The following is a 278,380-nucleotide window of genomic DNA, read 5'->3' on the forward strand; positions in this document are numbered from 1 at the left end:
GTGGGAATCACAGCCCAGCGCGGGGGACCCGGGTCACAGCAGACAGCCCCCCCTACGCCACAGAGCCCTCAGGAGGCATCGAGTCCAGCCCCTGCCCAAAGCAGGACCAGCCCAGGGATTCCCCACCCGCCTGGGGAAATCCTTTTTCCTAATCTCCAACCTAAACCCCCCCCCCCCCCCACTGCAACTTGAGTCCATTGCTCCATCCGCCCCCCACTGGGAACAGCCTCTCCCACCCCCTCTGGGCCCCCCGCAGGGAGCTGCAGGCCGCTGTCGGATCCCCCCTCGCTCTGCTCTTCTGCAGACTGAACAAGCCCCAATCCCTCAGCCTCTCCCCATAGGTCATGTGCTCCAGCCCCCTTGTTTGGGTTGAGCTGCCCTGGGGAACCGCTCGTGCCAAGCACCTGCCCCTCGCTGCATCACTTGGGGCTGGGCCGGGCGGCGCCAAAGGAGCGCTGGGCCCTGCCGCCGCAGCAAGGGGCTGGCGATTTCAGTAGGGGGCGCTCTGCTCAGCCCCATAGCTTTCCCCGGCCATGCCTGGCCTCCCCTCCCCCCACCACTCACCTGGCTGCAGGCCTGGGGCCCCGGCCCACGGTGGAGGGTGGGTGCTGCCTGGGGGGAGGGGGAGCCTGCAGGTGAAATGCACAAGGCAGCTCCTGTGCTGCTTGGAGAGACTCTCAGCCGCCTCCCTCCTCCCACCAGGCTGGCAGCTGGGGCTTCCCCACGGGCAACACAGGAGGGGGTTGGAAGGAGGGGACCAGGGAGCCGGGTTTGGCCAGGGCTTCCGAAGCCCCGAGATGCGGCTGTGGGTGTGCGGGGCAGACCCGGTGGAGCTGGGCTAGGATGCCCATGTCTGCAAAGGGACCCCTAGCAAATCACGCGCGGGCGGCTTCCCCTTGCTCCTGTGTGCCAGGCACCCCCGCGTCCCGGCCGGCTGCCTGCGCTGCCACAGCAAAGGGAGGCGGATGCCAGCTCCCCCCAGCCCCTGGCTTTGCTGCTCCGATCCTGCGCTCACCCGAGGCAGGGCTCAGACCCCAGCTGTGCAGGGCCAGGGGGCTTGGTGCCAGCTAGCCCAGGCGGGTAGTGTCGGGTGTCAGCCCGTGCCTGATCTTGGCCACGTCCCTTGGGGGGGGCAAAGGCCCGGCCCGGTGGTGCCCCCCACCGAGGCTCTACTGGGCCCGGAGCTCTCCCAGGCGGGTGGTGAAGGCAGGGAGGGAGATCAGCCAGGATTCCTGCCCGGCCCATGTGCCTACCTCTGGCCAGGCCAGCCTGGTGAGGGGCATTGCAAGATGGAGGAGCTGCCCACGGGGGCCGTGCGTTGACACCTCCTTGCCCCCGGCATAGCCGGTGTTTGGGCCTGAGCCGCCTGAGGGGCTCGGGAGTCTCTGGGGCTGGCACTGATCCTGCCCCGACAGCCGGTTGCTGCGCAGCGAGGATCCCCTGGCCCAGGCTGTCTGCCCCGGAGGCGGGGAACAGCCGCTGTTCTGTCTTCCCCTCGGCCCGAGGCTGCAGGTAACTCCCGGCTCGCTGCTCCTCGCCGGCCGCGCCCCCAGCGTCAGCCCACGGTCCCGCCCTTGCATCCCCCCACTTAGCCCCACGTTTACTCCAGCTGCTCCACCTGGGAGCCCCAGCTCCACCCCTGCAGGGCCAGACCTGTCCCCAGCTGCCCTGGCCCCTCTGCCCGGCCTGACGCTCTGGGCACCTTGCGGCCAGGCCCCTGACACCGGCGCCATCATACCCGGCCCCGTCCCTTTTCATTGCCCCCGTGGGGCAGGCGCTGGGGAACGTTCCTCTGACCTGGGGCACGGGCTGGGCAGCCCCAGGCCCTGGCACCTTTCCTTGGAGCCCGGGCGCCCGCACAGCCAAGCTGGCAGCTGGGTGGGAGATGTGAGGGGGCAGTTCCTGGGGGGTCTCATCCCGACTTGTTGGGCCCCTCGGCCTGGGAAGGGCAGTAGCCCCCCGCTGCAGGGTCAGCAGAGCGGGAGGACAGGCCCTGCCTCCACACCAAGGGTCCCTGCTCTCGTTCCTCGGGCTGGCACAGCTCCAGGGGGGCCCAGCCTGTCTGCCGGGCGGGGTCTGCGCAGCTCGGCCAATGCCCGGTGCCGGGGGCTGCAGGCCCGGCGGGGTGAGGGGACGTAACCGCCACACACGCGGCCGAGCAGAGACCCAGCCCCGGCAGCACGGGGCCCTCCCCGCACGCCTTGCACCGACAGCGCTTGGCAGGGCCCTGGTCCTTCTCCTCTGCCCCTCACCCACGGCCCTTCCCCGGAGCTGGGCTGGCGGGATGGGCCAGCCTGACCTTTAGCTGGTCTCGGGCTGCCGCCTCCCAGCCCCGGCCAGGCCCATCCCTGGTCCCTGCTGGGCTGGGAGCTGGCGGCCCAGGTGCCCATGGCAGGCACTGGCAGCCCCCCCGGGTGGGGCTGTGTCCCCCGCCCTCCCTGCCCAGGGCTGGGGCCTGAGCCGAGCTGGGCCAGCACCCGGGGGGGTTATGGACTCCAGCCCATCCCTGCAGCCTGAGGGGGAGCCGCTGCGGGAAGGCCTCCCAGGCCAGGCCCCGGCTCCTGGGCCCCCAGGCCTTTGGGGGTGCCAGCAGGCATGACCCCGTCCCTTCACCCCCTGTGCCAACGGGCTCCTGGGTAGCGCAACCCCCGCTCCATCCCCCATCTCAGCAGGCCTCCCCCTGGCGCTGGGCGTTCGGCCGGGCGTGATGTGGGCCACCTGCCCTGAGGCAGCGGTGCCTGGTGGTCGGAGCAGAGATGGGGGCGACAGGGCTGTGGGGCTGCGTTCCTGCCAGCCGCTGGCTCCCACGTGACCCTGGGGCGCTCCCCCTACTCCCTGAGCCTCAGTTTCCCTCTGTGGAGGGGGACAACAGTGGCCTGGGGGGTGTGAACTATCAGTGCCCCTTCAATGCGAGTGCTATCGCCTAGGCAGCCCCCACCAGCAGGCTGTACAGTGACCTCGCGCCCCCCCCCCCCCAAACTGGTCCCACCCAGACTATGGGGCAAGGGCGACAGACCCACAGTTTGCTCCTAGGTTTGTCTGATGGATTTTTTTGGAGAAACCCGAACCTGCTGCCCAGAGACACCCAAACCAGCCGGGGGGGCCTTTGGGTTCCAAGCCCCCCCCACCCCACCCCTCTGCTGGGCACTGCCTGGCCTGTGTCACCCAAAAGGGAGGGGCCCAGAGGGCCTTCCCGGGCCTGGTGTGGGAAGGGTCCCCCAGAGTTGGGGGACAGGTCCCACGGGCCTGGGGGGCAGGTCTCCGGGGTTGTCAGGGAGGGTCCCCTGGAGCTGGGAGATAGGTCCCACCAGGCAGGTCTCCTGGGGTTGTGGGGGGGTCTCGGAACGGTCCCCCAGGGCTGATGGAGAGAGGTCCCCTGGGTTGCCGGGGGTGTCGGCGGGGGGGGGCTGGTGGAGGGAGGTCCCCTGGAGCTGGGGGGTCCCCCGGGCCTGGGGGGGAGGTCCCCTGGGTTGCGGGGGGTGTCGGCGGGGGGGTCCCCCGGGGTTGCGGGGGGTGTGGCGGGGGGGTCCCCCTGGGGGGGTTTCGGCGGGGGGGTCCCCCGGGGCTGGGGGGTGTCGGCGGGGGGGTCCCCCGGGGCTGGGGGGTGTCGGCGGGGGGAGGTCCCCCGGGGTTGGGGGGGTCTCGGCGGGGGGGGGGTCCCCCGGGGCTGGGGGGGTCTCGGCAGGGGGGAGGTCCCCTGGGGTTGGGGGGGGTCTCGGCGGGGGGGCTCCCCCGGGGCTGGGGGGGTCTCGGCAGGGGGGAGGTCCCCTGGGGTTGGGGGGGGTCTCGGCGGGGGAGGTCCCCCGGGGGCTGGGGGGGTCTCGGCAGGGGGGGGGTCCCCCGGGGCTGGGGGGGTCTCGGCGGGGGGAGGTCCCCCGGGGTTGGGGGGGGGGGGTCTCGGCGGGGGGGTCCCCCTGGGGGGGTCTCGGTGGGGGGAGGTCCCCTGGGGTGGGGGGGGGTCTCGGCGGGGGGGGTCCCCCGGGGCTGGGGGGGCGGGGCCGGGACCGCCCGGCCCTCGGGGGCGGGGCCCAGCGGGTGCCCCGGGGCCCGGCCCGCAGCTGTCGGTGCCCGCGGCCGCACGTGGCTGGCAGCAGCTGCCGCGGGCTGGGCCGGCTGGAGCCGCACGAAGCGCTTCGTCCATTTCCGCCCCGCGGGCCGGGCCGGGCCCCGCCGCCGAGCGCCCCGCGGAGCCGCCGCCGCAGCAGGTGAGGGGCGGGCGGGGGCGGCGGGGGCCCGCGGGGTGCGGGAGCAGCGCCCGGCCGTGCCTATATTAGGCAGTGACCCTGGCTCGTCCCCCGCCGCGGCTGCTGCAGCGCTGGGCGGGGGGGCTGCGGGGCTGGCGCGGGGGCAGAGCAAACAGCCCCCCCGGACCCCCCGCACCCTGCCGGGGCGGGCAGGCCACGGGCGCAGGGCCTGGGAGGAGCCGGGGGGGCTGACGGGTCCGCGGACCCCCCCCCCCAGGCAGGCAGGCGCGGCTCGTCCCTGCGCCGGGCGGTGCCCCCCATGGAAAGAGCGAGGCCGGCGGGGCTGAGCGCCTGGGCAGCCCCACAGGCTGCTTGGGGGGCAGGGCAGAGCCCCCCTAGTGGGAGGGGCAGCGGTGCCCGCGGGGGGATGCTGCGCGGCTCTGCAGCCCCAGCCTCGTGGGGGGTGCGGGGCCCCTGCTGCATAGGCCGGGGTGACGGCGGAGCCTGGGGTGAAGGGGGGGACCGTCTGGGTCCTGCGCGGCCCTCTGGCCCCCCTGCTGGCAGGAGCACGAGTGGGCTGCAACGAGCATTCCTGCTGGGTGACCTTGGGCAAGTCGGCTTCCCCGTGCCTCAGTTTCCCCGCCTGTGGAGCGGGGGGGATGTGGGGCAGCGCAGGTGCTGGGAGCTCTCGGCCAGCGGGCGCCCGCGGAAGCCGAGTGTCCGTTCTGCGCTCTGATGCGGCTCAGCATCTCTGGGCGGCTTCTTCCTTTGTCTGCTGGGGGGTGGGGACCAGGCAGGGAACCCCAGAGCAGGGGCCGAGAGCCTGAGTCCCCTGTGGCCCAGGCCTGGCTGAAGAGCACCCGCCCCCCCGGAGGAAGCAGCGTTCAAGGCGCAGGTGGATGGAAACCGCCCATGTGGGGGTCGGCTGGGAGCGCCCGCTTGCCCCAGAGCCCAGCCGCGGCCTGGCAGCAGATGGCTTCCCCTGGCAGGGCCTCCAGGGACTCCTCAGGGATGTGGCTAAGCAGCCAGGCCTGGCAAAGCCAGAGCAGCCCATGAGGAGGGCCAGGAGTGAGCCCAGACAGGCTCCGTGCCCTCCGGAGAGACCTGCCCTTCTCCCTCCCCTGCTTGGTACCATCTGCCACCCCGGCAGCTCCTCCCATCTTCGGTTTTGGGGCAGTCGCCCCCGGAGCCTGCCCGTGCCGGGCGCTGCACGAGCGCAGTCGCCCCCGGAGCCTGCCCGTGCCGGGCCCTGCACGAGCGCAGTCGCCCCCGGAGCCTGCCCGTGCCGGGCGCTGCACGAGCGCAATCCCCCCCGGAGCCTGCCCGTGCCGGGCGCTGCACGAGCGCAGTCGCCCCGGAGCCTGCCCGTGCCGGGCGCTGCACGAGCGCAATCCCCCCCGGAGCCTGCCCGTGCCGGGCGCTGCACGAGCGCAATCCCCCCCGGAGCCTGCCCGTGCCGGGCGCTGCACGAGCGCAATCCCCCCCGGAGCCTGCCCGTGCCGGGCGCTGCACGAGCGCAGTCGCCCCCGGAGCCTGCCCGTGCCGGGCCCTGCACGAGCGCAATCCCCCCCGGAGCCTGCCCGTGCCGGGCCCTGCACGAGCGCAATCCCCCCCGGAGCCTGCCCGTGCCGGGCGCTGCACGAGCGCAATCCCCCCCGGAGCCTGCCCGTGCCGGGCGCTGCACGAGCGCAGTCGCCCCCGGAGCCTGCCCGTGCCGGGCCCTGCACGAGCGCAGTCGCCCCGGAGCCTGCCCGTGCCGGGCCCTGCACGAGCGCAATCCCCCCCGGAGCCTGCCCGTGCCGGGCCCTGCACGAGCGCAATCCCCCCCGGAGCCTGCCCGTGCCGGGCCCTGCACGAGCGCAATCCCCCCCGGAGCCTGCCCGTGCCGGGCGCTGCACGAGCGCAGTCGCCCCGGAGCCTGCCCGTGCCGGGCGCTGCACGAGCGCAATCCCCCCCGGAGCCTGCCTGTGCCGGGCGCTGCACGAGCGCAATCCCCCCCGGAGCCTGCCCGTGCCGGGCCCTGCACGAGCGCAGTCCCCCCCGGAGCCTGCCCGTGCCGGGCCCTGCACGAGCGCAGTCGCCCCCGGAGCCTGCCCGTGCCGGGCCCTGCACGAGCGCAATCCCCCCCGGAGCCTGCCCGTGCCGGGCCCTGCACGAGCGCAGTCGCCCCCGGAGCCTGCCCGTGCCGGGCGCTGCACGAGCTCACGGAGGAGAGGGCACCTTCCCAGCCCTTTTCAGTTGCCCCTCGTCACCACAGCGACAGCGTGCGGCTCCTCTCTCTTCCGCTCCCTGGGGAGGGAGCAGCCATGCGGCTTGCTCTGCCCCCCCGGGATGGCCACGCCGCTCTGGGGTTGTGGCCGGAACAGGGCCCTGAGAGAGCTCTGGCCTGGCTCTGAGTTCTGGGGGGCTGTTCTGTGCCTGGGACCGGCCCCAGCTCACATGGTGGCTGTTCGCTGCCTACAGAGTGATGCCGTTTGGGACAGGAAGTGGGGGGGAAGCCCACGTCGGCTGAGGCTGCAGGGCATGGGGTAGAGCAGGGCAGTGGCCGCAGAACCGTGGGGGTGATGGGCTGACCCGGGGCAGCAGCGATCCAGGGCCCCGTGGTCCCAGGGCATTGGGCACTGGCGCTCTGGGCTCAGCTCCGTCCCTCCGCTCTGTGCCAGGAGAGAGGCTGGCGTGGGGGAGGCAGAGCTCCCCTAGCCGCGGGAGGGGCTGTCCTGCCCCCTTCTGCCTGGCTCCCCAGCGGGTCAGTGACCGTCCCTCTCCGCTCCAGGGCCCTCCTCTGCGGCTGTTCTCATGGAGCCCCGAGGTGCGGGGCTGGGGCTGCCACTGGCATGGGGGGCTCCCCAGCCCGGCCACCGACCCTCAGAGCTGCCTGGGGCGGAGAGAGCTGCTGGAATCCATGTTCAGAGAGCTCCTCTGCTGGACCCCAAACCAGCTCCCTGCCGGCCCAGCCCTGGGCTCCCCCAGCCCTGCCGGTGCCCCTCTCACCGGACCTGCAGCCTTGCCAGCCCTGCCCTGGGCTGCCCCCCAAATGGACTGGATTGGAGCTGGGGGGCTGCTGTGTTTTGGGGGGCTCTGCAGGGGGGTCTGCTGAGCGAGGCAGGTGGATGGCTGGGGAGGCCAGGTGAGGAGAGGACTGGGCTGATGGTCCTGGGGGGCCTGCTCCCTCACTGACACTCCCCCCCCAATCTCCCTCCAGCCATGAGCCGCAGGGTGGTGCGCCAGAGCAAGTTCCGGCACGTCTTCGGGCAGCCGGTGAAGGCCGACCAGATGTACGAGGACATCCGCGTCTCCAAGGTGACGTGGGACAGCTCCTTCTGCGCCGTCAACCCCAAGTTCGTGGCCATCATCGTGGAGTCCGGCGGCGGGGGGGCCTTCATGGTGCTGCCCTTGGCCAAGGTGAGTCTCTGGCGCGGCCCGGCGGCACGGCTGGGGCTGCAGGGGGATTAACCTGCTGGGCTCCCCACTGTGCAGCCCCCGGCCCTGCTGCCCGTGTCCCCCCGGAGCCCAGCCCAGTGATGCGCTGCCGGGGGCAGGGGCCTGGCAGCTCCCCGAGGCCCGGGGAGGACTGGCCGTGGTGCTGGGGGCATTGGTACCCACGTGCAGGGTCCCTGGGCAGCCGGGCCCCCGTAGGGCAGGGCTGGGAGGAGACGGGACCAGTGAGCTCCCCAAAGCAGGCCTGGCGCTGCCCATGGCGCCCGCTGCACGGGCAGCTGGGTCTGAGCCCCCTGGCCTGGCGGGGGGCAGGTGCCGGTACCGGGGGCATCTGCCAGCCCCCCCGGGAGCGTCCCCGCCTCAGCCGGCGCGCGGGAGCAGCTGCCAGGCCTTTGTTGGAGTCTGGGGCCTAGCGCGTCGCCATGGCGACGGGGCTGGGTGGGCCCGAAAGCCCGTCGCTGGCTGCCGGTTCCCAGGCTCCCGCCGGATGGGCCGTCCCTGCGCCCAGCCTCTCCCGGGGCGGCCGGCGGGCTCGAAAAACGGGCCCGTCTGTGAGGCCTGGGCTGCGGCCGGAGGAACAAAGCCCAGCGCCCCCCGCCCTTCCCGCGCTGCCGAGGGCCTGGGCGGGTTTCCCCATCACCCCTCGGCACCAGCTCCGTGGCCGAGGGGGGTCGGCAGCTGGGGACGGCCTGGCCACGGGCGGCTCCTCCGGCCAGCAGCTGCCGTAACCTGGGGGGCAGCTCTCGAGGGCTGGCGAGCCAGCCGCCCCCCCCAGGCCTCTCCCAGCCGGCCGCTCCAACCCCCTCGTGCCTCGCCCTGCCCCTCCGGCTAGCAGAGCGCCTGGCCCGGCGGGGGCGGCCCCGGGGCTGGCGTGGGGAGCGGCCGGAGGGCTGGATGCCGGGGTCTGCTCGGGGAATGAAGCCGGGGCCTGGGGCAGCAGCTGCAGCGGGGAGCCAGGCATCCCCATAGCCAGCCCGGCAGGCACCCCGAGCCACAGACAGGCTCTGCCTGTGAGTCAAGCGGGCCGGGGAGGCACATCCTGTGCTGCCTTCCTCCTGGGGGGCCCGGGGGAGCAAGGCGGAAGCCTGGCAGGGAGCGGGAGGGGGAGCAGCCCGGGTGGGGCCGGGTTTTGGTCCCGTCCGCCCCCCCTGCCTGGCTCCAGCAGAGGCAGCAGGGCCTGTCAGTGGGGTCGGGGGCAGGGAGAGGGCAGGGGGGCCATAGGAGGGGGCCCGATCCTGCCCCGGGCCTGTCAGTGGGGTCGGGGGCAGGGAGAGGGTAGGGGGGCCATAGGAGGGGGCCCGATCCTGCCCCGGGCCTGTCAGTGGGGTCGGGGGCAGGGAGAGGGTAGGGGGGCCATAGGAGGGGGCCCGATCCTGCCCCGGGCCTGTCAGTGGGGTCGGGGGCAGGGAGAGGGCAGGGGGGCCATAGGAGGGGGCCCGATCCTGCCCCGGGCCTGTCAGTGGGGTCGGGGGCAGGGAGAGGGCGGGGGGGGCCATAGGAGGGGGCCCGATCCTGCCCGGGCCTGTCAGTGGGGTCGGGGGCAGGGAGAGGGCAGGGGGGCCATAGGAGGGGGCCCGATCCTGCCCCGGGCCTGTCAGTGGGGTCGGGGGCAGGGAGAGGGCAGGGGGGGGCCATAGGAGGGGGCCCGATCCTGCCCGGGCCTGTCAGTGGGGTTGGGGGCAGGGAGAGGGCAGGGGGGCCATAGGAGGGGGCCCGATCCTGCCCCGGGCCTGTCAGTGGGGTCGGGGGCAGGGAGAGGGTAGGGGGGCCATAGGAGGGGGCCCGATCCTGCCCAGGCCGAGGGGCGGTCCCAGCTCTCAGCTCCTCGCTCTGCCCAAGTGGCCGTTCTCCTCTCTGCCCCTGGGCCCCCCTCCCGCCTCTCCGGGGCCCGTTTCCAGCCCCACAGGGCTCGACCTTGGCCTGTCCCCGCGGGGCCGGCCGAGATGGATGGGAGCAGTTGTCCGGAGGGGCGGCTGTGCTCACAATAACGTGTGACTCATCCCAGGAACAATCGAGGGGCCGGCAGGAAGCCACAGGGTCACTCTTTCCACAGCTCGAGTTTCCCGCTGGACAGCAGGGCCGGGCGCGTGCAGCTCGCTGGCCACGGAAGGGCTGGGGCGTGAGCGGGGCGCAGGCTGCTTGTGGTGGCCTAGGACTGTCCCAGGGCCACGTGACGCATCAGGCCTGGAGCTGGGCTTAAGCCGGGAGTCCGGTATCCAAGCCCCGTGTCCGGCCAGGACTCCTAGGTTCCATTCCCACAGGACCTTGGGGCAGACGCCTCTGTGCCTCAGTTTCCCCTCTGCACAGTTGGGGGTGATGCTGCATAGGCAGAAGGAGCTGTGGCCAGGCCCCCAGTGCCAAACCTGGGCCTGCCCTGTGAGATGTGGGTGTCCCTGCCTGCCCGCCCGGGGTCAGTGCCAGGGAATGGGGTCAGTATAGGAGATGCTGGGGGAGAGCCCTGCAGGATCCGGCCCCTGCCCCCGAGGGGATGTCACTGGCTCTGGCAATGAGCAGCTGGGCTGGGGTCCTTGGAGCAGGCGGGAAAGCCTCTCCCCGGCCAGGCGTGCCCCCTCCCAGCGCAGCGCTCGTGTCCCCAAGCCCCGCCGGCCGCACCCCGGCAGCTGTGCCCGAGCCAAAGGCTGCTCTGTGCAGTCCGAGAGGTTGGCAAGGGGGGGTCAGGCGACCTCCACCCCCTCCTCTCTCACGCTCGCCCTGCCCAGCGGGCTGGCTCGGGCTGGCAGCGCCGCCACTGGGAGCAGCTCTGCTGAAGCTCTCGGGGCCAAGTGGCATCAGCTGGCGGGAGCAGACTCTGGGATCTCCAGGGTGGACGTGGTGGGGGTGAGGCTGGCCCAGGGCTAGACCCCCACCTCTCCTCGTACTCCCACCTGCCCCCCACCTGAGGAGGGGACCCAGGAGTCCTGCCCCCGTGTGGGCCTCGCCCAGGGCCGTGCCAGCCGCTTGCTGGGCGGGGGCCAAGGCCAGGCGCTTCCGCTGAGAGCTCTTGGCTAAAGCCAGGTGAGCGCCGGGGCGGAGGGGATGGGGGGTGCTCCGGGCACTGACGCGCTCAGTGTCAGCTGGGCGTTGGAGAGAGGAGGCCGGGGCCTCCTGCTGGGAGCTGCTTAGTGCCTGGTCGTGTGGTGAGACCCCCAGCCAGGGATCCCTATAAGCTGAGCGCTTGGGTGGCCACCCAGGAGAGAGTTAGGTGCCACCCAGCTGTTTAGCAGCATGCCCACCGCCGTCCAGAGCCATGTGTTTCTATTGGTGGTGCACGTCTGCACTGGCCATTGGTGCACAACACAAAATTTATTCTGCACACAGACAGGGGAGGGGCGGAGCGGGAACGCTGCCCGCAGCTGGGCCCAGGCCTGGTGAGAGGGGCAAGGGAGGCTGGCTAAAGCGGAGCGCACGGAGCACTGGCTGGGGGGCGGGTTGGGGGGCCCGGGGTCCTGCCGGCTGGTCCCTGCTCACTGCCCTGCCTGCCTGTTGCAGACGGGGCGCGTGGATAAGAACCACCCGCTGGTGACCGGGCACACGGCGCCCGTGCTGGACATCGACTGGTGCCCTCACAACGACAACGTCATCGCCAGCGCCTCGGAGGACACCACGGTCATGGTACGGGCCGGCTGTCGCGGGGCGGGGGGCTCGCTGCGGGGGGGGACGAGGGGGGTGCTGCAGGAACACGCTCAGCACAGGCACGGCCGCAGGGGGTCTATGGCGGGGGGCTGCAACGCAGGAAGGGGGCTGGTGCTGCAGGGGCCTGTACACGCCTGAGGCGGGCACCCAGGAGTCCTGCCCCCCGTATGGGCCTCGCTCAGGACATCAGCAGGCTGTAGTCAGGGGAAGGGGTTGCAGCGGGAGAGGTGCTGCAGGGGGTGCTGTGGGGAGGGGCTGCAGCAGAGCCTGCAGTGGGGGGAGAGGGAAGCAGTGGGCTGGGGGAGGGGGTTACTGCAGGGGTGCTGTGGGGGCTGCATCAGGAGGTTGGGGGAGGGGGTTACTGCAGGGGTGCTGTGGGGGGGCGGCAGCAGGAGGCTGGGGGAGGGGGTTACTGCAGGGGTGCTGTGGGGGGGCTGCAGCAGGAGGCTGGGGGAGGGGGTTACTGCAGGGGTGCTGTGGGGGGGCTGCAGCAGGAGGTTGGGGGAGGGGGTTACTGCAGGGGTGCTGTGGGGGGCTGCATCAGGAGGCTGGGGGAGGGGGTTACTGCAGGGGTGCTGTGGGGGCTGCAGCAGGAGGCTGGGGGAGGGGGTTACTGCAGGGGTGCTGTGGGGGGCTGCATCAGGAGGTTGGGGGAGGGGGTTACTGAAGGGGTGCTGTGGGGGGCTGCATCAGGAGGCTGGGGGAGGGGGTTACTGCAGGGGTGCTGTGGGGGGCTGCAGCAGGAGGCTGGGGGAGGGGGTTACTGCAGGGGTGCTGTGGGGGGCTGCAGCAGGAGGTTGGGGGAGGGGGTTACTGCAGGGGTGCTGTGGGGGCTGCAGCAGGAGGCTGGGGGAGGGGGTTACTGCAGGGGTGCTGTGGGGGGGCTGCAGCAGGAGGCTGGGGGAGGGGGTTACTGCAGGGGTGCTGTGGGGGCTGCATCAGGAGGCTGGGGGAGGGGGTTACTGCAGGGGTGCTGTGGGGGGGCTGCAGCAGGAGGTTGGGGGAGGGGGTTACTGCAGGGGTGCTGTGGGGAGGCTTCAGCAGGACCGGGGGGGGGGGACAGGGCAGTGCTCCAGCTCAGCGCTGGTCTGTGTGAACTCCCTGGAAGGGCGGGGGCTATTTTTAGCCGATGCCACGTGCCCAGGCTGGCGCCTGCCACGGCCTGGGTGACGCAGCACTCTGCTCTCGGTGCCCGACTCAGCACCTAAGAATAGCCGCCCTCCGGGGGGGGGTACCGCAGGGCTGGGCCGCCCTTGCTCTCTCGTGGGCTGGCATGGGGGGGCCAGGGCCCTGCTAGCAGAGGGGTGTGCCTGGGGCCTGCCCCCTGTAGTGTGTAAGAAGCCAGCCCCTCGCTCCTGCCATGTGCTCCCGGTGCCTTTCCCTGTGAGCACTGCCCCGGGGGGCCACAGAGGCCGGGGGAGGGGCCCAGGCCAGTTTCTTTGGGGGCCTGCGTGGCTGCCCCCGGGCAGGGCGCCGGGCCAGGGGATTCGTCGGCTCTGGGGCTTTTAGCCACTTCCAGCCCCTGCACCCGTAAAGGCTCCCTCAGTAAAATCACAGAGCCCCCAGCTGTGCCCCCTCCCCACGGCTCGCTCTCGCCCCCCCAGGTCTGGCAGATCCCCGACTACGTGCCCACGCGGAACATGACGGAGCCCATTGTCACGCTGGAGGGGCACTCCAAGAGAGTGGGGATCCTCACGTGGCACCCCACGGCTCGCAACGTGCTGCTCAGCGCAGGTAAGGCCCCTGGGCCGGGGCTCCCCCGGCCACGCCCTGGGGCCGGGCACGGCTGCCCAGTGACGCCCGGCCTGCCGGTCCCCAGGGGGAGACAACTTGCTGATCCTGTGGAACGTGGGCACCGGCGAGATGCTGCTGACGCTGGCCGACCTGCACAGCGACCTCATCTACAGCGTGTGCTGGAACCACAACGGCAGCCTGCTCGTCACCGCCTGCAAGGACAAGCACGTCCGCGTCGTCGACCCCCGCCAGCGCCAGGTGGTGGCGGTGAGTCCTGCCGCCTGCTCGGGCCCGGCCGAGCCACGAGCCACGCAGTGCATGCCCCGCCCCACGCTCCCTCTCCCCTCCCTGCCCCCTGGGACCTGGGGCGCAGTGCCTCCAAAGCCAGGAGCCTGCTTTCCCTCCGAGCCCGCTGAGGGCCTGGGCGAGGGTCCGAGCTGCCCCCGGCAGCATGGCTGGATGGTGCCGTTCCCCACTCCCGGCCACGTCTGCCCACGGCGTCACCGCTCCCTCGGCGCTGCGAGCTGCCGCCTGGTTGTGCCCGCCTGCCACAGCTCTGCATGAGCACCCCCGGCCCTGCGCCTCTCGGGCTGGCAAGGGGGCAGCCCGCTGGTAGGGGGCAGGAAGGATGCTCCCAGCTGGCAGGGCACCGAGACCGGTCCGGGGGGGAAGCTCACCCCACCGCTGCCTGAGCCCCTTCTGTGGGTGAGCTCCACGGGCTGGGGTTTGGCCTGGGGGGGTGCCCTGCTCCCTGGGCCCCACTCACCTGGCACTAACAGCTTGGGGGGGTGTTTGGTTTTAACCCTCTAACCGCCGGCGCCAGGAGAAAGCCAAGCCGCACGACGGCGCCCGCCCCATCCGAGCCATCTTCATGGCCGATGGCAAGATCTGCACCACGGGCTTCAGCAAGATGAGCGAGCGGCAGCTGGCGCTCTGGGACCTGGTAGGAGAAAGCGCTGGGCCTCGCCCGCGGCGAGCGTGCCCGGCGGGGCGGAGAGCGGGGGCTGTGCCAGTGAGCGTCCGTACGGGTGGAGGCAGCTCAGCACGGAGCCTGGGACCCAGCGCCCAGCTTGGCAGAGAGAGGCTCCCCACGTCACCCCCCTTCACACGCTCGGGGTGCTGCAGGCTGCTGGGCTGGCTCGAACGGGGGTCCAAGCAGGGCTCCCCGGGTCCGGGTATTGCGGCTGCCTCTGCTCTCGCTGGGCGCGGCTCCCCGTGCGCCGTGCTGGGCACCAGGGGCGGGGCGGGGCTGGGTCCCCGGGGCAGCGGCGCTGCGCCCCCGCCCGGTAACGCGCTGCCTCTCTTCCCAGGCCAGGTTTGCGCCCCACGAAGGGATGAGGCCCATGCGGGCCGTCTTCACCCGGGAAGGACACATCTTTACCACGGGCTTTACCCGCATGAGCCAGCGGGAGCTGGGCTTGTGGGACCCGGTAACATTGCTGCATGGGGTGCTGGCCTCGGGCATCACCACCCGGCAGGGCCCCTGCCCTGACCCGAGTGGAGCCGCAAGTGCCCGCGGGGCGGGAGGGGGAGTCCTTCGCGCTGTCAGCGCCGCACGTGGGGCGCAGCCTGGCACCGCTCGGAGCCAGCCATGGGTAAGGCTCCTGCCTCTCACGGTCCCAGGGGAGGGGCTGGCTCCCCCATCTCCTCCGGACCAAGCCTTTCCTGCCAATCGCTCCCGGACTGGTGGCTCTTTGCCTGGCCCTTTGACAGGGCCAGCGGCCAGGGCCATGGGGAGGGGACCCAGGGCTGCTCGGGGCCCGAGGCAGGGGGAGGAGGGTGCCTTTGGGCCTGCGTCTGCTCCGAGTAAGGCCGGTTCCCCAGAGTTACAGGCGTGGCAGGGGCAGAACTGACCTATCAGGGTGATGCCAAGTTCCTAGGGCTTGGAGGGGTGGGAATTTGCACTGGGATGGGGGCAGGTGGAGGGGTAGAACTGCAATGCATGCTGGGAGTGTGGGGGCAAGACGCTGGCCAGGTGCGGGCGGTGCAGAAGCTGCCAGCCGGGGGGGGGGGGGGGGGGGCAGGTGAGCCAGGGTGGTTCTGTCAGGCCAGGGGGCGGGAGGCACTGACGCTCTGGGGCACAAGTGGGAGGGCAGGGCCTGTCCGGGGGCGTGGCTAACTTGTGTGTGTTGTGTGGCATGTGTGCGTGTGGCTAACATGTTTGTATATGTGCTGTGTGGCTCTCGTGTGTGTGACTAATGTGTGTGTCACTAGCAAACCCAGGGCTGCTCGGGTGTGTGGCTAACGTGTGGGGGGCGAATGTGTGTAGCAAAAGTGTGTGTGTGTGTGTGTGTGTGTGTGTGTGTGTGTGTGTGTGTGGTTCACGTGTGTGTCAGTAATGTGTGTGTGTTGTGTGGCTTCTGTATGTGTGACTAGCATGTGTGTGGCTAATGTGGGGGGGGCTAGTGTGTGTGTGTGTGTGAGTGTTGTGAAGCTAACGTGTGTGTGTGTGTGTGTGTGTGTGTGTGTGTGTGTGTGTGTGTGACGGCGCGTCGGGAGCCCCCGGCCCTGCACCCCGTCCGCAGCCAGAGGGGACTCTCCGCCGGCTCGTAGAGTAGAAGGTTCATTGCTTCTCCGAGACGCAGCCACGTTAACACAGGAGCCCGGCAGAGCCTTAGTCCTCTGGGGGGGCAGGGCCTCACCCCCTTCCCTTAGCCCAGCCCAGACGAACTCAGCCCCAGCCCCTGGTCCCTTAGCCCGCAGGCAGCCCCCCCCTTCTTTGTTCCGATAGCCTCCGTGCCCCCCCACGCGCACGCAGTCCCTGCAGACCAGCACGTGGAGTAGGGTCACAGCCAGTGGCTGCCCAGCCAGGGTGGATCCGGCGCCACGAGTGGGCAGCCCCCCGCACTGCGTCACAGTGTGCACGTGTGTGCGGCTGCCGTGTGCGTCTGTGGCTGCCTGGCTCAGGCTCCCGTCCCCCCTCACCCGCGCTCCCTCCTCCGCAGAAGAACTTTGAGGAGCCGATCGCGCTGCAGGAGATGGACACCAGCAATGGGGTGCTGCTCCCCTTCTACGACCCTGACTCCAACATCGTCTACCTGTGTGGCAAGGTAGCACTGGGCCAAGCCAGCCGCGGCACCCTGGGCCTGGCAGGTCCCGCACCTGCTGCCGAGTGGCCGGGGGCAGGGCTGGGTGGACACCCTGGGCCTGGCAGGTCCCGCACCTGCTGCCGAGTGGCCGGGGGGGGGCGGGGCAGGGCTGGGTGGACACCCTGGGCCTGGCAGGTCCCGCACCTGCCGCCGGGGGGCGGGATTGGGCACCCTGCCGGCACACAGGGCATCACCCCCCGTTCCCCTCTGTGGGCTGCGGCGGGCAGCGGTGCCCCGTGGGCCTGTCTGAGCGCGAGGCCCGGCCTGTGCCCGCAGGGCGACAGCAGCATCCGCTACTTCGAGATCACGGGGGAGGCGCCCTACGTGCACTACCTGAGCACCTACAGCAGCAAGGAGCCGCAGCGGGGGATGGGCTTCATGCCCAAGCGGGGCCTGGACGTCAGCAAGTGCGAGATCGCCAGGTGAGGGGCCAGACACCCCCGGCAGCGCCCGCTGCCCCCAGCCCCGGGGGGCTCTGCCCCGCCCTAAGGCCGGCACCGCGGGCTCTCAGAGGAGGGTCTGGGCCATACAGTCTCAGGCAATTGGGGGGGCCCTGGTGGGGGAGGGCCAGTCTCTGCTCTCTGCCGTGGGGGAGGGGCTGGGCTTTGGGGTTTCTTAGTGCAGGGGCCACGCCCAGCTATGGTGGGTGGGGCTGGGCTATGGGGGGCCCTGGAGGGGAGGGGAGGGCAGGCCGTGGCAGGGCAGCGGGGTTGGGCCGTGGGAGGTCGGGGGCCCCAGGCCAGGCCCATAACCACACGCCTCATTTCTTCAGGTTCTTCAAGCTGCACGAGCGGAAGTGTGAGCCCATCGTCATGACGGTGCCGAGGAAGGTGAGTCACGGGGGATCCCCGGCTGCCCAGGGTCCTGCGCCCTGCCGGCCAGGGCCAGGGGGCTCCTGGACTGGGGTAGGGGCAGGTTATGGGGCACAAGGAGGGGCCAGGAAGATGGGGCGTGGGGAAGAGTGGGTGGATGGGGCACTGAGGTAAATGGGGTGTTAAGCAATGGGGCATGAGGGGCCAGGTGGATGGGGTGCTAGGCTATGGGTGCAGGGGGGGCAGGGTGGATGGAGCCCTGGGCATGGGGGAGGGTGGGGGGAGCGGGGTGGATGGGGCACTGGCCTATGGGGTGCTCGGCTGTGGGGTGGGGCGCTGGGCTATGGGGCGTGGGGGGAGCGGGGCTCTAGGGTGAGGGGTGGACGTGCAGTCCAAGACCTGGGCTCTGCATGCCGAGGCCCTCACCGGCGCGCTGTGCCCGCAGTCAGACCTGTTCCAGGATGACCTGTACCCCGACACGCCCGGCCCGGAGCCGGCCCTGGAGGCAGAGGAGTGGCTGGCAGGGAAGGACGCGGAGCCCGTCCTCGTCTCTCTGCGGGACGGCTACGTGCCGCTCAAGAACCGGGAGCTCAAGGTCACCAGGAAGAACATCCTGGACAGGCCGCCCCCCGGGCCACGCCGCAGCCACTCCTCCGGCGACGCCGCCTTCTCGGTGAGTGCCCGGGGACCCGCCTGCCTGGCCCCTCTCGGCGGGCGGAGGGGGCACGGCCGGCCTGGTGGGGGCGCGGAGCTGGGCAAGCCGGGGGCCTTGGCTCCCTTAGTATCTGGTACCCACAGGTGGGTAAGAGGCTACTACAGCTGCTGGCGGGCGGAGTCGCTGCTTAAAGCTGGTGCTGGGGTCCCAGCAGGGCACTTGCACACCAGGGTCTGCTGCCTCTTTCTAGGGGTTTGCCGTTGAACTCCTGCTTAGCCTGTCCCAGCCCTTTCCTGTGCGGGACCCTCTCTGTGGTGCAGCGAGCCGTGGGCCCTGCCGGGGGGGCTGTGGGCACTGTCGTGGGCGCAGCTGTGAGCCAGGGACGTGGCCGTGGGTGCTGCCGTGGGCGCAGCTGTGAGCCAGGGACGTGGCCGTGGGTGCTGTCGTGAGCGCAGCTGTGAGCCAGGGACGTGGCCGTGGGTGCTGCCGTGGGCGCAGCTGTGAGCCAGGGACGTGGCCGTGGGCGCTGCCGTGGGCGCAGCTGTGAGCCAGGGACGTGGCCGTGGGTGCTGCCGTGGGCGCAGCTGTGAGCCAGGGACGTGGCCGTGGGCGCTGCCGTGGGCACAGCTGTGAGCCAGGGACATTGGTGCAGCTCAGCGGCCGAGGAGCCCGTGGGACCGGGCGCGGAGTGGGAGGGAAGGACCCGGCTCTGACCCCTGGCTCCTGTCCCCGTGCAGCGGCCGAGCCTGGAGGAGGTGCTGGAGGAGATCCGAGCCCTGCGACAGACCGTCCAGGCGCAGGAGAAACGCATCTCCGAGCTGGAGCACAAACTCAGCCAGTTCAGCAACGGCACGGCTTAGCGGCCCCCCGCCCCTGCGCCGGGCTGGCCGCCGGCCCCCCATGGACCTGGCCTTATTTAAAGGAGTAAAACGCCCCCCGGGGAGGAGCTCGGAGACGTCTTTTTTACCGTGGCCCCCGAGTGGGCCCCCCCGGCACCACGGGCAGCCTGCAGAAGAGCCCAGCGGGCGGCGGTGGCTGGCCTGGCTCTAGCGGCTGCTCCCCAGGGCCTCTGCCGGCGAGACACAGACCCGGTGGCAGCGAGGGCTGGGGAACCTGGGGGGGGAGCTCCCAGGGACTGGGCTGGAAGGTTTGTTACATCCCCAGGACCTTGGCTGCCCCCCCAGTTGCTGTGGGGGGCAGGGGCTGGGCTAGCGCAGCAGAGTGCAGCCTCGGGAGGCCATGTATTTAGGGCGCCCCCCCAGAGGGCTGCCGGGCCCTGCTAGCCCCTTGGCCAAGCCCTCCTGCCCCGCCCCCTCCCAGCCCCCAGCATTCACTGGCCTGGGGAGGGGTCCCGAGCCCCCTTCCCGCCCAGCCTCGTGCCAGTGATGGGCGCCGCAGGACAGTGCGCGCTGCGTGGCCGGGGCCGTGTGGGCCTGCTGCTCTGGGGTGCACGGTAGGCTCGGGATCCCCTAGCCCTGGCCAGGCAGGTGCTGAGCTGGGGGCCCCAAAGCAGGAGGCTGCAGAAGGCTCCAGCCGTGAGGTGCCCCCAAGCGGCAGCCTGGCCCAGGCATGTGGCCTCTGCTTCCTCCCCCCAGGCTGGGGCAGGCCAGCTAAAGCACCAGGCTTAGGGGCGTGGGGGGCACTGGGGGTTGCAGTCCTGCCCCTGCTCTTGTACCCGAGGCTCACAATAAACAGCTGCATCCTCCTGCCCGAGCGTGGGGGGAGCCCAGCACGGCACCACCCGCCCCCCGGCCCTGAGCCCCGCTCTGCGGGCCAGGCCCTGTGCCCGGCTGGCCAGTGGGTGGGTCCCAGGGCGGTGCCTAGCTCAGAAAGGCCCCTCCCCACAGGCAGCAGCTGGGGCCCAGCAGTGCTGAGCTCTAACCACTATCCCACCTGATCTCAGCTGGTGTGAGGAGGCAACACAGACCAGGCCCTGGGGGGTCCCCCGGAGTAAGCCACCCCCCCACCCCCAGTGCTCACCCCTCCAGCTGCCCCGGGGGCTGCTCCTGCCATGTGTCAGCCAGAGGGGGCACCTCCCTCAGCCCACGGCCCTCGGGGAGGGCTCCCGCGATGCCCATCCCAGGGGGGCACTGGACCATGGCAGAGAGGGCAGGGACGGTGCTAATCTGCCCTGCTGGTACTGTGTGGGGGGAGGGGGAATGGAGCTATGGGGCGAGATTTGGGGTGACTAGCCGCTGGCACCCGGGAGCCCCCTAGTTCGAGTCACGGGCACGCAGCGTGGGCAGAGCCCCAGGGTGCCTGGCACGGCCCTGCCCGAAGTCACGGGACTGGCCAAGTCTGCGGTGCCCTTCCACCAACCCGCCCAGCCGGCTGCCCCCACCACCACGGCCTGAGATGGGCCCTGCCCGCCCCCCAGCCCCATGGAGCAGCGTCTGCTGAGAGACCACGAACGACTTTTATTGGTGTCGGCAGTGCTTGCAGCCGGTGGGCCGGGCCTTGGCCACGGGGCCCAGCCAGACCGCTGGTGGGGGAGGGTGTCGTGGGCAATTTAGAAAAGGTCCCTGCCCCCTCCCGGCTGCGGGAGCGAGCCGACACCTGGTGCTGCCCCGGTTTCCAGCGTGCTGGCTCCTCGCGGGCAGGGCGCCCCTCCGGCGGGGGAGGGGGCTGCCCGCCACGGCCACGGCGCTGCCCCGAGTGGGCTCGCCAAAGTCTGTTCTCCGCCAAGCCACGCGAAGCCCCGTGCCCCCGGCCGGGGCCCCGGCTCGGCTGTGGAGTTAGCACCATTCGATGGAAGGGTTGGCGGGGGTTCGGGCCCTGGGGGCTGCAGGCGGGGAGCCCTCAGCCCGGGCCGTGGTGCAGGGACCAGGCCTGGCTCATGCGCCCCACAGGGCTCACCTGAGAGCCGCGGGCTGGGCTGCCCCATGGGAACGGGGCCGAGGTTCCCACCCTAAGGCCGGTGCTGGCCGACACCCCCAGCCTGGCCTGCAAAGGTACTGCCCCCCACACCCCATAGCCCAGCCACCAGCTCCAGCCGGGCACCCCAAAGGCCCTTGAGGCATGGGCAGCAGTGGGGGGCTGGCAGGAGGCAGGCCAGGCTGCCCCTGGGGCTGCAGCACCTGCCCTGCTCCCCAACTGGCAGGGCTTGGTAAGTGCCCCCCGAAGTGTGCTGGCGAGGGGCTGCCTGAGCAGTGCCCCCAGGGGCTGGCAAGGTGGCATGGCCCTGGCGAGGGCCCTCCCGGGCAAGGCCAGGCCGGAGGGGCTCCGTGGTGAGGGGCTGGCAGCCCGTGGGCCTGGCGGGCTCCTGGCTAAGTGCACTTGAGGCGGTATCGGTGCCATGGGGCCTTGGGGGTGGCGTGTGCTGGGGGCAGCAGTGAGGGGCACAGAAGGGGCTGGTGCCTACAGCTGGGGGGAGGCTCAGCATGGTTCCCTGCCCTGTGCCCCGGGCCTGCACCCCCAGGAATGCTCCGTGCAGCCAGGCGGCAGGGGAGGGGCTGGGGGGGCAGGCGCTGTCCCTGGGTCACTGAGGAATGGGGGGTTACAGGGCAGAGGCTCAAGCAGCCCCAGATGCTATGGGGGGGCAGGGCTAAGGAGTCCAGTCCAGGCAGGGGGTCCTGGTGCCCTCTTCCCTGCCACTCGCTCCATCCAGCCTTTGGCCCCCGCGCTGTCTCCCTGCCCCCCAGCTCGGCCAGTGCCCCCCCCACCCAGCCCGGGGCTCCCCTAGTCCCTTCGCCCCGTCGGCCACACCACGCAGCTGGGTTCTGGGGGGGGCCTGGGACCTCCCTGCATCCCTGCCCTGGCCTCCCCCCCAGGGTGATGGGCGTGTCCCCTTCCCCCGGCCTGTACTCCCTGCCCCCTGCGGGCGATGCCTGGGCCCGGGGTCGCCGAGGAGTCCGGGGCCGCGGTAGGGTCCCTGCCCGGTGTGCCCGCCGGCACTGTTCCGGGCTCGGTGCGACGGGCGGGCCCCTCCGCTCGCATGGGCACGGCTGAGCGGGCGCCGCCCCCGGCTCACCGCCCGGGGCTATTTCTCCGTCAGCGAGAGCTGCAGGATGCGCCGCAGCTCCTCCTCCTCCCGCCGCGAGCGCCGCTCCGCCTCCGCCTGCTCCCGCGCCGACAGCGCCATGGCCAGCCGCAGCTGCTCGTCATAGCTGCGGAACAGGGGGCTGGGCCCGCCGCCGCCCTGCTGTGGGGGACCAGCCGGCCGGGGGGGCGGCGTGTGCTGGGGGGCCCTGGCCGGGAAACAGGAACACACGTGAGCCTGAGGGCGGGGGGCAGGCTGCGCCGGGAAGCCAGGGCCCTGGGGGTCACACCTGCCTCCAGTGAGCGGCGGACCCGTGTGATGAGCCAGGTGGCCTCACGGTGGCTCTCACGTACGAGGTGGAGGGGGGGGCCTAGCCAGCTCTGTTACGGGGGAAACTGAGGCACAGTCCAGCTCTGGATCCAGGCTGGTCTGACACTGTTGGGGCACGAAGCCGGGGGCTATGCTGGTGGGGCCCAGGCAGGACTTACGTGCACACCCCCCACTTCAGCGCCAGGGCCAGGCCCTGCGAGCCCTGCCCCACTTACCTGTCTCCTCGCCGGCCCTCGTGGGACATGGGGTGCGTGCCCGGCTTGCTGTTGGTCAGCGCTTCCCAGATGGTCACCTGCAGGTGCAGCGGCCTGGCATTAACCCTCCCCAAGGCCAAGGGCATGGCCAGGGACCGCGGAGGCACCCGCGCCAAGGGGGGCAGGGGAAGAGGCTGCCAAGGTGCCTGTGGGCTCTCTCAGCGCCGGCACCAGAGCTGCTCTCCCTGCAGTCACCGAGGGCTCCCCATGCGCTGCGCCCCCCCCCCCCCCGGTGCAGGGAGGGGCTGTTCCGGGCGATGCCGCCCCACGGGCCCGGCAGCAGTTACCGGTGGCGCCCAGCAGGGGGGGCGCGGCGCCCACCTGGTCGTACTCGGTGCCCGCCTCCAGCAGGCTCTGTTGGATGGCGAACTGCAGCAGGTCGTCGTCGTCCTCCCGCAGGGCGTCCCGGTGGCTGCCCAGCGTGCTGTACCCGGGCGGGGCCTCGAACAGCGACGGGTCCATCTCGCACGCCCGGCACGAGGCTGCGGGGCCAGACGCCGGTCACCGCACAGCCCCGGCCCCCCAGCACGCACGCCGCACGGCATGCTGGGAGCTGCCGGCTGGACCGGCTGCTGGGTAACGGGGGTGCCAAGCCAGCTCGGGGGCTGCTAATGTGCCCGACTCAATCTCCCCCTCCCTTATAAGGCCGGGGGGGGCGGTGCCTGGCGCGGCGGGGGGCAGGGGCTGCGTACCCACGGAGCTGGAGCTGCTGACGCTGGAGGAGTCGCTGCTGGGCGAGGGCGCCTCGCTGCTGGAGCTGCGGCGCACGGAGCTGACGGGCTCGTCGCACCCGTTGAGGTTGCCGAAGGTGATGCGGGCGTTCAGGATATGGAAGATGGGGATTTCTGGGGGCAGAGTCGGGGCAGTGAGCGAGCTGCCAGCCCCAGGACCGGGGGAGTGGCGCCCGGCCCCTGCGCCCTCGGGCAGCCGAGACAGGGCGCCGGGCAGGGCCTCACCGATTTTGACGGGGAAGCCGGGCGGCAGGCGGAGCGTGATGAAGTCGCGGAGCTTGGCGAAGAGCGCGTTGCTGATTGCCATCAGGTCGATGATGGGGGCCACCTGCTCGCCCAGGGACAGCGGGTGATCCTCACACAGCCACAGCTTGGCTTTGAACCTGCAGCGGGGAGATCGGGCACTGCCAGGTACTACCCCCCAGCACGCAGCCCCGTGGCACAGCCCACTCCCCCTGCGGTCGGGGTCACGTGGGGAGTCCCACCCACAGCCGGGCCATGCCGCTGCCCTGATCTCCCAGATCAGCCTCCCCCGCGCTGCCCTCCAGCAGTGAGTTCCACCTATCCCCAGCCTTCCTTCTCTTGCCACCCCCTCTCTTCCGAGCCAGGTTTCCTGGCAGGGACCCAGCCGCTCCGTACTTCTGCGTCTTGGTGGTGAGCTCCATGGGGCGCCCCATGTCCCTGCTGCCCAGCTCGAAGCTGGGGTCGAAGTACTCCTCGGGGGTGATGGCCGTGGGGTTGGTATGGCTCCGCGTCTGCGTGATCAGCGTCTGCGCCAGGACGAGCAAAGGCCTCGTCAGCACGGCCGAGTGGGGGGCTGCTCCACCCAAACACGGTGCAGCCCCCACGGCCCCCCCAGCCACCTGCCCGCTACTCACCCCATTGCTGGGCCCCACGTGCTGCTCAGCAATCCCCAGGAAGGACTGCAGCGGGGTCTTGCTGCCTGCAGAGAGACAAGCCCAGTGAGCCCCCGGCTGGGGCAGGGGCAGGGCCAGGGGGCAGCGCTGGGGCCCACCCACCTCCCCCAGCCAAAGGCGCACAGGACAGGCTATGGGGCTGGGGCGGGGCAGGAACAGGAGGCACAAAGGGGCCTGGACAAGGGATTGCATTTGCTCGGTTCACGGTGCATGCGACTGCTGCCGTCCTGTAACCCCCAGTGTGCCTCAGTTTCCCTGGGCACTGCACCAATAGCACGGGGAGAGGGGGGCACAGTTTCGGTGTGACACACAGGCTGATGCTTCTGCAACCTGAGACTGGCATTGGAGGGGGACCGGACGACACCTTTGGTGGGGAAGCAGGACCCAGGCTGGAGGTGGGGCTGGCTGCAGGGGGGATGGGCTGTGGGGTGAGTGAGTCTCGCTGGCTTAGGGGGCGGGGCCCTGGCTCTGAGCCCCGTCTGCCCAAGCTGGGCTGCCCTGGCTGCTCCCGGACCCTACGCTGACCAGTCTGGGCTACGCTGGGTCCCTGCAGACCAAGAACCCGCCTGTGCACCGTTGGCTGGGAGCCCCCCAGCTGCAGGTGCAGGGCCCGGAGACCCCCCCCCGACATCCCCTCTCCCGGGGCCGGCCCTCACCTTTGCTCTTGCCCTTGTGCTGGTCGGAGAGATGCTCCGTCCGCGTCCGCGTGATCAGCTCCACGTTGGACGCGCCGTAAACCTGGGGGGAGCCCGAACACCAGAGGCTGCTGCTCTCCCTGCCCCGCACCCCCCACGCGTGTCCCCAGACCCCTGCTCCGGGGGCGGGGAGGGGAGGGATGGTGAGCCGCCTGCGGGCAGCAAACTCGAGGCATCGCAGCCTCCCCTGGAGGAGCCTTGGCCGGGGCCAGGCGAGCCCGGACCCAGCTGCTGGGCCCAGTGGTGCCCGCTGGCGAGCAAGCCCAGCCATGCCCCTACCTCTGTGCTGACTCGGGTCCCACCACGGCTCCCTCTGCCCCTCCCAGAGCTGGGGAGGGGGCACGTGCCTCCCCCTGGCAGCCATGGCCCTGCTGCCCTACCCCCCCGCCTGCCCCTCACCTTGGCCTCGTACCCATTCACCACCTCCGTCTTCTCGCTCCGCCAGCCCAGGATCCCCGTCTTGTTCCTGACAGCGACAAGGCAGCCGTGAGCGACGACCCCGCGGGTTCACCTCACACCCCGCTGCGCGGCTGCCCTCCGCCAGGCCCCGCCCAGAGCCAGGGACCCCGCCCGGGGCCCACCTCTCAAAGGCGATGTTCTTGGGGTCCAGTTGCATGAATGGCCCCGCCCACTGGGCCGCCCACCGCTCAAAGGTGATGTTCTTGGGGTCCAGCTGCATGGTGACTGGCCCCTCCCACTGGCCCTGCTGGCCCCGCCCACTGGCCCGCCCACCGCTCAAAGGCGATGTTCTTAGTGTCCAGTTGCATGAATGGCCCCTCCCACTGGCCTGCCCATGTCTTGAAGGTGATGTTCTTGGTGTCCCGCTGCATGGTGCGTGGTGACTGGCCCCTCCCACTGGCCCTGCTGGCCCCGCCCACTGGGCCGCCCACCTCTCAAAGGCGATGTTTTTGGTGTCCAGCTGCGTGGTGACGACGGGTGCCGTGAGCCGCCCCATCACCTGCTCCTCGGTGGGCTGCACGGCAGCCAGCAGGCCCTCGGGGTCGTGGCTGGCCAGCGCCAGCGTCTCGGAGTACACCACCTGCCGGTCGTGGTCGATCTCCAGCACGACCGCGCTGGTGTCTGCGGGGAGGAGGCCAGGTCAGCGCGGCGCGGGGCGCACGGGCAGGGGGGCGGCTGGGGGCGTGTGCGCAGGGGCCTCTTGAGTGTGCACCATGGGGAGCAGGCCCCCTCCCCTGGCAGTGAGCCGTGGCCAGGTGGGCTGCTCCCCCACTCTGCACTGTCCCCCCCGGACACCAGCACCTGCCCCTCCACCCTCTCCCCTCTGGGCCAGGGGCCCTGGGCTGCTGCTGCTGCATCCGTGTGCCAGCAGGAGCGTGGGGCAGCAGAGCACAGAGGGCTGGACGGGCGTGTGCATTGTGAGCTGCCAGGGGCCATGCCCCCCCCCGCGCCCGGCACGGCACTTGCGGACCTTGTCCCCGGAAGATGAAGCTGCGGTTCCCCCGCTGCCAGGTCATGTGGTCGAAGCCGAGCAGCGTCGTGTCCACACGCAGGTTCTGGCCACTTTTCCACACCTTGTAGGTGTCGCTGGGGCAGATCTTGGAGACCAAGGGCACTGCAGGGAGGGGGACATGAGGGGCAGGGCCAGAACCGCCCCAACCCAGCACCCACCTTGAGGGGCAGCGGCAGGAGCCCATCTCCTCTGGCCAGGGGACAGGACTCTGCAAGCCACTGCATGGCCAGAGTGGGCAAGCAGGCTGGCAGGTGGCACTAGGACCCGGGGGCTGGCCGGGGCGGGCTGGCAGGTGGCACTAGGACCCAGGGGCTGGCCGGGGCGGGCTGGCAGGTGGCACTAGGACCTGAGGGTTGGCTGGGGCGGGCTGGAAGGTGGCACTAGGACCCAGGGGCTGGCCGGGGCGGGCTGGCAGGTGGCACTAGGACCCAGGGGCTGGCCGGGGCGGGCTGGCAGGTGGCACTAGGACCCAGGGGTTGGCTGGGGCGGGCTGGCAGGTGGCACTAGGACCCAGGGGCTGGCCGGGGCGGGCTGGCAGGTGGCACTAGGACCCGGGGGCTGGCTGGGGCAGGCTGGCAGGTGGCACTAGGACCCGGGGGTTGGCTGGGGCAGGCTGGCAGGTGGCACTAGGACCCGGGGGCTGGCCGGGGCGGGCTGGAAGGTGGCACTAGGACCCAGAGGTTGGCTGGGGTGGGCTGGCAGGTGGCACTAGGACCCAGAGGTTGGCTGGGGCGGGCTGGAAGGTGGCACTAGGACCCAGAGGTTGGCTGGGGTGGGCTGGCAGGTGGCACTAGGACCCAGAGGTTGGCTGGGGTGGGCTGGAAGGTGGCACTAGGACCCAGGGGCTGGCCGCGGCGGGCTGGCAGGTGGCACTAGGACCCAGGGGCTGGCCGGGGCGGGCTGGCAGGTGGCACTAGGACCCAGAGGTTGGCTGGGGCGGGCTGGCAGGTGGCACTAGGACCCGGGGGTTGGCTGGGGCGGGCTGGCAGGTGGCACTAGGACCCAGGGGCTGGCCGGGGCGGGCTGGAAGGTGGCACTAGGACCCAGAGGTTGGCTGGGGCGGGCTGGCAGGTGGCACTAGGACCCAGGGGCTGGCCGGGGCGGGCTGGCAGGTGGCACTAGGACCCAGGGGCTGGCTGGGGCGGGCTGGCAGGTGGCACTAGGACCTGGGGGTTGGCCGGGGCGGGCTGGCAGGTGGCACTAGGACCCAGAGGTTGGCTGGGGTGGGCTGGCAGGTGGCACTAGGACCCAGGGGTTGGCTGGGGCGGGCTGGCAGGTGGCACTAGGACCCGGGGGCTGGCCGGGGCGGGCTGGCAGGTGGCACTAGGACCCAGAGGTTGGCTGGGGTGGGCTGGCAGGTGGCACTAGGACCCAGGGGTTGGCTGGGGCGGGCTGGCAGGTGGCACTAGGACCCAGGGGTTGGCTGGGGTGGGCTGGCAGGTGGCACTAGGACCCAGAGGTTGGCTGGGGTGGGCTGGCAGGTGGCACTAGGACCCAGAGGTGGGCTGGAAGGTGGCACTAGGACCCAGGGGTTGGCTGGGGCAGGGGTGGGTGAGCGCAAGGCCCTGGGGGATGGAAGGCAGGAGGGGGGAGCAGCAGGAGGGCTCTGGCACTTGTTGGGGGGGGGATGCTGGTTCTCCCCCTCCCCCCGAACTTACCCCAGCTGGTGAACTCCCACTTCATCTCCACGTAGAAATCCTGAGCCTGGGGAGAGGGGCGAGGCCAGGGTGAGGGGCGCCCGGCGTCACTCCCCGCGCCCGGCAGGGAGCCAGGCACGGGGGGGCGGGGCGGGGCTGGGCGGGCGGAGCCCCGCGGGGCAGGGGGCAGTACCTTGCGCAGCTTGTCCAGCAGGATGGGGATCCCGGCCAGGCGCTTGACAGCTCGCTGATAGTCGCGGTACCGCAGCACCAGCTGCACCAGCTCCAGGTCCCGGGTGCTCACCGCCTCCTGGAGCACTGGGGGCAGCAAACAGCACTGGGCAGCGGGGTTGCCAGCCCTGCCCGGACTGCACCCCAGGGCAGGGCCCCCGGCCACCCCCCTGGCTGAGCAGCTTTGTGACCCCCCCCCCCGGCCACTGCAGGGGCCCCGGCAGGACCACGCGCTCTCCCCTCCCGCCCCCATGCAGGGGGGCTGCTCTCCCTGCCCAGGGCTGGCTCTGGTGCCCAGGTGCCTGCCGCGGGCACAGGAGAGAAGTAGCTGCTGTGGGCACCGGCGGCCCGCTCCCTCGGGCATCCCGGCCTCGCCTGCCCACCTGTCCAGCCGCTGCGGTTCTCCTTGGCCACGTCGGCGCCGTGTCTCAGCAGCACCCGGGCGCAGTCCACGTGGCCCAAGGTGGCGGCGAGGTGCAGGGGCGTGCGGCCCCGCGGGTCCAGCTGCTCTACGTCCACCTGCCCAGGGGGCCCAGAGAGGGGGTTAGCCGGGGTGTGGGGGGCATAGCCCCAGCCCTCAGCTCTCAGCCCTCAGCGGGGGGCCGGGCCCTGGCCCTGCAGGGGCCTGGGAGAGCCGTGCCCACGGGGCGGGGGCGGGGGTGGGGGCGGGGGCAGAGCTGCCCAGGGAGCTGGCTGGCCAGGCCCCCCTGGAATGGGGCCCGTTGTGGGGTGAGCCCCTCGCAGATGGGCCAGCGCAGGACCTCAGGGACCACGTCTCTGCCAGCTCCCGGCTCGCTCTGAGGGCGCGTGGCCGGGCGACGGGGGCCTGACACGCCCGCCAACCAGCGCCCAGCCTCTGGGGCTGACGGGGAGCACAGCCTGCTGGGCAGAAGGCCTGGCGCGTGGGGCCCATCGGCGGGGCCGGACGGGCGGGCCGCTAGCCCCAGGCTCCCGCTGCCCCTCCCGCCTTCCCACCCCACCAGCAGCCCAGCATCCGCTTCCCGCCCGGGGCCCGCGGCGGAGGAGGCCGGGCCTGGCAGGCTCATGCCAAGCTGGGCTTGCAGGGAAGGGGCAGTGGGGCCGGTGCCCAAGCCGGGACGGGAGCTCTGTGCGGGATGCCAGGCCAGAGGACTAGGGGGCACGGGAGAGGGAAGGGGCTGGCCTGAGCCCGTGGGGGGAGCTGCCACAGCCCCACCTCCTGCAGAGCCTGGCCCTGGGACGGAGGGGGGCCTGGTAACTCCCCCCCCCGGTGAGCCCCGCACGAGGGGCACGCGGCTGTTAGCCCCCCAGCCGGGGCAGAGACAGGCCCGACTGCAGCCCAGCCCCCGCTGCCTGGAGCCTGTGGGTTCCCGGCCCGGGTTCGGGGCAGGGACGGCTAGTGGCTTGTAGCAGCGGGGGGGGGGCAGGCTGGGATGAGGGGCAGGGGGAGCCCAGGGCCTGCTTGGGGTGAGTGGGGGCCCCTTTCCTGGCAGCTCTGGCGCAAGGACGCTCCCTAGGAGTTGGGGGGGGGGTCAGGTTGCCTGGAGACGGTGTCTCCCTGGCACCCCTCCCCCCGTCGCTGCTAATTGCCCTGCAACTCGTTTGCCAGGGACTAGATCCCAGGGGCCAACTGTTGTTGCTGAGAGAAACCCGGCGGGGGTGGGGTGATCCGGCCGCCTGCCCACGGTGCCATGGCCTGGGGGCGGGAGGGCAGTGCCAGCCGGCCCCTTGGCTGACAGAGAGCTCCCTCCCCCCGAGTCGGGGGGCCCCTCTCGCACCCCTAGGCCCCCGGCCACGGCCCCGGGCACCCTGGGAGCAGCCAGCCGTGTCGGGTGCTGCAAGCCAGGCTGGGCATCTCCCCCCACCCCCAGGGAGCAGAGCGGGGCCCCCTGCCATGCACCTCGGGGTGCCCCAACCCCAACGCGAGGGCCTCTCCCCACCCAGCAGACGGGCGGCCTGACTCCGGGTCTCCCTTCCCGCTGCCCTGGGCCCTGCCCCCACCTCGGTGCTTCCCAGTCACATGCCAGCTAGATCCAGCTGGTACCCCCCCGTGCGCCCCTCTTGCCAGCCCTCCAAACCCACACTGCACGTCCTGGCACCCCCGCCCAGCGCCGGCAGCCACTCGCCAGCCCCCGCGCCCTCCACCCTGCCCGTCGTGGGGGCCTGGCGAACGCGCCACCCCCGCAGAGAGGCACAGCGCACGCCCGCCCGCCCGAGACCCCCGCCCCGCCTGGGGGCCAGAAACAAAGCAGGGCCTGGGCGCGGCCCCTGCCACCGAATGGGAGCTGGCACATTCGTTAAACGCTCTCCACGGCAATCGCTTGCTGGCTCTTAATTGCTCTGATGAAAAGGGTTCTAATTAAAGAAAACAGACACGCCAGCCCTTCCGCTGGGAGCTGGAGAACAGCTCCCCCGCCCCCCAGCAGGGCAGCTGGGCCTAGTGGTAGGAGCTGGGCCCTGGGTGCACATTCAAGGTCACTTCATTGACACCGGGAGGCGGAGCAGGACGCGGCTAATGCCCCAGCCTGCCCCCCGGCCGGCTCTGTGCCCCCCGGCTGTCCCCCCACAGCAGCCTGCGTGTCCCCTGCTCACTCCACCGCCGGGCTCAGCCTGTTTGCTCAGCCGTGGGGAGGCGCCGGCGCTCGGCGGTGGGACCGCGTGGCCAGGGGATCAGGGCAGGGGGTGCCGCAGGAGGGCAGTGGCTGTTAGACCCCTCGGCAGGGAGGGTCTCGGCGGGGGGGTCACACGCCCCGCTCTGCCAGCCTGCCGCACGCTGGGCACAGGGACTTTCAGCCCTTGGCTCTCGCACGCCCGTGGGGCTGCAGGGCGAGGGGCCGTCTTCAGCCAGGCGGAGATGGGGCCCTGCGCTTGGGGGGGCCTATGGACAAGACGGTGCCCCATATTGGGGAAGGGTGGGGCGAGGGCGGAGGAGGGCAGGACCTCGGGCGAGGGAGGGTTGCCCTGGACCTCGTGGCCCCTAGGGCGGCCCTGTTCCCAACAACTCGTCCCACCTGGCCAGGGGCACCTGCGGAGGGAGCTGCTGTTTGCCCCAGGTGGTTGTAAGGGACCCATTGCCCCGAGCTCTCACCCAGAGCCAGGCGCACACGCACCCTGCCAGCCCACCCCAGGGCCCTGAGCTAGGCCGTGGGTCCCCTGCCCCCTAGGCCTGCTGGACCGACGCTGCCTTCCTGCAGGGCTGCTCAGGGCCAGCGTCCGGGGTGCCCGACGGCGCTGTAGGTGCGTGGGGCTGCCCTGGTGCCAGCTGGGCAGTGCCAAGGGGGTAAGGAATTGCTTTTGTGATGCTCACCGTTTAATACACAGGCCTGCCCCGGCTCCTCCCAGCCCATCCCTCAGCGCCAGCCACACCCTGCCTCTGGGGAGTCCTGCTGCATCTCTGGCCCCCACCCGCCTGCTAGAAATGTGCTCCCGGGGGGGGGGGGCAGGGAATCCGTGGGGCAGGAACACCAGGGCTGGCCTTGCACCCTGATCCTGGATTGCAGTAGCGAGGGGCAGTGGGCTGCACCGGAGCCATGGGAGGGGGGGGCATTTCTTCTGCTGCCCTGGTGCCGTGCTGGCAGCCCCCAAGCCAGCGCCCTGTGTGCAGCTTGGCAGGGCACTGGAGCGCCCAGGAGAGCTGGGAGGGACAGCCAGGCCAGGGCGGCTCCGCTCCCTTTGAGGGGTGCTGGGGACCAAGGTGCAGGGAGCTGGGGCCAGGGACTTGGCAGGGAGTCTCCTCCGCCCCGAGTCACCTGAACCCTGCTCAGGCTGATGCCCACAGCCGTCCCGGAGCCCTGGCTGCCCCGGGCACAGGGCCAGCAGCGGGGGAGCCGGCAGAGCCGGGGGCTGGGCGCCCCACTGCACTCCGAGCAGGGCACAGGGCCAGCAGCGGGGGAGCCGGCAGAGCCGGGGGCTGGGCGCCCCACTGCACTCCGAGCAGGGCACAGGGCCAGCAGCGGGGGAGCCGGCAGAGCCGGGGGCTGGGCGCCCCACTGCACTCCGAGCAGGGCAGAGGGCGCAGGGGGGAAGCTGGCAGTGCTCTGTCTGCGCCATCCACGCCAGGCTAGGCAGGGCGGAGCCTTCCTCGGGGGGCAGGGCCAGCTGCCCCGGGGGTGCCTGGAGTCTGCTGGGGGGGCTGTGTCCCCGGGCGGTCGGCCGGCGGCTCTCGCCACTGACTGCGGGGCCAGGAATCTGCTGATGAGATGCCTGTGCAGAACTGGACGCCCGCCCTCCCTCGCGCCCACCTGCGTGCCCCCTCCCCCTCCAGGCCGGCTCCAGCCTGGCAGCTCCTCTGACCTGGCTGCTGGCTCCATGTGGCTCCGGCGCTCCCTGCCCTGGTCTGCGGGAGCTGCCTGGCACACTGGGCCGCCTGGCACCACCACTCCTGCCAGGAAAATGCCCGGGGCACAGCCCCTCCCCCTACCGAGTGCCAGGGGTGCTGGGTGCAAGCTCCACTCCCCGGCGATCTGGCTGCCCAGCTCTCCCCTCCCGCGCCCGGGGCACGCCAGGCCCCATCTGCCTGCCGAGCCGGCGGGTCCCTTCGCGCCAGGCCTGCCTGCCTCCCCCGGCCCGTGGTGGCCAAGCCCCTCGCGGGTACCAACAGCGCCCCCTGCTGCCGCTGGGTAGCCTGAGGCTGAGACGGGCGCCGTGCCCGGCCCTGTGCTGGCGGCTCTGCCGGGGCAAAGGGAGCTCAGCTCCCGGGATGGAGAGGTGCCGAGTTACCTCCCCACCGTCCCCTGGAGCGACTGACTTGTCCTTGGCTGGAAGGGACCCTGGTGCTAAGCTCAAGTCCCAGCGCGGGCGGCCGTAACGTGCCGGCTCCCAGCCCCCCGCACCCCTCCAAGAGCCGTGCCCGGGTACGTGCCCCGTGCCCGACGGGTGAGCTGCCGCGGCTGGCTGGCTCGGAGCCCGTGCGGCATGTCCCCCTGGGCACGGAAGCACGTAGCACAGCGCCCGTGCAGACGTCCCCCCAGCCCCCGGCGGCGCTCGGCCCCTCCCCGAATTCATGGTGCTTCGCGCCCTGTGGCAGCTCAGAGACTGCCCGGCGGCCAGGGCACGGGTGGGGCAGCCCAAGAGCCCGACTCTTCCCCGCTGGGGACGCTGATGGGCCAGAGGCCCAGCCCAGGCGGCGGCTGCTCCACCTGCACTTGCCCAGGCAGTGTGGAAGTCTAGAGACCGCGGGCCTGCCCGACCGCACAGGCACGGCTCCCCAGCAGGCTGTGGGGCATGACGCCGCTCCCAGCTCAGCCTCCCCGGGCATACCAAGAACCCACCCCCATCCCGGGGCGGGCGCCAGCCTCCTGCAGCTGCACCGGGACCCCCAGCAGCCGGGCAGGAATTCCCAGAGCAAGAGCCTAATGACCTGAGCTGGCCTTTGCCAGGACACCAGGGCTCGCCGGCCCACCCATGGCACTGGGTGGAGAGGGGGGCGCGGTTCATGGGCATAGATGGCTCAGCATCTCCTCCGCCAGCCCCAGCACTGGGCCTCCCCGCGGGCAGCAAGAGGAGCTGCCCTGCCCATGCCAAACCTGCACCCCCTCCCGGTGCCCCTACGGCCTGGCGCCCCCTAGTGCCCTGGGCACATCAGCTCTGACTGCAGGGGAACAGCGCCCCCTTACCAGCCCCCGGCACCAGCTACCAATCCAGAGAGGCTGGGGGGCCTAGCCCTAGGGTGCCCCTATCCCTGCGCGGCAGGGCCCTCTCTCTCCTCTCTCCTCTCTCCAGGGTGGAGGACGCAGCCCACGCCCGTGGCAGCCCCTCTCCAGGGGCCGGGCTGGTGAGCAGCCTCCCTACCCCCCAAGTCTGGGCTCCTCTGCAGGGGGCTTTGCCTAGGCAGGGTCTGGGCTGCCCCCCTAACCAGAGCCCCCCTGCCCCAGGGCAGCTCACTGGGGGCAGGCCAGGGCTGGGCTCTCAGCGTGGCCTGGAGCAGGCTCTGTGGGGCTAGTGACACTGTCCTGTCCCTGCTGCGGCTCCGTGCTTCTGGCCCTCACGCCTCCAGGAGCCCGGGGGGGGGGGGCATGCAGGTGGGGGGGAGGTGCCAGTTGCCCTGGAGCCATGGCACGGGGTGGGGGAGGGGCTGCGGTTTGGGAGCGGTCCCGGCTGCAGGGCAGGATGCAGGCGTGGCCAGGCAGGGTGCTCACCACAGCCCCGTGCGCAAGGCCGAGCGCTGCCGTGGGCCACGCGGAGCCTGCTGGGGCCTGCCGCCAGGGCTGCCTGCTGCCTGGGAGCCCGTCTGAGCCCTCCAGCCGGGCTGCTGCCCCAAGCGGGGCTCTGACGGGCGCCAAGGCCCGGGTACCCCTCTGCCTCAGAACAGGCAACCCTCCAGCCCCGGCAGCTCCACCCGTCGCCGCCTCCCGACCCTGGGAGGCCAGACCCCTTGTGCCTCTGGGGTGCCCCTTCCTTCAGAGGAAACGGGCCGCGGGTTCCCAGGGCGATAGCTGGCACGCGGGTGCAGAAACTGCCCGGCGATTGGGACGCTTGGCTGGCACGCGCCGGGCCCGGGGAAACGGGCAGCACACGCTTCTTGGACCGCGCCGGGCCCCCTGCCTCCCGGAGGCTGCTGACAGTGACCCAGGCTGACACGGCAGGAGATTCCCCCCGGCTGCCCGGACCAGGACAAAGGAAAACACCAGCGCCCTCCATTCCCAGGCAAATCACAATTAGGCCAGGATCTCTCCCTGCTACAGCGCAGACGGGTGTGGCCCCAAGGTAGAGAAAAGCCGGGCAGCCACAGCAAACAGCCCAGCCGGAAGACGATGCGTCAGAGCAGGTTGGACGCCTCCTTGTCAAAACAACCAAGGGCCCGATCCTGCGAGACCCTGAGCGCCCCTGGCTCGCGCCACCTGGGCCCCCGCGGGGGCAACAGCACCCCGCTTCAGGCCCAGGGAGCCCCGGATGTTGACCCGCCTGGGGGCTGCCATTGTTCCCGCCACACCCGTTACTGTAACAGGAGCAGGTGGGCGCTCCTGGGGGTAGTTCGTAGAACAGGGGTGACCAATGAAACCCAAAGGGTCAATTCGTACATCGACCCTGCGGAGCCGGCGGAGGGGCCTGCCGGGGCCAGCAGCCGCGTGCGTGCTGTGCTGTCTGCCAGGTGCGTCCCCCAGCACGCGCGTGCTGGACCCAGCGCCCCTCTCACCATCTCAGCGGCGACTGCACCCCGGCTACTCCGATTCACGGGGGGGGGCCAACTGCAGCCCCAGCCCAGGTGGGAGAGGCAAGGACGGAGGGGCGGGTGACCCCCTGCTCTGCCCCTTCTGAGCTTTCACCCTGCCCCGAACCCTGGCCCCGGGGCGCTCGCTGAGTCCAAGGGAACCACAGGGGGGGATGCCGATTCCTGGGGGGCTGGGCCCATTGCAGCCTGCGCTGGGCGCTGATCCCGGTGTGCCTGAGGGACCGAGCGCGCTGCGGGCGGAGGCAATGGGTGTGCCAGGCACCGAGCTGTGCCAGCCGACGGAGGCGGGAAACGCTCTGGCGCCAGGGTGAGACGGCCCCACGGCCCACACCCAGGGGGCGGTGGATGGAAAGGGAAGCAGAGGGGGCTGGAGGCATCTCCCTGGCTGGGGTCCCGCTAGAGGCCACCCACTGGGTCTGCGCCCTTTGCCCGGGCCCCGGGGTGCCCCACCTACGAGCCCGGAGCCGCCCCGCTGGCAAAGGCCTGCGCCCCGGGACACATGCAGCTTTGCCTGATGCTCGGGCTCCCCCGGCCCGGGGAGGGGCCCCTGGACGGGGGGGTCAAATCAAACAGCGGGATCCCCCTCCCCCCCGCGCTGCTACCGAGGCCAAGTGCTAGCGGCCCCCCAGACCCCCCCAGCGCCCGGCAGCGGAGGCTTCCGGCAGCCGCCCAGCTCCGGCCCTGCAGCCTGGGCGCCGGGGAAGCCCTCCAGGCGGGCGGGCGCCTTCCCGGGGATGCTGCTGCAGCTGCTGGCGGCGGAGGGGGCAGGGGAGTTGCATCAGCCCCCCCTTCCCGCGGCCCCGACCCCCGCCCGTCCCGAGCCGCGCCCCGCGGGGGTCCCACCTGCTGGGTGCTGAGCTCGCGGTCCAGCTCGCGGGCGCGGTTGTGCCAGACCAGGCGGTGCAGCGGGTACCTGCCCGGCGGCCCCTGCCCGGCCGCGGCGAGCATCCTGCGGCTCCGGCGGCGCAGGGGCGGGGGGCTGCGCGCAGGGCTGCCGGCGGCGCGGGGAGGAGGCTGGGGCTGCGGAGGCATGTGGCGGGGAGGAGGGGAGCTCGGGCCCGGCTCCGGGGCTCCCCGAGCGCCGGGCCCCAGGCTGCGCTGCGCTGCGCGCTCCGCCCGCGCGCACAAAGGGAAGCGCCCCCCCGGCCGCGCAGCGCAGCGCAGCGCTCCGCCCGCGCGCAAGGGCCCCGAGCCCCAGCGGGCCCCCGGCATGGCCCCCGCCCTGCGCCGCTCGGGGGGGCCGGGAGCAGCGGCCTGGCGCCGCGGCCTGATGGGAGCTGTAGTTCCCCTGCACGACCGGGCGCCCAAGGGATCCGGGCAGCCCTGGCGCAGCCTCCGCGCTGCTCCCAGGGCCAGCGCCGGGCTCCTCCGCCTCCCCCCGCGGCCAGGGGCGGCCCTGGCTTCTCCTGCCCCAGCCCCCTCCCAGCTGATGGGCCTGGCCAGGGGCGGCCCCCTAGGCTGGCAGGGACCAGGCTGTCCAGCACCTCCGGCCGGGGCCCCATCTCGGAGCTGGGCACCAGGGCCCATCACCAGGCCTTGCCCACGTGCCCCATGCCGTGCCCTGCACCTCCCGTGAGACCTGGCACCCGACCCTGGAGGCCCTGGCCTTTAACCTCTGCGCGCGACCTCTCCTGGTACCACAACCACCGACTCCTCCCCATCCCCAGCCCAGCGGGGGTGTAACTCTGCCTGGCCCGAGACACAGGTGTGTGGGCCGGGCTCTGGGCGTAGGTTGGAGACATCCTGCAGGCCAAATCGAGGTGCGAAATGACAGAATTACAGGCCAAACCCTCCAGAGGAGCATCCCCTGCAAGGCTACCAGCTCCCCGCGCTGGCCAGCCAGGCCCGGCCACTGCTCTCCCTGTAGGGCTGCCAGATGGTTTTAACAAAAATACCAGACACCCTCGACATTCCAGCACAATCTACATCCCATCTTAGCTAGAAAATTGCGGCCAGTTCGATTTTCCATTTCTGTTTTCTCTGTTTGTTTCCCGAACAGAAAGTTCAACTACTGGACTGTTCAAAACCGGACGCCTGGCAGCCCGAGCTCCCTGCGTGGGGGAGACAGATGGTGCTGGGAGGAAGGAATTTGGGTTTATTAGGAAGCAGGGAACCTTTGGGGAAAGGCGGGGCCTGTGCAGGGAGGATGGGCGCCAGCTCGCGCAAAAGCAGCACCAGATTGCTGGCCTGGAAAATGAAAACGATCTCCGGAGTTTTTAAACGCTGGCTGGGGAAAGCCGGTAAGTGCCGAGGAGTGTGGTTCAGCCAGCCATGGGGGGAATTAAAGGGGAGCATCCTCGTCATGAGGAGCGGGTGGAGGTATAGCCAGAGCCGGCTCAGGCACGGGCCAAGCGGGCTACCGCCTGGAGCACCCCATTGTAGGGGGCACCGGGCAGGGGTGGCACCGTGCATGCTCCGCGCGCTCGGGGCGGCATCACGCATGCGTCGCACTCCTGGAGGCGGCGCCGCACTCCCAGGGCCCGGAGCGCACAAATGGCTCGGGCCGGCCCTGGGCATAGCAACAGGAATGATGGAAGGTCCAGAGAACATGGTCCGTGAGGGAAGGCTGAAAGGACTCGGCTTGTTTAGTTTGGAAAGGAGCCGACTGAGAGGGGATTTGATAGCTGTCCTCAGGTATCTAACGGGTGTCACAAGGAGGAGGAAGAAAAGTTGTTCTCTTTGACCTCTGAGGACAGGACAAGCAATGGGCTTCGATTGCAGCGAGGGAGGTTGAGGTTGGACATTAGGAAAAACTTCCTACCTGTCGGGGTGGTGAAACGCTGGAATAAATTGCCCAGGGAGCTTGTGGAACCTCCATCGGTGGAGATATTTCAGAGCAGGTTAGACAGACACCTGGCAGGGATGGTCTAGACCAGGGCTACTCAACACGCAGGCCATGGGCCACATGGGGCCCACGGCCCGTTTGTTTGCAGCCCACGGTGCGGCTTGCATTTACGTGGGGCTCAACATGTGGCCCGTGGGTGAGAGCCAAACAAAAAAGGAGTCAATATAATGATCTTCTGTTGCTATGTGGTTTAGTAATTAACTTCCTGGACTGTCATTGCTCATTCAAAGTGCTGTCATCTGCGTGGCAAGCGGGCAAATGTTGTATTTTATTAAGTTAGCAGAACTAACTTAAACGGGGCCTGCGTGTTGTGTAGTCTTGCCTTAATCTTTGTATTCGTGCCCATCAGTGTGAAAAGACACTATTTGCATATATTTGCATATATTCGCATGTATATGCAATCACACTTAAGTTGCGGCCCTTGGCATGTGCTGTGAGTATCATTGTGGCCCCCGGGTTTTCCAAAGCTGAGTAGCCCTGGTGTGGCGGCATGTCAGAGACCCCGCCCCGCCCCCCGATCCTGCATCCCCGGAGCAGCAGGAACAGACTCCACAGCCAGTAGAACAGGGGGGTTTATTGCTTCTCCGGGATCCAGCCCAGCACAGACGGGATGTGGGTACCGGAGTCAGGGCCAGGCAGCCTCAGACCCCTCGGGGGAGGGGTCCATCGCCCCCTCAGCACCCTGCTTAGTCTGTTCCCTTCATGTTTCCTAGCCAGCAACTGCCCAGCTCCCAGACCCAGACCCCCCCCAGCCAAGTGCCGTCTCCACCTCCCTCCCTTTGTCTCTCCCCCTGGGAAGAGCTTTGCTAACTGCTCAGGCTGGGCCTGGGTGTCTGGGCCAATCCACATGTGGGTGAGTCAATGGGAATTGCACAGCCCAGCGCAGGGGACCCCGGGTTACAGAGCAGACAGCCCCCCCGCCCCACTACGTCACACCTGGTCTAGACGGTGCTTGGCAGGGGAGCTAGGCCTGAACCAAAGCCGCCTTCAGCAGCCAGACCAAAGAGCAGCAGCCAGTACTGTAAGGCCTGGAGTCACATCCATCTGCATTGCATTACAAAGTGTCACACCCGGCCGTGAGGAGGGGACGGTGCCCTGACAGCCCCCCACTGTCACCAGGTAAAGAGACGGATCCCAAGATGGGTAAAGAAAACGTAAGTCGTCCCATTCTGTCTGGCAAGAAACTGCTTCTTCATAGAGAATGTCGTGGACTCCTCAACCTCTGAGCATTGTCATTACACTTTCCTATTGTTCGACGGTGTCATCTCTGTCTGGTTTGTAGCGGTTTTTGTCTGCTGGATAATTCATTTTGCTAGGTGTAAATCAATTATGGTGAGGGGGTCTGATTGGTTAGGTAATTCTGTTATGATTCATTAGTAAAATTATACTAGAATAGTTGGTTAAGGTCTAGCTAAGCAAGACTCAGGTCTCATTATATAAACTGGGGTTCGAGAAGAAGAAGAAGATCAGAAGTAACAGAAGGAAGAAAAGGCTGGAAGAGGACCAGGAGGAGGGGGAGGATCTGGAGAAGAAGAACTCACCTTTGAGACAGCCTAAGACCAGAGAGACTGATATTGCCTGGCCAACAGGGGAAGTCTGCCGGCCTTTATCAGGCTTGGTGATCATGACTCTGCGTGCTTAGCATGTGCATTCTGCTTGTTTGGGAAATGTCAGTACATAGAGGATAAGGACGTTACTGTGTGAGGCTCTTTCAGTGGCTCAAGATCCTGCCAACCCGCAGGTAGTTACACCCTGAGCCCTAGGAATTGGGCAAGGGTGGGTGTGTAAATTCACAGGGTTGCACCTTGAGCCTTAGGAACTGGGTAAAGGTGTGTGTCCCTACAGTGTGGAAGGGAGAGAGAAATTTGTGCAGGTAACACATTTGGTGGAGAATGTGGGCAGCCTAAAGTCGTGTGGACCGAATTGGTCCAGCCAAACACGGTAATCGCAGAGTACTTGTGGCTTGTGTCAAAGGGTCACCCCCTGCTTGGCAGAATGTTCGCCCTGGAGCAACAGGAGGGAATGGAGACCAAGCAAAGGTACCAGGAGGAGCCCCCTCTCCTTGCTAACTGGGTAGCAGAACAGGGTCCATGCCTGTGGGGACAAGACTCGTTCCAGGGGAGGGATGCCCTGGATCCTGCGTGTGAGGGGTTTGAAGGATTCTGTAAGTGCATGAAACCGAAACCAAAGAAGGGGTCTGTGAAAGCAGCAGCAGCCTGGGCATTGTGGAACAGTCACCAATCTCTCCAGCCTGGTCGCGCTCCAGGAAAGGCAACTGGAGGATTACAAATTTGATTTGGCGACAGTCAAGAACACGCTGGCTCAGTACAAGGCATCTGAGTGTACCAGTGCAGACTCTATTACAGAATGCAACCGCCTTGCAAGCAAAACCGGGAGAGTGTGAGCAGCTAAAGCTGACAGTGGAAAGCCTGAATAGGGAGCTCTCAGCATTGCAAATGCAGCTGGGAGACGCACAGGCAGCCATCAGAGCAGTGCTACAGGAAAATAAGGATTGGGCCCGGACAGGCAGCGATCACACAGCTGCAGGCAGCGAATGAGGAGCTGGAAAGCATGCTGGGAGCCCAGAGGGGCATTGTAGCAGCAGTACAGGGAAGTGCGAGTGTGGGCACTAGGGACACAGACACCTGGGAGGACACTTGGAACAGGACTAGTTGGAAGGATCCTGGATGCCCAGACCCCCAGATGCTCTTCCCGAGGGGCCCTATGCCCCGGCACACAGGGAATTGCAGGATTGGAAATTCAAGGCACAAGAACTCAACCCTGTGGCTCCATAGGGATAGAAATGTAGCCGTGTTAGTCTGGTGCAGCTGAAACAAAATACAGGACTATGTAGCACTTTAAAGACTAACAAGATGGTTTATTAGGTGATGAGCTTTCGTGGGCCAGACCCACTTCCTCAGATCAAATAGTGGAAGAAAATAGTCACAACCATATATACCAAAGGATACAATTAAAAAAATGAACAAATATGAAAAGGACAAATCACATTTCAGAACAGAAGGGGGATGCGGGGTGGGGAGGTAAATGTCTGTGAGCTAATGGTATTAGAGGTGATAATTGGGGAAGCTATCTTGGTAATGGTAAGATAGCTAGGGTCTTTGTTGAGACCCACACGTAGAGTGTCGAATTTTAGCATGAATGACAGTTCAGAGGATTCCCTTTCAAGTGCAGATTTAAAAGGTTTCTGAAGCAAGATGCAGGTAATTAAGTTGTCGAGACGATGTCCTTTCTGGTTGAAATGGCAAGAAACTGTTTTTTCTTTGTGATCCTGTCTAATATCTGGAACGAGGAGTAACGGTAGTTCGGAATAGGAAGCCTAATCTGAACTACCTAGTTCATGCCGCATGTAGCCGCGGGGCACAGAGTCCACACTAGCGGACATTTAAAAATGGCGGCGCCCGTCAATATGCAAATGAAGCCTGGGAAATTCAAATCCCGGGCTTCATTTGCAACTCCGGTTGCCTACATTACCCCGCTAGTTCGAACTAGGGTAGTAGTGTAGACATACCCCTAGAGAGGCAAGAGGAAGTGACCAATGGGGCTCCTGTTAACCCCATAACAGACCCCGAACCATCAGCACCTCCCCCATAGGGGTGCCCGTCTCCAGGACTCCCCCTAAGATTGTGGCTCAACTTCAGTCTGACAAATGGGGGCGTCCCATGGTTGGGGCAGTGATGGGGGGGGACAGACATGCCCCGCTATGCTCATCGACACTGGAGCATCCGTCTGTGTGCTTGGGGGGCACTGGCTTCCCAGGGATGCTGTGGGAACAGAGCAGTCAACCCAGCTGGTGTCATGTACCGGGGAGACAACGCAAGCCTCTGTCACCAGACTGATCCTGACCCGTGTAGGGATTCAGGAGTCATGGATCAAACACGGTTTCAGAAACAGGATCCCACTGAGACTGGGAACAGGGAGGGTGGACCATTGGGAATGCTGTACCTTAGCCAGGGGAGGCGGAGAGTGGATTTAGCCAGTTGGCTCTTACGGGCAAATGGTGAAGAGCCAGCAGAAACAGACACCCCCTATGTTAATGCCGTACATCGATGTGCAGCTGTAAAGGCCCCAGAAGGAGGGCAAGCGGAAGAAGAGGACCCATGGGTGGAAAAGTTTCCTGGGGTTGGGGCTAAAAATAAATTGGAGTGTGGAAGGGAGAGAGACATTTGTGCAGGTAACACAGACCGCAGAGGACCTGGTTAAGCTGACGATGCGGGAACAGTTCTGTGGAGCGTGCCTGCCCAGCCTGAGGCTGTGGCTCAAGGACCGGAGGCCAGAGGACCCCCAGGATGCTGGGAGGCTGGTGGACGAGTTCACGGACAGCCGGTCCGGGTGTGAACGGGCGTCCCGGAGAGAAAGGGAATCGCGCTGAGACCCCGTTTAAGGAGCCCATAGCCGGGTGCATCTGAAATGGGGGGCCATGGAGGGCCCCAAGGAAGTGGGGGTCACTGGCACTTGCCCACGGAGGTGCTGATGGGGGGGTGACCTAGAGGAGTGGCCAGACGGACCCCACAGAGCCCCAGTCACCACCCATAGCCAGAGCCAGCGAGGGGCTGGCACCCTGGCCCAGGGGAGGGCTCCCTGCAGGGGGCTCAGGGCCCCATTCCAGCAGACACGGGGCCCAGCAGGGCTAGAGCCCCAGACCCAGGCAAAGGGGGCAGACAGGTCCCTGTCCCTGCCCCAGCGGTGGAATTCCAGGCCGAGGTGCAGGCAGACCCCTCCTTGCAGATGCTGAGGGACCGGACTGGCCTCGGCGTAGCTCAGCCCTGGGGGAGGCTGCCAGGAGAGGTTCGTGTGGGAGAGAGGAGTCCTGTACCAGGAATGGCTCCCCCCAGTGGAGGTGGGGACGTGGGGGGTCCAGCGGCAGCTGGTGGTTCCCCAAAAGTATCTCCCCAGGCTGCTGTATCTGGCCCATGACGTCCCATTCGCAGGGCACCGAGGGATCCGGCGCAGCTGGCTGAGGCTGCTCCAACACGTCTCCTGGCCGGGGATATTTGCACTGTGCAGCGGGACTGCCGGGCCTGCGGCTCCTCCCAGAGGGTGAGTCAGTGGGAATCGCACAGCCCAGCGCAGGGGACCCCGGGTTACAGAGCAGACAGCCCCCCCCATGCCGCAGGAGGGCGAGCCGGGCCGGGGCCTTTCCGACGCCTTTGACAAGGTGTGATGAAGCGGGGAGAGGGGGGTTCAAAGGGGCTGTGTACGGGGGGGCTCAGTGAGCCTGGGGGTTCCTGGGGTAGGAAGGGGAGGGGGAGGGAGTTCGCTGTTACAGGGAACAGCACGAACCTGGACACCCCAGCACCTGGTGCCCGGCAGACCCAACTGGGAGAGCACGGCCGGGGCTGGCCGGGGGGACAAGGGGCTGTGGGGAGAGGCCCCCAGTGCCAGGGGGGGACAAAGGGCGGGAGGGGCGAGGGGAGAAGAGGGGGCCCAGGCGACCCTGGTTACCTGGCAGGAGATGAAGGACGGGGAGGGGCTGCTGGAGGGGGGATTGGCAGCTCAGCTGGAGGAGGGGGGGCGTCTCGACTGGGAGGGGGAGCAGGCAGAGCCCCCCTGGCTGCAGGGGAGTCTCAGACAGGCTGGAGACCTCCTATCCTGGGTTCTGCGCCCAGTAAGCCCCCGTTTGTGCTGGCTGGGAGTCGCTCTGTCTGAGAGCAGGGAGTGGGGGCCAGGGCCAGGGGGCTCCCCAAGGGGCCCCCGGCAGAGACAGGCGGGGCTGTAGGCCCGAGAGGCGCCGTCCCAGCAGACCCCCAGCAGCGAGTGGGCTCCCCAAGAAGGGGCTGCCGCACCGGAGGGGGTTCTGCCTGGGGACCGTACGGGGCCATGACACACGGCTCCCCCCGAAGGCTCTTAAAGGAGCCACGCAGCCCTCAGTGACTGGTCGAAGGGCGGGGAGCAGAGGGCAGGACTCCCATGTCTCCAAGGGATTTGGGGCATGGGGGTCGACTGAACAAAGAGAAAACTGGAAGGAAGTAAGGGAAAAAGTGACTCTAGTCACGTTCAGGGTAATTTTTCTTTATTTTGCGGTTTGGTTTGAACTACTCTGTGTGAATCTATGGCCCCCTTCCCCGTTCACTACCTTGTATTGTGCCCAGAGACTTTTCTTTGGCTGCATCTAGACTGGCAGGATTTTGCGGAAATACTTTTAACGGAAAAGTTTTTCTGTTAAAAGTATTTCCGCAAAAGAGCGTCTAGATTGGCACGGATGCTTTTGCACAAAAGCGTCCGTGTCCAGTATAGACACGATTTTGCGCAAGAAAGCTCTGGCAGCCATTTTCACCATCAGGGCTTTCTTATGCAAAAAATTCTTATGCAAGAGGGCTTTTTCCCAAGCAGGAGCGTCAAAGTATTTGCACAAGAACACTGACAATCTTACATGAGATCGTCAGTGCTCTTGCGGAAATTCAAGCGGCCAGTGTAGACAGGCGGCAAGTTTTTGTGCAAAAGTGGCTGGTTTTCTGCAAAATCTTGCCAGTCTAGACACACCCTCTGTATTTTAATTTATTTTCCTTAGTTGCCCTGTGACGTCTAGCAACCGAGCATGTTTTATCAAGTTTATCTTTTGTTTTGTAATAAAAATCACTTCTTTGAAGGTGATGATTTGACTCTCGAGTCCTGGAAGGTCTGTCTGTGCGTATTTGCATGCCTCTAACTGAGACTATGTCTAGACTACAGGTTTCTTTTGGAAGAAGCTTTTTTGGGAAGAGATCTTCCAAAAAAAACTTCTTCCAAAAGAGTGTCCACATTGCAAAAGTGCATGGGAAAAGCGATCTGCTTTTTCGAAAGAGAGCGTCCACACTGAAGGGACGCTGTCTCGCATTTCAGCAGTGATTACCATGGACGGAGTGGCCACCAGGGCACCTGTACCGTCCCCTGTTCCCTTGTCTTCCGAAAGCCCTCCCTTTTCCCCGTCCACGCGCATTTTTCCGAACGAGCTCTCTTGCAAAAAGGCTTCTTCCTCGTAGAATGAGGATTCCCAACACCGGAAAACCCCTCTGTTCTTTCCATTTTCTTGCAGAAGAGCGCAATTGCAGTGAGGACGTTCTGCAAATTGTGTCGGAAAAACAGCTGTTTTTCCGACAAAACCCTGTAGCGTAGCCATAGCCCGAGGGGTCAGCTACCGGAGACTGCAGCTTGCTTTTCCCTTTTCTGTTTTCAAGCTCTTTTGGGGGCAAAGGAGCTTGGGGCTCCCCTGGAGGGATTTCAAGTGTTCACCCCTGGTTTGTGGGGATCAGAAAGCACTTGATGGTGGCAGTGATCCCCCAAAATCTGCGTAGTAGGATTCTGGGGGGAAGGTTTTGGAACCTGTGCCTGTAGGGGCCGGGTTTTGAAGCTGTCTTGCGGGCCCCCACCTCGTCTGGCTGGAAAAGGGACAGAGACAGACGCGCCGTGAAAATGCCAAGGGGTATGGGCCAGCAAGATGAAAAGGGCTGGGACTGTTCCACTTGGAGTGGTGCCGAGGCAGAGGGACACAGGAGAGCCTGGGGCACGGAGCCGGGAGGAAGCGCGAGGAAAGTCAGGCCCCTCCCCTGCCAGGCTCAGGGGCCGCGCAGGGGCAGGACGCGGCAGCGGGGCTCGCACAAGGCGGAGGTGCCTGTCTGCATGTCGCACTCGCCCTGTGGCCGGGGCGGGGTGAGGGCCACCGTGCAGTGGGCTCCACACGGTCCATGGGGGATGGTCCATCAGTGGCCAGGAGCCAAGGTGGCCAAGGACTCGACCCCACACTCCTCTGAAGGTAACTGCCGGAGGCTGGCACTGGACGACAGACAGAGGCATCATGGGGGCTGGAACTACGGGTGCAGGGGGGGCCCCTGCCTTGAAGTGGGGTCCATTGTACTCAGGGTCCATGGATCTCAGCATCCCACGGTACATGTTGTTCCAGTGCCCCCAAGAGGCATGGGAACCAGGCGGGGGGTAGGGCATGCTGCACCCCCCCATGGTTTACATGGGGCTTTGCTTCTGCCCCACATCTGGGTCTCAGCTGTCCTGGCAGCTGCTAGCCCATGTCCGGGGCTCTGCTGTTGGCCCCTAGCCTGGGGTCCTGCCTGATGCCCTGCACCAGGGTCTTAGCTGCCAGTCCTGTGCCTGGACCCTGGCTACCACCCCTCCCCCAGGTCCTGGCTGCCACCCCACCCCCAGGTCCTGGCTACCACCCCACCCCCAGGTCCTGGCTACCACCCCTCCCCCAGGTCCTGGCTATCACCCCACGCCCAGGTCCTGGCTGCAGGCCCAGTGCCCCACAGCTGTGGCCCCAGCCCTGCCCCTTCTGCTCCCAGCTCCAGCTCTGGGGGTAGTGGGGGGACTGGCTTTCAGCACTCCTGCCCCACTGTTCAAAGTGCTCCAGCCAGGACAGAGGGTGACTCACTCCGCAACCACCCTCTTCCGTCCCTTCCCTCTGCAAAATCTGGCAGCGGCCAAAGAACTGCCCGCAGAATTGCTGGGCTCATGGGCAAATCCAGGGGCCCCACATGGGGCGGGGCCTCATGCAGAGGGGGCGGGGCTGGGGTAGCCTTCCCCCAGCCACTTCGGTGCTGCCGGCCAGGGCAATTTAGCGGAGCAGGGCTCTGGCGGCAGCCGCGAGGTGACAGCCCGGAGCCCTGGACCTTTTGGCCCCTCCCTCCGGCCTGGCCGGGTGGCGGGTCTGCACAGTCGGGCTGTTCGTCAGACACGGCCCAGCGGGCCGGCGAGTGCCCCATGTGGCGTAGTGGGGGGGCTGTCTGCTCTGTGACCCGGGTCCCCCGCGCTGGGCCGCGATTCCCACGGACTCACCCACACGGGGACTGGCCCAGACACCCAGGCCCAGCCTGGGCAGGGAACAAGGCTCTTCCTGGGGGAGACAAAGGGAGGGAGGGAGAGACGGACACCGGGCGGGGGGCAGGGCCGGGAGCTGGGCAGCTTTTGGCTGGGAAACATGAAGAGAGGAGACTAAGCAGAGCGCTGGGCGTTCGGGGGCCTGTGGACCCCACCCCAAGGGGTCTGAGGCATCCTGGCCCTGACTCCGGTACCCACATCCCGTCTGGGCTGGATCCTGGGCAAGCAATAAACCCCCCTGTTCTACTGGCTGCGGAGTCTCGTCTTGCTGCGGACGGGGTGCAGGATCGGGGATGCCCGACACCCGCGCGACGGGATCCCACCCCGACCTGCCCACGCGCCCGGTGCCACTCAGGGGCCTCCAGAGACCGGCAGGAGGGGATGGGACATGGGCGGGGCAGAGAGAGGCCATGCCTAGGGTGCAGTACAGGGTATATGACACACTTCCCCGCTTCCCCTTCCATTCCCCTGTGCTTGGCATGCCCGTCCCACTCTGCCTCCGCCCCCCGCCAGCCCCTGCAGCCACAGGCCACACACGCTCGGCCCCGGCAGGAGCGGGGATTACCAGGGGCATCATTCCGGACCCAGCCCTCTCCAGGCCTGTTTTCCTCCCCAGCGCGCCAGCTCTCCAGGGCCGGGGCAGCCGCTTGCGACGTGCCGGCCGAGCCCAGCGCCATGGTGGAGGGGGGGCTGCTCGAGGAGCCGCAACAAAGCGGCATTCAGCTCCGAGGAGCAGCCCCCGCACGCCCAGCTGGGGCTGGCATTTCTCGGCCCAGCGTGTGTGGCTCTGCATTGTTCAGCAGCGGCCATGCTCCAGCCCAGTGGCAGGCGACGTGGCAGGCGACGTGGCGTCGCGCATGCCCACGCGCGGGGGGGTCAGAGAGACACGCGTCACACTTGGAGTGCTGCTAGCGTGCCCTGGCGGATTGTCTTCCCCTCGGCCCCTGGGCTACAGCCCCATCCTTCGCCATGGCGATGGGATAACGGGCACGCTGACAGCGTGTCACGCCCTTGCCCCGCCCCCTGCCCTCGGGGGGTGCCCTGCGCCCCTGGCTGGGGCTTAGAACGGTTCACACTTTGAGTGTGCGCCCAAAGGTTCACTAGTGTGAGTTCCGTGTGCGGGGTTTCCGGAGCCACTTTGATCCCGGAGCTAGCTCAGGCCACAGAGCAGCTCTTCCAGGCCTGTGGGCCTCCAAGCAGCAGCTGAGCAGGGAGCTAAACCTGTAGCGGCGTCAGTCCCCACTCCACGGAGCCCAACACGGTAGACCCGGCAGGAGGAGAAGTGACATGCCCAAGGTTACCACGCAGGGCAGTGGCAAAGCTGGGCGTGGCCCGCAGTCATCCTGACACCCAGCCTGGTGCCCTGGTCCCTGGCCCATTGTCTCCAGACCAGGTGTCTAGGCTGTGCTGTTGCTCGCTGGGCCAGCTGTGAACAAGCCTTTATCGCAGCCACATCCCCAGGGCAGCGTTGGAGCGCCCTGCCCAGTCATCTCCCACCCGGCGTGGGCCGGCACCTAAAAGAGCAACCCCCTGTCTACGGGCATGGGCACTTAAGCACCCAGGCCCGGCTGTGAGCAGCCCAGGGCCAGGAGGCAGCCACAGGGGTGTGGACGCCCCCAGAGCAGAGCCGACCAGAGATCGTTTCCCCTGCAGCGTGGCAAGGGCCCAGCTGGCGAGGGCGTGGGCTGCTCAGGCAGGGCAGGGTGCGTGCCACCCCAGGGCGCCGGCACTAGCAACCCCTCCCCGCCCGGGCATAGACATTGGCTAGTGCTAGGGAGGGGTTGTACCTGCCACAGGTCCCCTGCTGCCGGCCCCTGCCCTCCGCCCAGGCGAGTCGGCGCGTGCGGGGCACAGGGCTGGGGGCAGACAGGGCCTTTGCCTTCCCAGCGGTGGCTGCGGGGGGGTGAGGCTGGTGAAGGGGACGCAAGCGCGAGGAGGGGGGAGAACCCCCGGGGGGTATTTGCTGGGCTGCCAATGGAGCGGGGCTACCGGGGGCTTGCGTCCTGTCCTGCCAGCCCCGCCCCCCGGCAGAAGTGCTCAGCGCCAGCCTGGCCAGTGGGCTCCAGGGTGCCCAGCGCCTCGGCAAAGCCGGCCCTGGGGCAGCGGTGCCCGTCCGGACGTGCATCCCGCCTTCCCAGGCCTCAGGATCCTGCCCCCCCCCCCCGCGGGTTTCACGGGCGCCGAGAGAGTCCAGGGCCAGGCCTGCCCTTCCTCGCCTAGTGCTGCATTGCTGGCCTCCGGGCCTGGCCCCTGTAACTGGGGGAAGCCGGCGCCCTGGGGCGAGGTTCCACTCTTCTCGGGGAGCAACGCCCTGGGACGACGGCTGGCTGGGCGGCTCCCCCACGTCCCTCTGCTCCCAAAGGGTGGGGGTGATTGGGAGAAAGCTAGTGGGCTGCGCCCAGGGGCCTGGCTCTGTAGGGTTGCCAGGTGTCCGGTTTGCCCCATCCAGTAAAAAACCAGAAAACATTGGACATGTGAAATGTCCGGTATTTCCGATTTCCCTCGGATGGAAGCCTGCTGCATCTGCATTTTCCCCTGCTGCATCTGGCAGGTGTGGGGAAGTGAGGAGCTCAGCGCCATTTAAAGGCACAGTGCCTTTTTTTTTTTTTCTTTTTGCTCAACAGAATTTTTTCCCGTTTGTTTTTTTTTGGAGGGTGTTCGGTATTTTTGTTAAACCATCTGGCAACCCTATGGCTCTGCGGCCTGGAGGACGGTGCTCCAGAAGCAGGGACGCCCGGTCACGTGCTCCTTCTTGTGGAGCGTGGCCTGGACCATAGCTCAGCGTGTCCTTGCCGGAGGGAGGGGGTGGCCCTTCTGACACATGCCGGGGAGGGCGCCCGCAAACTGATCCAGCGATTTCCCCAGCGGAGCCAGCGATCCTCGGTGACATCAGACCTGTCTCCACAGCAACCGGCAGCGGCCTCACCCTCGCGGGTGCAAGGGACAGCTGGGCTGGGAAGAGCTGGGGGGCCAGGCGGGGGAGGGGAACGCAGGATGCGGCTGCTCCCACAGCTCAGGGGCAGGCCAGGGCCCAGGCGGGCTTCCAGGCTTTGGTTAGCCCTGAGGTGCTCACGGCCCCTCCCCGGCTCTTTGGGGTTCCCAGGCACGCCAGAGGCATTTTGTCTTTTTTCCCAATCCCCCCTCCAGAGCTGCATCCTGCACCCCAGCTCTGTGGCCCAACCCTGTCTCAGTGCAGAGCAGACCCGGGGGCGGAGCGAGCTGGGTCTGCACCACGGCTCCTGCCCAGCAGGGCCGGGCCCAGCGCCAGGCGCGGTGGCTTGGTGCCCGTGGGTGTCTCTGGACAGCAGTGCTTCGGCCCAGGGCTGGGCAGGCGCTCTCCATGCAAGAGGCCAGCTGGGCGGGGGAGGCTTTTCCCCGCCGATCGGCGCACAGAGGCTGAGCGTGAGTGTGGGCATGGGCACAGACAGCACCTGTGGCCGCAGAACCACCAACCATGCCCACGTTGGGCCCAAGCAGCACCTGGGTTCCCCACCAAGGTTCCTGGATCAGAGCGGGGCGGTGGAGCTATTGCAGCCGCCGGTGGGAGGAGGGACTCAGCCCCGTAGCTCCCAGCTTGCCCTGGGTTTCTCCCTCCTCCGCTGTCACAGCTGGGGTGCAGGCTAGGGATGTTAAATATCGGTTAACGGAATAGTCGAGTAACCTCGTGCATTTTTATCGGTTAGTCGACTATTCTCTAGTCCCGGGGGTGGGGCTGGCAGCCAGTGTATCAGAGGCAGCATGGGGTGCCAGGCTGGAGCTGGTCCACGAGGGGAGCCAGTTTAAAAAGCAGCCCCTGTCCAAGGGGGATCTGAGCTCTTGGACCTGGTGCGAGTGGGAACTGAGCGGGGCTGCCTGCCCGCCTGGCTCCTGATACACTTTAAAAGCAGAGCCGCCGCAGGGGCAGGTTCTAGACCTGGCATGAGCCGGGCTGCTGGCCAGCCTGCTAAATCCTTTCCTGGCAAGTGGAGGGGAGGGGAATGCGTGTGGTCTGTAACACTGACCTGTGAGCTTTCGCTTATCGGTTAATGGACGGTTACATCCCTAGTCCCGGCCTGCGGGCGGGCGGGCGGCTCTTGAGCAGAACTGGCCCTGGGCGTGCGGGGCCGGGCCTGGAGAGCAGGTGGAAACGTGCAGCGGAGACGTGGGTCGGTCCCCCAGGCATATGGGGGCGGGGAGCAGAGTGGTGAGGGGCTGCCAGCGGACGCGCTGAGCGGGCTGTCTGAGAGGACGGGCCTGGCGGGTGGAAAGGGGCAGGGGACGCAGGGACCACACCAGAGAGTGGCGCTGAAGTCCCCGCTGGCCCTGGGGGGGGATCTGCAGTGTCGCCCCACAGAGGGGTGTAATGGCTGAGATGGTGGCAGCTTTCCCCATGCATGGGGGGCAATGGGGGAGAGACCTTGCGAGGGGAGCCAGCTGGCAGCCCCCGCCCCGAAATCCTGCAAAAGTGGGCGGAGCCGACCCGAGCCAAGGCCCCGCCTCCTCCTGCAGGGGCGCAGAGCCAGGGACAACAAATGGCCAATGGGGTGGGGGGGTTGCAGGTGTGAAACCAATAAAGCGGAGCCGCCCCGAGGTGGGAACCCCGGGCAGCCCCAGGCAGGGCCCCAGCGTGCAGACGGGGGGCCAGGGCGCAAGGCAGGGGCGCGGCGCAGACGAGCGCCCCCGGCTGCCCGCATGGAGCAGGGACCGGAGCCCGCGCCCCCCTGCTGCGCGCCGCCCCTGCGCGCTGGAGCTGCGCTGCGCCCCCGTGCGCCCGCCGCTCCATTTCCTCCGGCAGGCCGGGCCCGGGGGGGGCGGGGAGCCTGCGCCCAACCCCTCCCTGCGCAGGGGCCGGGCTTGCGCCGCTTCCTGCAGGAGCGCGGAGCCGTGGGAGCGGCGCGAGCCCCGCACGGCCCGGCCCGGCCCGGCCCCGAGCTGGCCCGCAAGGCCGCGCCGCGCAGGATGTCCCGGAAGGTGCCGCGCAGCGAGGTGTGCGCGGACTGCAGCGCCCCAGGTGAGCGCCCGGCCTGCGGCTCCGGCCGGCCAGTGCCAGGCCCCGCGGCTGCGCTGTGCGCGGGGACCCCGGCCCTCCCCAGGCTCGGCCCCCCCCGCGCCCCGGTGCGTAGAGCGGGGGCCCTTCCTGCCGGGGATGGAGCCCGCGTGGGCTTGGCGGGGATGCAGAGAGCCCGGTGCCCGGGGGGGGAATCTCGCTGCGCCCCTGCCAGCTGGGCACGGGCTGGGCACGCGCCCCTGGCACGGCGCCGTGGCGCATGGTGGCGGTGGGAGCCCTCGCACCGCCCGGGCGCCTCTCCCCTGCCCCCCAGCCCAGGCTCTGCTGCCCAGGTGCCAACCCCGGCGACTCCCTAGGCGAACTGCTCTTGTTTCCCAAAGCCCAGGGTGCCCCCCAGCCCTGGCCGGGAGCCGTGCCAGTCGGGCACGAAGGGTTCCCCGGCAGGGGTCTGGTTGGGTGCCGTGGGCAGGGGCAGCCGGGGCGAGAGGGTGCGTCCGCTGGGGCGTTGAGTAGGCAGATCGCGGGGCTGGAATGGGGGCCCGGTGCCCGGATGAACATGGTCTGTGGGAGCTGGGCGTGGCCCTGGTGTGGTGCCCCCGTGTGTCACACCGAGCCCAGCCTGGCGTGACGGGGTCCCTCGCTGTGGGACTGGGAGCCGGCTCCTCCATCCATAGCCACATGAGGAAATGAGCCTGAAAATCCAGCAGGGCTGTTTCCGGCTGGGGGTGTGCGCCAGCCTGGCCTCGGGCTGGGCAAGAGCTGGGAGCGCGGTCACGCTGGGGTGTTCCCAGCCTGCTGAGAGCCCAGCACATCTGTGGCCCCACTCCAGTTCCCTGTGGTAGCCACCCCCTGGGGCTGGGCAGGAGCTCTGGCCTGCCCCCTCTGCTACTCTCTGGACGTGCCTGGCATGGGCTGGCCTGGGGCACATGCCAGCGAGGGGCACTGGGGGCTCCCAAGCAGGTGCCCTGCAGGGCCCAGGGCTGAGCAGCGGTGAGGTGGGAAGAGGGCACCCCCTGCTGGCGTGCCCAGGAGAGGGCCTTGCTGTCCGGGCATGGGCGGGCACCGGGAGCCAGCTACAGCCGTGCCATGTTTCCAGCTGCTCAGGGTGGGATCGGGGCCACAAGGCCGTCCTGCGCACCCGGTGGCTTCTGGGATCCTTCTGCTACGAGAGGGAAGGGCAGGCTGGCACCGGGGGTGGGGTCGCTCCGGCTGCCCCTGCCTGTGCCCTCCGGCACCTGGGGATGCCTGCAGCCGGGGGGTGGGCGGTGCGTTCTGTTCCTGCCGGCGGCTGTGCGCACACAGCACAGACACAGCCCGTCTCCCTGCCAAGGCCGCCTGTGCCTGAGCCATCTGTGAGGTGCCCACGCGCATCCTTCAGGGCCTGGGGGTGGGGCACGCGAGCTTCCTCCCCACCCGCACCGTGGGGCAGAGCGGAGACGAGCCAGGGGGTGGCATGCTTGGGGCCAGCTCCCCTTCCCAGTCGTGCACCCCGGTGCCAGCCAGGAGGGGCTCCTGCGCTGGGGGGAGCCAGGCTGCCTGCCCCTCCACCAGGGGCGAGCTCTGCAGTGCCCTGCAGACAGGCTGGGGAGCTGTTTGGGGGCTGGAAACCCGGGCGCTTTACCGGCGCTGTGCCCTGGGCAGGGGGCTCCTCTGTAGCGAGCCGGGACAGGCCTGTGTCTGAAGGAGGCCTCCGTGCCCTTTTCAGGTAGCTCTGGGACCCCCCCAGCCCTGGCTCTAACCTGGCCACTGGCCCCTCCCCGCTCCCAGAGCCACATGGGACTGGAGGGTGCCCCCCTGCGGGGAGTCAGCACAGCCCAGCTGCACAGGTCCCTGGGCCAGGCGCTCTTGAGCAGCCAGGAAGGAAGCGTGGGGCGGGCCGGCTCCATCCGCAGCAGCCCGGCTTCCTCTGCAGGGATAACGGGAACTGGGCTGTGGGGCCGGTGCCAGGGCTGGGGGGGGTCGTGCTCATGCCCCCCACCTCCTGGCATTCAGCTGCGGGGAGGCCGGGGGCCCTGGCACTGCTTGCGTGCTGGCTGGTGCATGGGGAAGGGGTAACTCCTTGGGGCAGGGCTGTGGCAGGCGCTGGAGCTGGGCCTGCTCCCCCATCAAACCTGCTTCCCTCAGCTGGGCGCCGGGCTCCGGCTGCTGCAGAGGCTTTGTCCGGGCCTAGTCAGGCCTGTCCTGGCGGCCCCTTCCCAAACCTCCCTCTGCCCGGCTAGGGCCCGGTGCCAGCGCTGGGCGCTGGCCAGGTCGCTGGGCTGGGCCCATGTGGGGCAGAGCTCAGGGCTCCGGCCCAGCGGCGGGGGGCCTGCACACGGTCCCTGTGGCTTGGACCCCAGGGCCCAGCTCATCAGCTTGGGAGCCCAGCTGGGAGCTGGGGCTGCTGCCCCCTGCCTCCGCCCACCCGGCGCCAGCTGCAGGGGGCGCACGGTGGCAGGCTGAGCTCGTGGCGGCTGGGGCTGAGGAGGGGCAGGGCGTGTGGGCAGGGCAAGCCGCGGCGTGGGGGCTGGGCTCTGTCCCTGGGGCTGCCCGCGCTGGGCTCCGTGCCCTGCTCCGGAGAGCTCGGGTGAGACCCCTGGGTGGTGCTTGGGCGGGTGCTGCCCGTGGCTTGTGGCTGTGGCCTGGGAGCAGCGCGAGGCAGAGGCAGGCCCGGGGCCTCCCTGTGAGCAGAGCTGCGGCCAGGGCCTGTGCCCTGTACGTCCGCCCCCGGCAGCATCCTGCCTCCATCTCGGTCCCCGGCCGGCGGCGTGTGCAGGGTGCCGCTGGGGCTGCAGGAAACCTCCTCGTGCTCAGCCCCCCAGCCTGGCCAGGCCCGGCCCAGCCCCCCTTGGCTCTGCTGACGGGGGTGGTTAAACTGCAAACAGCGTGTGCTGCAGGCTATGGGGGGGAGCCCAGCATTGGGCTGGCAGGGGCAGCGGGTTGGCACTGAGGGTGGGGCTGGGGTTGAGTGGTGGGGCTGTGGGGCGGGGCTGGGATAGAGGAGCCGTGGGGTGGGACTGGGGGACACGGTTGGGATAACGGGGCCACGGGGCAGAGCTGGGGCAGGTGCCGGCACAGCGAGGGGCCACGGGGCCCCTGGCACTGAGCAGGGCAGGCCCTGGGGGAGCCGTGGCTGGCGGGGGTGGCACTGGCTCCAGCATGAAGCGCTTGTTCTCCCCGGCCCCGCTCAGAGCGACGTGGCTCCCCCCCCCCCCCCCCCCCCCCCCCCCCCCCGGATCCGCCCTCTAGTGCTGCTCTAGCCGGTGCCCTGCTCTGCTCCCAGCTGCACATGGGGGGCAGCGGGAGGTGCTGGGCGCTGACCCCGCTGCAGGGACCCTGGCTCCCGGTGGCTGAGGGGGCGGCTGGCGCTGCTGCTGCTGGCTGCCCGGAGCCGGGCTGGGCACAGCAAGGCCGAGCTGCCTGGGGGGCAATGGAAAAGTCTCCTCCCCGGGGGGGGGGGGGCAGCAGAGCTGGGCGTGGAGGAGGCAGGTCAGAGGCACCGTGGGGTCGGCCAAGTGCCCAGGAACCCCGGCTGGGTGCCAGGCTCTGTGTGACCAGAAAAGAGAAACCAGGGAGCTGCGGGCTGGGAGTGGGGGGCCTTTGTGTGCCCCCCCAGAGGTACAGGAGGACCCGGCTGTGGGGCTGGATCTGTGCCCCCCCGGCCTGGCTAAGCGGGGCAGAGCACCGTGCCGTGGGCTGTGAGGCTGCGCCCCTGGCGAGGGCCGTGTGCCCCTCCGGGCGGGGGCGAGCAGCGAGCTCGGAGCCACTGGGCATCTCAAGCGGCCCTTTGTTCTCCGCGGGGCCAGACGAAGGGCTCCATCCCGGCGGGCTGGGGGAGGGGCCGGGGCTCCCGGGGGGGGGGGGGGAGTGGCACAGGGAGGCTCTGGGGTGAGGCAGTGGGGCTGTCTGCCTCGGGAGGGGGCAGTGGCGCGGCCCTGGGGGGCAGGCTGCTCCCTCGGTGACTGCCCTGGCTCCCCGCCCGCTGTCTGCCCCCGGAAGTGGGGGTCGGTGGGCACTAGGCCGACCGGCTCGGCCGCCAGGCGCTGGGTGACCCGGAGTGTCCCGTCCAGGGGTTGGGCCCAGCCTGGTGCTGCGTGCGCCGGACCCCCGGGAATGCTGCTGCTGGCAGGCCCTGGCGGAGCCCTCCAGGGCGCGGAGGGAGGCGTGCCTGTCCCTTCGCGGGGGCAGCGGTCTGAGCACAGGGCTGGGAGCTGCCCCTCCTGCAGCTGCTGAGGCCTCCCCTGGCCGTGCCACCCTGCTCCTGGGCTCCCCGGCACCCGGCACGGCCCAAGGGAGCGGCACGTGGGCGAAGAGCCGGGAATAACTCTGCGTGGGAGGCTACCGGCGGGGGGAAGCATGACGCCTGCTGGGCTCTGAGCTGCTCCGGGGTGGGGGGAGTCTGGCGGGGCTGCTCCCCACTCTCTGCCCCGGGGTGCCGTGTGTGTGGGCGGGGGTCAGCCTGGCGCGCCCTGGAGAGCATCGAGTCTGAGAACGGGGCGGACACCGGCAAGGGAGGGGCCTGGGAGGGAGGGGTCTCTGCCCTCCCCTCTCCTCCCCCCCCCCCCGGGTGTGGGGCAGTTCTGGGTTACAGCAGGGTGTTGGGGGGGCGACGGCTGCGGCCGGGTGTCACCAGCCAGGAGCTCGGGGGGAGCGGCTGGGCTGGAGGCTCTGAGCCGAGGTGCCAGGCTGGTGTGGGGACCAGGGCTGGTTTCTGTGGCCCAGGACAGGCAGCAGGGGGCGCTCTGCGCAGGGGGGGCGGGCAGGGGAGTGCGGTGTGAAAGCACAAGGGGCAGGGGCAGATTTCCCCGGCTGGAGTCTTCTGGGGCTGCTGGGCATCCCAGGCGGTGCCAGCTGTGCCAGGCTGCCCGGGGCCGGGCTGGGCGAAGGAGGCAGGTGCCCCGACCTTTGGGGGGGTCCCTGCCTCAGGGAGCTGGGGGTGAGAACATGAGGCCTGGCCGAGCCCTGCTGGAGGGGTGCATCTCCTGCCCAGCTTGGCCGGGGTGGGCGCCTCCCCTCCTGTCCGGGAGCCACGCTGGGTGCGCAGGGCTTGCTCCCTGGACAGCCGAACACGCCGTGGCTGCCCTGTACCCCGCTGGGCTGGGCACCTCTCACCGTGGCTTAGGGCAGGGTAACAGGCCTGGGCCCAGATTGCTGGAGAAACCTGAGGTTTCCCTAGCTACAGCTGAGCTGGGAGCTGTAACCAGGGACACCTTAGCAACCGTTCCCATGGCAGCGGATGGGGGACAGCCCAGTAGGCCCTGGGATGCTCCAGGCAGGGGCTGCTGGGGTGGGGGCAGGCAGGAGGGGTCGCTGCCCCCGCAGGTGAAGAGCAGAGGGGCGGGGGCAGGAGATGGTGCCCACCTGGCACTGTCCAGTCCCTGCACCTGGGGAGGGGGCATCGCACTGCAAGGTTTGCCCACAGGATCTGAGACCCCTGGCCTGGCTTGTGCCCACCCTTGGCTCCTGGGCCTGCTCCACCCCCTGCCCTGGGCTCTTTGCCCAGCTCCCCTGATTCCCTTGGTCGTGGGGCCTGACGGGGCTGGGGGGCTGAGCTGCCGTCTCTGGCGCCTGCCTGCCCAAGGGGGCGGTGAGCACCAGGCAGCAGCCTCCCGGGAGTCCTTGAGAGACCAAGTCTTGGCTCCCTGCTATTTCCCCCTCTGGCGATGGCCCCACAAGGAAGGTCCCCTCGGCCAGGCTGTGCCCCCCTCCCCAGCGTGCGCCAGGCCTGTGGGGGGGGTGGATGGAGCTTGCAGTGTCCCCCCTCCCCAACCCATCTCCTGCCCCCACAGACCCCGGCTGGGCCTCCATCAACCGCGGCGTGCTGATCTGCGACGAGTGCTGCAGCGTGCACCGCAGCCTGGGCCGCCACATCTCCATCGTCAAGCACCTGCGCCACAGCCCCTGGCCCGCCCCGCTGCTGCAGGTGGGTGCCGGGCCGGGGGGCGGGGGCCCAGCCCTGCCACTCCCTGCAGAGACCCTGGGCTGGCCTTCTCCGTCCCCCCCCCCCCCCCCCCAGCAGCCACTGGGGCTGGATCCCCAGTGTCAGGCGTGGCCTGGCCGTGCCCCTCCCCACGTGGCAGGTGCTGCTCCAGGCCCTAAGACCCATGCTGGGCCTCTCCTTCCAGGTTACATCAGCTCCCTCCTCCCCCAGCCCTGCCGGTGCCCCTCAGTCCTGGCCCACAGCCCCTGCCCCCCAGCCCTGGGTCTGGGGTGGGCAGAGCTGAGGGTGGGTGGCCCAGCTCCGTGGTAGCCGGCGTGTCTCTCCCCAGATGGTGCACACCCTGGCCAGCAATGGTGCCAACTCCATATGGGAGCACTCGCTGCTGGATCCGGCGCAGGTGCAGAGCGGACGGCGCAAAGCCAACCCTCAGGACAAAGTGCAGTGAGTGTGCCCGCGGGGGGGGGGGGGCGCGGGGCGTGCCCGCGGGGGGGGGCGGGGCCTGCCTGCCTGCCAGGCGCGTGCTCACCCTGTCCCTCCTCCCCAGCCCCACCAAGTCGGAGTTCATCCGGGCCAAGTACCAGATGTTGGCCTTCGTGCACAAGCTGCCCTGCCGGGACGACGATGGCGTGACGGCCAAGGACCTCAGCAAGGTCGGGGCTCTGGGCACGGTGGAGGCTGGGCTCCTCCCGGAGTGGTCTGTGGCCCCCAGTGGGCGTGGCCCACCCGGGCGGTGGAGCTGGGCGCGCGGCTCGGCCAGGCTGGGACCCTGGGTTTTCTCCTCAGCCTGGGGCAGCCTGCGGGCCGGGATTCCCAGAGCCAGAGTGCGGCTCGGCCGTGCCCCTCCCTGTGTGGCAGGTGCTGCCCCAGGCTGGTGCTGCTGGGCCGGCCCAGCCCATGGGCCCCTTGGGTGGCCGCCATGGCGGGGGAGGCAGCCGGTTCTCCGGGCAGGGTGGTGACGCTCTGCTGTCTCCTCCAGCAACTGCACTCCAGCGTCCGGACCGGCAACCTGGAGACCTGCCTGCGCCTGCTCTCGCTGGGCGCCCAGCCCGGCTTCTTCCACCCGGTGAGGCCTGGCAAGCGCCCGCTCTGGGCCACGGGAGGGGCTGGCGGCGATGCCAGAGCTGCATTCCTGGGCTGGCTCTAGGCTCCTGGGGCAGGACTGGGTGCCGGGGGGCAGCACCCTGGCATGGAGCAGCAGGGGGCGCCCCAAACCGCCCCGGGGCAGGGCAGGCTCCAGCCTGGCGCCTCACTGCCCCCTAGTGCCCAGCACTGGGAGGAGCAGGAACAAGTGATTGTGCAGGGGCTGGGGAAGGCTCCCTAGAAGGAGGGGGGGGGCAGTGCCTCAGAGCCTGGCCCCCTGCCCCTCCCCCAACCTGCAGTCTTCTGCTGCCCCTCCCCCGTGCCCCTGACCCGCGGCCCCCTGCTGCCCCAGCCCTGGGCCTTGCCCATGATGTGCCAGCTGCCCTTGTCTGACTCCCTTGCCCTGCCCCAGGAGAAGGGCACCACCCCGTTGCACGTTGCCGCCAAGGCGGGGCAGATCCTGCAGGCCGAGCTGCTGGTGGTGTACGGTGCTGACCCCGGGGCGCCCGACGTGAACGGCAGGACCCCCATCGACTACGCCCGGTGAGTGCCAGGGGCGGCCCTGCCTGGGGATCCCAGCGCCCCGAGGGCGGCCGGCTCCTGCCTCTGACCTCTGCCCTCCCCTGCAGGCAGGCGGCCCAGCAGGAGCTGGCGGAGCGGCTGGTGGAGTGCCAGTACGAGCTGACCGACCGCCTGGCCTTCTACCTGTGCGGCCGCAAGCCAGGTGCGCGCAGGGCTGGGGGAGCACGGGCAGGAGGGGGCCTGGGGCCCCTGGGAGCAGAGGGAGCCCTGGAGTGCTGTCTGGGGGCGAATGGGGGGCTTCTGGTGCAGCCGCTGCAAAGGGCCGGTGACGGCTGCCAGGGGATGTGGCCGGCGAGTCCCAGCAGGGCTCAGCCCCAAGGTCCCGGCGGTGCCCAGGCGTTTGCCAGCATCTGGCTGCTGTGGGGAGTGGAGGGGGCTCACGCCTGGTCTCTTGGCCCTGGGGGGGAGGGCGGGGTGGCTGCGGGTGGCCCGTGGCGGGGCTCCACTAACTCCCCACTGCTGTTTTGCACAGACCACAAGAACGGGCACTACATCGTCCCGCAGATGGCAGACAGGTGAGCGCCCGGCCCCGCCCGCAGCGCCAGGGAGGAAAGCTGCCCCCCTGTGGGCACTGCAGGGACTGCACCTTGCTGCCGGGGCCAGAGCCCGGGGGGGGCAGGAGGGGGGGCAGTAGCATGGGTCTCCCTTCACCTGCTCGCTGGCAACGTCAGGGTCTCTGCCCCGAGTGCCTGGCCCTGGCGAGAGGGCCTGGGCCCCGCTGAGGGTCCTGCCCCCACCTAGCAGCATCCCACGGCCCAGTGCCCTCTTGTGTGCCACCCGGCCACTCTGCTGCCCTGGGGTGTTGCTGGAGTGGTGCCTGGCCCGGGGGCAGAGTGGTGGCTGCATGCCCGTGGGACGCTGCGTGTGGCCGTGGCCGTGGCCGGGCTCTGACTGTGTTTAATGCCCTCCTTTGTCCTGTTCCCCCTCCGCTGCCTTCTCCGGAGCGCAGGGCGCGCCCCAAGGGCACGGCGCAGAGGTACTGTCCGCGCCGCGTGTCTGTCGCCTCCGCGTGCCACGCGCTGCCACCGGCCTCGGCCGGAACGTGCCGGTTCCGTCTGGCCACTGGCAGGAAGGACTCGATGGAGCTGGGGATGAGGGGGGTCTGGCCTGGGCTCCCTCCCCCCACTCCTGCCCCACAGCCCCTGCCATCCAGCCCCCCAGCTGTGCCAGTGCTCCCCATTCCCGCCCCACAGCCCCTGCCAGCCCAGCCCCCAGTCCTGCCGGTGCCCCTCCTGACCCGCGCCCCTGCCTGCCCAGCCCCCGAGCTGTGCAAGTGGTCCTCATTTCCGCCCCACAGTCCAGCCCTGCCGGTGCCCCTCCTGACCCGCGCCCCTGCCAGCCCAGCCCCCCAGTCCTGCCGGTGCCCCCCACTCCCGCCCGCAGCCCCTGCTGTTCCTTTCCTCCCCCTTCCCCGGTACCCCAGGCCTGGCTGCTCATGTCCACGGTGCCCAGTTGTGACTGCATAAGCTGACGCCATCTGTGAACATGGGGCTGGCCGTGGGTTGGTGAGGGAGCCCCGGGGGCTGATGGGGCACGTGGGCCGGCAGTGACCCCCTCCCGCTCTCTCCCCCCCTTCCCCCCCTCCGTGTGCAGCCTGGACCTGTCTGAGCTGGCCAAAGTGGCGAAGAAGAAGCTGCAGGCGGTAAGTGGGGCTGGGGGCTGGGCCTTGCTCCAGCTGCAGCCCCCCCTTAGGGGGGCCCACCTGGGGGGGCCTGGCCTGATCCCCGGCCCTGGGAATCGCCCCCTCCCTGCGGGGCCCCAGTGCCAAGGGGGCTGGAGCTCAGTGGAGCAGGCCCAGGACCGAGGGTCTTGCGCCCCCCCCCCCCCGTGACCCACTCGTCTCCGTTCCAGCTCAGCAACCGCCTCTTCGAGGAGCTGGCCATGGACGTGTACGACGAGGTGGACCGGAGGGAGAACGACGCCGGTGTGTGGGGCAGGGCCGTGCCGGGGCGGGGATGATGGTGGTGTGGGGGGGGGAGTGAGGCCAGGGAAGAGGAGGGGGATGATGTTGGGGGCAGTGACCCGGTGGGGGGGGGGGGGGAGTGAGGCCAGGGAAGAGGAGGGGGATGATGTTGGGGGCAGTGACCCGGTGGGGGGGGGGGGAGTGAGGCCAGGGAAGAGGAGGGGGATGATGTTGGGGGCAGTGACCCGGTGGGGGGGGATGATGCCAGGCCAGGGGGGGTGATGCTAGCATGGGGGGCCTGAAGTGGGGAATGGAACGCCGCTGGGAGCCCCCCCACGCTGGCCCAGGCCCAGGCCCAGGGTAGGACCCGCCTGTGCCCTGGCTGGCTGGCGCAGGGGGCCCGTGGCTCTGGGCTCTCCTGGGCGGGGGCCTGCCCTGCCCGGGCCGCTGGGGCAGTGTGTGGAGAAAGCCGCCCCCAGCGCTGGCCTGGGCGCTCTGGGGCCGGCCCGAGCCCGCGAGGAGCTGCGGTGCCCACCGGGACGGGCTGCCCCACGCCCTCAGCACAGCCGGGAGCGCCCCACAGGCTGGATTCCCCGGCCGGTTCCTTGGCCTGCAGGGGGGCAGCAGCTCTGCCAGGCCCCTGTGGGATCCGGCCGGGGATGCTGCCAGTGCAGCCCGAGCTTGTGCAGCCTGGCCCGAGGGATCCCTCGTGCTGCTCCCGGCTGTCGGTCCTGCTGCCTGTGGGCCGGCCGGGGGGCTGTGGGGCTCTGCGCCGGGGAGGCCCCAGGAGCCGTGTGGGGGATGGGGCAGGCCACGGTGCCAGCGCCTGGCAGGGGTGCCCGGGTGCCAGGGTGGCTGCGGCTGGGCGCGGGGGAGGCCGCGCTGCTGGGGCCAGGCAGGGGATGTGGCTCAGACAGCAGCCGGCTCCCCCGCCCCTCCGGAGCAGCGGCCCGCCCTCCTCATTCCTTGGCAGCCGCCGGTGGGGCTGGGCGGGGGAGCTCCTTGCTGAAGTTCCTTGGGCAGGCCGCGGGCTCCTGCATCCGGCAGCGCTGGGGCCGGGCCGCCGTGGGCGCCGCTCCAGGTGGGTTGGGGGGCTCGCTGCCCCTTGCCGGCCCCCTTCCCCCGGGTGGCTCCAGCAGGCGGGGGTCAGCGGCGGGCTGGGGGCAGCCCCTGGGCGTGTCTGGGGCGAGGGCCCTCGGGAGCCCCTCTCTGGGGGGGCCTGGCACAGGATGGCGCCCACGCGGCGGGAGCAGGGGCCCTGGCAGGCCCTTGCGCTCTGCCCCGAGCACCCCGACCTCGGGGCTGGGCTGTCGGCCGGGCCTCGCTCCCCGCTCTGCTACCCAGCCCTGTTCCCCCAGCAGGGCAGCCGGAGGTGGGCGCCGGGGGGAGCGAGGCCCTCGCTGGTGCCAGGGTGCTGGCGACAGGCACTGCCAGGGGCAGGGCACACCAGGGCTGCTGGCACGTGGGGCGAGTGTCCTGCCCTGGTCCCCAGCCTGCTCAGTTCTCGGGGGAGGGGGGCTTCCCTGCAGCACGACTCTGCCCACAGGCCCCCGGGCCGGATGGGCGCTGGCCTTGGAGAGGGGCGCAGGGACCCCCAGCCTGGGCACTGCCGTGGCGGTGAGCTCGGAGCCGCCGGCCGGGGGCTCGGCTCCTGCCAGGCTGGAGCTCTGCCCAGGCTAACGGGCGGGCCGGTCCCCCCACTGCCCCGCTGGCATCGGCTCCTGCTGCTGTGGGCGTGCTGCCCGGCAGCCTGTGCCCTGCGGCGGCTCCTGGCCCAGCTCGGGGGCAGGTCTGGAGGGGCCCAGGCTCCCGCTGGCAGCTCTGGCGACTTGGCCCAGACTCCAGAGACCCCTGGCACCAGGCCAGGTGCTCGCTGGTTCAGCGGCAGGGTCCTGCCAGTCTGGGGGCTCCAAGCTGCGGGGAGGGGCCGGGGGATTTGAGCCTCCCGGGGGGGCAGGGGAAGCAGCCTGGCTCTGGGGCTGGGCGGGGGGCTCTCTGGGAGGCCTGTGGGTTCAGCTGACGGGGGTTGGGGGGGGCGGAGGTTGCACGACGCCTGGGTCCTCTCCCTGGCTGGCTGCGTGGGCTGGGTCTGCCCCCCTGTGCGGCGTGTCGGCTGGGGTCCCGTGGGAGTACGTGGGAGGGGGCAGGAGCGTCGAGGTGCCCAGTAACTCCCCCCCCCCCCCCCCCCGTGCTCCCTGCAGTCTGGCTCACGACACAGAACCACAGCACGCTGGTGACGGAGCGCAGCGCCGTGCCCTTCCTGCCCGTCAACCCCGAGTACTCGGCCACGCGCAACCAGGTACGGCACCAGCCCCCCCCCCCCGGCGCTCGGGGGCAGACGGGCCAGGCTGCGGGCAGGGGCGCAGCGCCCGTCTCACCCCTCTTCCTCCCGCAGGGCCGGCAGAAACTCGCCCGGTTCAATGCCAGGGAGTTCGCCACCCTCATCATCGACATCCTGAGCGAGGCCAAGCGCCGGCAGCAGGGCAAGACCCTGGGGAGCCCCTCCGGTGCGTGGGGGCCGGGATGGGGGTGGGGTGCCAGCTGCCATGGGGGATGGAGAGGGGCGTTCTCACTTGGCTAGGGGCAGCGTGGTGCCCCGGGGCTGGGCTGGCATTGGCTGGCTGCCCTGGTGCATTGTGGGTACTGAGGCACTGGGCCGCCCCCCCACCCCCCCTTTTCCCCTTCAGACGCCGTCGAGCACCCGGTGCGGAGCCAGAGCGACCCGGACGACCAGCACGACTACGACAGCGTCGCCTCCGACGAGGACACGGACCAGGAGCCGCTGCGCAGCGCCGCCCGCAACAACCGGGCCCGGGTGAGACCCTGGGTTCCTGCCCCCCTCCTGGGCACCCCCCTCCTGGGCACCCCCCTGGCAGCGCTGCCTCTGCTCTCGGGCACTGTCGCTGCTGCCCCCCCCTTCAGCTCTGCCACAGGGGCCAGCGCTCGATTTCTGCCTTTGTGCCCCCCCCAGCTGTGCCCCACACGGAGCCCCATGGACCCAGGGGTCTCAGGCAGAGCCTGGAGATTGCTGGGGAGCAGAGGGGGCACAAAGCTGGGACGCCGGGGTGGGACCTGCAGCTCCCTGCTAGCACGGCCCTGGGCTTTGCCCCCGCCCCGACCGGCACCTCCCGGGGGCTGTGGGCGGGGCCAGGCATAGTGGTGCTGGGCGGGGCCAGGCGCCTGGTGGGCGGGGCCAGGTGCCTGGTGGGCGGGGCCGGCGGGTGCTCAGTGGCTCTCCCCGCAGAGCATGGACTCCTCGGACCTGTCGGACGGGCCCATCACGCTGCAGGAGTACCTGGAGGTGAAGAAGGCGCTGGCGGCCTCGGAGGCCAAGGTGCAGCAGCTGATGAAGGTGAACAACAGCCTGAGCGACGAGCTGCGGCGGCTGCAGCGCGAGGTGGGTGCCGGGCTCCCTGGGGCCGGGGGGGGGGGGGGGGCAGCTTCAGGTCAGGGCTGGCACCGTGCTGGGTGGGAGAAAAGGGGCTCTGTGTGCCCGGTGCCAGTGAGGGGGTGGTGTGGGGCTGGGGGAGGGTGGAGGGGGGCGGGGCAGGAAGGGGGGCGGGGGCGGGGGGGAGGGCGGGGGGCGGGGGCGGGGCGGGGGGCGTGTCTGCAGGGCAGGGTGGGGGGGTGCGGGGCAGGGTGGGGGGTTGTGTGGGTGGGGGGGGCGGCGGGGCAGGGTGGGGGTGTGTGGGTGTGGGTGGGGGGGGGCGGGGGCGGGGCGGGCCAGGGCGGGGGCGGGGCGGGGCAGGGTGGGGGGTTGTGTGGGTGGAGCGGGACGGGGGGGGGGGGCCATGTGTCTGCAGGGCAGGGTGGGGGTGTGTGTGTGGGTGGAGCGGGGGCGGGGCAGGGGGCGTGTCTGGGGCCGGGGGTGGTGTCGGGGCCGGGGCCAGCGTCTCCACCATGTGCCGCTCTGCCCCCCAGATCCACAAGCTGCAGGCGGAGAACGTGCAGATGCGGCAGCAGCCAGCCCCCGGGCCCGCGGCACCGGCCCCCAGCGAGCGCTCGGAGCACGGGCACGCCGCGGCCACGGCTGCCGCCCACCGGCGAGACCGCCAGGCCTTCTCCATGTACGAGCCGGGCTCTGCCCTCAAGTCCTTCGGGCAGCCCGTCGACGAGCTGGTCGGCCGCCTGCAGCCCTTCCACTCCGGCGTGAGTCCTGGAGGGGCACGCCTGTCCCTGGGTATCCGCCCTGTCTGCAGGCCTCCTGCGCCGGGTCTGGCACCCCCTCCTCGCCCGGGTGCCATGGTGGAGGTGCAGCCCTGTCACCCGCGCCCAGGGTTGTGCAGCCCTGAGGCCGGCACGTGGGGCTGCACGGGGAGGCTCCTGTGTGCTGATGCTGGCTCGGGGGCACTCGACATGCCAATGGGGCCAGGGTGGGGTCACCTAGCAAAGGCCAACACGTCTGGGCTCGCTCCGGTGGCGTCCCGGGGGGCAGGCTGGGCGCACAGGACCTCTGCCGGCCGTGGCACAGCACGGGGTGCCTCTGTGCCCACGGGAGGTGCTCCCTGTGTGACCCTGCTGGCGGTGGGGCAGGGCACTGTTGTGAGGCAGCTCGCAGCCAGGGGAGAATGTGGGGGGTGGTTGGCGGGCGCCTCAGCGTGACGTTTGCTGTGTCTCAGGAGGTGGACGACGAGGGGATGCACGCCATGCACATCCCGGCCAGCGTGTACCGGGTAAGGGGGCCAGGGTGCTGAGTGGGGAGCAGGAGGGACTGAGCAGCAGCAGGACCCTGGGGGGCAGAGGGGCGTGCCCCCCCCCACTGGCAGTGATGCCAGGACGCCTGTGGCCATGTGCCCTGCTGGCACCGGCTCTGTGGGTCATCACAAAGCCCGTCGGGCTGCCCGTTGTGAGGGTGTGTGTGGGCAGCCGGGCTGTGCCCCTGACCCCTGCTCTGGGGGCGCTTGGGACCCAGCAGGGTGGGCCTGCAGCTGCGCCGGAGCCTGGCACAGCTGGTGGGGATGGGCGGGGCGCCGGGCGGGGAGAACTCCCCATACTCAAGCTGGGGCCCAGGGCTGGGGGGCTGGTGCCTTTCGTGTTCCCCAGCCCCAACACTCCCTGTCCCCTTGCAGATCCGGAAGGGGGTGTCGGCCTCCTCGGTGCCCTTCCCCCCCTCCTCCCCGCTGCTCTCCAGCTCGCAGGACGGCGCCCGCCACATGGTGACGTACTCGCGCGGATCGGGGGGTCCCGGGTGCGCTGGCGGGAGGATGGAGGCTTGTCCCTGGGGGGCAGGATGGAGGCCTTGCCCCTGGGCGGGGAGTGTCCAGGGTGCCCCTGCCAAGATGCAGGGTGCAGGGTTCCCTGGCCCATGGGGGGAGGGGTGTGATGGACCCTGGGGCCGGAGCCAGCACTGACCCTGCCCCTGTCCCTGTCCCTTCCAGCCCAGCAAGCTGGACCGGCACGGCAGCGGGACTGACAGCGACTATGACAACACGCAGGCTGGCGAGGCGCTGCTCTGGTGAGGGGCAGGGCCGGGGGTAGGATGGGGCAGGGCCAGAGGCGCTGTCTGTGGGGGGGGGGCGGGGGGGGGCTGTGTGGCAGCGCATCCAGTGGAACAGGGGGGTTATTGCTTCCCCAGGATCCAGCCCGGCACAGACGCCAGGTGGACATGAGGAGTCAGGGGCTGGCCGCCCTAGACCCCTGGGGCAGGGTGCACAGCCCCCCCGAACCCCCAGCACTCTGCTTGGTCTCCTCTCCATGTTTCCCAGCCAAAAAACTGCCCAGCTCCCCGGCCCTGCCCCCAGCCCGGTGTCCATCTCCGCCTCCCTCCCTCCGTCTCCCCCGGGAAGAGCCTTGTTCCCTGCCCAGGCTGGGCCTGGGTGTCTGGGCCAGTCCCCGTGTGGGGGAGTCCGTGGGAATCGCAGCCCAGCGCGGGGGACCCGGGTCGCAGAGCAGAGCAGACAGCCCCCCCCCCCCCCCCCCACATGGGAGGCTGGGGCAGGGGCAGGGAGGTGTGTCCTGTGGAGGGGCGGGGCCAATCAGGAGGGGCGGGGCCGAGGTGCAGCTGGCTAGCTGTGCTGAGCAGCCCAGCCCCCGACGCGAGGCCGTGGCAGCCGGGCACCAGGTCTGCCTGGCGTGCGGCCCGCCTGCTGACCCCGCTGTGGCCCGTCCCGGCAGCGTGGAAGGGAAGCGGCTCCTGGACCCGGGGAGGGAGGAGGACTTGCACCCCGAGCTGGAGGGCGTGGACGGGGAGCTGGAGGCTGGGCTGCCCAGCACCGAGGACGTGATCCTGAAGACGGAGCAGGTCACCAAGAACATCCAGGAGCTGCTGCGGGCTGCCCAGGAGTTCAAGCATGACAGGTAGGGTGGGGCCCCTGTTCCTGGCCCAGTGGGGGAAGGGCTGGAGCTGCCTCAGTTTCTCTTGAGCTGTGGGCGCTCCTGCCCGTCCCCCAAAGGGGCTGCATTGCTGGAGCTGGGGGCAGGGCCAGGCTGCTCTAGCTCTCGTTATGGGAGCTGGCATCCGGGAGCAGCTGCCATAAGGCAGAGGCGCCCCCCAGGCCGGGGCTGGGCCTCACGGCTTTCCCTTTCCCCCAGCTTTGTCCCCTGCTCGGAGAAGATCCACTCGGCCGTTACCGAGATGGCCTCGCTCTTCCCCAAGGTAAGGTGCCCTGGGCTCGCCTGCCCCCCGTCCCGCCCCCTGCCTGGCGCGGGCGAGCAGCTGAGCCCAAGGCCTGTCTCGCCTTGCTGCAGAAGCCGGCCCTGGAGACGGTGCGCAGCTCCCTGCGGCTGCTCAGCGCCAGCGCCTACCGGCTGCAGAGCGAGTGCCGCAAGACGGTGCCGCTGGAGCCGGGCATGCCCGTGGACTACCAGCTCCTCACGCAGCAGGTGATCCAGTGCGCCTACGACATCGCCAAGGCTGCCAAGCAGCTGGTGACCATCACCACCCGCGAGAAGAAGCCGTGAGGCCCGGCCGTGGGCAGCGCAAGTGTCCTTAGTCTGCCCACGGTACCTGAGCATGTGCCATTCCTGGGGCCCTGGGCGCTCAGAGAGGGGCACAACCCCCCATCCCCCGCTGCAGCCCCCTCCCCTGTCAGTGCCCTGGCCCCCCTCTCCCTGCTGCCCTGGGGGCTCTCAGATGGAGGTGCCAGGAGAAGCAGGTGCCAAAGCCCATCCTGGAAACTAGCTGTACCCGGGGCGGGGGGGGCTGCGTGTGCCCCCTGTACATAGCCCCTCTTTCCGCCCTCCCACCCCCTCGTCATGAGCCAAGGAACCACTGCCCGGGGCCCCCGCCCTCCCCTGTACATAGTGTGTGTAGCTGTGGGGCCTGGGCCGGTGCCCCCCCATGCCCCCAGCCCCTTCTCTTACACTGGAACCAAGCCCGGCCCCGCCCGTTCTCCCCGTGCGTGAGCCCGTCTGCCCCCGTGCGCCCCTGCGGAGCCACTGCCTCTCCCCACGCACCGCTGCTCCGGGGAGGCGCCCAGCCCTACGCCCCCGTCCAAGGGGCACCGGCATGCTGCCCCCTACGCCTCTCGCCACCCTGAGGGCCCAGGGCCGCAGCGGGGAGGGGCTGGCCGGGGCCTGGTGTGTACTGTACATTTGTATCAAATAAAGAGGTGACTGTGCCCTGGCTCCTGCCTGTGCCCCTAGGGGGGCCTCTCCTCCCCCCACCTCCCCCAGGACCAGTCAGATGCGGTGGCTTGCTCCATGCACTTTATTCAGCAGCTGCCGCCTCGGGCTCCCGTCGGTCTCGGCCACGCTAGGCGGAGCTCTCACTCGACGCCGCCCGGAGCAGCAGCTGCCGCTGCCGGTGCCGCTTCTTGCGCCGGCCGGGGGGCGCCAGGAGCCGCCGCTTGAGGACAGCTGCAGCAGAGAGAGTGGGGGGTCAGTCGAGGGGGGCTGGGCCCTGTGGGGGGGGGAGGCTGCAGCCACTCACCGGAGAGGGGCTCCTGGTCCGCCGGGGCCCAGTACAGGCTCTGGCTCTTGTGGAAGCGGCGATGCAGGCGGGTGTAGAGGACGGCGAGGGTCAGCAGCACCAGCAGGAAGGTCAGGGCGCTGGCTGCCCAGGCGGCTTCCTCGGTGCGGGGCGTGGGCACGTAGGCGCGCAGCGCGCGGGGCTGCTCCGCCCCGGGACACAGGCACCCTGGCTGGGGCTGGGGCGTGCCGTGGGGCTCTGGGGGGGGGAGCAGAGTCCTGGGAAGGGCCCAGGCCTGTGGCTGCGCAGCTGTGGGCAGCAGCCGGGGCTGCCCCTTCGGGCTGTGGGGGATCAGGGAGCGGCCAGAGGGCGGCGCGGTCTCCACGCCAGCCCTGTCCCCTTGGGGCGCTGGGGTCAGCCCAGCACCTGCCTGGCTGTCCCCAGGGGCCACGGTGGGGCCTGGGCTCTCTGGTGTCCGGCTCCCCGACCTCTTCCTGCCGCCGACCGTGGAGCTTGCCTGGAGGTGTCCCTGTGCGACCAGCGGGGCCTTGTCCAGCAGGCGGGGGGCTCTCCGGGCTGCCCTAGGCCTCCCCCTCACGGGGAGCGAGCGGGGGGCTGGGGGGTGCTTCAGCAGGGTCTGGGGAGAGAGGGGCAGGGGTCAGACACAGGTAAGACTAGTGCCCCCGGGCGGGGCAGTTGGTATGAAGAGGAGGGCGGTAAACTGCTCCTGCTGCCCAAGGAGAACTGGCCCAGGCTCGGCCTGAGTGGCTGGGAGGCAGAACCAGACGTGAGGGAAACCGCCTGGCGGGGGGACGCGCTGGCCCGAAGTGCCCAGGGAGGCTGCAGAGGAGCCGCGTATCTAAGGTGGGGGCCCCAGAAGTGCCTCGGGCCTGTGCCTGGAGCAGGGCCCAGGCCGCCATGTGCTCAGCGGCTGGGACGCTGCGAAGGGGCCGCCGGGCACCAGGGAGGTGTGTGGAGAAGGCCTTTGGGGCTCGGGTAAGGGGCCCAGGCTCAGTCCTGCCCTAGATGAACCCTGGGGCCACCTTGTCCGCTCCTGCCTGACAGCCCCTGGGTCGGCCGACCAGCCTGAGCTCCCCGGGGACCCCGGCTGGGCCTGTCCCCCTTCTCCGTTACCAGCAGCGGGGGGTTGAGGGCAGAGAGCTGAGCGGCCGGGCCTGGCCCCCCAGCAGAGGAGCCAACCGGCCTGGCTGCACCTCTGGCTCTGCCGGGGTGGGGGGGGGGGGGGGGCCAGACAGTGGGAGCCTGGTTTGCACTCGGCACGGACACACCTGCCCCCACCGGTGCGGTGAGGACGAGCCAAGCGCCAGCTAGACCGCGCAGGCCTCGCGCTGAAGGGAGCGAGCCCCACTCCACCCTACCAGCCGGCCTTGCGCTGGCGTCTCCTGGAGGGGGCCCTGTGGCTATGAGCTGAGACCGAAGCGCAGGGAACCCTGGCCTCCCACCCAGGCCGCCTGCCACCAGTCCCACGGCTCAGCTGCACCTCCGGAGTCAGGCCACGATCCCAGCAACAAGCCCTGCCCACGAGCACGTTCCAGTGCCTGCGAGCCACGTGCGAAGGGGCCAGCCTCAGGCAGGCGGTAGGGGCAGCTGGGGGCTACCCTCAAGCCCCTGGGCTGACAGCAGGGTTCCTGTGATCTGGTCACGCGAGGCAGGCCCCAGCCTGCCCCATACATCGTGCCCGTGCCTGGCTGCTTTACGCAGGTGGCTCTGGCCACCCAGAAATCCCTGCAGCTCAGCCCCCTCGCTGGTGCCCTGCTGACACACACGGGCCTCTTGCTTTACCCAAAGGCCGAACGTTCAGGGAGGGAAACGCGGGGCGAGCGGCCCCTCTGGCTGCAGGCTGGGCGCGAGGGTCGCTGGCACGGGGCGGCTTTCTGCCAAGGGTGCGCTCAAGGGGCCGGGGCTGTGGTGCTTCCAGAGGGGATGCCTGTATCGAAACCCGACCCCACTGCTGGATTTTGCACCCCCCCCCCCCTCTCCGGGGATGCCCCTGGGCAGGTGCCGAATGGGGAGGGGGGAGACAATGGCGCGTTTCTACCTGCTGGCTTTCCCCATTGTGCCCCACTGGGTCTGGGGGGGGGGGGGGGGGGTGTGCAGAACCTCAGGACAGCCGCCCCTGCGCCGGCTCCCGGCCAGCCCCGCCCCACGCCGTCCCCACTCACTTGCTCCTGCATGAGGCTGCTGGGGGGCGGGTCAGGATGCTGCTCCGGGGCGGTAGCTCTCCGTGCTGGGGGAGGAGGGGGCGGCAGGTCAGAGGGCTGCGAGCGGGCCAACAGGCTGGAGGGCGCGGCCCGGCTGCGGGCAGAGACGCGGGCCCGGTGGGGCAGCGCTGTCGAGCCTGCCCCCCCCCCCCCCCCCCCCCCCCCCCCCCCCCCCCCCCCCCCCCCCAGCGAGCCGCCCGGTCTCCGGCCGCAGTCGCGTGTGGCCCGGTCCTGCAGCACGTGGCGCCAGCGCCTGGCCGGGCCCGCTGGGCTCCGTCCAGTGGGGCGCGGCTGCGGCATGACCCATGGGCCCCCCCCCAGCCACAGGCCCAGCGCGACCCACCCGCCTCGGCCGGGCCCAGGCTGCTCCCTGCAGCGCACCTGCGCCCGGCCACGCTCCCAGGTGCCCAGCAGCCCCCCCCCCGGGCGGCTCATCGGTCCCGCCCGTGGCTCTGGGGGGGGGGGGGGGGACAACGCCACAGCCCGACAGCCACGTGCTGCACGGAGCGCACCCTGGGGGGGGGGGGGGGGGGGGGGGGGGGGGGGGGGGGGGGGGGGGGGCGCTCCCTGGCCCGCGGGTCCCGCCCGGGCCGCATCCGGCCCGCGGGCTCCGCAGGGACCAAGGGGGCTGCCAGGGCCCCCGGGGCGGGGCCGCCAAATGGGCACTTTCCCATTGGCTCCGAGGTGGGGGGCGGGTCTCTAGCGTGCGGGGAGCCAATGGGAGCGGCCGGGAGGGCTCTGCTCGCGGGGGGGGGGGGGGGGCGCCGCGGGGGGGGGCGAGGGAGCGGGGGGGAGGGGGAGGACCCCGCCCTGACAGTGCCCCCGGGCCGCGCGGAGCTCGCTGCCCCCCCGCAGTGGGGCGGGGGAAGTGCCTGGTCCTGCCCCCCCCCCACTGAGCGCGGGGCAGAGGAAGGCGCTGCGAGCCCCCCCCGGACCGACCCCCCCCCGGCCCCCGCCCCCCCCCAGCACTGGCCTCCCGAGTCCCGCTGCGGGCGGCGGCTCCTCCCTGCGGCCCCGCCGGACTCCGGCCCACGGCTCCTTCCAGCAGCCCGGGGGAGGGGCAAAGGCTGCGGGGGAGGGGGCAGGGCCCTGGGCTAACCCGGCCCCGCGAGCAGCCTGCGGCGGGGAACTTCGCCCCTGGCGCCGGGTCTCGCCCCCCCCCCCCGGCTTCATGTCCGGGGCTGAGACGGGCGCCCCCGCCCGGGGCTCAGAGCCCAGCGGCCGCAGGAGGCTGCGGGGTGAGCAGCAGCTGGGATGCACCAGCAGGGGTGGGTAAGACACCAGGGTAAGGGGGGGCCGGGCTCCCCCCCCCCCCAGCCTTCTCTGAGCCCGCAGAGCAGGCATTGAACCGGGGGGGGGGGGGAGAGAGGATGGTGGCAGGTGCCCCACCCCCACGGCCACTCCAAGGGGGCAGGGCCTGGTGACGACCCTAGGACCCGGTTTGCAATGGGGCAGGGATCAATCGAGGGGGGCTGGCTGACACCAGCAGCTCAGGTAGGGGGCAGGGATGGGAATGGGTCTGGGGGTTGGAGCACTCCTGGTCCTGGCACAACAGGCACCTGGAGGCCCCAAAACTGGGGCTTCCACATAGCAACCCCCCCCCCCCACACACACACACCCCTGGAGGGAGGGGCGGCTCAAGGCAGCAAGCCAGGCCCGGGTGAGCACACAGCTGGGGAAGGGTTAACGCTTGCACAACCCCCATCCAATCGGCACTCTCGGCCCTCAAACAGATCCATTATTTGCTAAGAAACAGGGCTGTGGGGCTGCCCACAGCGCCGAGGCTGGGGGCCCTGCCAGACACCTCATGCTGCCGCTCGGGAGCCTTGTGGCCGGGGCCTTGGCCTTAACCCTCCTGTGGCTCCTGGCCAAGGGGCGCCGGAGGCCGGGCAGGGGCAGCGTGCAGGACCTGGGGGCCGCAGAGGAAGAGGGGGACAATGTCATTGGGGAGGAAGGGCCCAGCCCAGGGTGCTGCAGACTCATCTGCAAACCCTCCGCCCTGGCCCGCTGCCTGCGGAGGAGCCTGCAGCGCTTCGCGGCCCTGCCGAGCGGACGCTGGCTGTGGACGAACTGGCCGCACCTCCAGACCATGATCCAGTTGCTCCTGCCCACCGCCCACCCGCCCGAGCTGGCCCGGGAGCTCCTGCAGCTGGCCGACGGGGGCCTGGTGGCCCTGGACTGGGTCATAGGGGCCCAGGGCGCTGGCAAGAAGAGCAGAGCAAGCCCGGCCTTTGGCCCTGCCCCGGTGCTGCTTGTGCTCCCCAACGCCGCTGGCAAGGTCACCAGGGGCATGCTGCACCTCTGCCTGCAGGCCCTGGAGCAGGGCTACCAGCCCATCATCTTCCACAGGCGGGGCCATGGCAGCAGCCCCCTCTCCAGCCTCAAGCTGCAGGCCTTCGGGGACCCCAGCGACCTGAAGGAGGCGGTGACGTACATCCGCAGGCGGCAGCCCGGCTCCTCGCTGTGTGCCGTGAGCGAGGGCTCAGGCTCCGGGCTGCTCCTCTCCTACCTGGGGGAGTGCGGCTCCTCCAGTGAGCTGGCTGCAGCAGCTTGCATCTCGCCCCTCTTCCGGTGCCAGGAGTGGCTGGAGGCCGGGGGCCCCTGGCTGTACGAGTGGAGTCTGCTCCTGCATCAGAAACAAGGCCTGAGCAGGTGGGTACGAGCCTGAGCCCCTCCCTTGCCCTCATGGCTGTGGGGCAGGCTGAGGTGGAAGGGGGGGAGAGAGAGAACAGGTGCAAAGTTTTCTGTGGCAGTCAGCTGAGCAGGGTAGATTTGGAAATCCCAGGGAGGGTCACCTCGTCCCACCGCGGCCAGGCCCATTAGAAATGCCTGAGACCCTGCTTAAGAGCTGCTGTCGGAACTGCCTAGAATCCACCTCTCCAGCCAGATCTGAAGAGCTCGCCACGGCTATGAGAGCCGCAGCTATTGGGGGGGGGGGGTCCCGCATCTGGGCAGGGGAGTTGCCCTACAGGCGTAAGACAGCTGGACACCTCTACTGCAGTGTCCATACCCCTGACAGTCACTTGGCAAACAGTGTGCATAGGCGGCCCTGGATGGGCTGGGTAGGGGCAGACACCCCAGCCAGGCCTCTCCAAACCCTCCCTTCCAGCAAGTCAAGGCAAGGAGCTTCAGGGCAGCAGCAGGACCAGGCTGCTGCCACGGACACCTCGTTTGGGCTAATGCTGCCTGTTTGCAGCTCCTTACCCAGCGTGACCCCTGCTCCTGGCTAGGGAGATGCATCACAGCCTGGAGATGGGTGGGGCACCGGGCTGCCAGAGGCCCTGGGGAGTGAGGGAGGAAACGCTCTGCACCATGGCCCAAGGGGACATCTCCCGCTCCGGATAGTTACTGGCAACAGGAGTCTGTGCCGGGTGCCTGGGCCTGCGCTTCGAGCATGGGAGCTGGCAGCTGGGCACTGCAGCGCCGGGGGGCCCAGCCCGTAGGGGTAGCGCACTGGGTGCCGTACGCACCCTGGGGCCTCCCGCACTGACATGCTGTGGCAGCCTCCGCCTGCTGTCATGGCAACCGGAGCCGCACAGGAGGCCAGGTGCTAGGATTCTCCGTCGCTATGGTTTCCAACCCAGCCACCCAAATGACAAGGCAGCGAGACACTGCGGCACCATGGCCCCATCTGCAGCAGGGAAGGGCCCACAGAGCCTCAGGCCAGCCCTGGCCGCAGGCAGGGACCACCAACGCAGATGCAGTCAACGGCACTAGCCGGCTGTACCTGTGGGGGGTGGGCTGCAGGCAGTGTGCCCTGCGCCCAGCTCCCTTGGCTGGCACCCAGGGAGCACGCCGAGTTCAGAGGTCTGATGCAGACTGGGGTGGGTCAGAAATGCAGCACGCGGACACGACAGTTCAGTGCCCATCCCCACGGTACCACGCACCCTCCCTGCCACGTTGTGGCTTCAGGCGGATCTCCCCCAGGAGCCTGGTCAGGCAGTGCCACTAGCTAGCTATGGCAGCCGTTAGCCATGGGGTCCCGAGTATGAGATGGGAGAACTTGGAAAGCATCCAGCAGGGGGCAGCGAGGTGCTGGCGACTGCCACATGCGCCACGCCCTGTTGGGTTTGTGCCTCCTAGGTATGCCACGGCGCTGGCTGAGGTGGTAGACACAGCCAGGCTGTTCAGGAGTCGCTCGCTGCGGGAATTCGAGGAAACCCTCTTCTGCCAGACCAAGCGGCACCCTGTCAGCTGGCAGGGTTATTGGGATCGCAACGACCCCCTGCGGGACGTGGACGAGGTGGCCGTCCCGGTCTTGTGCATCTGCAGCGCCGACGACCCGGTGAGGGGGCCTCCAGCCAGCACCCTGCCCATGGAGCTCTTCCACAGCAGCCCCTATTTCTTCCTCCTGCTGACACCGCACGGCGGGCACTGCGGCTTCCTGAAGGAAGGGCCCTGCTCCTGGAGCCACGAGGTGACGCTGGAGTACTTCAGGGTTGTCGCGGAGTTCTTCCATGCGGAAGAGAGGATGAAGGGGCTGCATCGGCGCAGGAGGGGCGCCCTGCAGAAGAGAGAGGCTGCGTCTGCTGCCTGTGACCTCCAGATCTTCAGCTGGCAGAGGTGCTACACCAGGTAGCACTGGGCAGGTGCTGCGCCTGGCATGTCCCTGTAGCAGACGCTTCAGGACAGCGTCCCTGGGAGCAGCTGTCCAAGAGCCAGGCAGCTCCCATTCGAGAAGCCCAGCAGCACCCAGGCTCATGCAACCTTCCCCTGTCCTCTTGTGCGCTCACACCAGTATCTCCAGCACACAAAGGCCCCTCCCCACAGACGCAGACAGTCAAAAGCCTGCAGGACAGGTGTGTTCCTAGGGCCCAGCTGTGCACTAATGCAGGGCCGGCCATGGCGAAGCGAGCCTAGGAAACACCACCAGCACACACATGCCGTTTCGGAGACTCCTCACCGGCCAGCCCACGCAGGCCCCTGCCGCCACCGTAATCTCCATCATGCAGAAGGACTGGTGCTGAGTGGTGCCACGAAGCCCATGCCCTGACCCTTAGCCCCACCCTTTCAAAAACCAAAGCTGACACGCCATCTACTAAAATTACTTTATTACAGTTGATTTTTTAACATTTCCTTTGCTATGGTACAAAGGATACTTACAAACAAAATATTACATACGACCTTATTTTCTCTTCTCTTGTTTTCTGACAACTTGGTAACAGCTTTAAATGCACAATCTATACAATTAATACAGTTATATATGAGCGCTAATGTATGTTGAACCAGAATACCAGAATACTGACAATGTACTGTACAAGCCTTACCAGTTAGTGCGCGTGGCATTTTCTACCAAAAGGAAAATGCAAACCTGTAGACTCACCCATCCCAGCTGGTGCTCACACAGGAGCAGGGAGGAGTCCAATATCTATGGCTTAGCCCATGGCGATCCAGGCCTGTGAGACTCAGGCTTCTGTTCAGGTTAATGGCAGTCCCAGCCCTGATAAAGCGATGTCCAGCTCCTGGCCTTGCTCTGCTAAAGCCACGTTTACACCCCTTGGTCGTGTACTCAAAGTTGTTGGGGTGCTGGGGGGAGAGCAGGAGGAGAAGGGGGAGGGAAGCAAACATTCAATAATGTCTGTGAGCATCCCTCTTTCCCCACCCATGAGCAGGCAGGCAGTCGGGGGGCCCGGCCCCATGGGCAGTGTGCAGAGCTGAGAGCTGGGGCAGCCGAGGGGGACCGGTTATTTTAACTCTTGCTACCCTTGTGGGAGCCTGGCTACAGGCCGCCGCCCTTCCGTCAGAGCTACTACAGCAGCGGTGCCCATGTCAGGGCCATGTGGGACTTCACATTGCTCTGCAGCTGCCGAGTTCAAGCCAAGTGTGGCCTTTGTCTGCAACCAGCGTCAGGTTTGTGCTCCTACAGGTCTGCACTTGCCTCCTCCCCAGGCATTCCCTAGAACTGATAAGGTGACATTTTCATTTTCTTTTAAAGCAACTGACAGTGAAGCACTTTAGATGACTGGCAAAAGACCAGGCATTTGCCCAGAAGCTGCACATGGAAAACACCCCCCCTCCTCCCAGTTACCCCCCAAAACAGTGGAGGAAGAAAATCCAAGAAAGTGGAAATGCCAGGTTCAAGTTAAAAGTTTTTAGTTTACACAGATACTTGTGCAAACTGCCAAACAAGCAGAAGCATGCTGGGAAGCATGAGAACAAAAGGGAAAGTGATATACAAAATTAAACATATAAATAAGCTGTCTGGCTGAGTGGTAGAAGAATAAATCATTCTGGGTTACAAAAAGATTATACATTCAAGATGCTCCGAACCCAGTGGGATAACTTATGTTAAATTTGTTAATAGTTATGTTAGAATTCTCAAGTTCGTCTTTAAAGTCTTCACAATACAAGCAAGCTATTTTAAAAAATATACACTATACACACCTCACACAGCCTTCTCCTACCCTTCTTAATGCATGTTATGCTGTGCTCCTGTATACGAAACCAAGGGAGTTCTGACAGCTAAAATCCTCACGGTAATCTGGCTTTTTCATAAGTGTTTTCAATGTGTTAATGATTTCCATGGAACAGCATAAATAGGAATTTGAGAAATCCAAATGTTAATAAAAACTTCAGCATTTACAATTTTCAAGTCGGGATAGCCTTTCGGGTATGTCAGATGCCCTCTACTTTATTTGTAATGTTAATTATTTACATCAGACCCACCCCTCCTTTGAGTTGGTTTGGTCAGATAAAGTGTCCCTGTTCCAAGCAAGCCTGGCTGAGAGCGGAGAGGGGTTAGGAGAAAAGGGAAGAAAAGAAGCAGGTGGTTTTGTTTGCCAGAAACCGCATTCACCACACACACACACACCCTCTCCATCTCCGGGAAACCCCCCCCCCCCCCAGACTGTCAGCATCTTGAATGAGAATTCACATCACAAGCACCTCCAAGGATCCTTCCAACCACTGGTCTCTCTAGTCAGCCTGACGTTCACTTCGCTTGTAGCCCTCTAGCTGCCAGAGCTATCCCAGGGCTGGAGAGTAGCCTGTGCCACAAGATACCCAGGGAAGGTGGGACAAGTGCGAGGTGACAGATGGCTTAATTCAGATGCAGTCCAAGAGAAACCCCTCTCTTTTAGTAATGGACATTGAAAGCCAAGATGACAATGCAAGCCAGCTGTGGCCTGCATCTCAAACACCTGAGAACCGTCCCCCCGCCTTGCCTTTCCCACTCCGTGGCCACATGCACTTTGGGGAGCACGCCCCACGCCCTGGCAATGCATCTAGTCCCGGGAACCGTACGCACATGACCGTTTCTAATCGGGATTTGCCTCCAATGCTTGTAACACTGATGCCAAGCCATGCAAAAGCACCGATTTCATACTTCAGTTCATTCACATCGGTGTGCTCCTGTCCTGAGTGCAGTTGCCATAGAAATGGGCTAGACTGGCGCTAAAAGCAGGCAACCAGCCAGCTTCATGGCGTTCGTTTCTTCTCCCATGCTTAGCATGCTCTTTCCATTACCCTGGCACCAAATCCCTTCTGGGGAGGACCTACTCTCTGTACAATTCTGTAGATCAAATAAAAGGGTGCGGCTCAAACGGACAGGGAGGGTTTGGCCTCAGTTGAGGTGAGGTTCTGCCCCACGCCCACACGTCTGTCCTGTGCACTCAGACGGGCGGGAAGGGCAGAGGTTTTGCGCGCGCACCTCTAAACCGCAGAGCGCCCAGCTGACAAGGGACAGAGAAAAGAGCGGGGTCCATGCTGTTTGGTTAGCGCCAGAAGCCTTTGCACCAGGACAGCAAGTTGAGCCGTTCTTCTCCCTGACCCCCCAAGCTAGTATAGAAGCAGGAATCCTTACAGTCTCACAGACAACTGAAGGGGTTAGATGCAGACTTGGCTACGACGGGCCGTGACAGCAGCCCCTCTCTCGTTGGCACATACTGCATCTATAAACTTTAGTACAAAAACTTTACAAACACAGGAACTAGGTCAATTGGTTCCCTACATATTTACAGATAATTACAATATTTTCACTCACAATCATTAAACCTGTTGTCAGTGAAAACGCGAATGGTGCATGTTCTGAGGTACCCGTCCTGGGAAGGGTGATCGGGGGACACCAGAGACCCCCGATTTTGTGCACATCGGGAGGTGGTTACGTCCCCTTGTGCTGGCAGCCAACCTAGGGACTTCCTGGCTCTATGCAGAGGGGCGAACCTGGGATGTACAGAACATGGCTAGATAGCAGATAGGTGGGTAAACAGACCACCAAAAGTGCAAGCATTCCGAGGCGCGCAGCTTGGCTCAGGGGCCTGTTTGCTGGTGTGTTATTCAGCCAAGGACCGGGGATGGGGGTATCCCAGGCACCTATCCCTGACAGGCCTGACTGGCTGGGCTCCATTACACAACAGGAACCAGGGTTGCCGGTGCCCAGCTCTTTTCTGGGGATAATGTTTTAATAAAATCACAAAATTTGCTGTCTGCTTCCCAAATCAGACAGCCCCCTGGCACCTCTACGCACAGCCTGGCTCCCGGGGAAACGAACCTGACAGCGCAAACTCAGACACAGCGAGGGAGGCACCAGTCCCAAGTCCCTGCGGAAGCACCAACCTTTTTATTAGGACACAAAACCCACTTCCAAGCTCCCGGTCTGACTGGTCCAGAGCATGGAGTGAATCCATCCCATGTGCTTTAAACCAGCCACACGGACAGGTCTAAAACACACTCCTAGAGGGAAGCCAGAAGCTCGCTAGAGACACTGAAAGAGGAAGGCTACAAACCTGCTCCTAAAGAAGCCACCCTGCCGAGCAAGCGGAAGTCACTAGAATGGAGTTTGGGGGCTTCCTTTCAATATGTACACACCACTGCCATGAGCGCGTGCACCCCCCACGACACCCCTACACGGGGCACGCTGCTATGCTAGTGAGGTCTGCAACTGCAGGAACGTTCCCCCCCACCCAAGGAACTGCCCGTCCTTCAGCTTGTGCAACTGTGCCCTGAAACATGCGGGAACCAAGCCCCTCTACCAGGGCAGGTGGGGCGAGGAGAGGTTTCCAGGCCTAGACGACCACATTCTTAGCCCTGGCTCTGTCCAGCGGTTACCCCATTCCTAGAGGACGCGGTGCATTACGTGGGCTCACAGAACTGGTGTCAAGGAAGAAAACCTTGCTGCTCCCACCAGGGATGGGGAACTCTTTCATTCCAGAGACTGGGCAGGGACACGGGTAAGGAAATAACTTCACAGTGTGAGCTCATGTTGGCCTTAGTGGAAAGCACAGGGAACAACAAAGGTCCTGAGAGCCGTGCTTAGATGGCAGCCAGACCCCCCCAATGTAGACAAGTTTCCACTTTTGAGATGAGCCACCCCTGGTATGTTGGGCATTTCACTCCGACATACCACGGACTCCAAGCATCCCGCATATAGCCTCCGTGGCGCCCACCCCCCTTTCACAGTGCTACGCACCCTGCTTTCTGTGCTGCCTTCCGACTCTCCTGTACCCCTTGCGAGCTCTCCCTCCGCCGGGCGGCCGCAGCAGCAATGGGCCTACCCACCCTCCTGCAAAGCACGGGGCTTGCCGTCTCCCATTCAACCCTCACGCACCTCTGCTCACATCCACAGCCCTGCTGCCCAAACTGTCCCGGCAGCTTGCCAGAGGAGGGAGCGCTAAGTGTACGGCCAGAAATGCACAGCACGAGTTGCAAGTGCGCGTTCACACAGCACGTAAATATACACGGAGCTACCAGTCGACAGCTCTCCAGGGAGATGTGCGTATTAACAGAGCAATGGCCGATGCTGGTAGAATACAATTTATTTCCACCTATGAAAGCTGCATGGACAGGATCGAGGTTTGGAGTCCAACAGGCCCCTTTCCCCCTCCTCAGGGACAGTAAGCAGTATTATTTCAGGTCCATCACCGTGTACTCTGTGCAGGTTCTACCGGCAGCGTGCAATACAAATTCCCTGAAAGCACAGCCACTTGCTTGTGTCTGTCCCCAAGGCAGGACTTACAGGTAAGAAACGTCCGCAGGGACTTCTCCAGTCAATGCTTTCCTACTGTACGGTACCAGGCTTGTTTTCCAACCCCGTGATGCGGCCAGCGTTTGAGTGAATGCAGGTGAAAGCTCCAGTCTTGTGCACAAGGAATTCAGTGGGGATGGGAGACGTGGCCTGTGTTCCAGAAATCGCAACCAAGTACAGGTGGGGCCTGCTGCTGAGTGTGATTGGCAAAACCCAAAGAAGCGTCACACGATTCGAGAGGTGAAAACTGCCAACACCCCTGCTCCGGCCCTTCTGGCCTAAACTGTAAGGTCTGAGAAAGGGGGGAACCCAAGCACCCAGAATAACTAGCCCTCGTGCTGAGCCCCTGGGAGTAGTGCTCACAACGTGCAGGCCACGGTGTGCGGAACGCCCTGGCTGGGGCCGAGTGAGCGCAGCACAGCGTGCTGGCGTGCGCGGGCACAGAAGAGCGTGGTGGCACGAGGGGTACAGAACAGTGTGCAGTAGTTGGTTTTAGTTTGAAAAATAGAGTTTGCAAACTGATTCAGAAAGCATTTGCGTCTCTGGAATATTTTGATTTTCTATTTATACATATATCTCACAAAGATACTGATGTGAGATATATGATATCTGTAACATATACATTATACAGACACTAATTTACCTCCTCACATACCTCCACCACACAATAGGAAGCGATTCCCACAGATTACAGCTCAGTAAATGGGAGACATCTCTTGAGATCAAACTCATTTGGAAGGCAGCTTCTGGTCCCCTCATGTACACACAGAGACACACACATTTAGATCAGTTGATCTGAATCAGTTTTTGCAAACTATTTTAATTTAAATATTAACTCACTGGAATGAGCCTGCACATGATATACATGTAAAATGGGCACCACACAATTGTTTTGGATACAAAAAAGCCAATAGGGGACCGACATCATTTGAGTCCCACATTCAGTGACGCTTTACATTACAAACAGATGGCTTGAGGGAACGCTCCTGAAATCACTCAATTTAAACCAGAGACTTTGGCCAAATTCAAACCATCTCCGAAGCAAAAGAACAAACCTCCTGAATTGTGAAGTACAGTGCCAATTGGTGCTGCTGTTGAGATTATGGGGAGTCAAGAGCTCCTAAACTTTGTATATTAGCACCATGCTCCACACCAAGGTGGTAAGAACCAATGTAGGTTTTTGGCTTTTTTTTTCTTCTTAAAATAGGAAAATGAAGGTGATTTTCCTTAATTTCATTTGATCAACATTTGAATGCAAGAGAACAGCTAGAAGAGAAAACACCCACCCCACACAGAGATGTATATCAAGGGGAACAGGGGGGTCAGTCAGTGAATTCATCTTTGTCCCAAACGTTCTGTTCTACAGGGTAACCAACAGGAATATCCTCTGCCTCTTCCCAGACTCCAGCACACACTGTTAATACTACAAGGCTCTGTCAAAGGTTTATGTTTTGGTATAGTGTCCGTCTTTGTTCGGAGTGATATGCTATATCAAGACACTGGAAATCCTGACGTTTGGATTCATCACACACTGGCTGAGAGTCAAGGATCTGGAGTGAATTTTAATTTAGTTAAGAATGTCACATTGCTGAGAAAACTGAGCAGCAGCGAGATACTGGAGTATTCTATATAAATGTGTCACATGGACAAAGGCATTTGGAAAACCTTGCTTCTGAGCCCTATAAACACGGTAAAGGCAAACCCTAGAGTTAGCAGCTAGTGTTTTCTTCAAGATGATTAGTGTGCAAGGAAAGTCATTTACAAAGAAAGAACTCTGGCTGGCCAGTCCCCAGAAAGAAAATCTTTACCTTAAGCCAAGCTTAAGCTATCTGCTCTCATCTTCACCTCACGGTGCTGGCTGGGCCCAAACACCCCCTCATTCATCCTAGTCTTTCACAACACCTCCCACTTCCAGCAGTCAAGGTTGCTACGTAGCCACAAAAGTCATTCCATTTATTCGCAGACTCCCGGCTTTACTTCCAGCCTCTTGCTCCCTTTCAGTAGTACAGCGGCTCTGCAAAGAGAGCTGCCCGAAAATAGCGCCTCCTACGCGTGGGGTGACGTGCTGCCAACTGATCCCAGAGTCTCCCTGGACTGTAAAGCTGAAAAGTACTGCGGCACCCAAAACGACAGAAAGGAGCCTCACATGCGGCAAGATCTACAGCAGTGATGTGGGTTAGTCAGCAGCTCGTAGAGTCATTGGCTCAGCTCCTCCTGGTACACTATGGCAACTAAACATTTAAACAGTCGGCTACAGCGGACAGGTAAACAGAAAACTGCAACAAGCCCAAAGGTAATAAATGGGTGTGCAGTGTAGGAATGAAACCCCCGACCAATGGCATTGTGTGACTATGGCATCTTTCAGAAGACCTCTGGCATTCCAGGCTGACTGGCTGTAAGTCTAAGGGTCCTGAAGAACAGAGCAAAAGAAGGATGCAGGGGCCCAAGAATTATTCAGCTGCTTAGCTAAGGTGAGATGTCACAGTATTAGCTACACAAGTGCATTAGTGATACTCTTCTTCCCAACGGCCTGCAAAGCATGAGCCCCTGCCACTGGCCCGGCCAGGGGAGGGCTAAGATGCTAGGCTGGATTTTAAACATTTTCACCCCCCCACACACGTCTACTGAAGCGGCGCTATGCCCTCGGGGAATGCTCGCCTCTTAGTGCAACGGAGAGCGGGCACTTGGGGGGCAAGGGACCGTGTTGATCCCTGCCACCCGAGCAGGCAAAGCCTTTCCTCTCGCCCCTTTCCCTCGCCCACAGTTCCTTTAAGCCCTTCTCCTGAGGATCCACGCGGAAAGGGGGCCAATTTCATGGTGATCAATCAAAGGGGCAGGAAATACAGCTGCTCCTCTGCTAGAGAGGGACTTATTTTCAGCTCACCTCATCTGCTCAGGTGGCTGGCAGGCAGGCTGTTTGGACACGAACGAAGGTTTAAGCGCGTCCCATCGTTCTGCAGGGACGGGTGATGACAGCGCTCGGAGGCCCTTGTGCAGCCCGAACGCCTTAACCGGCAGCCAACTTCTCTGCCTAGTTGCATATGTCTTAGGCCCCCCCCTTTCGATCCCCCCCAAAACAAACATTAAAGCCCCCAAACCCTGCAGCCAAATACTATGACATCCCAGTTAGTAAACACAAAACAGAGTGCTTTACAGAATGAACGAGACTCCGTGGCCACCCAGCGTCCCACGGAGAGGAGGCTGCACCTGTAGGCAGTTTCTGTCGGCAGACCGCTTCAGTGGAATTGCCACCCTCAGGCCTGGGTTAAGTTATGTGTAAGACATGTGTGACCCATTGGATATTTGTGAAGTAACACTTGTGCTCCTGCTCATGCCCTGCTCCGGCCGTCCCCCAGAAGCTGTCCGCCTCAGAGCCTGGGGGCTGTTGCGGACCCCTATACCACTACCTCGAGGTACCCCTTGCATGGGCCCTGAGGGGTGACCCCATGGCTGGGGTCCACCTTGCATTGGATGGCCCCAAGCTTGTGGTGGGCCACCCATGGGATGACCCCAGTGAGGTCCTGCACCCCCTGGAGGATTGTGGGACCAGCCAGAAGCTCCCGGGTAGCTGTGGCTGAACGCCTCGGGGGAGAGATTAGACAGAACCATGTTACTGAAACCTAGCCTCATGCTTTCCGAATCAAAGGCTTCGATCTCGCGGGCTTGGCGCTCCAGCAGGCTTCGTATCCGTTCGGTGCGCTCATTCTGCAAGGCCAGCATCTCCTCCTCAATCTGAGGGAAGGAAAGAGAAGGGAGTCTGTAGCAGCGGCACTCCGCTAGAGAGACACGGCAATGCTGAGTTCCCGGGGCCGGACCCTCCGTTGGTGAGCAAAGAGGCACTCAGCAGCAGAGGGCAGGTGCACCCTCGCCGCTCTGACTGCAAACTAGCAATCTCTGGCATGTGCACAGAAACGGAGGAGGGGCTGCACAGGGGGGATGTAAGCAACTAATTGACTAGTCACTTCCCCCCTTACTGCCTCCATCACAAAGAGGCAGCGGCGGTGGGGGAAGAGGAGTGGATGCTGGGGGCAGCTGGCTTAAAAGCCGGTTCCCTCAACTCCATGGGAGGGGGAGAGGCGCAGCAGCAGCGTTCCACCTTTGAAATGTAGAAGAGTCCATTTCAAAGCCGACGCGACCGCATGGAGCCCAGGGTCAGCAGGAATCCCCGCTGGCCCCAAGCTCCACCCAGCATTTCAACCTTTGGAACGCACAAGGGTCCCTGCTGGGGCTCTCGTACATTTCAAAGGCAAGACGCCGCGCTAGTCCTTATCGACTAACCGAACAGTCGATGGAAATCCCACCGACTATTCGATTAGTTCATCAAAATTTAACATCCCGACGACACAGCAGGGCTGAAGCCCTGGCAGGGTTCCGCCATCCTCTTTCCAGGTGTTTCACAGCTTGCATCGGGGCTTTCGGGATTCAAATACAAAGCTGAAACTGTGTCTCCAGCGGCTCAGATTTCAAACCGCAGATGCAGAAGCAAAATCTGCTGCCCAGCCCCTGACTTAGGAACTAGGTGCTTTGAGGAGAAGGCCCTGTCAATGCAGCATCAGCTGGTCTGTGCTGTTGGCAGCTGAACCTAGTGGCCACAACTCGAACATAAGAGCAGTCAGACTGGGTCAGACCAACGGTCCATCAGACCCAGTGTCCTGTCTGCCAACAGTGGCCAATACCAGATGCCCCAGAGGGAGGGAACACAACAGGGAATTCTCACAGGATCCCCCCCCCTGTCACCCACCTCCAGAGAAACAGAGGTTAGGGATACCATTCCTACCCATCCTGGCTAATAGCTATTGATGGACCTAACCTCCATGAATTTATCAGCTCTTTTAACCCTGTTGAAGTCCTAGCCTTCACCACATCCTCTGGCAAGGAGTTCCACAGGTTGACTGTGTGCGGAGAGAAGAAAAACTTCCTTTTGTTTGTTTTAAACTCCCAGAACGGCAATTAACTAACGGACCTGCCCCATTTCCCTTTCAGAGCCACTGTTCCAGTTGGCTTTGGCTTATGATCTGGGCGGTGCTTGGTCCTGCCGTGAGGACAGGAAATGACCTTTGGGGTCCCTTCCAGTGGTAGGATTCTAGGAGTCTGTGCTCCCCACACTGACCTTACTGCTTTCCTAGATTGGTTCCTACTGCCTCACTGCCCTGCTGCCTTCTCTGCCATGCGACCAGCAGGGCTTCTTCCTCCTTCCAAACCCAAACAGTAACATCAGTGGAGAGCTCTCTGCGTTCGGGGCAGGCTATCAGCGGGATGACTTGCGAACCACCAGCTGAGCTAGTATTTCCAACCCTTGATACGACACTGCCTCACTTCAGTACAACCATCCCAAATCACCTTTTAATGGCCCTTGCCAAGGTCTCAGCATCAGCTGGTGAGGGACAGGGAATATGTTGCATAAGCCTCCTCCTGGCCCCCTGAGCAGGGCTGAATTTTGGCCTGTGATTTACTATCTGGCTCTTGCTGAAATTTCCGGGGTTAGACCCTCAAGCCAAGGAATTACTCCATGACGTCTCCGTGCACCGAAGAGCTAGCACTGGGCTTGGTCCCCAAGAGTGAAGGAAAGAAAAACCATCAGAAACAGACTTTGCTTTAACTGTGTTTGCAGGCTGACAGCTCCGCTTCTGCCAACAGCAACCCTGCGATATGGGACACTCTCTATTCACCGAGAGGAGATCGCAGGGCTTCAGAGTATTGGATGCTAACACTCATTTGCTTATGGGGGCTCTCAGGCCCTTTTGCTGGGGAACATGTGAAGTAGTTTAACCCAGAATTCAGGAAACAACCTACACCAGCGTGAGTCATCACCGTCACCCTCTGGGGTCCGGACGCTGCCTGCGCCCATGGTGCTGATTTCTTGCTGCTTTGAGAAGCCGTGAGAGCCCTGCTGAGGCACGAGATCTAACCTGTGCACAAAGCTTAGGCTAGAGAGGCAGCCAGCTGGCTCTGCTGCATGGCTTTTAGGCAAATGCCAGGGAAGAACAACCTTGTTTTGTCAAACACTGATATTCAGGTTCCTTTAAAAAAACCTGAATTACACAAAAACATTTGCATTGTGCTCAGCAAGGCTTCCCAGGCCCTGCACAAAAGCAGATCCCCAGGTGAACCATTTGCACTGAATTCATTTTTGGCTAATCTGTCTTCCTTTACATCACTGGTCTCGGTGCGCTCTGTCACTTTGGGCCAGAACGTCTCGGCTATGCCCAGTGCTGCATCAGGAAGCCACGGGACCGGCAACAGACTCTGCTCCCAAGCGCTGCGTCAGGCTGGGTCACTAGGCAGCAGTAACTGTCATACAAACCGTCACACCAAGGCAGTTTGCAAGGTAGCCGCTGGGCTGCAAACGGCGAGGTTTACAAATTGACTTGTTTAAATGGGACTCTCACAAACGTAACCCTGTGGCAAGAGTCCGACGTGGGAACTTGGGTTTCACAGACTCGGTCACTGGTGAAGCTTCAGTGACCTGGGAAGGGGCCGTGAGGATCAGCAGATGCAGCTATCACCGACTAGTTGTCCCAGTGCCCTGTAAATGCAGCAGCATCACCCCACAGGCAAGTCGGCAGGGGAGGATGAAAGACAAGTGCGTATTTCCCTTTGCAGTGACGTGCTTAGTACACTGCTCTGGCACCACACGGATCTGTGCAGCACGGGGAGGCCTGCTTGCTGGGGTAAACAATTCTGTGCCACACTCTGGAGTTCAGGGTGCGTCCACACTCGAAAGAAGCTACGCAAATTGAGCTACGTCCATCGCACAGCTTATTTTGAAGAAGGGAGCGTCTACACAGCAGGTATTTCAAATGGAGCCCTCTTCCTCCAACTCTCCTTACTCCTCGTACAATGGGGGTTACAGGAGTCGGAGTGAGCAGTCCTCCAGCTCGGGAGTATTTCGAAATAACTGCCTGCTATGTAGCCACGGACTAAGTGATTTCCAAACAGCGTGCTGTGCAGACGTACCCTCGGTGTCTGGCTGCTAATGGGCCGCAGGTCAGACCTCTGGACTTGTTAACTAGGATTTGATCATCATGTTTCTTCTCAATGGCTGTCCAGCTTTACTCAACGTCCTTCTATGGGGCAACTCTGCTGGATCTTCAGAGACTAATAATGGCGTGAAACATTCCCGGTTTGGGTGGCATCGCATCACACATCTGTGCTGTCCCTCTACCCTCCTGTGCCACATCATTCCTCAGATTCTTGAGACCTGTGCAGACGCTGCTGCACTGTGTTACTTCTGCCCTCTCCTGAGCTTGGGGAGAGCCCCCTGCTCAGGGACCATGGAGAGAGTGCAGCATTTTCCCTTCGCCGCTCCCGCAGCAGCCTCCTCGCCCTCTGCTAGAAGTGGACACAGCCCTGCAGCCCAGGCAGTGGGTGGTGGTGGTCACGGCACACCACACAGAGCACTTCCCTTTCAGCACCCATGATCCAGGCACTCTCCCCCCCTGCCCTGCAACGAGCTGCCATGGCATGGTCACCTAGGGGAGGCCAGGGCCCCACTCCCTCTGCCGCCATCGGGATGGGACGAAAGCTCCTCAGAGACTGCGTAGCTCTGACCAGCAGGACACCATTCGGCCTGCCAGGTGAGCGCCCAGGGAAGGCTCAAAACCAGGACTACACCCTTTCCCCATTAACATCAGCTTTTCATCTTCCAACTCCTGCACCATGGCCAATGCCAACTGCTGCTCCCACGGCCATCCCCGCAGCCGCCCTTACCTTCTGCTCCAGAAGGGCCCTGCGCAGGGACACCCTCTGTTCTAGTTCACGCAACTCCCGATCGTGCTGGGCCTCCGCCTGCATCTTGATTTTACTCTGATACGCATTCAGCAGCTCCAGTTCCTGCTGCAGCTGCATCTTCAAAACCTGGCACTCCGCTTCCTGCGCCTCGTCCAAACGCAGCTGTGCGGAGGAAGACAATAGAGATGTTTCACTGTGGGGCAGCCACTCGTGACACACAGTGCAGGGAAACCATTTGTTTCTTAGAAATACAATTGCTTCCTATTGTATCCCACCAGTGCACGGGGAACCCATGGTGACAAACACTGGCGCCAGCAAGATGGTATGGAAACAGCCCTGGCTCCTAGAGGGAGAGCGGCAGGCTGGCTACATGGCTCTAACATCTACGGCTCCGTCTTTTGTCAGAGGAAGAAGTTCTCCGGTGCGGTACACAAGTGGATTCATGGAAAGCCAATTTCCCATGCAGATTTTCTGGAAATCTGCACAGAAACCTAGCTAAAGACAGGACAGAGCTCCTAGCACATCTCCCTGCCAATGCAAAGCAGTAACAAGTGGCCCAGCTAACAGCCCAACCCCAGTTACACAGCCGTGCGCTGCCTACCCGGCACGGAGGGAGGGCACGCAAAGCTGCATACACCCTTCTTAACAGCCCCCTCACAAGTGTGCGTTGTGAGCAGCCGGCAACATCTTGCTTCCCTTCCCGCTCCAGGAGGAACTTGCTAATCCAAACTTCTAGTCTCTGCTCCCACATACTCCGCCCAGGAAGAAGATTTACAGGGCTCAGCCCAGGGAGCAATCACTACGCCCTTGCTGAGCACAAACAGCATAAGCTTCTGAGAGAGGTGGGATGAGGGAGGAGGCTGAGCAAAGGCAAATAGAGAAGAATGAATGAAAGAGGAGAATGAACAGGAAACGCAGACAGTGGCTGGGGCCCAGAACTAGCAGTTACAGTTAGCTGGGAGCGCACATCTGCTGATCCCTCCCCAAAGGGGCCTTCGGCTATTGGCTAACATGGAATTTACAAAGCTTTCAACATGTGCTTCTAGCCAGAAGCTTTCCACCTTTCTAGGGCACGGTCACCAGGAGGGGACACACTTGGCAAGTAGCATCAATGACTCTCAACCCTAGCAACTGAACGTAGCACAATGGTGCTCCGCAAGGAGCAGCCCTTTCCAGAGATGCAGGCTTGGTGCAAAAGCAGCCCTCGGATTCCAAGGACCCACTTGCTGTCCCGGGAATGCAGCAGTGACTGAAGTGGCCAGTGAGTATTTGCTCTGGATTTGAAGGCTGCTTCTGCAGCAGGGGAGGAAGGACTAGCCTGGGATCTGAATCTGGGTGGTGCAGGTGGGGCAAAGGAAGAAAACAACCCTGCTCTCAGGATGACTTCAGGTCAACATGCAAACTGACCCATTTGGCTCAGCACAGAGACAACTCACAGCTTGCGTGGAGAGCATTTCATTGATGCTGTGATCATACTGCTCTGCTAGGATGGCCAGTTTCCGCGTCTGCTCTTCCTTGAGCCGCTTCAGGACAGCTTTGTGTTCACTCTTTGGTGTGGTTTCCAGCAGGTGATTTCGCAGTGCTTTGTACTGTCTGGTTTGGATCTTGCATGTGTCCTGAAACTGCTTCTTTATCTGTAGTTCTTTAGACTAGAGACACAAAGGAAAACCCAGTACACGTCAAAGATGGAAGCAAAATATTCAGTGATATTTCATTCCACACATAAGGGAACGAGGTCACAAATCCCACAAATGCATATGAATACAAAAAGTGCGCAACGTCATGGCGAACATGCATGAGACAAAGATCACATTGCTGCAGCTGCTTTGACAGTTTGCTAGTTACACGTGGTGCGTGTGCAAAACAATTAGACTCCAGACAACACTTTCCTAACAAAGCTCCAGACTCCATACAGCTGCCACTACACAAAGGGGCCCATTTACCACTGGACCACATCCAACCCTGAGTGTGGCTTTTCAAGCAGACTCCTCGGGTGATAGGGTGAACAGTTATTAGTGGCTACAGCCTTACTTCCACATGGCTGGTCCTGAGTAGGTAGGACTGGCTTGTGTGCACAGAGATCTTCTTTGATGTAGGATTTGATGACAGAAATTTGTGCTTTAACCTTTGGTGTTTGGACCCGACTTGTAAGGATTTGCAGTAAAGCATTTATTTTACTGAGTTTATTTTATCTGACTAGTGCCAATTTGGCGATCTTACTTTTATGGCAAGAGACTCACATTTTACATCTGGATGAGGGGGTCATCATATGTAGTAGTATCATGCCCAACCTAACACACACTCCAATACACAAACACCCACTCCCTCGGGTACCTGCGGGAGTTCTGGGGCCTTATCTGTTCTTTCCTTTTGCACCCAAAGCTCTGTCTCTTGTGAAGAAGTCTCAGTGCTTGGGAACCTGGATTTGCTACTGACTTGCTGTGTGACTTGGGGTAAATTAATTCTCTCTGTGTGTCAGTGTCCACATCTGGTTCCTCCTTCTGCGCCTCGCAAGGAACCTGGGAAGTGCTTTGAGCTCCTGGGCTGGCAGGTGCTACACAATTCCTATTGCGGTCACCGTCCTTCCAGCTGAGAACTGGCTTGGATTCTGTTTGGCCATCACGGAGCAGCAGGGCGAGCAGCTGAGATGTCACAGCTAAGCAACATGGGGGTTCAGTCAAAGGAAGGAAGATTAACCCCAGAGACTTTCCCAGCCTCTGCCAGACTAGAGAAGCGCAGAAACGCTGGGAACAAAACTGGAGATTTCAAGCAATGGCAATGCGAGCACAGTCAGTCCCTGCTTGGTTCAAGTGCTGTAGCACTAGCACGTGGGTGTGGGAATGAATTCCTGCCCCGCTCCATGGAGAAGCCCTGGCATCTGGATAGGGAAGACGGCTGCTTTATTAGCACCTCCCTGTAACCGTTCCACTAACACTGGTGGCATTGCTTCAGCTGCCTTAAAGAGGCAGATAAAACACCTCATTGTGGCTACCTAGAAAGGTCTAGTGAGAGCATAAAATAGCTCAAGCCCTGTTCTACATGTCCTTAATACCTCACTGCCTAACGGGTTCTTGCAACACACATCTGTGGTCTCAGAGTAGGGCCACCAACTCTTGCTGGCAGCCGCTCTGACAATTTTTCCTAAACTATTTAACTAACTTCTGGCAGAAAACTAAGAAACAGGCACACATACACGTCCATAACGGATGTATGGAGAGGTTTTGGCAGATCCCATAACAAAAACAATGTACAGTTGTTTCTATTCTTTACTGGACCCAAATGGAAAGGTGCTGTGCAGGGGCTTGGCTTTTTGTCATTGTTCTGGTTGCCATTTTTAAGACCTTGCTAGCTAGTCAGGCTGCTGCTGTGAAACGTAACGTGTGGGCTTGCTAACACCCTTCGTCACAGTAGACTCATTCAGCCCTGGCAAGTGAAGACCTGGACGTGGAAGCGGGTAGGGAGACGACAAGGGCCAGAGGGGATGGGGAGCTGGGAAGATAGCAGGAGCCAGGAGTGATTTGGGGAACTGAGGGGATGGGCCAAAGGCCAACATCTGTGGCGGAGGTCCAGGCCCACAGCCTAAAACCCCACAACTGTAGCCTGCTGCCTGCCACCCCAAGGCTGAAGCCGGAAGCCTGAGCCTCACCGCCCATGGGAAGGTGGGAAACATAATGGCTGTCTGCTCCATTAGTGGCTCCGGAGGGAGCAGACCCAACCCCTGCTGGTGACCCAGGGGGAGCGGCCACTGCTCCTACCCTCCTGCAAGTTACTGCCTCAGAGGCTGTGGCCACAGCTGAGAAAGCCTGGCCTGCTTTCCAAAGAACACCCTGACTCCCTGGTGCGGCCCAGACACAGGCACGACACTTGTACCAAAATGCCATTCCCTGGCAGTAAGCCCTCCAGGTGGCTCTCCCACCGCCCGTGCCAAAGGGAAAGGCTGGGAGGGCAGGCATGCCTATCAAAAGCTTAGGCCAGCCTGGGGGTAACAATGGATCTCTGCTCGCCTTCTGTGATGTTTTTCTGGGACACCAGACTCTGTTTACAGCTTCGCAGGGCAAAGCTCTAACAACAGGAAACAGAAGGGAAGGGGACGGTTTCCAGGCAGGCCTTGCGCTGCGAGTTACCAGAAAGGGGCTACCAGTAAGACACGCAGAGCAATTGTAACAGACACTTTTCAGTGCAGGGCACCTTCTCGTTACTTGCTGGAGAGAGAATCTAGATGAGAATTGCAGGCAAATACAACGCAGGCGCGCAGCTCAGAAGCGGGGGGACGTGAATGCCAGTGAACCGTTCTGATACACAAGGTACCAGGCTGCAAGCAGCAATGTTACACCAACAGGTGTCGTTAGGAGTGTTGCGCATACACGCATTGTGCTGGGCTGACAGCGCCAGACCCCAAAGTCCTTCATCAATCCCAGAGCAGGTGGAGCACAGCCAGCAGTCTCAGATACCCAGACTCCCGGTGAGTGTGCTGGAGCCTGTAAGGGAGCCCTGTCTCCATGACCCAGCTGTGTCCTTTGACCCCTCTGCAGTAACCGCCAACCAGGGGCCCATTTCGGGGAGGGAGTGAATATGGACACAGTCTGCTTGTGTCGTATCACCTTGGGGAGGCAGAAGTCACTCATGTTAACATCTGATGGAACAACCTAATGCAGCTGCTTCCGTTTTGTGCAGCTCCTTTGTGAAGTCATCAGCTAGTTCAGTACCAGCTCTTTGGCAACTCTGAACCCAGTGATCAGCTGCTCCCCTCAGCAGTCAGCTTTTAACTATTCAACATTACTATGAGATTGACAAATCATTTCTTTTCACTGCAGAAGGACTATTTCCAAACTGGTGATTTTCCAGGCAATTTCTGTCAAGAAAACAACCTACAGTTGGTGTGAGCTGAGTTAGAAAGGCAAGCCATGGCTCCCCGAGACCTAAAACAAAGGTCTCCGTATGCCACATAGAACACCATGTTATGGGCACAGCTGAAATCCTGGGCGGAGTCTGCCTCCTCACAGGAACTGGGTCAGCAGCTCTGGGAAGGGCCTTGTATTCCATTCACTAGGCACTTCAGATGAGGCAACTGACTTCGACGGAGGAGCCTTATAATGGAAACGCTAACAGCCTCCACGACAGAGGCACGGCAGTTCTGCTCAGACACCCGTGTAAGCTCAGGCGGAATGTGAGACGGGTTAAGATTAGATTCTCCTTCCCTCTGATATTGCATTGGTTAGTGCTTTTGATTTGTCCACTGTCACTACTACAGAAAGCATATCTGTAGTCTCTGGCCGGAGAGCGTGCCCATTTTATGTTCATGAGCTGCAGCCTAATTAGCAGGGCTCGACAAATACAATCTACTCGTCCGTGGCGAGTAGATTGCAACCCGGAAGAGCCGGACAGCACAGCTGGCGAGCGGGGCTCACCGCGGTTCGGCGAGCCCTGCTAATTAGACTTCTAAAAATATTGCTTCACCACTGAAGGGTGGATTATTGGGGGGAGGGGCTCACATACTTTTATTCAATCCAATTTTTAACCGAATTGACCAGTTTCCACAGGGAAGGCCCCACATACTTGGCAGCCATGCAGCCGAACTGCTGAAGAGCACGCTTTCAAGAAGCGAGGGAATGGTGGAGGTAGGGGCCTGCCTGCAACAACCACCCAACACTGGGAGCCAGGTGCTGCGATGCCTACAGGGGAGGGCAGACCGTGGCCACATCCCATGGGTTACAGAACTCCACATATACGCATAATCCTATTCAAAACAAATCCAGGGAGGGCCACAGCCTCCACTGCTCTCTACTGGTGCTGCGCCAATGACGTCTAACCAGGCCCAGGTGCACCTGAGAGGGGCTGGCCCAGAGTCCTCCTCTTGACAATTTCCCAATCTGAATTAAGGGCAGAAGAAGAGGTGGCTGTGGGCAGAGGCAGGGGATGGAGGAAAGGGAAGACAGTAAGATCATCCGGTGTCCTCGGTAAGTAATGCAGGCATTGGGAAGTGCTGCTTGTTTAATGAAATAAAGATCAGTACTTTGTCATTACAAGCCTCCTTGAACAGCTGAGCTTCCTGATAGGCCTTAAAGGAGAAGCTGGCAGATGGTGCAAAGGGCTGTAGTCCAGTTACAGAACGGGGCGAAGGACCCGCAGGAACCACGGATGAAGCTGGGCTGGTGGTGTGACGCAGCTGCAACTGTTGGGCAAAGCAGCCCCGCGCTGTGCCTTGGCGCATAACCCATGACCTGGTTACTCCCCTGCCCATCACGCCCACGCCCACGCCACACAATACCTTCAGACTCTTGGGCTGCTGTCGCACTTCCATGACGTGCTTCCGTCTCAGCTCTCGCTCTCGCCGCTTGTTGTACTCCAGCTGGTTGGTGAGCTCGGTTTGGTGCTGCAGCCGGATCAGCTCGCAACGCATCTTCTGGATGGTATTGAGGTGGCGGAACTCCAGTTCTTGCATAGACTCGTGCTGCCGCAGCAACATAGCGTGCTCCAGGTCCTTCTGTGTCTGCCTTTTGTTCAGCTCCTGGGCCACAGAGAACGGGAGTTAGTTGTCAGTTGTGTGTGTACCTGGCTTCACTGGGATCATGGTCCCTGCAGTGCATTTCAATGGGCCTACCAAAAGACACCCAATGCAAGTTAGATGGCATACCAGGGTTCTTCTGCACCTCACTTGTGTTAGGTATCAGGGATAAAACAACAGGAAAGGTGACCAAAATGAAAGCACATCACGCTGCTTTCTCCATGACTTTTACTAAAAATATCCTAAAAGTGGGAGCCCCAGTGGCTGAGACTGCAGGGCCCATGCTGCTCACTGAGGCTTGGAGCTCCCACTATCGTAGCCTGACATCACAGAGGTCTCTGGAAATCGTGGACTCTGACTTCTGTGATCTCCATGACAGATCGCAGCCTCAGCTATGGGAGCAAGTGTTTTCTCAAGAGGGTTTTAGTGCTGTCTGCTAGTATCCATTTGCTTTTGCTAAAACCTCCCTCCAGAACGTACAGTGGGGAGTCTTCGACGAGGAATGATCCCTCGAACCGGCATATTGGTTTTCACCCAACGTGCCCTTTCAAACTACTCTTTTGCAATACTCCCCTAGGGTAGGCAACACCGCTGGCCACAGGTGTCCTTTATGGTGTATCTGGGGCTGACCTGTTCATGGGTTTACACTCTTCCCCTGCCCTCTCACCTCCCGGACTAAGTCCTGCTCCAGGTTGTGGCGTCCAAGCAGCATTCTTCTCTTAAAGCGGCGGCACTCCAGCTCCAAGTACTGCCTCTGGCGCCGCAGCAAGTTGGCCTCCTCCTCCGCCTGGAAATGCTGGATGTTCTCCTTCTGTTTGGAGAGCCACTCCTGCTTCTCCTTCTTGGGGGTGCTCTGGTTTTCATTCAGCTCCTGACAAGACCAAGATCGTTAATTTCAGAATAATCACGCTAAGCTCATCGATAACACACAACTGCGAGGACCTGCTGAACAAACTGAACACCCGTTAGGCTGTGCTGCTTGGTCCTCCAGTGCACAGGTGCTGCAGACCTCTCAGCCAAGCGCCCGATCCAGGGCTCAAGCGGAATGCTGCACCAATTGCTCAAGTCTGCCATTAAGTTAACTGTGGAGCACTGGTTTGCTTCTGAGTTTCTTTTAGACAAGTGTAAAAGAAAACAAAAGCTTGAGAACAGTGTGTTCTACTACTGGGGATGTGATGCTACTTGCATTCCTGTCAATTTCAGTTTAGGAGGCACTGCTATTGGCCTCTCCCGAAGAAACCTTTCCATCTCTTTCACAAGGCCAATGCGATGGGCTAAGATTTCTGCATCCATACATGTATATGGCCCAGACGCTGACATCATCACAGCTGAGATGACAAGACCAGGACAATTCATCCTATGTCATTTACCAATATTGTTTACATAAGTGCTGATCCTGCGATGCACTTAAGAATATGCGCAAGAGCTTTGGGACCATTACATGGAAATATTTATAATACATTTAAATCCCAAAGGCAGGACCCATAATTTACAAAGAAACAATCTACAGGAGTACACAGGAGAGATAACTGGCTACATTTTTAAACTCAGATGCTAAATTTGATATACAATTTGATAGACCCTTCCATTAAAAATGACGGACAAAAGTCAGGAATTAGTCTGTCTACATAAGCTCTCCCTATAATTTGAGAAGTTAATGCACACTAGATGGATCAATATGGTTAGTAGACTAGTCCCTACACAAGAGTTAATACCATACAGAATGTCGCTGTATTTTACTAAGGAGAGTCAATATGTCATAGGGCATTACCCGTTTAATACTAGCTACTGTATGGCCAGAGAACCCAATCACAGCACAACTACTTCCCAGGCTTGGCCAGCCCAGAGAACATCTATGTGGGAGGTTACTTGTTTCTGATTTGTTAACTGCTAGTTCCAAAGTTGAATCACAGAAGTTAATAGTTTAGAATTAAATGGCTCTTTGAAAAATTCTAGGGGTGTGTGATGTCAATCTGTAAAAGGAACTAGGAAGTCTGCACCAAGAATTCCCTCCGGAGCTTGTGAACATCATGATTTTCAAATCAATACAGTGATTATTTACAGTACTAAACTTCTCCCACGCCTTTTATTATTTTAAAGAGGTTATTTTTAGCAAAACTTGCGAGTTCACCTTCCTGCTCTACATGCCTGCTTACCCAATGGAATATCGACAACCCAGTGATGCAAACTTTCACTAAGGGTAATAGTTAATGGTCCTGTATTTGTAAGTGGTGCAGTCACAAGATGTTCCACAGTATTTTGTTTTACATCTTAACAATGAGAACTGGATTCGATGACCTCCTGAGGTCTCTGCCAGTCCTGGGATTCTGTGATTCTACAATTATGGGGCTGCCAACATAAACACACACACTTCTGCTTTAAGACCAATGACAAGCATTGCAAGTGACATCTTCAGTAAGTGTCTGGCTGGAATCACAATCCAGAATGTGCCATGATTCAATTAAAATTACTTTGCAGAACGATGGCATCTCTTAATTCTAGGAGTTCAGCGTAGGAGTACAATTTATCAAACACGCACAACTGTATTACTACTTTACTGTTCTCAGGACAGTTGGGTTACCTCTTTGAGTTGTTCTTTACGGAGCTTGTATTCTCTCTTCTGGGACTCCAGGAAACTATTCAGTTCTTTCTTTTGCTGGGCCTGAATATGTTGCTGAAATTTCTTTTCTTCATTGGCCATCACTTTAGCCTACATCAGAAGACACAACCAAATGAATTTCTGAGACTTAAGCAGCTTAACTGACCTCCACTTCCATGTCAGACCCCATGCAAATTGCTGTTGCTTTGGACCTTTAACATATACTCACCATCCCTTTCAAAGAGCACCGAGACTATGCAACATCCACTTTTATCGCTCACTTTCCCCCCACAATGCACCCACTGACAGTCTCTGCTCAGTGCTTTGTTATGTAGCCCTAAGCTCTAGCCCTAAGCTCCACAAGCCAGCAAAGGGAGTGGGTCTCAGATCTGGAGGAGGAATGTCTACACTGCTATTTTTAACGCTCTAGCACAAGCCTGAGTGTGTAGATGCAGTCTCGGAGATTTGCTCACTGGCTTTTGTGGGTTTTGCAGAGCAGACAAGTCCTCTGACACGAGGAGGATGAGCCTGGCACAAAGAGCTATGCAGAATGGAATAGTTCCACTCAGTGACCAATAGTACAAACACGTGAAAATCATCATCAACCGTCGCCTTTGGTGGCACTAGTCCACTATGATTTGTTAACAAGTCAGTCTATTCATAAACAAACAAAAGTATGCACGTTCTAAGCACAGCTGGCACATTTCTATGAGGAATCATTTTATCTGAACTACAACTCCCAAAAGGAGTCATACAGGGCAAGAGTGCTATTCTACTACTTAGATTTCTGCTCATTTCAGAAGAATGCACTTAATTGACTTTGAAAACATACATAAAATCAAGACGACAAAGGATACAGGACAAGAGAAATGAAAATCCTTACAGTAATTCTTTCTGGGCTCAATATGCTAACATTTAGTACAATGCACTGGGACGCAGGACATACCTTTCCTATAGTTACATAAACCCTTAGTGTAAGGAGGTGATGTATTAGCCTTTTTCTAATTAGCAATTTGCTTGGCTCCTGAAAACAGACATGTAAGAAACTACAATGTCATCTCTTCTTCAGTGAGAAGAATGTAATTAGCAAACATAGACCAGTCTCTAAACCTTCCTCTCCTACCTCCTTCTCCATGGCTGCTTGGTGTTTCTTAATTAGTTTTTCCATTTCTGCAGCAAAGTTGTTGCGCTGTGTTTCAAGATCTTTGTCCAACCTGAGGCGATGCTCATCCATCTCTGCCTTCAGTTTGTTCTCCAGTGCCATCAGCTGCTTCTGGTGCTGCCGTCTCATGCGTTTATAGCCAGACATCTGCTCGCGGAGCTCAGAATCTTGTTCATGTTCCTGCATTTGCCTTGTCACCTAATAAGATAACCACAGTAGCAAAAAAAAGTTAATGCCTCTTAATCTATGTTTCCAGTGTATACAATAAAAGGCTTGATAAGGATGTACAATTGTACTGGGAAGAGGAGCACAGGTCTCAGGAGCAGCAGACAGCTGCAACCCAATCTGACTACTAGAGACAGCCTTCTCCTTCGATACACAAGAGTATCAATCAGGGCCCTGACGAGTGTCTCAGAAGTGTTAGCGTTGCCTATGACCGAGAAGAGGAAGACCACAGCCATCTTCATTTTGTATTTTACCCAAACTCTGGTTTCAAGGGGGTTTCTTCTGAGGAAAACACCTCACAGAGGCACCAGCAGCAACTAAAAAGCTTTGCTTTACTTTGTGTCTAACCTTAGAGCAATCTTTCCGCACTAGCTACAATCCCAGGAACATACTCTCCTGAGTCTAGAAGCATTTAGCACAAAGGCCACTGTGTGTGTCACATCAAAGGCCTGAACTTCTAAAGTAGTACCCATTTTACACGGTGCTAATTCACATCAACACCAGAGGCACAGAAGAGGCCACCTCCAATCCATTCCGCATTAATGTTTATGAAGAAACGTCAGGAGTCCAGTTATGAAGGGGTTACAAGTGCTGAGTGTTTCACTAGTAAAAATTAAGGCAAGTCACCAATTTGACTTGTGAAAAATGCTGGCTAGAGAGTTTTATTCACAAGGTCTAGATTAGCAATTCTCCTATGTGGCCACCAGAGGGCTTTCTTACAATCATGATAGCATCCTCAGATCAAATAGTGGAAGAAAAGACTCACAACCATATGTGTTCATTTTTTTTAATTGTATCCTTTGGTATATATGGTTGTGACTATTTTCTTCCACTATTTGATCTGAGGAAGTGGGTCTGGCCCACGAAAGCTCATCATCTAATAAACCATCTTGTTAGTCTTTAAAGTGCTACATTGTCCTGCATTTTGCTTCAACTACCCCAGACTAACACGGCTACATTTCTATCACTATAGCATCCTGGGCAGAGATGGAGGCGCAAAGAATGGCTCCTCCCTGCAGCATCCAGGAATTGCCAGGATGGGGGAGGGAGGAACCTCTTCAGCTATGGGACTTGAGGGAGACTTCTCCCTACCCCTTGCTGGCACTGGCAGGGGCACCGACGACTTGCCAGGCCCATGGGCAAAGCGGGGTTGGGAAGGGGCTCCGTGCTCCCGGAAGGCAGAAGGGAGAGGTCCCGTTGTCTGGACTGCGCTGTGCTTAGAGCTGCCCAAGACACGCCACGGTAGCAGCACCAGCGGGGAGGCCCAGAGCCCCAGAGCCTTTTGAATCACTGGGCCATAGGACACCTTTCCCCTTGGTCGGCATGCCTAGGCTCTGGGCTCCACCAGGGCCAGCCTTACAAGGCACCATGGAGAAGAGCCTGAGTTGTGAGGCCTCAAAAGGGAGCTTCTGGCAAGGGGGAGGAGCAGTGGGGCCCAGGGACAATGAAGAGACAGTGGGGAGCCTGGGGAGGCAGAAGATTAGAGGCAACGGAGGGCCAGAGCAGACAGGAAGGGCCAGGTGTACTATAACATAGCTGTACCTTGTTTTTATTCAAGAATCTGTAAAAAAAACCTATGTAAATACATTACAATGACTTGATGCGCACACGTGCATATTCAGTCCTATTTCCTAAAATTAAGCATTTTAGGAAAGTTGGACAAAGCGGTCACCAGCAAGAAGCCCCAGACCTGCAGCACGGCTTCCCAGCAAGGGAATACTGAGAAAACTATACTGACCTGCCAATACCATTTTGGTGTGAAGGAGAACTGGCTCAGCTGACTAACCTATCTGTGCAGACGGCGCACACATACAAATGAGGGTGTGAAATTTTTAAGGGAACACTTGCTTTTGTGGCATGAAACTATAAGCCAAGTGATACAGCAGATTCCCTATGTACTAGTAGGCATTGGTTTTGAAAATACATAAGCTTCATAATAAATACTTGTGCTAGGGTTTATATTTATGCTAGTAAGTTAGCTCGGATGATTTTTGTGATCACATTTTTGAGTGTATGATGACACTTCACATTCTGATGAAACCCTAAAAGCTGCAAGTAACACAATAGCTAAACCTCCACATTTGTCAGGCTCAGACAATGTAAACAGGGAAAAGGAAACCTACCAGTGATGCTGTGCGTATAGTAGCAAAGTGCTCTCGGTTGCGGTAATGTGACTTGTGGCGAGATACTTGGGGTGGAGATTGTGGTTCTGACGTCCTTGTTCTAGAATCAGACTCTTCTATGTAATTTTCTTCCTCCTTCACAGTGGGAGAAATATTAACAGTAGAGTGAATAAGGAAAATTCATATTACTCAAATTTGTCATCTGAGTCTGCTTCAAAGATATCGGTAAGAAAACAGAAGCAAAAGTCTCTCAGATGCACAAGTCCCGAAAGGCAACTGTTGACAATAAGCCACTTGAAAATCCAGAAAAAAGAAGCCTTACACCTGGAATTTAGGATGCTGAAATTTCATTTCCTAATGTTACAGTTAAGAGGAAAGCAACTTGCTCACAGTGAGAGTGGGAAAGAGTAAAATAAAATAAAAAATTACAGGCAGTCCCCGGGTTATGTACAAGATAGGGACTGTAGGTTTGTTCTTAAGTTGAATCTGTATCTAAGTCGGAACTGGCGTCAGCCGCTGCTGAAACTGATCAGTTTCAACCGCGGCTGAATCTGGACGCCTGGTGCAGAGCAGCTGGGGTGCTGCCGGGTTGGTCCGGAGCGGCACTGCGGGACCAACCCAGCAGCCCCCAGCTGCTCTACCCCAAGGGTAGGCAAGGAAAGCCTGGTCTGCTGGGGGGGGGCACTAGCTGCACCCCCACCCCCAGCAGACCAGGGGAACAGGAGCAAAGCCGCGGAGCACGCCCGCAGCGGGACAGCCCAAGCGCGCCGGGCTGTCCCGCTGCAGGCGTGCTCCGCAGCTTTGCTCCTGTCCCCCTGGTCTGCTGGGGGGGTCCAGCAAAGCCGCTGGACCCCCCCAGCAGACCAGGGGGACAGGAGCAAATGGGTGGCTTTGCTCATTTGCTCGGGAGCAAAGCCGCCCAGGCGGCGGCTTTGCTCGGGTGTCCCTGGTCTGCTGGGGGGGTCCAGTGGCTTTGCTGGACCCCCCCAGCAGACCAGGGGGACAGGAGCAAAGCCGCCCAGGCGGCGGGAGTCCCGCTGCCTGGGCGGCTTTGCTCCGGGGCAAACGAGCAAAGCCGCCCAAGCAGCGGGACTCCCGCCGCCTGGGCGGCTTTGCTCGGGTGTCCCTGGTCTGCTGGGGGGGTCCAGCGGCTTTGCTGGACCCCCCCCAGCAGACCAGGGAGACCGGAAGAAGCTTTTCTCGCCCCGGAGGACACGGGTGGCGACCCGCCGCCCGTGAGCTCTGGGGCGAGAAAAGCCCCGTTCGTAAGTGCGGATCCGACATAAGTCGGATCCGCGTAAGTCGGGGACTGCCTGTATTGAGATGTTCAACAGGCTACTCCTACCCAGCACACTACATAGCAGATAGTATCTTTACCCCAACCAGACAGACAAGCTCCTTTAGGTTAATTTCACTAACTTTAGAAACACTCAAAGAAAAACACACTTTTGATTTGCCATGTCATATTCTATACATTTATATTTTGAATCCATGATTCATCATTAGGCAAGTGGTAATTAACTATGTTATATGGTAATCAACTGCCTAAGGAAAAGCATCTGTCCTTGTTCCATATTTAAAGACAAACTTACAGCCACTCCCACAATTAACTATGAAAATATATGAGTCTGAAAAGTATATCATGACCCCTGTGTAGTAAGAGCAGCAAGGTTCAAAGGGAGACTGTTGCAGGTCCTCCATCATTCCAAGGTAAGCAAGGGAAGTGGTTTCTCAGCATGCCATGCTAAGAAAGCTGCAATTCTTTGCCTGTGTAACTTGGTTCATTAATTAAAAATTCAGTCAAGTAATGGGAAGGTGGGTGGTTCAGGAACAGTTCTCTGCCATTGCAGTGGATCTAGGCCAGCGGTTTTCCAACTTTTTTTTCTCATGACCCAGTTGAAGAACATTGCTGATGCTGCGAACCAACATAATTTGACTAGTGTGGGGGCTCTGGGGTGGGGCTGAGGATGGGAGTTTTGGGGTGTAGGAGGCGGAGGTTAGAGCTGGAGTGGGGAGGGGGGTTGACCTCGAGCAGCTCCTGGTCAGCGGTGCAGCAGGGGTGCTAAGGCAGAATTCCTGCCTCTCCTGGCACCGCAGACCACGCTGCGCCCCAGAAGCAGCCAGCAGCAGGGTCCCAGCCAATGGGAGTGCAGAGCTAGTGCTCAGGGCAGGGGCAGTGCGCAAGAGCCCCACGTGCTCTCCTTCCCAACACCACCCAGGAGCCAGGCTGGCTGCTGGCCACTTCTGGGATGCAGTGCAGTCTGCAGTGCCAGCTGTCTCAGCACCCCCACTGGTCAGCTTATCACCCTGCAGCCATGAGCCCCCGGACCTGACATCGCCACCCATACAGAGTTTGAAAACCACTGGTCTAGTATTTGAGAATCTACTAACGAGGAAGGTAAAAGGAGGAAGAACACTTACAGTGCCTGCCCTGTACACCAGCACTCGATAAGCCCAGGGCAGTCACAAAATAAACCCATTCCCAAGAGGCAATCCCAAACTGGTTTAAGAAACAATGTAATGAACACAATATTGCAACGCAGCCGATGTAATAAAAGAGGCTTTTAAAATAGTTCTCTCTCAGCCTTCTGACTGGGACTTTTTTAAAATGCACATTTACCTTTTGGCACAGAATTCTGCAATCTGCATTCCTCTGTTACAGGCCAGGAAGCAATGATTTATGCCTCTTCTAATATCAAAACAAAGCTCGCACAAACTATACCATTCACACCACCCGAAATCACTGCATCGTTCCAGCTGGGCTGGCAAGAAAGCGAACACTCACAGGCTTGAGATGGATGACAGAGCTGTTTGACATCACAGTGTGGTCCCCTTCCATCATGTCTAGCTCACTCTTGTCATCAGAGGCATCTGGAAGACTGTTAACACTACTGCTTTGGCTACTGGCACTGATGGACATACTAGGAATGGACTGGTTGCTTCCGACACTATTCACTGTTCCAGTCCTGCCAACGCCATGGTCTTGCTCCTAAGGGGAGGAAAAACACTTGATTATCATCTGTAAAATAAAACAGTCCATCACAAAAGCAAAATTATCAATCCTGCCAAACGATGTGTTAATAAGACTCCTTTCTACTGGCACCCCCAGGCCAATTCATTGCAGCTGCCCACTATTCTATATGTGCTACTAAACATTTCTGCTGAGAGAATGGTGGGGCAAGAAGAGATCAGCTGCAGCAGTAACCTGATGGACGTCCGACAGGAGCACACTCAGAAGTTACACTCAACGAGGAATTAGCAATGCTGCGTCCCCGGTACCTGTTCCGCCAGCGGTACTAACTTCCCCAAAGAGCAATGCCAGCACGTGCACAATTTACTTGTGTCCCCTTTGCACAAGGAGAGAATTGGACGTGGGCTCTGGCTTGTGGTTTTACCATGTGCTCCAGAATCCAGGCTTTCCTCTTTTTTTATTTTTATTTTGAGGTGAGTATTTGTACTCCATGTCAGGTGAAAAACCTTCAAGACATGAACAAGAGGTAACTGGTATTGCTAGTGGCATTGCTTAGGTTGCAATTAGCTCTTCTTTCAGGGACCAGGGAAGGAGCACCAGCACAGACGGCTCAAGAAGGCCAGGAAGGCCAAGTTTCGCACCAGGGAAACTTTCTCTGGTTTCAAGTTCAGGTGCAAATCCTGGCCTTCCTTAATTATGCTAGGAGTTTTCCCTGTTGTGGCTGGCTGGAATCAGGACTAGCACCAAGGATGGACAAGACCAGGGGCTGCAGCCAATCTGATGCAGTAACTGAGCGACAGGAAGAGCCTCCATTCATCTTAATGAGTGCATATTAAATCCTAGTGATCATTACTAACATCTCCATGCTAGAGCCATCATTTCTCCTATTTCTTCTTACCTCCTCCTCTTCCTGGGCTTCTACTGCAGGCCCATTGTGCGCCTCCTGGAAAAGGAGTTTCTTCATTTTGCGATACTGCAGATTGTCCAGTTCTCTCACTGCATCCTTTGTTCTCTGAATCAGGTCTATTAACACTGTTTCTGGCCGCTCCCGAAGAACGAACATGTGCTGCAGAACACACACACACACGCAGAAAGGTGACTACTATTTCATATCTCCAGTTCATCTACTTGCCAGAAACTAGATTCATGAATTCTGGTCATGTTTCATCTTCCACCCTAAGTAGGCAGAATAAGAATGCAGCCCTCCTAGCTCAGGCTGGGGTCTTATCAGATTTCAGAACCTACAGGAGGTGAACCTGGTCAGTGCCTTGATGGGAAACCTCCAAGGCAAGAGAGACGTTGCAGGAAATAGGAATCTTCCTTCAGAGACCTTGCCCAGACTAAGGGAAAGGATGTTTGATTTTAAATAGCACGTAAACCGTCTTCTCTGGGGGCCAACATCTGCTGTCAGTCAGCTACAGCCAGCTAACATGTTTAATAAAGGTGTTCCGTGCTGTCTCTACTGGTTGCTAACTGCCATTTGAAATCTTAACTAACTTTTGTATTTTTCAACAGCCTTTTTCCTATTCCAGGCAATGCCTAAACCAGGCATGTATCTAAAACACAGCACATGGCTCTTTCTGATGAGACCTAAAACAGAGGTTGTGAACATTTAGGGTCCCCTCTCACTTCCAATCCTATCTCTGCTGTGCTGCTCAAATGATCAGAAAGAGTTGCTGCATTGCCTTGCACTGATGGTTGCCTTTTGCCAGAAGGTGAACGGAAGCTAATCCGTGTCTCTGAAAGGGTTTACCAGCCTTCTGGACAAACTCTGCCATATAACCGCGAGTCCTCATTGGCCACCCCAGGAGTTTTGTTATTTTGGAAAGCAGAACTGCAATTTCCAGCATTTGTCGTATTTCCTACATGCCCCTATTAATTGGCATAGGGCTGTTTGCTCCTATAGATAGGGAGGCGAGTTAGTCTCAACATTCAGGAACATTTATTTTTCAGCACAATCCTCTAATTAAAAAAAGCGTGTGGCTGAAAATAAAACTGACCTTTAGAATTCTGACCTAGTATGCTACACATCCACTGAGCCCTTCAGTGGAGACTTCTGACATGGTACCTTACACTCCCACTAAAGCCATCAGTGAAGAATTGTGTTTACTTTTTGAATGGAAAATCCTAGCAAATGTAAAGAAAGGAAAAACCTCATGATCACTTAAGTGTTAAAACATACAAAAAGGTGACCATTTAAACCTGCGCTGTCAGCAGTCATGTGCTGACAGAGCAAGAACCTGGAACATAAGTATTTAATAGAAAGCATCATTACAGTAAAAGATGAAAAAAATCAATGCCATAGCTTTCACAAGGAGAATGAAAAATTAACCAAAACAAAATCCTGAATGCCACTTGATGCTGTCAAGGGAGTCCATAGAAGTCAAATTTGTGTAAGGCCATATCAATATCTGCTAATAGATTGTCAAATTTAAGTACATTCACTTAGGCATGTGTCAGCTCTTTGCAACCATTTAAAGACACTTACTGTGTCCCACCGCTAGAGAAAAGGAAATCAAATATACATAGCACATGGGAGAGGGGAGACGGAGAAGAGGCAAGGCAACTTAAAACTGCAAACAAGTGCCATGCATCAGTGTCAAGAAAAGCAGTATGTGGGAGAAAAACCCATTAGATCATACTGCAGGGAACATTTCAAGTTTACGTATAAAGCACAGAGGAGCTGGAAAACGTAAAAGCCTGCAGGGGTGTATCTAGCAAAGGAGAATGAGGAGAAGCAAAGAACGATATTTTATTAACCAACGCACGATATCTCTGTTTAGCCATAGTAACCAAAAGGACACACTGAGCTTTAGGAACCGAAACCCTCTATACGATGCAGTGGTCACTATAAGGCTCTGGGAGAACATTCCATTACGAACGATGAAGACGGCTGGATGCTAAATCACTAGCTAACTGCTTCAGACACTGAGTAGTAAAGTTAGGAATGCTAACAAAAAAAAGAGTGCACTCCACAAAGCCAGTTAGTTCTTTAGCTTGAGGGTATTAGGAATAACAGACAAAGCATTGTTTAACCTTGGTCTAGAAGAGCAGCAGGTGAGAAAGGAAAAGTGCTGTACAGAATTATGCTTCATACAATCCTTTCTTTTTAACACCATCTGAAGAAAAAAAAAAAAAGGACAAGAAAGCCAACCTTCAGAAGTTCCTCTGATGTAGGCCTGTCTTGAGGAATTTTCTGGAGGCAAGAATCTACAAAGTTTCGAAAATAATCAGACCTAATGCAAGAGAGGAAAAAAACGTTAACTGAGTTAACTGCTGACTACATTTTAAACACCTCATTAAGGAACTGAGGTATTCACATCTGCAGCAAAACCAACCCACCTGCCCCCACAAGCCCTTAACACTTGACACAATATATCTAAGTCAAGCCAGATGCCATGGCTCTTATGTACAGTAAACGTCCGATAATCCGGCACCTTTAGGACCCAGGGGGTGCTGGATTATCAAATATGCCGGACTGTTGGAAAGGGGGAGCTATCAGGGGTCTGGTGTGGAATGGGGGGGGGATGCGCCCGTCGGCACTGCAGGACCAACCCGGCAGCACCCCAGCTGCTCTGCCCCAGACTGCCCCAAGTCAGCCGCTGCTGAAACTGACCAGTGGCTGACTCCGGGAAGCCCGGGGCAAAGCAGCCAGGGTGCTGCCAGGTTGGTCCTGCAGCGCCGAGGGGTGGCACTAGTGGACCAACCCAGCAGCACCCCAGCTGCTCTGCCCCAGACTGCCCCGATTCAGCCGCTGCTGAAACTGACCAGCGGCTGATTCCAGGAAGCCCGGGGCAGAGCACCCCAGCTGCTCTGCTCCTGGGTTCCCAGAGTCAGCCGCTGGTCAGTTTCAGCAGCGGCTGAATCGGGGAAGCCGGGGGCAGAGCAGCTCCAATTGTCCAGCACTTCCGGGTTCCAGATGGTGCCAGATCATCAGGAGTGCCGGACTATTGGATGCCAGACCACTGGAGTTTTACTGTAGATCCTTTAACCTCTACTGAGAAACTGACTCCTTGTAGAAATCCAAGAAGAGCTTGCAATTCAAAAGCAAAACAAATTTTGTGCCTGTTATCTAAAGGCCCACATGACTCTGAATGTCTTCATCAGTGTGTAAATTTAACTCTAAGATTTTACTAGCATATATGCCTTGTGCTTGCCCTCTGCCCAGGATGAGTTTAACCCACAATATGTACATTAGCACAAAACCTAAAACGTATCAGACGCATCTTCCAAAATATTTCAAAACCCATTGGCAGGGTGACCGTGTGGGATGTAAGTGAAAGTTTCATTAATACACATCTCTTTAGATGCTCAACTTCTACATTCTGCCCCTTCTTCATTTAAAACCACTGGCTTCTAGACAGATGTTACCATGGACATCAATATTATAGCATTTCAGAGATTTTCTTTTCCTCTCTCCCCCCTCAAAAACACTCAAACCAAAACAGGCAATTACTTGATTTTTTTTCTTCTACTGGAGTTTTTTTTTTTTTTAAGCAAATTATATTCTTGCCTATTTTGGTCAGAAAAAAAAAATCTCTAAAATGACCTGAATCTTCTCTGTAAATATCACGTGCAAGCATCTAATCAGAACATCTGAGGTTATAAAAAACCTGTAAAAGCACAGCGCACTATATTACAATTCAAACGTCAGGACTGCAACGTATCAAACAGTGTGGTGACACTGGCGGGCCAGACGACAGCTCTTGCCCAGGGCTCTAGGCATTGTCTGAGAGCTGACAGCCTTGTAGCTGGAGACCAGACCAGATCACCTGTATGTTAGTTTTGCTCAAAACTTGTATTTATTTAAAATGTGTTTAATGTTTAGACTCTACAAACTACTTGTAAGTTGTGGCTCGCATTAGTCTCGCTTGTAGTTTCTGTACTCCATCCTGTAAGAAAATATGTAAGTTTTGTTGTACAATTTTGAACTCTGAACTTGTGAACTCAGGCAAGGGACTCATCCCGCACCCCACCCACCCAGGAGTATCAAAAATCAGATGGGCCACCACGAATCTTCAATACAAAAAGATTAGTTAATGGTCCTGTCCCACCTAGAAGTGCTACCTGCTCTCCTGTGGGCATTGAAACTGAATGAAAGAAATAACACAAAGCCAATGAAACATTTTTCATCTTTTCTGTTATTTGAACTCTGAAAGGCCAGAGATTCTAACAAACAGAGATCCCCGGGGTTGCCTGCTGAGTCTGCCCTGAAAATACTTTGAATTGACCACGAGGAGTCCAGTGGCACCTTAGAGACTAACAGATTTATTAGGGCATAAGCTTTCCTGGGTAAAACCCACTTCATCAGATGAACTGGCAGACACTTTTAGGATTTAGATGCTACCTCATGTGTGTATATGCTAAGCTGCTAAGAGATTCTCATTCCTTTTTTCTGGTTGTTAATCATTTAGTTTCATACAGGATCAGCTATAGGTGTTCTCTCTGTGTAATATTTAGGGAACCAATTGATCTGTAGGTGTGACTCTCTTCTGTGCCTGTGATTTTTGGAGTAAGTGATCTTTTATCACTAAGTCCAATTTGGGTGGAAGATAGGCTGGAAAATCAAAGGGGACTCCATGGTAAGGCTGTTATAGTGCAGGAGTTCACATTTATTCTGGACTTGATGAAATCTAATTGTAGGACACATCACCAGTTTGAGGGCTCTGCCCGGAGGTAGGTACTCATGGTCATGGGCCACTGGGCACAGCATAACAATTACTATCAAGTGTTTTACTGTTTAAATGGATTCATCTGAATTCTGGTTCAAAAACGTTCAAGACCAGGAGGCACAAAACAGGACCATTTTATGTGTGTTTGCAAAAATCTATGTAAGAAAGGCAAATACATAATCAATGGCTTTCTTCAGCAAGGCAGTGGTTCCGTAAACCAAGCTTTGGGTTTCAGAACCTTTGTTTTTAACAACAAAAAATAATCATTTGCTGATAATCTCTGGGTTTCCAGTGTTTACTGACATGACTTACTGTTCTTGCAGCAAGTCTGCTGTTTCTAAACTGCCTGCATTCCTAGACTTTAAAATAGAATTATTCAGTGGTGAATTTTATGCACAGAAAATGTAAGTGCACCTACTTTATCAGCCTTTCACAGTTCACATCTTTCCAACAGGAACCCTGCCATTTCAAGAGCCCGGCATGACAAAGCCCTCCATTTATAGCAAATCTCTACAACGCTTCTCTCTCAGTGATACTCACCATTCATTGGACTGTAGTGTAGGGGATTCATTCTGCGCTATGTGATATAAGGCACTCATTGCATTCATATTAAACAAAGGAGGCTTCCGTTCCGCTATACATAAAAGAAAACAATTCATATAGAGTGAAACAGTCTTACGGTTTTCCCCTTAATTTATTCTCATTGCTCATAAAAACACAACAGTGGGCTCACACTAATGCCTGACCCAAACCCTGCAACAAGAGGTGCTGCCATGTGCTCCTACCATTGGTTTTACCCTGGCAAAAGGTGAAAGCGCTTTGGAGATCAAATGCCTTGCCTCGCCAAGCTTTCACATTCTGTGGGTGGTCATGGTGGCGTTCTCTGAATTCACTCTAAATTACCGAAACACAAACAGCAAGAGCCACGGCATGGCTGCACAGCCATAGTACGGGCTCCGAACAGTTAGTTACACAATTGTTTTTTTTATAGCTTAAAAGTACTCAAAATCCAATAGGATGGTAGCAATGTGGACAAAGCTGGTTACTGAAGCTGTCGCAACCACATTTAACTGTTTGGCTAATTTTTTTACTATTCGGAGGGCAGGATTCTCTTGGGCTTTCCCCTCTTGCAAGCATGTGTAATCTCATAGGACCAACACAGCATGAAACTTTAATAAGGAAGATGATTTCACCAAAGCAACAGAATAGATGGTTCATCAGCATGTTTACTGGGTAAAACTGAAGCTCACTGCAAACACTCCAAGGAAACTTCAAATTATGATGACATTTACACCCAAGGGGAAAAGCAACTAAGGAATCTTTTTTAAACAGGGATCAATTCCTATTTTTCAGCTGCTGATGTGCTGCTGGTGCTTTGACACACATTCTTCCCCTAACCTCCCCCCAAGTACTGAACAATAATATATACAATGGATGTCAATGGACACTCTTCATGTTTTAAGATTTAGTAAAACAGTCTCATGCCCCACCAGGTGACCAGAACTCTGGAACTGAGGGATGATTTCTGCCCCACGCCTGCCGAAAGTCATACAAAAGGACAAGCACACTTCAGAATACAAAAATACAGTATGAAATAAAGCACAAAAGGGGTGTGGTCACCATGAGCTAACTGCATTCTTGGGACACTGCATCCAGCCTAACCTCTAGTCCACTCAGAGCATGATTATATCATGACAGCCACGCCCCTTAAAGCTGCTTTCTATTGGCAACAAAAATTTTGACTCTGAAGGAGTCTCTTGGACGGACTGGAAGAAAAGGAAACTGGCTGCCTGGAATGTCAGACAGCATTTTAGCTTAACAGTGTGGCTCACCCGAAGTCGAGTATTTCTTAGAATGCTCACTAGCCAATCAGATTGTTCATTCAGTCACTGAAGCTTTAGAACAAACAAGACATGATAAGGCAAGATAGTACAGCCCCCGATACACTGGGATGCAGGCAGGGATAGGTCTGCCACCTCAGAGTGCATTGGCACGGAACAGCATGAAAATATTATCCACCAGGGAGAATGGAAACTCGCACGTAACGAGAACCCTTTTAAGGAGACATGCTGCTTCAAGTAGCCCATTCTAACTGCAGCGCCATGATTTATTTCTTGGGTGAGGGTGCTCCTACTTCAAGACTGGATTGCCAAATCTTCCTTAAGAGATCTTCCAGAGAAATCTGTTCATGTGTGACAACACACGCTGCCTAGCTCTTTTTACCCCAGGCTTCATTAATACAGGACTCCTCAAGGAAACTTTACACAGTATTCAAAAATGGAAGTTTACATTTTGGTTTTCACTTTTCTAGCCATATGTGATGTTGGTTCTGTAAGGTCTATTTTCTGTATTTTTCTCAGTTGTGGCTCACGCTTTTTCTTTCAAAGATTAACTGGCCCCACACAGACAGTAAAACCCCACTAATGCTAGAGTGTGTGCTGTCTTCCTTGTCTAGAACAATCTTTGTAATGAAACCACAGTGATAACTTGGGTTTAGTCTACACTGACAATTGAGCGACGAAGCTTTTGTTGATCAGAGGCGCTTAAACACCTTCCCATTTCCCAGGGCAAAAGCTTTGCCACCCAAGTACAGGAATGTTCTCCTGCCCACAAAGCAAACGCTGCTTCTAGGGATGGAAACAGCAAGGAGACCTGTGGCACCTTACAGCAAGGGTGGGGAACTTAAGGCCTGGTGACCGGATGCAGCTCCCAGCTTGCCTGATTCCAGTCCCCGAGGCTCAGGGTCCCCTCTCCAGCACTGGAGAGCCTGTGCTGGTGTTCCAATCCTCCCCCACTGCTCACCTCTGACTGATTTTTCTGTGGGTCAGTGGCCCCCCAACCCAAAAAAGGTTCCCCCGGCCCGCCTTAGAGCCTAACAGATCAGGGAAGCTTTTTGTCAGCAAAAGTGTGGACAGTGTTTACACTACTTGACTTTTTGCAACAAGGCTGTGTCCACTAGGGATGTAAAGTCACGTTTAATTGGCTAACATTTCAACTTATTGTTTCACTGATTAACTGATTAAGGGGGGGCACTCCAGCCTGACTGCAACACCCCGCTGCCCCACACCCCCGGCTGCAGCCCTGTCAGCAGGGTGCCAGGGCCTGCCATGGACAGAAACTGTCCCATGGGATGCCGGAGCAGCCCCTCTCTGTGGGACACCAGGGCCCATTGCAGGCAGAAGCTCCATCACAGCAAGCCCCCCATGGGGTCAGAGCTGCTCCACCCCTACTGGTTAACCTTAACCCATAAACCTCAGCCATTAAGGGTGAGGCTAACTGGTTAAACCTTCACATGCCTAGTGCAGACACAGCCACATTGCTAAAACTGTGTAGCGCAGACATACCCTCACTCTTGATTTTTGATAAATACCCGACCACTTCACGCTAAAGACCATTTCTAAACAAGGAAGCACACGCAGATCTCATGCATAGTAACTCAGCTCAATATGCTCCAGCATTAAACAATTCATATCCTCAGAATGAAGTTTAAACATTCCTTTTAGTAGAAATTAAATATACTCTACAGCATTTACACCACAAATTGGACATGGAGGAAAATCTGTCTGGTAATCTAGTACTTTTAAAGGAAGATGGCTTACCTAACTCAATACATGTTATTCCAAGAGACCAAACATCTACTTTGCCATCATACTGCCCTTCGTCCATGGCTAAAATTACTTCTGGGGCCATCCTATAACATAAAAGTTAAATTCTCATAAAATTCTACACAATCATTACAATACTCCAGAAGCATTTCAACCCAATTGACCATGGGATAAATTGACTATTGTGAACTATAAAAAAGCAAGAAATACGGATACACAAGATATCAGGCATGTGTCTGGGTCACTTCAATCTGGATTTGGAGCCCAACTTGGTGAATTCCAGAATGCAATACAACTGGTTGAGCTGCACAGGCAAAGCCAAATGGTGAAATCTACACGATACAGTCTTGCCCTATACTCAGGTTTTCACATTTATGAGCATTACAACTGTCCACATCTCCAACAGTCTTGTCGGCTAACCAATACTGTGACGTATCTACCACATGAGCATAAAACAGCTGCTCGGAGTCAGACCAATGGTCCATCTAGCCCCATATGTTGTTTTCTGACAGTGACCAGTGCCATATACATCCAAGGGAGTAACAAAACAGAGCAATTTCGAGTGAAGCTGTATAAACACCAATAATTAGATGTAGAAGCTGAAACCATACAAGATTTCTACAAAGATTTCTGTTTAATCAATCTGGTATTTCCTACGGGGGAAAAATCCTCTTTAGTAATTTGAGCAACAAGATGCCATGAGAATGTTTGAAATTTCAAATCATGGTATTGGTTGAATAAAGCACGCACATATCTGCTTCAAGAGCATCACTGCTTACAGTCAGGATAAATATCACAGCAAAGCAGATACAATTTATGAACAGTAAATAAAACACTGTACACATTTGAACAGAACAAACTTCCCATAGCATTCAAAACTGTATTTACAAAACACATTTTAATTTCAACAGAACTGCACTGTCACAAAAGAGGACTGTAGTAAGGTCCAAGCAAACTGGACAGCCCACCAAAAAATGTCACTTCTTGAAGCCACAGATGTGTAAAAATTTTCCTTACCAATATGGCGTCCCCACAAATGAATTGGCAGGAGATGCTATGGAAGCAGATCCAAAGTCAGCAAGCTTCACCTGGCCTGGCTCTGTCAGCAGGATGTTTCCTGCCTTGATATCTCTGGTTATGGAATACAAACATCACAAATCAGTCACACATTCAAGTTATAGGATGAACAAACTGACTCCTGTACCAGAGTTTCAGTAATAAGGGGGTAAATCAGCCTTATAGCATGCCTGATCTTGCGATCTAGTTTGGTATCTTAAAGAGCCAACTTCAGATTTCAAGTATCGGAGGGGTAGCCGTGTTAGTCTGAATCTGCAAAAGCGACGAGGAGTCCTGTGGCACCTTATAGACTAACTGAAGTGTAGGAGCATAAGCTTTCGTGGGCAAAGACCCACTTCGTCAGATGCTCCTACACTTCAGTTAGTCTATAAGGTGCCACAGGACTCCTCGTCGCTTCTTCAGATTTCAGTGACTTCTAACTGAGCACCAAGAAGAACCATGTAAATTACATTCATCAAAACCATAAGAGATGGCTCTCCCCTTTTTTAGACAGACTACAAAAATTTAATAGTTCCAATAACTAAGCCATTTCACTCCTACCAAAATGTGACAGGTATCTTTTTTAAAAAATATGCAGACTGTTTGCCTTCATTTCGCCCTGTCTATGTATTTACATAAAACTAGTTTTTAAGAGGGCTACTACTTTTATGTGAAAAAATACAAGGCACTTTTCACACTGAAGTTGCCAAAAAGCTATTCAGTTGAACTGTGTGCTTAGTCAGCCTTGGTGTTCTGTGCTTCAAGGGATGATCATCACCACTGAATTCAACCCTGTAAAGTGGGCAAAAGCACAGCAAATTCAAGTCACTTCTATAGCAAAACAGGTACAAGAGAGATTGCATGCAGGGATCTTCCTGGCACAGTAGAATTATGAATAACTAATTGTAGAACATATGGACACTGCAAAAAAAAAAAAAAACTCTCTACAAACCTTAAATGTCATTTACATCATTGGGGTGGTCAGCCTGCAATCAACAAGATAACTTCCCTGCAAGTGGGTGACACTAACTCTGGCTGTACTTACCTATGGATCAGATTGTGAGAATGCAAGTATGCTAGTCCCTGGAGAGCACCGTGGGTAATTGCTGCTATTTCCACCTCTTGCAATGGCTTTTTATGAACTTAAGAAGAGAGTGCATTTGAAATTCATTATTAAAGAAAACAATCCAGTTTATAACATTCAGTGCATACTTTCAAAGATGTAAACAGACCTAGAAAACTGTAAGTTCTAGTTTTACAAGGCCTATGTCCTGCATGAGGAACACATGCAGTTTACAAGTAGTTGATAGTTTAACACTGCAGCTACTCATTCTATAAGAAAAAGGCCGCATAGCTATACAGGTTGGACCTCCCTGGTCTGGCACCCTCAGGACCTGACTGGTCCTAGATGAGGGATTTTGCCAGATATGGGGAGGTAATTGCTAACCCCCCGCCACCGCCTCCACCCTCTCCAAGACCTGGTCCAACCACCAGCCTCCGGCCCAGCTCCCAACTCTTGTTGGTCCCCACTACCCTGTCAGTCCGCACTGCCACTGCAGGCCAGACTCCTGCTGCCACGAGGGGCTCCCACTGTCCCACCAACCTGCAGGGCTCCCAGGTGCTAGGTCACCACCAGGACTATCTGATCCTGTCGGACCATGGATGTTTCCAGACCAGAGCTCCTGGTTTAGAGAGTTTCAGCCTTTATTCACATCTAAATTCTTGTCAGATTTTTTTAATATTTTACCAGTGATATGTGAGGTGAACATTTAATTAACCATTAATGAATTTCAACAAAAAAATTACAACAAACTTCAACTTAATGAGTGGCTATATAAAACTGTAGCAACGCACACTGGAGAATCCAGGCCACCAAATCTTTTCCCCAGAACTCTTCCAGAGGCCAAATGAACAACTCGATAGCTCATCTCAAACAGTGCGACAGGAAGTGAAGGCAACTAACAAAGCGCCTCATTTAGCAAAATTTTGCTACTGGATGAAGACTTGTTTAGAGATAGTATGAGAAGACAAAAACTGTGCCTAGGAAAGCTATATGCTTCAGAGTAATGCTGCAGAGATATACATTTGTAAGTTATTTCAATTTTTCACCCTACCCAAATAATTAAAAAACTGAATACTGCAGAATAACTTTGATCCATAAACTATTTGATTATAAATTTCTTAATTTCAATCAAAGTAATCTTTGAGACATACCTTCTAGTAAGTCTGATGCTGATCCTAAACAATATTCCATAACAAGCTGTGTGGGGAGAAATCAAAATAATGTATTACAGAATACCTAGAGAGAAGTAAATGGTGACTAGATTGTCACTGGACTGTGAACAGTGTGTGATCCAGCACTCATTGAAGTACCATGAATCTTGTGTTCTGCTGAAACTACCGTTATCTCCCAAACTTTCAGAAAAATAAGCCTAGGCCCGAGGTATTGGAAAAAAAGAATTAACAAAACCATTCCAACAGCTATACTGCCAGTGAATTTAAATTCCCCTCACACTGTACCTCTGTGATAAGCAAAGAAAAGGGAGTTGCATGTTGTATATGATGGCTGGAGCAAGGGCAGTGTTTAGTGATATAACCCTATAACACTGAACCAGTAACAGAACGGTGTGAGGTTTACACTGAACGTCTGCCACTTTAGCTCTGCTGGCAAGAGCCCTAGAGCTGACCAGTTATAACAGTAAGAAAGGGCTTCTGCTGGGATAGCTTATTTCAATCAGGACACAAGTAGAAGCTTTCCCAGCGAAAGCTACACGAGGTGCATTTGCTGGAAGAGTTACACTAGCAAACCTTTCCTGGTGTAGACTAGGCCTAACTGGAGAATACCTGCTTCCAAATAGGACAATACAACAATCTAAACTTATTTGCAGCATAGGGCCCTATTCTGCCATGTTACTGCTCTATGAACAATTTCCATTGAATTCACAGAATTGCCTTGTAGTGAGGAATCACACAGAGCAAAAGGCACAGGATTGTGCCCATAGCACATTACATACAAAAGAGAGAAATAACATATATAGTTACTTACCAGGAATACTAACCTTCTATTCAGTATGTTTGCCACAGCATGTATGGCTAACCATTTGGATTTGTATTTAGAGTATTTGTTATAATTAGATTTCTCAAAAGCTTTTACATATATTTATGGATCTTACAGTACTATGGATTTTGACTTATGAGCAGTATTTACAAATGAATATAATGCAGTACACAATGGTTTTGCAATACTGAACTATTGTAGTTTTAGCAATGGACTATGTGATATGCAACTTTTTCGTGTGTGTGTGTGTATATCTATCTATCAATATATATGCAACAAGCATTTAAAATGAAGACTATTTTTGACTGTATATGCACACATTCCGGTCCAGTATTTGCAACCCAAACCCTGCAGCACTGGTCTAGTTCAGTAGTCCCCAAGCATTTCTGTCCAATGCCCCCCACCCTCTGACTTTTACCTACTCTACACCACTGAGCTGGGGCTTGGGGTGAGGCCAGAGTGAAGCTGGAGCAGTGCAGGATAGGATGGCATTCCTTCCTCACCACCCCTAAGGTTGTCTGGGGGCCCCACGGCACGCCTCAGTTTGGGAACCAGTGGTCTAATGTGTAACAGCCAGAAAGTGAAATTGATTCATCAGACTTATATTATCCAAAGTGTGTAAAAATGAAAGGCAAGAGAAAGAAATCGCATACAACGGGTAAAAGTAAATCAGACTGTCCAAATGAGAATTAAAAAAAATCTGACAGAAAATAATGCTATTTTATAATCTGACTCTCCATTTAAAAGAATTACCCAGCTACACATGGAACACAATCAAAACAGAAAACACTGAAATGCACTGGGACATCAGCTGTGCTGTTTGACAGTAAATACAATTGCCATGCTTGTTTCCAATGCAGTGAAAATGAGTGAAACGCATTCTTCCTCTCCTCCGAGAGGGAATCAAATGGCCAAGTACTTGGTTTCTATTTAACAACCAAGCAACTAAATGAGCTGTGGGCGTTACCATCAATACCCCCCGTCAGCAAGGGAGGAGAAAGTTTTCAGGTTCTCTGGACTTGCCTTAGTTGGCTCTCAGATTCACTGAATGTGGCTGCCCATTTCTAAGCATCTTGGGCTAAAACCTTTCCCTTACCACTCTCTATAGGAGACAAAGATTCAAGTGCCTTCCCCTACAGCAAAGGCACTCAAACCTTCTGGCCTGCAGCCCATCACATGCAGCACAAACCTTTCCGTGGACCGCCAGCCAACCATCCATGATGACAAAATGGGCTGCTGGGTGGGAGGTAGGGTCCAGGCAGGCCCACTAACAGGGCAAAAAGGGCAACTGCCCCAGGGCCCAGCCAAAGGGGCCCAGAGCTCCTTTCAATTGTCACAGGAGCGCTGCTCCGTGTAGCTGTGAGGGCTGGGGAGAACCCAACACCACGGTTCGGGTGGCACTAAGGGATGACTGCCTTTGGCCCCACCCCTTCCACTCTTAGTTCAGCCCTACCCCTTCTGGGGGCACGGAGCTGCTCCCCCTTGCCCTGGGGTGGGTGGTTGTCTGGGGCCCATGGTGGGTGCAAGAGCTGGCTGGGAGTGGGGGATCTGGCTGAGAGGTTTGGTGCAGGGGCAGGCTGGGAGTGTGGGGGGGCTTCTCAGTGGGAGGGAGAGTGCACGAAGGGGGTTGCGGGCGCTCACCTGGCTCTATGCCCCCTGCCACTTCCAGGCACCACCCCCCACCGCTCCCATTGGCTGCAATTCTGGCCATGGGGAGCAGTGGGGCAACCCCCCAGGCAAGCAATTTCCTGTGCTGCCATTGCCCCTTCCAGAGGAAGGGGGAGCGACAGCAGCACATGGATCCGCTTCCTCCCCCACGAGCCAGATCCAGCCTGCGAGGCTCAGGGTTCCCTTCCCTCTCCTTCTCCCCCCCGCAGTGGGAAGCTGACACTATTGCTCCACTCTCGTAGGGGGTGGGGTTGGTGGCTTAGGGCTTCCCGCTGAGGTGGGGGGGGAGTGAGCCCCGAGCCTGCAGCCCAAGTGCAAGACAGGGAAGAGAACCACTGTCCTACAGCCAGCTGGAGACATGTGTTTACTTAAATTTGCCCTCCACAAAGCAATAGAAGAGCAGAGAGAAGAGCAGCTTACCCAAGCTGTATGCTCACGCAAATAGCAGCCTTTGTATTCTATACTGTTAGGATGTTTTATTCTTTGTAGGAACTTGACTTCCTTAATAATATCCTGCCATTTCTGTGGAAGAGAAAAGGAATAGGAAGAAACTTTACAAAATTATTACTTAAAAAGATAGAGAGAGAGAACGAGAAGTGACCTAACCAAGACAAAACGGGGGAGACCTGCATCCTCCTCAAAATATTTGAAGTTGGAAATTCAAAAAAAAAGTTATATTAACATGTTGAGTTACACGCCTCAACGCTGCAAAAAGAAAATGTCACATTTTACAATTTTATTTATCTAGAGAATAAAAACATGAAGGAATTAAATTTTGTGGCAAAGTTCTCTCAATTTCATATTTTATACACGTGCACGTGTAGAACAAAACACAACATTTGATAGCTGAGCTTTCCTGTAGAGGACACACTTCATACTCCAAAAGTTAAGTTGTCTCTTTTTAGAGAACACCCTTTTCCCAGCCAGCCAAACACAACCAAGGCTAAAGGAGGTCAGGAGAGCTGCCATCACCTTCTGTTACTGCCTGCTGCCTTAAAATCAGCCTGGGAGGTGTAAAGACCCAGCCCTGTTAGTAAGTACATTACTTCAGGTCAACCTTCATTTGCCATTCTCTGTTTGACTATATTCTGGATATCATTTCTCCTTTATCACTTTCAATCTTTACATACAGCAGTTTAAATTACCTTACCTACTGATAGGTGAATAGTTCTATGACAATTCATTCTTAAAGGAACCCTGCCAATGTACAGATTACTTTCAGTCTGAACACGGTCTATCTTATATTGCTAAAAATAACACCTCCCATTACTGCTTGCAGTGTTGTTGTAGCTGTGCTGGTCCCAGGATGTGAAAGAGATAAGATGGATGAGGTAATATCTTTTATTGGACCAGCTTCTGTTAGTGTGAAAGAGAGAGAGGCCTTGGAGCTTTTCACAGAGCACTTCTTGGTCCAATAAAAGATATTACTGCCTCACTCAACTTGCACCTAACATGACTGTAACTTTAGAATTAGAGGGGGGGAATCTTGTTCCCCTCCGCCCCCCCCCCCCCTCCACACTTTCTGCTTTGACATCATTTGCGCATGGTCAGTTTCACTGTTCCCCCTGGACTGTCAGTCTCTCAGCCCCCTTTTGTTTGCCTTCCATACACATGGTATTGGGGGGGAGGGGGGGAAGAAGCATGTTAAAATTAGGAGAATATGACTGAAAAATAGAATTGGGAAGAACACTGGATGAACAAAGCACCTGAAACTTAACTCAGTTTAACAACTGACTAGATTTCAAGGTGATAGTGTTCCCTTAACATCAACACAAATAAATCATCAAAAAATAACAGCTCTGATGTTCATCTAAAAAAGAAAAATCCTCCCTCACATTAAAATCAGAAGGTGTAGCTCTGATTTTGTGGGCCCTATCAGCCCTAAGGTCCAATTTCTTTTCTAGGACCCATGCAAGATAGAACTGTACACACAAGGCCTACAGCACAGTTCAGCACTATAAAATCCAGGCTCAAAGAAAGTCCTTCAAATCATGACTGAAGAGAATACCAGTAAAAGAAAAGGAAATAATTTTTTCAAGACTTCTGTTTACATAATGACTCTGTACTTTTACACCTCATGCCAACAGTTCTATCTTATCACCTATGCACAGAGTTGTCCAACTGGGTCACCCTGAATTCATGTAAAGTTCAAACTGAAAAGAAAAACCCAAGAGAAAAACATTGTTTGATTTAGAACGTAAAGGTGACCTGCAAAGGAAAAAAATGGACTAAGTCTCTTTTTTTGTCCAGAGATAATGAATTAAAGGTAGTTTGAAAGTTGTCAAACAATGCACTTGCTTCCTTTTCACGTCAAAAATATTCAGATTTTGTTTACTCTGAAAACCTTTGGTGAAGGGAGAACTAATTAACATTAGTTAACATTAGCTCCTGTTCTGTTCACTCCCTCCAGGGTATCTGGCATTGACCACTGTTGGCAGACAGGAAACTGGGCTAGACCAGGGCTACTCAACATGTGGCCTGCAATGCGGTTTGGCTTTACGCAGGGCTCAACACGCAGCACACAGGTGGGAGCCAAAACAAAAAAACAAAAAAATAGTCAATATAATGATCTTCTGTTGCTATGTGTGTTAGTAGTTAACTTCCTGGACTGTCATTGCTCATTAAAAATGCTGTCATATGGGTGGAAATTGAGTAAATATTGCATTTTATTAATATCAGCAGAACTGACTTACATGGGGCCTGCGTGTTGTGTAGTCTTGCCTTAAACTTTGTATTCATGCCTGTCAGTGTGAAAGAAGCTATTTGTATACCGTATTTTCCGGCGTATAGGGCGACTGGGTGTATAAGACGACCCCCTATCTTTTTAATTAAAAGATAGGGTTTCATCTTATACCCCAGCGCCCCTCCGCCTCCTTTGCTCCCGGTGTCCCTGGTCTGCTGGAGATGGTCCCCAGCAGACCAGAGGCACCGGGAGCAAAGCCGCCAGGAGCGCCTGGGCTGCCCCCCCCCCCCCCCGCCGGAGCCCCTCCGCGGCTTTGAAAGCCTCGGGGGAAGCCGGCGGGGGGGCATCCCAGGCGCGCATGGGCTGCGCCCCCGCCGGAGCCCCTCCGCGGCTTTGAAAGCCTCGGGGGAAGCCGGCGGCGGGGCATCCCAGGCGCGCATGGGCTGCGCCCCCGCCGGAGCCCCTCCGCGGCTTTGAAAGAGCCGTTTCCTAGTTTTTAGCCCCCAAGCCTCTCCAGGAAACATGGGTTCCAGAAGCTGGCTCTAGCTTGTTCCAAGGTCACATTATACTTGCATGCTTTTGCCTGGCTTCCTTGCCTGTCTCTCTTCTGTCTGCTCTCACACATGCATACCCCTACCCAAACCAATACTCAGCCCAAAAGCAGGCACACCCTCTCCCCTATTTGGCTTAGGTCCAAGTTTATGCTTAGGGCATGTCTACACTGGCGAGAACCCCTTATCAATGTGTGGGAAGAGGAGTCCATGCAGTCCCAGCTGCCAGGGACCTGTATGAACTTGTGACACTTATGGCTACAATTCTCAAGCCTCGTGCAAGAAGGGTCTGATCGGGGGACACTGCAGTGCAGAGCCAAGATGCTATAAAGGTCTCAGCTCCTTTAGAGGGTGAGGGAGCGAACTGCCATTCTGGTGCTGCACCCAAGACAGACACAATCCTGGGAAGAGGGTGGCCCCACATATACCACCAGGAACTTTGTGGATACTTCCGAAGGCCCTGAGTCAGCAGAAAGACGACGAAGTTCTTGATGAAGCAGGAGAACTAGATGAGGACGTGGGCTCACAGCAGGGTCTCTCAGTGTGGCAGGCAGCCAGGAATGGTTCTCAAGTCCCAAAGCGAGTGGGGAGTCTCAGCAGCAGCTGGATATGGAGCATGAAGTAAGGGAAGAGAGGCTGGGGACGTGGCTTTGCCGTGGGGAGTCACAGACATGAAGGCAGGTGGCTATGTTTCTGTGAGCTGGCTTAGCCCTTCATAGCTAGGCGCGCGGTCCAAGCAGGGTGTTGATGCACACCAAGATGTTCTAGCATCCTTTTGCGGATTATACTAAACTGTTTAAGATAGTCAAGACAGAAGCAGACTGTGAAGATTTTCAAAAAGATCTCACCAAACTGAGTGATTGGGCAACAAAATGGCAAATGAAATTTAATGTGGATAAGTGTAAAGTAATGCACGCTGGAAAAAATAACCCCAACTATACATACAGTATGATGGGAGCTAATTTGGCTACGACAAATCAGGAAAGAGATCTTGGGAGTTATCGTGGACAGTTCTCTGAAAACTTCCACACAGTGTGCAGTGGCGGTCAAAAAGGCAAATAGGATGTTAGGAATTAAGAAAGGGATAGAAAATAAGACACAGAATATCTTACTACCCTTGTATAAAACTATGGCATGCCCACATCTTGAATACTGTGTACAGATGTGGTCTCCTCACCTCAAAAAAGATATTTTGGCCTTGGAAAGGGTTCAGAAAAGGGCAACTAAAATAATTAGGGGTTTGGAACAGGTCCCATATGAAGAGAGGTTAAAGCGACTAGGACTTTTCAGTTTAGAAAAGAGGAGACTGAGGGGGGATATGATAGAGGTATGTAAAATCATGAGTGGTGTGGAGAGGGTGAATAAAGAAAAGTTATTTATTAGTTCCTATAATAGAAGAACTAGAGGACACCAAATGAAGTTAGTGGGTAGCAGGTTTAAAACTAATAAAAGAAAGTTCTTCTTCACACAGCCCAGAGTCAACCTGTGGAACTCCTTGCCAGAGGAGGCTGTGAAGGCTAGGACTAGAACAGAGTTTAAAGAGAAGCTAGATAATTTCATGGAGGTTAGGTCCATAAAAGGCTATTAGCCAGGGGATAGAAATGGTGTCCCTGGCCTCTGTTTGTCAGAGGCTGGAGAGGGATGGCAGGAGATAAATCACTTGATAGTTGTCTTCAGTCCACCCCCTCTGGGGCACCTAGTGCTGGCCACTGTTGGCAGACAGGCTACTGGGCTAGATAGACTTTTGGTCTGACCCAGTACGGCCATTCTTATGTTCTTATTCTTTGTCAATGGAATCCTGCTTTGGAAACTCTGCTGAGGTACTTATTCATTTTCTCACAACTATTCCATGGCAGGGCTGCTGTTTCCCCACCCCTGTGGAATGACATTCTCCCAACCCACTCTTTGATCTGTGCTGTTTTGCTTCCTGCACAAGCAGCAAGGCAACCCACCACTTGCATCCCGAAGAGCCCGGGGTTTCCCTGCTTGCCCTCAGGAGTAAGATATGAGCAAGAGTGATGCCAGCCTGTGGACTTCATTGAAATGACTTGCATGCAAGCCTGCTGCACAAGAGCGGGCTGCATTCTTTTATGCCCCTCTGCACACCCCTCATCCTTCCGGTCCCATTCCCCAGAACTCACCATGCGCACAGTGCCTGCAGAGATGTGGGCTTTGCTGAAGGATCAGTGGGAAAGTGGCAGCTTACGTTGCTAAAGGTGCTTTGCAGTGAAATGTTTCAACCTTGCGCTGGAATTTTACAATTCCTCTTTTGTTACATTCTTAATTGCAGGGGAGACCTTGACAACTCAGAAAACTTCTCCTGCTGACAGGCCGCGTCAACTGAGGAGGAATAGGAAGAGACTGAGGGAGGTTTAGCATCAGTCATCGATGCAAGCGTACCGAATGGAGAAGAGGTGGGACAGGGAAGCAAAAGATAGAAATGATGCCACTGACCGTACGATCGAGGTCATGAAGGACCAAACAGAGATGCTGAAATGTTTAATCAAAATGCAGAGGAACAGAACTGGCATCAGCCTCCCTTGAAACAGATACAGAATTCTTTGCCCAGCAACCTACCCTCTACGCCAGTGGTTGGAAAACTGTGGCCTGCATGCAGCATGCAACCCACTGGGACTCCACCTGTGGCCCCCCCTCCCCCTCGGCTGTTTCCCCCCCTACACCTCTCAGGCACTGGGGCGCCAGAGCCCCGCACTTACCTGCTCCTCCCCCTCTTCCAGATCTGAAATGCCATGAATCAGCTGTTGGCAGCATTCCAGCTCTGGCAGGAAGGGGGCGCGAATCAGGTGATTTGCGAGCTCCAAAAGTGCTGGGAGGGAGCAGGAAGAGCAAGTAAGTGCAGGGCTCCTGGGTTCTAGTGTCCCAGCGCATGAGAGGCACAGGGGGGCAGACAAGGGGACTGCGGGGCTGCAGGAGGAACCCTCAAGGGCTGCAGGCTGTTGCAGACCCCTGAGATGAAGGAGGACCATTCATGCGACCCGCCCACTCTCTGGGAATGCTCATTTTCCAATACACTCCTCTCCCTTTCACAGCTGTGCTTATGACAGCTGGACCTACACACAATTGTGAGGCTTTCCCTTAAACCTAACCTTGCCTCATCAGCAAACAGTCATGCTAGGTATTTGCAGTGATCTATAAAGGTAAGCCTGTCAACTGGTACAATGACTTTATTTTCTGTTCCACCGCCCATACCTATCGCACAGGCCCCAGTAGAATGCTGTGAGAGGAAAAATGGTACTTAGGAAAAGGAGTGGGATGCGGCAGGGAAGCATCCCCAAAAGAGACACATTTCAGTGTCCCTCGTTGTAAAGTGGTTCCACAAAGCCCCCCTCACATTTCCGGGTTCCCACAGTGCCTAGCAAAAGAATGTGTCGCTAGGCACTGTGGGAGGCATACCCACAGTGCACTGCGCAGACAGTCGAAGGGGGAGCTAAAAATGTGGCCATGATTGGTCGACAGGAAGCAGTGTAAACACACTTTGGCAACCTTTCGTCGCCAAGACGTTGCAATGCAGCATACCCTTCGTTATGAGGGTGAGTTCACACTTCTCAATCTCAGTAGGGTTTTACCTCAACCCAGAACAAGGGTTCACCAAGCGCTGAACACTGTGCCAAAAGTCCTAGGCCGCTGTGCTAGCAGAGGCAACAACCTATTATTCTAAAGGTAAGTTACCTGCAAATATTTCATTGGCTATATGAGAGCGACTGCACAGATGACGGATTACTTGGCCCAGGTGCTACAGCTGTGTGACCACATACACAATAAGCATCCCCCTAGTACACACAGCATCTCATCGCAGCATACACCCCTTCTTTACCACCTGCACAAAAATCAGCACAATCAGCACACACAACTGCAGCCTAGAATGTCTGCTGAATCAGCGAGAAGCAATGGAAATACCCCCAAGCACAGCTGAGACCTCTTTTTGTTCAGCAGATCACCAGGTTCAATTGTCATTGGGATTTATGGTTTGTTAATGTCCAATTGTTAAGTTCTCAGCCATCCTGACTTTTTATACACAAGACTTGACGTATTCCATCCATACAACAGTCCTTCTGCTATTAGTTTTTAATCAGATTAATTAAAACTTGCTTTGTTAGCTTTTGTAAACACTTAGACATTCTTGCTTAACACACTTCAGAACAGGGATGTATATGAGTAGTCGATGTCTTGCGTTTCCCCACCCCTGGCTGCCTCTGTATGAGAGGCAGTGGAGGGAAAGCAGGAACCGGTGCTAGGGGGAGCCAGCTTAAAAACTGGTTCCCCCGCAGTACCACTTGCCCCCCACCTTTCCCCTCCGCTGCTGCTTCTATCTGAGGCAGCAGCATGGGGACAGTGGGGGGCGTGAAGCAGCCTCTGCCCACTGGGATCCCCTCAGACAGTGGCTACTGGACACAGCGCAAGCTGGGCTTGTTCAGTCCCAGCTTGTGCTGAGTTTGGGACCTACCTCCACTGCAGCTCTTCAGTTTAAATATAGTAAGAGTGGGGTGGGCAGAGCCACAGCGGGGGTAGGTCCTGGACCCAGCACAAGCCGGGACTGAGCACCTCTTCTTATCCACTAATCATGTAGCCGATAAACATTTTATAGACTGCACGATTAGTGAAATACCTGCTTCTTAACATCGCTACTTCAGAAGGGGATGCACTTAATGATTCAACCACTGTCTCTTTGGCCAAGCAATGGGGGCTTCAATAGGCAATTGGAGCCCCAAGAAAATCTGAATACAAGTAAAGAAGGCCAAAGCTGACATTACTGATTAAACCTAAGGTATAAAGGAAGCAGGAAAAGAAAACTTTTTTTAAAATGCCCTTCAGGCTCTCCTCTTTGTATGTCATAAAGGAATCAACCACATTTTTAAAAATCCCTTGCAGGCCACCTTTAACACATGCCTCAAAAGCTGATCCTCCCATATTCCAACTTAGTAACTATTCATCTTAACTCATTTATGTTATCCAGATCTAAAGCTTCTCAGCCCTTTTGAACTCCCCAGAAATATCACTGTGATCAACAACTTGGTCTTTGTTTTTCTCTACAGTCTGTTGATGGCTTAGTCCAAACCCTTCCAAGTATCTCTGCTTGAATTAGGTAAACATTTTAATGAATGTCACAGTCTTCCTTTCAAATGCAACAACTGGTATTCAGCTATAAGGTCTATCCTTCTAGAGGAAGAAAAAATAAGGTCAGTCCAAGCAAGTTATTGACTAAGCAAGTGCCTGTCCCAACTTGGAAGTTCTACTTGTTATACTTGTAGAGGTATAGCATTAGAAACCCCCATATGGACACGCTTTGCAATATAAGGATGACTTTTTTTGGTTATCTTAAACCTGTTCTCAAACAATATAAGCTACACTGAAAACACCAAAATAAAGCACACACAAGAATGTCCACTTAGAAGGTTATGCTGGTATAATGATATTGGTTTATATTCACACTTTAGGTATACCAGTATAACCTTCCCATGTAGACAAGCCCTAGTAACAAATCAAGAGCAAATCAAAACCTACGTCTAAGGCTCCTAAATTTAGTTTTGAAACAAGGCATGCCCCTGTTTAGATGGTCTCTGCTAGAGCCAATGAGAGACTCCCATTAAAAAAATGATACAGAAGTGTCTTGAAGAAGTTTGCATTATATAGACTAGACTACAACCTGAGCAAACCTCTCAAAATAATTTTTAAAAGCAACACTGAAAATCTTTTAACTGATTTTTTTTCTTCAAAATAGATACACATCCATTGAAGACTATCAGAACCTATTTCTAATGCACTAACAATTCACTTCATTCATGTGAACAGAATATTTATAGTTCATAGTAATTAAAAACAGTAGGACAAGGTACAAATTATACTTTTGTCAGTACACAGTTAAACAAGTTACTGCAGTAAACAGAATAAAAAAGAACCTCATGCAGTTTAGCTATGTAACTAGGAATTGAGGCTGGTAAGAAAAGACAGCTATCAGAAACTGCCAAAGAATTAAATGAATACTTCAATTCTTCAAAGTACAGGTGACAAGCCTAGGTTTGTGTTCATGGACACCTGAAGCTTAGGTAAGGTGAGCTTACTATCCCTTTGCCAGTGTGGAACTGCTTAAAGCAAGGAGACCATAGCAGAGGGAACAATCTTCTCCTGACTCAAGCAGGCAACAGGGCTTGTACCACTTCTGGGAGACTGGTCCACAACCTAACACATTTCGCTATCAGGAAGCGTTCCAACCACGCTATTCGATTCCAACCCATGTTAGGCTTCTCAAGCTGAAAAGTAGAGCTTCACAATCACAAAAGTACAAGCTAATGATCTCTGCTAGTGTATTCTAGAAAAAAGAAAAAAAATCTGGGGGCTGCCATTAAAATATTTAATGTTTAACTTGCTTTCACTGATGGTTCTTAAAAGCCTGGCTTATCCACAGACTGAGAATTTTCCCCACATTTATGCTGCTTTATCGTATTTCCTATTATTTTCTCTTTCTTTCATTCTTTCAAGATTCTCAAAATGATACCGTTCAGCAGTCAGTTTAGGAAAGGGATGAATTCTGGCTTGAGACGCTATTATTACATTTTACAGGCAGGCATCCTTCTGATCCTGTGCCACTATTGTATTCATTGCTATCATTCCTAGCAATCCTTCATCTAGCAAGCAACAGGGCATTTTTAAAAACAAAATTAGAAAGAAACATTGAAGACTAAAAAGGCAACTCAGCTTTCTATTAAGTCTGATTGCTGTCTATCTTGATGCAAACTAGTTTTCAATTTACAATTTTGCTCACATTTTATGCAGTTCTATAAAACATGGTTCTTCCTGACAGGATGAAATGAATCCAGCATTACATGCCAGGAGTGGACTAGTTAGAAGCATGTTGAAAATGCTCAAAGAAACTTTTCTGGTTACACAATGCCCCAATTCATCTTAACTGTTATATAAAGATTCTCCCTCAGGACAGCTAATATCTCAGCAATCTGGGTTTAATATACAAGATATTCCACATACCTCATTGGACTGCTTTCCACTATATGACATTTTCTTGATGGCCACCACTTCATTGGTGCGCACATCACGTGCCTGTAACATGAAAATAGAAAGTATTACTCTCTCATACCACAAAGAAAATACCCAATAAAGAAAATAAAACACACAGAGAATGGTTTCACACTGGAATCGAAGTACTGAAAGAACCATATCCACTTAAGTGGATTTCTGTATCTAGGCTAACTCTTATCTCAATGGTGAACTTCCGACTAGCTTTAACCATTTTCTTTTTTAACAGAGGGTGCTGCATTTCAGTGACAAGTCTACATTTCAAACAGTTTGTAACTATTCAAAGGCAAAAGTTTTTTTATACCGATAAAATTTTAACATTGTAATGCCCAGATCTTCTCTAGGCAGAGGAAACTGTTCACAGACCCAACAGCATCAACGACGACTATAATTTACTATGCACAAAGCAGATCTCAAGTGAAGACTGCCCGTCAATCAAAAATACAGTAACAACATGCCAGGTGCTTCCGCTGAAATAAAAGGCAGAAATAAGAAGGAAAGTTTAAAGAGCTGTGGTCACCCCATGAAAACTCTGAAAAATATTCAACTGAGAAATAACTGCTCAGGCAATTCTCTATCTTCCTGAGAGTTTTATCCGGACCACTCAATTGCTTGAGGTGTGGATTTTTACAGGGCAACATTCATATGCTCTGTTTCAGAGAGCCCTTATACCTCCTATTTGGGCTCATTATTTGAAAGGATGAACTACAGCTACCAATCTGCTTTGATATTTGAAAATACCAGCATACAGGATATTTTGAATAAGCATGGATAGGTGGCTTTTCAAGAATGCTTGGGAAGCCAACATCTAGCACTGATCATCTAGAAGAACAAGACTATGGCCAGGTAAAAATCTAGAAATCTCTGGATACTTAACCCTTCTTGAGAAATGCCCTTCACTCCACAAAATAAAAATGAACATTTATGACAGTCTTTGGCAACCAGCTATCGATAACAAACATCAGCTGGGGTGCTTCTTGTGCACTGGCTGCAGGCACTGAGGGTGTAATTCTGGCACTACCAAGGTAACAGTGAAACTCTTGTGGGCTTCAACAGGGTCAGGATTTCACACACCCCTACTCTACAAAATATTTGGGGTTGGGACCTTGGAAAACAACAAAGACATACTGTAGCTTCCATCAAAGGACCCCAATGCACTAGATCAGGGGTCTCCAAACTTTTCAGCCCGAGGGCCGCATTAACTATCAAACAGCAGTTCGGGGGCCGACTACACACTTGAGGTCCAAATAAAAAACAATCAAAACATGGATGTTGTTTTTAATTATTTATGTAATATTATTTTATTCAGTTATTATTTAATAACACATTAATACACTACACATGAACACCTGTATTAGTGTGAATGGTGAAATTGTTTCCTGGATGCCAAAATAGCAGACATTTCTGGCTTTAGATTTGTTGTCCCTAACATCAACAGTGACCTGAGATTATCATCGGACAAGTTTGTTCTCAAATTGTTCTTCACGTAATTTTTTTTCCGTAGACAAAAAGGTCTCCACGGGCCGGATGAGAGGGCCTCGCGGGCCGCAGTTTGGAGACCCCTGCACTAGATGAGTAGCAACTTGACCTTGTAAGGGACAAAACAGAGTAAGGGAGTTACTTGCCGAAGATCACAAAAGTAACCAGCACCATAGCAAGGAAGGGAACCCAGGGCATTGGTCTCTCAGCCCTTCACCTTTGTCACAGGCCAGATTCCATCCCAAGGAGTCCCATTCAAGTAAGCATTGCTTTGTTTTTAAGCTTGCTTTAGTTTTATACTCTATACTCCAGAATATACTCTGATATACTCATTTGATGGCATTCTTGCTTGTTTCCATACCAACTGCAATTCTGTGGTTGTGCTCCTCTCTTTCTATTTGTCCATATTCCTATACTGCCAGGGTAGATTTTAATATTAAGTTTAAAACTTCAATAAACAATTAAGAAAATAATTATGAACAACACTGCACAGGTTTCATGTAGCAGTGGATCCTAGAGGATTAGCAGAGTGCTTGAAATGCTAGGGATGTTAGCGTATAGTCGAATAAACTTTTAACCCATAAATCTGGGCTTATCGGTTAATCCTATCAACTATACACATTCCCCTTCCAATGCTGCCTCTGTATCAGAGATAGCCAGGGGAAGGGGAGCGGGAGCTGGTGCCTGTGAGGACCTGGGTTTAAGCAGGCTCCCCATCAGCACCCAGATCCCATGCAGCAGCCTCTGTCCGTGGGGAGCTCAGCCGCCCCCGGCAATGGCTGCTGCCATTCCACTCTGCTGCCTCTGTATCAGAGGCAGCAGCACAGAGTGGTAGGCAGCAGTCCATGAGGGGAGCTGGTTTTTAAACTGGCTCCCCTCATGGACCAGCTCCCAACTGCCACCCCCGCTGCTGCCTCTGATAAAGTGGCAGTACTGTGGGGTGGCAGGGGGCTTCCCGGGAATGGGGCCAGGAGCTCACTGGCTGCCAGCCCTGTCCTGGGGACTATCAAATAGTCATGTAACCACTAAAATGTCATGTGGTTACACAACTATCAATTACATGATCTCTAACATCCCTATGAGATACCACCCTGACTTTCTTTCCCCACATACTACAAAAATATCTGAAATATTTGGATTAGATAGGTGAGTGGCTCAACAGATGACAAATATTCAAGGTAGAACACTTAGACTAGGAAAAAAAAAACTTGGGAGGGTTTTGGCTTTCTTGACCATGGACTGCTTTTCCAGGAAGAAGAACTGGAACCTGAAAGGGGACTCAAATGCGCGAAGGATAGTCTTTTGCCTCCCAAGACCCTGGAGGGTAAGGCTTCCCTGGAGCTTCCCCCTCCCCTCCTCCTGGGGCTCCAGCAGACAGTGGAGTTCCAGGGGAGCAGGGAGCAGTGTCTACACTGTCAAACACAACCAGGTAAGGTTGAGAACAGCATTACTCCTCATGAAATCAGGCATAACCCACATCAATTTCAGTGGCCCTTAAGGTCAATGAGATAGGCGTGATAGTGTGGGCGCATCATTTAGAAAATTGACCATATGCAGCTGAATTCGGAGTAAACTCCTATGTTGACCAGGCCAAAGAGTAACAAGAAAATATCCTACAACTACACAAGAGGCAAGAGGAAGACCAATGACAGGATAGGGCCGTTACTCCATGAAGAGGGGAAAACAACAACAAATGTGGAAATGGCAGAGGTGCTTAATGACTTTTGTTTTGGTTTTAGTGACAGGATAACATAGTGAATGCCAGTGAAAATGGGGTAGGATCAGAAGCTAAAATAGAGAAAGAACAAGTTCAAAATTACTTAGACAAGTTAGATGCCCTCACGTCACTAGGGTCTGATAAAATTCATTCAAGAATACTCAAGGAACTGACTGAGGTGGTATCTAACCCATGGGTTATAATCTTTGAAGAGTCAAGATGACTGGACTAGGACAAATATAGCGCCCATCTATAAAAACCAAGGATTTATAGACCAGTCAAATTAATTTCTGTACCAGGAAAGATAATGGAGCAAATAATGAGGGATGATTGGAGGGATGATAGGAGTTACTAGAGAGAATTTCTGGGTGTCTGGCTGGTGAGTCTTGCCCACATGCTCAGGGTTTAGCTGATCGCCATATTTGGGGTCGGGAAGGAATTTTCCTCCAGGGTAGATTGGCAGAGACCCTGGAGGTTTTTCGCCTTCCTCTGTAGCATAGGGCGCAGATCACAGCTGGAGGACTCTCTGCATCTTGGGACCGTCAAAGTATTTGAAGGCTTCAATATTGGAGATATAGGTGAGAGGATTATTCTAAGAGGGGTGGGTGAGATTCTGTGGCCTGCACTGTGCAGGGGGTCAGACTAGATGATCATAATGGTCCCTTCTGACCATAAAGTCTATGAATCTATGAAGGAATCCATTTGTAAGCATCTAGAAGACAATATGGTGATAAGAAATAGTCAGCATGGGTTTCTCAACAACAAATCATATCAAACTAACCTGATATCTTTCTTTGATGGGGTAACAAGCATTGTGCATAAGAAGGAAATGGTAGATATGGTATATCTAGACTTTTTGGTTTTTGGGTACAGTCTCGTATGACTCTCTCATTAACAAACTAGGGGAATACAACCTAGATGGAGCTGCTATAAGGTGCATATACTCATTAGATAACCATTCCCAGGAGACAGCCATTCCCAGGGAGTAGTTATCAATGGTTGACAGTCATGCTAGAAGGGCATAACAAGTGCGGTTCCACAGGAATCAGTTCTGGGTCCAGTTCTTTCAATAAATAATGGCATAGGGTTTGCAGATGATGCCAAACTGGGAAGAGTTGCAGCAAGTGCTTTGGAAGATAAGATTATAATTCAAACTGTTCTGGGCAAACTGGAGAAAGAGTCTGAGGTTAAGATGGATGAAATTCAATAAGAACAAATACAAAAGTCCTCCACTTAGGAAGGAACAATCAATTGCACAAATACAAAATGGGAAATGACAGCCTAGGAAGGAGCACTGGGGAAAGCTAAGTATGAGTCAGCAGTGTGACACTACTGCAAAAAAAGCAAACCTGATTCTAGTATGTACTAACAGGACTGTTGTAAGTAGATATGAAAATTCATTCTGCCCGTCTACTTTCATGCTGAGTAGGCCTCAACTGGAATTTCCAGTTCTGGACACCACATTTGAGGAAAGATGTAGACAAATTGGAAACAGTCCAGAGAAGAGCAACAAAAATGATGAAAGGTCTAGAAAACATGACCTGTGAGGGAAGATTGAAAGAATCAGGTTTGTTCTGTCTAGAAGAGAGACAATTGGAGGTTAGGTTCATGGAGGTTAGGTCCATAAAAGGCTATTAGCCAGGGGATAGAAATGGTGTCTCTGCCCTCTGTCAGAGGCTGGAGAGGGATGGCAGGAGACAAATCGCTGATCATTGTCTTCAGTCCACCCTCTCTGGGGCACCTTGTGTTGGCCACTGTCGGTAGACAGGCTACTGGGCTAGATGGACCTTTGGTCTGACCCAGTACGGCCGTTCTTATGTTCTAACTGAGAGGTGACATAACAGTTTTCAAGTACCAAAAAGGTTGTTAAAAGGAGCGATAGGACAAGCAGCAATGGGCTCAAATTTCAGCAAGGGGGGTTTAGGTTGGACATTAGGAAAACTTCCTACCTGTCAGCTCTTGCTGGCCAAAAATCACCGTTCATGGTCAATGCAAGCAGCATCCTGGTCCATGCCACTTCCCACCGCTCGGATTGGCCACGAATGCTGATCTGCAGCCAATGAGAGCTGTGATTGTCTGATACCTGAAGAGGCATAGGTAAACATAGCAGCAGCGGCCTGCCAGGGACTAAGTCTGGCAGACTGCCACTTTTTTTATTGCTCGCCCCTGCTCTAGATGGTGCTTGGTCCTGCTGTGAGTTCAGGGGACTGGACTTGATAACCTTGTGAGGTTCCCTTCAAGTCCTATAATTGATTCTATGAATATTTGTTGAACACCACAATCACTTAAGAATATTTATCACAAAGGATTTGAGGTTTATCTGAGTGGGAGGATGGGGAAAAATCACTGAAATAATCCAATTGGTGAACAGCCGCAATAAAAAAGGCAAACAAGATACCGGATTATAACAGCAAATGAAATGAAGACAGAACAAAAGAATGGGAATCCCTATGCCCTGTCTAGAGTACTCTCCTTAGCACATGTTACTGTATGAAAGAAAAACTATTCTTGCTCTGGAAAGGATGAAGAATTACGGCAGCAAAGATGATACTAAAACGAAATGTAAGAGGCAGGCTTTTGATTACCAGAGTGATAATATCTTCGGATGAGCCAACAGTTTATGAAAACAATGAAAGGAATTGTAATTGAACTTAGTACAAACTTGAAGAGCAGGCTAGAAAATATAGTTAATCAAAAGAAATAGAGAATAAAAGATCACCAAAAATGATTAAAAGAGTGTAAGTGTCAGTGAAATCTAGACCTGTTTGTGGGTGAAGGGATGGAGTAAGTAGAATAATAAAGGAAAGGAAAGTAGATCTCCCCCCAAAAACACCACCCATCAGAAACTGAAAAGACAAGAGAGCTATGAAGGCTGACAAGCCAGAGAATTACAGGCACCCAATTTATTTTAAATATCTTCCCTAGCCAGGAAAAATCGATGTGACATCCAAACCCGGATGGCAATGTTGTTGTGATGCTACCCAATTTACTTGGTGACCATACAACAGAGAGCTTGTTTGAAATTTCAAGCATGCATACACATGCATACTGTGTACAGTGGTCAAGAGAAGGCAAGGTAGCAGAGTTTACAAGAATAGAGTAGCTAGACCAATGACACAAGAAGCATGGGTGTAATGCAAAAAGGGTAACAAGCTGATACTTTAGTTACAGCAATTTGGCAATGCTCCTTTGAAGTTTTACCTACATTTAACTTGACTGGAGAAAACTTTAACAGAGTATATTATCCAAGAATTGAGTACTGCTGATGGAACAACAGAATTTTCCTTTTAGTAAGGAGTTACTGGTTTTGCAAGAAAATCAGAAATGAGACATCTACTTGGTAAACATCTTTATAACAATTTCTCCCCATCCACCAGGTCTAGCTCATCCTTTTGGGTAGAGCTTTATGTAATACAATGCTTATCTATAAAATAGCTTCGGATAAAAAATTTCCTACAAGAGATTTTCAAGAGCAAGAAAGATACTGTTGTAACGTGTCTAGACTGCGTGAAGATTAAAATGCAAAACGACAGTAACACACTTCACAAATCTGCTCTGGGGCACACTCCTTTATTTAAAGAAAAGACACACAATACACAAAAATTTGAGCATCATCATGCAAAGCTAATCCCTTGTCCACCTGCAGTGCATTACAAGCACAATCTCAGTACATCAAGGTAGAAATCCCTTTGTTAATGAACTTTCAGACTGAAATCAGTGTTTAGTGAGAGAGAGTGTAGAGAAGGGTTGAAAAGCTTGGAAGGGTGCGTTATTCACCATTAAAATTCATGGCAGCATGTATACTGCTTGAAAGGTGTTCTGGAAAATAGCATTCAAACCTTACATGATTTTTATTTTGAAACAAACATGGAATTCACAGAGATCCTGATGTGATGAATGTTCTTCTTTTCTTCTTGAGAGCATCTGTAGGACATAGCTTGCAAGTGACCTCTAACTTCGGGCTCATTTTGGTTAAGTATCTCCTATGACATTCACATGCCATAATAAAATATAACAAGGCTGAAAATATTTAAAAATTGTGTCAGAAAGTGGGCAGAGGGGAGAAATGAGTCGGGATGACATCTATTTCCAGTTTTCTCCAGTGAATTTAATGATATTAAGCAATGTTCACCTGCGGCGTTTACTTCATTATAAAACATTTGCTCACACAGATGTGTTTCCAGATAGTGGCAGCTCACAAGTTTAAGAAGGGAACAAAATTAAGATGCTTTTCCTAATTAGTTCATCTGTGCTGCATTAAATTTGTGCTGGAAGGTTCCCAACATCGTCTGCTGCAATCAATAGGCAGCTCATAAAATAAGGACACAAATAGCCTTCTGTAAGAAAACTGACAGGTCTGGCCACACCTGTTAGATTTATAAATGAGAAAAGGTTGCACAGAAAAATGGCTTTGTAACAAAGGTCTCACAGTATGCACTTTGGGTAACAGAGAGTACATTGCAAATGAAGTAGCAATAAAAGGCTAAGTGATATCCCATGACCCAGCTGCTCTACGTAAGCAGAGAGCAGGCCGGGGAAAATCCTGTTCCCCAAAAGCTTAGGTCATAAGAATGTTATATGGATAAGAATTGGGATTCCTACCCATGCGGTAAGGACAGCAGGTAACGCTGTAAGAGACTGACAGTGTGAAAGAAAATGGTTGTGGAGAGGCTGAGTGGGGACAGAAGAAGAAAACTGAGCTCCTCTCAGACCATGTCTATACTTTCCCACAGATCGATGCTCCAGAGGTCAATCTTCTGGCGTTCCATTTAGCGGGTCTAGTAAGGATTCACTAAATCAAATGATGAGGGTGACACCATCGATGCTAGTATTCCAACTCCTTGTGAGGAGTAGGGGAAGTCAATGGGAGTGTTTCTCCAGCTACGCGATTAACGTAGCTGGAGTCATGTATTTAAACTCTAACTTATCCCCTCATGCAGACCTGGCCTCAGCGGCAGGGGATAATAAGGAACTATATGGAACAACAGAACTGCACTGCCAGTCAGAAGGAAGGGGCTGGAATGAAGAGGAGCTGAGCAGAGCAATAACTAATGGCTTGTCCTCGCTGCCACAAGAATCGATGCTGGGGCGGTCAATCTTTCAATAAAGACCCGCTAAATTGAACGCTAACAGTGTCCCCATTGACCGTGGTACTCCTCGCAGTCTCAAGGAGTAAAGGGAGTCGATGGGAGCATTTCTTCTGTTGACCTCCGACTGTGGGGCTGCCCCAGAAAATCAATGTAAGGTACGTCAACTCCAACTACCCAACTGTTGTAGCTCAAATTGCCTATCTTACATCAATTTACTCTGCCAGTGTAGACCTGGCCTGACTTGCCAGTCATGAATAGTGGGGGAAATATTGGCCTTAAGGATGCTAGCCAAGTGAGACCAAGAAAGAAGTGCAATACTGAGCAGGACTGAGCTAAACGTATTCCCTGTTAGCACTGTGACTAGTAGGTGAGGTCTGGGGAACGGAGACACTGGGTCTAGGCTTTTCAGCTGTAGACAGCTACTTTAAGGGCAGTGAACACTGCCAGAAAGGTAAGCAGGAGTATATTTTGCTAACCAAGCTGGAATAGCTGTAGCTCATTTTACTATCCAGACATGGTTACTTGCTGATGCAACACACTCTGATTGAGGATGAGGTTCGTCTCTTTTCAATATTCTGCTTTGCAATTGCAAGCTTTGTTACTGCTGTTGCTAAACCCTTACTGTTTTAATATGCAACTACATCGTTGACTACTTATGGCTGAATTACTGTCAGGCCCAAGAGCAGCAGCCTTTCTTATTAATACGTGGTAACACCTACGGAAGCTAGAGAAGGATCAGGGCCCCACTGTGCTAGACACTGCACACACACACACACACACACACAAACCATCATCTCTCACCCAAAGAACCTATGAGAAAAACCTCAGTGTTCCCGTCTAGTTAATGTCCTCAATATGTACTAAAAAGGAAAGATCCAGAGTTAAAAATTAGCCAGCTAGTATTCCCAAGTCACTGTCTGTGCAAATTACTTACAAAATAAACTGCACCAAAACTTCCATGGCCAATCTCTCGGAGGTCTGTGAAGAGTTTTTCTGGGTCTTCTTTGTAGAAGAGCTCTGCAATCTCTGGGTCCTTGAGGCTGCCCGCTCGGCTGGTTGATGGCATTCTGCCGGGCAGTTAGCCAACTGCCTATCTGGGTTGAAAGTGCTGCCTCAACCCTGGGCTCATCTGTATGAATGGGGCCTCTTCAGCATGGATCACTGCAAGAAACACATTACAACTTAGTCATGGATTACAAATCTCAGAGCTGTGCTAAGTAACTCGATACTGCAGTCCACAGATAGGCAGAGTCCACATTTCTTGCAGACCAAGCATCCTACTCGTAACGAGTGATGCTGCTGCTACAGGAGTTGCTATACTACATCAGTCTGGTACCATGTCTGCAACAGAGGCCTGAAACTTATCCCTCTATGAAAAATACAGAATATGAAAAAAACCACTTAACCAATCATGGGGAAAAATTCCTTCCAGAACCACAAAAACTGACCAGTTTATGAAGATTTAATTGCCAATAGGATCTTTCCTTTGCAGATACACAAACACTAATGATTATACAATTATCTGCTCCTTTTTAACAATCAACCCGACAGCCTGTCTCTCAATGACCTCTGGCAACAGTGAATGCGACTGCTTGACTAGAGTGTGCAAAAGAACACTTCCTTCATTGGTCAACGTACTGCCCTTCAGGTTAAACTAATGCGGTATTGCCTTCTTTCATTTCCAACAAGCAATGATCAACTGTCACCCATTTTCAATACTTCCATCCAATCACCTTTAACTCCTCCTGTCAGCACTAAATAAGGGCTTGTCTGCCCTTCAAATGTTGCAGGTGCACCGCATCAGCACAGACACCACCTACACCAGCAAGAAGGGTCTCCCATCAATCCAGGTCACCCTCTCTGAGAGGTGGTAGCGAGGTCAAAATAATTAGGTCAGTATAAGTAGGTTGTGCAGGAGTGTGAAAAATCCATACACCTGCACAAGGAGGCTAAGATGACCTAATCCCCAGTGTAGACGGTGCTACATCAATGGGAGAACTCTCTTAAAAACCTACCTGCCCTCTCTTAGGGAGATGAATTCCCCCTGCTGATGGGAAAAGGCAGCAGCTTCACTGAAACTCTACAGTGGTGCCACTGGTAGACAACTCAGTATCCTTAACCCTTTAGATCTCTTCTGATACATAGAGTCAAGACCTCTACATTATATGCCTGCTCATGATCTTTTTCTACCACCACCAAATCTTTGAGGTATGGTGAACAAAATCAGAAAGAGTAACATATCCCTGTCCCTTCAGATAAACTCCAGAACTGATGTTACCTTTAACTACTACAAGCACATCATAAAACCATTTTCATTAAGCCATCTCCACAGCTTTTCAAAGAACCTGAAAGTCCAGAAGCCATTAGCATGTGTAAAGTGTTTTGTGTTTTTAGTGTACACTGTCTTACATTTATCCAAATGTTGGCCATTTTTGGACCATGTCCACACCAGCAAAAAAGCTGTACTTTGGACATTTTAAAATCCTTCTGTAAACAAAGCAGTTGCCATCCTAACATGTTATGTTAGCTGGTCCAGGTAAACCCTAAGTTAAAGCCACCGTTTGCTTTGTCTCCTCTAGGATTGTCACTAACATGCTAAACATTCACCTTTTTGCCTATTGAGAATAAGGTCTTAGTGTTGGGAGTTTCTCACAATCTTCCACCAATTGTTACATGTTGAACCTCTGGGTCTGGACTCTCTTGTCCAGCAACATCAATGGTCCAGCATGACCATGGATGTTGCAGGACTTGAGAGCCCCAGCAGCAGAGGTTGCAGGTAGCTCAAAGTGGAGCTGGCCAGTGTGGCCAGCAGGGCAGCGGAATCCATGGGGCACCAGAGCTCATGGCTGGCGGGGCAGGGAAGCTGGCAGGGAGTTGGAGCTCACGGGGCAGTGGAGCCTGGGTGCTCTAGTGGGGTGATGGGGCTGTCACAAGGCCATCAGGGCCTGCCAGGAACTCCAGCAGGGCTGCCGCAGCTTGTGAAATCAGGACTGCCCAGCTTGCAGAGCCGGGAGGATGAGGAGAGAAACCCAGTGGGGAGGCTGTGCCCCCCCCCCTCAACTTTCCCTGGTCTGAAAAAATTCCCTTGTCCGGACCAGAGAAGTCCAACATGTACTAACCAAAACAATTATATGACTGGCAAACAGCAAACGTATATCCACATCCTTCTCCAAATCTTTTTGTTCTCTCTGGTCAAGGTTTACACTTCCACACTTTACAGAAAAGGTTTAACTTCATAGCAGACAAAGACCATAAATCTGAGTTTAAGTGTTATGTTTAAAGGTTATTAATCTTGCCCAACTGTCTCCTTTTCTGGTCTCTGTAGCCCTCCAAATCTCAGCAGAACCATTGGTCTCCCTCTTTTTCTCTCTATGGAAATGATTCCCACAGAAAATATAGAAAAAAAATGCTCCTTGAAGTGCTTGTGCATAGTAGCATTTTCCTTTGAGTACTGGCAGCAGACTAAACTGACAAAGACAACTTGATCCTTGTTAGTTTCAAGCAACTGCCAGGACCACTACATGGAAAGTCCTATTGTGTGTGAGCACAGCCAGGACATACCTAGTTATCAACACTGCATGACTCTCCAACTTGTCTGGCTAAGAGGTACTTGGAAGGTAGGATGAAAAAAAAATCAAGTACCACACAGGATACACATAGTGTATCTCCAAACAGGATTTTCAACATTTGTAATATAAAACTGTAAAAAAATGTGTTTCCATTCTCAGCACCTAAAGAACAATTATAAATGTGGATACTGCAGTGATGGACTGGATATAAAAAATTAAAGGGAATTATGAACTGTTGTGTAAATACAAATTATTAATTATTTAAGTATTTATGCATGCACCATTAGTGTGACACTGGTGCAAATCTATTAATTTCTTTGTTCCTTTATATTAAAAGGGTATGATTAGCACAGCAATTATATATAAAATGTAGCTCTATTAGATGGAATCAAATGAACAGGACTGTCATTAGCTACATTTTTTTGATAATCGCAGAAATGAAGGATTGTAAGGGACCTTGAAAGATCATCTAGTCCAGTCCCCTACACTGAGACAGGAGTAAGTAGCATCTATTATTGTCTCTGAGGTTCACACAGTGGAGAACAAGAATTAGCTGCAACTTAGTAGACATGAAATGTCCTTCATTTATAACAGATGTGACAGAAAAGCAAAAAGGTTAACAATATTACATTTGATTCCAGCCCTAAAAAGAACATGACATTAAAAGACAACTGTTTCGCATTTACAGCTTAGAGCTGAACAATAGACAAAACCCGTAAGTCAGAGAGGCAAGAGAAGAGAGCGGGGGAAGGGAGCTGATAACCACAGCACACCCAGTATTATTGAAGGAATGTTTCTTGGATCAACGGTAGTGATGTAATGTTCCATCTTTAAAAAAGCATCAGATTCTTACAAAAAGGACATTGTTGTTCAAAAGCAACTGCTGCAATCCCACAATGCTCTTTCCCTTACATCTGTTAATCAGAGGGGTCTAGGCTTGGATAAACCTGCCAATGTGGCCAAAAGTCACATGTCCCCTTGACACCGACTGAGAAAGAGAATGAGAACCCTAGATACTCATAGCTGAGACGGATTGCAGGGCTGTCCCCCTCAAACTAGCCACTATTCTCATTCTTGGCATGATTTTTGAGTATGCCTGTGAAATGTTATCAACAGGCAGGGCTTTTTATCAGGGCTGCAAGTCCCTCCAGGCTAACTGACAATTTACACAGAAGGCTGGTTCTCTGCCTTGCTTTACAAACGGCAAATTAAAATGGGACTAGCAAAACATCAGGCCTATTCATCTATTAATTCAAATACTTTAAATTTCCTTCCTTTATTCTCAAAAAGGCTGATTATCCTGAGTCTTGAACAGAATTCAGAGGGGTAGCCATGTTAGTCTTAATCTGTATAAACAATGAGAAGTCCTGTGGCACCTCACAGACTAACAGATTTATTGGAGCATAAGCTTTCGTGGGCCAAGACCACGAAATCTGACGAAGTAGGTCATTGCCCACGAAAGCTCATGTTCCAATAAATCTGTTAAGTCTATAAGGTGCCACAAGACTTCTCATTGTTTGAACATAATTGCTACTTTATATTTAAAGTATTATATATATATTTGTGCAATAGTTACAAATGTATACATTATGCCTATCTGTGTAAGTTTAAAATGAACAAGCATTGCCAAGATATATCAGTGTAATTTCCACCCATTAGAAAGTTTTTTACATCTTCATGCTGTCTTTTGCTTTACTCTACAATGAAATGTTTCTCCTTTAAGGAAAAAAGTTGCAACGTTAACTTCCCCTTGTCTTTTTCTGAAGCAGGAAGTATGCAACATCCCACACTTACAGCAGCAAGTCCACTAATTTAAACATTCTACCTCCTTCCTCTCCCTGCAGTGGCTTGATTTTTTTTAAAACAAGTACATTTAAATCACCAATTCAATTCATGATTTAAATCACCAAGTGTGAAGCCTCAATTTAAATAGCTGATTTTAATCGCTTTTCCATTTCTATTCCAGTCACTTACTAAAGAAAGGTACACTCTCCTTGATTGATATAACCACTAAAACATGTTATTTTACAGCTAAATAGAGCCTTCACACAAGATTTGGTAGAACTCCTTGCTATTTATAAAGTATACTGTAACTAAATTATATAGCTTAATATTTCCAAATTCTTATTAATCGTACAATTAGAAAAGGGCGAATGATGTACTGCTTATTTATCAGAATTAACTCTTTGGTTCGTGATTTATATCAAGCCACATTAGGACAGTAACTGGAAATTAAACACATAAAACAGCAGATAAAATGTAGCTTTATTATCAAAACAGGCTCTTAAGACAGTACATGACTTAGAATGCCATATTTATAAAAGCTCCACCTTGACAGCTGTATGTTTTCCCCTGGTTCTGTCAGTGTACAGAAAAGGAGCCTTCCACTCAAAGTTTTCAGATACAGGCTTACGAGTTCTATAGTATTTATTAAAATATTTAGAGAGACTATAATAAGTTTATAGCCTTTATATTCAATTCAGATTTTCATTTGTCTTTTAAAAAGAAAACTATATAATTTAAATAAAGTTAGAAAAATCCAATTTGATTATTTTTGAAAAAAATATTTCATTTTCATTCACCCTGCTACCTCCCTTTCTCGGAACAAAGATACTTTAATTTGTGGGAGGCGTGGGAAGGAAAAACGGTGATTTCAGGGAGAGATGAAAGTGTACATGCATTACTTTAGATGCAGTAATAATGCAGGTGTGTCATAGTACAAAAATAGGAGGTCACAACCAAATTGCACTGAAAACTGAAGGGGTCAATTCTTAGGAAATGTTGGTGTTGCACACAATTGCTATGATTGTCTATTCTTCATATGAAGCCGCTGAAACCTCTCAATGCCATTGGTTTCTGAAAGCAACTATTCTTATTTTATCTGCTAATTCTAATTATCTAAATCCTGATATGTCAGTCTAATACTACAGCACTTTATTTTCATACTCTGAGTAATGCTGCATGCACGCAATGCACTTTTTGTTCCAGTGCAGTCCCTCTGCATGATAGCTTTATATTAGTGTGGCTACACTGGTGGAGAAAACCCAAATTGTACAGTATGGTTCTTTGGTGATCATCCATATTTTAAAAGATACTTTATAAAATATTAATGACTGGACTGTAATTTAATTTGACAATTCTGCTCCGAATGAAAGAGTTATTCCAGAAAGTTGATAAAATGTTTTTAAAAAATTCTAATCAAACCAGAGAAGAATCAACATGGTATGAACTCTGACCAACTCCTTTTACTCACACTAGTCTGCACTGTATTTATTTTACTTGTTTCTGGTAACGTAACAAACTGAAATGTTCTGAAATGTGATTTGTCCTTTTCATATGTGTTCATTTTTTTTAATTGCATCCTTTGGTATATATGGTTGTGACTATTTTCTTCCACTATTTGATCTGAGGAAGTGGGTCTGGCCCACGAAAGCTCATCATCTAATAAACCATCTTGTTAGTCTTTAAAGTGCTACATTGTCCTGCATTTTGTAACAAACTGATATGAGCCAAAATGTTTTATCAAATTACTATTCTCTGAACTATCAATTAGTAGAAATTGTATGACTGCACCCATGAAAGTCTACATGTAGATAATATTGCATGCTGCCTTTAATTATACTTTTATATACATACACACCTCTCAGAACTACTGAGATCATCAACTTGCAAAATGAGGAAAAATGCAAGTTTGGAAGAACCAATCTCTTTTGGGTTTTCTGCCTCCATTACCCATGTCATCCCTTGCTAAGATAAGAGCCTACCCCTATGACTAAGATCCAGTGGGATACTTAAGGGCACTGTGAACAAAGCTCCAAGTGCTCAACTGCCACATTCCAAGTGTAAATTTAAGGCCTGTTTAAGTAGGCCTTACAACAAAGTTTAATACAGGCAGTCCCCGAGTTACGCGGATCCGACTTATGTCGGATCCGCAGTTACGAACGGGGCCCTTCCTCTCTCTGGTCTCCAGCAGACCAGGGAGAGGAAGCAAAGCGGCGGAACACGCGGGCAGTGGGACAGCCCAGACGCGCCGTGGCTATCCTGCTGCCCTCGGGCTCCGCGGCTTTGCTCTGCTCTGCTCCCCGTCCCCCTGGTCTGCAAACCAGGGGGACGGGGAGCAGAGCAGATAGCCACGGCGCGTCTGGGCTGTCCCACTGCCCGCGTGTTCCGCCGCTTTGCTCCCCGTCCCCCTGGTCTGCAGACCAGGGGGACGGGGATCAAAGCAGAGCAAAGCCACGGAGCCCGAGGGCAGCAGGATAGCCACGGCGCGTCTGGGCTGTCCCGCTGCCCCCGTGCTCCGCGGCTTTGCTCCGGACATCTGTGGTACAGCAGCTGGGGCGCTGCCGGTTGGTCCCGTAGCGCCGCTCTGGGTGCCACTGGACCAACCCAGCAGCACCCCAGCTGTTCTGTCCCAGGTGTCCCCAAGTCAGCAGCTGCTGAAAATGACCAGTGGCTGACTACAGGAAGCCCCTGCCCCGGGCTTCCTGGAATCAGCCGCTGATCAGTTTCAGCAGCAGCTGACTTGGGGATGCCTGGGGTTCTTAAGTTGAATCTGTATGTAAGTCAGAACTGGCGTCCAGATTCAGCCACTGTTGAAACTGATCAGTTTCAGCAGCGGCTGAATCTGGACTCCAGTTCCGACTTACATACAGATTCAACTTAAGAACAAACCTACAGTCCCTATCTTGTACGTAACCCGGGGACTGCCTGTACAAGCATGGCAGGGCTGTTAAAATTCAGTTGTAATAGCTGTATAAACTAGCACAATAAATCCATGGTACATCCACACGCTGAACACTCACCTCAAACAAAAAAAATGTTAGAATTGGAAAAGTACAGAGATGGGCAACACAGCGATGAGAGATATGGAATAGATTCCACATGAGGAGAGATTTCAGAGAATGGGACTGTTCAGCTTGGAAAAGAGATGTCCAAGAAGTGATATGGTAGATGTCTAGAAAATGAATGATATCGAGAAAGTTTAAATGTTATTTCTCTCTTCAGATAAAAGCTAAGGTTCACCCAATCAAATTGACAGGTGCTGGATTTAAAACAAATACAAAGCAACACACTGTCCCAATGCACAGTCAGCCTATGAAACTCATTGCCACAGAATGTTGTGAAGGCCAGCAAGATCACTGAGGTAACATAAGGATTAGATAAGCCCATTGAGGACAGGTCCATCAACGTCTATTTGTCAACACTGTACAGGATACAAGCAATCCCATGCTCCCAGCATCCCTACCCCTTCAACTGCCAAAAGATGGGACAAGATGACAGAGGATAGATCACTTGAAATTGCCCTGTTCTGTTCATTCTCTCTGACGCACCTGGTGCTGGCCACTGTCAGAAGACAGGAAACTGGGCTAGATGGACTTCTGCTCTGACCCAGTGTGGCTGCTCTTACCTCGCACTACAATAAAATGCATCTGTGCCACCAACTTATTTGCAGTATCTTCAAGATATTCAATGTAATAATCAGATCTATTAGGAACAGACTATTTAGAAGTCACTGCAGAAGCCTATTGCCTTAGTTGAGATTTCTACATACTTTCAGTGATCAATTTTTGGACTCGCATCCCGACCAAAGTGAGTAGCAAAGACAATCCGAGTGTATTAGACTGTGCCAAGTATTACTGTGCCACAGGAACAGTCTTAGCTCCTGAAGGCTAGTCACATGGCCATGGAGAGTAAAATGCGAAGATCAGCGTGCAGAGTTGTGAGTAGATCAGATTGTTAGAATTCCCATGCAGCACACATATTCCCATTCAGACTCCTCCTCAGAGAATTAACACATTCAGTAGCTTTCCATTTTAAAAACAGGCATTCACTTGGACAAGGGGGAGGGGAGGGCGGAAGCACAGAACAGGTCAGCGTGTGGTCAAGTAATTTGCCATGCTCTGTCACTTCCCATTTCATTAGATATCAAACACACAACATGAGGAAGCTGGACGGACATGAAGCCTAACGATGATGCTCAGCTCAAGATTCCTCTGTCACTAAGTTCAAACAAGACATCTTTGGCTTCTGGATGTAGTTTAACCTACTGTCACCCTGCACACTATAAAATACCTCTAACATAGACTATGTCTACACAATGAGCTGGGGCTAGGATTCCCAGCTTACAAAGACAAACTTGTGGTAACTCATCTGAGTAAGCACATTAAACGTGGTACGGAAGCTAGGGTACCACAGGCAGCAACATGGCTACGCTATTTTTAATGTCCTAGCTCAGATAAAATATAGCATGAGTATACATACAGGACTTGGAAATCACACCCCTAGCTTGCAGCATAGTCATAGCCATAAACAAGTCAAGGAAACTGATATGTAGTGTCAGGTATTGGATGCCTTACCACAGCTAAATATACGGTTTACCTACCACACTTAAAAATGAATTCATGTCACTAATCATAGTAAGTAAAACAGTCGGAGCTATTTCTGCTAACATTAAGGATGATAATATAAACAATCCAACAAACAAAACCAAAAGACCAAAATATGCCACATTGGCCCTGGAAATTACTGTTCCTCCTTGGCTCCATTTGGAAATTGGTAGTTAGGATTTTCACAGCATCTAATCCATATATAGCTTAAACAATTATTAATGTAAAAAGTAATTGCTTCTGGCAGGATCGAATATAAAAGCATAAAATGGAGAAAGAATGAGTTTCATTACACAACTGTCAAAAAAAGGGAAAAGGGATTTTGTTTCTTGCATAGGGGTCAGTTCTAAGAAGCATATGAAGCAGAAATGAAGCAGAAATGAAATTAACCTCTCAGTGCACTATTAACTTTTTCCAGAATGTATTCATGATGGTGGTGGCGATTTTCAGTGTCAACTGGAAACCAATCAACTGGAATTGCTACTGACTTTTTACAAAATTTTCTTTTCTTTTCACATATGCCCAAAACTAGAGTGAGACATGAAGAATGCTTTGAATACAAACTGATAACATAAGAACAGCCGTACTGGGTCAGACCAAAGGTCCATCTAGCCCAGTAGCCTGTCTACCGACAGTGGCCAGCATCAGGTGCCCCAGAGAGGGTGGACCGAAGACAATGATCAAGCGATTTGTCTCCTGCCATCCCTCTCCAGCCTCTGACAGACAGAGGCCAAGGACACCATTTTATCCCCTGGCTAATAGCCTTTTATGGACCTAACCTCCATGAAATTATCTAGCTTCTCTTTAAACTCTGTTCTAGTCCTAGCCTTCACAGCCTCCTCTGGCAAGGAGTTCCACAGGTTGACTATGCGCTGTGTGAAGAAGAACTTTCTTTTATTAGTTTTAAACCTGCTACCCATTAATTTCATTTGGTGTCCTCTAGTTCTTCTATTTAGGGAACTAATAAATAACTTTTCTTTATTCACCCTCTCCACACCACTCATGATTTTATAAACCTCTATCATATCCCCCCTCAGTCTCCTGTTTTCTAAACTGAAAAGTTCCAGTCGCTTTAACCTCTCCTCATATGGGACCTGTTCCAAACCCCTAATCATTTTAGTTGCCCTTTTCTGAACCCTTTCCAAGGCCAAAATATCTTTTTTGAGGTGAGGAGACCACATCTGTACACAGTAATCAAGATGTGGGCGTACCATAGTTTTATACAGGGGCAGTAAGATATTCTGGGTCTTATTTTCTATCCCTTTCTTAATAATTCCTAGCATCCTATTTGCCTTTTTGACTGCCGATGCACACTGTGTGGAAGTTTTCAGAGAACTGTCCACGATAACTCCAAGAGTTCTTTCCTGGTTTGTCGTAGCCAAATTAGCCCCCATCATACTGTACGTATAGTTGGGGTTATTTTTCCCCGATGTGCATTACTCTACACTTATCCACATTAAATTTCATTTGCCATTTTGTTGCCCAATCACTCAGTTTGGTGAGATCTTCTTGGAGTCCCTCACAGTTTGCTTCTGTCTTGACTATCCTAAACAGATACGTAACCATTTCTCCCCATTTTAAAATCGAAGACTTAAGGTCTGATCCACAGCATAATTTTAAAAATGAGCAAACTAATAATTCACCTTTAAGTGCTTTATATCTTTGGGCTATTTATTGACAGATGCTGAATATGAACACACTTTTATATGTGTGTACTGCATTGTAAGACAAGAAAATTAAGATACAAGATTTAAATTATAGACTGCAAATTGCTATTAGTATACAAACAGAGCAGTTGATGTTTCTTTCACTTCTAGAAATGTACTTCATAGTTTACATCCCTCCATGCTATGATAAAGACACCAACTACGGTAAACTTCCGATAATCCGGCACCTTTAGGACCCAGGGGGTGCTGGATTATCAGATATGCCGGACTATCAGACGGGGGGGGGGGGCTATGAAGGGTCTGGGGTTGGGGAGAATGGAGGGGGCAGTGCTGCGGGACTAACCAGGCAGCACCCCAGATGCTCTGCCCCAGACTTCCCCAAGTCAGCCGCTGCTGAAACTGACCAGCGGCTGACTCGGGGAAGCCTGGGGCAAAGCAGCTCTGATTGTCCGGCTGCCTGGAGCACTTCCGGGTTCCAGGTGGTGCCGGACTATCAGGAGTGCCAGACCACTGGATGCCAGACAACTGGAGTTTTACTGCACTTTAATAGCACCAGCTTTAGAACTTGTGTCAAAAGATTTTTCCCAACATGGTGCCCCATGAAGCTCAAGCATGTTTCTTTTTAATCAAGGTTGATGCATACAGCAGAGTAGGTATATGGCAGTATCTACTTATACTACTGTTACATACTGAAGAACCCCAGCCTTTCAAAGCAAGACCACAACATATGAAAAATAAAGTGTTATCTAGCTTGCTGACAACAGGAAAAACCACAAATGCTTATTCCAAAATGTACTTTCTTCATATAGTAAGATTCATATATTTGTTTCCAAGGTTTCCTAACTGACTGTTACTCACAATGTCACATGACCATCCTGAGAAGATGACACTGACATATTGTAAATCTGAAGCTCTTTATGACAGAATTCATGGAGACTGGCAGATTTCTGAGTGTAGGTGTGCATACCCCAGTCCACGACTGCTCTTAGGAAGTATGACCTGAATACAGATGCATATAAGCTCTTTGACATATGTCTCTCCAGTACACAGCATCTGGCTATCCAGAATTAATCAAAAACTTGACTTGTTCCTTACTGTTAGACAACGGAGCACAAAAGTGAGATGTTTCCTGAACTACTTAGTTTCATCATGATTTTTAACTGGCATACAAGCATCCAGAGTATGCCATAGCTTTTCTGATGGGCATGATGCTTGGAACAGAAAAGCTGCAGTGTAATATCCTGTGATTTAAGGGACATGGAGCTGACTTTAGGGAGGAATTCCAGGATGATCTTAAGAACTACTTTGTTCTGCAGTTGCGTACTAAGGGCAGAGTTCCTAACTCTGGTATTTGTCTGCTTATAGACTGTTGACACAACCGCTATAAAAAACCCACTTGACAGAAAGGTAATCAAGAGAAACCTCCCCCACAAGTTCCATAGGATGTATCAATGATTGCGAGCACTAATCTGATGTTCCAAGGTGGAGTCTGGTGGTGTTGTTGAGGATGTACGAGTAAGGCTTCTTGAAGAAATATTAGGACCTGCACAGATTCGTTCTTCCCTCTGCACACGTCCAGCACGCTGAGCAGTGTTGATGTGCATACCTTCAATCCCAATGCATTTAACCCCTCAGTGAAATTGTCCTGAAGGAACTCTTGTACTATACATGATGTATTTTTACTGTCTTGGTGTAACTCTGCTCTTAAAGCAACACTTAAAATTTGCCTAGATAATATACTTACTCAATTGATAGATTTTATCTGGAAATGGAAAAAGTAGAGGTTACCTGGCCAAAGAGCCCTTCTTTACTGCTTCCTGTCAAAGGGCAGGCAGCTGGCTAGTCTGCTGCAGGCAGGTTGAACAAAGCAGTTTTGGGGGAAGGCAGGAGATTCTTTTTATGGGGCATACACAGCAAAAGTTCTGTGGTAGTGTTTACTTAGGTCCAAAATTCAGTATCTGTGCGGTCAGCATGATTATGAAATTAGGAAAGCCCTCTCGACTTTCCATGCAGTCTAAGGCAGAAGTAGGTACGCAGGAAGCAGGTTCTTCAGCCAAGGCTTGGAAAGTGCATTAACGGCCTTTGGACCCAATTCTTTCTCGTCAAAATGCTTAGTTGCTTTGTAATGTGTTTGGAAGCACCAATATGTATTGCTGATGTATTAAATGTCATGGATGTGTTGTAAAAACACCCCTCAACGTAGGCTCCTGCCAGGACTGGCCCACAACATTTTGGCACCTGAGGCGGGAAGCTCAAATGATGCCCCTATGCCCCTTTGCTGCACCAGCGGCAGACACAATTTTCTGCACTCTGGGTCCTAGTGGTGCCCCACCCCAGTCTGGCATCTGAGGCGGCCGCCTCAGTTCGCCTCATGGTAAGGCCAGCCCTGGCTCCTGCTCGTTCTTTGCCTGCTTTGACAATCCACTGTTGGGTTGTTTTTCCCTTTAATGTATACTGCCCAGATGAACAGGTTATTCTTGTCCAACAGTAGTACTTGGCCCTCTCCTTGCACAGCAAGTGAACTGGCTTCCATCTCCTTGCTCAGTTACACCATGCCACAAATGGGGATGTCATACTGAAAAGCGAATTGGCAGGGTGGAGGGAAGTTACTAGTGGAGTACCTCAGGAGTTGATCTCAGGACCAATTTTAATGTTTTTATTACTGACTTTGGCATGAAAAGTGAGTATGTCTAATACACACTGTGGATGACAGGTTTAGGAGGTATTGCAGCATGAAGGAGGATCAAAATACCACAGAAGAGGATGGGGATGACCTTGTAAAGCGGTGTAACAAACGGGATGGAATACAATAACGTAAAGGCAATGCTCTGCACGTAGGGAGTAACAACAAGAATTTTAGTTGTAAGGCTAACACAAGGAGCGGGAAGGCCTTGTTTGGACACAGACTGTCTAACCTTGTGAGGAGGGCTTTAAACTAGGTTCGACGGGGGCAGGTGAGCAAAGCCCACAGGTAAGTGCTGAATGTGCGGGACTGGGAGATGGGTTGGAAATGGGGGGGACTACGGCCTATAATGGCAAGGAGAAAGGAAGGTCAGGGCACAACAGGGAGGCAAGATCAAATCAGTATCTTAGATGCCTATATACAAATGCAAGAAGTATGGGTAATAAGCAGGAAGAACTGGAATTGCTAACCAATAAATACAACTATGATATCATTGGTATTACAGAAACCTGGTGGGATGGGACGCATGATTGGAATGTTGGTATGGAAGGGTACAGCTTGCTCAGGAAGGACAGACAGGGAAAAAAGGGAGGAGGGGTTGCCTTGTATATTAAAAATGTACACACTTGGACTGAAGTGGAGATGAACGTAGGAGATAGCTGTGTAGAGAGTCTCTGGGTTAAGCTAAAAGGGGTAAAAAACGAGGGTGATATCATGCTAGGAGTCTACTACAGGCCACCTAGCCAGGTGGAAGAGGTGGATGAGGCCTTTTTTAAACAATTAACAAAACTATCCAAAGCCCAAGATTTGGTGGTGATGGGGGACTTCAACTATCCAGACATATGTTGGGAAACTAACACAGCGAGGCACAGGCTATCCAATAAGTTTCTGGACCAGGGGAGCGAAGCGGACAGGGGACTGCAGACAGGGGAGTTGAAGAGGGAGTTGGGCAGAGGGAGTGACTGATGGTGATGAAGACCCGAAGCGCTTGTGCCAGTACTTCTCCTGTCTCCTCCACCTGTGCCTGTATCCAGACAGAGAACCTGAGCATGGATGCCTCTACCCAGGTCCTGGTGTGGTCTTGCTGTATTTGTGGCTTGCAATTCCCACTGAGTGATCTCCAGGCTGGGGGAGACAACCGTTGTGAAAGGTGCCTGCTGGTGGAATCTCTCAGGCAGCAGGTGGGAGAGCTACAGGAGGAGGTGGCCAGGCTGAGGAGCATTCGAAGCCATGAGGAATTCCTGGACAGTATTCCTGTGGAGTCCACGGAGGTCACTGTCCTAGGATGTGGGACTGTTGACCAGCCAGTTATGGAGGAGGCGGTGGTGCAGGCAGGAGACAAGGAGTCACCCCCCACAGTGGAGGAGACCAGGCCTTGCACCACCAAGGTTGAGCAGTCTCCTGCCACCACTGCGAGGAGGAAGCGTAGGGTAGTGGTGGTTGGAGACTCTCTTCTGAGGGGAACGGAGGCACCCATCTGTCGCCCTGACAGCTCATCTCGAGAGGTATGCTGTCTGCCAGGGGCCCGTATCCGAGATGTTACGGAGGCATTGTCGAGGATTATCCGGCCCTCTGACTACTACCCCATGCTACTCATCCACGTGGGCACAAATGATACTGCCAGGTGTGACACTGAGCGGATCAAGTGTGACTACAGGGCTTTGGGAGTACGGGTGAAGGAGTTTGGAGCGCAGGTGGTATTCTCTTCTATCCTTCCTGTCAAAGGTAGGGGCCCGGGCAGAGAGAGGTGCATCCTGGAGGTGAATGCCTGGCTGCGACGATGGTGTCGCCAGGAGGGATTCGGCTTCCTTGATCACGGGGTGCTCTTCCAGGAAGGACTGCTTGGCGGAGATGGAGTTCACCTTTCCAGGAGCGGGAAGGCCTTGTTTGGACACAGACTGGCTAACCTTGTGAGGAGGGCTTTAAACTAGGTTTGTTGGGGGCAGGTGAACAAAGCCCACAGGTAAGTGCTGCATGTGCGGGACTGGGAGATGGGTTGGAAATGGGGGGGACTACGGCCTATAATGGGAAGGAGAAAGGAGGGTCAGGGCACAACAGGGAGGCAAGATCAAATCAGTATCTTAGATGCCTATATACAAATGCGAGAAGTATGGGTAATAAGCAGGAAGAACTGGAATTGCTAACCAATAAATACAACTATGATATCATTGGTATTACAGAAACCTGGTGGGATGGGACGCATGATTGGAATGTTGGTATGGAAGGGTACGGCTTGCTCAGGAAGGACAGACAGGGAAAAAAGGGAGGAGGGGTTGCCTTGTATATTAAAAATGTACACACTTGGACTGAAGTGGAGATGAATGTAGGAGATAGCTGTGTAGAGAGTCTCTGGGTTAAGCTAAAAGGGGTAAAAAACGAGGGTGATATCATGCTAGGAGTCTACTACAGGCCACCTAGCCAGGTGGAAGAGGTGGATGAGGCCTTTTTTAAACAATTAACAAAACTATCCAAAGCCCAAGATTTGGTGGTGATGGGGGACTTCAACTATCCAGACATATGTTGGGAAACTAACACAGCGAGGCACAGGCTATCCAATAAGTTTCTGGACTGCATTGGAGACAACTTTCTGTTTCAGAAGGTTGAAAAAGCTACCAGAGGAGAAGCTGTTCTGGATTTGGTTTTAACAAATAGGGAGGAACTAGTTGAGAACTTGAAAGTGGAAGACAGTATAGGGGACAGTGATCACGAAATAATAGAGTTCATGATCTTAAGGAAAGGTAGAAGGGAGACCAGCACAATTGAGGTAATGGATTTCAGGAAGGCAGATTTTGATAAGCTCAGAGAACTTGTAGGTAAGGTCCCATGGGAAGCAAGACTGAAGGGAAAAACAACTGAGGAGAGTTGGAAGTATTTCAAAGGGACGTTGTTAAGGGCCCAAAAGCAAACAATTCCGCTGTGTAGGAAAGATAGAAAATATGGCAAAAGACCAGCTTGGCTTAACAAGGAGATCTTGCACGATCTCAAAATAAAAAAGGAGTCATATAAAAAATGGAAACTAGGACAACTAACAAAGGAGGAATATAGGCAAGCAACACGGGAATGCAGGGGCAAGATTAGAAAGGCAAAGGCACAAAATGAGATCAAACTAGCTACAGGCATAAAGGGAAACAAGAAGACCTTTTATAAATACATTAAAAGCAAGAGGAAGACCAAGGACAGGGTAGGCCCACTGCTTAGTGAGGAGGGAGAAGCAGTAACAGGGAACTTGGAAATGGCGGAGATGCTCAATGACTTCTTTGTTTCGGTCTTCACCGAGAAGTCTGGAGGTGTGCCAAACGTAGTGAATACAAGCAGAGAGAGGGTAAGTTTAGAAGATAGGATACACAAAGAACAAGTTAAAAATCACGTAGGAAAGTTAGATGTCAGCAAGTCACCAGGTCCTGATGAACTGCATCCCAGGATACTCAAGGAGCTGATAGAGGAGGTATCTGAGCCTTTAGCTATGATCTTTGAAAAATCATGGCAGACAGGGGAAATTCCAGAAGACTGGAAAAGGGCAAATATTGTGCCCATCTATAAAAAGGGGAATAAGAACAACCCAGGAAACTACAGACCGGTCAGTTTAACGTCTGTCCCAGGGAAGATAATGGAGCAGGTAATTAAGGAAATCATATGCAAACACTTGGAAGGTAATAAAGTGATAGGGAATAGCCAGCATGGGTTTGTGAAGAACAAGTCATGCCAAACTAATCTGATAGCTTTCTTTGATAAGATAACAAGCCTTGTGGATAAGGGAGAAGCAGTGGATGTCATATACCTAGACTTTAGTAAGGCATTTGATACGGTCTCGCATGATATTCTTATTGATAAACTAGGCAAATATAACTTAGATAGGGCCACGATAAGGTGGGTGCATAATTGGCTGGATAACCGTAGTCAGAGAGTTGTTGTTAACGGTTCTAAATCCTGCTGGAAAGGGATAACAAGTGGAGTTCCTCAAGGGTCTGTTTTGGGACCCGTACTGTTCAATATCTTCATCAATGATGTAGATATTGGGATAGAGAGTACGCTTATTAAGTTTGCAGATGATACCAAACTGGGTGGGGTTGCAACTTCTTTGGAGGATAGGGACATAATTCAAAATGACCTTAGCAAGTTAGAGAAATGGTCAGAGGTAAACAGGATGAGGTTTAATAAGGAGAAATGCAAAGTGCTCCACTTAGGAAGGAACAATCAGTTCCATACATACAAGATGGGAAGCGACTGTCTAGGAAGGAGCATGGCGGAAAGGGATCTAGGGGTCATAGTGGACCACAAGTTGAATATGAGCCAACAGTGTGATGCTGTTGCAAAAAAAGCAAATATGATTCTAGGTTGTATCAACAGGTGTGTTGTAAGCAAAACTCGTGAAGTCATTCTGCCGCTCTACTCTGCACTAGTTAGGCCTCAGCTGGAGTACTGTGTCCAGTTCTGGGCGCCACATTTCAAGAAAGATGTGGAGAAATTGGAAAGGGTACAGAGAAGAGCGACAAGAATGATTAAAGGTTTAGAGAACATGACCTATGAAGCCAGGCTTCATGAACTGGGCTTGTTTAGTTTGGAAAAAAGAAGATTAAGGGGGGACATGATAGCGGTTTTCAAATATCTAAAAGGGTGTCACAAGGAGGAAGGAGAAAATTTGTTCCTCTTGGTTTCTGAGGACAGGACAAGGAGTAATGGGCTTAAAGTGCAGCAGGGGAGGTTTAGATTGGACATTAGGAAAAAATTCCTAACTGTCAGGGTGGTCAAATATTGGAATAAATTGCCAAGGGAGGTGGTGGAATCTCCCTCTCTGGGGATATTTAAGAACAGGTTAGATAGACATCTGTCAGGGATGGTGTAGACGGAGCTTGATCCTGCCTTGAGGGCGGGGGGCTGGACTCGATGACCTCTCGAGGTCCCTTCCAGTCCTATTATTCTATGATTCTATGATTCTATGGACTGCATTGGAGACAACTTTCTGTTTCAGAAGGTTGAAAAAGCTACCAGAGGAGAAGCTGTTCTGGATTTGGTTTTAACAAATAGGGAGGAACTAGTTGAGAACTTGAAAGTGGAAGACAGTATAGGGGACAGTGATCACGAAATAATAGAGTTCATGATCTTAAGGAAAGGTAGAAGGGAGACCAGCACAATTGAGGTAATGGATTTCAGGAAGGCAGATTTTGATAAGCTCAGAGAACTTGTAGGTAAGGTCCCATGGGAAGCAAGACTGAAGGGAAAAACAACTGAGGAGAGTTGGAAGTATTTCAAAGGGACGTTGTTAAGGGCCCAAAAGCAAACAATTCCGCTGTGTAGGAAAGATAGAAAATATGGCAAAAGACCAGCTTGGCTTAACAAGGAGATCTTGCATGATCTCAAAATAAAAAAGGAGTCATATAAAAAATGGAAACTAAGACAAATAACAAAGGATGAACATAGGCAAGCAACACGGGAATGCAGGGGCAAGATTAGAAAGGCAAAGGCACAAAATGAGATCAAACTAGCTACAGGCATAAAGGGAAACAAGACCACCTTTTATAAATACATTAAAAGCAAGAGGAAGACCAAGGACAGGGTAGGCCCACTGCTTAGTGAGGAGGGAGAAGCAGTAACAGGGAACTTGGAAATGGCGGAGATGCTCAATGACTTCTTTGTTTCGGTCTTCACCGAGAAGTCTGGAGGTGTGCCTAACGTAGTGAATACAAGCAGAGAGAAGGTAAGTTTAGAAGATAGGATACACAAAGAACAAGTTAAAAATCACTTAGGAAAGTTAGATGTCAGTAAGTCACCAGGTCCTGATGAAATGCATCCCAGGATACTCCAGGAGCTGATAGAGGAGGTATCTGAGCCTTTAGCTATGATCTTTGAAAAATCATGGCAGACAGGGGAGATTCCAGAAGACTGGAAAAGGGCAAATATTGTGCCCATCTATAAAAAGGGGAATAAGAACAACCCAGGAAACTACAGACCGGTCAGTTTAACGTCTGTCCCGGGGAAGATAATGGAGCAGGTAATTAAGGAAATCATATGCAAACACTTGGAAAGTAATAAAGTGATAGGGAATAGCCAGCATGGGTTTGTGAAGAACAAGTCATGCCAAACTAATCTGATAGCTTTCTTTGATAAGATAACGAGCCTTGTGGATAAGGGAGAAGCGGTGGATGTCATATACCTAGACTTTAGTAAGGCATTTGATACGGTCTCGCATGATATTCTTATTGATAAACTAGGCAAATATAACTTAGATAGGGCCACGATAAGGTGGGTGCATAATTGGCTGGATAACCGTAGTCAGAGAGTTGTTGTTAATGGTTCTAAATCCTGCTGGAAATGGTCAGAGGTAAACAGGATGAGGTTTAATAAAGAGAAATGCAAAGTGCTTCACTTAGGAAGGAACAATCAGTTCCATACATACAAGATGGGAAGCGACTGTCTAGGAAGGAGCATGGCGGAAAGGGATCTAGGGGTCATAGTGGACCACAAGTTGAATATGAGTCAACAGTGTGATGCTGTTGCAAAAAAAGCAAATATGATTCTAGGTTGTATCAACAGGTGTGTTGTAAGCAAAACTCGTGAAGTCATTCTGCCGCTCTACTCTGCACTAGTTAGGCCTCAGCTGGAGTACTGTGTCCAGTTCTGGGCGCCACATTTCAAGAAAGATGTGGAGAAATTGGAAAGGGTACAGAGAAGAGCGACAAGAATGATTAAAGGTTTAGAGAACATGACCTATGAAGCCAGGCTTCATGAACTGGGCTTGTTTAGTTTGGAAAAAAGAAGATTAAGGGGGGACATGATAGCGGTTTTCAAATATCTAAAGGGGTGTCACAAGGAGGAAGGAGAAAATTTGTTCCTCTTGGTTTTTGAGGACAGGACAAGGAGTAATGGGCTTAAAGTGCAGCAGGGGAGGTTTAGATTGGACATTAGGAAAAAATTCCTAACTGTCAGGGTGGTCAAATATTGGAATAAATTGCCAAGGGAGATGGTGGAATCTCCCTCTCTGGAGATATTTAAGAACAGGTTAGATAGACATCTGTCAGGGATGGTGTAGACGGAGCTTGGTCATGCCTTGAGGGCGGGGGGCTGGACTCGATGACCTCTTGAGGTCCCTTCCAGTCCTATTATTCTATGATTCTAAGGCAGAGACTTACCAGTTGGCAATGATAGAGGAGGAGAGACTGGGTGTATTTATTGATCATCCTGGTGATCTCTGCACCAGTTCCAGTTTGATGCATCTTTCCTTAAGCGTGGAAGACCAGTGTGAGTGGCAGATTCTCTGCAACCTGAAGTCTTTAAGCCATGATTTGACACTTCAGTTACTCAGCCAGAAGTTAGGGGTCTATATAGAAGTGGACGGGCAGAGTTCTGTGGCCTGCAATGTGCAGCAGGTCAGACTAGATGATCACACTGATCCCTGCTGCCCAAGTCCTTGAGAAGATTGGGGTGTAAAATCCCATTTAATTAGTTAACCAGTTAAGCTTAATATTTAAGCAGTTAACTGATTAAACAGGGGCGGATGGGCTGGAGCACCCCCTTTGCTGCTTCACACAAGGCCAGAAGCAGCAGCCGGAGGGAGTGGGGGGGAGTTGAAGGGCGGTGCTTACCAGGTAACCAGTTACCCATTCACATCCCTAGAGCAGACAAGGATGTGGAAGGGTGAGGATAGCCAAAAGGAAGTCCCCATAAAATACAAATACCTCTTGGACTTCAATTTTCACAGACACTTCAAGAAGTTTCCAGAACTGCTCTATCTGAATATCCAGAACTGGTCTATTTGCTCCCAAATTCTTGAGGAGTAAGAAAACAATGAGTGCTGGCACTGGTCTCTGTCTAAGCCACTACCTCCTCTACTGCCAAATACTAAAGGGCTATAGCTAGCTCTCTTAGGGAACTTCTACACAGCAACGTTATTTCAAAATAACTTAGTCCACGTCTACACAGCAGGCGATTATTTTGAAATAATGTCGAAATACTATCAAGCTGGAGGAGTTCTAACTCCAACTCCTATAACCCTCATTGTTCGAGGAGTAAGGGAAGCCGGAAGAAGAGTGCTCTATTTCAAAATAAGTGCTGTGTAGATGCTCCCAAAATAAAAATTGAGCACAGTGTCATTAAAAAAGTTTTACTTTGGAAGAGCTGCAAATTCAACTAGGAAGTAAAACCGCAACGTGCGTGTCCCTCCAGCTTGCCTATAGTTCTGAAGGGAGAACACAAGTGGCCAGTTCTTCAGGAAGACTATCTCTGGGCCAGTGACTGACTTGTCTGCAAACAGACCATTAAACACTTTGTGGCAATTATGAGCTATACTATGTGGAATTAGGCCTTGCCTAAGCTATGGAGACAACAGTAGCATATGCCACAGCTGTATTGGTGTAACTCTGCAGTGTAGATGCAGCCTCCGGTGATGGAAGGGGGTGGAACACCACCTCCCGTAACAGTAGCTAGGTTGACTGACACATTTAACCCCTAGGTCAGGGGTTAGATCAGCCTGCTTTGGTGCTCAGGGCACACACCCTTGCACACCACAGTTATGTTAATTTGAAACTTCCGTGCAGATCAGGCATTAGACCAAGTATATAAAGGTTTTATCGTTCTTTTTGCCTAACAGATTCTTCTGTACGCTCCGCATATAAATCACAGCTCAGCAAGAGTAAATTCAACCTGTGGGATTAGAACACAGCACTGGAAGCTCCGCATCATTTATGTAGTTCTCCAGGCCTGCGTAGGTTTGTTAGATACTACAAAAAATAAAGGGCCTATAAACAGGTACACGTTTTTTCTTACTGTGATGATAAATAGTTAAATTTGAAGACTCTCAAGCTATTTAAAAATCAGCTATTTAAAAATCAACAGAATACCATTCATTTAAATATTTTGGGGTGTTTTCTACATTTTCAAACACATTCATTTCAATTACGACAGAATACGAAGTGTACAGAGCTCAATTTACATTATTTGATTACATATACTTGCACTGTAAAAAACAAAAGTAGTATTTTGCAATCCATCTAATACAAGTACTATAGTGCAAACTCTTTACCACAGTGAAGGGCAACCTAGACTAGCGAGTAGGCCATGAGTGGCCCTCCATTTCAGTGGGCTACAAGATTGCTGTAGAAAATGCCTCATGAGCCCTACAAAGAAACCCAATGGGCTGAAGGCTGCCCACCACTGCTTTACCATGAAAGCGGAATTTACAAATATTGAATTATGTACAAAAAATAACCGCATTCAAAAATAAAACAGTGTAAAATGTTAGAGCCTACAAGTCCATGCAGTCCTACTTCTTGTTCAGCCAATCACTCAAAAAAGTTTGGTTACAATTTTCAGGAGATAATGCTGCACACTTTTTGTTTACTTCTCACCTGAAAGCGAGAACAGGGATTTGCATAGAACTGTGGTGTGGTAAGCCACTATCCCAAGGTATTTACCTACCAGATGCACTATAGAGTCATGTGTCTCTTCATACTTCAAGCACCATTCCAGAGGACATGCATCCATGCTGATGACTGATTTCTGCTCGATATGATCCAAGGCAGAAAGGACCAACATATTCATTTTTATCATCCGAGTCAGATGCCACCAGCAGAAGAATATTTTCTTTTTTTGGTGTTTCAGGCTCTTTGGTTTCTGCATCAGTGTTGCTTTTAAAGATATCCGAAAGCATGCTTGTTCCTCGCAGAGTTGAGATGGCACTTCAGATTTTTAAACCTTAGGCCGAGTACTATAGCTATTTTTTTAAATCTCACATTGGTACCTTCTGTGCATTTTGTCAAATCCACTGTGACAGTGTTTGTAAAAAGAACATGCACTGGGGTCATCATCCAAGATGGCATAACATGAAATATATGGCAAAATGTGGGCAAAAGAGCAGGGGAAACACAATTCTCTCCCAACAAGATGAATCACAAATTTAATTAACATATATTTTTAACAACTATCAGCATGGAAGCATGTCCTGTGTAATGGGAGTAGAAGCATGAAAGGGCATATGAATTCTTAGCATGTCTGGCATGTAAATACCTTGCAACGCCAGCTACAAGCGCCATGCAAACACCTGTTCTCACTTCCAGGTAACACTATAAATAAGAAGCAAACAGCATCATTTCCTGTAAATATAAGCAAACTTGTTTGTCTTAGTGATTGGCTGATCAAGAAATAGAACAGAGGACTTGTAGGCTCTAAAGTTTTACACTGTTTTGTTTTTGAGTGCAGTTATGTAACAAAAATATCTACATTTGTAAGTTATACTTTCATAATAAAGAGATTGCACTACAGTACTTGTATGAGGTGAATTGCAGAACACCATTTTTAGTTTATAATTTTACAGTGCAAATATCTAATAAAAATAATATAAAATGAGCATTGTATACTTTATATTCTGCATCGTAATTGAAATCAATATTTGAAAACAGAAAAGCATCCAAAAATGTATTAAATTAGTGTGATTAATACCAATTAATTTTAATTGTGATTAATTTTAGTTAATTGCATAAGTTAACTGTGACTAATCAACAAGCCCTATCAAATTCATTTGATAAGAAATTTATATACTGACTAAATATCAGTATTACCCAAAACTAAGTTAAATGGAGGCAGGAGAATTTCAAATTCCATACAAAGAAAAGATGACTATAAAGCTTGCGATCTAAAGTTGCTTCGCTAAGATGCCCCTGGGGCGAGAATGGTCACCTCTCTCATCCCAGACGTCTTTCCCGGGTAGTACGTATCAGTGGACTGTGGCCCTCCAACTGTTTTAGGGAGGCTGCTCCCATCTCTGCTGAGCGTAATAGCAATTCAAAATGAAAAAGGCAAAATGATCCTGCAGCCAACAAAACAGTCCAGCCTTGTCCGTTCCCCCTTAAGAAAAGAGGTAAATAACCTGTCTTCAGGGGCTCCAATGGCTCTGGGCTGCAAAAAGGAGAACACAGTACTGATGGGTCCCTCTCCCTCTTCAAAGGGTCCAAGCAGCACAAGATCTTCAGCAGCTTCCCTGGTAAGCAGCCTTTATTCTGTGGGGCTAGGGAGCTTTGGGTTTGAGCTCTGCCTCCCTTCGAGCACTGCCCTGCACTGGGCTTGGATCCTCGCTTTCAAGGAGCCACACCTCTACAGGTCTGACAGGCCTCACAGATGCACCAGGCTGAGGCTGACTGTTCCCAGAGGAGCTTTTTAACACCTTCCTGACTGGGGAGAATGCTTGTCCCTAAAAGCAAGGAGAGGAGAGGAACATGGGCATGTTTACTTCCAAGTGGGATGCGCTGAACAATATTCTGCCATGTACCTGTAGTTCAAAGAGCAAAAATCTTTTGCATCCACTCGCCAATAGCTGGAGTCAAAGTCCAATGGTACAAGTGATGCTATTTATCTGTACCCTGTACACCTTACTCCATTCATCTGAAGAAGTGGATTGTGCCCACGAACGCTCATACCACCATCTACATTTTTGCTAGTCTCTAAGATGCTACGAGACCATTCATTTTTTAAGTTTGTTGGTTAGGGAATACAGTTCTCAGAGCACCTGTCAGACCTGGTCTTCTCCAGTACTTCAGGTTGTACCACTCAAACCTACAAAGTCTTTCAGATGACTTTAAAGGGCAGTAAAGAGCAGTAAATGTCAAATTTGAGTAAGCATTCAGATCTTAGAACTAGTGTCATCTGAATCAAATTGACACAACAAAGCTATGATGGGCTTGTGAGGACTTCTTACAAGATCTACTCTAATTTTAGAAATGACCAGGGGACACGTGTCTGTGCTAATTAGTCAGAGAGAAAGATATTTACAGCTTCTTTTGTAGGGCAACAAGATAACAAGTCCTGAAGAGCACTTGTCTTGCCCAATGGAAAGGTTTCAGATTTAGTAAAACTGATTTTGCAATCAGACACACACCACTAAATACTTGGAAAAGAGTTGAACCATTGTAACACTGCACCCCCTTATTTTTAAAAGAAATGTGTTTAATACAAATTTGCATAATTCAGAAAAAAATCGGACCTATTATTGGAGAGCTTACAAACCCCTGAATGTGCATATTCTATTTGTGTGCATGTATCATTCCTGTGTTTAAGAATATGAAGTATAAACCTGTTCATTCATCTAGGTGTGCTAGGTAAAGCCATTAGTGGTACTACACAACTTAATGGCCTGGTACTCCACACAATGATCTGTGAATAGTCTGTTTTTTCCTATGAGCCTGGACTATGGTTGGTCCTACAAAGACATGTGACTATGCCACCTGGTGCTGGAATCCATCCTGAATTTTGTATTTTTCCACAGAGTTGGGGGGAACTGAACAAAAACTTCCTGCCCTGGTGAACATCTACATAAAGAATGGGACAAACAATGATTATCTTCAGCTGACTGCAGACTGCTCCCCATCCAGCGAGGATACATAAAAACACCTGGAAACAGAAGAACTCATAGGACGAGGGTGGACAGAAGCTACTGGATTCTCAGCTGTGACCTGAGAAGGACTTTACCTGAAAGAAGAACTAGGGTGAGAAATTATTATTTGTAACAACATCTCTTACTGCATTAGGCTTAGCTGACATGTTTTGTTTCACTTATAACTTTGATCTGTCTTATCACTTGCAACCACTTAAATCCTACTTTTTATACTTAATAAAAATATTTTTGTTAATCTAGTATAAATATTTTCACTTGGGGGAACAACAGTTGATTCATAAAGGAAGTTCATTGATAAAGGAAGTAAACTTTGAGCTTGCGCCATATAAAACTTTATGTAGAGTAAGAGATTTATTTGGCGTTTTGATCCCTTTGGGGCTGTGCGCTTAGGTGCTGTGTTGAGTCCCTATGACTGAGCCTTCCCAGAGCTGAGCTGTTCTTAGAGTCTGTGTTGCTCTGCTGGGGGCTGTAACCCCAGCTTGCTAGGGGAGACCAAAGCTACTGGCTCAGCAGGAGAGGGTAGTGGGGGGCTCCAGGGAGCAGACAGGAGGGCTCGGTGGTGATCAGCCGATCAAGTGACAGTCTCAAGGTGATCTCTGTAACCCAACCTGTCTCACCAATGTGCCCAGGTTAGTTGGGTTCAAAGAGACATAAGCAGCATATAATGATATCTTACGACAACCTCAGTAGAGAAACGAAACACACACACCCACAAACCTCTCCAACTCAGTTTCATATCAACTGACATGTCTTTACATCACATACAAAAGGAAACAGGGCCTCCTCGGGCTTTTCAACTAACTAGAGAAACATAGGATAGATAATTTAAACCAACAATGGCTTATATATAAGAATCAAGATCCTGGGTCAAAACAGAACACAAAGGTCTGAGGAATATCCCAACCAACAGCAAACAAAGATTAAATTGATGCCTCAATGTTTAATGGCATTCTAACTACAGGCCATCCTCACTGTAAGTCCAAGATACATTCAAAAAACCATGCATAACTTAAAGAGGGGCATTTTTTTCCCCCATGGCTGACTTCCATTTCCACAAATTGTGGAGTTGCTTTGCACAATTTAAGAGCGGAGAATGAGGGGACTTATAACGCATCAGTTCCTATAAGCTTTAACGACTTTAGTGCAGAACATACATATACTAGGGATGTGAGCAACTAGTTGACTAGTACCTTGATTAGTCGCTTCCCCCACCTTGCTGCCTCTATCGGGGGGGAAGGGGGGGTACAGGAACTGACATAAAAGCCGGTTCCCCCTAGAACCATCTCCACAGGGGTAGTGGGGACCTGGCATGAGCCGGCTCACGCCCAGTCCCAGATGCTGTACCTCTGCTTTTTAAATGTATTAAGAGCCTACCAGCTCTTAATCCATTTAAAAATCAGAAGGACGGGGGGGGGGGGGGGGGACCTGGCACAAGTTGGGACAGCTGATTCCCGGCCCGCTCTGGGTCCCTCCTGCTGCACTTTAGCCTTTTAAAATGTATTAAGAGATGACAGGCTTTTAATACTTTTAAAAGGCAGAACCTCAGAGGTGTTAGCTCCCCAACCAGGAGTTAACCCCGCTGTGGCTCAACTAGTCATTGATTAGTTGATTAAACTAAATTTAACATCCCTAATGTGTACCAGGGAGACCTATAGCAGGGACACACTTTAGTCCTATATTTAGACAGACCTTGATTTCCAAGCCACTTTGGCATGAGTGATAGTAATCAGCAGAAATATTAACAGTGCATTATTAGAAATTAAGTCATTTCTAAACCTCTTTATGTCTCTTGTACTAGTTTAGCTTTGCAGTGGGGATTTGGGCAACATAAGGTAGTTCTAGCTTTGCATCCATGGAATCCATTTTTGTTAATTGTTTTCCATTGTGCTTTAAGACTGTGTATACGGAACATTTTCTGAAATTGCTGTACAGTCATAGACACGCCACCACTGGTTTTACATTCAAGTTGACTAACCATACTCAGAGCAAAGTCAGGGGACACGATGAAAATACCAGTGACTGGTTAACATTTACATTCCCACAGTTCCTCGCACCTATGGAGCTGCACGGTAATATATACACACTGGTCAATTAAGAGGGTTAAAAATACCTGCCCAGAAATCTTCTCTGCCTGATTGTTTCTTTGTTTTGAGGAGCCCTGTTATTCACCTGGCTACTCCTTATAATAGAATTACATCAGTATGCTGAATTCTTACAAGTGACATAAATGTGCAATATAAATCACTTGCACACTGAAATATCTTAACACTAAAGAGCAGAAATTATGCTTTTTGTCTGAACCCTTTTAAGATCCTTAGATCTCTACTCTTTCCCTACCCTACTTGCAAGAGCCTTATGTCGGCAGATTACTCCTAGGTTATTTCAATTTTTGCAAGTAGTGGAGATGACAATAGCTTTAAGCAGTTAGTGTCTGTCATTGCACTAAAGAAAAATCCTCTGGAGAGAGCTAAAATTACTTGCCTAACCACTACATACATGAGTTTTAAAGTACCACCAAGAATTTTCCAATAGTGATCCTTAAAAACTCTATTACACTGTTAATCAAAAATGTTCACAGCTTTAGGCTGTACAACAGCCTAAAGGAACATGAAACATAGTGCTAGTCACATACAACTCACAAAATCCTCCCCAACACCATCGACTGCAAATGTACTAGAAAAAGTCAAGCTAATCAGCACTTTGGTTTTGATCACTCATGAAATGAAATCCTAAGTTACACTACATTCAAGAGTTAGACCTTCAGGATAATTTGAGAATAGGGCCACATTCACATTGCCTGACCAACCATTTCGAAAGTTCAAGAAAGGCAAAAGATACAGTGCTGTCTATTCAGCAACAACGTAAACATTTCCAGAATCTCTTCACGGATAGGACATCAGGCAGCTTTACGCTTTTAATTCTTCAGGCTACGAAGTTGGGTATAGAGCCACTGAGAACCTGAAAAATATTTGCTCCGGTTTTTTGCAATACATTAAATGCACTACAATTGCAAACTACTTAGCCCAGCTACATAAAAAGTTTACTAATCAGATCTTCCTATAGCCACACTAAATCAACTATGGCTCACTTCTGTGGCCACTTCTTCTCTTTTACATTCTAATTTCTTTTTATCATAAATTATAAAAATCCAAATATATTAATAAGGTGTTCCTTTCAGCTTCCTTGTCAAGAAAAGCTTGCCCACTGCATAATGCTGAGGTGGATCAAATAAACCACTCAGTCTAACAACACAGTAATAAAGGACAACCTAACTCCTGTCATATAAACTGGTCAAATGTCAGTGAGATTATAAACTGAAACATTTTATTAACACCTTAAACAATTTCTTCTTAGAATAGCTAATATCTGAGTACACAAGAGGGCTGGCTGTTCTTGTCCTAGGACAGGTCCTCCCTGGTCTGGTACCCTCAGGACCTGTTAAGGGAGTTTGTCAGACCAGGGGAGGTCGGGGGGGAGTTGTCCGCCTCCCTGCTGGGCTCCTCTCCCCAGTCTCCTGGCTTTGGAAGTTGTGGCAGCTTCACAGCCTCGCAACAGTCCCATTACCCTGCCAGAACTCCTGGTGATCTCCCCATTCGACCAACGCTCCCAGTGGCCCCACTGGCTGAAGGCTCTGGTGCCCTGCGAGCTCTGGCACCCCCACCAACTAGCTTCCCACCCTGTGGGCCGGAACACAGATGTTGCCGGACCAGAGAGTCCCAGACCACAGAGGTTCGGACTGTATTAAGTAATAAAGGCTCAAAAAGAAACTGTTACATGACCACATTGCTAAGCACCTATCAGCAGACAGAGCAAAGCGATGTGGGTAAGGATCCTACAGTGCAGTGTTGTGGGAAGGAAGAGCTGATCCTTGTGCTTCTTGGGATTCCCTCTTGACTCTGTGAGCTCTCCATGCTGAGGAATGTCAAAGCAGCACAGGAGTCTCTCCAGCCCTCCCCCGTAGCAGAAGTCTGCCTGCCACTGTGTTCCTACTGAAGGGCAGGACACATTCCAATTATTTGTTCTTTGTTCTCTAACTGGAGCAGCTCACTCAGATGTCAGATACTTCCCAGAGCTTTGAAAGGGAAGGGGCACGTGCCTGCAGGATTACAGAGATCACAAAACACTGAGCACAGCCATCAGGGCAGGCATTGTAGGATAATGGTGGAAGCCAGTTCTCTCAACAATACGGAGTCCACACTGGCTTTCTGTCAAAAATAAAAGGAGGAAAAAAAGACAAAAGGCTCTCACAGGGGTGAAAGTTGTTTTGTTGCCAAAACTGGGTGTTTCCCCCTGACAAAAGTCGCATTGTAGTGTAAATGCTCACTGTTTTGTCGACAAAAGGCAGTTTTTTAAGACAAAATGTGCCAGTGTAGACAAGGCCAAAGTTGCAAGAGGTATGCAAACTCCAGCCAAAAGGCTAAGCAAGAGGGCACATTCACACGTATCCAAAAAAAGGTCTGGTTAATTGGCATTGTTAAATTATTCAAGCCAAAGAGGTATACGGAAAATGGAAATCCAGCCCAAGTGAAGCTGATAAAAAGGAAGGCAAATTACAGTAGGAAAAAGATAAAATGAAAATGAGAAAAGCTACAAGGGAATGTGAAGGTCAAATAGAGAAATAATTTCATATTAGCTTTTAAGTGAGTGGGAAACCTGCAGAAATAGTCAGGTAATCCCCTGGTCTTCCAGAGAGAAAAGAGGAAGTTACTCACCTTGTGAAGTAATGATTGTTCTTCAAGATGTCCCCCGTGGGTGCTTCACTCTAGGTGTCGGGTCCCGTCCCAGTGCCGCAGCTTGGAGATTTCTCATAGCGATGTTCCGCCGGCTCGTGCATGCGTGCTTCCCTAGCAAGGCGTTCGCGCCTTTGATCAGCCGCTCATGAGCCGGCAACCGTCAGTTCCTCTCACCCGCTCATCTGAAAGAAACAAACAATTCCGGAGCGGGGAGAAAGGGTGGGTCATAGAGCACCCACGGGGCACATCTTGAAGAACAATTGTTACTTCACAGGGTGAGTAACTTCCTCTTCTTCTTCGAGTGGGCCCCATGGGTGCTCCACTCTAGGTGACTCCGGAGCAGTACCTAGGACAGCGTTAGAGCGCTCCGGAATCAAGACTAGCAGCACGATTAAGTACTGCTGTAGCCACAGAAGAGTCTGAAGCAAACTGATTGATTATAGCATAATGCTTCACAAAAGTCACATTAGAAGACCATGTTGCTGCTCTGCAAATGTCGCAAAAAGACACTCTGCTCAGAAAAGCTGTGGTCGTAGCAACTGCTCTAGTCGAATGAGCCCTCGGAAGAGAAGGGAGAGGCTTCCCTTGTAGTGAGCCAGTGCTGGAGGCAACAAAAACGTAACCTTGCGTTGTGTACTACGACAGTGGCAGCAGCCATATGCCCCATCAACTGTAGACAGACACGCGTGGGAATTGTCGGAGCGTGTACTACAGTGTACACCAGATCTTTGATCGCCGTAAAACATTCCGTTGGTAAGTATGCTCGTGCCATGGTGAAATCGAGTCATGTGCCTATAAAGACGAGGTTCTGGGAAGGAACTAGTGATGATTTCTTCATATTTATGAGAAGCCCCAGAGCAGCAAATGTGATGGACACTGTTCAAACCATGAGACATGTTTCCAAAAACGTCGTGCCTCTGATGAGGCAATTGTCCAAATAGGGGACGATTGTCACTCCCAATCTGCGCAGATGGGCCGTAACCACTGCCAACGTTTTGGTGAAAACCCTGGGAACACATGCCAGACCAAAGGGCAGAACTTTTGTATTGATAGTGCTCGTTCTCCAATTGAAAACAGAAGAAACGTCTGTGAGCCACGTGGATAGCTACGCGGAAATAAGCGTCTTGTAAGTCGAGGACTGCAAGACAATCCCCTTTGTTCAATGACGGAATGATAGTTAAGGTTGCCATCTTGAGACGAAACTTCCAAAGGTGTCAATTTAGTTTTCAAAGGTCTAGAATGGGTCTCCAGCCTCCCGACTTTTTTGGTGTGAGAAAATATCGGGAATAAAAGCCTTTTCCCCAGAACTGCTTGGGATCTCTTTCTATTGCCCCAATGTCAAGCAAACGTTGAACTTCCTCTTGTAGCACTTGCTCGTGAGAGGGGTCCCTGAAATGGGACAGGGCAGGGGAAGTGGTAGGGGGAACAGATAGAAAGGGAATGGAACAGCCGGACTGCACTATTTCTAGTACCCATCTGTCCGTGGTGATGTCGGACCAATGTTGGTAAATTGACCGTAGGAGATGATGAAAAAGATGGATAGTCTCATCTTCCGTGTTGATTGCGGGTAGATGGCTTGCATCCTCAAAAGACAAGTCAAATTTGCTGCTTAGTTGACGACTGATTGGTCGAACTGCCCTGTTGGGGTCGTTTGTTCTGAGGACGTGGTCTAGGGCGTTGATTGTCGAAGGGACGTGATTGTTGCCTGGAGAAATTAAAATCATATCTTCATTGATAACGTCTACATTTGAAGGAGGAAGTGAACATCCCAAGTGTATGTAGAGTGGTGCATGAATCTTTTCCCGAGTGGAGGACTTCCTCGGTGTTTGCCGCAAAAAGCTTAAGCTTGTCAAACAGTAGGTCCTCAACCTTGCTTTGCATCTCCTTTGGGGCTCCTGCAGATGACAGCCATGATGATCTCCCCATGGCAATACCTGTGGCAGTAGCTCTAGCCATTGTGTCAGCCATGTCCATGGCTATCTGCAGTGCTGTACTACATAATGCGTAACCCTTCTTGGACTAGTGCCTTCAAGAATGGCTTCTTGTTGGTTGTTCGGGAGATGACGAAGTAACTCCGCTAATTTGTAATAATTATCAAAATTATGGTTTGATAGATGGGCCGAATAATTTGCGATGTGCAGTAGAAGTGTGGCTGAGGAGTAGACCTTCCTACCAAAAATGTCAAATTTTTTATTGTCCTTGTCCGGAAGCATATTTTTGTACTGTGGCGCTTTAGCCCTACATTGTGCTGTGTCCACTACTAACGAGTTAGTCTGAGCATGATTGAACAAGAAGTCCAATCCTTTCGCCAGTACAAAATATTTTCTGTCGGCCTTTTTACTTGTAGGTGTAACCGATGTTGGGGTCTGCCATATCTCATCCGCCACTTCCATGATCGCATCCTCAATGGGTAAGGCGATCTTTGCTGAGGCCGGTGCAGCTGCGGCACCGCTTCCGACACCAGCGCTGAAGCTGCTCTCGCTCTCAGCGGTGGGGGCTCTCTGATGGCCGCCCCAGCAGATTGTCCAGACGCCCGAGGGGTCATTTTGGATGCCCCTGAAACCGCTGCAGCTGCTGAAGGGAGGGATCGCACTGGGGATGGCTTCGATCACTTCGAGCCGGCTGGTCTTGGGGAAGCTGCCCTATGTTTTTGTTCGGGGGCTTTTGTGGCTGCAGGAGGGATCGGGTCAGGCTGCAACACCTTCCCGAACATCAGCATTCTTATCTTCATCTCCCGCTCCCTCCGGGCTCTCGATGTTAATTTTCTACAGTGAGAGCACTTCTCAGGGACATGAGCTTACCCCAGGCATCTAATGCAGGTGTCATGGCTATCAGCCTTTGGCATGGGCTCACGGCATTCCAAACACTTTTTTGAACCAGCCGATCCACGTATTTTCAAAATGAGTAAAGAATAAATACCTGTATAAGCCCCATGTGAAGCCTTGTCAATTTCACTTTTAGCGCTTTGCGCAGCGCTTTAAGAGAAGCGGCTTGAGGAAAAAAAAATCTTTTTTTTTTTTTTAAACTTTCTTATGAACAGAAGAACAAAGTAGCAGGAACAGGACTAATACTAACAAATTTAACTATTTACAGATGCAAAAACTTACTGAAAACATTCTGAAGAGAAATACTCAGGGAGCTCCGACCACGACCTGAGGCAGTTGAGAAGAACTGACAGTTGCCGGCTTGCGCCCTAGACGATCGAGATATAAAAGGAGCAATCAAGGACGATAAAGCCATTGCGGATAAACTAAATAATTTCTTTGCTTCAGTCTTCACGGCTGAGGAGGTTGGGGAGATTCCCAAATCTGCACCAACCTTTGTGGGTGATGAATCTGAGTAACTGTCCCGGATTGAAGTGTCATTAGAGGAGGTTTTGGAACAAATAGAAAAACTTAATGTTAACAAATCTCCAGGACCGGATGGCATTCATCCAAGGGGTTTAAAAGAACTCAAATGGGAAATTGCTGAACTATTATCTGTGGTTTGTAACCTATCCTTTAAATCGGCTTCCGTACCTAATGACTGGAAGGTAGCCAACGTGACACCAATATTTAAAAAGGGCTCTAGAGGTGATCCTGGCAATTACAGACCGGTAAGTCTAACTTCAGCAAATTAGTCGAAACAATAGTGAAGAATAAAATTGCGAGGCATGTAGAAGAACATAACTTGTTGGACAAAAGTCAGCATGGTTTTGGTAACGGGAAATCATGTCTTACTAATCTATTAGAGTTCTTTGAAGGGGTAAAACATGCGGACAAGGGGGATCCAGTAGATATACTATACTTAGATTTTCAGAAAGCCTTTGACAAGGTCCCTCACCAAAGACTCTTGTGTAAATTACATTGCCATGGGATAAGAGGGACGGTCCTTTCTTGGATTGAGAACTGGTTAAAAGACAGGAAACAAAGGGTAGGAATAAATGGTAAATTTTCAGAATGGAGAGGGGTAACTAATGGTGTCCCCCAAGGGTCAGTCCTGAGACCAATCCTTTTCAACTTATTCATAAATGATCTGAAGAAAGGGGTAAGCAGTGAGGTAGTGAAGTTTGCGGATGGTACCAAACTGTTTAAGATAGTCAAGACAGAAGCAGATTGTGAGAGACTCCAAAGGCCCCTGTATAAAACTATGGTACGCCCACATCTTGATTACTGTGTACAGATGTTGTCCCCTCACCTCAAAAGAGATATTTTGGCCTTGGAAAGGGTTCAGAAAAGGGCAACTAAAATGATTAAGAGTTTGGAACGGGTCCCATATGAGGAGAGGTTAAAGCGACTGGGACTTTTCAGTTTAGAAAAGAGGAGACTGAGGGGGGATATGATAGAAGTATATAAAATCATGAATGGTATGGAGAGGGCAGATAAAGAAAAGTTATATATTAGTTCCCATAATAGAAGAACTAGAGGACACCAAATGAAATTAATGGGTAGCAGGTTTAAAACTATTAAAAGAAAGTTCTTCTTCACACAGCGTGTAGTCAACCTGTGGAACTCCTTGCCAGAGGAGGCTGCGAAAGCTAGGAATATAACAGAGTTTAAAGAGAAGCTAGATAATTTCATGGAGGTTAGCTATTAGCCAGGGGATAGAAATGGTGTCCCTGGCCTCTGTTTGTCAGAGACTGGAGAAGGATGGCAAGAGACAAATCGCTTGTTCATTGTCTTCGGTCCACCCTCTCTGGGGCACCTAGTGCTGGCAACTGTTGGCAGACAGGCTACTGGTATAGATGGACCTTTGGTCTGACCCAGTACGGCCATTCTTATGTTCTTATATATCCGCGCGGCTGATGAAAGGCGCAAACGCCTTGCTAGGGAAGCACGCACGTGCGAGCTGGCGGAGCACAGCTTTGAGAAATCTCCGAGCCGCGGCACCGGGATGGGACCCGACACCTAGAGTGGAGTACCCATGTGGCCACTCGAAGAAGAAACAGCTATTAAGGAGGATAAGGATATTGGAATCTAAATTATTTCTGTGCCTCAATCTTCATCATGGAGAAAGATATTTCACACAGACCTACACTTTTCGGGTAATACTGATGACGTTTGGTCACAGACTCATGTGTCAAAAGGGATGTATGAACTTCAACACCACTAAAAAGAAGCAAGTTGCAATGACCAGGCAAGAACATGTCCAAGAATTCCAAAGGAACTTAACAATGAAGGGGCTACACTGCTAAAAAAATAAGCAATCTTTCACTAAAATCAGCCACAGCACAAGAGGGTTAGATAGAAATAATGGCCACTGGCAAACTTCACAAAAATGCTCTGGGTGATCAGTAATACACACCAGTAAGTTTACAATAATAAGAGAAAAACTGACTGAAGCAACAATTATAAAAATTGAACTGTAAAATACCTAGAAAATTATTATGAGTTACGGACAAATCAGCATGACTTCTGTAGAGGAAAACAGGGTCTTTCTAGTCTACTAAGATTTTTTTGAGTGTGTCAACAAAATAGAAAGCAATGAAGAATCAACCAAAAATTTAACTCCTTGCAAGAAACTACTATGAAAGTTAAGTAATCATTGGCTAAGAGGTCATGGTACTGTTATGGATTAGACACTCTTAAAATACAAATCACAGAGTAGGAACTACATCATTGATTTTCAACATTAAGATCTGTGAGTGTGAGTGTGAGTGTGTATATTATCTGGAAAAGTGAATTAAGAATGAGCTAACAGTTTGCACACAATAAAATGATTTAGGTTAGTTATGTCTACCAGCAACTGTAGAAGATACTAAAGAGGAAGTTAAAAAAACGAGGCAAGTAGACAGCAAAATGGCAGATGAAATTCAATGTTGAAAAACGCTAGATAATCAACACGAAGAAATAATGTATACTAGCTGAATTATAAATTAACTAACTCAAGATGTTATGATGTACAAGGAATGGGTTAGAAAAATAATACTGAAAATATAATGCCATTACATAAATTTATGGTACACTTACAGCTGTATACTATGTTCAGTTCAGGTTATGCTATCTCAAAAAAGACATAGCACAAATACAAGGGGACTCAGAAATGGGTGGCAAACATTCAAAATCTGGGGAAACAAAGTACATTGAGAGAGGAGATGATATATAGGTAACAAAAAATAATGAATAGTATTTTAAAAAGTAAACTTGGGTCCTACTTACCCCCTCAGACTTCAAGAACAAGGGAATACACAGTAAAAGTTTAATGCAGCAAATTTAAAAGTAATACAAATAATTTTTAAAAACAGCACAGAATTAAACTGTGCAACTCAATGCCACAAGATATCCAGGACAAGATTGGTAAAAACAACAAAAAAGGATTAGACATTTATTTAAAAAATGCAGTCAGATTAGACAGAATTTTTTCCATGGTGTTTTAGCACCCTCCTTGAAGCATATCATACTCAGAAATAGGATATAGGACTAAACTGGACCATGCGTCTAATTTGGAACAGCAGTTTCAGTGATCACTAAGCTCTTCGTGACCTGATACAATTTCCTTGGTTATGAGAAAGTAGTTAACATTAGCAGTTTATCAGATACATTAAATGCCAGTTTCTAAGAAAAAGCCTACTGAAAAACTGCATACCAATGATCACATATTTTGCTACTTGCTAGTAAGAATTATATTTGAAATCTGGTTCACTACTGTACAAATATGGAAAAGCTGTTGAGAACAGACTGTTTAGTGAAAGGCCAATTTCTCCAGTACAAAGAAATGGCCAATCGAAGCATCTCAAAAGTGGATAGCTGAAAGAGTTGTGCCATGGGAGGTATCTGCTGAACAAGATTCTGGCTTAACAAGGAAGTTCTGTGAATGGTATGACATACAGTAATTCCTCATTTAACCGGTGCCCGCTTAACACGTTTTCACGATAGCACGACTTTTTTTTTTTAGGGAATGTTTTTTGAATTACACGACCATCCCCGGAATAACACGATTTCCCCAGCCGGCCTGTTGCTGGTGGCTGCGCAGGGCTTCCCCCACCTCCCTGCAAAGCAGCAGAGGGTTCGCTGCATACCCCGCCGTTCCCTGCTGACTCCCCCTTGCCGGACGCTTTGCCCTCTCTCCTCAGCCCCAGCTTGCAGGCCGGCGGCTGGGTTTCCCCAGCTGGCCCGTCGCTGGCGGCTGCGTGGGGCTTCCCCCGCCTCCCTGCAAAGCGGCAGAAGGTTCGCCGCTCACTGTGCCGTTCCCCGGCGACCTCCCCTCGCCGGATGCAGTGCGGGTCCCAGCAGACTTGTCACAGGGGCATACTCCCAACCCAATCTCCCTCCCCTTCCCCAGAGCAAAACACCTCCCCCTCCCTGCTGTAACCCAATCCCCTCTCTCCCCCAACCTTATATCCCGATCCCAACAAACACCACCACTTGAAACGCAACCCCCACCTTTTCCATTATTTTCAATGGGAAAATTGACCCCTCATAATACGTTTTCACTTAACACGATCATTTTCTGAAACATATCTATAGTGTTAAATGAGAAATTACTGTATTTCTCTGTCACAAGCAAGGACATATGCACGGTTTGCTTATAATGAGCTTAGAAATAAGTTTTATCAGATTATCAGTGTTCATAAACGGAGTATATTGAACATCTATAGTTTACACATTTCGACAACACAGCAATTGTCCTTCTCAGCGATAACCCCCCCCCCTCAAAGCAAGAGCAGATAGTCCACTTTAGTCCATCTCATATTGAGTATTTATCCCTCCTATGCTCACATGACTGAGCAGAACAAGTTAACTAACGTGGGAAGAGGATGAGGCAAAAACAAATCCTGCCTTTGTTCTCCTGTGTAGCTTAATGGAAGATGCACATCCCTAGACAGATTTACAAGGACTGGAATCTCTCTCTCATTTTTGTTTTATAAATAAGGTGCCTAGAACCTATTTTTTGGTGTACTTAGCGCTTTATTTGTTGAAAGCCTGGCTCTGACTTCTGCTGCAAAAATAAGTGCTTAACATTTCTGAAAACATAGAGTCTCAAGTAGTGTTCCCTCTAAGCTGTGTGATAGCACAACTTCACAGGTGATTAATCAGCCCCACCCAGTTATCAAGGCAGTAAGGAGCCCTGAGCCTCTGACTGGGTGGGGCTGATTAATCACCTGTGAAGCTGTGCTGCCCCTGTAGCTTGGAGGGAACACTGCTCTCAAACTGGAAAAATTAGACACACGATTAATGGCCACCTGGGAAAAATTTGGTTAAGTGACTTGTTAACCATCACATGGGAATTGTGTGGCAGAGGCAGGGATAGATTCCAGTTCTCTAGTGAGGCATTCAACTGCCTTAACCATGAGACACCCCCCTTTCTCTTTATGCATCTCCCTGCCTTATACCCTATACACTTTCCAATCCTGCAGAGTTGTGCTCCCTGCCCACTACTGACTCTTGGCCCTCAGGGACTCACCATCCAGCCCATTTCACAAGCCTCCACAGACAGTATCCAGCCAATCCACCTCCAAACTGTACCCGCTCATGCTTCATGCACCATCCATGCGCTTTCTCTTGTGTCCCACCCCAACATTAAGTGGCAAGACCTGCTACTGGAATCCTGGTGTGCCAGACTGTACTCCACTCTGGTCTCATGGTTCACTGGGGATATAAATTGTCAGCTGCTACACAGGCGTGTAGCTGGATCAGTTCCTTAATTCCCCCAAAACCTGGCCCTTCCTGACAAGAGAAGACTGGCATACATCTATATGGAATGTGTCAGAGCAGAGATTTGATATCTGGGCTCCTCTGTGTGAGGTTAATATCTTAACCATTACCCTCCTTCCTTTCCTCCCTCCCTCTTTACAGGAATAAAACCAAGCCAAGAGTACTACACTTGCAGTATGTATGATAACTATCCTGGATTTTTATTTTTTTTTTTACTTAGATATAGCCACACGTGATGATCTAAGCACATACACTCTTCAAAACTACACAGTAACAAGAAGGACCAATATTCATAAAATAAAGATTCTCCCATTTCATCCCCCAAAAGAAAACACTCATCAACTATTCTCTTCCATCTATTCTACTCTCACCTATTTGACTCAAGAGCAAAAGGCTTTTGCATCACTCTGTGAGACATCTTGTCTTTGTTTTTTGAGAGATTACATTACGCAAAGGGCACGAAGCTACATTCTCCAAGTGTCAAAACTTTGCTGACTCCTCTAACACCAATCTATTTTGCGACAGAACAGCAAAGACTAGTGGATTTGAGAGTAGAGAATGCAATTTCTAGCTAAGTTCAGCTTGGAGTCTCAATCCTGACTGGCACTTACGGATACCACTGTATGATAAATATTAAATTAACATGTAAATCACATTTAAAAATCTGAAGCCTGAATATTACAATGATGGACAAATGACATGGGAATGAGAGACAACAATGAGAGTCAACATTATGATCAAAACTTGCAGGTTTTTCTTATATCAACACTTGCAAGTACTTATCAAACTGAAGAGTAGAATTACTTCTAGTGTAATATACTTCGTGAGTGCAGAAAGCTCACTCACCTCCCTAGGGAGCCTCCATCCCTAGAGGTTTTTACATCCTGGCTTGACAAAGCCCTGGCTGGGATGATTGAGTTGGGGTTGGCTTTGCTTTGGGCAGGGGTTGGACTCCATGACTCCTGAGGTCTCTTCCAGCCCTTGGATTCTATGAGCTAGGAGGCTTGTAGGAGAGAGAAAGATTCTGAAGCCTGAGCCTGCTATAAGGCCTGAGGCCTGAACCAAAGTGAGCAAATGAGCCCTTGATTAGAGATTTTTTGCATGTCAGAGTTTAACTTCCTCTTAACTAAGATGACAGTTTAAGATAATTTAACAGCAAATTCAAAACTAATGCAGATGAATACATCAGCTTTTTAAAACATGTTCTGCAGTTTTTCAGAGAAGATTAGCTAACCCTTTTCTTATTTTGATGTATTAATAATTATCCTGCAAATAGGAAACAAAAGATGATGGCCTCAGTGTACAGGTGAGGGATTTGTTTGGAAATAAAAACAAATGTTCAAACACAGTGTTCACTGAAACAGGAACTATCACACTCAGTTTCACTGTGGATAAGCCAAAAATGTGTTAAAAACATTTTCAAAAATTATTTTTTTTTACATTGATTCTTCAACCTGTAGGAACGTGGTTGGCAAGAACCGTCCCCTACCCAAACGTACAAAGGTCTTTTGACTGGCATCAATACAGAAAGGAAGAACTTAAGTTATCCTAATTCATACAACCAATTTTACATGATTTTAAGTAGAAAAAGGTAATTCCATCTGTGACGGGGAGGCCCCACCCCACACTCAAGCTCAAGGAGTCCACTTGGCCCAGGTGGCTGAGGGGGCCCCACCCCAGCAGGGCTTGCTCCCAGAGCAGCCCAGCTACAAAAGGCTACAGAGCTGCTCAGTTGGGGCAGACCTCCGAAGGAGAAGGAGCTGCTGCCAGACATCCAGAGTGGCAACTGCTGCAACCAGAGCAAGAGGTGCTGGACCAACTAACCAAGCCGCCACCTGCCTCGGGCCGAGCCCGACCACAACGCAGACTATGCCGTCCAACCCTCCTAAACATGGGCACTGCACCCACTGCAGCTGCACGAGACGCCAGGGCTGGGAATGCCGCTACTACCGCCAGACTTGCACCTACAGGTGGGACCACTGCAGGCAAGGGGAAGGGGGTAGGAAGCGACCCAGGGCAGGGAGCAAGGAAAGGCCTGGCGGGCTCGGTGAGTTTTGGGGAGAACTCCCTGCTGAACCAGGGTTGGGAACCTCCCACCACTGATAGGGCCCTGGGTCGGGGTCTAGTGGAGAGGGTGGGCCCAGGCCCCCCTACCCCTTGCCCCCAAAGCCTGGAAGGAGACTGGACCATTTAAAGGGCTAGGCCCAAGGACCATATTTCCCCTAAATCAGGACCACCACACATTGGGACCAGGCCAGAAGGCCATATTTCCCCTAAGACTGGGGCATCATATTCTGTGGCTAGGCCGGGGAGTCCTGAAGAATGCCCCGGGCCCGGGCAACACACCTCGACACCCTCAATCTCTTCTTTTGAGGGGAAAAGGCAGAGGGTCTCCTCCCCAATACCCCATAGACCCATCTGGATTTCGGAAGATACTTGAATCCCATGTGCCCCCACACCAGATCTGGGGCCTCTTGCTCCCTGCTATTACCTCCAGGACAGTGCAACTGCGTGGAAGTCATGCTACGTGTGCTACCTGGACCATCAGCTGCCCCTGGGATCCCACACGAAAGGAAATGGAGTTCCACAGCACAAAGATGGATCATGAAAATTGAATGGAGTTTAAAGCTGCATCGACTTTCCCTTTTGGGAACTCCTCAAAGCACAGGAGGGGAAAGAAAATGTACATCTCCTCTACCTTTTCACTAGTGGGTCACGTGGCACTGCTGATGGCCTTTTACTAGGTCTGACAGAGAAAGGAGTGGTAAAGGACTCCTCCCTCATCCTTTCATCTCCACAGGCATATGACAAGACAACAATGGACTCCTCTGGTCTCAGAAGTATTAGCCAGTTGTTAAAGTTGAAAACGAAGTCAGACCTGGGTCTATTCTCAATATTGCACTGGACTTGCTGCGTGCCTCATACTTTCCAGATCTTGGTTTTGCCTATAAAATAAGAATATCCTATACCACCATCCTCAAAAAGAATTTTTCATTTGAATATCTCACAAGTGTTTGTAGAAGTTGGGGGTAACTTCATTTTACCAATCAATAAACTAAGTCAATGAAGACGACGTGTCATGTCTAATGTCATGCTTTGGCATGGCAAATCAATGGCAAAGGTGAGAATAAAGAGTCAGGTCCAAACCCCAGTTCCTTACTCTAAGCACCGTACACCACTACGTTCTGCAGCCACCACAAAGTGCTTTAAGATCAAAGATGAAAAGTGCAATGTAAACTACTATTATTTGATTTTATTTACCCTTTGCAGAGTGCCACTCACTAAAGCTAGCAACTTTAATTGTTAATTCTACTATATTCCACCTAAATATTATCTGTACCATGAGGCATAGGGTTCAAATCTTCTGCTGCAGAGACTGGATGACTAGCATTGATTGTGGTAATGGGATATAGACCCTTAAATCTCTAGACAGAGTGTCTGAATTCAGCCCAAGGGAGTGGTGACCAAAGGTTATGTGAGAATGAACTATTTAGAAGCATGAGTGAAATGAGTATGGTGAGATCCATACAAGTCCCGTGAGATAAGTATCCACATCATAAAAAACAGTGTCACAGTTGTCAATAAATGCCTTCCTTGTTGACAGTCTCAGCAGAAAGGACAACAATTTAACAGGCATGTCAACTGAATGATCGTCTTTCCCTTATATGCTTTCTTGAAGGGCACTGGTGAGGCCCAAAGATGGATAAATCAGGGATTCTTGCATTACCACTGCCTAGACTCCACTTGCTCTGAGGAAAAATGAAATTCCAGTCTCCGCAATCTCCAAAACTGTCAATCTGATGCTTTTTATGAATACCGAATTCCCATACATACAAAAAGAATGCTCTTTGTAGGTTCTGAATCACCTTACACACCACCATATCCTGCTGGTGACTAACTGAACAAGAAGAATAATTTCATACCTAGCAATCTGATGCCTTTGTTCTTATGGAAGTTCACAAGAACAGATTATGCTTTTTGCTTTCCATCAGGAACAGACACGAAAAAAAAATCCATATGTTTCAAGGAACATTTATTTTATTAAGAAAGGATGCACTGGCCAGCTGTTAATAGGGGAGGTAAGATGCCCACTTCACAGAGTCCTTGGACGTATGTTGAGAGAAAAGTAGAACTTCCCGATACTTTAGGAAGAAAATGAAGAGCTGCCCTGACAAAAAAAATTAAAAATGTGAGCAACTGCCCCTAATAAAACATGCAGCTCACTCATACGCCCAGCTGGATATAGAGTAACTGAGAACTTCAGTGTCATGAAACATTACTTTCTGAAGGTAAACTGTAAAGAACATCGAAGAACAAATTAAGGTTCTTGAAAGTAACATCATAGAAACATCATAGAATCATACAGAAAGAAGAGACCTCAGGAGGTCATAAAGTCCAGTCCCCTCCCCAAGGTAGGACCAATCCCAATTAAATCAACCCAGACAGGGATTTATGAAGCCGAGACTTAAAAACCTCTAAGTATGGCGATTCTACCACCTCCCTAGGTAACCCATTCCAGTGCTTCAGCACCCTCCTAGTGAAATAGTTTTTCCTAATATCCAACCTAGACCTCAGTAACTTGAGACCATTGTTCCTTGTTCTACCATCCGTCACTACTGAGAACAGCCTCTCTCCATCCTCTTTGGAACCTCCCTTCAGGCAGTTTCAGGCTGCTACCAAATCCCCCCTCACTCTTCTCTTCTGCAGACTAAACAGACCCAAATCCCTCAGTCTCTCCTCATAGGTCATGCACTCCAGCCCCATCATTTTGGTCACCCTCCGCTGGACTCTTTCCAATGCATCCACATCCTTTCTATAGTGGGGGGCCCAGAACTGGACACAATGCTCCAGATGTAGCCTCACCAGTGCCAAATAAAGAGGAATCATCACATTTCTGGATCTGCTGGCAATGCTCCTCCTAATGCACCCTAATATGCCATTAGCCCTCTTGGCTATAAGGGCACACTGTTGACTCATATCCAGTTTCACATCCACTGTAATCCCCAGGTCCTATTCTGCAGAACTGCTACTTAGCCAGTCGGTCCCCAGCCTGTAACAATGCTTGGGATTCTTCCAGCCCAAAGGCAGGACTCTGCACTTGTCCTTGATGAACCTCATCAGATTTCATGTAGCCCAATCCTCTAAACTGTCCAGGTCACTCTGGAGCCTATCCCTGTCTTCCAGTGTATCTACCTCTCCCCCAGCATAGTGTCATCTGCAAACTTGCTGAAGGTGCAATCCATCCCCTCATCCAGGTCATTAATAAAGATTAATAAAACCAGTCCTAGAACAGATCCTTGGGGCACTCCACTAGAAACTGACCGCCAACCTGACACTGAGCCATTGATCACTACCCGCTGGGCCCGACAGTCTAGCCAGCTTTCTAGCCATCTTACCGTCCATTTATCCAATCCACATTCCCTTAACTTACTGGCAAGAATATTGTGGGACACCGTATCAAAAGCTTTGCTAAAGTCAAGACACATCACATCCACTGACTTTCCCATATTCACAGAGCCAGTTACCTCATCATAGAAGCTCATCCGATTGGTCAGGCACACTACTTGTCCTTGGTGAATCCATGTTGACTATTCCTGATCGCTTTCCCCTCTTCCAAGTGCTTCAAAATGGATTCCTTGAGGATCCCCTCCATGATTTTTCCGGGGACTGAGGTAAGGCTGACTGGTCTGTAGATCCCTGGATTGTCCTTCTTCCCTTTTTTAAAAATGGGCCCTACATTTGCCTTTTTCCAATCATCCGGGATCTCTCCCGATCTCCACGAGTTTTCAAAGATAATGGCCAAAGGCTCCGCAATGACATTTGCCAACTCCCTCAGTACCCTCGGATGCATTAAAATCTGGGCCCACGGATTTGTGTATGTTTAGCTTTTCTAAATAGTTCCTAACTTGTTCTTTCCCCACCAAGGGCTGTCCACCTCCTTCCCATACCACGTTACCTAGTGCATTTGTCTGGGAGCTGATCTTGTCCGTGAAGACAGAGGCAAAGAAAGCATTGAGTACTTCAGCTTTTCCCACATCATCTGTCACTAGGTTACCTCCCTCATCCAGTAAGGGCCCCATACCTTCTCTGATCACCCTCTTATTGCTAACATGCCTGCAGAAACCTTTCTTGTTATCCTTCACATCCCTTGCTAGCTGCAATTACAATTGCGCTTTCACCTTCATGATAACTCCCCTGCATTCTCGAGCAATATATTTATACTTCTCCCTAGTCGTCTGTCCAAGTTTCCACTTCTTGCAAGCTTCCTTTTTGTGTTTAAGCTCACCATGGATGTCCCCGGTAAGCCAATCTGGTCGCCTATCATATTTGCTTTTCTTGCTGCGCATCGGGATGGTTTCTTCCTGTGCCTTTTATAAGGCTTCTTTAAAATACTGCCAGCTCTCTTGGACTCCTTTCCCCTTCATGTAAGCATCCCAGGGAATCCTGCCCATCAGTTCTCTGAGGGAGTTTAGGTTCGCTCCTCTGAAGTACAGGGTGCGTATTTTGCTACTCTCCTTTCTTCCTTTGGTCAGGATCCTGAAATCTAACATCTCATAATCACTGCTTCCCAGGTTGTCACCCACCTCTACTTCCCCTACTAGTTCCTTCCTGTTTGTGAGCAGCAGGTCAAGCTGTGCATGGCCCCTGGTTGGTTCCTTCAGCACTTGTACCAAGAAGTTATCCCCAACATTCTCCAAAAACTTCCTGGATTGTCTGTGTCCTGCTGTACTGGTCTCCCAACAGATATCAGGGTGATTAAAGTCCCCCATGAGAACCAGAGCCCGCGATCCAGAAGCTTCTCTCAGTTATCTAAAGAAAGCCTCGTCTACCTGCTCCGGTGGTCTATAGCAGACACCAACCACAACATCATCTATAATGATGCTTGCTGCCCAGTTGCCCTTTCTAGAGCTAGATGATTTCTCAGAGACCAGAAAGCTATTCTTTAATACTACCAACAATTGCCATTTGCACCAGGCAGCTGGCACTGTTCATCATTTGCTACTTACACAACTCCAAGAAACAGCTTCTTTGCAAATGATTTGACAGTCACTACAGGTTGATCCATCAATGGCTATTAGCCAGGATGGGTCGGAATGGTATCCCTATCCAGTGTTTCTCTGGAGGTGGGTGACAGGGGAGGCATCACGTGAGGATTACTTGTATCCCCTCCCTCTGGGCATTTGGTATTGGCCGCTGTTGGCAGGAAGAATACTGGGCTGGATCGACCACTGACCTGACCCAGCATGGCTTTTCTTATGTTCTCTATTCCGGCACACTCTGGCCCAGCAACATCCATGGTCCAGCATGATTTTATTTAGCTGGATGTTCACTTGTCTTGGGTGTTGTCAAGTTTCTCCACAGTCCCATCAATTTTTTTTACAGCTACCAATCATGGCTCTCAGGGTTCTGTGCTGGTATTTAACTCCAATTTAGCCCTAAATGTCTTCTAAGAGTCCAGTAAGCAGTGGAAGTGTTGATATTGCTACTAGACAATACTGATCTCTGATTCGGCACTGGTCAGGTCCCGATGGTGCCGCACTAGACAGGTTCAGCCTGTATTGTTAGAGGATGATATGATCCAAAGAAACTATAGAAGCTAGTCCAATAATTCTAGGAACTCTGATTCTAGAAGAGTAGAAATATCTATATCAGGAGAGACATCACATGCAAATATAACCAAAGAACTACCTCCAGAAAGCTAGTTACTGCTAAACTAATATAGTGTGCCTTGGGAAGACGTCTTGGAGCCAAATTACATGTATTCTTATGTTACATTTCCCAGGATATACGCAGGCTGATTTTGTTCTCATCAATAAGGTTGCTGGTTATGGTTGCTCCCTTGAATCTGGCCAGGAGCCCAAAGTAATTCTTGGTAGAATGGTGCTGCTGATGCTACCACGATTTTTCTATAAACTTCTTAGGCAGTAGTTCTCAATCTGTGGTCTACACTGCCTTGCAGGTGAGCTGCGGCTTGAGGCTCAGCCCCCTCCCATCTGCAGTGGGGAGCCCACGCTGGCGCTCCAACCCTGCAACATCCCCCTGCAAGGTTGAAGCACCAGACCCAACTTCTTGCTGGGGAGTGAGGGGGAAAGACATCCCTGAGCCTCACCACAGGATCCAGCTTGCAGTGGGAGCAAAGGGCTCCATGCACTGCCACTCCCCCTGCCCCGGTTGGGGGGCAACGGCAGTGCAGGGACTTGCTGCCTGGAGACTTTCCCTGCTGCTCCCATTAGCCGGAATCATGGCCAATGGGAGAAGCAGAAAGCGATGTCTGGGAGTGGCAGAGGGTGCAAAGCCGGGAAAGCACAACACCCCCCCCCCATTGGCCTCATGCTCAGACCCCGAACTCCCATCCCCCTTGCATAATGCCCCCAAAATCCCGCACCCTTATTCCTAGCCATACTCTGGAACCTCTCTTGCTCCTGCACCCTCCCCTTCACCCTACCCCCAGCCTGCTCCTGCACCAAACTTCCCACCTAGACCCCCCACCCTCAGCTTGCTCCTGCACCCAGCAGGGCCAACAGCCACAAGGTGGGTGGCAGCTCCACACCGTTGGAAAAAGCAGGTCTTAGGGCAGTAAATCCTTAGCACCGCCCAGACCATTATTCTGGTCCTCCCTAGCCCTCAAAGCTATGTGGAGTGGTACTCCGGCACTCCCACAACAGTTCCAAGGAGCTCCAGGCTCCTTTGAATCAGAGAATACTAGAACCGGAAGGGACCTCGCGAAGTCATCAAGTCCAGGCCCTTCCCTCACAGCAGAACCAAGCATCATCTAAATCATCCCTGCCAGGTGTCTGTCCAACCTGCTCTTAAATATCTCCAGGGATGGAGATTCCACAATGGCTGGGCAGCAGGGCAATCACACCCTTTCTCCCCGTCAGTGGGCCAGCCTGAACTCTACTTCGCACCATCACTCCCTGCTGCACCCATTTTGTCATCATAGGTTGTTGGCTGGTGGTCCACAGAAAGGGTTGTGTTGAGCCAAGTTGGGCCATGTGCCAAAAAGTTTGAGAACCACTGATCTAAGGTGTCCTCTGGTAGAAACTGACAGAAGAGTAACAATGCATGCTGCATGGTGCTTATTAAAATACTTCCAAATAAGAAGTAGCATAAAGAGAGGAGGAAAGGTACTTGAAAAGAAAATACAACCCCTATGAAAAAAAAAAGAATGGATACTTATTTGTAGAGTACCCATTACCAGTCACCAATCACATCTAAGCTCTGATGTATATCACAATATATAAGATACGGTTTACAATGCAGAAAAAAGCATACATATTTTTATTTTAAAGAACTTAATAGGATAAATGGCAAAGAACATCTATATGCGCTTGTCTGCTTTCTACTAAAGCCATACTATGTAAAGTAAAGCAGACAGCTTTCTTAAAAAAAAAAAAAAAGTCAGAGGTGGAGGAAGAGCTGTCAGGGTCCTCATTTTTCACATTAGAAATTCAGATCTTGTCTCCTCTGTTATTTTCCTAGAAGACACGGCACTGGAGAATGAGTATAACCACAACACCAGAAAGAAAAAACTGGGCACATGAGAGGGGAAGGGGCTTGTCATCCAATAGCTTAAAACTCTTGGTTTGCTTGCTTTTGTTAATACCTGTATAATTCAAACATCTGACACACATTTGGGAGAAAAATTCCCACTCCAGCTGTCTGGCCCTCCAAGAAATCTCCCAGAAAAAACAGGGAAGGCAAGACAGGATATTCTTAAGAGAAAACAAATATTTCAGACTTTCTTCATAAAGCAGGAAAAAATAAAGAGGCACATACCCATTATTTACCCATACACAACTTTAATATCACATCATAACTGCAGTTTATTTACAGTAATATATTGATTTTGTTTTTATAAATCAAGAGATTTTTACTATGACCAAAGTGGAATAAGATGCAACAAAACTAAACAAGTTTAAATTAGTACAGATTTGAAATTCCTTTTCCGTATAAAAGTCTCTTTCATATAATGCAGTTATTTTGAAAAAACATCTTTCTGGGAGGGCAACATGAAAGAGAGAGGGGTTCCGGAATGCTAGACATAAAAATAAATTATACACCAGTGAGACAATATGTTTTCCATAGAGAGGAAGATTTCATACCTTGCCTGTATTCATCAGACAGAGAGAACACCCTCCTGCTGAAATATGCACGCTGACTACAACATGCCACAAGCAGATGTGTTGTTCATGGAATACTTCCAACTGACAGTCTAATGTGAGTGGAAAACTGAATGGTAAAGATTCTGAATGCTGAACTACTTAAAATTATGTATATTGTGCTAGTGTCAGAAAGCCCCAGTTGGGACCTGAAAACAAAAGACAACATGGTCTCTGCTCTTAACCTTTTACAATCTAATTTAAACAAAATGTAGCAAGTAAGGGCAAAAAACAAAAGCAGAAAAGGAGGAAGGGAGGAGGAGAAGGGTATAAAACAAAAGATCATCCAATTACAGATGAAGCTACTGAAAAGCACAATGAAGCTAGGTCATTTAAAATCTTGGGGGAGGGGGATTTATTTAAATATAAATTGTCATCTCCACCAGACACACAAGCTAACTAATCATCTGCTGGCTGACTTAGCTGGCTGCTTACTTCAGTCTGATTAATATTTCAGTGACGTCATAATGCATTTTATTTCTCAACAGGGCAAAACAAATTCAGTCTTGTTATTAAATTAGGCACCATGCTACAAGGACAGAATCAACTACACAGGCATGCATTGTTTGAAACTAACCCAGGAAAAGGGTTATAAACAGAGGTCACAGACCAGGGGGCATCTCCTTCTATTGTGGTCTCCCACCAGAAATGCTGGCTGACAACTGGTAAGTCTCACACCACAATCCAATTATGGATTCATATACATGCACACTGGTAGCAGTAACCAGAGGTGGTATATAGCTCACCTCGAATTCCAGGACTTTTGTTTAAAAAAAAAAAAAAAAAAATCATACGTAAGGGGAAAAAAAAACCTGAACCAGCAGATGTTCCTCCCCTCAAAACGAAAAAATATGACAGACTCAAAACTCAAACACCACCCCACTGCCACAAATACCAGCCCTTATCACATCCCTCCATTCCCAAAAGCCTGGGTAAACAGATGAGTCTGCAACATCCAGCGACGGTCAACAAATGTAGGCTATTTCAAACCAGGGAGAGCAGTGTCCTTTCACAGAAACAGCTTGCTGACTTTTGATATCCACAAGCTCTAACCAGAGCATCTCCACTGAATACAGATTTGGCAGTATAGTTCAAAGCAAGAGATTTCTCACCAATACGTAGGTCCTAAGCCATTCAGAGCTTTATAAGGGCTGATCTACACAAAGTTTTTTTGAAATGTTTTGTTACAGTTAAGTAGTACAACCCGTAGAGTACACACAGTTATACTAGTGAAAAGGTCACATATTAGCATATTAGAAATAATTGTGTGCATACAGGCGAACTAGGCGGTCGCCTAGGGCGCCAAGTTAAATGAGGCACCAAATGGTGCAGCAACATCACTGAGGGGGGTTTGGAGATGGGGGCGCCAATTGCATGGTTCATGTAGGGTGCCAGTTGCTGGCAGGTAGTCTAGGGCCGCCCCTGACTGTGTGTAGACCAGACTTAAGTGAAAACCAAAATCTTCAAGTTCACTCATAATTAGGGCTGAACCAAGAGCAAAAGAAGGAGCAAGGAAATTGTCACAAGGATGCCGAGACATGAATGGGAAAGATTGACCTCCACATGCTTTCAGCAGTCCATATAGCTAGGTTCCTCAATTATAGAGCTGTCTATAAAACAGTCCTCTGCCAACAACAAGGTGAGAGAGAGCTTGTTTTATCTGCTGTATCAGGTGGGAATACGTTAGGCAGACCTCATTTGTACAGGTTGGATCTCCCTGGACCAGCAACCTCAGGACAGCTGATGAGGGAGTTTGCTGGACCGGGGAGGTCAATTCTGGCTTCCCTGATACTGCTCCCCAAGCCCAGCTCTGCTCCTAGCCTGGCCAGCTCCCTGCCCCGCCACCAGACCAGGTGGTCTCCCAGCTACAGCAGGGCTGCCAGCTCCACTGCTGCCACACCAGCAGGACTCCCAGCCACAAGCCCCTGCTACCCTATCTTACATTAGTGATAAAAGGCTCCAACCAGGACTTGGGCCTCATAGCAGCCAGTGTAAAAGGAACTTCTGTCCCAAAGAACTGTCAGTGAAAATGTCAAGGTAAGGTCCTAATCCTGAAAACGTCTATGTACCAGAATAACTTTACTCACCGCTTTTACTCCTGTTTCCAAGTGTTCACAGGATGAAGGCCTATTGATTCAAGGCCCAACACTCCCTATATCCATAATATAGCTAGTGTAACAACTCTGTCAAAACAACCCTGTCCAAAAAAAAAAAAAAAATCAGGTGACACACCACAGCACATTTATGCATTCCATTACAAACTCCATGATTAAGGCAAATCAATGCTATCAATTTCAGTTAATGCAAGTTACATCAGAATACAGCCACCACTTGTGAATTGCTTGGGCACCTTTGGTTTTTTTCCCTAATACTCTGGTTTCTCTTCAGATCGTATAAATCTTATTGTCTTCAGAGAGAGTCAGAGATGCTCATGATGCTCTAGTAAACACATAGGCTACATCTACACTGGCATGATTTTCCAGAAATGCTTTTAATGGAAAAGTTTTCCGTTAAAAGCATTTTCGGAAAAGCGCATCTAGATTGGCAGGACGCTTTTCCGCAAAAGCACTTTTTGCGGAAAAACGTCTGTGGCCAATCTAGATGCGCTTTTCCGCAAAAAGCCCCGATCGCCATTTTCGCGATCGGGGCTTTTTTGCGCAAAACAAATCTCTGCTGTCTACACTGGCCCTTTTGCACAAAAGTTTTTCAGAAAACGACTTTTGCCCAAACAGGAGCAGCATAGTATTTTCACAAAAGCACTGACAATCTTACATGAGATCGTCAGTGCTTCTGCAGAAATTCAAGCGGCCAGTGTAGACAGCTGGCAAGTTTTTCCGCAAAAGCAAATGATTTTGCGGAAAAACTTGCCAGTCTAGACACAGCCAGTGGGATTTATACTGGTACAGTGAAACCTTTGTTATCCGGCACTCTGTTAACCAGAAAACTTTGTTAACCAGCATTGCCCCCAGCCACAATATTGTCACATCTTCAGGTGCACAGGCCTGGCTTGGTTTACCATGATTGGCTTAACAATTTTTTATTTAAGAAGTACTAATCATCTTTAACTCAAAATAGAAATGTGAGAACAACTGCCTCACACTACAAAACTACCAATATTAAAAACTTGAGTTTTACTATTATTGTCCATAGGTTTTTCCGAGGTTGAGGGGACCTCAGATAACCGGAATTTTTAGATAACTGGAACGCTCTAATCCCCGAGCATGCTGGATAACACAGGTTTTACTGTATAACTATACTTGCACAACCTGTAAAACTTGTGCAGGTCAACAAAGACTTGCGCCAGTACAGTTCATTTCTCTTCCCTTCCAGGAGCAAAATATTCCAATGTAAGTACCTTTACAATGCTACAACTGCCTCCACACTATGGGTGATAGTTGTACACATACTCTTCAGTCTTAGACTCACTAGAATGTCTCATTCCTGGTTACCACCAATGCAGCTGTGCCAGTGATACAAGCACTAGCACGCCAGCTATTAAATCCCTTAAAAAATAAAGCAGCTGAAATGTCAGCAGAGTCTACACTAGCACTACCAGTGGCAATGCTGCACAAGCAGGAACCCGTAGCGAGAAATTTCAAGAAAAGTAGCCTAGTGGACACAGTCTCCCATACTAATTAGAGCATCATGAAAGGTTAGCTATTAGTAAACAGTAAATTACTCTTAAGAATATACCCTAGATTCACTACACTCATTTTTGTCTTAGTATCTTACTGTCCAAAGAGAAAGTCAGAGATGTTCATAGTGGTTTACTAAGCACCTGAACATCCCTCATATGTCCACTTTCCAGAGGCAAATATACAACTTTCTCTGGCTGCATGCTTCAGGGCTTAGACCCATCTCTGACCATTAGGGATTAGAATGAAACCTTCAGAGGGAGCAGATTATCCTCTATCTGTCCAACACAGGGGCCCTGACATCTTGCTCTGAAACGTCTGGTTCTGGCCACTGCTGGAAAGAAAACACTGATCTGAATGAACCACAGGTCTCATCTCATATGGCAGTTCTCTCCTCTCCACCTTTTTAACAACTGGCTAGTCTTCTTGACAGCGTATTGGCCTTGAACCACACTAGTACTCCCTCTCCATCTTTCAGACCAGCCTCTGACTGGGAGGCCTCCCAAATGTTTCATGGTTTGCTTACATTAATTTATTTTACTGTCAAATCCTACAAGCAGCTTAATCTACAGGGTTGTCTACACTAGGATAACATATGCATACCAATGCAACACATTTGCACTGCCAAGGGCTTGCACTAGTGAAGTAACACAAGCGCAAAATTCCCTAACATACTCAAGCCTTAAATGAGATACAATACAGCAATGGTTGACAGACAAAGCTAGGAGAAGAGGTATGGGAAGATAAGGGTTATAGTAGTGGGAGATCACATGATGAGCTCATGGTTAGGCATGCATCTTGTGTTTTACTTAACGTTTACACAGTCTTCTTGTCTATGTAGACATGGCCAATCATGTTATAAATGGATTCCAAAACCATGCTTACATCAAGTCACTATTGCCAAGGCCAAAGCAGTTTTGCTACATGTTTAACTTCATTCAGGCCAGAGCTACACTGAGGGAGAAAGTCAAATTAAGATATAAAAATAACAAGTACCGTATTTTCCGGCGTATAAGGCTACTGGGCGTATAAGACGACCCCCTAATTTTTTAGTTAAAAGATAGGGTTTCGTCTTATACCCCAGCGCCCCTCCGCCTCCCCGGCTTTGCTCACGGTGTCCCTGGTCTGCTGGAGACGGTCCCCAGCAGACCAGAGGCACCAGGAGCAAAGCCGAAGCGGCGGCGGGACCCTGGGATGCCCCGGCCGCCGGCTTCCCCCGAGGCTTTGCAAAGCCGCAAAGCTGTATACCCGGCGTATAAGACGACCCCCGATTTTTGGGGGATGTTTTTTAACATCAAAAGTCATCTTATACGCCGGAAAATACGGTAGCCCTGTGGCACCTTAGAGACTAAGTTTATAGTACAATGAGTTTTTGTGGGCAAAACCCACTTCATCAGATAATGAGCTTAATCTACAGGCTTGTCTATAGTAGGATAACATATACATACCAGTGCAACATATTTATGTTGCAAAGGGCTTGCACTAGTGAAGTAACACTAGAACAAAAACTGATGAAGTGAGTGTTGTCCAAGAAAGCTCATGATACTATATACTTTTCTTAGTCTCTTAAGGTGTGTCTAGACTACAGGGTTTTGTCGACAAAAGTGGACTTTTGTAGACAAAACTATACCTGCGTCCACACTGCCTTTGAGTTATGTCCACATATGTAAACCTCATTCTACGAGGAATAACACCTTTTGTTGACAGAGTTCTGTCGATAGAAGGCATTATTGCATCTACATTGTCCTTTGTGTCCACACTGTTATGTCGACAAAGCGGCTTGCTTTGTCGACAGAACTGGATGTAGTCTAGACGCTCTTTGTCGATAGAAGCTTTGTCGACAGTATCTGTCGACAAAGCTTCTGTCGACAAAACCCTGTAGTCTAGACGTACCCTAAGATGCCACAGGCCTACGCCTTGTTTTTAAAGTTACAGACCAACACAGCTACCCCTCAAACTAAGATATGCAGCCCCGGCTACATGCATAGCATAGCTGAAGTCAACATACCTTAGCTTGACTTACAGTGGCATCCCCACTGTGGGAGGTCGAAGGGAGAAACTCTCCAGTTGACTTCTCTTACTCCTTGCGACTCCATGGAGTACCAGGGTCAGCAGGGATGCCCATCAACAGTCAATTTAGCAGGTCCTTACTAGACCCACTAAATCAACCACCAGAAGATTGATCCCCAGAGCATTGCTCTCCGGGTAAGTACAGACAAGGACTCAGTCCCATCAGAAAGCATGGATGATCCACCACTGATTTTAACTGTCATTATAGTCAGTGGCTTTCCAGACAAAGCGATAAATCAGACCAATCACAGCATATACCTCATGCCAATAAGACAGCACAAGTATCTGTAGGAGTGGAGGAAAAGCAAGTGACATTTAAACATCAACAGAGTAATATCCCCTACCCATAAGCTCCTCTCTCAGATTGGTTTATGTTTCTCTGGGGGAGGAAGTGCAAAGTAGGAATTAATGTCAGTGACAACTTCGAGCCAACCTATTACAGAAGAGAAAGCATGTTGCACTGCCCCTGAGATCCAACTTCAGGAGCCCCAGTAATTTATGGTTTCCCAGGGGAAAAGGTGCAACACCTCTAACTGTACCCTGATGGTCTATGAAGCAGCATTAGGACAAACTCCTGATATCTCTTGGGTTTCAGGGCAGCACAGTCAACAATTAAAGGAGGACCAAAGAGAGAGATCAGCATTACATTCCGAGAAAAGGGAGCGACAACAGTAAGCCAGCATACCTAACACTGTGTAAACAGAGATCTCTAACAGGTGCTCTTATGCAATTTAACTCTTGCAGAGTAGGCTAACAGCTAATGGCAAGAGTCTGCAACCTCTGGCTCCAGAGCCACATGTGGCTTTTCAGCTGCCCCTTTGCAGGCAGGTGTTTTCTGGGGAAGGGTGGAGGGAAGAGAAGAATTTCTGAATAAATGCAAGTCCAACAGTGAAGCAGGGCTCAGGTAGGCTGCCTGCATGCTGTCGCCCCATACCACTCCTGGAACTGGCTGGAATAGTCCTTGCATGTCCCTGGCTGGAGGGCAGGGGGAATGGCTCTACACACTACCCCTGCCCTCAGCACCATCCTTACAGCTCCCATTGGCCGGAAACTGGCCAATGGGAGTTGTTGAGGAAGTGCTTACAGGCAGAGGCAGCACACAGATACCTGCTCGCCCCTCCCCAACCTGAGGCATGCAAAGATGTGCCAGCAGCCACCTGCTTCTGGGACTGGCATGGGACCACAGCATGCAAGCCAGCCTGCCTGAGTTCTGCTGCACTGCTGGCCAGGAGCCACCTGTGGTAAGTGCCTCTGGGCCATAACCTGCACCCCGCACCTTCTCCCACATTCCAATCCCCTGGGCCAGGTCAGAACCCCCCTTCTCCCCTCAGGCCCACAAACCCTCCTGCACCCAAATCCCCTACCCCAGCCCCAAACCCACTCTCCGCACCAAAACTCCCTCCCCTAGTCCAAACCCCTTTCCTCTTCCTGTACTCTAGTTCCCTGCCACCAGCCTGGATCTTTGCATGTGGCGCAGCTCTCAAAATATTTTGGTCAAAGACGAAACCAAAAAAATGGCCGCTCTTCTTTGAAAAGCTGCCGACCCCTGGGCTATGGTTTGCTGTTGCTATGGAGTGGCACTATGCCAGGGAAGAAGTAGTGTTTATGGACACTAAAGAAGAACTGATCTCAACTACTTCCCTGCTGCAAGACCCCAGCCCTTCTTTCTGCCCTCATCATGTGCTTCACTTTTCCATGCGGCTAGTTCCTAATCCCTTCTTCAAGTCCTCACCGCAGGAGTTAGGGAGGTTAGGCTTAGGAGAGGGCAAAAAATGTAATAGGAGCCAACAAGGAAGGGTGGAAAGGATGAGTCAGCAAGGGAAAGAGATAAGCTGCTCCCAGGAGCCCATCTGCCCCATAAGAGATGCTGGTCCAAAGGAGACCGGCTATTGAATGCAGGGAATTTTTACATTTAGTTAAGATAAGGGAGAAGCTGAAGACTTCTTTTCTCAATGAGGTAGTGTTGTCAGAACAACAGTATAACTAAAGCACTTTGGGTTTGATTTTTTCCCAATTTTCTGCCCAAATTCCCAAGTGTAAAAATACCTTTTCTGGATCTTTTCAATTTCTCCCTGGCAGGGGCGGTCAGTGAAGGTAGGCTGACCTTCGTCTGAGGCCCTACCCCCCCACAAGAGCCAAGGTGCCTCGCCTCCCTGCCCCACCACCACCACCACCACCACAGGGAGAGAAGGGAGAGAGAATGGGCACAGGCCCCAGCCACCTTGACCCCAGAGCACTAGGGAGGGCAGGCGCTGGGGGCAATAACGCTCCACCCCAGTATGCCTACAGCAGGTGCTCTGGGGGCGGAGCGTGGGCAGGGTCAAACTGGTGGTTTGGGACCCCCACCTAGAATACCAGACGCCCATGCCCCTTGGATTTTTGAAGTACCAGAACGCCCCAGACCCAGTTCCCCGTTGCAGAAGAGATGGTGGTTCAGTTCCCCTTTCGAAGTATTTGCCGGATGATACCACACGCCTGTGCAGAAGAGGGTAGCATCCAGTTGATAACTGTTGCTCTGCGAGAGAGAGCAAGATGGGTAGGAAGCCAGGCAGTAGAGACTACCCAACTGCTGCAACAATAGGCCCACAGAAAGCAGGTTTCTTCAACTGCACCATGGTAAGTACTAGACACACCTTGCTCCTGCCTCCCTCTCCCCACAATGCACCTCTCATCACCCCATTCATCAACTCCTTTGTGTGTACCAGGCACCCGATCCCCAGCCAGCATGAGTACAGGGCATCTGCCATTCCTCCCTTTCACTTGTTACTGATTTTCACCCATTTTTTAAATTTTAAAATACTGAAATTTCCAGTCATTTTTAAACAAAATAAAAATCCAATATGATGGACTTTGAGTATGAAACACACTGATGTTGTGTGTCAAGCTGAACTCTAGGTAAACTCTCAAATCTACGTAAAAGATCAGAAGACTTTTTTAAAATATGATTTAACATTACAGATGTACAACTAAAGCCTAATTACATTCACAGAAATTATTCACATACTTGTCATGAGAAACCGACCCTAAAATAAGATTTAAATGATCTCATATGTTCTTCATATGTAGTTGTTTCACAGAACTGTGAAGGGATTTGAGAGAACACCTCACCATGCGCGTTCTGTCTTACTATAACAAAAAAATCTTCATGGCTGCAGAATAGATAGTTATGGTCAGTGTCAACAGAAAGTTACAGGCATGGAAAATTGCAAGGGTCATAACATTAGAGTTTTGTGATTTTTGCTTCTTTCCTCAGAATCTAAGCTTCCATTTTATTTTAAAAAGTAAAATTAAATTCAGCTTCTAGTTTTCCTCTCTCGTAGAAGATAGTGTTCACTCACCATCTAAAATTCTCTGCTGATGCCCTATTAACCAACCCAGAATAGAACCGCCTAGAGCCAAACAATACCAGAGGCAAAAGTGTGAGCTATTGCTCATTCACATTAATGAACCATCACCTTCAGTGACTAGTTGGGCCCTTCTATTTTAGGAGTTTTCTACACATGACAATTATTCCAGATTAAGGGCATGACCCCTCTTAAAACACTATAGCTCCACTGCAGTAGCGCTACAGACACTGCCTACTCCGATGGGAGGGTTTCTCCAGTCACTGAAGGTAACACACCTTCCCAAAAAACAGTAGGTACACGAAAGAATTCTTTTGTCAACCTAGCACTGTCTACACCGGGGTTAGGTCAGTAGAGCAAGTTATGGATTTTTCACATCCCTGAGAGACATACCTATACTGATGTAAGTCTCTAATGTAGACCAGACCTAAGGTAGAAAGTAAACTGAAAATGGAACAAGAATTTCAGAATAACTCCACGTGTGGATGCTCTACTCTGGACTAAGCGTTTTTTTTCCCCTGTTTTAGAAACCAAACCTAAACATCTTTCCTCTAAATGCCAATGTGTTTGAATATTGGCAATTTAAGCCCCTATTGTTTTACCCAGATTTGTTTTTTCAAATCAATATAATTTAAATGTAAGTTAAGTCAGTGGCAAAAAGTTAAACCAAAATAAGTATAAATCTATTTTAAGTGTGCCCACAGAGGAGTTTACACTACTTTAAATCAATTTTTCAAACAATTTTAGTTAAACCAATGCGGCATCTGTATGTAGATAAACACAGTAACAGACTAGGCCATTTTCAAACTACTTTTACAGTGGTTGTGATGTCACATCTTCTGGCAAAGAAACCAGGAATTATGAAACTTGGATTCCTCAGGAACTCACACAGAAAATAACTGTTCCAAATTTTGGCAAATTACTACAAGAAACCCTCAACTTCTAACCCATGGCAATAAAATCATCCTTTCAGATACTATGCATTTTTTCCCCAAAAGATGCTCTAGGAAACCTCCTTAAGGTCACTCAACCTATATTGACACAGGGATATCATCTTCCTCTGTGTGTTGATGTGCTTTGCACCGTATGTCAGTTCATAAGTAAGGAAAATATCATATTCATATAGTTATTTAAAATGGTGACTGCATTTTAAACAGATCTACATTTTCCCTGTGCGTTGTATACTTTTTTCCTAAAAAATGCACTTCAACTCTAGTTCTATGTCCTTATACTTCCAATGGTATTTTCACAGGAAGAACGGATTTCTCCATCACTCTGCTTGAGCAGGAGGAGGCTAGAGGTTCTATGCCCTTTTACCCTTGGGATTGTTCTGTCTTGTTTTTCAGTCTCTTCTCCTCTAAAAACCACAATGGAGAATGTGCATTTTTTTAAAACAAATCCTACAAATTTTGAAAGACATGCTTTAAAGCACCCCTTTCCACTGAGTTATCTTTTCAGTCACTTAAACCTGGCTGCAAACGACCAGGGGGTGACAAATTGTATCCATCAGGAGTTCTCCCTACATCAAATCAATTCAGGAATGAGAATAATTTGGTCACTAATGTAGACAGGGCCAATCCATTTTCGAGACCCAAATGTTAAAATGGCTCTGAGTATACTTGCAGGTAAGCCATTTGCAATCATAGTTGATTGAGGCCATGAGTTATATGTAGAGAGCCCTGGGTAGATACAAAATTTGTATCTACATCCGTGATTCATTTTTGTGGATACAGATATCCACACTCTCACCCGCAGACACAGAAATCTGCGGATATAAAGCAAATCACAAATTTTGCAGAGTTTTGGATACAAAAATTTTGTATCCGCATCCATATCTGCAAAAATGAGCTGTGGATACCCACATTCATGGATGCAAATACCTACAGATATCTGCAGATATGCAGAGCTTTAGTTATCTGTAACTGAAGCCTACTGTTACCCATAGATTATTTTTGTAGTATATAGACAGGAGCTTGCAGGCTTGCGAAATGAAAGACTACGTCTAGAGTTAAACATGGGTTCTGCATTTTGCTAGGGTTGTCTCATGGAGCCATGGACATAATATCATGATGTTTAATAACATGCTGTTATGCGAAATACGAGGCTAGGCCTAGCCCTTTTACTTTGGGGGATGGGATTATGGACCACAACGTTTTATCTTAAAGGGCTGAGCAAAGATCCTTCTAAATTGGGCCTGAATGTATCAATACACATATCTATGTGATTTTAAAATAAACCCACGGGAAAAAAATGTCTAAGTATACTTGACTGGCCATCAAAATACATTTCAAGAAAAAAATGACATTTGCCACTGTCTCCCCTCAGGTGAATCAATCCTAATGTCCATTTTCCTTTAATAAAATAGCTGGTTTTCACTGTCTCAAACACAGAAATAGTCTCCAAGAGCACTGTACTGTCCATTTGATTAGCTTAGGATCAAAGATTTGCTTGGAGGAGATAGAGACACACTACATCATTCCTAGGACAAATGAGTCACCTCAACATGAAGCCTTAAGTTCCCTAGGAAAATACATATAGGCAATTCAGAAGTAATCAAATATATAAGGGAATGCACACGTGCGGATTACACACACTTTGTCAACCATGGAACAAATCTTACTATACAGCAATGATCTGTACAATCCTTAAAACATTTTTTTACCTCATCTATTGTTCACCAAAATATACATTACAGGAAATGTAATACTGTACTAGGAGACATCTGATAAATGAACTTATTTTACAAAATTGTAGTAATCAGAAGTCCTGTGGCAGCGTGATATCTGATCATCTCTCTCCTAATAATACTCATTAAATCTAATAAGTTGGCTGTCTCTTACAACTTACTCAAGTAACAAACATTGAGGAATTGTGGCAAAGTAAAAATGAAAGTTATATAAATGGGTACAAGAGAGTAAACTTTTAAAGGAAATTCTTCAAGTTAGCTTATGATTAAATTTAAAGGGAAGGTGTGATGTAAGGTGCACTATTTCAATAGTTCAGTTTAGGATTTAAATATCCCTAGGCATACATAATTCTGACCCTAATGTCTGACCCTCAATGTGTGTCATTAAATTTTAGCTTCTCTGATAATGACTCAGGCCCTTTGCTTTGTTTAGACTCTTAATTTAACCAACAATCCATATATATTTAAACAGAACTTTCCAAATTAATCTCTCCTTACTGAGCCAGCCACAACCCAAGAGAAAAAAAATCACTCTCTCCAGTTCAGATGTCACTGTAGGATTCAAATGTATGCCCATTTTGTGCCAACGCAATCCAAGCAGAAGGATTCTAAAACCTGGGACAAACACACTAGCCTAAACTAGGACAATGTTGTGAACAATCTAACATGAAGGCTCAAAGCAGTTGTTAGTTATGTTTGTCCTTGGATAGAAGTAACAAAAGCTACAAAACCACAAACATTACAAGCAGTTAACAGGAACAGGAACAACTGGAATCAAGATGCAACCTCAAATGCGTTTTGAGATTAATATTTGAAATTACATATATTGGAAGGTCTGGTTATTCTGTAATCCTGAACTATATATAACAAATCCATATCCCCAGTACCAACATATATCCTGATTTACCATTGCTTTGATAATGTTACCAGGTACTACATACTAGAGATATTCTTCAGACATTTTAGCCTCTGAACTGGAGTATACAACAAGATGTACTACTGTACATCAGAAATGGCATTCTGGAAATACTGATTCTTAAATATTCCAAGATCACAACCTTTATACAAAGACATAAAGCAATGAGAACATAATACATTCACTATAAGCAGCATTAATAGTAATGAATCAATGAAATTCAAACCTCATTAATCTGTCTTTTATGGATAAATTCCTATAAGGACTCTAGAAATGTGGTAGTCAAAGGTGAAGGTCACAATTTGTTCAGCTACTGCCATTTAACCAGCTCATTCACTAAAATGCCAAATAGTCCATGTTGTGATAAACAGAAGATAGAAGCACCATACAGACTAGCTCTCTGCTAGAAATATAAACAGCGTAAGGGTCTAAACCTAATCATATGCCTGTCACATCCAGTCCGATAGTTAAATCTCGACACCTGACAAGAGAGTTTCAATTCCGGTTGGTTTGTTTTTCCAGGTCTTGTACCGCACCTACCACCCCGGTGCCTGCGAGATGTCACCGCACTGTTCTCCGGGGGCCCCTCGCCCTCCCACCCCTCAGCTTAGGCGAGCTCTCCGAATAACTGGCTGCCACGAACAAAAGCCGCCGGGGCCCCGCGGCTGCTCGCAGGAGCGATGCTGCCCCGGCGGGCGGAAGGGGCCGGGGCCGGTGACTGCGCGCAGACAAAGCGGAGGGGACTCCGGGCCGGGGCACTCTCGCCCACGTCCCACCCCGCACGGAGCAGCACGGTTCTGCCCGGGGGGGGTCCCGGGGGTCCAGGCCCGAGGGGGGGACACCGGGGGGGGTCCCAGGGATCCAGGCCCGAGGGGGGGGACACCGGGGGGGGTCCCAGGGATCCAGGCCCGAGGGGGGGGACACCGGGGAGGTCCCAGGGATCCAGGCCCGGGGGGGGGGGGACACCGGGGAGGTCCCAGGGATCCAGGCCGGGGGGGGGGGGGGGGGGACACCGGGGAGGTCCCAGGGATCCAGGGGGGGGGGGGGGGGGACACCGGGGAGGTCCCAGGGATCCAGGCCCGGGGGGGGGGGACACCGGGGAGGTCCCAGGGATCCAGGCCCGGGGGGGGGGGGACACCGGGGAGGTCCCAGGGATCCAGGCCCGGGGGGGGGGGGGGGGGTCCCAGGGATCCAGGCCCGGGGGGAGAATCCCGGGGGGAGGGGGGGGGGTCCCAGGGATCCAGGGCCGAGGGGGTAATCCCGGGGGGGGGGGTCCCAGGGATCCAGGGCCGAGGGGGTAATCCCGGGGGGGGGGGGGGGGGGGGTCCCAGGGATCCAGGGCCGAGGGGGGTAATCCCGGGGGGGGGGGTCCCAGGGATCCAGGGCCGAGGGGGTAATCCCGGGGGGGGGGTCCCAGGGATCCAGGGCCGAGGGGGTAATCCCGGGGGGGGGGGGGTCCCAGGGATCCAGGGCCGAGGGGGGGAATCCCGGGGGGGGGGTCCCAGGGATCCAGGGCCGAGGGGGGGAGGGATCCCGGGGGGGGGGGGGGGGTCCCAGGGATCCAGGGCCGAGGGGGGAATCCCGGGGGGGGGGGGGGGGTCCCAGGGATCCAGGGCCGAGGGGGGGAATCCCGGGGGGGGGGGTCCCAGGGATCCAGGGCCGAGGGGGGGAATCCCGGGGGGGGGGGTCCCAGGGATCCAGGCCCGGGGGGGGGGGGGATCCAGGCCGGGGGGGGGTCCCAGGGATCCAGGCCAGGGGGGGGAGGGAATCCCGGGGGGGGGGTCCCAGGGATCCCGGCCCGGGGGGGCGCTGCCGCCCCTCACGCTGTCCCCCCACGAGCGGCCCGGCCCGTGACAGGCCGGCGGGCGGCCCCCCCGCGGGCCGGGGGCGGACGGGCCGGCTGCCGCAGCGCTGCAGCACCGCGCGGGGAGGGGGGCCCGGCCGCACCTGCCCCCGCGCCCCCTCTCACCCTCGGGCGGCCCGGTCCGGGCGCGGCTGCCGCGACGTTGGCCGGGCCGAGGCCGCTGGGCCCCGCCTGCTCGGGAGCGCCGGGCCGGGCCGCAGCGAGCGCGGGGCGGGGCCGGGCCCCCGGTGCGGAGCGGGTCGCCGGGCCGGGCCGGGCTCGGGGCCGCCTCCCTCAGCGCCTCTGCCGGGCTCCGGCTGCTCCGCGTCCGATGCGCCGCTCCGCGCGCGCCCGCCCTCCCGCAGCCCGCGGCCCCCGCCCCGCCTCTCGCGAGACTTCGCCCCCCCTCGCGGCCGCGGGAGGGAGGCGGCTCCGCGCGCGGGGGGCGCGAGGCGAGAGCGGCCGGGAGGGGGCGGGGCGAGGGGAGGGGGCGGGAGGGAGACGCGGCTGGGGGGGGGGGGGGGGGTGCAACGGGTAGACCTCAGGGAGGGGCGGGGGGGGGGGGGGGTGGACGGAGTAGGCCTGGGGGCAGGGCGAGGGAGATGGGTGGGGTCTGGGGCTAGGAGAGAGACGGGGGAGGGGCGAGGGTAGGCGGGGGGGGTGGGAATAGGCGGGGGGGTGGGAATACGCCTGAGGGGGGGCGATGGGAGGGGCAAGGGTAGGCCTGTGGGGGTGGGAATAGGCCTATGGGGAGGGGCAGGGCGAAGGGAGAGGATGGAAGGGGCGAGGGTAGGCCGGGGGGCAGGCTGAGGGGAGAGTAGAGTCCAGTGGGGGGGGGACTAGGCCTGGGGGGGGGACAGGGGAAACTGGGGGGGGGTCCAGGAGGCTTGGGGGACCAGGCAGTTAAGTAGGAGGGGCAGCATCCCATGGGGGTTCAGGGAATGGGTACAAAGATGACATGGGATCCCAGGGACCCAGCCCAGTAGATATGACAGTGACACTGACCTGCCTTTTGCTGGGGGAGAAATGCCCAGATCAGAGCTAAAATTCCTGAACCTTGCTGGCCTAGCCAGGCCCCAAGCTGCAGGGCCAAGTCTGGGCTATTACCCTGCCTCCAGCTCAGAGGAGAGGCAGAGGCTAAGGGGCCTGAGCGCGAGGACTCCTCAGTTCTAATCCGGCCTTTATGAACTTGGGTGTCTCTGCCTCACTTTCCCATCTGTAAAATTGGTGCTTTGTGAGGATGAATTAAAAATCACATATTGTAGACATACATGTACATTTCCTGTGGACCAGAGATCGGCAACCTTTTCAAACCAAAGAGCCAAACTATATCAAAATTCAGAACAAGTGGTCAACAAAGAGCCATATAAGAATGCCCATTTGCATGAATGGATGAAAATATATAACTTAAAATTATTGATAACTGACATGATTAATAGCATAAATAAAACCTTGTAAACTCAGACTTTATTTAAGGGGACTTCTGCTGCTGCATCTTTTTGCACATTTCTTTGAAGTTTACAGCATAACTGGTCAAATTTCGGTTCATGCACGCATTCAAGCTACATGAGTAATGATGCATTTTTTAAAATTTTGAATTTTAATTTAAAAAGTTGCATGTATTTTGGGAATGACAAAAGAGCTGTATTTCGTTCCATACTGATCCATATTTGGCTCTAGAGTCATAGGGTGCAGACCTCTTCTATAGACTAATGCCAGAGGAATTTAAATATTTCACTTTTCCCCATTCATGCTGTTTAACTGCTTTTTTTTTCTCTCCCTTTCTCAGCTTGAACAATGGAGATCATTGAGGTCAGTTTCATTTGTGTTTATAGTTCTATATCCCTTTCAGAGCCAGGAACAAGCTTTAAGGGAAAGGTTGAAAACAGATATTTACACTGACATTTTAATGACAAATTAATGGAATCTGTTCTATTGGACTTTGGGTTTGGAAAAGTTCGCTTTTACCAAATCTAAATGTTGAGTCATATGTGAGATGACTGTATCCCCCATAGTTTGTAAAGTGCCAATACATATTAAGTAATAGCATGAAACTAGTTTGAGGCACCTTCAGTCTGAAGTACTATAAAGTACTATGTCGCAAACTAAACGTTGTTGGTACTGCTGAAAAATAGAAAAACAATACCAAGCCACAAATTCCAGTGAGGCTTTCTGTAAACTAACTTGTACTTTATACCGTATAGGAGACACTGTTTAACAGGCACTGCGAATAACACTTCAGTGTCCTATGCCATTCTTAATAGTGTGCAGGTGGTGACAACAGTCATCAGGAATATGTTGGCATGAGTACATACTATTTTCCAAATTAAGTATCTAGAGTGCTCAAGGAAATAAAAACACAGGGGAGGGAAATAGGAATAATTGTTATCTGGACTTCATGGGCCAGATCTTTAGGAAGCACCAATCAGCATAGCTCTAGAGTTACACTGACCTATGTCTAATATTTAGCATTTGTGTAGAGCATTATCTGTTCACTGTATAGTTTTTAACCAGCTATTCTCACAACATCCCTAGGAAGTAGGTGAGTAGGTATTACTCTGCGCTGTTCACCAATGAGGAACCTGAGACAGTACAGGGAAAGGATTTGCCCATGGCCGCACTGAGTCAGTGGTAGAGTCAGGATTAGAAATAAAGAGCTCCTGGCTTCCGGTCTTCAGCTCATTCCTGCAAATTACCGTGTCTTTAAAATTCCTAACAAGGAAAGCCAAACTCTTAGGCCATGTCTCTACTTATCTTGCCAGAGATTAATCTCCTGGCATTCAATTTAGTGGGTCTAGTTAAGATCCACCAAATCGAATGCTGAGGGCGGCTCTGGCCAGCACCAGTACTCCTGGCAGTGGCAAGGAGTAAGCGAAGCAGATGGGAGCATTTGCTCCTGTCAGCCTCTTCTGTGAAGGCAGTGCCAACCTTAGCACTGAAGCTGTGTACCTTAACCGGGCCTTCCAGGTGCAGGTGATAAGGATCTGCAGTGGCTACTTTAACAAGTCATGGCATATAATTAACAACAGCATTACCCATGGACACGGAAGTCATTACGAACTGTGACTTTCAATGTCAGTTGCTAAACCAAACATGAAATAAATGTGTGTTTAGTCCACTTTTGCTCAAGCTCTCGTAGGCCTCCCCTTACTGCCTGTATTTGCTTGTACTGCCCTTTCAAATGGGCCTGTTAGGCATCCGAGAGGTTACATTGGTTTAGTTTAATTTGGTAATTTACTGATGCAAGTTACTCTGATCTAAGAAAGAGTTAATCCAGTTTGTTTGACAATATCAAGGACATGAGTCGGTTTAACTAGATCAATTTAGTTACGCTAGTGTAACTTTTCTAGTATAGTCACAGCCATTAAGAACACGCATCATCACTGCACAATTGTTTGGGACAGGAAGTAAAGAAGAATGCCATGTTCCAGAGAAAGGGTAGCGGGAATTTATTCAAGACATAATTATCCAAAGTGGGAATTTCGCCAAGATATTGGTGTTAACACCCCTACCCTACTTCTGTAGCAGTGCCATGAGCTCTGTAGTGACTTCAGATAATAGCGAACTTGGTTTTATGTCTCCATACAATGATCACACCTCCCGCAGTACCTCACCCCCGTGAGTGCCACACTGGGACACTGATTCAGAACTGACTCAGGAGAAACAGGGCCTGCATTCTGTAGTAATTGGCATTCTATAAATACTTCAGGTAGATTAGAGAGGTAAAATTAAGATTACATTGAGTGCTGGCTGCTGGAGGCACAGCATCACATTTAGCTAGATGGCTAAATCTAGTTCTTCCTTGGAGGCCTCCCATCCAGGTACTATCTCAGTCTGTCCCTTTTTAACAAATTAAATAAATACCAATACTAAAATAAGTCCAAAAACATGAATCAGAGAAACTTGGCTATTACAATTGCTGTTATGACCTAACACTTTCACTGATTTTTGAAGAGAAATGATCAGCATCAAAACCAGCATGCAGAGCAAAGGGCAGAAATAATTAGCCAATACAATGCTGCTTCAAGTCCTGTCAGGGGACTGACATTTTAAACTTTATTCTCTTACTTCCTGTATTATTGATTAGAAACATTCACCCCTTGTTCATTATCTGTTAATAAAAGTGACCCTGGAGGTGGGGACTTCTGTTTGCTTAGCCATGGCCAACTGTGAAGCGTCAGAGACTCAGGAATTGTTTGGCTTTTAGTAGCCTGTCAAACCTGCCATCATTCCCCACAGTTCAGTTGAGGCTCTAATTACAGGTTAGAAGGTTATACAGGAAAAACGTGTTCTGGAGGGAGGTGGTCAAAGTGAATGGGTTTGTTAACTCTTTTGTATCAACTAGAGCAAAATATATGAGTACAACTGCCCTGTCACATGTGTACTACGTGGAATAAAGGCGTTGTGTCAGACCGTATTCCTGTGTCAATAAGGTATGTGGTAATTCCAAGAAATGAAGTGACCCTTGAGCCCGTTACACATGTACTTCCTGTATTAGCTCCACCAACAACAACACTTTACCTTTCCTTTGTGCCTTTCGTCCAATGAGTTCACCTCACTCAGTAATTACAAAAATGAGTGAAACCTCATGCCTGCTCTGTGAGTCAGCAAGGTATTATTATCCATATGGCACAAAGAGAGCGACTGAGGCACGGAGAGGGAATGGCTTTCACAGGGTTACGCAGTGAGTGTCAGAGGGGTGAACTGAACCCTGACTTCCTGTTCCCTCCTCTAATTACTGGGCTTATTGAACACTCCTGTACCAAACTGCAAAAGGGGTGGGCAGTCTGACTCAACAACTTTCCCTTCCCAAGTGACTGCTGTTCTTATGTAATTGCAAATCAGCAAATCCCAATGTGCCATTGTAGCCCGTGGCAGCCAGGTACAATCAGGATCTCCACAGAGTAGTGTGCTGCTCTGAGAGTGCTCCTCATGGGTTTGTTTTCTGAAGTATTTTCAGACTTTCCAAACTAAATGTTGATGCTTGCTAATGCTGTTTTTTTTCCCCATGTGATACTCTCACTGCTTTGGTAGCTGCCATTAGTCCCCATCCCAGAATGTGCCTGCACTACAAATTTTTGCTGAACCAAGTTTTGTTGACATAAAGCCACCACGGTGTGGCTCCTTGGGTCAGCACTCTGCATGCTCACGAGGAGAGTGTCTGTCGATGCACGGGGCGGCGCACTGTGGGTAGGTATCTCAACGTGCAAGCTATCGTGATTCAATGGGAAGATCTGGTAATGCATGCTGGGCCAGAAATGAGTCACGCAGGTTTGAGAGGGAGCAAAGGTCAACTTCCCAGCATGCAGGTGTCTCCAGCCCATAGTTTTCGTGCCTTTTTAAAAATTCCATGAATCCACATATCCCTCCTTGGTGTCAGCTATATCTGACAAAAGCATGGAGCCTGCACTATTGCCGTTAGCCCAGGGTGCATGATCCTTCAGTATTTGCAGAGCCACAAGAAGAGCCAAAACAGCAGAGAAGACAATTTCTTGGAGGACAGATTGCTGTGGACTCTCAGGAGAACTAGTTTAAGGTTGTTTTTGTTCAAACAAAAAGGAGTCTGGTGGCACTTTACAGACTAACACATTTATTAGGGTATTAGAGCATTGCTTTTGTGAACCACAACTCACTTCCTCAGATGTTGAAGAGAAAAAGAAAGACCAAAAAAAAAGGATACAGAGATGGGACTGTAACATCAGTGCTAATTAAATCAGAACGGATGTGTCTCTTCTCCAACAGTGGTGAGAAGGTGAGAATACCTGAATGGGAAATTACCTATTGTAATGCAAGAACCACTCCATGGCTGCGCTTTTGCGCAAAAACTTGTCAGCTGTCTACACTGGCCGCTTGATTTTGCGCAAAAGCACTGACGTTCTACTGTCCGAAATCAGTGCTTCTTGTGCAAATGCTTTGACGTTCCCGTTTGGGCAAAAGCCCTGTTCCGGAAATGTTTTTGCGCAAGAGGGCCAGTGTAAACAGCTGAAAACTGTTTTGCGCAAAAAAGCCCCGATGGCGAAAATGGTGATCGGGGCTTTCTTGCGCAAAACCACATCTAGATTGGCACGGACGCTTTTCCGCAAAAAGTGCTTTTGCAGAAAAGCGTCCTGCCAATCTAGACGCTCTTTTCCGCAAATGCTTTTAACGGAAAAACTTTTCTGTTAAAAGCATTTGCAGAAAATCATGCCAGTCTAGACGTAGCCCGTGGGTTTATTTAGACTTTGGTTCAGGGTGTCAAATTTGCATATGAATTCCAGCTGGCACTTTCTCATTCATTTTTGTTGGTTAAACTTAAAAAACAACTAAAGGTCTAGTAGCACTTTATAGACTAACAAAATATGTAGATGGGATCCTGAGCTTTCCTGGGTACAGCCCACTGTGCCCACAAACGCTCATGATCCCATCTACATGTTTTGTTAATCTATAAAGTGCTACCAGACCGTTTGTTAAGTTTATCCTGTACAGACTAACTCCGTTCTCCCTGGAAGATTTTGTTGATGTTCATAGAGCAGCTGTAGATGGTGGAACACTGATTCGGAGCCCAAGAACCAGCACTGCATGGAGATAGTGCATCATAATGCAAGCAGGGCAGAGACAACAGCTGCGCTCCCTGTGGAGATGGAACTGGATAATGCCCTATGGAAATTTGCAGGGTGAGACTGCTCCGGGTCAGTGGAAAATCATTTTGAAGCTGGGATGCTGTCTCCTGCTAGGTAGGACTGGGACTTTTGACAACGTGCAGGACTTAGTGGATAAATTTGTGGCAGTGGAGTTCCCAAACTGCACTGGAGCAGTACACAGCACGTATATTCCTATTGGCACCAGACCACCATGCCCACCAAGTAAATCAACAGATACGGGTTATGCAAGTGCTGGTGGATCACTGGGGAGGGTTCATTGACATCGGTGTTGGCTGGTCAGGGAAGCTACATGACCCTTGCATCTTTAAGAACACAGGCTTATTGAGAGCCACAAGCAGGGACTTACTTTCCCAACTGGCAGATCACCACTGGTGATCTTGAAATACCAGTCGTGACTGTGGAGCACCAGCCTTCCCATTGTTCCTCTGGCTCAAGAAGCTGTTACGGGTCCCCAGGACAGATGCAGCTCCTGGCTCAGCAGGTGCAGAGTGACAGCTGAATGCACTTCTGGTAGATTGAAGGGATGCTCACAAGACTGGATCTTAGTGACAAATCCCAATCGTCATGGCTGTCTTTCAGGTACTATAAAGGAGAAACATCGCTGAGGTTCCTTCCCCTGCATCGAGTTTTCCTGTGCTTGACTGCAGAGAAGTTGCACACAGGTCTTGGCTTGTGGCATAGCTGGATCCCTGGTCACATGTGCCCCATCCTCCCCCTCTATTTCCTCTTTGCTGTTGCTGTTCATTCCAAGGGCCTGTGACTCTGGCTCCTCAGAAGAATCCACAGTAGCTTGTGAGGGGCGGGGGCGGGGAGGGTATCTCTTCCAATTCTGACATGCCGCTCTGTATAAAAGCGGCAGAACTGCAGCTTCCCACCAGCTGACTGTCCACCCCCCTGGCCTTTTGATAGGCTGATGCAGTTCCTTGCTGTCCATATAGCACTGCTGGTGGCCCACCCTACCCCTTCTCTGGCATCCCCACCATGCAATTTGCTTGTGGGTGTCCACATTTCTTCAGCTGATCCGTATCTGTACCTGCCCTGCCCCTCCTCCACATAGGCCCAGGAGAGCTAATATCTCCTGTCAACTCCAAGCTGGAGCAGAGGCGCATGTGGCTCTCAGTCAGCTGGGCAGTCGTCCACGGTAACGGAGAGCGGCTGGATGTGCTAGCCACGCTGGACAGTCAGGAAAGGCATTTCAGAAACGTGCAGGGCGTCCCAAGGGAAGGGGCCTTCTAGTCCGCTACCCTCAACAGTGAAGTTCCCGGCTGTGACCAGAGCAACCAGGGCCAGCATTGTGGGACAGCTGCAGGAGGACGGCGAGGGCCGACATACGTAATGCGGCATCGTCCTCAGACCCCATTGGCCAAGGCTCAGCACTGCTCAGGGAGGTGATCCTACTGTACTGCTGTAATCAGAGCATCCTAGAACCGGATGGGTCCTCGCGAGGTCATCAAGTCCAGTCCTCTGCCCTCCATGGGCAGGCTCGAGCCTGCCAAGGGGGTTGATCCAGCCTGTGGAGGCCCTGCCTGGGGGCAGGGGGAAGCGCACGAAGTTTCCTCCACCCTGCCCCCACCTTACAAGGTGCGCACGGCGCTTAGAAGTGCCACTTGCTCCTGGCAGGGCGGGAGGAGACTTCGTGCACTCCCCCGCCCCCACGGCCTGGGAGCAGAAGGGGGAACGTGAAGTCTCCTCCCACCGCCAGGGGCATGGGTGCCTAGGGGGAACCTCTGGGGAGGGCAAAGACTTCATGTGCCCCCCCCATCCTCAGACGTCTGTGAGTGGGGAAGCAGGGAAGTACCCCCCCTGCCGCTTGAGGCCCCGCCCCGTCCGGAGCAGCCCAGTGCCACTTCAGACATTTCGGAAGTGTCCCCCTGCAAAAAATTCTTGCCCACCTCTGGTCTAGCTCGTCCCTGCCCGTGTCTGTCCAACCTGCTCTTCAATATCTCCAGGGACGGGGATTCCACAACCCCCCTGGGCAGTTTATTCCAGTGTTTAACCACCCGGACAGGAAGCTTTTCCTAATGTCCAACCCAAACCTCCCTTGCTGCAGTTTAAGCCCCTTGCTCCTGGTCCTAATGATGCGCTTATGTCTGTGGAAGACAAATGTGCACAACTAGGCCAGTGCAAAGCAGCTTGTGTTGCCTGCAGAGCAGTCCTCAGCCACACACGACCACGGTCTCCAACTCTCTCTATGGGCCAGCCACACCGGCTTGTAGTTTCCCAGCAACGTCTGTGCCCACATAGATTCCCCTAGACGTGCTGGTTGGATTTCTCCCTGCCATTGGATTGGCCCAGGTAGCACTGGCCCTCCACTGGATCAGGTAACTCCCTTCTTCCTTTGTGCTAGTTTAATCACGCCTGCCCCTGCAATGTCCACTCCAGTGCATCTGGCCAAGTAAGCTTGTGCCCAAATAAATCTGTTGGTCTCTGAGGCCCTGCAGGACTAGGGATGTTACATTTAGATTAACTAATTAAATAATCGATGGAATTTCCATCGACTATTTGATTAGTTGATAAGGGCGCCTCCCTGGGCTCCGGGTTCAAAGTAGATGCCCCGCAGGGAGCACGGGGCCAGCAGGGCACTGGCCCTGCGTTCCCGGCTGCGCCCAAGCCTTTGAAATGTACAAGTCCTAGTAGGGCGCTCGCACATTTCAAAAGCAGAATCGCCGCCAGCAGAGATTGCTTCAGTCCCTGCTCTCGCCCTTTCCCACTGTGCCTCTCCCTCCCCCGCCCCCGCGGGGACGCTACTGGGGGAACCAGCTTTTAAGCCGGCTCCCCCTAGCACCGGCTCCTGCTCCCTGACCCCTTGCTGCCTCCCTCTGACAGAGGCAGCAACGGGGGGAAGCGACTAGTCGCATCACTAGTCAACTATCCAAGACGCTTACGCTTGCCCCAAGCCCTTGCCTCAGATCACAACCCCTCCTCCTTACGCAAACTCCCTCAGATCCCACACTCTCCTACCCTGCGCGCCCTTCTGCACCCAATCTCCTCCCTGACCTTGCTCCCCCTCCATAGAAAAGTGCAGCCCTTGACCACTTACCAGAATCTTGGAGTGGCCCCCCCAACAAAAATTATCCCCCCCCTCTAAATAAATAAACACTGGTTCTGAAAATATGGCACTTGGTCCTCCAGAGCCCTGCACTCTGTGCTCTGCCCCGAATGAGACTCCGGGAGTCAGACTGCACACACAGCAACAGACCTGTTGCTAGCAGCCCTGGCTACTGCAGCATGACTCACCCATCGGCGCCTGCCAGTGCCTGCTGTGACCCCGCTGACGGCTCCCCCACCCACTCATCTGAGAAGGGCTGGCGACTAATGCGGGGGCCCCAACCACAAGCGACGGCCTTGGGGAGCCGAGTGTGGAGGATGCTCACCTCACGACCCTCTCCCTGAACGTAAGAAGACTGCACCGAACAGGCCAGCGTCCCAGATGTTCTCGGGATTTCTTAGCACTAGCCCTGCCTTCCCCAGGCCTCTCCCCATTGGAAAGCATTTGCGATTACTGAGCAAAACTTTGGGCCCACTATTTTTCCTGGTTGGGCGGGGGAGGTTTCTGGGGTACCAGGTGAAGGGAGTGTAAATGCGGAAGGGAGGGCAAGCTAGGATCTGTGCATCTTAGATGCAAAGAGTGGGCACCAGCCATCAGGGGAGAGGCTAGACGAGCTGTAAATCATGTGGTGCGCTCTCCCGGTACAGCTGCCACTCCCAGGCGCTCGCAGACCAGCCTGGTGGCTCCCCACAGAGCAGTGATGTCCTCCGAGGACAGACATTTCATCGCGCCTTGTGACGCCCAAGCGGCACAGCAGGGACCACAGCCACCTGCAGAGGGAACACCCGCTCTGTAACAGCAAGACGCTGTCCTTCCCCAGGAGCCGGCTGCTGTGGCTCACCCAGGGCAGTCCAGAGCCCAGCCTGCTCCCGAGAGGGGCTAGAGCCGAGAACCCCTGAACCAGACTTGTGTAGAATGGAGTCCAATTCAAGTCAGAGGGGGCTGCAGCCCCACCTGCCCTGACACTGCTCGGTACAGCCGTGCGCGTGTGGCCCGTTTTCACCGAGGATGGGCTCTGGTGCAGTGCTCCGTGCCAGGCCTGCAGCTTCCCCCATAGGCAGCCAGTCTATTCTCTCTAGCCTCCCAATTGCAGCCTTCGTCCAAAGATGCTCGCTGCCCATTGGCTCCGGGTGGGCTGCCTATAGCATCCCTGGTGCCTGTCTCCAGGAGAACAGGAAGCTGGAGCAAGGCTCAGCATGCAACCAACACATTCCAACCGGAGCGGTCACTTGGGCAGGGACTCAGGCTGCGGCCTGGGGGCAGGAGCAAGCTCGCCCCGCTGCACGGCTGAGCCCCCCGGAGCGGCCAGCCTGTCCGGCCACAAAGAAGCCAAACCCCGTTGTGGATCTGACTGAGACTCAGTCGCTTTCCTACGCGGGGTGACGGAGCTCAGCACGGACCTGCTGAGGTGGGCTCTGCCTTTCTGGATTGCACCTGGGGAAGTCTCCCTCTCCCCTCCCGTGGTCGTAGGCGAAGTGTCTTCTGGAGGCTGGGAGCATCAGCGCCCACGGTGGCGACCCTCGTGCCAGGGTCAATTCTCAGACCGAATGCCTTTTCCAGGCAGGGGACAGAGCTGCGAAGCGCTCCCAGAATTAGTAACGTGTCATTGGCTCCGATAGCAGATGAGCGGTGAGCCAGAGCAGCCCCCGGGCGAAGTGGATTGGCGAGCTCAGTCCAGTCCTGGCCGCCAGGTGTCCGTGTGGATACAAAACACGGCAAATGGGCCCCTTTGTGGGCATTTGATACAGACCAGCCAAAAGCTACATAATCTGTGGGGATGAAACTCCCTCCCTCCACCCTCCAGGGAACGTCTGGGAGCAGGCGTGAGGTGCACTGGCAGGATGTGGCCGTGGGGAGAGGGTGGAAGGCTCCCTGTGGCTGCCCACCTGTGGCTCTGCCGATGGACTCACTCCGCTTTGCCCAGTAGTGGACTCATGGCCCAATCTCAGGGCGGGAGGAGGATGTTTTTTCCAGACTGCTAAAGAACGCCCCAAGCTCCCAAAGCCTTGCCCCTCGGCACAGCTGATCCTCGGCAGACATCTTTCCTGTCCCCGTACGCTGAGTGGCAGATTACCGGCTGGCGTTTGTGCTGCAGTTCTTCTTTCTCCCTGTACAACTGCACTCTCTAGAGGCGATGCTGGAGAACGGCAGGTTCTGACCGAGCGGGTTCCGTGTGCTTGTCGGAGTCGGCACCGTTACCGGGAGACCCATTGTTCTTACCCCGTCCGTGGGCCGAGCGGCGTGCGCTCCACTGCTGGGCGAGCGGGTGTTTTTCCCTGCAGACGCCAGTCCGTACTCGGAGCCTCCTGAAGAACGAGCCCCGTGGCTTGGTCGAGTAAAATGCCTGCAGTGTGGGAGTGGAAAGGGGACGTCTTACGTAACCGCTGGAGACAAGCGATCACCTGCTTTCAGGAGCGCGTGAAGAGTGAGGCTCGGATAGCCGGGCCACCGTGGGCCCAGCATAAGGGCCTGGACAGACAGGCAGACGAGTCCCAGTGATGTAGGTCGGCCCAGGCCTGCTGTCTGCATGAGCTGACAGGTTCTTTTCTCTCCATCTTCTCAGACACTGCTCCCCCGTGTCGGAGCCTGTGTGGGAAACCCCCGAGCAAGGCTGCACTCCCTCCATCCTGCACTTCTGCAGCCCAGCGTGCTCGCCGCCTCGGTCTCCCCAAGTGTGTTCACCATCCCGGGCTCAGTGCCAGGGCTGGCGACAGGCTTTGCTGGGCCCCTGGGCAATGTGGGAAGTGGGAGGAGGCCTTGGCTCTGGACCCCTGGGAAGGAGCAGGGCCTGGGGAGAAGCCAAGGAGCTAGGGCAGTCAGCCCTCAGTGCCACGCAGACCGTGCCACGCCTCCCCCAGCCAGCCCTCAGGGCCACGCAGACCGTGTCACGCCTCCCCCAGCCAGCCCTCAGGGCCACACCGACTGTGCCACGCCTCCCCCAGCCAGCCCTCAGTGCCACGCAGACCGTGCCACGCCTCCCCCAGCCAGCCCTCAGTGCCACGCAGACCGTGTCACACCTCCCCCAGCCAGCCCTCAGTGCCACGCAGACCATACCACGCCTCCCCTAGCCAGCCCTCAGTGCCACGCAGACCGTGCCACGCCTCCCCCAGCCAGCCCTCAGGGCCACGCAGACCGTGTCACGCCTCCCCCAGCCAGCCCTCAGTGCCACGCAGACCGTGCCACGCCTCCCCCAGCCAGCCCTCAGGGCCACGCAGACCGTGTCACGCCTCCCCCAGCCAGCCCTCAGGGCCACGCAGACCGTGCCACGCCTCCCCCAGCCAGCCCTCAGTGCCACGCAGACCGTGTCACACCTCCCCCAGCCAGCCCTCAGTGCCACGCAGACCGTACCATGCCTCCCCTAGCCAGCCCTCAGTGCCACGCAGACCGTGCCACGCCTCCCCCAGCCAGCCCTCAGGGCCACGCAGACCGTGTCACGCCTCCCCCAGCCAGCCCTCAGTGCCACGCAGACCGTGCCACGCCTCCCCCAGCCAGCCCTCAGTGCCACGCAGACCGTGCCACGCCTCCCCCAGCCAGCCCTCAGTGCCACGCAGACCGTGCCACGCCTCCCCCAGCCAGCCCTCAGGGCCACGCAGACCGTGTCACACCTCCCCCAGCCAGCCCTCGGGGCCACGCAGACCGTGCCACGCCTCCCCCAGCCAGCCCTCAGGGCCACGCAGACCGTGTCACACCTCCCCCAGCCAGCCCTCGGGGCCACGCAGACCGTGTTGTGACGTAGTGGGGGTACTTGCTGGGCTGTGGTGACCCCTGCTGTCTGGAGCAAGACCCAGCAGGGAAAACCTCATTATGCAAAGCTAATGCCAAACTTGTTGAACCAGTGGCCAGACACCCCCCATGGAGAGGAACAAAGGAAGGTGGAAGGCTGCCCTGGCTGGGGGGCAGGGCTGGAAGTTGGTTAGTTGGTGGCTGGCTGTCTGTGAGCATGGAGGAGACAGCCTAGGGAGAGGAGCTGGAGTTTAGGGGCCCAGTCTCCCCCCAACTCAATGGGGCCTGAGGCATCCTAGCCCAGCTCTGTGACCAGATTACATCTGTGCTGTGCTGTATCCTGGAGAGGCAATAAACTTCCTCTATTCCACCGGCTGGTGCGGTCTGTTTGTGCCATTTCGGAGTGCAGGAGACAGGGGACCCCCAACGCGCCGTCACACGTGTCACGCCTCCCGCAGCCAGCCCTCAGGGCCGCGCAGACCGTGCCACGCCTCCCCCAGCCAGCCCTCAGGGCCACACAGACCATGCCACGCCTCCCTCAGCCAGCCCTCAGGGCCACGCAGATCGTGCCACGCCTCCCTCAGCCAGCCCTCAGGGCCACACAGACCATGCCACGCCTCCCCCAGTCAGCCCTCAGGGCCACGCAGACCGTGCCACGCCTCCCCCAGCCAGCCCTCAGGGCCACACAGACCGTGCCACGCCTCCCCCAGCCAGCCCTCAGGGCCACGTAGACCGTGCCATGCCTCCCTCAGCCAGCCCTTGGGGCCCGCAGACCGGGCCACGTTTCCCCCAGCCAGCCCTCGGGGCCACACAGACCGTGCCACGCCTCCCCCAGCCAGCCCTCAGGGCCACGTAGACCGTGCCACGCCTCCCCCAGCCAGCCCTCAGGGCCACGTAGACCGTGCCATGCCTCCCTCAGCCAGCCCTCGGGGCCGCGCAGACCGGGCCACGCTTCCCCCAGCCAGCCCTCGGGGCCACGCAGACGGTGCCACGCCTCCCCTAGCCAGCCCTCAGGGCCACGCAGACCATACCACGCCTCCCCCAGCCAGCCCTCAGGGCCACGCAGACCGTGCCACACCTCCCTCAGAAAGCCTTTGGGGCCACACGGACCGTGCCACACCTCCCCCAGCCAGCCCTCGGGGCCGCGCAAACCGTGCCACATCTCCCCCAGCCAGCCCTCAGGGCCACGCAAACCGTGCCACGCCTCCCCCAGCCAGCCCTCAGGGCCACGTAGACCATGCCATGCCTCCCTCAGCCAGCCCTCGGGGCCCGCAGACCGGGCCACGTTTCCCCCAGCCAGCCCTCGGGGCCACGCAGACCGTGCCACGTCTCCCCCAGCCAGCCCTTGGGGCCACACAGACCGTGCCACGCCTCCCCCAGCCTGCGTTAAGGGCTACGTAGACCGTGCCATGCCTCCCTCAGCCAGCCCTCGGGGCCGTGCAGACCGGGCCACGCTTCCCCCAGCCAGCCCTCGGGGCCACGCAGATGGTGCCACGCCTCCCCTATCCAGCCCTCAGGGCCACGCAGACCATACCACACCTCCCCCAGCCAGCCCTCAGGGCCACGCAGACTGTGCCACACCTCCCTCAGAAAGCCTTTGGGGCCACATAGACCGTGCCACACCTCCCCCAGCCAGCCCTCAGGGCCACGCAAACCGTGCCACGCCTCCCCCAGCCAGCCCTCAGTGCCACGCAGACCGTGCCACGCCTCCCTCAGCCAGCCTTTGGGGCCATGCGGACTGTTCCACGCCTCCCTTAGCCAGCCCTCAGGGCCGTGCTGACCGTGCCACGCCTCCCTCAGCCAGCCCTCAGGGCCACACAGACCGTGCCACGCCTCCCTCAGCCAGCCCTCAGGGCCACGCAGACCGTGCCACGCCTCCCCCAGCCAGCCCTCAGGGCCATGCGGACCATACTGTGGGGGATTCCAGCAGCAGTTTAAAGGGCCAGGAGCCCCTGGCTCTAATTGCCACGCCCCAGGCCAACTGCCCCTTTTGCTTGCCCGGGCCCCACCGGTGGCCCTGCCTAGCACTGGTGCACGCACAGCTCCCCATGGAAAGGAAGAATCGGTCACGCCGTGCCCCGTGGGCTCCAAAGACTCCTGGTCTCGACACGGTGCTATGGGTGATAGCTCAGGGTCTCCAATGCATCTGCTGCCCTTGGCAGACCCACCCCAGGCCTGTTCTAAACAAAGGTACAGAAACACAAAAGTGGGCCTGCTTCCCCGTGGGGCATCTAGTCAGAGCCCCACAGCTTACCTCCCAGGGACACAGGCACCACCAACTACTCCAGGCTAGGCTAGACGGTCGAGTCCCAGCTGCCAGGCTACGAGTATACGGCCGGGTCCACGCTACAGGGGAAGGTCGGTTTAAGGGTTAACTCCTGCTACATGAAGCAGGAGGCTGGAGCTGACGCACTGTAAGTCAAGCTTTGGCACTGTCCTCCCAGCAGGAGGCGGACAGGAGACGTGTCCCTGATTGCCCCGACTCCCAGCGGGAATCCCGGCACCGACAGGGGCGCAGTCAGCGTTCCATTTAGTGGGTCTTTACTAGACCTGCTACATCGAAGGCTGGAAGATCGACCGCTGCAGCATCCATCTTCCCACAAGGAGATGTGGCCTCAGACGCTCCTGGCCTGAGCAGCTGTAGCAAGAGGAGAGTTTTCCGGCCCCCCGTTTCCCTCTGAGGTCTCTATTCTGCCTCCCAGACACCCCAGCGGAGGGGTGGGGTACAGTTGCCTAAGCAGCCTCGCAGGTACAAGTCACCTGGAAGCTGCAAGGAGGGGGCTGCCTACCCCCTGGAGCAGCTGTAGTCCCCTGCAAACAGCAAAGCGGAGGTGGGGCCCCCTTGGGCTTGTGGGAGGGCAGCTGTGTGGGGTGACCCAGGCTCCAGGTCTCTGCTCCCCGTTCAGGCAGCTCAGCTCTTCCTGGCTTGGTTTTCCACCCTGGGGGGCCGTTCGGCTAAGCTCAGCCCCTCCCCGTTTCCCGACTCTCGCAGGCGGCTCCTGATCCACACCTGCTGCTCAGCCCACCCAGCTTCCTCCCCGCCGCGAGAACACGTGTTCAGGCCAGCCAGCCCTCTGCCCCATGCCCCGGCACTCCCCATTGGACCTCCCCGGCTCGAGCACTCAGTCTGACCAGCAGGAGGTTAAGTGCAAGACTCCCCTCGCCCCCCGCGAGCACAGAGCTCCACGTAGCAAGCCCCCTTCTTGCCATGCACTCGCCTGCCCCCACACCAGCTGGCCCGATGCAAACAGCTGGGCAAACCCCTGTGCAATGCCTTACCCACTTGGAACAGGGCTTGTGCCCCAGAGGTTGGTGCAAGGGGCAGGGGATCTGCAGCGCCAGAAGTGGTCCAGGCCAAAGGAAAACGCGGCCGGAGCCCTGCCCGGCTTCTGTCCTTCTGAGATCCTGGGGTGGAGCCGGAAGCCCCAGGAAGGGCAGAGGCGCCCTGGCACGAGGTCACAATCCAGCCTCGTTCACAACTAAGGTGCTTGTCGCACATGGCGGGTGCCTGCAGAGCCAGTCACCATCCTGCAGCTTACAGTAGAGACAGGCCCAAAATAGCAGCACGACTTTACGGCAGAGCTAAGAATAGCTCGCAGGTCAGCCTCCTCCTCAAAGGCAGCGGGGACGTCAGCTGCCGGGGAGCCGAGGAAGGAGGGCGGCTGGCCCTTGGCAGGGCAAGGGGAGGGGCGGACCAAGCGCCCTGCAGCTTTGTGTCACTAACCGAGATGGAGGCTTTCGTGGGCCTGGGCATTTTAGTTCTGGGACGCTTTGACGGGCAGCAGCCAGAGCAGCGTGGGTGGGAGGGGGGAGCGTGCAGGCCAGTGCGGGGCAACACCCTGCATTCCCGGACATCCAGGCCAGCTGCCTGTGCCCCCACCCTCAGGGCGGCCGCAGGGCGGGCGTGATGCGGAGCCCCACGGAGCGGCGGAGCGTGCTCCCGGGGCGGAGGGCACACTCACAAGGAGCAGGAGCTGGAGCCGTTTGAAGTGTCCCTGTCCCTGGCTACGCTCTGCCTTTCCATTCCCAAACTAGCCCATGCAAGGGGGCCCCTTGACGCGGGGTCGCCTGCCACGTGCCGCGCGCTCAGAGCTGCAAGCACCCTCCTGGGGCAGGCGTGTTGGCTACTTTTCACCGCAACGGCTTGGGATGGGGCAGGGCCCGTGAAGAGCCGCCCTCCACTGCTCTCCCTACAAAACGGCTCCTACCACCTGGACAGGCAGCAAGGGGCTCCCAGCAAAGCCCCCGGAGCTTCTGGTAGCTGGGCCAAAGGGGAGGCAGCTGCTAGCTGGGACCAGCCCTGTGCCGACAATCGAGCGGCGCCAGGGAGATGCCTGCAGACGAGTGCAGGGGATGCAAACAGGTGTGCGCTGTGGGCGCACTCACGAGTATCTGCCTCAGGACGAAGGGATGGAAAATGGGGCAGACACAGCCCAGACTGGTGGCCCCCCTCCGACAAGGCACCAAAGCAGTCACAGAGCGTTTTGGTCTCGCCGCGCTGGCAAGTCCCTCCGAGAAGCTGGTTCTTTCATCTCCCCACCAGGAACACGTATTGGAGGAGTGGTCACGAACACCAGCCTCGTGAAATAAAAGGTTGCTCTGATCCCAACGGCCGAGCCACACGCCTCGGTCACTGTGTAACGCAGGCGTTACCCACAAATCATGCTGTTGCCAACCCTTTACTACCTAAAATCGTAAAAGAAAGAAACAGATGCGAGTTAAAATGGATCAAAGAAACCAAATACGCACAACAATCACAGAGGCCTTGCTTCAGGCTTGTATCAGCCGCGGAGCAAGCGGTTGGCTCAGGTCAAGTCTCTGGTTCCTCCCCGGTCACTGGAAGGGCCACGGTCCCTTTGTCAAGAGGCGCTGTTGGGGTAACTCCGTGGGTCAGGGCTTGAGCGGACGTGAGGTGAAATGGAGGTGCCCCTCGGGCCTTGCCCCAGGACTGCGGGAAAGCACAGCACGCTGGCGTCGAGTCACATGAGCCATCCCACGGACAAGGCGCTGCGGAAGCCAGTGCTCACATGCTAGGCTGAGCATTGGCGGGGGGTCCGTTCCGTGGAGCCGGGCGCCTTCCGCGCCTCATTGTGAGTGGAAGTGTCCTTCTGGGGAGCTGTTCCACTGGCACAGACCCTCCAGGCCAGGCGGGCTAAATACCTGGTGGGCATTACCCCAGGATTAAACATCCCCAAGCAGGCAGCGAGCCACCGCGCAGAACTTCATGCAGAAAAAATATAAAAATGAATGGAGATTGCCTGTCTCCCAGAATGGACCTTGAAAGGTCATCAAGTCCAGTCCCCTGCCCTCACAGCAGGACCAAGTACCATCCCTGACAACTTTTTGCCCCAAATCCCTACATGGCCTCTGCAAAGATTGAACTCACAACCCTGGGTTTAGCAGGCCAGTGCAGAAACACACACACACACACAGGCAAACAGCCTGCCCATTACCTTCTCATGGGCATCTCACTTGACCACATTGCACAAGCTTTGTTGCAAGTATAGAATAGGGGTTGCAACAATGATTTATCTGGTTACTTTCTATCAGGTGACTTCACGGGGCGCTCTTACTGGCTGGGTGCAGGAGAGAATCCCTGGGCAGCTGCCGACCCTCGGACATAAAGGCTCTGGGTTGGGGTTGTTGGCGACAGCGGCAGACGAGGCCCAGCCCACACCCAAAGCTAGTCTGGGCCCTGAATGCAAAGGGTTCTGCTGTGGAGTTAGCAAGCCCAGGAGGAGGGCCTGAAACAAAGGGTCCGGCCCCCCGGAAGCTGAGCAGTTCAAACATGCCCTATTGCAATATTTTGTGGGTCACCACCCAGCCGATCGGGATCTCCTGGCAGATCTGGGAGCCTCTGACGGGATCTCGAGAGCTTTGGCCAAGCGGCTGCCAAGTGCTGGCTCTTCAGTTGCCCTCCCTCCACTGCTGCCCTTTGCCTTGGAGCGTCCCCCCTCGCCCCCGGGAGCCTCCTGCTTGCTGTGCAGGACAGGGGAGGGAGCAGAGGGGAGCTGCTGTCGAGTGCCCCCCCCCACCCTCTACACTATTTCCACAGAGCCGAGTGGGGGCACAACAGGACTTGGGAAGCAGTGGTGCAGGGCCAGGGCGGGGAGCCTGTCTTAGCCCCGTTGCACCACCACCCAGGAGCCACCTGATGTCTGCAGTGCCCAGCTGGAGCCCAAATCCTGAAACCCTGCCCCAGTCGTGAACCCCTCCTGCACCCCAACTGCCTGCGCTAAGCTCAGCTCAGCGTCCTTCTCACACTCCAAATCCCCTAATCCAAGACCAGAGCCTGCACCCCAACCCGCTGGCCCTGCCTGCTGAAAAGGAGGGAGCATGGGGGCGGGAGGAGGCTGGAGTGAGCAGGGGGAGGAGCCTCAGAGAAGGGGCGCAAAGGAGGCGGGGCCAGGTAGATCTCAGAATGCACTTGAATTCAGAAAGCGATCTCATGCTTTAAAAGGTTGGAGACCCCTGAGTGACGGGCTCCTCTGAGTCCCAGCTGCAGGCAGCTCTGGCCCAGTGGGCATGGCGTCTCAGCGGCTTTCTTTACCCACTGTCTGAGAGGAGGCAGAAGAGAAAGGCTCAGGCTGGTGCGTTCCCAGCAAAGCGTCACAAGACCTGGGAATGCCTCCTCTGCCACGCACAGTAAACCTGCAGCGGGGACCCCATCTCCGGGCCCTCTCCTCTGCTAACAGGCCGGACACAGCAGAAAAGCACGTTACATAACTGGCCGGGGCCGTAAAGGGCGGCACGCTAGGCGGTCTCCTGCATTCTCTGCAGGGCTCCTGGCATTCAAAACATCCCCTTGCTTTTGAACCCCGGTGGGTGAAAGGACTTCTCTGTGCGCGAGGGAATGCACTGACAGCCTGCCCGAGCTGCCAGGAAGGGCCCAGCCCTGCTGGGGCTCTCGCACGTCCTCCAGGGTGGAACAAACATCCCACATTTCGGACAAGTAGAGAGGAAATGCCTCCCCCCCCCCACGTCAGGCTGCAGCTCTGACCTGTGCCATGTTTATCTGGAGGGCTGGTTGCCTATATAACCACCCAGGGGACCCCCTGTTAGAGCGCATGGCTGTGGGATCTATGCACACAGTGGCCACATCTAGACTGGCATGATTTTCCGCAAATGCTTTTAACAGAAAAGTTTTCCGTTAAAAGCATTTGCAGAAAAGAGCATCTAGATTGGCACGGACGCTTTTGTGCAAAAGCACTTTTTGCGGAAAAGCGTCCGTGCCAATCTAGACGTGGTTTTGCGCAAGAAAGCCCCGATCACCATATTCGCCATCAGGGCTTTTTTGCGCAAAACAAATCTGAGCTGTCTACACTGGCCCTTCCCGAACGGAAGCAGCATAGTATTTCCGCAAGAAGCACTGATTTCACTGGTCTACAATTTTTTAGAAGTCGTCTGCTTCAGAGATAAAATGTGCTATTTATTATGCATGTTGATGTGCTGAATTCAAATATGACAATTAAAACAACTGATTGGCTACTGTTTCCAAGATATTTAAGTTTTTACAATTTGCGTCTATGTATATTGTGTAGATAGTAGAGTTTTAATCATAAATTGTAAACCTAGGTCTTTTCATGTGTTTATGGTTGCTTTACATGATAATATTTCACCTGTCCTGTTTATGTAACACTTTAAAAATCAGCAAAAGGGTTATATAAATAACATTTATTATGAAACAAAAGGCAAAAAACTATTATGTACATAGTTCAGTCCTATTCAGTGTCTACTTGGCGCTTCTTAGCTTGTCTCTTGTATTCATTAAATGGAGCATCTCTTGGCACTGTCCAGCAATAGTCTGCAAGCATTGATGGGCTCCATTTGCCCTGATAGCGTTTCTCCATTGTTGCAATGTCCTGGTGAAATCGCTCGCCGTGCTCGTCGCTCACTGCTCCGCAGTTCGGTGGAAAAAAATCTAGAGGAGAGTGCAAAAAATGTATCTTTAGTGACATGTTGCAACCAAGGCTTTTGTATGCCTTGAGGAGGTTTTCCACCAACAACCTGTAGTTGTCTGCCTTGTTGTTTCTGAGAAAATGTATTGCCACTAACTGGAAGGCTTTCCATGCCATCTTTTCCTTGCCACACAGTGCATGGTCAAATGCATCATCTCGAAGACGTTCACGAATCTGAGGACCAACAAAGACACCTTCCTTTATCTTAGCTTCACTTAACCTTGGAAATTTTCCACGGGGGTACTTGAAAGCTGCTTGTGTTTTGTCCATGGCCTTGACAAAGTTCTTCATCAGACCCAGCTTGATGTGTAAGGGTGGTAACAAAATCTTCCTTGATTCAACAAGTGGTGGATGCTGAACGCTTTTCCTTCCAGGCTCCAATGACTGTCAGAGTGGCCAATCTATCTTGATGTAGTGGGAATCTCTTGCACGACTATCCCATTCGCAGAGAAAACAGCAGTACTTCATGTATCTAGTCTGCAGACCAAGCAAGAGAGCAACAACCTTCAAATCACCACAAAGCTGCCACTGATGTTGGTCATAGTTTATGCACCTCAAAAGTTGTTTCATGCTGTCATAGGTTTCCTTCATATGGACTGCATGACCACCTGGAATTGATGGCAAAACATTGCCATTATGCAGCAAAACAGCTTTAAGACTCGTCTTCGATGAATCAATGAACAGTCTCCACTCATCTGGATCGTGAACGATGTTGAGGGCTGCCATCACACCATCGATGTTGTTGCAAGCTACAAGATCACCTTCCATGAAGAAGAATGGGACAAGATCCTTTTGACGGTCACGGAACATGGAAACCCTAACATCACCGGCCAGGAGATTCCACTGCTGTAGTCTGGAGCCCAACAGATCTGCCTTACTCTTGGGTAGTTCCAAATCCCTGACAAGGTCATTCAGTTCACCTTGTGTTTTGAGGTGTGATTCGGAGGAGGATGGGAGAAAATGTGGGTCCTGTGACATTGATGGTTCAGGACCAGAAGTTTCATCCTCTTCCTCTTCCTCGTCTGACTCAAGTGAGAATGATTCTGGTGCATCAGGAACCGGCAGTCCTTCTCTGTGGGGTACTGGGCGTATAGCTGATGGAATGTTTGGATAATGCACAGTCCACTTTTTCTTCGACACACCTTTTCCAACTGGACGCACCACGCAGAAGTAACAATTGCTGGTATGATCTGTTGGCTCTCTCCAAATCATTGGCATTGCAAAAGGCATAGATTTCCTTTTCCTGTTCAACCACTGGTGAAGATTTGTTGCACAATTTTTGCAGCATATGTGTAGGGCCCACCTCTTGTCCTGATCTCCAATTTTGCAGCCAAAATAAAGGTGATAGGCTTTCTTAACCATAGTGGTTATACTGCGCTTTTGTGATGCAAAAGTCACTTCATCACAAACATAGCAGAAGTTATCTTCACTGTTCACACAAGTACGAGGCATCTCTGCTCACTTTGGCTAAACAGAAATGTGTCCCTTTGCAAAAATCAAACACTGACAAATAAGAGCAGGACATTGTATGATTTCTAGAGCTGATATAGGGCAATTTGTTCAGCAGAGTGATGTAAGCTTCGTTACGATTGCATCATCCATGACTTCTAGGAATAACATGATGCAATTCATATCATGTATGACGCAATACCAGCTTCAGATTGCATCATTCATTGTTTTGCCTAAAAAGCAAGTACTGTCCAAACCCAGTCATAGATTTATTCATAGATCCAGTCAAAGATGTATTTTAGTCATTTCTGGTTTAAATTGAGATCCCTTCCCTTTATAACTCACTTATTCTCCGCCATTCACAAGTCAAGGGTCGTAAATACTGACCCAATAGCATATCTTGAAAACTAGAGCCAATCAACAATTTTAAGCATCATTTTCGTTCTCAGTGACCCAGAATGAGTAAAGATTGACTACATTTATTTCAGAAGTATTTTGGCTGTAGAGCAGTGTTTCTTACATGAGATCGTCAGTGTTCTTGCAGAAATTCAAGCAGCTCGTGTAGACACAGCCAGTGTGCGCAGGACACTGCACGTGTACGAACAAACTTACGAGCCATCCCACGACCCAGTGAGCCGTGGGTTGCTCCCCCCATCACTGGCAGAAGAGATGCCTTTAGGGCCCGGCGTTCCCTGGTGCAAGCACGGCCAGTGTAAACAGGCTTAAGCCGACGCCAGCCTCTGCATGCAACGTTGCACCACTTGAACTAAACTGGTGTAACTGCTGAGCACACCTTTCCAGAAAGCAGTGCTGCGGCGTCTATCGAGCCGGCCTAGAGCTTTGCACTGCTCCCGACTAGTGACAGCAGCCCAGCTCTGTGCGGGAGACACGTCCGAGTGCACCGCGATTTCCCATTGCAGGTACAGTAGCATTGCAGGCCCTGCGAAAATCTTCCGCCTCCGACCAATAGCGCAAGCGGTGGGGCGAAAGGGCTCGTGTGCGGCTGAGCTGCCAAATCAGCACTAGGAACTTTGGCTGACAGAGCAATGGGGATGGGGGGGAGGGGCCACTTTTTATAGCATGTCGATACTGGAAGCCTAGAGTGGACCCGCCGGAGGACTAGAAGGTGCTGGGATAAGATCTAGCTCTGCCGGGTGGGTTTGCTGCTATGGCCAGAGGCAGGATTTTTCGAGCACTGAATAGACCAGAACTAGGAATTTCAACCACATCTCCCACGTCCTCAAATGGTCCCTTAGCCCCGCAGTCTGGTTCCTAGCCCGCCTCTGCTGGAAGTGCGCACCAGCACAGCTACCCAGGGCTGGTAACCGGCTTTTCAATCCTAGCTTTTTAGAGGGAGAAAATGTTCCGCCCGCCACCTGGCTCCTGCCTTCCACAGCATGTGCCTGGCAACTTTCACATGGCTGGGCTGTGCTCCCAGAGGCTCTGTGGGCTTCCGTAAGAGAGCAAGGAGGCCCTGGAGAGGAAGCTGCAGCCGTGCCAACGCTTAGGCCCAGCCCTGTTTGAGAGGTGCCCAGTGGCCAGGCACTTAGTGCTCACTGGCTCCGACGTTAGCGCACTCTGGGTAACCCACCGCGGCGAGAAGCAGAGAGCCTGCTGCACTCTGGACACGGTGGGGTAGCACCGGGGTGGGACTCTTCCCACAGCGCCTCTTCCAGCCTCTCTGGTCATCTCTGAACTCTGCTGCCTGCTCTCAGGTGACCAACCCTTGGACCTGCCTTGTGCCTCCTTCTGGAAATGCGAAAGACCCCTCCCAGCCTGCTGGGCGGCGCGTGCTGCGTTCTCAGCGCATCTCTCCCGCCAGCCCGGCCGAGGTGCTGGACTTCAGCAGTGTGTGGGGAAGAGGAGGCCGTGCAGTCCCAGCGGCGCTCCAGCCACAAGAGTGACGACACCTACAGGCACATCTCTAGGCGCATGGCCGGAAGGACGCAGCCAGGCAGGGTCCAGCTCCTTGGCTTTGACAACACCTGCCAGGCCGGGGAATGAACTGCCCTTCCGCTGCAGCACTCGCGGCCTACAGGAGGGGCAAGTTGTGTCCAGGTGCACTGGGGGGGGGGGGGGGGGCGGAGGACTCTGTGGCCAGAGGGGTGCAGTCTACGGAGGTTACATTCTGATTAATCAGCTAATTGAGTAATCAATGGAATTTCCATCGACTACTCGCTTAGTTGAGAACGCCTCTCCCTTTAAAACGCAACTATTTCAATCCGCGCTGCCATCTGCCTCCGCTGCCCCCGTAGAGACAGCACTGCCCCCCCCCAGAACTGGCTCCTGTCCCCCCCGGCTGCCTCTCTCTGATGGAGGCAGCAAAGGGGGTGAACGACTAGTCGAGTTCCTACTCAATAAGTGATTGGCTGACTACCCAGGAAGCAAATGCTTAGGTCCCTACCGCAGTCAGGGGCCGTCCGGAGCCCCGAGAGGCGAGCCGGTCGCCGCCTTGCGGACAACACCTCTGGAAAGCGAGCCGGGGTTTGGGGAGTGCTCAAGGGTCTCCAGGAGGCAGGGTCCCCGGGCTGCTACCAGCACAGGGGCGCTCTCTGCCTCCCAGATCCCACTGAGCATCGTGCGGCTGCTGGGCCGGGTCTGTGCACTGGCGGCGCTCAGCTGGTCTGTGTCCCTCAAGGAAAAGGGAACCCCCCCAACCACTAAAAATCCCAGCGGTTACACACTTACCACGGCAGAGCCCACAGCGAAGCCGCCTCCCCCAGAGCAGAACCAGTAACTTGGGGGTGTGCGGGGGCGGGGCTCTGCTCACCACAGATGGGGGCTGCTCTGTCTATCCGGAGCAGTCCCTGCCTGCGGAGCCGCCTCCCTCCTGGGGCAGGCTGGGAGCTGCTCCAGCCCCCACGGGTTAGCTGGAACCGATAAACGTTGCCCATTTAGGGTGCTGCTTCCCAGCTAAGCGGTTAACCTTTCACATCCCTGCTCACCCAAGCCCATAAGCAGCGTTCCGTGGCCAGCACCTCTGTGAATGCCACAGGAAACCCTGGGTCGTCCGTACGCTGCGTGGCAGGCTCCGTGTCCGACGCCTCATTGTCACTGGCAGCTTCTGGACCAACCTGACAGCGATTCACAGCCTGTTAGTGAGACCGATCGGCATTTTCTTCACACTTCAGGATCCGCGCAGCCCAAGAGCCATAGAGAAATGGCATCGAACGTGGGCAAAAGCACAGGGGTTGCTGAGATGCAAAGGGCCCATGGGGCCTCGGGAGAGGACCTAGGATGCCCCACAACCCTCCTTCCTCCATCCCACAACGCTCTGTGGCAGAAGAGGAAGAGGTGGTCTGCAGGATAGCGACACACAGTGCTCCGCTCCAAATGCTGCTGCAAGTGTGGTCACACAACTGTGGTTCCGCTGCTGCCCTCTGCCAGTGTAGACAACGCCATAGGATGGTAGGACATAAGAACGGCCGTACTGGGTCAGACCAAAGGTCCATCTAGCCAAGTAGCCTGTCTGCCAACAGTGGCCAGCACCAGGTGCCCCAGAGGGGGTGGACCGAAGACAACGATCAAGCGATTTATCTCCTGCCATCCCTCTCCAGCCTCTGACAAACAGAGGCCAAGGACACCATTTCTATCCCCTGGCTAATAGCCTTTTATGGACCTAACCTCCATGAAATTATCTAGCTTCTCTTTAAACTCTGTTCTAGTCCTAGCCTTCACCGCCTCCTCTGGCAAGGAGTTCCACAGGTTGACTACACGCTGTGTGAAGAAGAACTTTCTTTTATTAGTTTTAAACCTGCTACCCATTAATTTCATTTGGTGTCCTCTAGTTCTTCTATTTAGGGAACTAATAAATAATTTTTCTTTATCGGCCCTCTCCCACTCCACTCATGCTTTTATAGACCTCTATCATATCCCCCCTCAGTCTCCTCTTTTCTAAACTGAAAAGTTCCAGTCGCTTTAACCTCTCTTCATATGGGACCCGTTCCAAACCCCTAATCATTTTAGTTGCCCTTTTCTGAACCCTTTCCCAGGCCAAAATATCTTTTTTGAGGTGAGGAGACCACATCTGTACACAGTATTCAAGATGTTCTGGGTCTTATAAGATATTCTGGGTCTTATTTTCTATCCCTTTCCTAATAATTCCTAGCATTCTATTTGCCTTTTTGACCGCCGCCGCACACTGTGTGGAAGTTTTCAGAGAACTGTCCACGATAACTCCAAGATCTCTTTCCTGATTTGTCGTAGCCAAATTAGCCCCCATCATACTGTACGTATAGTTGGGGTTATTTTTCCCAATGTGCATTACTTTACACTTATCCACATTCAATTTCATTTGCCATTTTGCTGCCCAATCACTCAGTTTGGTGAGATCTTCTTGGAGTCCCTCACAGTCTGCTTCTGTCTTGACTATCCTAAACAGTTTGGTATCGTCCGCAAACTTTACTACCTCACTGCTTACCCCTTTCTCCAGATCATGTATGAAGAAGTTGGAAAGGGTTGGTTCTTAAGAGATCTAGTCCAGACCCGCCTTGAGTGCAGGGGACTAAGGCTTATCTAGGTCATTTCAGACAGGTGCATGTCTAACCTAGTCTTAACAAAAAAAAACCACCCAAGATGGAGATTCCACAAGCTCCCTAGGCAATTTATCCCAGTGTTTCACCCCCCTGCCAGGCAGGACATTTTTCCTAATGTCCAACCTAAGCCTCTTGCTTCCTGTGGCATCCTCAGCATTACCAAGAACAATTTTTCTCCCCTCTTCTCGTAACCACCCCTCCTCTGTGGCTGAAAGCTGCTCTCGTGTCCCCTCTCCCCCAGACGGAACACACCCACCTTTCTCCATCGCCCCGCAAAGCTTTTCTAGACCTTCCCTCATTTTTGTTGCTCTTCTCCAGATGTCTCCAAGCCCTCTCGCTGCCGGCGCAAATATCCACGCACGCCGGCATCCTGGCTGTGCAAGCTGCAGTCTGCACAGGCTATGCTCTGTGGGGCGAGGTACAGGGCAAGGGGGGACCCAGCCCACCCACTCCTCTGGTCCTGGCCTAAGGCCCCTCTGGTGGCAGCTTTGTCCTGCCTTTCTTCGCACCCCTTAACTGCTCACGCTCCCTGGGCCCCTTCCCCGGGGCCTTGCGCCTTCTCAGCCCCCTTGTCTCAAGGCCACAGCCCAACAGGTGTCAGGCTGGAGCATCTCTCCAGCTCCGCCCCACCAAAAGTGCCTCTCCCTGGGAGCCAGCCATTCCCGTTCACTGGACAGGACACGACTGCCCTCTGGTCTGCCGAGCAGCTCCTTATAACAGGGCTGCCCCAGCAAGCTGCCTTCTGATTGGCTTCCTATAAGCCTCTCCCTGATTGGAAGTGTTTACACCAGCTCCCACTGGCCTGCTTTAACCCCTCCCGTGCCACACTGGGGCCACTGCCCCCACTACAGCACCCCACTGCCTCCTGGAGTCATTTACCCCGGGCAGCGTGGCTGTGAAATGCTGCAGTTCTCAAACACAGGAGGCCACTTCCCGCGGCCCCGTGATGGGCACCGCCCCTACCCTGCCAATGGGGTTCGATTCAGCAAGGGACACTGGAGGCTGGGTAGCAGGCCCAGCTTCCTGGCAGCGGAAGCCAGAGCCTGGCCTTTGCGGGCATCTGCCCCACCCCCACCCACTTTCGCCCACCCGCTGGTGCGCACCCTGGGACACGGGGAGGAAGCTGCCCTGAACCCCAGTCTGGTCACCGCAGCTCACCTCTGTCCCACGGCGTGGCAAGCCCTGCAGGGCCACAGCGGCTTTGCCTTTCGGCAGTGGGACAGCTACGCTGGCAGCCCCAGGGGAGCCCAGGCGGACGAGGGTACAGACCACCCTCCCCAGGGATGGGCGCAGGACACTTGAAACGAGACTTGAGAAGGGGCTAGAAACTGCACTGAAGAAAACAACGTCCCCCACGGCCTGAGTGGGCCTCGCGGGGCCCCAGTAGATCGCTGTGGTTCATGGCCCACCAGCACTGGGGGTCTCCATCCGGGTTACCGGCCGCGAGGCAGCGCAGACGCTTCAGGCATCCTATCTGCAGGAACCAGGCCCGGGCTGCCTGCCTCTCTCAGGAAGCGGAGCCCGCTTTGGCTGCAGCAGGCTGAGAGGGGCGCCCAGACCAAAGGAAGGAGCAGGAAACACCAGGGCTTCACTGCTTCAATATGTACCACGTTTCCCAGCAACAGCCACTCCCCCCCCAGCTGTGAGTGGAAGAGGGGGTACAGTGAACCCTAACAGGGGCAACCTCTTTCCTGGCCCAGCACGGCGGGGAGAGATGGGACTCATTGTCTCCCTCCCCCCAAATGGCACAGACAGAAGCTGCAACGTATGGCCAGAGGGCCGGCCTCTCCTCTTACTCACACTGGACGGTACCCCCAGTGGTGCTCCTCGGAGCAGGGGGACCAGAACCTGCACAAGGAGAATCTAATTTCTGGAACCGCTGAGTGGACGGCACCGGCACAGCCTGCAGGACAGGGGAATGCCCTCTCCAAAGGGTCTGGAACCACCTCTCGTTGGACTTCCGAGAGGAAGGGGAGGAGATCCCAGAACCCCACCAGTGACTGACCCACCCCGTAGCACAAATCCCCCCAGTGCAGGGTGTTTTGGGGTGCGGTGCGTCACCAACAGAATTGCTCTGGCCGTGTGGGGCAGATTCTTGCACGTGTGAGCGCGCTCACCAAAGATCCGGGTGCAGGATCAGGGCCTAGGAGGGTCACCGCAGCTGAAACAATACGAAGGAGTCTGTTTGGGAAGCGTTTTGCAGAGCTCTGGATATGAAACCTCTTTTCCGAAAAGGTACCGAGATTGCTCATTCCAGTTGCCATAGCAATGGAATGCTGCTCTTTACGGTCTCCTCTTTCTCCTTCTGTACCTTAGCAGCCATTAGACAAATTGCCAATGAGACAAACCTTGAGATTTTGTATGGGGAGAATGATTTTTGTGCAGTCTCCGTGCTGAGCTGGATCCGAGAGGTCAAGGCTTGAACCATGTACGGGTCAGGACCAGGAGAGTCTCTGCGACAGGTTAACGATGCTCACTGATAATCAGTTCTATTCATCTTTAACGGGACTTCTCTTTCACGAGAGTCGGGGTCTTAAAACTAGTTTTATGGCCCAATTCCATGGCTGCTGGTAAAGGAGTTATGGCTGGGGGGGCCTTGGGTTATGGGCTCTGGGTCCAGACACCTCAAGGCCCATTTACACCCTTCTGGCCAGAGCCCTAGGAAAAGCCAATCTCTCGTGCAGATCCTCCTCTGTGAAGCAATGATGGATAATGTCATTTTGTGTGAAAGAGGAAACGGTTTCTAAGGCGGCTGAAAAACCCCTTTAGGGCTCTGTCTACACAGGCAGGTCCTTGCGCAAGAATCCGCAGAGCGTCCACACTGCCCGCCCGCTCTCGCACAAGCAGATTTACAGTACGGTGTGGTAAGAGAGGGCGTCTTGCGCAAGAGCTACGCTCTTTTCTAACAGGTGTAAGCCCTCTTGCACAGGAGTTCTTGTGCAAGAGGGCAGTGTGGACGATCAGCAGGGGTTTCTTGCACAGGAAAGCCCGATGGCTAAAACAGCCATAAGTGTTTTCTTGCTCAAGAGAGCATCCACACTGCCATGGATGCCCTTGCGCAAAAGCACATCTCGCACATGGTAGTGTGGACATGTTCTTGTGCAAGACTTCTTGCACAAGATATTCTTGTGCAAGGAGCCGCCAGTGTAGACATAGTCTTGGGCTGCGTCTAGACTGGCATGATTTTGCGCAAAAGCGATCACTTTTGCGCAAAATCTTGCCGCCTGTCTACACTGGCCGCGAGTATTTGCAAAAGAACACTGACTTTGTAATGTACAAAATCAGTGGTTCTTGCACAAATACTCTGATGCTCCCACTCAGGGATAAGCCCTCTTGTGCAAGTATTCTTGCGCAAGAGGGCCAGTGTAGACAGCAACATTAATTTCTTGCGCAAGAAAACCCAATGGCTAAAATGGCCATCAGAGCTTTCTTGCCAAGAGAGCGTCTACACTGGCACAGATGCTTTTACACAAAAGCAAATATTGTGCACAAAGGCACATGCCAGTGTAGACGCTCTCTTGCTCAAATACTTTTAACGGAAAAACTTTTCTGTTAAAAGTATTTGCGCAAAATCATGCCAGTCTAGACGCAGCCTTGAAGTGCTGGTATTCTTACGGCCTGCTTTATTCAGAGAGGAGAGTTAACAAGCCGTTTCACGGTGGAGTTATTTTGGAGAGTAAAGGAAGAATTGACAACGCAGTGCCCCTGAGGATACAGCTGACTCTGGTTGACAGAAGAGTTGATAAAGTATATGGTGGTAGGTGTGTTTAAGCTGTTGCGGACAGGCGAGAGAAAGAAATGTAAGTGCTCTGCACGTATCAGCCCAAACGAGTGCAAGTTCTCCGTTACCTCTGTTCCACTTCTTTGATTGAGTTCAGCCCCAGGGGCCGTACACGTTGTCTTTGTGGCCATAAGTAACATATATGGCGCAATGTTGGGTCATGCTGAAATGGACTTCAATGACAGACTCCACTTGACCTGACATGGACATGGGTATTAGGAGCCAGGACACCAGGGATCCAGAAACTCCCAGGGCATTTCGACATCACATTCTCTTATTCATGTGATTGCCTAACCCAGCGAGAACACATGCACCCTTCCCTTGGCGGGGAAAGAATGCAAGAGCCACCTGGCCCCCATTGCATGACCCTGCCTGGGGCAGACTAGACCCGTCTCTGGCAAAGATCTGAACACTCCATCGCTCTTGCATATTAACAACAATAGTCCTGCTATATGATCACGTGTGGCAAGTTTGCAGAAATTTTGGTGGTTCCCAGAATGCCTAGAGCCCAAACTCCTCCCCCACTCTACCCGGCCTCCCCATACACGCCTGCCTATGGCTCACGGAGAGAGTTTGTTGAGCTGGCTTAAAACAACTTAAAAACATTGCTATTCCTTTGGAGTTTTGGCTAGCTGGGCTGCATTTTTTTTGACCTTCCTCATTATATTTTACACTTTGTCAGAGTTTATGCTCCTTTCTGTTTTCCTCACTAGGATGACTTCCACTGTTTAAACAATGCCTTTGTATCTCTCGCTGCTGCTTTGACTTGGATGTTAAGCCACAGTGGCAGTTTTTTGGTTCTCTAAGGCTATGTCTACACTGGCAGCTTCTTGCGCAAGAACATCTTGCGCAAGGGTTCTTGTGCAAAAAGTCTTGCGCAAGAAAACGTCCACACTGCCGTGTGCGAGCTGTGCTTTTGCGCAAGAGCGCCCATGGCAGTGTAGACACTCTCTTGCGCAAGAAAGCTCTGATGGACATTTTAGCCATAGGGCTTTCTTGCGCAAGAAATCCCTGCCCAGTGTCCACACTGCCCTCTTGCGCAAGAGCTCCTGCACAAGAGGGCTCACACCTGTTAAAAAAGAGCGTAGCTCTTGCGCAAGAAGCCCTCTCTTACCACACTGTACTGTAAATTTCCTTGCGCAAGAGCAGGCGGGCAGTGTGGACGCTCTGCGGATTCTTGCGCAAGAAGCCACAAGTGTAGACATAGCCTTACTGTGTTTTTAAAAACTTTGGGGCATACATTTAAGTTGAGCCTCTATGATGGTATCTTTGAGATGTTTCCATGCAGTTTGCAGGGATTTCACTTCTGTCACTGTACCTTTCTAATTGCTGTCCAACTAACTTCTTCATTTTGTGTAGTTCCCCTTTCTGAAATTAAATGCCACAGATTTGGGCTGCTGGGCTGTTTTTCCCACCACAGGGATATTAAACGTCATGATTTCACTATTTCCAAGCGGTTCAGCTATATTCATCTGGCCCAGATCCTGCGTTCCCCTCAGGACTAACTCGAGAATTGCCTCTCCTCTGGTGGGATATGTGGTGGTGTGTGCCCTCCTTAGTGACAGAATAAATCCTTCCCGTGCTGCTCCAAGAAACAGTCATTTAAGGTGTCAAGAAACTTTCCCTCTGCATCCCGTCCTGAGGTGGTGTGTATCCAATCAATAGGGGGATCGCTGAAATCCCCAGATATAAATGCATTTTTTATTTGTATAGTCTCTCTCTAATCTCCCTTTGTATTTCATAGTCACTATCACCATCCTGGTCAGAAATATACCCCTACTGCTATATTCTTATTGTAAGAGCATGGAATTACTATCCATAGAGATTCTATGGTACAGTTTGGTGCATTTCAGATTTTTACTTCGTTGGATACTATGCTTTCTTTCATGTATAGTGCCACTCCTGCACCGGCATGAACTATTCTGTCCTTCCAATGTGTTTTGTGCCCTGGAATGACTGACCCCCATTATCTTCATTCCACCAAGTTTCTGCGATGCCTCTTGTATCAATACCCTCCTTTAATACGAGGCACTCTAATTCACACACCTTACTGTATAGACATCTAGCGTTTGTGTATAAGCACCTCAAAAAACTCTCTCTGTTTAGCTGTTTGCCATTACATGTTGTGATTGGAGCGGACTCCTTTTCATTTGACTGATCTTACCTGTATCTTCCATCCTCTTCTCTTCACTAGACACAGAGAATCTCTATTAATAGACCCTCCCCAAGGGATGACTCTCTGATCCGCCTGCTCCTCTGCACCCGTCGGCTTTCCTCCAGCCCTTAGTTTAAAAACTGCTCTACGATCTTTTTAATTTTAAGTGCCGGAAATCTGGTTCCATTTTGGTTGAGGTGGAGCCCATCCGTCCTGAGTATAGGCTCCCCCTTGCCCCGTAGTTTCCTCAGTTCTTAATAAATCTAACCCCCTTCTCCCTAACCCTTTGCAGTGAGACCCTGCAGCTCTGCCTAACTGGCCCTGTGCATGGAACCAGAAGCACTTCAGAGAATATACCATGGAGATCCTGGCTTTTAATCTCTTACCTAGCAGCCTAAATTTGGCTATCCTTCCTTATGTGGTGTACCTCTACAGTCTACACCAAGCGCTTTGGTGGCCACCTCACTAATTAGCAGAGTGCCCGTAATGCCTACAGCCAGAAGCATGTATGTCTACTGGTGGTACACACCTGCACATGCCTCTGTGCACACAACAAAATTTATTCTACATATCCACGAAAAAAATTACAGGGAACATTGTCCCTATGTCACAACCACTGGCTCCTCCCCAGCACTACCCAGAAATGTACCTGCTATGTTGAGAGATCCACAACTCTCGCACCAGGCTGGCCAGTCAGCATGTGGTTCTCCTGGTCATTACAAATCCAGCTGTCTGTTCTTCTAATGATGCCCATTATGAACACCTGCCTCTTCCTCTCCAGAGAGGTGTCCGCCGTGCGAGAGGATACCACGTCATCATCTGGGGGGGAAGGTCCCAACCATGGGATCATTACTCCACTCATGCTCCACTCGGACGCTCTCCTTGGAGATTTTCATCCTCCTCAACAGCAGAGGCTGGCTCCGCGCCGTGTCCCAGAAAGTCTCTTCTGTGTATCTCTCTGACTTCCTTAGTTCTTCCAGCTCAGCCACCCTAGTCTCCAAAGCCCAGAGAAGATCCCTGAAGGCCAGGAGCTCCCTGCACTGAGTGCACACATGGGGCAGGTAATCCTACATGCAAGTTGGTGCACTAACCGGGATAGCCCCCATGCTGCTGGGCTTCTGCCTGGGTCCTCTTCCGCCTCCTCCAGCCAATTCCTTCCGTGATGTCTAGACCAGGAGGTTTGGGGTTTAGTTTAAGGTAGTTTAAAGAATGTTAAGTGATCAGTGTCTGGCCCCTCCCCCCCAACTCTGCTTTTAAACTCCCTGGCAAAGCTCCTGGTAGCCACCTTTTGTTTCTTGCCTTTGGGACCAGCTAATGAGCCTTCGCTCACTTTAATGACAAGCCTTTGGCTGGCGGCTGTTTATAATCAGCCCCCTGCCGCACAGGCTGGACCGCCCCACCTTCCCAATCCATCGCAGTCCCTGGGCTGCAGTTAACATTGCTGGAGCCAGCCCCAGGCCCTGGCGCCCGAGCGCCTCCGGACCATGTACCTGTCCAGCTCAGTCCCACTATGCTGGGCTGTGGCTGCTGGGGGGACGGGGCTTGTGGAGAAACAGGGAAGTGCTGAGCTCTCAGGGCGGGAGGAGACTGCAGGGGATGATGCTACCGCAGAGGCCAAATCTGGCCCAGCAACCCTCTGGCTCCGGCCCAGCAACCCTCTGGCTCCGGCCCGCGGGAGCGTCAGCCAAGCTCCCTGCCCACTGCTCAGAGCCGCTCTCTGAATGCCGAGAGTCCGGGGGAGGCTTCGCACGTGGCCCCCACCCACAGCACAAATCCATAGGCCAGTTTCCCATCTCCCAGGCCCCACCCCCCCCGCCAATACCCTCCTCCAGGTCCCACCTCCTCCCCCTCCAGGCTCGCAGCGTTCAGAGCCCCACGTGGCCCTCGCAGCTGCAGGGAGGTATGGAGGCAGGAACTCTGGCTGAGGAACCTGCTGGGTTGCTGGCCAGAAGCCACCCAGGTAGCCGCCTCCCAGCCAGCCCCTCCCTCATCCAACTCTCTTCGCCCCTCCCAGACCTTGCACCCCAACACCCTGCCCCCAGTCACAACCCAGATCCCTGCACCCCCTCCTACACTCCTGCTCCAGGTCACAGCCCCCTTCCAGACCTTGCACCCCAACACCCCACCCCCAGTCACAACCCAGATCCCTGCACCCCCTCCTACACTCCTGCTCCAGGTCACAGCCCCCTCCTTCACCCAACCTCCATCCCAGACCCAGCACCTCCTGCATTAACCTTATGGCACAGTGCACCCGTTGGCCATTTCCCAAATTCTTGGAGTGGCCTCCCCAACACAAACGATTGGCCACCCCTGTGCTAGAGGCACCCCCTGCCTTAACTGGGAACCTGTCCTGCTGGCTGCAGCCTCTAGGCCATGTCTACGTGCCCACTTATGCTGGCAAAACTTACCTTGCTCAAGGAGCTTTTCCCACCCGCACGGCTGCCACGGCTCAGCAGGGTGACTGAACGGTGCCGACAGGAGAGCTCTCGCCTGTCTAACAATGGCACAAGCACATCGGTAGGTCTCTCGTGTAGAGGCAGCCTTGACACATGCAGTCTATGCTATGCAATGCCTCTCCATCTGCAGGAAAATCCACGCAGCCTCAAGGAACCAATCCTGCAAGGTGCTGAGCGGTCTGACCCTGATCCAGCCAACCAACTGGACGGTGCACGTGCTCAAACGTAAACACATGCTTTGTGGGGTTGGGGGGTCAAAGCACTCCCCACTTTGCAAGTTCAAGCTCCCAAGGGCCTGGAGAAATACAGATACGAAATCATTTCCCTGCGAGGGCCAGCGATCAGCGTTTGATACACGGTAAGGCCGATGTTCTAAGAACACACAGCATATTATAAAGCCAGTAAAAACCCCAGATTGGTTCATTTTAAACGCTTCTGATCTGTAATGTAATCAATAAAATAATTTAAAATTTCCACTGACATTTTTCTAGATGTTTCACAGAGCGAAAGAAATATTTTATTGTTCTTAGAGAACAAAAAAATCACTGAAATCAGTCCCCGTTATTGATTGGGGCTTGATCTGACTTCAGCTGAGGCGACTGGAGCCTGGCCTGGTCCACACTCCCGGCTCTCTGCCATTTTGTCAGGCCTCAGGGCTGAATGGGGAACTTGCCCTGCCCCTGCAGCGCAGGGAGTGCGTGCCCATCTCAGAGCAGACTGCTAGGAAGCAGGGCGGGGGTCCCTACTTCAACGCCACCACCCAATCATTAAGGGTGAATTCTTCAGGCGCGGAAACAGGCTAAGCATGGAGCCATCTGAAAAAGTGGCTTGGCCCCAGCTCCATGTTTTGTTAGTCTGTAGGGTGCTGCTAGAGCTAGACCATTGGTTGGTTTTTAAGTTTTTCCAGTTACAGACTAACTCGGCTCCCCCTCTGAAGCCACGGAATCGCAGACAGTTTCCTTGGGCACTTACATCCATCTGGCCCCCAGTTCTCACCCAATGGTTGTAGCCAATCTCACAGTACGCAACCTGCAGCTCTCTTACACGGGAAAGGGGAGCTAGCGAGCTATTTACAAGGTGGAAGGAGGTGTAAACGGCTCCAGAAATGGGCTACAATCGGAAGCGTCTATAATCAGGGCGTTGTGTGTCCTTTGTGGCTTGCCCAGGCTAAGTGGCTGCACTGCAATTCTCCAGCTTGTGCCCGTCAGAGTCCAAGGCAGCGTAGAGATACCGAATTCCTTTTGTTTGGCATTTTTATCTCTCTCCTGCCCTCTGCTCAGAGCTACTCAACTCAGCTAGTGGGGGGAGGAAGGGAGAGAATCCACTTCCGTGACTCATCTTCATGGGAGGAGAGCAGAACAGAAGTCTTTTGTCCTGTTGCTGACAGTATGTAAGGAAATTCCAGTTTCAATGTCCCACAATACTCAATGGGCCTTTCCTTTTGGAAAGGGTGTAACTTTCTGTTGAGCAGCCCTTCACCCTACTTAATGTCTCTCTCCTGTCTGGTGATTTACACAGTCACAAAGACTCAGCACACAGCCGCTCAGATGTTACCTTGCAATATGGGCTACAGATGTGACAAGTGAGATAAACAGACAGCAGCTCACAAGCGCTCAATACAGTTTGAACATTAAACATCACTAATAGCTGGTTTAACAATACTAACACACAGATGAGCCAGCCTCACTCCAGGTGTTTTTGTCAATGTTCAGCTGAGACATGGGGACCTTGACATGGGCTGACATCTTGTCACTCCTATCACAGTCCCTACAACAAACAATTCAACCACCTTTAATATGGACAGACTGTCCACAGACACAACAAGAAATCTTGGACCACCCAGCCGCGATGGAGCACAGCAGGTTGGGACCTGGAGTCTCTAGAAATTCATCTCCCATATTAAAAGGCATCGGCTTGTAGACTGTCCATGCCACAGCTGGCCTTCTAGCTTCACTGTGGCATGGCCTTGTTCTAACTGCTACATGCAAAGTGAGGCACACAGAGACCGGACTTCAGCAAGATCCGTGGAGTTTTCTGATATAATCGCGACAGCATGGTGCTTCTGAAAAGCCGTTTGTATCCAAACAAACTCTGCACTGTGGTTACTAAAAAACTTGTCCATAAAGCGCATTTGTCCATACCTATGCCTGGTTTTGATCCAGACCGTTTATAAAATTAAACATAAAATCAAATTCTTCCAACGCACCAATAAAACGTCAAGTGTGATTAGAGGAGCGCCTCATTTTGATGCTTGTGTCCTGAGTAATGAGGTCATTTGAATATTTATATAGCATTTCAAAGGACTTTTACTTCTTACAATTTGTCTAAGACTTAATGTTGCAGTTGCAAAACCATTTTCTAACCAAGCGTTAAGCTGCTGTGGATCAAGAAACCTGAGTTGTATGGATCTCACCCAGGTTCCTCAAATCTCTTAACAACAAAAATAAGTGTGGGACTTACAGTTATGATGGGAGAAGTGTTATCGGCTACACAACAAAAGCGCCCCCTGCTGTTTGATTTATGAACTACCGTCTACAGTCCGTGTAAATAAAATGTGTCACATAACTCTAGGGATATGTCAACACTCGCGGCTTCTTGCACAAGAACAGCCGTTCTTGCGCAAGAATCTGCAGAGCGTCCACACTGCCCGCCCGATCTTGCGTATGTAAATTTACAGTACAGCGTGGTAAGAGAGGGCTCCTTGCGTAAGAGCTACGCTCTTTTTTAACCGGTGTAAGCCCTCTTATGCACCAGCTCTTGCGCAAGAGGGCAGTGTGGACGCTCAGCAGGGATTTCTTGCTCAAGAAAGCGTCCACGCTGCCATGGGTGCTCTTGCGCAAAAGCACAGCACGCACATGGCAGTGCACATCCCCTGGGCCACATGCGGCCCATTTGTTTGCATCCCGCGGTGCGGTTTGGGTTTACGCGGGGCTCAACACGGCCTGCGGATGGGCGCTAAAACAAAAAAGTCGCCACTATAATGGTGTTCTGTTGCTAGGCATTTTAGTAGTTAACTTCCTGGACTGTCATTGCTTATTAAAAGTGCTGTCATCTGGGTGGAAATCGGGTAAATGTTGCATTTTATTAATATCAGCAGAACTGACTTAAATGTGGCCTGCGCGTTGTGTAGTCTTGCCTTAAGTTTTGCATATATCTGCATGTATACGCAACCACATTTAAGTTGTGGCCCTCGGCGTGTGCTGTGAGTGTCATTGTGGCCCCCGGGGATTCCAAAGTTGAGTAGCCCTGCTCTGGGGGCAGGGATTGTCTTCTGATTAGCATCTCCGGGCTCGACCCAATTATAACTTTTAAAACGGTACAAATTAAGGTTGCAAAGGCAAGCTCCCAAAAGCTAGGCAATGTCAGCTTCACTGTTGTCTGTGAAAACTTAAATCAACCCCCTCATGTGGCAGCATTATGATGGGGTGTTTTAGTTACATGGCCACCCGCAATGTTTTCCAAAGGATGCCTGCCATATTCCGTGCACCAGGGGGTGGTCTCAGGTAATTAAGCAAGGCCGTGCGGTGAATAACATGGGAGTCCCTGAGCCTGCCCCTGGATTGGAAGTGCGATGTACATGTTGGCTACGTCTAGACTGGCATGAAAAAAGTTTAATGGAAAAGTTTTCCGTTAAAAGCATTTTCGGAAAAGAGTGTCTAGAATGGCACTTTTTAAAAGCACTTTTTGCGGAAAAGCGTCCGTGGCCAATCTAGACACGCTTTTCCGCAAAAAAGCCCTGATCGCCATTTTTGCGATGGGGTCTTTTTTGCACAAAACAAATCTGAGCTGTCTACACTGGCCCTTTTGTGCAAAAGCTTTGCGCAAAAGGGACTTTTGCCCGAACGGGAGCAGCATAGGAAGTCAGTGCTTTTGTGGAAATTCAAGCGGCCAGTGTAGACAGCTGGCAAGTTTTTCCAGAAAAGCGGCTGATTTTCCAGAAAAACTGGCCAGTCTAGACACAGCCGTTGTGTCGTGAGAGTAATTAACCATTGGAATAAATCCCCCAAAGCTCAGGGCGCACGCTCCAGCCCTAAGCATTTTTACATCGCAATTGGATGTTTTTCTAAATCTAAAAGATCTGCCCTAGGAATTACTTTGGGGGAGTTTTCTGGCCTGTGTTATGCACAAGGTCTGACAAGGGCAGCCACGAACCGTGAGCGGGCTGCAAAAGTGGCTCCCTCCTTCATCTCAGTGGGCTGTAGCAGCCCACATCCTGCTGGGGCTCCACCTGTGGCCCCGTCTGCCCCCACGAGCCCTCTCGCCCACTGTGGCACCGAAGCCCCAAACTTGCCTGCTCCTTCCCCTCCCTCCCAGCACTTTGGGCGTGCGTGAATTGCCTGATCCGCACTCCGTCCCCGCGCGCTGGAACAGCCACGAACAGCTGGTTCACAGCGTTCCAGCTCTGGGAGGGAGAGGGACAAGCAGGGACAGAGCTCAAATCAGGCAAAGTGCTGGGAGGGAGGCAGGAGGTGCAGGAAGTGTGGGGCCCTCAGTGCCCTAGAGGCACATGGGGGAGGAAGACAGCCGGGGTTCCGGGGGCCGCAGGTGGAGCCCCAGCGGGCTGCAGGTTGCCCACTGCTGGACTAGATGATCACAGTCGTCCCTTCTGGGCTTGGAATCAATGAAAACCCCCAGCCTGCCCTATCTCCCTCTGTTCCGGTCCTCCCCAGTCTGCCCTGACATCCTCCTCTGCTTCCATCTCTCCCAACCCTGCTTCCGCCTTTGCACTGAGGTCAAGGTGCTTCTTCCTTCTCCTCCATGCATCAGGGAGCACTTTAAGAGCAAGGAGAGGCATTCTGGGTGCAATGTTTGGAGAATGTAGTTGCTGAACTACTAAACCACTCCCGAGCATGGGTACGTGGCACTCTCTAGAGAGTTACAATTCTGCCAAGTGTTGGTGGATTTCACAAGGCAGCTCTCTGACTCCAGAATGACACTGGTCAAATTTCAAAGTCCCCGCTGCAAAGTACTGCTACAATTCTTCAAGCAAACCATGTAACACTTTTTAACTGTGGCAAAAGGGCCTATTTCCCCCAACCCAGTGCTCAGACGTCACAGAATCATTTTAGCTGAAGTTTTCCAGAAAATTTAGCTTGAGGCAGACACCAGCATGGAAAATGTCAGCACAAACAGTTAAAATGTAGCAAAATACAAGGAACTTTTTACACCAGAAAGTGTTAGGCAACCTTAATTCTAGCTATTACTGCCTGCTTCTACTATAATACTAATAATTTGTTGATTTGATCCTAAAAGGCCTTAAACACGAACACAATTATAAGAATTCACAATTTCAATATCAGACACATTTGAAAGTATATTTTAATGACAACCTGAAAAATATAAAGAACATATGCATATTACTGGCTTTATGCTCAAGAAGTGCTGTCATCTAAAAATACTCCTGCAGCTACCTCTTACTAATGTCATTTAAAAAAAAAGGTAGGATATATATTTTTGGTATTTCACATTTTTAATTAATTTTGTGGAGGTGAAAAATGGGGACTAGCAACCATGAGAACTGACAGCCCCCGTTTCTTCGCAGCGCAGGCACATATGCCCTGTAAGTTCTAGGTGCCACGTCACCAAACCATGCAGGTAAAATTCTGATTAAAAGCAACACGAAAGCTGGTATGATAGAGAACTGGAACTGAGAGAGTAAACTTGTCAACATTGTTCTGTTTCCAGGCCAAACTGTAGGCTTCCAACTTGTCTGGGTATCAAACCAACCCCGGTACTTTGTCCAGAGAAGTCAACAAAAGACGTGACGCTAACGGCATGAGAACACTCGTTATTCTGGAAGGCTGTCCCTCACATAGGTTACTTACGGGTGAAGAGAGAGACTAGTGATACTACATTATAGCCCTCAACTCCCAGGTCTAGCATGGCCTTGTTTCAGCACAGCGCTCTTCCTGGGGCCCACTCAACTTCTCATACAGACACAGAACCAAGTGAACACACTCCTTGTTCTAGGGTCATTCAGAGAAGCCGATCCCCTTAGAGGGAAGGATTGCTCAGTGGTTTGGGCACTGGCCTACTAAAGCCATGGTGGTGAGCTCAATCCTTGAGGGGGCCAGTTAGGGATCTGGGGCAAATCTGTCAGGGAGGGTACTTGGTCCTACCATGAGGGCAGGGGACTGGACTCGACCTCTCAAGGTCCCTTCCAGCTCTAAGAGATAGGTATCTCCAGACACCATGGAGCAAAGAGCTGGTTACACATAGCCTGCAACGGAACCAATAGGAGCCTCCTATGTAAGACACAGGAGGGAACTGCCCTGCTGTGTTTAGCACTGCTGAGGCCTCAGATGGATTGTGGGTGCCAAACACAAGGCGTGATGTAGACCAGTAGGTGAGTGTTCAGAGAACAACAAGAAAAGGTTCAGAAACCCTCACCTAGGAGGAAAGGTGAAAAAAAACCTGAGTGTGTTTACTCTTGGGAAAAGGAGTGTGAGAAGTGGGTGGAGAAGTCTTCAATTCAGGGCCTTTACAAAAGGAATGGTAATCCATTGTTCTCCACAGCCACTGGAGGGAAGACAAGAAGTTGTGGGGCTCATCTGCGTGAAGGGAGATGTTAGTTAGGTATCAAGGAAACCTTTCTAACATGAAGGCCAGTTAAACTTTGGAAGAGAGTCCCAAGGGAGGTTGTGGAATCCTGAGTGTAGTGAGAGTAATTAACTGTTCTCACGCAACACGCACCCCTTGTACAGTAGTAGTTTTCCTACTTACCAAATTTTGTGTTGTACATGACTGAGGAGTTGCACAGGTACTTAAGCGAGGAGAGCTAGACAGGGTCTCTGAGTACGTGAGTCATGAATTATTGCTATCTTAGTGCAAAGCAAGGGTCCATCCTGCAAAGCTCGTGTTTGTCTCACATGTAGGCATGTTTGCAGTGTTGCTGTGGTCTGACCTTGCGTTTTAGCTGAATCTATGCACAGTGACATAGGTCTGAGACTCCATCATTTCCATCTTGTTTTGCGTAGCTGGTCCAGGGTATTTTCATCTGATCAATCTGCTAATGGAGCTCTAGAATAAGCCAGGACGTGCCAGGTCTCTCAGCCTTCTCCTGTACCTGAATTAAGTTTCTGAAAGAGTTGTAACTCTGACCAGGGGGCTGGAACAGTTCAGAGCCATTGAACCTATCTGTATATCCTACATATAAAGGAAACCAAATGAAGGCAGGGGGTGTGGCAGCACGCCCAGCATCCCTTGCTCCAGCACCATGACTCTGACATCTCTAAAAAAATGTTTCTGCAAATACAATAATGTATCACTTCTTATTTAAATTCCTGGCTCAACCAATATCAATTTGCTAAGTTTAAAAGTTATTTAAACTCAATTCTGCATACACTCATGCAACCCCACTGACTAATGTGAAGTTGCCTGGAAACCCATGGTAGGATTTGACTCCTTTATTTTTAAATGATTATTTGCTTTTCCCCAATCCTCCTCCTCTTCCTCAAACGTGATCCTCCAGTGAAGTCAGCATGTGAATTAGGACGGGACATTCAGTCCAGGAAGTGAGCTTGCAAAGGTGCAAAACAGAATTATGAAACATATCTGCAGAATCAAAATGGAAAAAGCTTTTACTCAAAGCCTGAAATAATGACAATGGGAATATAATGACTGGCTAAAGAGACTGTTTCTCTCTCTCTCTCTCTCCGAGTTCTCTTTTTGCCATTTAACCATGATTAGAAAAAAACCCCACATGGTAAAGTACCTGAAAGGGGCTGGGGTGGGGGTAAACTAGTCCTTAGCTAGAACTTTCTCTTAGCAGCAAAACTCTTCTTACCTGCAGAGTTCCGTTCCCTTTTGGAAACTTCCCATGTCGATTCGCCTCTGTACAAAGGAAAAGTTAGTTAAAATGGTACCGCGGCCTTTTAGAAAGGGACCCAGCCCCTGGCTGCGGAGCTGGGTAGACTCCCTCCATAGACATGCAGCGATTAGCACGAGAACACAATGCAAAATGAATCCAGAATACAAAATGGTCTGCAGGCTTCTTTTGATGTGCGTGTGTGAATGCCTGTCGGGGGGGGGGGTATGGCCCTGCGGCTCGCAGCTCTGCGTCCGAGCCAGGGGCGAGGCTGTGCCCCAGGGAGGGCACGAAGCAGAGGGCGAGCCAGCCGGACGGGGGGCGCGCAGGGAGGGAAGCAGCCGGAGCCCAGGGCGCTGACGTTGGAGGCCCAGCCCTTGTGAGGTTGCAGAGGGTAAATGGTGCGGGGCGGGCCGGCGATGGGGCCGGGGGGGCCGGCTGGTGGGAGGGGAAAGCGGCCCTGGAAGCTTCCTGATTGCTGGAGCGCGGCTGCCAGTCGGGCGGGCTCCCCCAGTCAAGCCGAGCGCTGGTGCGAGCGCCACACGTCTCGTCTGCCCCGCCGGAGAGTGAGCCCCGCGCCCGGCCCGCAGCCCGTCCGCCCGGCCCCGCGCAGCCGCCGCTTTCAATGGAGGAGCAGCCCGGCCACCCGCACCCGCACCACCACCACCACCACTACTACTACTACAACCACAACCACCACCTGCACCTGCCGCCCAGCCCCTACCTGCCGGCCGAGCCCGGCCCGCGGCCGCCCCGCCCGCCGCCCCGGCATGAGCCGCGCCACGCCGGCCCGCAGCCCCAGGAAGCGCCGAAGAAGAAAACAGGTGCGGGGGGACCGGGCCTGCGGGGGGGGGGCCGGGGGGCGGGGGGGGCGCGGGGGGGACCGGGCCTGCGGGGGGGGGCCGGCGGGGGGGACCGGGCCTGCGGGGGGGGGCAGGGGGGGGGGACCGGGCCTGCGGGGGGGGGGGACCGGGCCTGCGGGGGGGGCAGCGGGGGGGACCGGGCCTGGGGGGGGGGGGGCGACCAGGGAGGGCAGCGGGGGGGGGAGAGACTGGGCCTGCGGGGGAAGAGACGGGAGGGGAACCGGGCCTACGGGGCGGCGGCTAGCGGGGCGGGGGGAGGGACCGGGCCGGCTGGGGGGGAGCAGCGGGGGGACCGGGCCTACAGGACGGGGGGGGCGGGGGGGGGGGACCGGGCAGCGGGGGGGGGGGAGCGGGCGGGGGGGCGCTGGGGGGGACGGGGGGGGGAGGGGGCCCCGGGGGGGAGGGGGGCAGCGGGGGGGGCGGGGGGGACCGGCCCGGAGGGGGGGGGAGGGGCGGGGGGGGCCGGGGCTGCGGGAGGGGAGCGGGGGGGGGGGGGCCGGGCCTGCGGGGCGGGGAGCGGGAGGGGGGGGGACGGGGGGGGGGGGGAACAGAGGGGGGGCCGGCCCGGCGGGGGGGGGCAGAGAGGGGGGGCCTGGCCCAGCGGGAGGGGAGCGGGGCGGGGGGGCCGGGCCTGCGGGAGGGGAGCGGGCCTGCGAGGCCGGCCTGAGGCGGCGGGGCCGGGGCCGGGATCGGGCGGGGCCCGGCGGCGGGGGCGGATGGGAGCGGCCCGGCCTGGCCCCCCCGGTGACCTTCCCGCGGCCCCGGCCCGGCTGGAACGTTCCCCGGCGCGCTCGGGCCGCTTCCTGTCCGCCATGTTGGGAGCCGGCCGGGCCTAGGCGCCGTCCCCCCGCGGCCCTTTCCCGCGCCGGGGGCTGGGCGGGGCGCGGCGGCGCATGGCGCGGCCCCCCCGGCGGGCCCGAGGCCTTCCCGCCCGGCCTTTGTGTGGGGCCCAGGGCGGGCCGCGTGCGGGCGGGGCCCGGTGCCCTTGGGCCGCGGGCCCGGGCCTGAGCGCGCCGCGGTGCCCAGCTCGCGGACACCCGGGGGGGGGCAAAGGGCCCGGGCCTGAGTTCCGCCCCGTCGCCGCGGTGGCCCCCTCCCAGCGGGGCACGTGCCCGCCCCGCGGACCGACCCTGTCAGTGCCGGGCCTGGCCTCGCGGTGAGCCCCCCCCGTGGGTACAGCCGGGGGGGGGCAGGTATCGCTGTAGGCCTAGCCGGGGGGGGGGGCAGGTATCGCTGTAGGCCTAGCGGGGGGGGGGGCAGGTATCGCTGTAGGCCTAGCGGGGGGGGGGGCAGGTATCGCTGTAGGCCTAGCCGGGGGGGGGGGCAGGTATCGCTGTAGGCCTAGCGGGGGGGGGGGGTCGGTTACAGCAGCCAAACCCCCACCCACGGCAGTAGCCAGTCTCTGCACCTCAGCCGTGTACCTGCACGTGCCTTAGCACTGGTAGGGGGACACACCCTTGTCCTGCCCCCCCCCCCCCCCCCCCCCCCCCCCGGGCCGGCCGGCTGTAACACTGGGGGAGTAGCACTGTTGGCTGATATTGTGCACACACAGTCTCTTAACCAGGCAGGGTTTTCCCCCTTCTTGGAGAATTAACACTAAATGATCTGCAAATTCCTACAACGGTCCTGCCATTTATGGGGAGAAGGTTTGCTCTGAACAGTTCACGCATGGCTTGGAATGTGGTCTCATGAGACCGAGGGCTGCCCATATCCCCAGCACAAGAATGGTTAAAAGGCCCCTCTCATGCCTTAGGATGTGGACTTTCTGCATGGAAAGACTGGCATTGATGTCACATGTGACCGTGCCAGGGTCCCAGCACTGAGGTTGGTGCATGGGTGTAAGTGGTAGAGCTAGCTGCTGGCACATCTCTCCCCTGCCTTGGCATTATTTTGACTAACTAGTGTATTTAAAAATAAAATACGTTGGTGCTTGTCCAGAACACAAACAATTGGTCAAGTTATAAAATGTGATACAGCACAACTAAGATTGCTACTCAGCCCTTTTTCTATGGGGTTGATTCTGCTTCTATGGAAAAAACTCCTATTGCCTTCCATGGGGCAAGACTGGTCTGTGAGGGCACGTCTACACAGCAGGGCCAAACTCAAAATAACCTATGCAACTTGAGCTACGCTAATTGCGTAGCTTCTATTTCGCAATCCAGCACTCTTTCCCCTGACTTCACTTACTCATACAATGAGGGTTACAGGAGTCAGAGTAAGAAGCCCATTATTTCAAATTGATTTTGAAATAATGGGCTTGCTGTGTAGACATGCAGTATGTTATTTTGGAATAACTAATGTTATTCCAAAATAATACAGCTGTGTAGCCTAAGTGATTTTTATCCAGTCCAGAAGGGTCCTGCAGAGAATCCATACTGAATACCTCACTTCCATTCATTGAAAAGGAAATGGGGCAAGAATCTGATCCTAAATCTATTGATGTCATTCCAGGAGCGTTTTGTATTGACTGTTAGGCTCTGCATGGGACTTTGGATTCCTAAATGCTGTACTCAAAGAGTTGAAGGGAAGAATCTCCACATATTTCTCTGGCCCATGTATTGCTTTGGTTACAGGAAAAATTAAGTCCTAAAATGTACCTGTTTCCCAGGTATGGAAGGTTATTTGTATGTTGGGTGAATAAGCCCGTCTGCACTGAAATTGGGAACTGTTAGCAGGAAAGTAGCAGACCGATCCTCAGCCCCAGATCAGAGTGTAGGATTGGGGGCATGGTTTCAAATCTTAGCGTGGCCTGGGCTTTGTTATTAAAACTCCTATTACTGACGCCTGTGCTAGTTTTGAACACTTAGGGATACATTATGGGAAAGTGTAGAAAGCTGTTGGAATGCCATGTGCATTTGGTGTTTTAAAAACAGTCATTTGCTGGCTACCGGAAAGGCTGTTAGGGACCTGGACTGTATTGAATATAGATTGTCGAGGTGCCCCAAACATGCATGTTAATGACTCTTACACAGTCATCTCCAGGTAGATGTAATAGGGGACTGACTAGGCCCATGTTGAGTAATACCCAAGTTAACTTGTTTCAGTTACTTTGTTTAACTTTCCAATATATCGGAAGGCTGTAGTCTGTATTTGGACTAATCCCTGTCAAATTCCAGTTTAAAAATGGTTTTCTGAGGTCTTTTTTTGGAAGGGAGGGTCTCTTAACCAAATAAAACATCTGGAAACATTTGTGTTTCTAAAACTTGACAGTGGCGGAAAGAGCATCTCTGTTTTGGGTGTACTTCTACACCTGCATTCCAAGCATTAGGTTTGAGAGAATGTACAGTTTCTGTAAATACCTGAAAACGAACTCAAAACTGCTGACACGCTCTTAATAAAATCAAAACCCATTAGTTTTTATCACTCCTGATGCATAGTGGTCTTATGATCATTCTTTTTATTTTGTCTTATTAGATAGTGATGTCAGAAATCTGAGTCACAAAAACCCTTATAGAGTATCCTTGAAAAGACTTGCTCTCTGCATGTCACCCTGAAACAAAATGTTCAGTCCTCGGCTCCTCAGAATTCCATCAGTCTCCTGCTTTTGGGTTGGAGCATTGATGGTCAATGATAGCAGCACATAATATTACTGGAAAACTTGTAGTGGTTGCTGATTGTCACACTGTCTTGACTTGTTAAACCTCCCTCAGCAAACTGGGCAGTGGGGTTCTCGCAGGAATCGCCCTGATCCAGAGCTCCACAGGACATGAGCTCTTACGACTGCCAAGCATCTGAGGATAGGTCTGCATTGCAAGCACTAAGCAACGCAACTGCCGCTGTAATGTAGACACTACCCCACACCCAGAAGCTAAGTTGGTGGAAGAATTCTTCCACCGACTTAGCTGCCTCTTCAGTGGGGGTTAGGTTGACCTATCTGCGTTGCACAGAGGGTGAATTTTTTTCACAGCCCTGAGCAATGTAGTTAAACAGCTTGGTTTTAGGTGTAGACCAGGCAGAAGTGCTTAGGGTGCAAGATCCCTTAATTTTGAGTGTCTGTTTTTAGTGCAGCATTAGAAGAAGATTGCTGCTTGGAAAATAGTCATTCTGGACTTGCTAGACCAGAGGGGCACCTCTGAATTCTACCCTCTGTACAGCCGCGTGAGTGAATTGGGCCCAAACAGCTTCTGTTGAGAACTCTCATGCGTTTTCTTGCATCTAAAATAATACACTCCAGCCATGTTAAGGTCATTTGGGGCCCCAGAGGTGCTAGAGCGTGGGGGGCCCCTTCTGGACGCACCTGCCCTTGAAGTGGCAATAGTGATCCCCATCACTTCCCCCAAGTCCTCCCCCCCCCCAAAAAAGCTGGGGGCAACACCATGGATCTCCTTCCAAGAGCTCCCGCCGGCCCGTCCCCCCCAAAGGGTGGCAGTGGAGAACGCCGTTACTTACTTGTGTATGGCCAGAGGACCAAGCCCACTGCATTCTTCCCATGTCACAAATACCGTCCTCCGATGGTGCAGCCCTGCACAGCCTGAGGTCTTGGGAGGGGACAGCAGCACGGTTTTGAACTTCTCTTTGTAACCACCAGGACCAGAAATCTACTTTTGATGGAAGCTGAAATTCTGATGTAATCACAAGATCCAGTGGGGTGGGAACCTAGGCTTGTTCCTGTCCCTAAATCCAGATCAGCCAATGCTTCCATTTTCCCAGAGTGTCCTTGTCATACTGTAGCTTTTCAGTGTCCTGGCCTCTTGCTGATGGAAAAGGTCACCTGGAGAATTGAAGGTTACGTTTCTTTCCAGTGGTTATCCTTTCAGAGCTAATAAGTAATACTTCCTCTCACTTTTAACACCATTCAGAAATGGAGTGAAGGACCATGTCAATGGGATATTTTCTAAAACCATTTCCAAAGCTCATGAGTATTGGGGAATTTATAAAACAGATGGTGCTTAGCGAGAGGATGAAGTAGTATTAGTTTCTCACTGTCCTTGGTACAAAAAGATGTTTGAGAAACAATGAACAAGGTGAAAATGTAATTAGCGTATGAATTGGGTGAAGTCCTTTTGATCAGCAGGGACTTTGAAGCAGCTTGTGTAGCAATGCCCTAAGCATTCTTAAACTTATCAGAATCAAACCATGCTGTTGTAGCTTCTTAAGTGAATACAAATTTTACTGGGAAAGTAGCATAATTTCTTTATTTGTTGTCGCACCAAAAATACAGTAGCCTAATACATGGAGTTTGATCATGGGTAACTCCCCCCAGCTAACATCTACCACTGACAGTAGTGCACTTAAGCTTTGTATAGTAAGTGGTTCTAAATAGTATTGCAGATCTTGGAGATGGCAGGACATTGTAAAAATTGGTCCCCTGCTCATGAAATACTGGGTTTAAGGAATTAACTCAGCAAAAGTAGAAAATCCAGCTGTCCAGTTATAGCTTCTTGGGAGTGAATTCTCCTCTTCCTTGGCCTGAAATCCCACAATAACGTTGTACTTCTCTTCAGTGGTGTGTATAGCCTGATTGCTGCCTGGATACAAAGTGAAAAAAGCCAAGAGCCCAGGGGCCTGCTAAATACTCCAGAGCAGTGTTTCTGAAAGTGCTCCGTGAAATCACATTCAGAAACACGTTAACTGGCCGCCCCGGTTTGTTTAGTTACCGGTGCTGCGGCCATGGAGCCTCGCAGCTCCCATTGGCTCGGTTTCGTCCTTTGCAGCCCAGGGGAGCCACGGGAGCTGCGGCGTGGGCCAGGACACTGCTTCCCGCGGGCCCCCTTGGCTGCACAGGATGAAACGGAGCTAAGGGGGGGCCGCGGGAAGCAGTGTCCTGGCCAACGCCGCAGCTCCCGTGGCTCCCCTTGGCTGCAAAGGACGAAATCGAGCCAATGGGAGCTGTGAGGCTCCATGGCCGCAGCACCGGTAACTAAACAAACCGGGGCGGCCGGTTAGCGTGTTTCTGAATGTGATTTTGCGGCACACTTTCAGAAACGCTGCTCTATAGCCTGTTAGTCCACAGAAAAGTGTTTCCTTCTGGTGGGATTTACGTGTTTAACTCAGTAATGGGCAACCTAGGCTAGCGAGTGGGCTGCAGGAGTGGCCCTTAATCTTGCGGCTACGGAGATGGTTGTGACCGAGACAGTCTCCCAGGATAGGGGGTTTTGCTGCATGCGCTTGCGTACTTAGAACTTGCAGGAGGTGTCCACTGAACTGTGGCAGCGCTTTGAGTGGCTGCAGAGGAAGCCCACAGTGTGCAGTCAGCACACACCTCTGCTTCACGTGTGTTTCGCTTCAGTAAAGCCAGTAGTAAAAAAACCTAGGCAGACAGAAACCAGTGGAATCTGGCAACCCTGCGCACGGGCAACAGTGAACAAAATGTCTGGGCCACGCATAGACCCTCAATGGGCCACAGGCTGCCCACGCCTGGCTTAATTCCTTGCATTGACCTGAGGCTAGCTGTTGACTTGGAGTGGTAAGAACCTGCTTTCCTGTATCCAGGAAGCCTGGCTGAGGGAGCTGGTTATGCTGAGGGGTTTGCAATGAAAAGGTTAACGTGTCCCATTTTAATTCTTGCCTTGTTGGTTTTTGTCTTTTTTTAGGCTACGGAGAGCTAAATGGTAATGCCGGAGAAAGGGAAGTATCCTTAAAGGGCCTGTGTGCTGACGAAACGACCAGCTCCTCTTCCAGGGTACCAAATGGCAGCCAGCAACTTGTAGACGCTAATGTAAACCCAAAGCAGACTGTTAAGGCCAGCACCTTTGGGAAAGCTGGAATCAAACCCAAGACCTTCATTCAGAAAAACAGTATGGACAGAAAGAATGACAAATTTTATGAGAATAAACTTAGAGAAAATCTGTCCTCAGACAAGCCAGAAGCAGTATCTATTCCAAATGGTGTTGTAACAAACAGTTCTGGTTATATCACTAATGGCTACGTCGGCAAAGGGGTCGATAACGATGGGAGTGGGTCTGAGAGTGGCTATACCACACCTAAGAAACGGAAAGGCAGACGGAACAGTGCCAAGGGTTGTGAGAACTTGAATCTGGTGCAGGACAAAATAATGCAACAAGAGGTCAATACCCCATCCCTAAAACAGGAGCTTGAGAGTTTGAAGGCTGAGTATGGTGAACAAAAGGGAAACCAAGTGGACAATACGAAGCCCATTTGGAAATACGAAGCTGGAGTTGGAGGAGCAGGACGGGGAAAAACTGGGCTTGGGGAGGTACAGCGAAAAAACTCCGACGCCAAACCTGGGGTTAGTAGCAAAAAGTTTGATGACCGGCCTAAGGGGAAGCATGCGTCAGCGGCTGCATCAAAAGAGGACTCATGGACCCTGTTTAAACCACCCCCCGTTTTTCCAGTGGACAACAGCAGTGCTAAAATCGTTCCTAAAATAAGTTATGCAAGCAAAGTGAAAGAAAACCTCAACAAAGCAGCTCCAAACCCGTCTCCGTCTTCATCGTCTTTGTCATCTACTGGAGAAACTCAGCCCCAAACACCGAATCGATTGTCTCAAGTCCCCATGTCTGCTATGAAGTCTGTTACTTCTGCTAGTTTTTCAAATGGGCCCATTTTAGCAGGGACTGATGGGAATGTATATTCTCCAGGGACCCAGCCACTGCTTGCTGCTGCTGCTAGTACTTTAACCTCAACCTCGTTGGAGTCAGTACACCAGGACCTAAGTACGACTGCAACAGCTGTTGAACAAAAGAAGTCTAGCCTTTTCATTTACCCTTCCAATATGCAAGCTGTGCTTTTGGGGGCCGCGCAGGTCGAGCTGCCATTGCAGGCTAGTCAGCAGAACCTGGGGGATATCTTCCAGAACCAGTGGGGTTTATCGTTTATAAATGAACCCAGTGCTGGGCCTGACGCTGTCCTTGGGAAATCAACGGAAACTCAAGTCATGGAAGTGACATTTCAAGGGGAATATCCTGCCACTTTGGTTTCACAGGGTGCTGAAATCATTCCCTCGGGCACTGAACAGCCGGTCTTTCCTAAGGCGTACGAGCTGGAAAAACGGACTAGCCCTCCACTACTTAGTGGAATTATAAAGCCTGGGGTTGCTAGTGAGACTGGAGTCTTGTCTTTGGAGCCGCATCACATAGGTCACCTGCAAATGGCAGACCCCAGTAGCCAAGGTGCTTTAGTGTTCCTCTCAAAGGACTACGAACTAGAGAATCCCTTGGCCTCTCCTACGAACAATTTGTTAGCCTCCGCCAAAGATCAGAGGTACCAGAGAGGCCTAGAAAGGAAAGATAGCTGGGGTTCTTTTGACCTGAGGGCTGCTATTCTATATCACACTAAAGGTAATGGTCCAAGTTGTTTCCTAACGGAGCTCTCTCTTAATTGGTTTGGGAAAATTCAACCTTGTAACAGTTGCATGCCTTAATCTTAAGAAGGGCCTTCTTGCTCCTAGTCCTTTGCCATAGCATGTACAAATTGTGAGGGTTTTAAAATGCTCTAGCAGCTTGATTCGTTCAGGCTGTGGTAAAGGTGTGCATTTCTCCATTGATGTGGCTGGGGAGAGGCAATAGTTAGTTGCTCTCTTTTGGTGCCTGTTTTTTGTGTGTGTGTGTGTGTTTTGTTTTGTTTTGTTTTGTTTTGTTTTGTTTTGTTTTGTTTTGTTTTGTTTTGTTTTGTTTTTTAAAACTCACGCACGGTAAGTAGGTGTTCCGAGACTTCCCGATGGTAAGGCGGTGAAGCCTCAGCCTGTGGGTCAGCTGGTCTGTTCTTGTCTTCCACCCGCCTGTCCCAGACAACGCTTCAGGGGTTGCTCTCTTAAAAAGCGAGAGGGGGATGTGGCATGGCTATTTACAAGGCAGTGCCATAGAACTGGCTGAAATTGTCCCTTGTTCCTCTTTGGCTCAGAAGTTCTCTTGCTTCTTGACAGCTCTGCAGAGGCGTTTGCGAGGCACTCCTTTTGGCTTGCTGTTGCTTATCTGCCTTTCCCAAGGATGTGGGCAGGGACCTTTTAGTTTTTGCCAAATCTCCTGCCCCCCTCCAACTCCCCGACTGCCCTTCTAGAAGAAAATAAATTAAAAAAGCCACTCCAGGCTGCCTTAAATGCAGTACTCCTTTCAGGAGAGAGCTGGGTGTTAGCTTCTCAGAAGTGGGGGACAGGATTTCTTTAATGGCCTAACATGGAATTTTTACATCCCTTTGAGGGGGGAAAAACGCCTCAGCAGCCCAACAGTAGTGTTTAATTTCAGAAAGAGGAACTACACACAAATCAGGAGGTTAGTTAAACAGAAATTCAAGTACAGTGACAAAAGTAAAATCTCTGCAAGCTGCATGGAACTTTCAAAGACAATTAGTTGGCAGCCAGCTCCTTGGGAGCAGAGCCAGCAGCTGGCGTGTAACCATAATGGAAACTTAACCGTTTAAATGGTTACACCCGTTCAGCCCTAATCCTAGGTTTTCACTCTGTAATTTCTGAATCTTTTATGCTTGAATGTTCTTGTGGGGAATAACAACAGTATTTGCCAATTTATTTCTATCTACACCTTCAGGATTCCTTTAGTCATGAAGCAGAGCTTTAGAAATTCTTGTTCCCTGCACCAGTTGTAGCTTGAATCTCCACCAGCTTTTCAGAGAAAGCCAGGGACCCTGGGAAGCTTGGGGAAGTGAGTGTGTTAATTTTTTTAAAGGAACTTAGTAGCCATGGTGTTACTACTATTCGTTAGCTTTCTCCCTTTGGTCAGCCCGGCAGGACAGTCGATGGCAGCAGGAGTATCTCCAGCCAAGCTGATGAACGCTCCCCTCCCACGTTCTTCGGAGTGAATGTCCATTCAGCCAGGCTTGGAAGTTAATGTTTTGAAAACAGGCTGGAGCTAATCATTGTCAGTGGCAGAGACAAACAATGGGAAGCAAAGCACTTCAGTACGAATTATGCTGGCCTTTGCTTTGCCGACCGCCCCCTCCACCCACCCCGGACACATGGTCTTTCGTTTTCGGCCCATCCAGAGTGGTCACTCCAGTCACATGACCACTCTGGGATGAGTTTGAGGCGAGCTGCAGTTCTCTGCCCCATGTCCTTCCCATGTGCCACCTTGTTTTCTCAGCTATCGTCTCCTGTACCAATTTTGAGACGGCATCTTGGCTTCAGCCTAGAAGATAATGGGTGGCTGGTTCTTGTAATCACTGCCATACAAATCCTGTGACGGGATTGCTGGGAAGAACCCGAGCTGGCCTGCTCGTCAGTACTCATCAGATGCCTTTCCTGGTTTTGGGGGGTGGAAACCCAAATCCACATTTGGGTACAGGAGACCGTGGTGAGTTGTGGGATCGCTGCCCGCAGTTCTGCGCATTTGTCCTGGCCGCGGAGGGAAACAGCAAGGGTGGGAGCACTGAAGAATGTACCTAGCCCCCATAGTGAGTTTCCCGTGGTCCTGGGAGTTCCCCACAGCTCCCAGTATTTGTGAATTTTGCCACTTGTGGCTGTGGGAACGCGTCCACGGCAAATGGCCAGGTTTCCTGGAGGGGTTCCCATTTTTCTGGTTCCTGTACAGTGGCGTTTGTTCTGAAAGGATTCTAGCAGGATTCAGCGCGTACTTTCTGACGGGGCATTTTCTGTGTCTGTGGTGTGACACTCACACACTGCTCACCTTCGCAGACGGCTGGTACGGCCATCCCTCCGGCAGAGCCCGACTGAAATTGGGGAGCAGCTCTCTGGTGCAAGGGTCTGTCTGCTCCAGTTCGGCTAGGGCTGTAGTCTCTGATCTTGTAAGGCAAGATCTAAGCACCATTTTCTGCCCCTGTTCTGCCAGCCTACGGTCAGGCCATAGCACGGAAACAAACCGCTCCCATAAAATGTCTAGCAAGGACATGTAGAGAGTAAGTAGAATGCAAAATAACAGGGTACCCTGCGCCCCAGTTCTGGTCCGGGTTGTCTGGTGCAGTTTCTTGGTGCCCAGATAAATACCCGCCTAGTTCCCAGTAAGCAAGTGACCCTGCATTCCATGCACTCCCAAAGGCGGGGAGCTGAGAGCGTGGCTTGCAGCAAGAGGGTGTCCTTTGGGGACATGGCGGCCAGTGTGGGTTTCCTGGAGAGAGAGGGTTGCTTTCTCCTCAAGCCAATTATCAGTCCGGAAAAAGAGGTGTTGATGGCTTGCTTCTCAGTCTCTCCTCCTGCTTACTCTGGTACGCCTCCGAGCTGAGTCCTCGCAGCCTGAAACATGGGGTGGCTCTTACGGATGCAGAATCCCGATTAGCTAAACGTTAGGTTGCCCTAACATTTAACCAGTTAGCAGGCTAAAGCAGGAGCCAGACTGGGCACTGTTCCAGCCTGCAGCCTGTGGAACTCCCACCCTGAGCTCCATCCTGGGGCTGGCCTAGCCAGCTCTCAGCCCCTTTTCGTGGTGGGCCCAGGCCCCCTCTGTATTGGGGCTGTTCCAGACGAGAGCAGCCCCTGTCTGGCAGGCCCCCTGCTCCAGCCCCTACTGCAGGGGTGGCCAACCCATTAAACGAAGAGAGCATAAACAGTGGTGGAAAAAATGCAAAGAGCCACACCAAAGTTGTTGAGCAAAAAAAAAAAAAAGTTCCTCACCAGCCAGAGTTGTTGAGCCAAAAAAAGGACGCTGCCCCTTTAAAAACTGCGGGCAGGCTTTTTGTCCACGTCAGGCTCCCATTGGCCACTGCCATCTTGCCGCCACCATTTTGCTGTGCCAGGTGGCTCCCCCGCACCCAGCGAGCACAGGGGCTGATTGTAGGGGCGCGTGGGGCGGCTTCACAAGCCACGGGGGAGGCTTCCGGAGCCGAACTTTCAGGGGTGAAGGGCTCATGAGCCACAGGTTGGCCACCCCGCCCTACTGATTAACCAGGACCGGTGAGCTTACCGATTACCCATTGGGGAAGTGAAAGGGTCTGTTGAGCTAACTTGCTGTACACGTGTGTGTCGTCCGTGAGTTGGAACGTGCTTTACAAGATGTGATTAACACTCTGCTTCCTATTGAAAGCTGCTGTCCTTTCCCTGGAGAGAGAAACTGAGGCACACAGCAGTAAAACCACACAGGCACCTGGGACTAGTGCTTGAATCCTAGTCCTGGCCTGCATTGGCTCTCTGGCCAAGGGCCACTTTGCGGCCCTGCTGGCTAGCTGGGTGTGCTCATTCATACATCCCAAGCGTGCGTGTGCCCTCCCCACATTGCTAGGTGCCTGGCTGTTGGGAACTGGCACCCTGCTTGTTGCTTTTTGGATGCTTTGAAAGTTAGTTTCACTAAAGTCTTCCTCTCTGCTTTGCCTCCGTCGTTCCATTGGTTGTATTGTGATAATCTAGTCTGACCTGCATAACACTGGTCCTAGAATTGCCGTTAGTCACTTCTGTAACAAACCCATCCGTTCGGGAGTCTTTGCTGACAGCGCCCGCCTCTCTAGTCTCTAGTGCAGTACTGTGAAAGGAATGAGCTAGGTACTAAATGAGCTCTTACAAGCAAGCTAGTGGGCCTGGTTGCTGCATGGCCGCAGCGTGAACGGTCGTTTTTGGATGGGAGTCCAGAAAAACCCCAGTCCTGCAGAAGATGGCATTGACTAAGCAGAGGGCTTCCCTTTCTGTAGGTCAGCACTGAGCCAGGCAGGGCAATGCATTAGGGGCTACTAAGGTGTCATGTCTCTATTGAGCTAAAACCATGGTCTTCAGCAATTTTTGGTAGTGCTTTGTTTTGTGTTTTTAAATAAGAGTAAGGGGCAGGGCTTTTTTTATGATGATACGGCCCGGTATGGCATGCCATCACCTATTTTTCCCAGCACACAGTAAATGAATGGGATTTCTCCTGCGTGTATCGGCACCTGTTTTCCTGGTGCTGCTCATCTCGTGACAGAAGCTTGCTTGGGAGGCAAGGCATTTTTCCCCCCCTCCAGCTCCTAGTGCGGCGTTTTGGCTCTTAAAGGGGCTGTGACCGCAACTTGGCTCCCCCCCCTTCCCCCAACAAGTTTTCTTTCTTTCTTTCTTTTTTCTTCTCAATAAGTTTGAGCCTGGAGTACTGGCACCTTTTTTCTTACAAAAAAAAGCACTGGTAAGGGGTATTTGTCCGAGCTGTACTCATGTGATATGCTTACATTTTTTAAAAGCGAATGTATTTCATACCCTGCCACGCTTTGTAGCCTGTGGGTTTAAAACAGCTGACATGTTCTGGTTCAGAGGTGGCTGCATTTCAGGGAGTCCTCCCTGTGACGTGCTTCTTGGGGAAAGAGCGCTTCTGTAGTAAGAACATTGTTAGCTAAAAGAAGGGTGGTTTAGGTCTCATTACAGAGTAGCACAGACCTCAGAGGAGATGGGGAGAGACAATTAAAGTTATATCTACTGTCGCTTTCTCCCCCTGGGTTCCTCCCAGTACTCCTGCTTGGTTTCTTTTCACTGTTTCCCTAGGAGGGGGTGAAGCACTGGAATGGGTTCCCTAGGGAGGGGGGTGGAATCTCCATCCCTAGGGGTCCGTAAGGCTGACTGGACACAGCCCTGGCTGGGATGGTTGAGTTGGGTGGGTCCTGCTTTGGGCAGGGGCTGGACTCGATGCCTCCTGAGGGCTCTGCCCCCCTGGGGTTCTGTGATTATTTTTGGCTTCTCGGCTGCACTCCGTGAAGAAACAAGAGTGGCCTGGGAAATAGGGCAAAGCGGCGTGGGCCAGGCTGTAGTGGCTTTCACTGGAATGGTGAACTGGGTCAGAAATAGCAGAGCTTTGAATTCAGCAGTTTTGTCTTTTTAGGCTCTGAAAAAGAGAACCTAGTTTCCCTTCTGTTTGCTGGAAGAGGTGAGGTCTCGTTTGACACTTTTTATGTGTTTTTGAGTCCTGAATGATGATGTGGGTTGTTGGGTTGGTTTTTTCCCTCTCTCCCTCCCTCTTTTTGCCGTTTCCCTGGTGATCAGGATCTGTGGCACAGAGTTACCAAAGATCCACATGCACTTCTAGGCTTTTGCATGGTTTCCTGTAGAACACCAGCATGTGGGATTAATCCCTTTGACCAGCAAGTGGGAACCAGCAAAGCCTCCCTCTGTCTAGCAGCCTGTTTGGCTTGGGCAGGAGATTTACAGTTGAAATAGTAAATTGAAATAAATGTCTAGCCGAAGGCACTTCTGAAATACATGACTTGTTGGCACTGGCAGGCTCTCTGGAGGGAGCGATTTGGTGGACATTAAGTGTCTGTCTTTCTACTGATCCTGTCCAGGCTTCTGTTCCCCGCAAGGTTAAGCTCCTCTTGTATGGTGGGAGCCATATGTGTGGGGCATAGGACCCCCTTGAAATCCATCAGGCCACATGCGGGCATCTCCATGCAGATCCAAGTGCAGGATCGAGGCCTGAGAGAACAGGGTGTCCAATTTCCTAGTTCTACGAAGTAGGAATTCCGGACTCTTGAGCGTGTGACTGGAATGCCCGGTCCAGACATCTCACCTGCCCAAGCTGAGCCTGGTCCCGTGGAGTCTGAGCTTTATAGAGCAAGAGAGCCCTGGGTTTGGGAGACCTCGGGGCAGAGTGCTCACTCAGTCTCCTCCGCCCTCTCTTGGAAGGGTTTGCTAGCGCAATCCTTCTGGGTTTGCAGGTCTCTGGAGAGAACATGCACCACTTCGCTGCTGTTTCTGCAAAGCTGGGTCTCTTCCCCCTGCCTCCCCCTCCTTGCGCGCTGCCCCACTGCTTGAGGCTTTGGAGTCTTTGAGTTGAGGTCTTGCAGCAAAACTGTGCATCTTTGTTCAGTGTCTGTGTGTGTGTGTGGGGGGGGGGGGGACAAGACTCCTCCACTCCAGGTCAGCTGAGGAAGTGGGCTGTGCCCACCAAAGCCCATGATACTGTAGCTACTTTTGAGAGTCTCTAAGGTGCCACAGGCCTACACGTTGCTTTTAGTTAGACTCTGAGACTTTTTCAGGAACGAGTTATTCAATTCCTGGTTAAATTCTCCTTTGTATTCCTAGGGGAAACAGAGGGTGGAAGTAAGGGTCGTCTTGAAGCCGTGTCACTGCTCTGAATCCTGCGGGGAGCGGGCAGAAGGTTTAGCTCGTATTCTTGTGTTTGAAAGAAGAGGGAGGCTGGGAACTTCTTAAAATTCCAGACCCCAGAAGCTTGGAGGATAGCAGTGTGTAAAACCAGACTCCTCCCCACAGAGAGCGTCCGCCCGGAGCTGGAAGTTACATAGTAGATGCCGATTTAGAATCGTAGGCTAATCGTTCCAGCTTTCCTCGTTCTCTGTCCTTTGCCGCACCCTCCCCCACCCCCGGTCGTTGGCCTGTTGAATTGGAAAGGGGTTTTCTGCAGGGCAGTTTGATATGAAGGGCGAATGAGCAAGGCACCAAGATTTGTCTGGTCGGTGTGAAAATAATCCAGGGTCTAGCTGCAGTGCTTAGAAATAGTTACGGATTATTATAACCATATGTAATCCTAGAACAGGAATGGGCCTCGTGAGGTCATTGAGTCCAGGCCCCTGCCCTCACGGCAGGACAGAGCCCCATCTAGATCATCCCTGATAGGTGCCTTGTCTAACCTGCTCTTAAAATCCAGAGCCATGGGGAGGACTTGGACAGGTTGAGGACAACAAAAGCTTATTGAGCAAGGGTTCCAAGGTAGATGGAAGTGTTACCCTGCTTCTCTGCAGTAGCTGGCTCAAGAGAAACGTATCTTTCCATCAATCAGCGTTTCAGCGGGTAAGTAAAATACCCAGGTAGTACAGGGTGACTGCATTTCAGCGTTGCGGATCAGTCCGAGCGGAGGAACGTGTGTTTGTTCTTTAGCATTTAAACCAGTTCCGTATCAGAATAGATAGTTCCAGGTTTAGGGCAGTCTCTCAGACTGATGTGGTGAGCTCATCAATATGTTGATTGCTCACAATTTGCCAGGCTGTCGGCTTTGATAACCGTTGCTTCAAGACAGCCAGGAATTACAGGACACTTAACTCCAGATGCCCTCTTCCCTTCTTTGTCCTTTTTGGTCAGTCTAAAGGTTTCTGTGCCCTGAAAAGTGACATCGGTAAAGCAGTGTCACCTGGGGGTGTGAAAAATCCACAACCCTGAGAAACCACGGTAAACCACCAAAACCCCTTGTGTAGACAATGCTAGGCCGATGGGAGAGTTCTTCCGTCAACTGAACTTTCACCTTTTGGGCGGCTGAATTACCGCCAGTGACAGGAGAACCACTCTGGAGGTAGTGTAAACTAGGCTTTAGATCATCTGTCAACGTTTTGCCTTTCTCATACTGATACAGGAGTAAATCTTCCAGTATTTTCCATGCTCTGATGTAGTCTGGCGTTCGCGCTCCTGGTCCTGATACAGTGAGAACCAAATGAAATCACAGAAGCAAAGAACTTTTCCTGTGGGGTGTGTTTTGGCGGTGGTTTAAGGGGTTTGAACGCCTCCTCTTTTTGTTCTAACGTCTCTCGGCATTGTATCACTACGGTACTTGATAGTAACTTGTTCATTGCCAAGAGGGCTTGTGCTGGCCAGTTGTCTTTTCCTTCCGGTTGGTTAGAAACGGATGTATGCGCCGTGTCATTTTGAAGGGGCAAGTATAATGCTGCTTTGCTCTCCCAACAGCAGCTGCCTCCTAGAAGGCCCAGGTCGCTGAGGAGTACCCACAGGCTGTCCGTTTGTGTCTTGTAAATACCTTCGGGTTATCTGACGCGTGCTGAGTATTGCTGCTGTTACCCTGACATGAAAGTAACAGGCCTCCTAAAATGTTACATCAGAGCGGCCAGGCTGGGTCAGACCCAAGGCCCATCCAGCCCAGTATCCCTTCTGCCCACAGTGGCCAAGGCCGGGTGTCCCATAGGGAATGAACAGAACCGGGAATCCTCACCTGTCACTCATTCCCAGCCTGACACACAGAGGCCAGGGACCCCAGCCCCGCCCAGCCTGGCTAACAGCCACTGATGGACCCAACCTCCATGGATCTGTCTAGCTCTTTTTTTAACCCTGTTGAAGTCTTGGCCTTCACAACTAGGGATGTAAGAGTTTAACCCATTAACCAATAAGCATTAACTTATCAATTACCCTTACTGCCTAGATTCTCGGCCACTGCCAACAGCCCGCCGAGCATTACCCGTGTAACGAATTGAAATTCAAACTGTTCTGCAGTTAGTGTTTGGGGTCGTTGGTTTGTTTTAACATCCCTAGTTAAGACCCACATGAATCACTACCTTATATATTTTAAGCCATACAATAAAGACCTGTTAAATGAATAACTTTGTTTCTTTTCAAGAACTGTTATGAGATGTAATTTGGCTTCCTTAAAGAGGTCACATTTTGTGTCGTATCTTCCTGTTGGTGCTCTGCATGTACATTTGTGTGTGTGTGTGACACATTTAAAAGTGCGTCGCTATATTTTTGTTGGGTTAGGGAAATAGGAAAATGTGTGTTCTTTTAACGAGCATGTGGTTAAATTGGCTCCATGATGCTTTTACAATGTTAAGCAAGGAGGTTGGCGGTTTCTGTGCATACTTTCGTATCTCAGGCCTGGTCAACATAGTTAAGATATCTGAATTTTCTAGTGTGGTTTAGCTATGTGGAAAAAGCCCACCCTGAGTGGCATAGTTACACCAGCCTTACCCCCAGCATAGGCTGCGGTAGGCCCACTGAAGAATTCTTCCCATCGACCTAGTTTGCACCTTGTGGGGACGTGGGTTTCCTTCACAGAGGGGTGCAGCTGTAGCATTTCAAGAAGTAGACAAGCCCTCATTCTTGGATACATTTGCAGAAATGCTTCCAACTGGTTTCATGGTGATCAGTTGCCGGTCTGTGTGTCGTGCCTCAGCAGGTCTGTGGCGTGAAGCAGAAGACACTTTTGCTGGCAGTTTTAATTTGCATGCTAAAACCAGCATTTGGGGCTGCGTGTAGAGGCTGTAATAGTTGCTTCGAAGGGGTATTCTGGTAAAATTTGAGGTGGGTCCCGGTGATTTGTAAGGCTGGGAAATGGCAGATGCTACATCTCGTTTCTGCTACAGAGTTGGCCAGCTGACTTCTGAGTCTGCCAGGCCTCCTCTGGCCAGCTCATTCAGGCCTTGTTCCCCTCTGTTACACCAGTGCAACCTCCTGAACGTCTTTGTTGCTGCCGACAGAAATTGTCTGAGAACTTCCGGGCAAGAGTTGCAGAACGATTCTAAGCTGGGCAAATGAAAGCATGTCCTGTAGCTTGGCTCGCCATCCCGTAGCACTGCATAACACTAACTTCCTCTCTTTTGTCTTCACAGAAATGGAATCGCTTTGGAATTTGCAAAAGCAAGGTAAGAGTTGCGAAAAAAGGTTCCGAGGAAGGGCTGGCCGAGCAGGAGGGCGGAGGCTGGGCTGCTCCCAGGGACACTAGCGAAGATGTGGGTGTTCAGTCTTAGTCAGTCAGGACCATGAAATGTTAAAACCAGGACCCAGGCTGGGGCTAAAGACTCCTGCAATCGCTGATGTCCGCCTAGCCACCCATGTGGCCACTTGGAACCCTCCCATGTGTCCCGGGTTCAGCTGGGGAGAGGAAGTTTCTTTTCACTCGTGGGAAGAAGGCTGAATGGAGACTGTTGTCATGTGGCTGTATTTCTGCCCTGATCTAGTGTTGGGAATGGGCACTGCTCTGTGTGGAGTCAGTGAGGGTCCTGGCTTCGTTGCTGGGACGTTGCTTGGTTCTTTTGTACAGAGGAAGTAGATCACTGGCATGTCAGAGCCAAGGGGAACAGGCCTTTTCAATTGTGAGAGAAAAGGGAGGTGTGTTTTTACCAATTAGCTAAGTGCTTGGCTGCCCTCAGGGTCTCTAGCCCAGGGGTATTTTCTGCTTCAGGACTGGGCTGCAGGTTGCTCAAAGCGGGATTTGATTTTCTCTCTCCAGATCCCAAAAGGATAATCACTTACGACGAAGCCATGGATTGTCCGGATCAGTGAAGGTAGCGGGACGAGACAGCCTGTTCCGAGCTCGCTGCAGTGGGAGTGCTGTGCACACGGGACGCTCCTTCTGAATCTTCAGTGCAACAGAGGAACCCTAACGAGAATCACAGGATAATATATACAAATTATATAGAGTTATTTAAAAATGGCAACTGAAAATAATTAGACTTCTTAAGGAATCTGAAAATTTATTTCAACAGACTACACACACAATTATTTAATCTCCGGTACTGAATAGGTTTTTTTAGTTTTGTTTCTGTTTAAAGAGTGAATGCAAGTGATTAACGAATACAGACTCCATTCACAAGCCTGGTTCTGAAGTTTCTGCTGTCATCAACATAGGCACCAGTGACCGCTGGAGAGGCATTTCCACCCTGCAAGAGTTCTGTTTCTTCTTCTGTGACCGCAGTGACACACTAATCACAGGGAAACCAGGATGATTCGCCATCCTTCATCTCCCTCCCCCCTCCACCTCCCTTTTGGTTTAGTTTGAGTTACTTTGAACCCTGTGCGAATGCTGGAGAAACGCCTTGAAGTTTGCAGGGTTTCCTTTTTTTCCAGAAAATATAATCTGCATGTCTTGCCAGGAGTAAAACAGCCTACAGGTCCTGAGGAAATGGTCTTAAAACATCGAGGAGGGGGGGAAGATTGTAATTCTGCAGTTCTGGGATACACATTGGTTTTACAGTCAACAAGACTAATACAACTGAAGAGCTGTCACGAGTATCATTTTAAAAGACAACATGCAAAATGAGCAATTGGTTTAGGCATTTAATATGGAAAAAAAAAACCCTGTTCCCACGCTTTTATGCCATTGTATCACTGGGAGCAAAAAATATATATATACGTATATATATATCTATCTATCTATCTCCTGCTTTCAACTGTAGGTGCTTCATATTTGCTCTGTCTGTCTCTCAACACTAAATGTGCTCCCCTCCCCCCGTTTTTCACTGAAAATCTGAAGAGAATTTGTGTTCTGCTAGCTTCCGCCCCTCTTGAATTATTTTTTCTCTTTAGAAACATTTTTTTTAAAAAAGAAAAAAAAAAAAGGAAAAAGGAAAAAAGAAAAAAAATATGGGAATTGTAACCCTTTCCCATTCGGCCTGAAAGCAATGGATGGGGGAATAGTGTCCCGGCCATTGGAAATATTCTTTTATAGTTTCACGCAGTCTGTGTATTTCTGAGCTCTTTTGCTGGTTCTCATTATATCTCTATTAAAATATATTTTATTACAAGAGCAAAATGGGGGGTGTAGGAATGAAAATTAAAAAAAAAAAAATCCAAACTAAAGAACACTTTCTGGTGATAGCAGAGAAGGCGGAAGAGAGTGCCGGCTCCAGTCATGTGATCCATGCTGTTGCGCTGCTGCTTGTGTGTAGCATGTGTAAAAATGTGTGTGTTTTTTTTATTTTATTTTATTATTTTTTTCAAGGTGCAAAATTCCTGGAGTCCACTGTAAGACCGAGCAGTTAATCATTAATGAAACAAAACGAGTTCTCTGTCCTGCCCCAGTACCACACGTACACGACTCTTAACTATTCTTGGATGCTCACAGATGAGTACTGGCGAAAATGTCTGGGCATTTAGGAGTTAGCATCTGGTAAAATCAGACTGGATCACATGGGGCATTAGGGGAAGGAAATAACCCCGTTACTTTTGCCTATTCTTTGTGCTTAGATGTATCTACTCTCACAATTAGAGGTATCTAGCATGTGTGGGGCTTTTTAAGTGTTTCATGCTTTTATTAAGGTTGTTCCTGAATGAAGCGCTCAGGTTCAGAGTGGGACAAAGAAACTTTAATTTTTCCTGTACCTTTTTAAAGATGGTTAGCTTTCTGCCATGCTTGGTTTTAAAAGTATAACTATGAATTGCCTACTCCATTTTATGTATTCAAACAATAACTTTCTGTATCATCCAGGGTCAGAAACTTGTGGTTGGCCAGTTGCGGAATTGTTCGATTTCCCCTCTAAACTGTATCCCCTTTACTGGTGTTTGTATCTTTCCACTGTACAACATGTTTACAGATGTGCCCGGCATCTAGTCCTCCCGCGTTCCTGTTTTTTAGTTCTCGTGAGTCTCCTGGTGGCTTGCCAAAAGTTGGGATTGCGGTGGGTTCCTCCGGGAAAGAACTGCTGCATTCTTGAGCTTTAAAGCGCTGAACAAACTGGAAGAGCTGACTTAAGAGCGAGGCGAAAAAGTTTGTTTGGTTTTGTTTTTAATGTTTCAGGTGGCTAGCCGAGTGTCTAGTTGGTTTTACAGGCTTTAAAGTTCTGCTCTCTATTTGCCTTGGGTCATCACTTGCCGCCTTAAGGGCTGGATTCCATAGTAACACCCTCCACCCCTCTTTGGCTTGCTCAGGGGTTAATGCTATGCCAGCACCCCTGCCCCCCAAAATCTGCTTTTGGGGATGGTGTGATGCAGGAGCTGAACAGCCGTCACTTTTAAATGGAATCGAACCCGTGGAGTTTAGAGCTGTGGCTTAGTCTTGCTGAATTATTCAGGAAGCTCACCTTGGCCAATCCCATGCATTGTTCAAATAATGAACTACGTTCCCAAAGGAAACCGAATAAAATCACCGTCTCTAAAGGTCTGTTCCCCCTGCTTTGCCCCGCCCATAGGCCCATTGCTATCTGGCGCTTTTCTCTCCATTGTGGTTTTTGAGCATCTCTCGAAATAGATTCCACCTTCTGCCTTCTCAGTTGAGAGCTCGGTCGGTTGTACAAGTGACTTGAAGCAGTTAGGAAATTCTTTTTCTGGGAGCCCCATAGTTTCAGCTTGCAAACACAGGCAGTATTTCCGGGCAATGGGTTGGATTAACTTGATTGCCTAGGGACAGGCAGGACCATGGAATAAACGTCCTTTGTGCTGTTTTGTAACACTTCACCCTCTCTGTGTCTGCAGTCTCTCTCCTTGCGTCCTCACACAGGTCTTTACTGAGCACTTATTAAAAAACAATCTTGAGCGTTAATCTGTTTTCTGATTATTTTTGTGTAAATTTCTAAAAACAACTTCAGCTGTGAGTAACTTAGCCCATTTAAACAATGTTCCTGCTGGGACTCTTCAGTGTCCCTTGGACTCAGAGTATTAGTACTGTAGCATAAACCAAATACAGCCTAGAAAGGGTGCAGCTCTCTCCCCTGCAGGGGTCTGAACAGGGTGTGCATGGGTGCCTGCACGGAGGTGGGATGTGAAGCCGAGAAACAGAATGAATGTGCATGCAAGCATTTTATTCATGTTTGGAGAACGAACTCTGTATTTATTTTGTGCCATCTGTTTTTTTATTACACTGAGTAAAATAAGTTTAAGACGAACCCTAACACAAGTGTAGTATTGGAAAGTGGCACTAAGAATAAAATCATGATCTATTTTTTTAATAGCTGTGAAGATACTAATTCAGGTTAAAGTCGTCTTTTAACTTTCTCTTTTAATTGATTATAGGCCCTATGAGTCAGCTGTTCCTCCCCTCCCCCCCCCTTTCCTGACCAAATGAAGTTTTCTATTTATTTGCCTATTCCCGCACAGGAGGGGTGCGCATACGTGCTCTCTTCCTCCTTCTTCCTCATCCCTCCAGTGGCAGGTTTCATTGGGTTATCGGCTATAATGTCTCTTGCCCAAACGGGCCCTGAATGTACCCAAATAAACACGTGGATACTTCGCCGCAGTCCACCGCGGCGCATGTTTGTCAACTTGCAAGGACTGTTGGCAATTGTCCCCACTCCCTTTCCCCTCCCACAGTGGAGGGGGCTGTCCTCCTGGCCTCGACTGCTGGGCTTGCCTCGGTTGATACCTCGCCAGAGTGGCAGGGCTGCGGCTACTCGGCAGTTTTTGATTTGATTTTAAAAAAACAGCCAACCTCCTCGCTCCATCATGTGGGGGCACAGATTCCAGCTGTGGAGCCCGGTTGCCTAGCTACTCTGGCGCGCATCTTTGAGCGCTCCCCGTGTAGTGCGGTTGGCAAGGCTGGGCTGAGCCCTTGTCTCTCACCCACTTTGAACCATGCATCTGGTTGTCGCCGACTTCAGTGGCTGGGAGAGGGGCCTGGCAAGAACAGGCCATTTACATCAGCCGGAAAATCCCGTTGTGCTTGCGGACAGTTGGGCATTGGTGGTTTTCTACCGCTGCTTTCAACGACCGTGGCTGCAATACGAACGCACCTTCCTCGTGAGCAGCTGCGAACTGGTGGTGGGAATAGGAGTGTTCTTGGAGGGGGGCAAGGCAGGAAGCTGTTACCGGCATAATTCTTGCAGGACAACTCGCATGTGGCGACGTGCCTTGCTGTGTGGGGAGCTCTTGCTCTTTCGGGTAATCGCATTTGCAAGGACTTGCTCCGGTGGCTGGTGACTTGCTCTGGTGGCTGGTGTGATGCTTTAGGGTGTGTTGGTTTTCAGTGCCGAGACTGTTCACGGGAGCAGGGCTAGGAGAGGAGAGAGCAAGCTGCTGGAGGGGTTTTTGTAGGTGCACAAGGCAAGAGCCACTTGCTAGTTGTACGATTTGCTCGCCATGTGTGGGAGTAGCCCCAGCAGGGAATGGGGGGGGGGGGGGGCAGTAGCTAGGAACCCAAAGGACACCGACCCTTGTGAAAAAATGAACTCAGTTGAGACCCATGAATCTGGACTGATGCAAAGGGCTGGAAGCTCTCTGGCTCCTCTGCTGACACACTACAGCACAGAGCTTCAGAAATGTGCCCAGTTCATGTGGCCCCCCTCGGGGAAAGCTGGCTTCTTTGTATCCCCTTCACGTCTCCCCCTGCCCTCCGTAGTAGAACTTGGCCGTGCCACTAGCGGAAGTGAGGCGGTGCAGGCGTGCGGCGCAGTGAGCGCGACTGGGGGGTGGGGTTGCTGGCGTGAAGTGGCAGGCCCATCCAAGGAACATACGTGGGCGTTGGACCTTGGGGGGGGGGGGTCTTAGGTTGTATTTCCCATGGGCTGTCTATCGGCAAGCGCCACTCGTGTCCATCGTTCTAAAGCCGTTCTGTAACCTCGCCCTGGCCCTTTCCTCCAGCCTTGCTAATGAGTTCAGTCGCTTCTTTAAAAAAAAAAAAAAAAAGTTCAATTTTTTTTTTCTGTGGGATGAAAATTGTGTGCAGCAAACACGTGGCCATTCAGCAACTGTCACGCTTGCCGTCTTTTTTCCTTAACTCTCTGCTTTCCATACGGTCTTTCCTCAGGTGCTAAATAAGGGTTCCAAAAAAACCGGATACTGCTTTAGAAGTTTCTGCTTTATTCCTAAAATACATGTGTTTTGTTTAGGTGTTATAAAGATTCAGTATTGTAACAATGGTTTGGGTTTTACGATGTAAATAAGAATATGCCTCTGTAGTTCGGTTTTATCCCTTTTGGGTCTGTTAGTCTAATTTCCATGTATCCTTTTGAGAAGGACTTTCTTGTGACCTTGAAGACATTTCATTAAGTGTTTGCTGCGTTTAAGAATGAATCTACAATTGTTCACGTCTTGGATTAATGCTACTGCTGCTATCAGTAACTCCGAAAATCAAGAATGTGATGCACTTTTTACATGACCATATAGTTCTTCTAAGGATGGTTTGACCCCTCCTGTAACACAGCCACTAATTCTGAGGGTTACGTAGAAACGGAACTATCAGAAATAACGGCTTGGGAGATGTGGAATTAATTTTGGTGCTGACCCATCTATGAGAATTACTATGCAATGCAAGCAAAACTGTTAACTTCAAAGAACACTGTGTATCACCATCCCTCAGCTGGCTCTTGGAAATGCCTGAGATGTGTAACTTTCTCTTCCTTTTTTGGCCGGAACAGGGAATACAACTCAAAGTAACCTTAGGCTGGAAGAATCTAGCTGAAGCGTGTTCTGTCTAAGTTGTGTATTCTGTTTTTTAGCCATGCAGGTATTTGGAAGGAAAATGGTGATCTCTGCAAAACATTCCCCCGCCCCCTTTTTTGTTTTGTTTTTTAAATGTTGAAACTCCGTGTGAAATTTAGTGAGGATTAGTCAGCAGGCTTAGAAATCATCTGCCCTCCCCGGCCAATTGGGACTGCATAGTCCCAAAGTTGGGAAAAACTTTTATTTTTGCCTGGTGTCTTCTCAGGCTGCTCCCAGGCTGAGGGGGGGCACGCAGCTGGCCCCTGATGTTAGCTTTCTTTCCCGTGTTCCACTAGTGCCGGGAACCCTTGAGACTGGCCTCCGCTTTGTTTAGCAACAGAACCAAAATGTGAATGATTGAAAATAAATGAGCGCCGCTGAGTGGCAAGAAGGAGCCTGGCTCTGGTATAATGGCTCCGGCTCATTTGGCAAAAAAGTCCCGGCGAACCGCTGTGGATCTCTGCCACGACTCGTGAGCCAACCTTCCTGTGCTACCAAGCAGGAACCCGGAGGCTTTACACGCCCGCCCGGCTGGAGGAACAAAAGGGAATTGACTTGACCTTTCTGTTTGTAGAAACTTTTTTTTTTTTTTAATTTAAAGGGGGTGGAAATATTTTTGTGGGGCAAGGGAAGATTTGAAGGGATCTGAACTTGTTCTGCTTCTGACGCTTCAGTCAAACTGTTTCGGTATTGTACATGACTGGTAGAGCAGAGTTCTGTCTTCTTCCTCAGCTTGTCAGCACTGGGCATTTTTTGCTGACACGTGTGTTTTGCTTTTATCTATCTATGACGTGCCTTGCATGCGTGTTTCGTTTTAAAGAGAATTTCAAATGATCCAACTCGTTAGTGAGTTGTCGGGAGCTTTGCATTGGTAATTCCGGACGTCTCGCCCCCTTGCATGGGGTCACGAACCTCCCTTCTGCCGTCGGGAATTGGCTAGTTCTCAGTAACTAGTCTTCAAAGCGAGGGCATAATCCTCAATTGACTCTGACTAGTGGCTGTTTTACACGCTGGGGGGGAAAACTCCAATCCTATGATACAGCACCTGTCCTATCATACCTGACCCATACCGGCGTGTTAAAGGACACCTGGTTTGCTGGACTCCCCCTATTAGCAAAGGAGGGTGCTGTGATGCTTAGCACTGTGGAAGGTCTGGAATCAACTTATCTCTGGAATTCAGGTTTTCTGCAGAGGCTGAAAATTGCATTTACTGGGCTGGATTTTTCTCCCTCCCCCCTTAACTTTTGTAAAGGAAAAAAGAAAATGCACCTTGCTTTAAATAAAGAGAAATGCTTGTTTGCAACCATGGACTCCGAATATTAAACTCTGCGATTCTTGTTTTCTCCGTTTCTGCATCTCTAGATTCCGTCTCCCTAAAGTGATTTTTTTTTCTGTTTTTAAGCCTCTCTGTATTTCTGCCACTGTAAATGTGAAAGCTTGCTTGCATTACTTTTTAGAAATGCATTTTGCACACTCGGGTTTCGCTGAAGCTCCGTGAAAAGGTTAGTCCTAAGCAGATGAATAAAGCTATGCACATGTTTTTGAAAGTTTAATTTGTGTCTCATTACCAGAAGTGACTTATCTGCTCTTGTTTGCATCCCTGTGCTGTCAATGCATCCTTAGCTTTATACCATCTGGGGAGGGGGGGGACGCGAGAGAGCAGTTTGTGCTAGCAGTCAACAAGCAGAAAACTTCTGGGAGTAGCCAGAGGGTTGTTTTGGGAAAAGGCCTAATTCAGCGAGCCAGCGGGAGGGAGAAGGGTGGTGTGTTCTTGCGGGATGTCCCCCGTGAGCTCCCTCCGTGGTACCGATGTGACTGTGTTCTCTCCAGCCCAGCGGAGCCATGCCACGGAGGGAGGGGGAAGGTTGATCGATTTTACGTTTGCTGTTCTTTAGTCCCTGCTGAGGGCGATGTTCTCTTGGAACTAACACCTAACCCGTTTGCTTAGACATTTTTTAGCTGTGTGGGGTGGGCCGATTGTAAGCTGTTTAGAGGAAAAGCACCTTTAAAAAACCCCATTTTTGTCTGCCTCTAGTGCACGGCGCGGGGTTCAGGCGTGGCTGTTGGGCTGCAGAGTGGGAAACTGCTGGCAACAATCTCTTGGATATCCTGGGGGTCAAGGTTTTGCCTTGTGACTTTCTTTTTGTTCGTGTAGCTGGATGGGTCTGAACACCTGGCCCAGCCCTGGTGTGTAGGACAGGCTGGGTTTCGCATTGGAGGAGGTATCCGCTGCGGCTTTCTTCCCGGTGGTCGCTCCGCTGTGGCAGAAACGCAAACCCATTCCCTTCCGAACAGGGCTGCTTTTCTGTCTCCGGTCACAGATGTACTGACTGTCTCCAGGGGCTTGGAGGCGCTCAGCAGGTTTACTTAGGGGGAACATAGAAACAATCCCCCCTGATTTTCAGTATTAATGGCAGGTTGAAATTCAGCTGCGTACTACAGGCCCCCAAAGTTGGGCTCCTATTTGTGGCCTCTCCCAGCAGAATTGAGGGAGCAGAGCAGCTGGTACCTTGCATGGATCCCAGCCTGCCCTCCTAGCTCTGTCAATTGTTCTCATTTCTGTTATCTATTTTAAAATCACAGCCAAGTCTGAGTCTGACCTGCTCAGACACTGAGTCACCTCCCCAAGTCAGAGGGATGGCCCCTCTTGCGGGTGGGTACTTTCCCCAACCAGCATTCAAGGTGGTAGTTTTATTGTGCTTGCCCACTAAGTTCGGATAGGCCAAGCTATCGTGTACCCAGTTAAAACCGTAGCTCTTTTCCAGCTTGGGAGAGGGGTGGCTAGAGCATTTAGTGTACTACGTAAATACCTGCTGTAGCTGTTTCTAGTGCAGGCTGCTGAAGCCGCGTATGTTACCGAGTGTTGTCACAGAGTGGAAGGGTAGACAATGTCTATGAGCTGTAATGGCGTCAGATCTCTTTCCTGAAGAGGTCTCCTTCGTACTTTAAATGTTGAAAAAGTTACCTTAATTTCAGTTACTCCATGTTTCACCAACAGGTCTTCAAAAGTGACCCAAACTTACTACTTTATCAGGAGAGAAAAAAAAAACAAACCAGAAAATTATGTAGATGAAATGCGTTGACGGAAAATAAGTGATGTAAATTGTTAAATAAAAATTTTAAAATTTGTAGGTGTCTCTGTTTCTTTCCCATGCTCTCTCCTCAGTGTTTCTTTAACGAGGGTGGGGCTGATGATCTGAGGTTCACTCCTGTGTGTTATCAGGCAGGCCTGAAATGCAGTGCTGCCCAGGGGTGCCTGAGAGCGCCCTGGCCGTGCAGCTGAGCGGGTCTGCGGCGGTCATGTGGCTTCTCCCCAAGTAATATGGGCTCATAGATTCCAAGACCAGAAGGGCCTACTGTGATCACCTAAGCTACCCTCGTGTTTCACACCCCAGAGAACTTCTCCTCTGTAATTCCTAAGGCAGATCTTAGAAAACCATCCAATCTTGGCCTTAAAAAAGGTCCATGAGGGACACTCGATCGGGGGGTAAATTTGTCCCAATGGTTCACTCTTCTTAAAAATCTGCCTCTTTCTCATGTCAATGTCCAGCTGTTAGATCCAGCTGCCCCACGTCATCCCTTAACATGGTTAATCTCCACTGGAGCTCTCAGGGCGAGCCTCGAAGGCATGTTGTCTGAGGCTTGGATCTCCCTTGTGGCTCTTCTCAGCCTCCTCCCATTTCTCGCCACCGCAAAGGCGGCGCTAGACCCGGGCAAGGCTCCGGGAGCGGCTGCATCTGTGCTGGAGGCAAAGTAACCTCTGCTCCTAGTTGCATCTTCCCCATATAGCAACCCCTGAGGGCACATGCTGGGGCTGGCAACATTATCCAGCATGGCCCAAAGCTCCCTCAGCACCCCTGCTTCCCCCCGCAGAGCCCCCAGCCTGGAGCGGGGCTGCCTTCTCCGGGCCTAGGCGTTCCGTTTAGCGGCATTAAACCCCCAGGCTGTGCTTGTGCCCGGGTTACCGAGCGAGCTGGCTGGTTCAATAGCAGGGACCTCCCCCCTCCGCACATCCCACTCCTGTAACTTCTGGGTCCTCTGCACGGTTTCTGGGGGTGAGTTTTTCCTTCCAGGCCATTGATTAAAATGCAGAACCGCGCAGGCCTAAGGGCCCCAGGACCGTGCCCACTGGCTCTGGGCCCCTAGCCCTGGCCCCAGCACCACCCTGGGTTGGACTGCCCAAGGGCGACCCCGTGCAGCTCTGGCGACAGGCTGGGGGGGCAGTGGGCTCGGGCCAGGCCATGTGCACCCAGGGAAGGAGGGTGCAGCACCCGGGGTCTCACGAGCGCGGAGGGAGCGGGAGAAGGACGCGAACGCTGTGGCCCAGGACCCGGGACCCACTAGGAAGGGGGGAACATCCCAGCTGCAGCTCAATGGCCACGAGGCCCCCTCTGCTCCTTGGGGGTTGAACACAGAAGGTTTCTGCTGACAGTAAAAACCAGGGCTGGGGACGGACTTCGCCGGACCCTGGACAATATGGGGCGGGGCTTGGCTCTGGACCCCCCTGGGAGGGGAGGGGCCTCAGATGGAAGGGGCGGGGCCAGGGGCTCCGGCAGTGATTTAAGGGGCTCAGGACCCTTTTAAATTGCTGGGTCCTTGGGCAGCGCCCCTCTTCGCCCTGCCCCCCGTGGTCTCCTGTTTTCACGGCAGCCCTCGTGCTCCGCGTTGGGTGTGCGAGGCGCCGGGGCTGCCGAGGGCCTGCCTGTCTCACTGCTGCAGCAGCGTGAAGCCGGCCTGCCTGCGTCCGCGCTCTCCTCCCGCCCCTCCTGAGCCGCCCGGGACGGGCCTGCGTGAAGGAGCTTGGCTAACGGTGATGGGCGCGTGGGACCGTGCCCCTGCGACGTCTCCGCGCGGGAGGGACAGAGTCCGAACCGTCCCGCGAGGGGCCCTCCCCACAGACCTCACGGGAGCCGTGTGTGTCGGGGCCGTTTATTGGCAACTGCAGCAGGGGTACAAGGAGCAGCCCCCGTCCAAGGGAGGAACCCGTCTGCGTTAGGAGGGGCGCTGCTGGCCCAGCGCCGTGGGCGGGAGGAACCCGGCCAAGGCCGAGGAGAGCTGCAGCCACGGACGCCTACTGCTGGACGCGCCGGATGGACTGGACCTGGAAGGTCTGGGCGTGGGTGCCCCATTCCCTGCAGTGCTTGTAATCTCCCCCGTGGTGGTCGCTCTCCAAAAGGTACTGGTAGCCACGGTAACCGGGATACTGGTAGCACACCCAGCTGGAACAAAGGGAAAAGTGGGACGTGGTTGGACAGGGAAGGGGGCCAGCCCATCCCCTACGGCCCCAGTGCTGTCCTGGGCGGGCCTGGGGAACCGCCCACAATCGTCTCTCGCCCCCGCTCCTAGAGTGCGGGGAGACGAGGCAGCCCCTGCTCTGCAGGAGCCGGTGGGGGAGCCAGGCGCAAACTGCAGCTGGGATCCTACCCCCGGGGCAGATGAAAATCTGAGCCTGTTCCCGCCTGCTGAGGGCCTGATGTGCCTGAGCAGTGCGAAGGGCCAGGTAGGCCTGCGTTGTACCCCGTGTCCGCGGTTCCCTCTAATTGTTCCACTCATGCGGAATAAATGGTCTGTGCACCGAGGCACGTGCCGATGTGCACCACCCGTAGAAACACTAGCAGAGTGCCCACAGCCAGCTGCCTGTCACCTGGGCGGCCGCTCAAGCTTACACTGAACCAGGCCCGTGTCCGTAGGGATCCCGCTCCAGTTCCAAATCGGAGCAGCAGGGAGGGCCTGGGCCCTGCCGCCAGGAAGAGAGGAGCACCCGTGCGTAAAATGGGAGCAAGCCGCTCCGGCAGCTGGGCGGCCCCGGCGGGCAGGGCTCAGCTCCGGCCTGGCCCAGGCGGCGCTTCTGCCGGGACTGGGAATCTTCGCCCTGCCCCCCGCGTGCAGCCGTCCCCACTTACGCGCCGCACTGCACCTTCATGGAGCCCACTTCGTTGTTGGCCCAGCCCATGGCCTGCAGGGAGGGGTAGTCGTCCGCGATTTCCCACTGGCGTCCCAGGAAGTTCTCCCTCTCGAAGACCGTCATCTTCGACTCCTTGTGGTTCTGGGCCACAGCGACAGGGAGGCATGAGGAGGGAAGTGCAGATGGGGGGGGACGGGGCCTGGGGTGGGCTCCTTGCTCCCGGGACGCGCCCTGTGGTCTGACCTCGCCTGCCCCCCGGTCCCCTGTCTCTGTGGGAGCCTCCCGGCGGCCGGAGCCGGTGCAGTGGAGCGCCCTCCGCGAAACCCCTCGGCTCCATGCTTCCCAAAGCAGCCGGGGGGACGAGCTGGGGAAGTGTTCAATGGAGCCTCCTGGTTTTACCCAAAGCTTACAGGCTGCGCTGCATGCGCCCCACATGCGGGGCCAGGGGGCCCCACCGGGTTCTGCCCTGGCGGGAGGGGCTGCCAGGGCTTGGGGGGCAACAGGGGTGAAGCAAAGAGGCTGGAACGCAGCTCAGGGCAGGGAGCCATCCGCTGCACCCCACAACGGGCAGGGGCTCCGCGTGGGTCACAAGCTGCGCTCTGTGTCCCCCTGCCCGCCACGCACAGCACACGCCGGGGGAGGCTTGTAGGCAAGATGCCAAAAAAGTTGGGCGTGGTC

At 54.0% G+C, this 278,380-nt stretch overlaps 9 protein-coding genes and 1 long non-coding RNA gene across 23 annotated transcripts in view; 5 read left to right on the plus strand and 5 right to left on the minus strand.

Annotated features, from left to right (window-relative positions):
- The first annotated feature begins 4,047 nt into the window (after positions 1-4,047).
- Positions 4,048-18,491, plus strand: CORO6 (coronin 6). Of its 4 annotated transcripts, XM_075904579.2 has the most exons (12): positions 4,048-4,205; positions 7,387-7,586; positions 11,112-11,234; positions 12,860-12,989; positions 13,075-13,256; positions 13,813-13,932; positions 14,300-14,419; positions 15,935-16,039; positions 16,355-16,500; positions 16,851-16,908; positions 17,336-17,563; positions 18,283-18,491. In XM_075904579.2, the coding sequence occupies exons 2-12, from the start codon at positions 7,389-7,391 to the stop codon at positions 18,403-18,405; spliced, it is 1,533 nt and encodes a 510-aa protein (XP_075760694.1). In that variant the 5' UTR covers positions 4,048-4,205; positions 7,387-7,388; the 3' UTR covers positions 18,406-18,491. The 4 variants fall into 4 exon arrangements, with proteins under 4 accessions (XP_075760694.1, XP_075760693.1, XP_075760692.1 ...); XM_075904578.2 differs by lacking the exons at positions 4,048-4,205; positions 14,300-14,419; XM_075904577.2 differs by lacking the exons at positions 4,048-4,205; positions 13,813-13,932.
- Positions 18,492-19,942: 1,451 nt separating this feature from the next.
- ANKRD13B (ankyrin repeat domain 13B) lies at positions 19,943-36,269 on the minus strand. The gene is made up of 15 exons (XM_075904584.2): positions 35,784-36,269; positions 28,174-28,309; positions 27,753-27,877; positions 27,581-27,626; positions 25,881-26,024; positions 25,342-25,531; positions 24,851-24,917; positions 24,413-24,494; positions 23,718-23,782; positions 23,479-23,609; positions 23,065-23,222; positions 22,801-22,953; positions 22,430-22,590; positions 22,070-22,146; positions 19,943-21,732 (listed from the first exon to the last, which is right to left on the minus strand). The coding sequence occupies exons 1-15, from the start codon at positions 36,150-36,152 to the stop codon at positions 21,525-21,527; spliced, it is 2,112 nt and encodes a 703-aa protein (XP_075760699.2). The 5' UTR covers positions 36,153-36,269; the 3' UTR covers positions 19,943-21,524.
- Positions 36,270-51,260: 14,991 nt separating this feature from the next.
- Positions 51,261-68,642, plus strand: GIT1 (GIT ArfGAP 1). Of its 8 annotated transcripts, XR_016347681.1 has the most exons (23): positions 56,789-56,987; positions 57,367-57,500; positions 57,847-57,959; positions 58,063-58,168; positions 58,495-58,581; positions 59,011-59,141; positions 59,228-59,322; positions 59,653-59,695; positions 60,130-60,156; positions 60,774-60,822; positions 61,032-61,104; positions 63,285-63,382; positions 63,479-63,590; positions 63,771-63,898; positions 64,328-64,480; positions 65,005-65,232; positions 65,703-65,756; positions 66,153-66,239; positions 66,462-66,537; positions 67,194-67,380; positions 67,615-67,678; positions 67,771-68,443; positions 68,494-68,642. XR_016347681.1 is itself a non-coding variant. In XM_089772220.1 (22 exons), exons 1-22 carry the CDS (start codon positions 51,283-51,285, stop codon positions 67,981-67,983), a joined length of 2,577 nt encoding a protein of 858 aa, XP_089628346.1. In that variant the 5' UTR covers positions 51,261-51,282; the 3' UTR covers positions 67,984-68,642. The 8 variants fall into 8 exon arrangements, 7 of the variants coding, with proteins under 7 accessions (XP_089628346.1, XP_075760686.1, XP_089628347.1 ...); XM_089772220.1 differs by lacking the exon at positions 56,789-56,987 and adding an exon at positions 51,261-51,601 and having other exon boundaries at positions 67,771-68,642; XM_075904571.2 differs by lacking the exon at positions 56,789-56,987 and adding an exon at positions 51,265-51,601 and having other exon boundaries at positions 66,462-66,538; positions 67,198-67,380; positions 67,771-68,642.
- A 74-nt stretch (positions 68,643-68,716) lies between these two features.
- TP53I13 (tumor protein p53 inducible protein 13) lies at positions 68,717-74,719 on the minus strand. The gene is made up of 5 exons (XM_089772223.1): positions 74,504-74,719; positions 73,664-73,780; positions 71,116-71,180; positions 68,954-69,569; positions 68,717-68,880 (listed from the first exon to the last, which is right to left on the minus strand). The coding sequence occupies exons 3-5, from the start codon at positions 71,125-71,127 to the stop codon at positions 68,777-68,779; spliced, it is 732 nt and encodes a 243-aa protein (XP_089628349.1). The 5' UTR covers positions 71,128-71,180; positions 73,664-73,780; positions 74,504-74,719; the 3' UTR covers positions 68,717-68,776.
- ABHD15 (abhydrolase domain containing 15) lies at positions 72,509-76,053 on the plus strand. The gene is made up of 2 exons (XM_075904585.2): positions 72,509-73,806; positions 75,238-76,053. Exons 1-2 carry the CDS (start codon positions 72,962-72,964, stop codon positions 75,731-75,733), a joined length of 1,341 nt encoding a protein of 446 aa, XP_075760700.1. The 5' UTR covers positions 72,509-72,961; the 3' UTR covers positions 75,734-76,053.
- Positions 76,054-76,190: 137 nt separating this feature from the next.
- On the minus strand, positions 76,191-203,135 carry TAOK1 (TAO kinase 1). 2 transcript variants are annotated; one of them, XM_075904565.2, is made up of 20 exons: positions 202,894-203,135; positions 138,995-139,221; positions 129,727-129,798; positions 119,911-120,012; positions 116,979-117,024; positions 115,810-115,906; positions 114,726-114,839; positions 113,703-113,794; positions 110,644-110,737; positions 107,586-107,667; positions 105,330-105,497; positions 104,246-104,449; positions 101,461-101,595; positions 99,074-99,310; positions 97,933-98,061; positions 96,019-96,222; positions 95,115-95,354; positions 90,283-90,495; positions 88,826-89,008; positions 76,191-84,847 (listed from the first exon to the last, which is right to left on the minus strand). In XM_075904565.2, the coding sequence occupies exons 2-20, from the start codon at positions 139,124-139,126 to the stop codon at positions 84,386-84,388; spliced, it is 3,006 nt and encodes a 1,001-aa protein (XP_075760680.1). In that variant the 5' UTR covers positions 139,127-139,221; positions 202,894-203,135; the 3' UTR covers positions 76,191-84,385. The 2 variants fall into 2 exon arrangements, with proteins under 2 accessions (XP_075760680.1, XP_025035600.1); XM_025179815.3 differs by lacking the exon at positions 202,894-203,135 and adding an exon at positions 190,361-190,792.
- On the plus strand, positions 188,806-207,914 carry LOC112544153 (uncharacterized). Its single transcript, XR_003087463.3, has 4 exons — positions 188,806-188,938; positions 194,574-194,694; positions 204,557-204,579; positions 207,113-207,914. It is a non-coding gene; the product is annotated as an uncharacterized LOC112544153 (long non-coding RNA).
- Positions 207,915-236,600: 28,686 nt separating this feature from the next.
- LOC112544152 (uncharacterized) lies at positions 236,601-246,712 on the minus strand. Of its 3 annotated transcripts, XM_089772242.1 has the most exons (4): positions 246,301-246,712; positions 238,467-238,552; positions 237,150-237,224; positions 236,601-236,877 (listed from the first exon to the last, which is right to left on the minus strand). In XM_089772242.1, the coding sequence occupies exons 1-4, from the start codon at positions 246,333-246,335 to the stop codon at positions 236,711-236,713; spliced, it is 363 nt and encodes a 120-aa protein (XP_089628368.1). In that variant the 5' UTR covers positions 246,336-246,712; the 3' UTR covers positions 236,601-236,710. The 3 variants fall into 3 exon arrangements, 1 of the variants encoding a protein (XP_089628368.1); XR_016347689.1 differs by having other exon boundaries at positions 236,601-237,224; positions 238,467-238,638; XR_016347690.1 differs by lacking the exons at positions 236,601-236,877; positions 237,150-237,224; positions 238,467-238,552 and adding an exon at positions 245,906-246,068.
- A 39-nt stretch (positions 246,713-246,751) lies between these two features.
- Positions 246,752-274,926, plus strand: NUFIP2 (nuclear FMR1 interacting protein 2). Its single transcript, XM_075904583.2, has 4 exons — positions 246,752-247,145; positions 253,718-255,424; positions 265,278-265,310; positions 265,898-274,926. Exons 1-4 carry the CDS (start codon positions 246,947-246,949, stop codon positions 265,948-265,950), a joined length of 1,992 nt encoding a protein of 663 aa, XP_075760698.2. The 5' UTR covers positions 246,752-246,946; the 3' UTR covers positions 265,951-274,926.
- Positions 274,927-276,713: 1,787 nt separating this feature from the next.
- The window catches only part of CRYBA1 (crystallin beta A1), a 9,402-nt gene continuing 7,735 nt past the window's right edge, over positions 276,714-278,380 (minus strand). The window contains exons 5-6 of the mRNA XM_075904586.2: positions 277,701-277,843; positions 276,714-277,016 (exon numbers count right to left, since the gene is read on the minus strand). Coding sequence (XP_075760701.2) covers positions 276,869-277,016; positions 277,701-277,843 — 291 coding nt within the window. The 3' untranslated portion in view covers positions 276,714-276,868. The remainder of the gene's footprint in view (positions 277,017-277,700; positions 277,844-278,380) is intronic.

This window comes from Pelodiscus sinensis, chromosome 21 (genome assembly GCF_052426305.1).
Source record: "Pelodiscus sinensis isolate ZL-2025 chromosome 21, ASM5242630v1, whole genome shotgun sequence".
Lineage (NCBI taxonomy): Eukaryota > Metazoa > Chordata > Testudines > Trionychidae > Pelodiscus > Pelodiscus sinensis.

What these genes read in the sequence shown, in the direction of transcription:
- TAOK1 (XM_075904565.2), bottom strand. Translation starts at nt 139,126, where the DNA reads ATGCCATCAACCAGCCGAGCGGGCAGCCTCAAGGACCCAGAGATTGCA. An exon ending in AATAACATGTATTGAGTTAG is followed by an intron (nt 110,738 to 113,702) that starts GTAAGCCATCTT and finishes TTTTATGTATAG; the next exon opens with CGGAACGGAAGCCTCCTTTG. An exon ending in ACACTACAGTCCAATGAATG is followed by an intron (nt 107,668 to 110,643) that starts GTGAGTATCACT and finishes CTCTTGCATTAG; the next exon opens with GTCTGATTATTTTCGAAACT.
- GIT1 (XM_089772220.1), top strand. Translation starts at nt 51,283, where the DNA reads ATGGAGCAGGGACCGGAGCCCGCGCCCCCCTGCTGCGCGCCGCCCCTG. An exon ending in CGCGGACTGCAGCGCCCCAG is followed by an intron (nt 51,602 to 57,366) that starts GTGAGCGCCCGG and finishes CTGCCCCCACAG; the next exon opens with ACCCCGGCTGGGCCTCCATC. An exon ending in CCCGCAACAACCGGGCCCGG is followed by an intron (nt 63,899 to 64,327) that starts GTGAGACCCTGG and finishes CTCTCCCCGCAG; the next exon opens with AGCATGGACTCCTCGGACCT.
- TP53I13 (XM_089772223.1), bottom strand. An exon ending in GGACCAGGAGCCCCTCTCCG is followed by an intron (nt 68,881 to 68,953) that starts GTGAGTGGCTGC and finishes TCTCTGCTGCAG; the next exon opens with CTGTCCTCAAGCGGCGGCTC.
- ANKRD13B (XM_075904584.2), bottom strand. Translation starts at nt 36,152, where the DNA reads ATGCCGGGGGCCCGCTGGGGCTCGGGGCCCTTGCGCGCGGGCGGAGCG. An exon ending in CGGCTTCCCCGTCAAAATCG is followed by an intron (nt 22,954 to 23,064) that starts GTGAGGCCCTGC and finishes CTCTGCCCCCAG; the next exon opens with AAATCCCCATCTTCCATATC. An exon ending in GAGGGCCGGCGAGGAGACAG is followed by an intron (nt 21,733 to 22,069) that starts GTAAGTGGGGCA and finishes TTTCCCGGCCAG; the next exon opens with GGCCCCCCAGCACACGCCGC.
- NUFIP2 (XM_075904583.2), top strand. Translation starts at nt 246,947, where the DNA reads ATGGAGGAGCAGCCCGGCCACCCGCACCCGCACCACCACCACCACCAC. An exon ending in AGCGCCGAAGAAGAAAACAG is followed by an intron (nt 247,146 to 253,717) that starts GTGCGGGGGGAC and finishes GTCTTTTTTTAG; the next exon opens with GCTACGGAGAGCTAAATGGT. An exon ending in TATTCTATATCACACTAAAG is followed by an intron (nt 255,425 to 265,277) that starts GTAATGGTCCAA and finishes TTGTCTTCACAG; the next exon opens with AAATGGAATCGCTTTGGAAT.
- ABHD15 (XM_075904585.2), top strand. Translation starts at nt 72,962, where the DNA reads ATGCTGCCGCTCGGGAGCCTTGTGGCCGGGGCCTTGGCCTTAACCCTC. An exon ending in CAGAAACAAGGCCTGAGCAG is followed by an intron (nt 73,807 to 75,237) that starts GTGGGTACGAGC and finishes TGTGCCTCCTAG; the next exon opens with GTATGCCACGGCGCTGGCTG.
- LOC112544152 (XM_089772242.1), bottom strand. Translation starts at nt 246,335, where the DNA reads ATGGGAAGTTTCCAAAAGGGAACGGAACTCTGCAG. An exon ending in AAGGGAACGGAACTCTGCAG is followed by an intron (nt 238,553 to 246,300) that starts GTAAGAAGAGTT and finishes TGCCATTGTTAG; the next exon opens with ACAGGCGAGAGCTCTCCTGT. An exon ending in GCAGCATGGGGGCTATCCCG is followed by an intron (nt 236,878 to 237,149) that starts GTTAGTGCACCA and finishes CTTCCCCCCCAG; the next exon opens with ATGATGACGTGGTATCCTCT.
- CORO6 (XM_075904579.2), top strand. Translation starts at nt 7,389, where the DNA reads ATGAGCCGCAGGGTGGTGCGCCAGAGCAAGTTCCGGCACGTCTTCGGG. An exon ending in TGGTGCTGCCCTTGGCCAAG is followed by an intron (nt 7,587 to 11,111) that starts GTGAGTCTCTGG and finishes TGCCTGTTGCAG; the next exon opens with ACGGGGCGCGTGGATAAGAA. An exon ending in AGCTGGCGCTCTGGGACCTG is followed by an intron (nt 13,933 to 14,299) that starts GTAGGAGAAAGC and finishes CTCTCTTCCCAG; the next exon opens with GCCAGGTTTGCGCCCCACGA.